Source organism: Aythya marila (assembly GCF_965140915.1).
Source record: "Aythya marila genome assembly, chromosome: 1".
Classification (NCBI taxonomy): domain Eukaryota; kingdom Metazoa; phylum Chordata; class Aves; order Anseriformes; family Anatidae; genus Aythya; species Aythya marila.
Window position 1 is genome coordinate 171,723,006 of NC_139042.1, and position 288,358 is coordinate 172,011,363.

A 288,358-nucleotide genomic window follows, 5' to 3' on the forward strand; every position below is an offset into this window, starting at 1 on the left:
TCATCAATACATGGCTTCGAGACTGGTGCAGCCAGCAGAACTTTGGGTTTGTTGATCATAGGAAGGTCTACATGACACCAGGCCTGCTGGCACCAGATGGGATGCGCCTCTCTCAGAGGGAGAAAAGGATTTTTGCCCAGGAATTAGCCGAGCTGATAGATAGGGCTTTAAACTAGAGCCAAAGTGGGAAAGGGATAAAACCAGACCCACCAGTGATAAGTTAAGGGGTGGTGTGCTAGAATCAGAGGCGTGGTGTGCTAGTGAGGTCCTTCGGTGTGCTCCATCAGGAGCAGTGTACAATGAGGGTGCTTCTATGCAAACGCACGCAGTATGAGGAATAAAATGGATGAGGTAGAAGTCTTGGCCCAGTCCCAGAGCTATGACATCATCGGCGTAAGTGAAACCCGGTGGGATGTGTCCTGTGTCTGGTGTGCTGCAATAGATGGTTACAAGCTCCTCAGGAGGGACAGGCAGGGCAGACAAGGTGGTGGGGTGGTGCTGTATATGAAGGCCTCTACCTTTTTCTCCTTATTTTTAGGTGGCCATCCACTCCCAGTATCATTTCAGTGATTTCTTTTGACATCTTGCTGTATTCATACTTGAAAAAACCTTTTTTTGTTGTCTGACACCACAGTGGCCAGTGACAACTCAAGTTGGTCTTTGGCTTTTCTTGTTTTCTCCCTGTAGATGAGAACTGCAGCTCTGTAATCTGCCTATGAAGCTAGAGCTTGCTTCCAGAGGTCTCAGATTTTCTTTTTCCATGCTAGTTCCAGAAGGACATCCCTGTTCAGCCAGGCCACTCTTATGTCCTGTTTGCTAGACTTGCAGGATTGCCTGCTCCCAGGCTTTTAAAGGTGGTTCTTGAAAAACAACCAGCTTTCATGGACCTCTAAATGCTCTAGAGCAGATTCTTAGGGAACACTGCTAAGTAGTTCCCAGGGAAGAGAACATTTAAAACAAAGAAACAAACAAACAAAAATACACTTACCAATGATCTTATAGTATATCCAACTAGTCAAGAAAGAGGTGCAAAGTCCGAAACTGAACGGTTTCAAGTTCTTGCTGTACTTATCTTCAGAGCTGTCAGCTGAAATGTCTTCAGGGAGTTGATACAGTAATAGTATATTAAAAACATAAGCTTCATGCTTCAGAGTATAATTTGCTCACCAAGCACTAAAGAACTTATCCATCTGGAAGGTTATTCTGCAGCCATGCTTTATATAGATTTAATTATTTTGTGCTTTTCATGATAGGATTTTCTTAGACACTTCTTTTATAAGTTATATTTAGAGACAATCCAGATACAGCTTTTTTTCAAAGCTGACATTTCTTCAAGACTGCAGAGTGTAGGCGTTAAATTCAACTCAGGTAAGCAAATATCTGTTTGCAATTTTTGTACCATTTTTTGATGTGTAAGATCAATACACTGAACTATATTTTTGCTTCAGTGAAACAAAATCTGCCGCTAGAGGGTAGTGTTAAGACAAAAAAAAAAAAAAGTATTTTTGGAATAAATCTGTATCCAGGATAAAATAATTTAAACTCTCCTGCACGTTTATAAACATGCAGTAGATTTTACTGCTCTAGTCAGGTTTGTTTTAGTATTGTTGGCTTTTTTTTTCCTATCGAGTTATTTATGCAGCTCTATTTCAACTGTAAACAGCAATAACAAGTATCTAGTTTCATACCTTAATATATATATGAATGCTAAAATTATTTTGTTTCATCTCCTTTGTGAGGGACTTTTTCAATGAATTGAAAGAAAAATGTAAAAAGGCTTTTATGATTTTCTGTTGGAAACTACCCATTCACTTAAAATTGCATTGCTTTGTATAGAATATTTCTTTTCCTCATTCTTCTTCCTACACAACAGAAGAACAAAATTATCTTTTGCCAAGACAGTGCAATATGATCTAATGACTGTTGAAGTCCATTTAGGGAGTTTGATAATGTCTCTTTGTCAGCTCTCTCGCTCCAAACTCAGCTCCAGAACTGGTCAAGACATGATCCTGCAGTGAGGCAAATCTATTCAAACCTACATCTTTTGACATATGCTTCTAGGAAGATTTTTTTTTTTTTCCCTTCGCGGGAGGGGGTGTGGGGTGGGGTGGGAGGGGGTATTATCTATTTCTTTTCAATTTGAGTAGTTGTCTATCAAAGGTGAGCATGTGCCAGCTTTCCATGCAAAGGCTCCCAAGGAGGCTTCTCTCAATCACTTCTCATCTTTGTCAGCGTGTGCTCCCCAAGCAGGATTTGTTTTGTGAGGGAAAGGCATTCAAGGAAGCCATGCTGGGAGGCAAAGGCAGCATCAGGCTAGGGTTTAAGCCCAATGTACATTGGAATGTTTTGGTAGTCTACCTTGCACAGAGCTGTGTCCATGGGAAGTGAAGCCGTGCCACAAATCCCTCCCAGACCTGCTACAGAAGTCTGTGCTGATGGCCAAACTCATCCATCACCCATGTTTCACCTCCCATCCCCAGTCTGAGTCAAAATCCATTAGCGGTTGTACTTATTCTTCCTTTTTTTCCATGCTGGAAGATAGCTGGATGAAAAACACTACCCAGCAGCAAATTACTGGGCTTTGATGTCATCTGAAGAGTGTCAGTTTGTGTTTCTCCTGCTGCTGTCGTACATCACCACACACGATGACAACCCTGCCGGGGAGGCTGCGGCCCTGGCTGAACCAGCACTAGAATATGATAATGTGGGTTTTGGTGGCGTGCAGTAAACACATTCTTTCGTCATGACTGTGTTGAAATCGCAGCTCTTCAGGGGACAGGACAGTGCCTTTGAACTGATATTGCAACTGTGTGTGTGGGACGCAAATGCAGAGTGTAAAGCTACCCCATGGTGCGCTGGTTTAATAGAGCAGATTTTGAATGACTCATCATGAAGATGAAAATTTTCTAGTGGCATTTAATTTTAGCCTGATAAATCACTGGGGAGGGAAAAAAAAAAAAAAAAAGCACTCTAGCACTCCAGCAACAAGATGAACTTAGTTTTGAGAGCTGGAAGTGAGTGGTGGGGAGCTTGGACGGTGGCTGGGAAGTGCAGAAAGAGGTCAGGTGAAAGCACAAAGATGTGTTGGGCACGACTGGCAGAGCCAAGTGCTCGCGGTGGTGGTGGCCATGGTGGCAGTGGTGGCTGCAGTAGTGGCTCCTCCTCATTGGTGCACTGGACACTTGCTCGCCATGCGTGTGGTTAAAAACTAATGATATTCATCTGGTTACCATGGCAATGATGTAGCACGAGTTGTCATGGTGATGGAGTGGAATTTTTTGTCATCTTCCTCCAGAAGGGTGATGTACACAGTTTTGGGGGTCTCTGACCTTGACCATTCACCCCACGTCTTCTTCCTTGGTAGAAATGTTTGCACGCACTGCAGACAGTGAATATCCTTCCCATATGCTCATTTTTTCTCATCCCAATGCTAGATTTTTATTTCACATTTAGAAAGCTAAGAATGCCTCTGGTAAGCCATAAGTTGCTAAACCTAACATAATGATGTGCACTACTATGTAAGGTGTGTTAATAAAATATACTTCTGCTAGTGAAGCTGTTTCCAGGCGTTTCTTTAATCTTGTGCCTGCTCTTCACATCTGTATCTGCACATGATACAGTTTAATAGGACTTTAGGTGCCCATTTGAAAAAATAATTTGGAGCTGAGCTGAAGTTTGCTTCAAATATTCTCTTTTAGTACAGAATAATATATATTCTGTCTTGGAAATGCACCTGTTTGTTGCTGTTTTATTTAAATTGCCTGCGATTTCTTTTTCAGGCATTAAGACCAATATGCAGTCTTCTTCCCTTACTCATAAGCTTTGCACCAGTTCCCCCTCGTGGCTTTGTATATATAAATATATATAGGTCATCAACAGGACAAGTACACTGTATGTAAATTATATTGTTTTCAGTGGTCCTTTCCCTAGGAGAGCTGATGAAAGTCCTATTTTACCCATATAAAAGCAGAGAGAGTACCTATCAATCAGCTGCGTTTTTTCAGTTGTGCAAGAAACTAGATTCCTAGAGTGCAGAGAATATCCAGCTGGTTTTGGAAGGATAAAATTTTCATATTCACCTTGACTCAAGACAATGCCTTTCTTTAAGAAAATAAAACATTCTGCTCATGGTCTACTTCCAAATATCCCTAAACCCTTCATTGCACTTACGTTTCTCTGCTAAGCCATACACCTCAAAGTGAAGCCTGAAGATAGTATTAGTGTTTCATGGTGAGGGGTATATGCTTCTTTCAGAAACTGTTATTTGCAGACACCAGGGAGTCTGGGAATTGGAAAACCTGAATTTTAGGTGTACAATTTATCAGTGATACTTCATAAATGTCTTCAATATTTTATTTTGCTCTGTGCTTTTTAGCAGATAAGTCTTGGGTGTGCCAGCAGAACGCTGTTCATTGCCAGGAAGCATAAGACAGGTATTGGCTCAGGGATGTGTTGGGGTTGGCGTTTGGACCTGAGCAGTGCTGGGTGGGAATCTTGTTATGCCTGGCACTCCTAAATCTTTGTAATCATAGTTGCATTTTTAAGTCCTTTTTGCTTTATAAACCCTTGATTACCATGTGCTTCAGCACACAGCTCAAGTGAGAAGCTCTCATTGGTGACACACACTGGAGAGCTTGTTGTAGTTCCTCGAAAATACAAATAGGTTTTTTGTTCGTTTGTTTGTTTTTCCTTTGTCCATAGCTTTATAATTTCTCCCATAAGTGAAGTCAAACTCATTGACCTAAGAAAATAAGTTGTCAGGAGTTCATGAGACCTTATGGTACCCACGTACCAATTCAAGCACAAAAATGCAGCTTCTGGGTGAGGTAAACTCTCAGCTGAAAGCTGTGGGGAAGCAACAAGATACCACCATGTGCTGGCCCTGTACATGTCCAAACGTACTGGTTATCTCCAGAGGTCCCTGCTCGGGCTGAGGTACGGAGCTACATGCACTTGTAGCTAAAGATGATGCAGCCTTTCTTGGTTGACTTCTTAACACAGGCTTCGCAAAGCCTTGATTTTTACACAAAGCTGTGTAAAATACTGGGAAAATGTTGCTCCACCTCAATAAAGATCTTGCAGATGCAACACTTCTGCCATGTCATCTCATCTTCTTATTGTTCATTTCTTTTCATACAAAACATTCTGTGCTTTTACTTACTTGTGTACTTTCAAGTGCCGGCCTTACATACAGAGCCTGCTTGGGGTGTCTCACCAACACAAGGTGGGACACCTCTGCAGTGCCCGTCTTGCTCTTCAGGTGTTGCATCAGCCCTGGAAGCCATTCAGAGCCTCCCCAGCGGTTCCCTGCTCAGTCTGCTTGTGTTGGGGCCACAGTGTAACCACAAACAAATGAAGTATGAAAGACTTTCCAGGACCTTTATTTAGATTTATTCAGGCATAAACCGTGATGTAAATTCAGCTGGGTTCTGGGTCAGGTGATACGGGTGAGTGAAGGTTGGTAATCTGCACTATTGTTCTTCAGGTGTGTTGTTGTCAGCAATTCTTGGCAAGTCACTTTGAGAAATCTCATAACACAGTGTTCTCTCTGACCTTATCAGTCTTTCAGATGATAAAAGAAAACTGGCTGTTGAAATCATGAATATCTCTGGAGTTACACTGGTACAGATTAGGAGATTTATGCCTGGACTTCTTGAGTGCTCTCTCCCTTCTCCAGAGACAGAATGATCTGACACAGTATCTGTCACCATACCTTGAGAGAGGTAGATTTAACTGTGTTCAGCTGCTGAAAAACTTGAAAGCTCACTGAGAGGAAGGATACTGCTCGAAGTCGTGGCAGTCACTTCTTGCTGCTGAGGTTGCACACAGGATTAGAGAATACAGAAACCTGCTAATGATTAAATTTGTGATTTACAAGCACTGAGAGCTTTTAGGGATGTCAGACTAACTCCAGTAGATACAGTAAAAAACTTGATCTTTTGGGAAAGTGTTTATTTACAGGAACAATATTTGTTCAGAAACTTGTTCTCTTGCTAGAAAGAAGTTTTAGGAGATTGCTGCAAATATTTTAAGAGCAAGCTCTGATGAGTGAATGTTCACCCTGGAGATTTTTCTAAGATGTTCAACAAACTATTACAGTTACTAGTAGAGTCAATATTAAACAGCAGCGAAGCTCCTCTGATATCTACATCACTGACTCTTTACGTGGCAAGAAGCGTAATGAGACATTGCAGTATGCTACAAAGAAGTACCGAAGCGAATTGGGATTGTGGCCCAATCTTTTTCCCTCTGTTATCTCAGGTCACTTCAAGTTCAAGTCAAGCATCAGGCGATGTACTGTTGCTGCTCTGCTGTGAGCACACCGCAGGGTGCTGCTTCATCAAATGACGGCAGAGCCCAGGAAGGAGGAGAACTCTGCACCCGTGTGAAGGTAACTGGGTGAGTGGTTCTGGTGGTGGGAGACATGCTCTGCATCCAAGGGGATTTCAGCTCGCAGCATTTTCACATTCAATCTTCTTAAATATGTAGATAAATGCAAATGAAACACTGAGGAAGTGTTATCCCAGCTGTGTGGGCCTGTTATTAAGGAAAGAAGTTAGGGAACTTCCCTAAAGCCTTGTGAGCAGGGAAGAGTCTGTTCTCCATGTTTGGGGTAGAGGTGTGAAACCAGTTTGTGTGCGTGCGCATCTGTATCAGAGACCTGGCACAGCTGCTGTTCTTATCCTTGCAGGGATTCGAAAGCAAGTGATTGTGCTGCAGATAGGAGAAGTGAAAAATGATGTAGCGGCAATTTAATCAAGTGGCAGCTAAAATATAGGGGTTATTACTCTATAAAATGCTCTACAAGCTCACCAAAGGAAACTTGATGTTTACTGATTCATTTAAAGAAAGTGGTACTGAAACAGTAACTGTTGTGAAAATTGCTGTCTACAACTACCTGCAGGGAGGTTGCAGCAAGGAGGGTGTCAGTCTCTTTTCTCAGGTGAGAAGGGATAGGACACGAGGAAATGGTCTCAGATCACACCACGGGAGGGTTATGTTGAGCATTACGAACAATTTCTTTACGGAGAGAGTGGTCAAGTGTTGGAACAGGCTGCCCAGGGAAGTGGTGAAATCCCTTGAGCTATTTAACAGACATGTCTATGGGGTGCTAAAGGACACGGTTTAGTGCTGAGACTCTGTAGGTTGACCATTAGACTTGATGATCCTGAAGGTCTTTCCCACCCTCTGTGATTCTGAGACCCCCCAGAGCCCCTCTGCTAGAAGTGACCAGCCATCTTCCTGTGCAATGCTGTCCCACCAGGAGACACCACCTGATGAAATCCATAATGTTCCCTGAATATTTCATTCTAGGAAGAGCGGAAAAAAAGTGTTCTGCTTAAGCAGCTGTACTTTAAATATGATTTTGCAATGAAATACATGTATCATATGTATGAAAGTATGAAAGAATTGTAGCAAAACAATGCAATAAGACAAAGTTCAGAAGTTTAATTCAGGGAGAGGTGGCAGAGAGTCTTTTGTCCATTTTTTAAAAATTATGGAAAACATATTTTGGTTTGTACAATTTGCTGTGAAAGGGGAAAGTCTGTTACAAGGCGGCTTTGTAGCTCTCTCTGCATTTCTAAATGCTTTGTTTTAAGTCCTGTATTAACGAGGTGTTCAGCTGTGCAAGAAATATTTTTTTTTCTCAGTTTGTGGTTGACCTTTTCATTGCTTCAACTTATTTGCGATATGATAACTTCACAGTCCAGCCTTCTTTCATTTAGATTTTAGATACAAAAAGCATTCATAAAGATGCAATGTAGAGTTAATATCTAATACATAGAATGAGGGATGTGATTGCAGTTTTTGAGTCTCCTGAAGGACCATGGGACCAATTGGCTGGCTTGGTGTTTGAGTCTGGAATAGAGGGAGTCACTTGTGAAATAACCAGGCAGAATTTAGCAGAATCTAGTCAGGGGTTATTGGCTGCTTTGTTGCAGGCCGTTTGGAGTGTTTCTGCTTTATCAAAAGCCAAATGGTGTATTTTAGAGCACAAGCCAACAGACAATGCCCTACATTTCCACACAGGTTAACTTGCTTGCTGCTTGGGCTGGATATGAAGTTTCCCTTCTGCTCAGGACACACAAAACCCTGTGGTGGCCAAAGGCCAGTGTTGTTGCCATGAAATGTGCAATATCCAGGTCTCTTTACCAGGTAAACCCTACAGAAAACCGACATGAACCATGGACAGCTATTAGGAACTGAATCCAGTCCTTTGCTGAGCTAGCAAGGTGTGGTCTGACTCCTACAGCATTCGGATGCTGCTGTACCTTGGACCATATCAGTTGAGATTCAGTGTACACAGAATGGTTTAGGTTGGAAGGGACCTTAAATACCATTTAGTTCCAACCCCTTTCCAGTGACACCTTTCTCTAGATGCAGTTGCCCAAAGCCACACCCAGCCTGGCCTTGAACACTTACAGGGATGGGGCTTCCACAGCTTCTTTGAGTAACATACTCAAATATGTGTCACCATGCTGATAGCGAAAAATGTCATCCTTGTATCTATTCTAAATCTACCCTCTTCCAGTTTAAAACCATTGTCCCTATTGCTACATGCCCTTGTGAAAACTCTCCCCCCCAGCTTCCTTATAAGCTTCTTCTATATACTGGAAGGCTGTGCTGAGGTTTCTCCGGAGCCTTCTCTTCTCCAGTTTGAACAACTCCAGGTGAGCACTGGATGGAGATCTTGGTGCCTGGAGCCACCCTGGCCTGAGCTGTGCCATCCCCAGCACACAGCTGCTCAGGCACGTTTGGTTCTGGGCCAGTGGCTGGGGACAGGGGACAGCTGCTGGGAGCACTGTAGGGCCTGGGATGGCCTTTTTTTTTTTATTTTTATTTTTTTATTTCTTCACAAAAATAATGGAAATGTTGGGAAAATTGAAATTATCTGTAGGGCTTGCTTTTTTTTGCATCAATTTAATTTAACTAAGAGAAAAAGAGATTAGCAGAGTTATTCCATGGTTAGCTAGGTTTCTGGGAGAATTATGGTTAGTTCAGTGTAACAATGGATGTGTCTAATAATGGAGATGGCACCAAAACATGCACAAAAATTCTATTTGAATACTTAAGCCTGCTGGAACACCTCTAAAATAAGAAAAGGTAAAAATAGCGAAATAGCAAACACCGACACTGCTGACTTGTAAACAGAAAATCAAGTTACTTCTGTAGGGGTCAACACTGAGACCTGATACTGCAATGCAAACACAAAATACAGAAAAAAAAAATAAGCTTAGGCTTCTGTAAAAAAGCTTGTAAAAAAGTGTCTGTGGCTTCCCTGAACATACACATTTTCATGAAGGCACTTCATGGATTTGTACAGATACGAAAGGCGTTTAGGCCTACCATATGTAAGAAATATATTTATTCCTAGACTTCTGGTTTCTGGAAAAATAAGTACTTTTTTGATGCTCAGAGCATTTTGAAGGGCCAAGGTGTAAGGGCGGAATCAAAGCAAACATTGTTCAGGCCCATTACTCATGTTGCACTGGGGCTTTTCACCTGAACTTCTGTTTGGTCTCCTCTGGAAGTTCCTCATTTTGTTGATCTACGTTAGGGGCAAGAAAATAAAGCCCTGTCAGTGGCAGGCTTTTGTTTCTCCTGGCTTCTGGGTCGCTGCCTGCAGCTTTCACAAACCCCAACCAAGCAGAGCCGGGAAGGTTTCAATGCCCAGTGTTGCTCCTTGTGCCTGACCTTGGGTTTCTTCTGGACTCCTCCAGGTACCTGGACACCAGAAGAGAAGCAAAACCCCAGTCATGCTCCTGCGCTGTCCTGATTTCCAGCGGTGTGGTGGCTGCTGTTCCAGGTCCAGCAGCAGCAGAGGAGCAGCCCTCTGGTGGCTTCAGCAGCACCCTCACTCACAGGGCTGCAGGTGGGACCATGTCTGGCTGGAGAAAGCTGGGCACGAGGGTGGGGTGGTCCTGTGGGTGGGGGACGACCCCGCACTGCTGCCCACCGACGTGCTCCTCTCACCTGGCAGGGTGTGCAGGGCAGGCAGGGCTGACCGCATCGCCCTATTTTCTCACCCCAAAATGAAACAGGGTAAAAAGTAAAAAATGAAGCAGGAATTTCAGAGTGTACCCATCTCTTTGCTGCTGAGTGATGATGTGTGCATATATGTGTTTTGGCGTTGTTATTGTTGTTTCTGAAGGAGAATAAAGGAGAATTTGGAATTAACTCTGTGAATTGCCAGCCCCAGATTAGCCATGTTTCAATTCCTGATTGTAATCTTGTGTATAAACAGATTTTGTTCATGACAAATGGGATTTAACCAGAAAATTAGCTTTTTGGTGTACATAACAATTTAAAAAAATAGTCTGGATGATAGGTCTGAAATTATTTTTGACACGCTCTTGGAGTAGTGCTGAAGAAAAAAACATCCAAAGAGCTGAGAGAAATGTTGCAGCGAAGTTCAGCTTCATGTGAGAGTACTGCCGGGAACGCTGTTGTGTTCACCTCACTGGTCACGGTGCCATTGGTGTATGATCATAGTGGGTATCTCTGTAGACATTGTAGTCAGGAAGAAAAAGGTGAGAACCTATCGGATGCGTTACACTGACCAGTGCAGTTGGCTCACAGCACTCAGCATTTCTTGGTCAAGGCTGTGAAGGATTTCAGACATTTTCCACCTTTGGCACACTTTAAATGAACACTTCATGACTCTGCTGACAGTCTCCTTGTTAATGTTTCAGTGATATCAATAAGCCATTGTTAGAAAAATGACTCTTTCAATGCCTATTTTGCTCCCTTGCAGAGCAGAGCAGGTCTCAGTGATTTGGCTCTCCTGGACAGTAATTCATTCAAATAAATGTAAATCACCTTTTTGCGTTGTTGGGCCAGTGCTTACAGCTTCCAGTGCAGACAATGCAGGTGGCAGGCACTGAGCAGGAGATGAGCGTGCCCCATGGCAGCACGAGCAGGCCGCGCTGGGTCTGGTGGAGCCGTGCTGCCATCTTGAGCGCCGCCACTGCCGATTCCAGTCCCACAAGTCTGCAGCCTCCTCTGTGGAGCACAGATTTTCCATCTTCATGTTTTACAGCCCAGTTTGCTTCACCTTGCGCTTCCCACTGTTATTTTGCTTCTACGGGTTGTTAATTGAAAACCAGCCAGGCACGGCCCCCAGGCCAAGAAGCAGCTGCTGCTGGTCCTGCTGGGCCGCCTGGTGCTCGCCACAGCGTGGGGTGGAAACCTGCCTGCCAGCTGCCCCCTGGGCGCCTGCATTCGTGCCCTGGCGTTCTTAACCTAGGCAAAGTCAACGTTTCTTTGTCATTTCGTGGAAGGGGTGATGCTCCTACCAAGAAGGACGGCGCTTTCCTGCAGCATTGCTAGTTAATGCTGGGTCTGGTCTCAGCTGCTCCCCACGGAGCCCTGCCTCTGGACAAAGTGAGGGCTTGTCCCTCTGAGCAGCGGGGACTTCACCAGCCCAGCTGTGGCTCCTCCTGTGCGGGGCCACGAAGGAACAAACTCCACATCTCTGCGAGGAGAACTGGGACGGGGCGCCAGGCTTTCGAGTTATTCTGAGTTTTCCTGGGGCTGGCTGACCAGGAGTTTTGAGTCCTGGAGCTGCAAGTGGCCTGAAGCAGGCATTTTCAGGGGTGACCTGGTGAGCTCAGTGTACCACTTCTACTGCTGCTCATTTTCTGTCCCGTGAATATACTTTTCTCCAAGCAACAAACCCTCACTCCTGTTGCTTTGCAGACTGCTATTAGGGCCGGCGGCTCCTTGTCCCCCTGCCAAACCCTCTGTCCCCTGGCGGCAAGGCTTGCTTTCACTGCAAAACCTGGGAGCAAACTAGAAAATCCGAACAGCACAACAGCAGAACTCCACTACCAAGACAAACAACAGGAGGAGGCTGCCCTTCTTGTGATTTCCCATTTGTTTTGAAATAGATTGAAAGCTGCCAGAGAAGCCTCTCTCCCCAGCAGACTGAGGGCTGACTGTGAAAATTAGGTTATGCTTCCTCTGGGCTATGCAGGACCTTGAATGAGGCCTGGCCTGTGCCTCCCCTTCCTGCGGCTCTCAGCCGGCTTTTGTGCGGCAGAGGACAAGGCGAAATACCTAAAGTAGGTCACTGGACACGGGGATACGAAGGCTGGCCCCACAGGCTGGCAGACGAGCCCCCCACCAAGGACTCGTGTTCCCGTGGATTTTCCAGCGGCACCAGGAGGGAAAGCTTTGCTCCAAGCAGTGGTGTGACCCCTGCCTCTCCTCCCTTCCTGCCAGGCAGGCGGTGGTCATCCATTTTTTTTTTTTTTAATTATTATTATTATTTCTTTTAAGCAAGGTTTGGAAATACTTTTCCATCTCCTCATTTTCCCTTTGGGGAGTGGGCAAGTGGTGTCAGGGTGCGGGGTGAACCCAATGGGAGGTGGTGGGGGTCTCTGCAGGCAGGCATGGGGACAGGGCATGGCCACCCCCGATGGCTTTTTCCCCCTACTGTGCAAGGTCCGGGGCTCCTTGCAGAGGTGGGCCTCAGAAATGGAGGGGTTTGGGTGAGCTTGGGATGGTGCCCTGCGAATTCAGGAGCAAGCATTTCTTTGGGCCAGGGTGGTGCTGGGACCTGATGGGGCGGGGTGAGAGTCGCTGGTTGTTTTCTCTGTATGTGGAAGGTGAAGGCAAATCGACAATCTGCACCAGGCAGGCTGGAGGTTTACCCATGGAAACTAGACGCAGAGACAGAACTATCTTCTTTATTATAAAGATACACTATGAGGAACAAACCTGAATGTATACTGAAGCTTGTAATGGTACATGCCAAAATGTACAGTACTATACATAAAAGTGCATTGTCACAACAGATTAACAGTACATTTCTCTTCCAGAACCATGAAGTATCCATGTTTTCGTTTGTTCTTCGAGGATGGAAGGAATGCAATGGGAATGCAGCCATACACAAACAGGGAAGGATGCAATGGAAATGCAACAGTACAAGAGCAAGGCTAAAGCTCCTCTAAAATTTAAAGGCACTTTCACATGTACATACTACAGATGTACATTGACACAATTAGGTAACAGTCAACAAGCAGAAAGCTACCAGTACTGCGATTTATCAAACTTGACAGTAAAGGACAATACTGATTTGATTAGGTGTGCAGGAGTTACCCTTTAGTACGTCTGTAGTTGTATCGGTCTTTCCTGTTACATATCCACCTACTATACTTTTAAGTATCTATAATAACCATCAAACTACACATTTAACTGTGTGAATGCACTAATGTGGATGCATTCACTAAATGCACTGCTTCTAATATTTTTTTTTTCTGCTAAACAATTTCTAATATAAGCATTATGGAGTCCAGTACAGTTACTTAAACATACAAAATTCCCTATGCAATTTAAAGATACAGGTATCCATCTCAATTATGCCAGGTAGGTTATCTTAGGAACACTAGACTAAAACTGCACTCAAATGACGGCTGAAATTCCAGTTTGTTCCACTGATTTGAAGAGAGGGGGGAACTGCTCGCATGTATCTTCTGGTCCCGAAGAGGTGAGCAGACCCTACGGACCAGCACTAACTGGGCTGGAGATGCACTGCTCGAGCTGCACAGCCCACGCTGGGGGATTTTGCAGCTAACCTGGGTAGATCCCAGCCTGCAGCTGGGGGCTGATGGGTTTGCAAACGTCAGGATGGGTGGGAAGAGCCCTGACAGGTTGGCTCACCGGTGCAGTTTCTGGGATGCTTTTCACACCTGGGGCTTTGAATTGCCCATCTACAGAGAGGAAACCACAGCAGGTGTAAGTTGGTCATAAATCTCAGCACCTCAGTAATTGTCTATCAAATGTCCTCACTACTCCTCCCCTCCCAAACGGAGTTGTTTGCATGTTGTGAGGGGGACGACCTAAAGCTTTGCAATGGTGAGATCTTAAATAATGCGTGGAAAGACAGATCTTACTCAAAGCCTGTTGTGCTCCTCTAGCTGAACCACAGCGGATTTTCCTTCCCCCATCTTCTTCACCAAAACTTATTTTATGGGTTGGATGCTGGAAAATATATTCACAGAAATAACGTTATGGCTTACTGTTGCAACGTATGATTAGTTCACGTGTAACAGCCCAACAGCAGAGCACTGAGCGAGGCTGACAGCCCTCACTCACACACAGACACAAGAAAGGTATTTATTCCTGTCAGTAAAATGAGGGGGAAAGGTTATGGAAAACTGAAGTCAGCTTGAATCTAGGTGGTAGCAAATCATCTGCCCGTCCTGCGAGTGACCCCTGCCCAGCTGGCAGGAGGCCGTCTGTCCTCGGAGAGCCCCTTTTGTGCAGTCAGCACAACCCAGGCAATGTGCACGGTGCTTGCGCTGCGTAAGGCAACCTGCAGAGCTGGGTCAGCTCGAAACTCTGACTGTCACAACTCAGATCACGCTTTTAATTGGATGCTGAGCAGTAAAGTCAATGGGAAACTTTGCTGAATTACTGTGTAGTTGATCCTTTTAATCGCCCTTCAGCCTACCCGATGGACCAACAGATTCGCATACTCCCCAGAGCCTGGCTTGCTGAACTATGAGCTTTAAATGAATTTAGCTTTTGTGAGAAATGTGGTATCAGGGAATGAGGGTCTGTCTTTGTGGGAAAAGCTATTACAGTGGATGGCAAGAGGAGTTTCTGGATACTATCCTGGAGATGTGCTTTAGCTGTGACCTGAAATGATGCTTTTTGATCAGTGAGAGCAACGTGATCTCCAGATCTATTCAGCGCTCATCTCCGGTGAGACTGCCAACAAGGAAGCTAAAACTTGGTGCCAATTGTGAGAGTTGTGAGGGTTTTCTTTTTTGTGTGTGTGTCTTAAGTAAGACGTGGCCTGAGATGACTTACACGTTCCACACAGACACTTAATCCTCACATGCTAGATTTCAGCTCTTACTAACCTGCTTGAGATTTGGTTTGGTGACCTAGAAATGAGAGTTTCCACTTCCCCCGGTACCCCCCTCCCCACCCCTTAGTTTTGTGCAGGATTTGGTATTACGTAATTATAGTCAGACTGTGAAATATGGTACAACGTGGCAAGCTGTTTGTGATCCGTGTTGATTTTATTACAAATGGTGCAGCATCAAGTTTTCAAGTAAGTCTACGTTGTGTTTTTTCTTTTTTTAATGATGCACAATTGTCCAGTTTTTCTTTTAATTGAAACCATACAAAATACAAATGCCCATGTTAATGTAGCTAGTTTCAGACAATACATTCAAAAACACTGAAAAACAAAGCCTCTCCAGTTATAAACATGAACCAAATGGTGTTATGGAGCCCTGACTTCTATCGTTAATCCATTCCTTTCCCTAGCATACCCCAGCCGGGCACCGTGGGTGGCTGAGCTTTCTACATTGTGCAAGATTTGTCTGCTGGACCCTGGGAAGGAGGGGAAGGCCCTATGCTAGGATTTGTTTTTGGAAGAACAATAGGTTTTGGCCTAAGAGCAGGAGGTTTCAGCTGCACTCCCATTCTAGGGGCCACCATGGGCTTGAAAGTACTCATGGTGTCACTGGAAGAACTAGTGCTACGGCGAATCTGGGGCTCAGAGCTCCGTAAAACTACACTATGGAGAGGGCTCAGCGACTCCGTGGAGGTGGCAGGGGTGGGGCTGTTCTTCATCTGCTCCAAGGTGTCCAGCACGACGTCCGGGGCGTGCTTCGCAGAGCTCTGCCGCTCCAGCTCGCGGAGCTCGTTCAGCGCCGTGTTCATCGTCTCCTCGATGTCCTGGGGCAGAGCACAGAGAGAGCAGCAAGTCACTGCTACTGAACGCACAGAGCAGGAGGGGCAGGGGAGGGGTGGAACATGCACCAGTTAATTTGCCAACCATCCTCTCTTCAACGAATACTGGAGTGCTAAAGCCAATTTGCATCATGCTTATTTGAAAGACACTGCAATTAACAAGACTGCAACTTTCGCTTAACATTACAAAGATTTAAACTGTTTATGTGGCACTAGAGAGTCAACATTCATCTAAAGAGTTAAAAAATCAATTGAGCCAAAACCTGGAAGCCATTTTATTCAGTGACTGTTAGGACAATGGATATTTGCTTTGCAGCATTTTTAACTGTGAAGATTTCTGTCATCTCTGGGGTAATGACAGCTGTAAAGATTTTAGTCTGTTTGTTATCTCTTAGTTGATTGCAACCCTCATCTACTTCCTCAGGTGGTCAGGATCTGTACTGCCTCATAGGGATTATGAGCCAGGTTTTGTAAGGAAGTCAGGCTTGTGTGTCTATCACCTCTTCTCTCCTCCTGTTTCTGAGCTAAATTTTAAGCAGAAAAAAAAATTAAGATACCATTGTTCAGTGAGCTTTGATAAGAAACTTTTTTTTTTCTTTTTTTTTCTTTTTTTTTTTTTCTGTCAGGATTTCCAGGACAAAGGATGAAAAAAAGCACCAAGACTAGTTTACTATTCAGTGGAGTTGAGACACGACTGAGATTGAATATCTGCTGTGCCCTGCTTGCTCACAGTAACTTGCATGTAGGTTAAACAAAGTTCAGATTCTTTCACTGCCAAATTATCACTAGTTTAGGCATGACAAAAAATAGCTTGAGCCAAACAGCACTGTGTGTGGTTCAAGAAACTAAATAAACAGCTTAGAGTAAAACAAAACAGTAACAACACTTAGATTTCCTGACTCTCTAGTACATGGTTCAGCTTTCTGACTCAACCGTGCCCCTTATGGCCCTCATTGGAAGCAGACTTTGAAACCAAGCATTGTCAGTACATTAAATTTTAAAACACGAGTGCCAGCCTTATTGGAAAATACTTTTGCAATCATACTGTACCCTCAGGGTACCCTAGTAATCATGTTATACTACCTAGACAAAGCCTGAGTTTTGAAGACAGTGGCATCAATTTGTTCAAGAGCTCACCGTTACCAGCTTTGTACAAGACCGATTTGATGGCCGCGGTGCTCCCTACTCCGTCCTTCTCATCTCTGTGCTGCCAGGAATGAGACTGCTTTGGTGCTCACACAGGGACAGTATTGCCCATGATTTATGCTGGTGCAAATTCTTGCATTTTATGCTCTTAGGAACAACTACAAGCATCAGATCAACACACTGTATGAACAACATATGAGCTGTATGAAAACTAAATATCCACAAGACTCTGGAATGTAAATCTGTGCTCTGAATGTCAAAGGCTGTTACTAGCCAGTCAAAGCAGTCTTCTGCATACCGTAATATTCAGAAATAATTGAACACTAATTACATGCACGTTAGATTAGGCCTGCCTTCATCAGAGCACACAGATTTACATAACTGCTGTAATCATACATCATCCTAGTGGTGTGTGTGGTGGAGACAATTTCATTATGGTATAAGAGGAAATAATTTCTTTTTATTGCTTCTGCAATATCTATTCCCCTTGTGCTTCTCTATCCAGAATCCCTTAATGCATCTTCTTTCACATGCACTCTGTTTACAAAGCTAAGTAGGACATCCTCCTGCACACACACCCCTACTACTGCCCGTGCTCTGTGCTGTGCTGTTCACTGCGATTTGCCCCTCAGGAAAGCAGAGAGAGCAGAAAAAACAAAGACACAAACCTGAGCTATCGACTCTGGGTCCAGTGGCTTATGGTCATTGAAGCCAGTGTACTGACCAGACGATGTCGATCTTCTAATGGGAGGGCTATCGATCTTCTTCAGGGAGTCGTGCCTGCTGATGTTGGTGAGGCTGCCGTGCCCAGGCCTACGCCTCCTCTCGGGGCTGTCTGCATTGAGGTTGCGGTTCTGCAGGAGGGCCCTGGGGCTGCAGTGAGTCGCCAGGTTGGGGGAACCCAGCTCCACGGAGGAGTTAGAGAGGGGGTGTGGCGGGTGTATGGGGCAGTGACCATCACTGCTTCTGCCAGGGCGTCTTAGAGGAGGCGGAGGTTCTGATCGCTTTCTTTGCCTGCACGAATGAAGAAGTGGTCATAGCACAAGTGGTGGTGACCCACCACAAGCATGTGGAGAAGTAATTGCTGTGTCACCTGAGCTGTGAGTAGTGCTACTGAAACCCTGCCATCCTCAAGCTTACCTTCCTAAATACACGTCGGAGTGGCGGTCAGTGGGAGAATTCATGTCCTTCGATGACGACTTGTCCTCAGTTATGGGTCCGCTGCTGGCCTCACTGTCTGCTTTTTGGCTCAGTGTGTCGGAGAAAGTATCATCCCTGAACAGAAGACATGGTGAGGTAAGAGGTCAGTGAGTTAGGTGTGACAGCGAGTGGCACTCCCGGATTTTAATCCCCATTAAGGAATTTCCTTAAGAAAAGCAAGCATGTTATAATGCACTGCAGCCTCTCCAGGTCTCCAAAAATCACTTACGGTCCTTCTGTTTATCGAGCTCTTTATGTTTCTGTTTACATGCAACCTTTATGTAAACAAGAACTTTGTCATCCTTGGCAAAGCACACATTTAATACAGTTTAATACTGTAAGAGTTCAGGGCTGCATTTCTCTATTCTGAAGTTAATTGTCAGCAGTTGCTGCACAGAGATAGCCCAATGAAAATAGGTGCAGCAGAAACAGCATCTCTCTTAATGTACTGGGAACACGTCCATAAACAAAGCAGTTTAACCTACTAGTGACTTTTGATTAAGAGACACCGATTCAGGACAACAAAGATGAAGCCATCCTGCTTAGAAGGCAAAAATTTAACCTATCTGAGCCCTCAAAGCACTGTCCCATGTGGAAATTACTTGTTAATTCCTTCAGTATGCTTTTGTACCCCCCGAGAACCTTGTTGTGCGAGACCCTGCTTACATATCCTGCACCACGATGTACTGGTGAGGGACGAGTCCGTCAATGCCGTTGTGCCTTCCTTCCCACCAGTCTTCAGAGGCTCGATGGTACAGGAGAAGGGAAGCTCCTTTTTTGAAAGAGAGCTCTCGTGCAGATCTTCCGACGTAGTCAAACTTGGCTATAGCTTCTATGGGCTCACACTCTGGGTAGGGAGGGAAAAAGAGTGGTTATCAGATCCCACACAGGCTTATCTCTGCATTTTGGCCTCATAAAACCCTTCGATTGCATTTTCTCTGTGCTCACCCTTATTGAGCAGAACTGGCAGATCAGCTGAGCTAAGGCAGACTTCAAGCAGTGGTTATAATATATCCCTTGCAAAGAAACAGAAACAGTCTGTGCCCCGAGTGTGAAACATCTGGGTTGCTTTGGGGTCTGCAGAACACATCACAGCAAACCCAAACGCTGCCATAGCTGCTGCTGGGAGAGAGGCCTCTGCCTCCTGTTGGAAGGGCTCTCGTGGCTGGGAGTGGGATGGGGGCGAGGTAATGAAGACCTCTGAAGATAAGACGAACAAGCTCCTATGAATAACTGGAGGTCTGAGGAAACTGTGCGATAAAAGAAAAGCAAACGGGAGTGCCTTTAACATCTGCAGCAGCAAAGGAAGGAAGACAGGATTTCCTTCTGCATGAGTAAGGATGTGCTGCTGTGTTGGACTGTGTTAAAGGCTTTAAAATCTTAAATTCATGGGATTTCTGTCTTTTATATGACAAGTGTGCGGGCCTGGTGAACACACACTGTTTTGCAAAACGCTCAGACCTAGTATTTGAACCTGTGTTAGCTGCTTTTGACACCCTGTTGAGTAAGGTGAGCAGCTCCAGACTGCCTAAGGATGCAGGGGCAGTCCTGGCGTGGCTGGAGGCTGCTCCAGGCAGTTCTGCCTGCTCCAGCATCCCAAATCCCTCTGGTGTCTGCAAGAGAGTTTGGGATTTTCTAAAGTCAAGCATGGATTACAGCAGTCCTGGCCAGTCTCCACACAGTGTGGCAAAGCCTCTCTACCAAGAAGTAAGGAAGCAGTACTTTTTCTTAAAGCCTGGTTTTAAAGGATGAAAAACAAACAAACAAACAAACAAACAAAAACCAACTGACCAACCAAAAAAACCCCATATTTTCTTCCTTTGGTATTCCAGTAAATTCATCCCGATAGTGGCAATGGGCCCTATCCCGTAGCCTGTCCTTGGTTCAGACACCTCCTGATGCCAGGGAAGTGCAGGTATGTTTGGAGCTGTCCCCAGACACCAATAAAATGGCTGTAGCCCTAATGTCTATTTTTTTACACACAACACCAAAACTGCTTAGGCCCAAACAGGTTATGATTTGTTATCACAGTCTCAAAATACAAAGAAAAACCTGCAAAATACTGTCCTAAAATTTGCATACACTGTTGGTTTGAATAACTCAAAGTAGAGCCCCTGAAATGACAAATTTCTTTATGTAACCAGAGCAATATTTAGGTGGAAATTAACATCTGGGCTAATGACCAGCATAGCAACTTTCTGTCTGGTGCAAATTAAAATCACTGAGGCTGTAATTCCCCAAAGAGCCAGGCGTGTAATAAAAGCCACTGTCCCTTTATGACAAAATTTCGTGCAGGAATGCCTTTTTAAAATTAACTTCATCCCGCAGTACGCAAATATAATGACAATACCTTTACTGAGGCTATAGTTTGCAGCTATTTTTAATAACTTGCCCAGCCTGCAGAAGGCTGTCTCGTGGTTTGCTGCTTGTGCAGCCGTGCTCTGAGCTCCTGTTAGTGATGAACTGCAGGGGGTTTAGGTTAGCCAGGAGCTATAAAACCAGAAACTTTCCAGAGGTGGCACACAGGGGTATGGAGAATTCACTGTCACACATGCAAATAGAAAGCACACTGGAAAAAATGACTTTAGTTACGTAAACACAACTATTCTAGGAAGAAACACATTAATTCTTCAAAATGCACCGCTGCTGGATGGCTTACTGATGGATATGCTCTGGGGTGGTGGTGATAGTCTTTATTTATTTATTTTATTTTTAAATGTTTTTAAGTAAAGGCAGTGTAAGGATGACACAGATGGAGACATTCTAAAAACCTTGGAAACCCTTAATTCTGGTGTATATATTAGTGATTTATTCTAATATACAGTCTTGTTTTCATTTCTAGCTGTTCTCTATCTCTCAAACAGAAAGTACAGGTGTGACAAAGCAATTACAGGTATGGAAGACATCATTGCCTGGGAAGATTAAATAAACTAAGCATGCCTGTTTATCCTGCATCACGCTTTAAGAGAGAAATATTAAATCGAATCACAATAATCTAATACTGATAAAAGAAAATGCTGCTTTTACACACATCGCGCATGCTGCCTGGGGAATTCCTTACAGGAAGGTATTACTGAGGTCAGGTAGAATTAAAAGGGACAAGACATTTGGATGAGCACGCTGTTGTCAGATGGCAGGTATGTTATGGGCTGTGGAAGAGCGGGTCACCAATTCAGAAGCGTAAGCTCCCAGCTTTCAGGGTGCCAGCCACTCACTACAGGGTAATATGATAAAATGCAAAAAAAACCCCACATACTACCAACAACCAAACACCACCAAAAAACCAAAACAACTCAACAGCAACAAGAAATCCTACTTTCCAGCAAGAAAACCCCAAGTTGCCCAGAGCTATTTTCCTTTGGCCTTCTCCGACGTTAACTGATGATGGCCATGAATACTGGGCTGAGCTGGCTCCTTATGGCATCTCCTGTAACTCTGCTAATTTAAACAGGCCATGCAGTGTCCCACACTTGAGCATTCAGGTCTAAATGTCTTTTTATTTACAAACTAATGGACTAAATTAGAAATAGATTTCTCTCTCGGTAGTATTACACAAATGCAGTTTGGCACAGGATGGGAATCTGTCTCCTGCACGCCCCATTGCCTGTACCTCAGTACAGCTCACGTATTTTCTCAGATGTCTGAAGGAAGTCGCCCCATTGGAAACAGCTGCATGAACTGGTTATGTATGGATAATGATGTTATTTTTGAGATGTGTTTGTTAGATTTTGGCAACAAATTCTGCTTCTTCGCAGAGGAACGCTCAGTAAATCTTGCACGGTTTTATTAATGGCACCAAAAATAAATTCAGACAGGCTTTACTATTTTGAAAGGGGCATTTTCCTTGCTTGAATGTTCCTGTTACATGGACAGAACTTTCCTGTAGCAAACAGTACTCAGATTTTACATCTTAAATAGCAATTCACCTTTTTATAGGTCAAGCCTGAATGGTTAAAACCGAAGTACCATGACAGTTACTCTCAGAAATAAATGCATTTTGAAAAGCTAAGCCATTTAGTATCAAGGTTACCGAATGACAGACGAGCATTTCTCAAAAAAAGCCAAAGTGATGAAAGCTAAATTTGGGATCTGTATCTCACATTCTGCGTGGTACTGAATTGTAATGTCTGACAGAAAAATTGACAGCTTGGAGGGAAATGTAATTGCACTGCTCTGTCCATAACTGGGGGCATTTGCCTACGACAGCGAGGAGTATTTGGTGACATGTATGATCTCACCAGCTCTCATCTCCAGTGATTCAGCCACAGGAATGGAAGTGAAAAATTAGGACAAATTGAAGAAGTGTAGGAAAAGCTTTAGGGACTCTGTTAATCAGCCAGCTTTGTTCTCACTTTTCACTGATGCCCCTGAGTTTTGTTATGATTACCACCACCACTTGATGATATGTTATGTTGCAGGGGGCTTAAAAACCAAGGTCAGACTGCAAGTAGAGCTGCCCTGATCCAACAGCTCGGGAGAGCAGGAAGGACATAGGACACCCAAGTGCTAATTTTAACGTTGCAATTGGAGTGCCAGATGTAGTTTTAGCCTCCCTCCAGAGGTGACAGCATTAAGGTGGCACGAGGCTGCCCTCTGCACCTCGGGCACAAGGAGCAGAGGCTGAGAGGGGAGATATCCCCCTGTGCTTTTCAGGGGGGTTGCTGTTGCTGTGCACTTCCTCAGTCACCCCAGCCGCACGCTGCCTGTTGGGAACACAGCACATCCTGAAATCCCCCAGGAAGAAGCTATCTCCCCATCTGCTTAGCCTCTTCTGCACCCCATCAAAGAACGGCAGCCTTGCAATTTCCGAGTCCTGTCCCCAGGACAGCAATTCTTTGACTGGGGAACAACGAAAGCAAAGCGATGTTGCGAGGCGTTGACAGGACAGATTTGTCGATCACAGCACGCGCTGCTGAAAAGCAGTAAAAATGCTATGTTGGAGACACGACTGTAACTTGCTGCCTCCCCTGCCCCTGTAATTTTTGTTTGCAGCAGAACTACCCTCTCAGCTTTTACCCTGTGTTTATGAGCTATCTATGAACAGTCTGACAGCAACTGTATGGATGTTTTCCCAAGAGAAATGACCCATCTGTTTAACTTCCTCAGGAAATTCTCATTTACTTCCTTTGAAAACAAATCTGGTCACCCTTTCTCATATGCCTCCAATACGAATAAAAATTCTCCAGCAAATTAAAGGCAAAGGAAATATTCTAAAAACTCCTTGAGCAAAACATAAACAACATCCCTCATCTGTTGAATCTTTACTGAAGAGGCACTTTCAGGTAAATGTTCTGTAGCAAAATTACAGATATATATATATATATATATATATATATATGTGCTTCAGCTTGAGTACAAATGTTCTGAACTCTACAAATCAAATTTCATTTCCAGATTTAGCAGAAAAAAGAAACTGAAGTGTTATTCTTAACAGGGATACTTTCTGCATGTTGAAAAAAAGCCTGAAAACACACAAAAATGTATCGCCTTCTCTTTCCCTCTTCTCTTTCCAGTGATCAACAAATCTATGAAAACAAATGGCCTTAGAAAAAAAAAAAGACAACTTATATGCATAAAATTAAACAGTTATGAAGTATTTATATGCTCAGTTGTAAGTTCCAGTTGTCTTTTCCCTGCTACCTCTACAGACATAATACATTTTTTAATTTTTAAAAACTCTGTTTGTTTTGTAAATTGTAATTAAACATTCCTAGCACTACTTAAACAGAAAATACAGATGGGTTTATTCTAGTAGGCACAGAGAGATTCACTTGCAGTTTAAGTTTATACAGCAAGTAAATCTTTACAATAAGTAAAGTAGAAAAATAAATCCTTTAGCTTCTGATCATAACCTCTGGATTATGTTTCAATAGCCCTCTAATTCCTACAGGGCTAGCTGTTTGATCGTGGTTATGGACAGAATGTTTTAGCATAAATCCAATCAGACTTTCAACATTAAAAGAAATTTACACAACCTGCTTCTTCCATCTCCTAACAGGGTGAAATGCATAAGGACTGTGTGTGATCAGTACAGCAACAATGCCGCACCTCCCTTCTCTCCCTCCACATAGAACTGGCAGCGATGCATGCAGCTTATAACCAGTGAATCTGTCACATTAAACCACCAAAATACTCCAGACCCTTCAGTGAAAGCTTTCTTTTTGCCCATCACGGGTCAGTCAGTGGCTCTCAGGAGATTCAGTATGCATGCAGACTGCACAATTCCCACCTATTCTCACTTTTGTTACCAACAACATTTTCTAAAAGGAATTGTCCAACAAATTGCATGAATTTATGTGCTGGAATATATGTGAGATGATGAATGCATTTAATTTAATGTCTACAGACAACATTAGAAAAGTGAACTGTTATAACAGAAAGCTCCTGTCCATGGAAAAGAATGGGTTAAAGCTTGCAGACTGAGAGCTGAAGGCCAGAGTTTTGTATGCAGCCCAGGCTTGCTCATCGTTATCTTTGCAACAGTATTTCCCTAGATTACAAATATTTTTGTGCTCACAACTATTTTGCTGTAAACACAAATGTCTGCTTCCTTTCAGCACTGAATTGATTAAAAAGGTGTGATGGGGCAATGACAATTAACTTGCTGGCTAATCTGGTGAACAAAAAAAAAGGAATTGAGCAGCTCAGTCTTAACAGAGCAGCCTTCTGTTGACTGCTCTCTCTTCAGGGTTTGTCTCCATCAAGGACACAGGTGTAAGTAATACAGGCACCACAACAGCGGTATAAAACGAGGCACAGGTGACACACACTGTGACATTTCCATAGCCAGGGTGTGCATACTTTTGTTCCTCTGATGTTTTAATCTTTCCTAGGCATGGTTTTGAAGCACCTTTGACTGCTGATGAAAAGCCACACTTCTCTTCCATGTCCATTCAGCACTTTCTCATTTTGGTCTCAGGTCCCCACAGTTGACCCTTATATATAGCACTGATGTGTCACTGGCATTTCACTACCTCATTTATGCTCTAAAGGATGGGCAGACAGGCTTCTTTGGCTACTACTCTGGCTTGGTACCTCCAATAGAAGAAGGACTTCCTATAAAGCATATCTATACTGTCTTGCAAAAATAAGGGGTAATTCTGAACTTCTTCACACGATTTAGTGGCACTGGAGAATGAAGGTGCAGTTAGCTCTACAGAGCTGGTCGAGACAAAAACATGTGCAGGCTGTCTTGTGAAACAATATTCCCTACAGTAAGTGCAGGCAGGGGTATAGACCCAGGCATAAAATTAACAGAGACCTCTCTCCTCCCTTATTTTTTTCTCCCTTCTGTGATGCTTGCCCACCCAAATGTGCCTCCTCTCCAGGCAGCTGCAGTGATAGACTCTGCCTGCCCCTCCTCACCCCGGGAAAGGGGAAGAGACAGGCAATCTGTCTCTGTCAGCTTGTCTACGTGACAAAGCAGACGGGTGCAGCCACGCTGGAACAATTGCTTACATTGCTTTATGTGCATTAGGACCAAGGCAGCTAGGTTTCCTATAGGAACACCTTCCTGTTCTCTTCCTGATGGCAGCCATCCCAGCTGTTACTGGTGACATACTTTTATTTTTTTTTTAATTTTCCTTCTCTGCTGTAGCTCCCTTCCTTCCCTCTCCCCCTCTGTCTCTTCCTCTTCCTCCCTCCATGCATCCTCTGAGACGGACACGAGGCAGCTTTTGTTTCTGGCTGCTCTCTTTCAGTCGCCTGCTGACCGGACATGCAGTGAGCTCACGCTGCAGCTCTTCTCTACAGGAAGCATTATTTTCCATCTTTTTCCTCTAACTGGCTACCAATTGTCAGGGAAACGTAGTAGTTCTTTAACAGTTATTTAACAATTTTGATGCTTCCTTCCCTCTGTTATATTTGTTTAAAAGCCAGCAAAAGTTACCAGGAGGTACATCTGAAGGATGGCCTAACTGAAATATGCCACAGCCAAATAGACCTTTATGATTTAGCAAACCTAGCTGAAAAGAGCTAATATAACAGAGATGCATCAAGATTTTCATTGATATCTACAGTACCTACAACTGTCATAGCATCTATGATCGATATTTATAGCAAATGACTTGCTCGGAAGTTTTACTGGGTGGTGTAAATGCATGTTTTTTAATAGTTAAAAACCCTTTAGATGGCTCCAGCTTTTACAATTGTATCAAAATAGAGTATGCTGAATGACAGATATCCCTTAGTTAAAATATTCAAAGACATATTTTGATAAGTTCAGCTTTTGTAGACCAAAGATAAAGAGTCGCTAAAAGTAACTTTATATCAGAAAATAGTATGTGCTGACTCAAATAGTTTTTGTCTTGCCCTTCCTGTGCCTGGACAAACCAGGAGATGACAAGGAAACAGCTGGCCAAACACAGATGCATCAGAGTGAAAAAGAACGCAAGAGATTAAAAATGCTGGTTTTGCTACAGCGCACTGGGACTGAAATCCTTGTGCTTCAAATAAGACACAACTAGGAAAGGAAGGTCTCCTACATAAAACACCTGTAAGACTTACTCGTATGGAATACACAATAACGTAATGCACATACCATCTTCACTGGTATGGGGCTCTGTACTAGCATCCTGGTCCACTTCCTCTAATGTACCATGTTCGCTGTATGGGCTGTCACTGGAGGGAAACAAAAGATCAAGCAGAAAGAGAAACCAGAGCATGAAAAGGATGCTTCAATGGGCATTAAACCCCAGCCCCTTTCCTTTGCAGTCCACTGGGGGTAACTGATGTTTTCCACAAATATCAAAGACATGCCACTCCCATGCCGATTAAAATTATTCTTATAATGTTGTAAAGATGTATACAGCATGATCTGCATGACATACGAGGGATACACAATTGCTGGGTAAGTCTACATACCTCTGCTTCAGATAACTTCTGTTGTTAAGAAGTTATCAGAACCATGGAATCCCTTCATTTATGAAAAGTGTGTGTGGCTCAGAGAGGAAAGGAGCAGGGGGAAGGCATCATAAACTGAAATTTAAGTTGTTCATGTTTCTTGTGAACTGGTGGTTCTCAGTCAGCCAGCCAGTTTCCTATCTGGCTGTGGGCTTTGTGTAGTACACTGGGAATTCTGGCATCATCTGGCTGAATACAAGGGTATCTTCTTCCAGAAAATATTGTAGGGAGTCTCACCATAATTGCCTTTACTTCATGTGTTTTACAGCTAACACTTTCCTATGTGAACATAAATGCTCTTCTCATTTATTTCTCATTTATTTCCATACTTCTATTGTGTGTGACAGCTATTCTATATCACAGGAGTTTTCCAGGCAATCAGTCTAATGATTTCATTAAGGAGAAAGAAGGATAATATTCTGACTTACCAGTAGTCATCTCCAGCCATGCATTTTTCGTACACTGGGCCATCAAGTTCCTTAGCATCTGGAAAAATAGCCTCATGATGGATGATGATAGTTTTGATTATCTCATTCACGTGTGCCTGACAAGACACCTGGTCTTGTATGTCTGGAACAGGCATCAGGGTTGGCCCAAAACAAATGGCCAGGTTGTATGGATCCATCATGTTTTCATCACTGTACTGCGAAAGGCTGTTAAAAAAGAAAAATCAAGAAAAATTGACTTTTCCACTGTAACTAACCTTATCTGGAAAACTGGAGAAACTTCATTTTCCATCCCCATTCAGAGATTTCCTGTTCTCTTTGACACAACCCTACATAACAAAACATAAAAGGGGATTTCTTCAGTAGGTTATATACATTATACCACATATCTGTATGTACATGTATATGTATGTGTTCCTTCACTAGCGTATTTAGCATACACTGACCTAATGGGCTAATATAAAATGCACCAACTGCTGCTGCTTCTATCTCATCAGTGCTTATCCTTGGAGGCCCAAGGGGACTGCATCCTAAGTGGGTACTACATGCTCATCATTTCTCATCTGGCCTTGATGAAAGTCTTACACCAACTCGGTATATAACTTAGGAAGACTGAATTGTCTTCTGGAGGTAACTAAGTTCTTGGATCTTGCAAAGTCTCCTGTGACTTCTAGTTTCCATTTTTACTACAGAACCTAAAAGCCCTGAGCATCTTGCCTTTTGCTCAGAAACTCCCACAGGAATTTCATTTTGGAAGCAACAAAACAAAAACCTTTGATTGTTCTTATTAATCAACTTTTGCCAGCTTTCCTTTCCTACAGAAAATTCAACATGACTAGTTTTCAATTTTGATTTTGAATGACAAGTTTGACAAGTTGATCTTTATTCCTCCATTTTAGAACACTGAAATTTTCAGTGGAAATGCTGGCTTTTGTGTGGCTCTGTGCAGGACCAGTTTAACAGACCCTGAATTGCTGGGACACCCTTTACTTTAGTGCCATTCTGCACTCTGAAGCAGCATATGCATTGGTATGTCTGGTTGCATTTAAATGCAGCAGTATATTTCCCTTTAGAAAGGGAATTTTAGAGAGTGTCTTGTAACAAACAATACAAACTAAAGAGGCCAACCTTTAAATGACTCGTTTTATAACTATCTTGTAAAATTAACCACGGTCTGACTTTTTTATGCCATGATGTTATCATATCCTGTGCGTTGATTGGAGACGTTGCTCTACTGATATGTAAGGTTGTTCAGCCTTTATACGTGTACAAGGTGATTGTGTAAAAACATGGCAACCATCATTGTCAAACATGGGAAGTGCTGCTGGTGACTGCTGACACGCAATACTCTTCTGGGGTCACTGGTGGGGCTGATGATGGTTCAGTATCTTTATGAATGACCTTGGCAGTGATATGGGGTGCACACTTGGCCAACTTGCAGATGATGCCACACTGTGCGGAGCAGCAGATACACTAAAGGGCAGGGTTGTCATTTGGAAGGACCTTGACAAAATGGAGGGCTGGATTAACAGGGACTTCATCAAGTTCAGCAAGGATGAATACAAAGGAGTGAAAGGTACTTTACTGCAGTCTGGAGCTGACTGCTGCATAGCAGCTCCCAGTGAAAAACACTGGAGGCTTGTACAAGAAGTTACTTGTGATTCAGAAGTGTGTCCTCTGGTGATGAAGGCTAGTTGCACACATGGCTGCATTAGGAAAAGCAAAACCAGCAGGTCAAGGGAACTGACTCCGCTCCACTTGGCACTCACAATGCTGTACATGAGGTGCCGGGTCTAGTTTTGAGAAACTGACACACTGGTGCAAGTCCAGAAAAGGTCCACTGGGGTGGTTAGGGAGCTGGAGCATCTGGTGTACAAAGTGAGGTCAACAGCACTGGGTTTGTTCAGCTTAAGAAGAGAAGGGGAATCTAGCTGCAATCTTCGACCACCAAAATTACAAGCACGAGAGAGACAGACTCTTCTTGGAGGTACACAGCAAAGGGATGAGAGGCAACAGCTGCCAGTCACAGCAAGGGATATTCCAACTGAAAGCGGGAAGAAAATTTTTCAGTGTGACCAAGCACTGGCTCAGACTACCCAGAGAAGCTGTGTGTTGTTTGCCCTTTGAGATAGTTGGCTGGATAAGGCCTTGAGCAACTTGATCTAACTTTGGAAGCTTTGAGCAGGGGGCTAGACCAGATGACTTCAAGCCATGGGGCGTGATGACTTTATGTGGCCAAACAGGTCACATGAACATATGCAAAAAGCAGAAATGGATTTGCAGGAAGTCAGACTATGGGAATGTTTTTTTCTGTGGTTGCACCAGAGGCAGCCTGGGTGCAGAAAGAGATTTAACCTTCTTTCTGAATTGCATTCCTGGGTAGAAAGCATAGACGTAGCTAATGTGACCATGTACTAAGTACAACCTCTTGTAACTGATATGTCTAAGTGGAGAAGAAGCTGCAGTGTAAGCATTTGAGCTATTTACGTGGTGTCACTACTGAGGGATGAATTCATGTTTTCAGTGAATAGTTACTTTCACAAAACTTTGGATCTCTGCCTCTCTTTTAAATATTGACTGAAAGTGGTTCATGAATTACTAGAAGGAAATAGGAATAGCTGTGAATGCAGGCACACACACATAACCTGGCTGAAAAGACCCTGTTTCTATAGGAACAGACAGAAAGGATGAAATGGGGAAGGTAGCATAGACAGAATGAATCAGCAGGGGGAAAATTTAGAGAAAAAAAAAAAAAAGAGGAAAAAGGCAATACAAAAACAGATAAAAGGGGAAACAGACAACATGACAGCAGAAAGAAAAGAGCCAGAATCAGGGCAAAGTGCACAGGAAGAAAAGTTTGCAGTGAAAATACCGGTCTCAGCAAAACCAGAGAGGGCTATGAAGGGTTGGAAAGAGAAACACAGAGTAGTCACCCAAACAGTCTTCTATTTTCCCTCTGAGAATAAAATAGTTTTTTTGGTGTCATAAAGACATGAACACCTCTCTCCCCTTCTTACACACCCCTCCTTCCAGCAGCTGCCTGTGTTTTGCAGTGCCAGGATCCATCCAGCATACACAGGGATATATGTTCTCTGTGCTGGTAGCCCCACTACCAGGGAATAGACAAAGAAATACATATCTCACCCTGGCAGTGCCTAGCATCAAATGGCTAGATTGTAGTGCCTGTTTTGCCTGAATATACTGTTTAATTTCCCATCAGGAAATTACAACCATCTTTAGATGAGGAAAAAAATAAATAAATGATATAAATTATTTTAAATTTAACTACAACTCATATTTGTTGTTTTTCTTGCTTTATCGCTGTAGCCTGCACTCCCCATTTCAGATATCACTTTAATCTGTCTTATTACAACCTTGCTCATTGTTGGACAAATGGATTTTTAATTTGAATGAAAACTGGCATTTTCCACATATTTTCATTGCCAATTAGAAGATCATCTTTTGTGTTAAATGGAGCTTCAATGTAAACAATACATAGAATATGAGTAAATGCAAAGAATGTCGATACCAGCAGAGGAAGGCAGATAAAGGTACAGTACCTCCAGGAATTATAAAGCACTTACTGGTTGAGGAAGGCAAAGAGGTATCTCATCACTATAAGGACCGACCTGGGCAAAGTGAGGAGGAGTTTGCGGATGTGAAGAGCCCTCTCATAGAGATTGTCTATTCCTGTAAACAGAAGAGAGTATTTTAAATTCCCTTTCATATTATGGTCTAAAATAACGTTTAGTCATTTTACTTAATTTGACTCTTGACTCAACATGTCCCTGGACAATATCTTCTCATTTTGTATTATTAAAAAATAATACCTGAAAGTCTTCCCTCCTCTTATTCAAATCACATAATGTCCAAGTAGTGTCTTTAATTATAAGAAGTGGCAAATCTCCCAAACCCTGTGCCATTTGCTGAGCTAGGCAGCTCATGAAACCAAAATATCAGAACATAAATAACCTGAGGGAACATGCTTGCCATCAGTTTTGAATACAGGTTCATTCTCATTGAATTCATTCATTTGAATATGGATATCCGATACAATATTCTTATCTGTGAACTTGTCTAATTAGTTTTCTTAATGAACTGTCTGGCTATAATTCTATAAATTTTAATAGACAAAGTAGGAGAAAGGTCTTAAGTTGTTTGGGGTGTAGACAACAAACACAAAGATCCCATGTACCTTCCTGATTGATTTTATAGCAATCCACCAAAATTCTTCTGAAGCAGGCAAAACAAAGTCAGCTTAATAAAAGCATCAGTTCTCAATATTTTGTAACAAGGATGCACTATTTCCTATGCTGGTCAGAAAGATTATGTGACTGCAAGTGGGGTACTGATGGGATAAAAGAAATTATATTTCAAAACAAGTAATCTGTAAAGTTTTTACTCAATGTGTCTTCTACATAAATGCCATTGTCAGAAACAACCTAAAATTTTGGTTATGCTCTTTCCATTAACCAAAAAAGAATGCTACAGTTAATAACATCTAGGGAAAATCGTAGTAGACTAGATGAGAAATACTGTCTACTGCCATTGACAAGGATATTCAAAAATCTGGAAATGAGAAACAGGAGCTGATGCCAATAGCTAAAAAATCATTTGAATAAAAAAAAAAGTTATATTTAACAGTAGACATTTAAAATAAATATATTAAAATGTGCTAACTGTACTCAGAGTTCTTGGTGTTTATTCCTGCTCTCTGGTATGCCTATTTCTCCCAATCAGCATTTATTTGTAGATGCAAAGTGTGTGTTGACTTAGTTTCTTAGAAGACCTACTGGTGTCTAGTAATTAGTGTTTTGGTACCAAGAATGAAGCATAAGAAGAGTATCAGCTGAGAGACTTCTGTCTACCACATAGCAGTGCTGCACTTCATTAGGAAATGACAGTGTAGTAAACTAAGGGGCAAAAGCTGTTCCTACATCTGTGCTTATGGGAGATCCCCTGGCTCAGCACCACTAATGTGCTGGGGAACAGAAGATTTGGGGATGGGGTGTAACAGCTTCTTGGGAGTCTCTGCAGAAACAGACCTGTCCACCATTGCTGGTATAAAGGAAATCCATTTGGATTGTGGCATTCAGCACAGAAATAGCAAAGAGAAGCACTTGCAGGAGGAAAAATCCTAAAGGTGAACACTGGAATCCTGGCCCTGGTGAGCTACCACTGACTGCATCAAAACTCATGGGGAAAAAGGCTGCTGTCATGTTGTGTAATTTATAACCTAGTGAGTCACACTGAACCAAAGCTCTAGCTGAAAATCACTTCAAGCCATTACATTTCCTCAAATGGAATACGGGACTTGAAATTTATTTTTATGTTTCTGTTAAGCTTGAACTATATAAATCAAAAAGAAATATTTCTGGTTACTGGTTAGGGACAGGAGTCCTTGGCAGGGGCCTGCTATGCCTAGGAGCTGTTTGCACATTTAGGATCCGCAGAGCAATTGAAATTCTCCTCTCTCTCTTCTCAGGGCATGCCACATCTCAGACATGCTAATGCTACGCAGCTTCACTTCTGCTCTGGAGTGCCATGTTACTCTTCTGCACCGCTCATGGTCACTGTTTTTAGCACGAGGCCTTTCTCCACCTGCCTAAACCCAGCAGCTCTCAGTGGAAGGAGCCTGACCGTATCTTCAGTTCCCGTTCCTCCAGCAGAAGCAGCAGTCGTTACTGCTAGTAGTGCCTTGTGGTCTCCAACTCACCCGACCTTCCCCCTGCCAAGCCTGTCTGTGAATCTTTGTAGGTTTTGGTGGTTCTGAGTGTGTGTGTATGTGGATTTTCCATGGAACGGGGTTCAGGTAGCAAGGTGCATTAGTTATTTCTTTCAACACTCCTGCCTCGGCAGCACGTCTGCACAGTGACATCTTCTCCCGAGCTTCTCCACCCTGTGTGCTGGACATGGGAAGCTGGAGAGAAGTTGTGACACAGATCTGCTTTCTGCATTAAAACTCTTCAGGCTGATTCCTTGTGCTGCAGCCCTGCCTCTTCCAACCACTTCTGGAGACCTGCCCTGACCCAGGTTCAGTCACCACTGAACTCACACCAGCACTGGCCTGAGAAGTGCACTGGCCTGACTCCCAGGTGGGTCTGGTGGCTCGTTCCAGCAGTGTGCTGCCCACCCGGGTGTGATGGCTTTGTCAGAACTAATAAACAAAAACCAGCACGGGACACAGTCTCAGCACTGGCAGGCAGGTACCGCACAGAAGCCGTCACACTCTCTAAAGGACAGTCTCTGCTTTGTGCCAAATGCAGCTCTTCAGGCAGCTCCCAGACATGGCTGACAGGATGTGTGAGTCAGGAACCGGTCCCTGTAGGCACCACGGACCAGCAGAGGAGGCACAGGGAATTTGGATGTGCGTCCATGTGTTGAGCTCTCCCAGTTGCCCTAGTAGGGGCATTACTGCTGCTGGCAGGTCACCTCCACGCCGAAGCTGTTACAAGCTACAGATGCAAGGACGAGGCGTGTGCGTTGCTGATACCTTCCTGGTAACCCAGTCCCAATTTCTGTGAAAGCCCCTTTATTGAAAACCCAAACCTCTGCCAAGGGGTAAGTTTGTGTGCTTTCCGCACTATTTCAAAAGGCTTGTTTATCTTTCTTAGCACTGACTCTGTTTAAAGGAGATACGAAATAATGTATTTGCATGCTGCTTTTAAATGAGGAGCCAAATTTAATAGTTGCTTGTGTGCATGCAGTGCATGGGTATTTGGCTATGTGGGAAAGAAGGAATTAATACAGAGAGCTCTTTCTGCATCCAGACAGAAAGAATTTGCAGCTCTGCTGTTTCCCATGCAGAGGAAAGAGAAAGCAATGCTTTGCTTTGCCTGCACAGCCTGCATGGCCAAAGGGGACCCCAAGACCAAATGGCCATCCAGGATACAAACTGGCTGCTGCAAGGAGCCACTGGCAGTCCCAGTACTAAAGTGTATTGCCACCGTGTCCTCCTAGTACCAAAGTGTATATAACAGTGTCTTCCCTCTCCCAGTGCTCCTGTTGGAGGCTGAGGCCCTCTGTATTACTCTGATTTTCAAGAACTGCAGTTATTCCCACCTCAGCACACAGAAAGGAATCTCCCACTTTTCAGCTAAGAAAACCGAAGTACTAATATTACAGAACTTGTCCAAATAATGCAATAGTTGCCAAACAAAAATAGAAATCAGGAAACTTGAAAACTGATTAATTACTCCAATTATATGATTTGATTCCCATTCTCAAGCACAAGCAATGGGATAAACCTCCGGCAAGGCCAAACCCAGAACTATTGTGTTTTCTCTAACTATGGCAGGGAAGGGAGATCTGTGTGAAGGACACACGAATACCAACCTCAAATCAAGACTACCACTGGTTAAAAATAAATATTAGAGACAATTATTTATTCTCTAGTTCCCATGTCTCAGAGCAGAGCAAATTTTTTGGAGCTCCTGTCTGACATACCTACATCCAGACCTGTCTCAGCCATGAGGGTCAAATCCACAACCAGGAGAATGAATCCAGCTTACTCCTGTCACTGCATAAATGAAAAAAGTATCAGCTAGCTGCCTCTTTATCAGCCACAGGCTAAGGTCCACTTCCCAGCAGCAGGAGATGGGCATAAATCCTAGCTACTCAGCCCTCCTGTAAAGATGTGATTTTCAACCTCCAGGAAAGACGAAACACTGGAACCCGTTTTGGAGAGGAGGTGCCACCTTTGCTTACTGCAGAATTACACTGAGTCAATGAGCGCACGCTTTTCTCTTGCTTGAGAAATAACGTATCTTAACCACCTGACTGATGATGAGTTGACCCATGACGAGGTTTTTGCCAAGGTAGACTCTAATGTGAAACGGATTAGAAGTGAACAATCTGCCTCTGAAGAGGAAAGGAAGCTTAAGAGGGAAGAAAACATAATTACTAACAGAAGTCCCCAAATGCAAATAAAACAAGACTGAGTTATAAATGAAGGCAGGGATACATGCATCCTAAATAACATTAAGAAAACGTAAGTCAAATTGAAGTTTAATTAAGCAATAATCATGAAGTAGTGGAGCATGTAAAAGGCAATAAATATTCAAACATATATTAATTCAGTGCTTTGGTGATGGAGAACAGAAGACTTCTGCAAGACAGCAATTGCAGTTGTTCCCAAATACTCTGGGCCAACTGGACAGTTACAAGCCTTTATCATCCAGTTTAGTTGAAGATACTACAAGTGCACTGGCCATGGTCTGATCCTACAAACGGCCCCTCCTGCAGTGGTGGTGAAGCAGTTATTCAGCAAAGAGAAGATCCAGTCTGGGAGCAGTCAGAGCTCAGAAAGCAGAAACGCGGGTTCTGATTTGTGCTTGTTTAACCATCCTCTGTTGGTATCCTTCCTGGGCCAATCTCAGTAGTTACAAAAGAAACGCAAACATTTTGCAAAGGGAAGATACTATTGATCAGAACATGTGGAAGGAGAAAACTGCTCTCAGCAAGGAACGAATCGTGCTAACCTCATAGCCAGTACTGTGCAAGCTAAGCATATTTCACAGGCAAGGGTGGTGTAAAGGAGGAAGAAGAAAGCAAATAATGGTAATGTAAGATCTCTCCTTTAGGATAACTGATTTGAAGGATAAAATCCAATGTGGTGCTGCTGTGTGGGGGTGACAGACTCCTTCGACTTGGAGTGACACCTCCTAGTAACAGAATGAGTGCCTAATGCTTCCTTTACACACACGTTGAACATCAAATGGGAATGAGTTACACTTGCAGATGCAATTTTTATGGTCAATTTGCAGCTGACAGGTAATCTACGAGAATATGAATTAGTGGTGAATTTAGCAATTTGTGCCTCTTTCCACTTTGGTAGATGAGTCCAATACAACTCAAAGATACGTATATATTAACTCAGCAATGCCATTTACAGCTGCTTCGTATCTATTTATGAAGGCATTGCAGGAGGACAAACACAATGGTATCCACCGTCACTTGGGGAAAGAAACAATTGTCATGTTGTAGAAACTTTTTCAGGAAGAGCTGACAACTCCTAATACAGTTTTCAACTTTTAAAGTAATAGTCTGGAAAAGCAGTAAAATCAATTTCTTACGTAATATTTATGTCTGGAAGAAAATGCACGCTGCTGGCTGCGAGGGATCAAAATTATGAACATTAGAAGGAAGAAATATGTAAATTTTCATCCACCCTGGCATCTTAGTATATCAAATTTAAGGCAAGGGAGATGAAACCAAGAATTTTAATGACTCCGGCAGAAGCTAAACAGTCTGGGCAGCTGAGGTGAGTCCACGGCCACAATTGCACAGGTATGTATATGGAAATCAACTATTATGAACACGTACAAGAACTCACCCCAGGAGAGGAACTGCAGTCCTCAAGCAGTGAAGGTGAACTACGGCAAGCATTCAGCACAGCTTCAGTACCCTCTGCCTACCTGCAACTCCTGTTACAAATATTTTGCGTATGTTTGGCCCAACATGTTTCTACAACGGGGCAGAAAAGAAGCACAGCACAACTCTCCTCCCTTCCTCACCACCCTGTTTTACCTGCTGGATTGAGGAGTGCTGCTCTGAGCAATCGTGGCCACTACCTTTGCTGGGAATGTAGACTCATGACCCATAATGAAATGGATTCTTTATGTTCTGCCCTACCTTTCATGCTTGCTCTGGAGAAGTCAGAATTTGGACCCAATTTTAGCTAAAATAGTTCATAAGCCCCAACAGAGTAACACTGTTCTCATGAGTCTAATTAAAACAAATTGTCCTAAAAGTCAGTCGTTTTGCACTGCTTCCAATGCATTTCCAAAAGGGAAAGCATTAAATCACAATGGTCTGCTTCATTGAAAATATATGCATAAATGTAAAGGAATTCCTCAGTGGCTGTGCTGAGGAAAGGTTCATTTTGCAGCTGTAACCTCAATTATGCTTGACATCCATAACTAAGTATTTAAGTTTCAAGAGGTTTTTCACTGGCAACATTTCATTTCCATATAAAATGCGTGACATTCTGCCCTCACAAAGTTTTACATGAAGATTAACTTTATTTATATTTTTTTTCCTGTCCCTCTTTTTATAGCAATTTCTGCCACCAATTAACAAAAACACACTGGTATTTATCTAAAAAAAACCCACATTTGAAAACAACTTAATGTTTACTCTTTTTCTCACTGTTCATCAGAAAGCGAATGCAATAAGCATTAAGAGTACTTAAATCCTTTTAAATAAAAATGTGAATGCTTTCTGGTCTTAACACACTTGGTTGTGACCTACAGAAGTTGTGGTAACCTCTGTTCTCACAAGGGCAATGGAGCCTCTCCCTGCTCCCACAAAAATAAAGACCAAGACACTTGGTAGGTGAGGAAACTGTTTGGTGTACGAAGGCCGTGTGGGCACAGAAAAATAAACTAACACAGCTATGACAGGTTCAAAGTCTGTAGTGGTAGAAAAAATCTTGCCTCGACTGTCTTCCTTTTTGCAAGGTATATGAAGTGTTAGGGTTGAAAGAGAGCAATGGATAGCAATGGAAAGCCTTTGAGACAGACAGTTTCTAATGGTATGTGCCACACAGGTTCTATTTAAATTGAATGGTGACAGGTAGTATATTCTGAAATGCTTGCTGTTTTTTTTCTAAATAAGAAGCATCTTATTCCCTGGAAGTAGTGGACCAGTTAACGAAGCACACAGACTAGGTACACAGCTGTAAAAACAGTCCACCCCAGGCTTCTCTCAGATAATCAGAAGATGCAGACACACAGCTCACTATTCGCAATGTGTGATTCTGGGGCTGGCTGTGGATACAAGGTACAAGAGCTGTTTCTTTCTCTGATCACACCACATTCAAAACTCCCACTGTGACAACACAAAGTAAAACCACCCCAACATGTTCAAAACAAAAATCCCTTTTGTCCAGCTGAATTCCAGATTTATGTCTTCTCCCTCCACTGAAGGGGGGCATTGATGTGTTGTTTCGGAGTGCCCCTGAAGATAACCTCGTGGAAACCAAACCAAACAACACAGTCCTGCTCCCTCTTGTGTAAATATCTGTCTTCCTCCAAAACCTGTCAGAAATATATCTGGGACTCATAGCAAACATTATCATGAACAAAATTTCTTTTTTCTGCAATCGCAACAGTACAAGTCAAATCCAGCAGAACTACTCAGTCACTACACCTTGTTTTGACAAGCTGTTACAGAGCTGATAATCCAGGCTTAGGAGAGCCTCAGAAAACAGGCAGTCTAAACCAGAATCAGATGGCGACATCTCTTCCCCTGTAATGCTCCAGAGGAGGGCCACGAGGATCCTCAGAGGGCTGGAGCATTTCTCCTATGGAGACAGGCTGAGGAAGTTGGGGGTGTTGTTCATCCTGGAGACCTTACAGCGGCCTTCCTGTACCTAAACGGGACCTGCAGGAAAGCTGGGGAGGGACTCTTTGTCAGGGGGTGCAGTGATAGGACAAAGGTGAATGGTTTTAAACTAAAAGAGGGCAGGTTTAGATTAGATATAAGGAGGACATCCTTCCCTCAGAGGGTGGTGAGGCCCTGGCACAGGCTGCCCAGAGCAGCTGTGGATGTCCCATCCCTGGAGGTGCTCAAGGCCAGGCTGGATGGGGCTTTGGGCAACCTGGTGTGGTGGGAGGTGTCCCTGCCATGGCAGGGGGTTGGAGCTGGGTGGGCTTTGAGGTCCCTTCCAACCCAACCTGTTCTATGATGATTCTATGAACACAGTGGAGTGCAACTCCACTGACTATATGGCCTATAAAAACACATATACTATCTCCACATATAAGAATCACCATCTCAATTTTCCTATTGCTTAGTCAAAATAATGGAGTCATAAAGAGATCCAAAGGGTAGAGTCTGATAGCAGAAATTTTGAAAAGAAAATCTTGTACAAATGTTAATGATGAAAGTGATTAATCTTTTGAACAGCTTATCTAAGAATGCGGTAGATTTTCTGTCAACTGAAGCCATTAAATCAATACATTTTACCAGCAGACATGCTTTAATTCATCCACAAGTTATGGAAATCAGCACAGAATTATTAGGTAAAGTTCCATCACCCCGTCATGCTGAAAATCACTCAGTCAAAACGATCTCACTTTAGATTTCAATTTCTATGACTCACAGACATTTTCTGGGCTGTGACATTATGGTTAGCTAAAGCTAAGCTCAGGCAGTACCAAGATTATGCTTTCCAAAATGAGGGTGCCTGTCTCAGCATCCTCCTTAGTGTGGTATCAGACTGTTCAACTGCAGTGTTAAGGTCCTTCAGGACTCTTCAGAACCACTGAGGCTGTGAATAGCAACAGCCGCAGAAAATCACGCAGGTCTGTTGGACAAAAACTGTAACATTGCACACAGAACTGATCCCAGCAATCCACACACTCGTAACCTCCAGGCTGAATTACTGCAATCCTCCCTGTCTGGGAAGGAAACCACACGTGTGGGGTTCCCCCTGGCATGGAGCAGAAAAGCCCATCTGCTCGCCAGCCTGGGACACTGGGAACACACCAGTCTGCTGTCCTGACTGCGGGGCTGTCTCCTTTGCCAAAATGGCACAGTTCAGAGAGCCTGCCCTGATTAGTATTCCAAAAGGACTGGCCCTTGTTACCTGTGAAACTGTCCACTGGCTCCATTTGGCTGAAATAAGCAGTTTACAAAGGAAGGGTTCAGAGGAGGAAATTCTTCCACAAAGCTAGGACCTCTGACTACTTCTGATGGACCCGCAGGGAACAGAAAGCCTACTGACGGTTGGTTTGGCCTCACACCTCCTGAACATCTGCAGGGATCTGTGAACTGGAAAAGGTTTTGTGCATGCCACAGCAATTCAGCCATCCACTGAGAACTTCCTAAATTACTACAACCTTTCAGCGTCCAGCTATGAACACCAGCAGCACACAGACCCATACGCTGCTCCTCTTGGGCATCCCATTACAACTTGGCAATTCTTGTGTGCTGGAAGGCAGACTGGGCTCTTCTGCAGACAATATTCAGCTGCTTCCTTCTGTTCTTGCACTGAATAGTTTTCCTGTCGGTTGGACCTGGGTTTTTAAGCTAAGCACAACAAAGGAACCATGCAATGCCAAGCGACTAGTTACTTATTCACCAGCACTGACTCCAAGCTGTAGGGCATGAAAACCTTTGTGAAATGTAACATACACTGTTTGCATGGTCATGACTTCATCCCCTTCCGTCTGCCTCAGTGCACAGAAGAAAATAATAATGCGTATAAATTTAACTATCTCCTGTATACCAAAAGGTTTTCTTCCTGCTCTATTAAACAAAGAGTTGCACTGTACATTAATCCCACTGGAAAAAGGGAACAACCACAGCTGCAAGTATGACTAATAACTGACCCAGACTGTTACAGATGGCAAACAAATTGTCTCAGAAAAATCTGTGAAGATAGCTCCCTTTTCAGGCTGCTATTGTATATACGAAAGTAAAATTCTATTGAGAAATAAAGAGAGGTTTCTACTTACTGATACAAGAAATAAGATCATTAAATCTTTCCTTAGGAAAGACAGGATTTTCCAGCCCTCGGAAATAGAGCTTCAGTACTCCAGCAACTGAGTTAATGTCGTGGTTACTTTGGTCATCTGCCAAAGGATTTTCACCTTAAAAAGTAAATAAAGTGAATCAAACACATGCAGGAGCATTCTTGCATGCAACATTTTTATAAATGAATGACTTTGTTTGTTTGTTTTGGTTTTTTGTTTTTACTATGTGGGAGGTGACAAGACAAGCATTCAAGTAAGATAATAAACATTGCTTTAGAAATCCCAGGCCTTTCACTGTAGAAATTACACTGAAAACAGTAGCCTAAATAAAGCTTCCTTTACGTTACATAACGTAGTGATCTCTTAAGTCCTGAACTTCCAACCAGGTATTTATGAACATCCTATGATTTACTAGTAGTAAAATAAAAAAGCTGTATGTTCTTAACTGAATAGAGTTTCTCAGACTATTCTTTGGGAGCTTACATAAAACAAATGGATTATCTAACTCTTTGAATTGCAAATTTGTCTTCATTATTTAAAACTAAAGCATTCAGGAATATTTACAACCATTTAGTGAAAAGACTTTATGGAAAGTGAAAACCTAAGGCCCTTGACTGACCTATTTTAAAGACTTAATCTTTATTTTGAAACATTTTAAAATGTATGCACTTTCCAGACTAACACTACCTAGAAGCAGTGAACAACAAGGCAGATGCAGAAGTTGTAATGCAGGAGAACACGCCCTCACTTAGCATGTAAAAACAGCTTCTTCATCTATCTTGTTAAGGACCAGATCAAGTTGAACAAGATATGCAACTAATATTAGCGAGAAAAATACTGGGCATCTTTTTTCATGCTTTTAGTCATAAGGTTTATTCCTTGAAGAGTTTTCTCATTAGCAGATGATCTGCAAAAGTTTCTTCTGGAAACTAATAAGAAAAAAAAAAAAAAAAAAGGTTCCAAAACCCATGAAAAGAGAATGTAAGATGAAACAAACAAACAAACAAAACTAAGTAACTAGTGTTGCTTTAATGTAAGTAGGGGATTGGATTGGAAATGCCCTGGATCCTGTCTCCCCTAGCAGAGGAATCCTAGGTTTGCTGTTGCATTTTACATTCATGTGTAAAAAATCATTTTCAATTCCTGGTATCTTTCCCATAATTCCTCCTCTGGGGCTGAAGTTTCCTTGAGGAACGAAAACCGTGGTTAAAAATGGAACAGCTCTTTCACAGCCTGTATTTGCATTGATCCTGTATTTGCACTGATCATGATGTCACTTTGGCAGAGGGACTAGGAACTCGAGCACTCATATTCCAGAAGATCAAGTAACAGCATTCTCAAATTGCATTAAGTAGTCTCTTGAATGTAATTAAAAACATAATCTTTCCTTTTTGAGGATCTTTACAATAAAATAAAGACTAACTTTTCCTTGCAGTTTACCATAACAAAAGACTAATCCAAGAGACACATGAACGTCTACACAAAAACATCTCCAAGCTCCTGGGACATAGTATGAGAAAAACATGTACGTGTCATCACTATACTTCACCTTTAAGCGTATGACAGTGCAAAGTTTAAGGTGTAATACAAAAAGTGAACAAAATTCTTAAACAGACAAGAAAGTAATTAGAATTAAAAACATTTTAAGTGTCAGATATTAAGGAGCTTGAATAAGCGAAAATGCAATTACCTCTCTCAAATGAATTTTTAATATCATTGACTTCCACCTGGGAACCAGACACTCTAAAAATTCCCTGATGCTGAAGACCTGCAGCAAAGATGGGAGACAATGGTGGGAAATTAATCTATTTTATAAATACTTTTCACCTCTAGTTTTAAAAAAAAAGCTGTAGCTGTAAATGCATCATGCAAAACATGCACGGCTAACTTCAGTAATGATATGTCATAACACATTCCATTGCTTACCATATAAATTGATAAATCTGATACAGCTTTCCACAATGAGAGGAATGACTTGTCCTGAATCCTGGAAAAGCAAGAGAAGAAAGAGTGTACTGCAGATGTGAAAAAGGAAACCTCCCTACTCTGGAATGAATGTGAAAATGGGTTTTCTTGGTCAATCCAGATGGACATACAGTGCTGCCAAAAAAACACATAAGAAAATATATAATTTCTAACAGAATTCTCATCCCATTTAGGGACGGAGGGAAAGGAACAGGTGAAGAGAAAGGATTAAGGTTCTTAATGAAAATAATTGAATCAGGAAATTCACAAACTTTGTTCTCTAACTCTGTCACTGTATCTGGCTAACACTGTATGTGACATCTAAGCTCATGCATTTATTTTAGATTTTTGAAGCAAAATGAGTTAAAGCAGTGAATTTGCCTTTAGTTTATTATTGACAATAATACTCCATGAAGAAGATGATCCTTCTGCATTTATTTAACTTACCCCATTTTTCCCCAGAGGAAAAAATCTTACGTGGGCCTAATTACATAGGGTCTAATTCCTGGAGGTGCTCTTTTTGTTTGCTAAAAGTTATTGTCAATAAGCAGTTGACAAAGCCTTCTCTGGATCTGCTGGACTATCAGAAAAGTTCTTGGAGATGAGCTACCCAATGACATTGCGTGGGGTACTTACTAGCTGTCTCCCTCCTGACCTCCCTCCTGATTTCTGTATCCTAAAATACAGCAGACAATGTCTTGGCACATTATTTCAGGCTGCACTAACTCTGGTAATACACTGAATGGTGAACTGCAGCCACTTTGAGTTAGGAACATTGGTTAGCTGCCCCTTCAGCACAAAGGCATTGGGAAAGGGACGTCACAGCCTGCTCCTCCCCACCTTCAACTGGCAGAATCACTGAATCTTCTAGGTTGGAAGAGACCTCCAAGATCACTGAGTCCAACCTCTGACCTACTAACAAGTCCTCCACTAAACCATATCACTGAGCTCTACATCTAAATGTCTTTTAAAGACCTCCAGGGATGGTGACTCCACCACTTCTCTGGGCAGCCCGTTCCAATGTCTGACAACCCTTCCAGTAAAGAAGTTCTTCCTAATACCCAACCTAAACCTTCCCTGGTGCAACTTTAGCCCATTCCTCCTCGTCCTGTCACCAGGCACGTGGGAGAATAGACCAATAATGAATCAAAGCTCTGGATCTCAGCCATGGTCCAGCAGCCAGCTTATAGGTACATCTTTAGTTAAATAGAGGTGTTTTAATAGAGGAGAAAAAATGCTGGTGGTGGTAGGGGGAGAGGATGACTACACACTAATTTTCAGTGAGCTGTCTTTTTCCTTCAAACTGCTGATTTTCCAAAAGAACCATCACGGTCCTTCAGTTGTTTTGGCACTTTAAAAAATGGATGTTTTACCCCATGCACATTAATGACTACAAGTTATCAAATATCTATTAGAGATACAAATCATATGATTAAAATTATGCTTGTGTTGGAAAAAATTACTGTTTCATAAATAATAGGTACCTTCAAACTTCTCATCTTAGAAGCTATAATTTTTCTTTCCAAATGAATTTCAAATATGTAAGCGCTCAGAGAATTGACTAATTCATTTGAAAGTTTAATATAAAACTAGTCTGTATTATAAAATCATGAATTCAAAGGCACCCTGTAACTCAGCATACACATTTTTTCTTACTAGTCCTTCTCATTTTCATGCTAAATTACACTAACAGGAAGTTTATGAATTAAGCCCAAGTAGATGAAAAGCCAACTGCTAAAAAAAAGCGTTTGAAAAATAACACACATTGAAGCAATGAAACAATGCAATTCCTGAGGCAACCTAACTCCTGTTTTTCTGTGTACTGCATATTGTTTTAGTGGGGTTTACAAAAGACTGTAACAGTAATGATGCTATTTAAGTTGTGGCTTGTTTATCTTTTAGATCAAAACCTAGCAAACACTGGTTAGCCAAGAACCACTAATATCTTTCTGAGTAGTGTCATGATTCAGCAAGAGATGAACAAAAAAACCCAAACAAACATGGAACAGGTCAGTTGCTAAATGAGGAATACACAGTCATCTTCACAGACATTGAGCACGCTGGCCCTCCACAAAAGCAGAGTATTAGAAACATGCCCAACATGCACCCGTATCTCCTGTTAGTACACTGGTTCATGCAATAAATGTAAAGCCTCTGAAGAGACGGTGTTTGCAGTAAGAAATTACAAATATATTACTTTCTTACTTGTTTCTTGGGGGAGTCTGCTCAGAACCACATACAACTTCATAGTTAAGAGATTCTTTTAAATAACATAAACCAAAATCTTTGGATTTGGGATCTAATGACAAGAAAAAGTCTGAAGTAACAATTTGTGTTGGTGAAATTCAAGAACAGTGACCCTATTGCTACTGTGAATTTAATTTGATGTATGTAGTCAGTGACTGTATGTTTGGGACTAATTGTTGTATCTGATGATGCAAAAATGGAACAAAAAGCAATTTGTATTTCACTAGCTGTAACCCCGCATGTGTGTCAGAATGACACATCCCTATGAGGAAGGACCTGTTCTTTGTGCAGGGACGACTTCATAGGTTAGCTCCCACACTGCCAGATCTGTCATAAGGCTACCTACTTTTTCCTTTTGAAAGACTATGTAGAAATCTCTCCGCTTACAAGTAAGCTCTGTCACCCACATTGCCATGTGGTACAACCCTCTTCAGCATGAGAGAAAACGACAGGGTAGCATTTCTCCAAATTTCCTCTGTTCTTCCCTAATACAGGGCCTTTTTGCTGTGGAATTGTTTTTTTTTTCTCCTTACTTTCTCCCTTGAGCAAGAAACCATTCATGATATTAATCTCTGGCACCATGTGATGATTTCCTGGAAGTCTTTGCACAACACAGCACCACCAGCATAATAATAATCATAGTTTTTCCACACAGTTGTACTGAGGCTGGTTGAAAGCTCAGTTCAAAGACAGCTAAACTATTTTGGTGCCACTGAGCACAGAATTTGTTTTGCAAAATATTTGCTGCTAACTATGCTGCACAGAAAGAAAAAAAAGGACACATGTAACATTCAAATTCAGTTTGCAGAGCTTGCAGTCAGGAATTCCATTCACTGCATTTCTAAATGTATTGCTACATATTTTTTGAAGCTTGCTTTCCTTTATCTTTGTCAGCTGGTGTCCAAAACCACTAACTGACTGTGATGGGGAGGTGTTTGTTAATGAATAAGGGAATATCCATCATTTAAGACTACAATCACTCCGCAGTTATGCCAAGTTCAGTTTTGCCTGCTGTACTCGTAATATCATTTCTTAATGCAAACTTCCCCCTTCAGCTTAGTGAAAGAACTAATTTTGAGCCAGGCGTGAATGAAACCCGAGAGTGAGGCAGAGATGGTTCTCTTTTCACCAGAACTATACCTGATGTCTTGTGTGAGAGTTCCTTCGGCCTCGGCTAGAAGCATTATTAGAAATAAAAGTATGAGAAAGAAGAAGATAGTAAATACAGCAAAGATATAAGATCCGTAATAGTGGTGATCACAATTTCACGCAATATAATAAATTCCTAAAGTCAAAGGAAATCAAAAGCTGGATATCAAACCCAGGATGATACTGCTTCTTCATAGACTTCGAATATTGAATGTAACTAAAATGGCAAGCCAGAAACTGTGCCAAGTTGTGGGGTACACCGCTATATCCCCTATTTTCTATATGATGCTGTTTCCTAATAACACCAGGCTGCCAATCCTATCCCTACTTGATTACCAAAACTGTAGGGAGACTATTGTGAGAAATGAATCCTCCTCTTTCCCTCTGACTTCAGGAAGTATTATATTGATCAACTGGGAAAGAAAAGAGCCCCAGGACAGACTTAAACATAATGATCTGCCTCAGCTCACGTGAGGCCGTGACCATTATAGTAGGAAGTGTTGAGATCAGCCACTCCAGTGGCTGGTACCAGTACCTTGATGAATGACTCCAAATCACCATTAAACAACTTAGCACTATACTGTGATCGGGGTCTGGGCTTCCTGTGTTTCTGGGGCTTAGGGGGAAGATTTGGAGGCCTAAGGGAAGGGAATATGATTACTGAGCAAGTAGAATTAAGTCATACAATAAAATGAAATGTTTGTAAAGTCACGGCAAAACAACAGCGCATTGCAAAGGGAGAAATAAACACATTTCTTATCAAGCAGACACTTTCCATCAAATTTAACTGTAACACAATGATTAAAGAGTGAAGAACTCCCCCATTAAAATGCATTACTTATGGATAAATACTGACATTCTTTATGGACTGTTTTACAGTTTTACCATACACATTTATTCCAAACAAGGCACAACTGCAATGGCCATTTCTTGTCACTGTCATGCACGAAATGTGCAGCCAACACTGGAATTGGTGCTGCCAGCTGCGGCAGGACATGGGGCACTCGAAACACCTCAAGCAGAAAAGTTACTACCTGCCAGAGCAGCTTCAAATTCAAATTGAAACCACTCAGCACACTCCCAAGATGCTTCAAAACCAAACTCTGCATTTTCAACTTGAGCCAGCAACAGTACGCAGCTTTAACCTTCCACATACAACCATCAGCATCTTTACACGGGGAAAGAAACACTTTGCAAATTAGCTAAAAGGAATTAAAAGGATGTTATCAATGTAGAACAAATAAACAAAAGCAGCCTGGCAGAAAAAAAAAAAAAAGAAAAGAAACAACACACAAAACTTTGGTCTGCAAAACATTCACCTTGCATGTTAGATGTTACGCATGTGATGACTACGACTGAAAGCGATTACAGGAAATAAATATTTTTCTTATTTTGTGAGTGTTATGGCACTCCCCATGCCAACAGCTTCTCTAGTGCCCCTGCATCAGCAGCCCAATGTTTCTATGGCTTCCTCAGGAATCAGTAAAAAATTACAAGGTTTTGGGGAAACAGTAAGGAGCACTACTTCAAATCATAAAACATGAAGTGGTGGGACTCTGGTCCATTCTTGTACTACCTGCTATTTATTTAAAATTCATCTTTAAGAATACCCTCTTCCCTTCTACATTTTAACTTTGATCTTGAAGAACATTATCATTTGCATGTCTTACAGACTGGAAACTTAACCAAACCCTGGGGTAATGGATAGGTGCTACCCAGAGTGGGGAAACTTGTCCCAAGGATCATATGGGGAGGACCTTCTCCCTCAGAGCTTCTTTTTCTTAGTGACCGGGTGTGAGAAGACAGGAGTTAACAGGGCTTCCTCCACTTCACCAAGGTAAAATCATTGCCTAGATCCATTGTTTTCTTTCTGCTTACAGAACAATGAATTTAGGATGAGGTGAGCCTAATGAGTCACCTAAGTTGGAGTCAGGGAAGAACATTTTTCTCATTAGGCATAACCTTGCTGACTTCCAGGTACTGCTGGTAGCATCTGGGGTCAGAGTTTAAGCCTCAAAATCAATGTCAGCAATTGGGAAGAATGCTCCGATTTGTCACCACTTTTCAACCGGGGTCACGTAAGGAAGGAAGGTGAGTAAGTCCAGCTGATGGAGCTGAAATGGACAATGAATCAGTGGGAAGAGGAAGAAAGGAGCTCTTAAGTCTGTAGAGATGTTCCCAGGAACATGGGGGCCACACAGAAGAAATTATACAAAACCAAGTGGTCTAGCAAATGCAGAGCCAAAGCTTGATCCAAATTTTTAGCTGGAAGGGCAAAACTTCTGTTCATTTTGTTGTTATAGTTGTTTTGTTTTGCTTTGCTTTGTTTTTAATTCAAGATATGGGGTGGCAGCAAAGTCGTTCCTATCCAGGAAACAAAAAGTAGCAAGAGAAGGCACTGAGCAAGGATGTATTGACTGGAAAGGGCAGGGAAGAAAGAGACCAGGAAGGTTAGTCTGGATGTTCCTGCTGCCAGCAGTACAGGAAAGGTGGTGCCCAGAAGCAGCAATATAGGAAAGTGGCAGCTGCAAACTCACAGTCTGATGCCCTCGGGGTTGCAGCATGCCTGTCTGTGTTTATGTCTGGAAGCAGCCTCACAGGTGTGGCATTACACAACCAAAATGTATGTGCTGCACAAAGCGGGGAGACCTAACACAGTCTCCCTTCTTTTCTGTGAAGGTGTAGACCCATTTAAGTATCAAATGCATGGATACTGAGGGAACCAGGTATTTTCTTCTGAACTGTGCATTCTGCTCAATAAAGATTTTTTTTTTCCTAGCACCAAAAATCCACCTGCAATGTCCAAATTCACAAATATTTTCAATGATTTCCCTGCCTCTCCCATCACTGACACTGGCCTAAGCAGCTCACAAGAATGCTGAAATGTTAAAATGCTGAATGTTAAAACACACAGTGCCTGTACACAATTTAAGTAACAACAACAATAATGTTACACATCATTAGGAACTTGCTTTATACTGTGTGATTTCTATTTTATTTTCCATTTGTAGCTCTCTAAACCAAGTTAAATAAAAATGTCTTACCTTGTTGTCATGTATTCAGCCCTGTGACCTAGAAAAGTTGAATAAACAGGAAACAAAAATGTGCATGTTTTAGGTAGATTTTCAGTTGTTTGTAACTAAATTATGCTTGGTAAATTGCTTTTAACCCTAACGCTCACATTACCAGCAAAAGATAGACAATTATACAACTAATAAGGCAATGCGGTTATCTACCATCTCCACAGCTGCATTTAAAATCCAAACATAATCCATGTTATGGAACAACTTCTAAGAACCCTGCGCACTATAAAGGATCATTTGATACTGTAAATAATTTGAAGCAAAACTCCAAACAATGCCTATTGGTTTTTCGAATGTATTTTCTTTGGCTAAATCAGTACAGAGGTAGAGCTGTGCCAGTATTAGATTACATTTCCCCTGGTGCCTTGTGCCTAAACCTGTTCAGTGCAGAAAATACAAAGCTCTGATGGGTTGCTGCTCAAAGACTCCTTTTCATTTGTGTAACTGCAGGAAAAAAATACAACACTATCACTGGGAAATTATGCAACACAGACATAAGAGTGACAACTGCATGGAACTGTGCAGAAGCAAATACTGTACTCCAGAAAGGTTCATGGATAACATTTGCAGAACAACAGACCAGTCAGTCAGGCATGTGCCCCATGGAAATGCATGATAATGAGAAGCAAAATAATCAAACAGTAGGATGGTCCTGGTATGGTAAGTTCCCACCAGTCTTGTTTTCCCAAAGGGAGATCGCACCCTGTAAATTTACTAGAATTCTTTGAATGTGTCAGTAAAATACTGGGTAAAGGAGAATCAGTGGAATTAACTTCTTCAGAAATGCAAGGTCCTCTGATAAATGTCTTCACAAGAGGCTAACACGTAACTAAACAGCTATGAATTGAATAGCAAAATATTATCACTGATCAAAAATAAGTGAAGAAAAGGAAAACTGAATGGAATTAAATGGTCTATTTTCATCATGACAAAAGTGTAATGGTCATTTACTCAAGCCTTCCCATCCGAACCACTTATGTAATACATTTACTGAAGTCTTAGGGATATCACAGCAGCTAAGGAGGTAGAAAATTGTGCAAATAGCTAAAATACTTTTTTATTGAGTCATGAAAAAAAACTGTGAATCCCTTCAGATGTGTTTACCAATGTCAGGGAAGAAGACACACAATGGCAAATTGAAGTCAGTATTGACAGGTTCAAATAACAGATATTAGGGAAGGAAGAATTAAATACCTATGCAGCTAGTAGAACTACAGATAACTATGCTGACTCTGAAAATCACTCTGAGCATCACTTGGACTAGCTCTACGATCCCTGTTGAATTTGAAAGTGACACCAAAAAAAAACCCCAAACTTTTAATACAGCAAAAAGAACAAAAATCAGTGATATGCAAAAGTAATATTATCTGGCAATCTCCTGGTGCACATGAAATACTGCACAGTACTGAATGCCCTCCTCTGAAAATATATTAAGCTCTTGGAAAAAAAATTAATCTCTGGCATTGATAAGATGTGCAAAGTTTGTTGGCACCTATTTTAAAGAGGTGAAAAAGAGCGATAATGAGTATGTTAAATAATTAGTGACATGGAAAGGGAAAATCAGGAACTTCTCCCTGCTCATATAATCAAGGGAAATTCACTGAGACTAAGAATTCCAATAATAAGTGCTAGTTAAGCAAGAGATGTTACAAATCCCAAGTCTGGAGGTTTTAAACACATCTCTGATATTTAATAAATGAGGGTAAAAACTATCTGGGACATAGAGTCAATTTCTTTTACAACTGCTTATTCTCTTTTTGCATTTCTCTTTGCTTGGTTCAATAGATGTGCCTTGGGTCTGAATTAACATGGATGTAAGTGTGCTTCCTATGTATAGTATCAATTTTGTTTGAGTATTCCTCATTTACTGTTCCAAATTTGCACATGCATACTCAGCACAGAGCATTTTATCTATCTTCCTTATGCAGATCATGAAAATGCATCTGCAGTGTCCATGAAGAGCAATGGTGTAGTAGCTAGATGATCAGCGGGAACAAAATCCAAATGCTGTCAGTGCTGTGGACACCACGTGTTTTTGAATAAAAGCAAGAGAGAGTGTGCCAAAGAAAATTACTGTTTAGACCATCCTCTCCCTCTCCTCTTTTATTCTTCTTCTCTTCTCTTTCTCCCCTCTCCTCCATCTCCGCCCATTTGTCAGCTGTCTTGCTGAGATGAAAGTTTCCAGAAGAGGCAGTTTGAGTGGAGGAGGGGAGCAGTTAGTTCACTTCCTAAAAAGAAATATTTTCTATACTAGCTAATACTACTAATATTTGTAATTTTACTACCCTTTCAATTCTCTATCCTTTCAATTATCCCTATTCAAGGCATGCACAGATCCCAGGTCTTCCTTCCCAGGCATGTGTGTTGTCATGCAAGACATACCTCAATAAAGTGGGGTACCCAAAATTTTTAACTCTACAGGAATGGTGGCTTTTGCTCCAAATATTGGCTTTGAGTGTGCATGTATACATTTGCGATACTATTTCTATGGCATGGTGATAGAATAACAACTATGTGCAAAAACAGTGTGGGCAACAGAAATAAACGACTTGGGGTTACAGCTGCTTGGGTCAAAGGGAATGCTTCAAACAGAACAGCCCGAGCATGCCCGAGCACGGCAGAACTGCCCAGAGTCTGACAGCAATTTATCACTTAAGACATCCCGCTGAGCAGTTTTTCTTTGGATTTCCTTTGATATAGCTCTTCCCTTACTTCTTTCCCACATGCATTACGCAAAGGATTCTACTGCCTTTTATTCTTCTCCCTTCAGTAAATGATCGTGTGTTTTACTGGGCTTCCAAATTAAAAATATTTATTTTTCCAAATACATTTTTGTGAGCATTTGGAGGAAAAAATTCCTCATTTTTGACCAACATAGCCGCATGTTTTTTTGTGGGAATAAACTTCTCAGCACTTGGAACCAAATCCTACTAAATGAAAACTTCTACGAGAAAGAATATAATATAATTAGCTGTCTGAAAACAGTTACTACCTTCTACAGTCCAGCCCTGCAAGAAAACACTGCTTATTTCATGCTTAGTTACTCCCTGGACAAGGGCTTTGTTTGGGTCTCAGCCACAGAAATGTTAATAGCTCTTTAGGCACCTTCACAACTGGATTTTTGGATCTGGTGTTTTATATTAAAAGCAAGAAAATTGTCTGATTAACAACACATTTTTTTGGCAGTAAAAAGAAAATAAATTGACATATCCTGTTACTCTTCAGAGAAAAAGTTTCCTTTCTCGTGTCTGAACTTTGAATTACAGTCTTTAACCTTCAGGAGAGGATTTTTATTCTTTGTGGTGTAATACACTTCCTCTCAAGTCTGTAGCACTCTGTGTGGCATGTGGTATGATTTTCCTTTTCCCTTTGGTCCATAAGGAAGTGCCTGCTGGGAGGGCTGCTAAGAGGTGGGCTAGAACTATGCATAGTGCCTGATTCATTGCTGTCCCAATTCATTTTTACTTCCTTTTAATTATGGGAATCTGCTCATTTGGTTTGCATTTTAAGATGTATTTTTTAAAAATTATGGAGTGTGTTCAGGACAATGGATAATTCTCTGTCATCATAATTTGTAAAGATTCAAATAATTGTACATGCAATAATGATAATCAGCAGGTATAGAGCTACGCATTTAGTTTTCATTCATTCCAATTCACAATGAGAAAATACTTTGTAGAATCTCACATTAAGTAAGTCTGTAAGAGTCTCGGTACTGGAAGTAGGTGAAGAACAACAGTGAGGTCAGGATTTAACCTATTACCTTTCATAAATGCTTCACTGAGCTGTAACACTGCAAGAAGGACTTTCATGTCCATGTTTCAGAAATGTTGCACTAGTGGGTCCATTTTAAGATATGTATCCTGGATAATTTTGCATGCTTGAAAAATATCACTTTCCCTTAACTCTTAAAAAAAAACAAGTCATCAGGAATCCTGGGGAAGTAGTGCATTTATCACAGCTCTCAAATCACCCTGCATTGATCGTGTTAGCTCTCCTTTCAGACATGAGGTTTTTCATTCAATAGTTCCATCTCCAAATATAGTCACTTGTCTAAACATATGCACAGTGGAAATAAGTATCTGTTGAAGAAATAGATTTGATTTAGGGTGTGCAGTCTTACCACTTCATCAAAAGTATGACTGGTTAAAAATCAAATCTATGCTGAGTGGACAATTGAGCTTTAAGCTCTGTCACTTCCTCCAGCATACATCCTGAATTTCAGTGTATACTTTGGGATCACTTTTAGGTTTGTTGTGTGATATTTACCTTCTCCAAGTGTCCTCTGCAGCAAGTCATGCTTTGCTTGAAGCTTTGTGATGAGATTACTACCTTCCAAATATTCTCTGAATTTCTGTAGAGATGAAGATCAATCTATTATTATGTATGTGACTTAAATCCCAGGAATTTCTGCACAATGTTTACTTCAGGTGTTTGATCTGTTATCACATGAATGAGGAAGCAACCAACATACCATGAAATAGAATTGCTCGGTTTCCTGCTGGTTAGCTCTTCTTTTTGCAATGCTAGGCTTACTCAGATATGTCTCAGAGACTGTGGACTTCACAGACTCTGTTGAGCGACTGTGCTGGAAACATTCTGACACGTCGTAGTCTTCAATGGTGACCATATCTTGTATTGTCTGCAAAGTAGCCTCTGTTGTTTTCTTAACCTGGTATTAAAAAGCACAACTTAACAAATGGAAAGATAAATACGTACCAGAACAGCCTAGAATGGAAGCTCTTTACTTAAACGAATGGTCTGGCATACTTGCCCAAACGGTGTTGTGTGAACATGAAAAATTAAATGTACTAAACCAGATATCTATGTAACACAAAAATAACATCATTAGGCTTCACATCTAGTTCTCTGCTTTACCATGGTACAATCCATAAATGTTGATGTACTCTTGTGTTGACTGTATGTGAGAGAAATGTGATGTGATTTGATTATGGTCCCCAATTTGGGGCAACGGGAAATAGAGATGACAGGCTGTGCTGAAGGGTTAACTCTTCAGCATATGCCTGAATCTGCTAGTTTCAACTTGCATATTAAAGCATCTGGCTAGCAGAGCATATTCTTCCATGTTAAAAATCCATGGCACTGCACTGTGGTATGAAGGGCAATGATGTCTGGACACAGCTGGAGGAGAGGGCTGGAGAAAGAATATTTTACACCAGTCTCACAGCACTTCCTATGGAGCACAGCCATGATGGAAACCCAGGGATGAATGCCTTGGAACAGAGGATGCAGTGTTTCCACTAGCACTGGAATAAAAGTAACTGGCAAGACTGACAAGGATGTAATTTACCTCCCAGTTCTGCTTTTCTAGACTTTTTAGTAGAGTCAACTGACTCATGCACACTTCTACACATACTTCCAGTGCAGGAAAATAACCTTCTTATGCCTGCCAACATGATTTCTCCCTCTATATCCTTACACTCACTGGTGAAAAATACCTCTCTTGTTCCTTTTGTCTTTGCTACCTTGAGACACTTTCTGAATTCAAGTGTTGTGTTTTTTTTAAAGACTACCATACAAATCTAACAGGCATTACTATTTTGTTCTAGGCATTCAAGACATGACACAGAATGAGAAAAACTCAAATCCCAAAAGCTTATCAAAAAAGCACACACGAACACAAAAACATCCCTGTACTTTAATTGAAGATACCCATTTAAACTGAGGGCCTTTAACACTGCCTTAAATTGGATAAAAGTTCAATTTATAGCCACGATGGGGCCTCTCTCTACTGCTGGAGCAGAAGAAAGAGAACAGCATTGTATTTCTGTAGTTTACAAAAAATGCATTTTGCTAGGTGAGCTATTCCCACGGCAGGCATTCAGTACTCCTGTTTATAAATAGCTGCAGCTGAAAGCATAACAGATTTTGACTCAGCTACCACAAAAGACAGTCCAAATTCCTCTGACCTTCAGAAGTAGTAATTTGGGGACTGGACAGAGCGTGGTCACAGAAGACAGTAACTGTGCTCAGTGGCTTTCTGCCACAGAACTATATGCTATAACATGCCAAAAAAATACATGCCCTGCAAGTTTTCACTGAAGCACTCGCAAAATATAGAACTTAGTACTATAACCACACGGAAAGGTAAAAGATGAAGTTTCCAAACATCTATAAAGCAGACAAGGATCTACATGCGCTTAAAAGAAGCCAAAGAAAATTCTGACAAGTGAAGCATTCATACACATATCAGTATCTCTAGGTAGTTAAACATACAACATCTGAACCAGCTGAACAAGTAGGACTTCAGAAACATAGACCTTTGAGACACTTGATATTAATTCCTGAATTGTACTTCTTTTAACACCTCTGGAACTGCCTCCAAATTCAACCTATTTGACCATTTTGTAGCAGGCATGAAAAGTGGTAGTTTTATATCTGATGCATATTTAATCTCCTAAGAAAAGACTAAGTGCAAATTCTGTGGTTTTCCATGTTTATCACATCCACAAAGCTGGCTACCAAAGGAGCCTCTACATAGCACTTTGCCAGTGATCTTCCAAATTAAGTTCTACATCAGGCTAAATGGGTCTCAGGAAGTAGTGTGAAGTGATGGGCATATGAACATGGGAAAAAAAATCAGCCTGTTTCAACTCTTTTAACTCTTTTCAGCTCAATGGTTCTCTAAAATTGAACAGCTATAGAAGAACCGAGTTATTTCAATAATTCAAAAGAGCAGTAGCATTTGAGTGTCTGGAAGCAAACATTTGGTTAAAAGAAAAAAAGAAGAAAAAAGCACCCTCTAAAATACAAGAGATCCTTTAAAAATCAAAACTACTGGATGAAATATGTGGGTAAATAAATAAAATGGTTAGGAAAAAAACATCAGGTGTTTTTTTCTCTGTTGAAAGTTATTTACACAGTAAATTTATTTTCATATTTTCATATAATTATTCACGATTGATAAATAAAAGTGTGAAAACAGACTAAAATAATTTTGGAGACAGATGTATAGAAGCATATGAATATACATATGTTTTAGCTGAAACTGAATTACCTCAAACCTCTCCTGAAAAGGACAATGAACAATACATATGCAGTCAACACATGTTGCTGTTTCGTTCTGGTTTGTTAGTATACTTGGCTCAGGCAAACAGCCATGCTTACTGCAAGCCAAATCCTGCATTCTTTTACATCCCCTGAAATGTCTCCAACAGAAAAAAAAAAAAAAAGAGGTATATAATAAGCTTTTTCTATCATGGTTCTAACTTAGCATATTTGCCAGTATTTGTTTTTAAAATTACGACAGCTCATATAGATTGGAGCCATTTTAGTGTTGTTTACGTGCTTCTGACAAGGTAGAGAACAATGCATCTTCCTGAAAATAGTGTCTGATGCATAGGCCATGCATACACAGACCTTACCTCCTCATTTTCAATTTTGAGAGTGGCCAGCCGTGACTGTAGCTGCTGATACCTAAGCATAAGCTCTGCTTGCACAGGTTGCTGGGCAGTGACTTGACAAACCTAATAAAGAATCAGAAAGAGCTGTGAGATACAAAGAAGAAAAAAATTCAAGTCTTTGGTTGCTCTCCTTAACATGAGGTGAATTCCTATCAATGCCACTAAAATGCAATAAAGCAGACAATAAAACGTAATCATCTACATTTAAAGCATTTATATGCGATGAGGTGTGGAAGTACACACCCCATTTTAGGACTACAGAGCACAGCCCTGTTTGTATGGCTGCTTTGTGTTGCTTCTCTGTCATACAGCAATGCAAACCCTGGAGTTCCCTTCCTGTGAAGATGTACACAGGTGATTCTGCATTCTGCTTTGCTACTGGCCTTTGGAATGCAAGAACAGGGCACAGCTGGGAAACCCCGTACTCTTGAAATCTCCAGATGATAAAATGGAGAACAAAGGGAAAGGGCTGCATTTCAGTGGGCACGGCTTGGAGATCTCCAGCTGCTCTCAAATAACAATCACAAGTTCTGTTACAGGAGAGAGAGGTAGTGAAAACATAAAGTCACTACTTACCTTGGTGCTGGACTGAGCACAGGCTCACCAGCAAATCTTCTGGATATGTCATAATGTGTGATACAGAATATAATAACACACAACACCTTTTATTTGGGAACTCTGAAGAAGCTCAGAACAGTGCTGCAAGTTTTGCAAAAGGTTATTGCTGATCTACTTGATTTTGGGTAGCAATAGCAGCTGTTACCATTCTGTGTCTTTGTCAAAGGGGATAAAATTTCTATCCTGGTGTATAGGAAGAGAAATAACCACTGTGGGGATATTTGTCACTATACAGACCTCATCACCCATATGAGACTGGAACTCAAATTTCATTGGTGGACAAAAAGCAGTGGGGTACATTTCCATGAATCTCTGCTTGTCACTTCGTGGCTCCAAGCTGTCAACTGCATTTTCAATGATGTCTAGTCCCTCATGCCTGGAAGTTTCAAGGTTATACTCTGCAGAAAGATATGTTCTTAGGGCTCTGTTCAGACTTGCGTGGTATCCAAGATCACAACACTAATAACAGAAAAAAGGGAGAAGAAAACCAGTTAAAAGGCAAGAACACCATTCCAATACACAAAACCATAAATTATCACTAAAATTTTATGTCCAGAAATTTTTCTGTCTTCAAAGTATTCTACAAAATATCTTGTACATCAAAACATGGTATTAGGGTCAAAACAGTAAGCATTTAGTATCCTAATTTTATTGCAAAAATTAAAGGACAGTTTTGGAAAAGAGATCAAGTGTACAAGTACAGCAATACATGTATGTTTGGATTTGTTTATCTGATACAGATGTGCAATGACTGCATTTACATAGAAAAGTTCTGGGACTCCAGCAAGAAGTGGGCTGGACTTTTACAATACTGTAAAGTATTATTGACATGTAAAGTATTATTGTCATGTAAGCCTCAGATAATCTATTTAAATATATCTTGATATACCTACGCATCTAAGTCAATGCTAGCACCTAACTGAAAATGAATCAGTTCTTGCTAACCATGTATGTGCCATGACAGAAAAACAAAAACAAAAACAAAACCACAACTGCTTCCCCCATTAGTGACTTAAAGCCCACCCAGCTCCAACCCCCTGCCATGGCAGGGACACCTCCCACCACACCAGGTTGCCCAAAGCCCCATCCAGCCTGGCCTTGAGCACCTCCAGGGATGGGGCATCCACAGCTGCTCTGGGCAGCCTGTGCCAGGGCCTCACAACCCTCACAGTAAAGAATTTCTTCCAAATATTTAATTTAAATCTCCCCTCTTTTAGTTTGAAGCCGTTACTCCTTGTAGCTAACACACTCCCTGACAGAGTCCCTCCCCAGCTCTCCTGCAGGCCCCCGTTAGGTACAGGAAGGCCACTGTAAGGTCTCCTTGGAGCCTTCTCTTCTCCAGGCTGAACAACCCCAGCTCCCTCAGCCTGTCTCCGCAGGAGAGGTGCTCCAACCCTCTGATCACATTTGTGGCCCACCCTTGGAATTGTTCTAATACTTCCATGTCCTCTGGTGCTGAGTGCTCCGGGGCTGAACACAGCACACCGGGTGAAATCATCGCCATCGATGCAGTGCCAACAGTTTCACATCCTTTCCCCTGACAGTACAAGCGTACTTACTGTAAACACCTTATTTCCCATGCTCAGACAGAGCCAGCAATACACATCATTACTAAATGCAGAGTCATAATTTATCTCTTTTATTTCTAGGGATGAGAATAACCCTGGAATATAATTGAAACCTAATTGGTAAAATGTAAATTGTGTTTGTTCCTGAATTTTAAACACCCTACATTTGCATTATTCATTACCAGTTAATATTTTAACGGAATGGCTGAATATATTTTTAAAGCGTTGCAGCAGAAGTGTATCAAGTGATTGTTTTCTTAATCCCCTCTTCCCCCCATTTAATAGTATCTTAATAGCAGAGATACTATTAGAGATAATAGTATCTTTAGCTTGTGCGCGGTGAGCTTCCAGGTAATGGCAGGAGCACTGCAAACCTCTCTGGCACCCCCATACTGGAGCATCAGTCTGCTAACAGCTGCGTACAAAGAAGTGTTCTTTATTTGAAAAAGTGTGCTTAGGCTTGACTCGGTCCAGGGTCAAACTGACCAGAAATCTGTTGGCAAGCATTCTGCAGCAGAGGAAAGTAGCCAAAATTTCTCATCTCATAGGGTGTCTGCTGGAAATTGCTGCAGTTTTAGGAGAGATTTGTCCCTGGCAGAGGACAATGTATGTCTAGGGCAGTCAGGGAGCACACCGCCTCTGCCTACCTCCATCCCTCCTGGATGCCCAGCCACAACTTAAAATCCTTCCCTGCAGAACTCAAGAGCCAAGTGATGCATTTGGGTAAAGAAGCAGTTTGAATTCAGTTGTCTGTATACCATGTTTATACACATCCCTCCTGCACAGCTATTACAAACCCTTACAACTCATTAGGAATCATGTTCCCTTCCCTTTCCTCCTTATTTAATAAAAGAGAAAAAGACAGAGAGACAGAAAGACAGACACATGCACAAGGGTAGGAAAGAGAGTTTTCAACCTATTTACCATACTTAAATCTGTGTGTTCAAGAGAAACAAACCACTACCTAAAAACTAGCTCTTGAACTATTTAAAGAAAAAGGAAAAAAGCTGTCATGTTCATTCAAACACACATGGCTTAGCCTCTTTCTTTTGCATTTATACAATGGAAGTGTGTTTCATGTACCATAACAGCCACTCAATTTTTATATTAAAGCCCATCCATATTTCAAAGATACCCAGTCCCAAAAATATTGTTTCTAAAAGGAAAAATCTCACGGTGTTTTTCTCTTGTTCTGCGTCAAATCAGATCTCATATTTAATTCACTATCGTGGATGAAAAAGACAGACTAAAAGTGATGATAAGAAAGTGGTTCAGGGAAGCTGTTTTATTTCGTGTGCATTAGTTTGAGAGAGACCTCAAGGAAGACTAAATTGAGAGGAAATAAGAAATGGAGGGCAATGCTTCATTTAGCATGGCCAACTATCCATGTGTTATAAAACTACAGGCATTTAGAGCCTGTATTTTGGAGGATTAATAGAAATCACACTGAATTACTACTATAGATGTAGGGGGGGTTGATACAGCTGTTTTACAAGTTGGAGTATAACACTGCAGCCTTGCAGCTTGATGCAAGACCTTCACTGTTTAACCCCTAATCTACTCAGTAACTACCATCTGATCAGGAATGAAAGCCTCGGTTATTATCTGCAGGTGACAACAGCTGTACAGGGTAACAAATACTGTTTCCCAGCCAAGAAAAAGGATTCCTCCAGTGAAGCAGAATATCCTGCCAGACTAAGGCTTTATTTTTTTCTTTATATTTTTTTTCAGTGTTAATGCCAGCAGAGCAAACAGGAACAAAATCCAGAACCTGAACGAATGCCTTGTGAGTGGAATTTAAAATGCCTGGATTTAGAATTTTACTTCAAAAAAATACGTAAAAGTAGAATTTGTATAAGTAGTACTATATTTTTAAAACCAAAATGAAAAATTATAAGACATTGCAACTCTTACTTCTGCCAGGCTGGCAGAAAACTGAGAGACAAAGATATTCTTAACCTGGAAACAGCTCTGCCACCATACCAACTCACAGCTATTCAGAGAGGAGAGCATTATTTTCATCTGTTAGCACTAGTGATGGTTTAGAGATGCCTACAATGGAGACAACACTTGGTGCATTTGCTCATTATTAACACTAATAATGTAAAGTACTGCTACTAAACTGCTGCTGCCCAACCCTGGAAGAAAACAAACAAACAAACAAACAACAAACCACACACCACTTTTGAGGTATTACAAAAAGGTAGATATGTATGCACTTACACATACATGCATGCATACATGATTCTCATGAAAAAAAAAAAAAAGTAGACCTAAAAGACTTGTAAAGCTCAAATGAGCAACCACACTTAGCCAAAAGAAATATGAATCCTTGAGATTCGCTCATCAGGACACTAAGGTGACAGCCTGGAGTCAGTAAGACCTGCTATCAATCTATGGGCTAGAGAGATGAGATGTCAGTTGGTGCAGTAAGACACGAAGATGAGGAATGAGAGAATGAAGTCACAGACTATGAGTTTTATTGCATTTCAGGATTTGTAAAGACTTTTGGTTGGGTAAAGTAGAGGGAGATGAGTGATGCATTTGGGATATGTGTGAAAAATTAATTTTGTAATTTGCATTTTATTCTTATTTGGAATTTAATCTGAAGCAGTCTCAAGAGCATTTACTTTCTTTATTGCACCCCAGAGTATATTTAGGCTTGAACAAAACAAACTGCAGTGCTTAGCACAGAGCTGCAACCAAACAACCAAGCTGATCTTCATTTCATTTCAGGAACAATAATAAAATTCTAATGCCAATAGAGACAGAAATTCATAAAAATGCCTTAACCTCTAAATAAGTCATGTTCTAATCATCCCTGGTACACAAACATCAACATTCAAATCAAAGGGATCTGACTGTACACATCATATTTATGAGAACTTATAATAAAGACTGTGAGCTGCATACGCTCTAGCCTAATTTTAAACTTGCTTCTGTGAATGATTAACAAAGAACCTTTACTGAATAAATTAAGTTTGTAACAGCTTAATGCTCTCTAACTTCCTAACCATCCAAAGCATGTAGACTGCAATTAGATATTTGGAAACTCCACTTTAAGGAAGATCAACACATAAACATTGTATTTATGCCAGTAGCAGAACTACAGTGAAATTAGTTTTGATCACTATTTCCTAGCACTTACCTTCAGATCACAAGAATGCATGCTAACTCTGATAGAAGTTCCTTACCTTCCTCTTATACTCAGATAAAACTCACAAACACAAATACATGGAACTCTTTAAATAAATGAGTCATAATTTGTGCCACATGGACAGATGCTGGTACTAATAGTCTGCTTAGCAGGGGTGTGTATGCTACTATTCCTCAGAAATCCACAATCTTAAAAAAAAATCTATGTATCAGACAAAGCTTATTTAATTTAGCTAAAAAGCACTCTGCTACTTCCTACATGATACACATAAGGAGAAAAACTAATCCTGTCCTTCACTTGAAAAAGATCCTACTACATATTCAAAAGAGAAGAAATATTCATCAGAAAAATCAAATTTCTCTAGAACAATATGGTGAGAGCAGAAATACACTGTACGTATCAAATCCTGCTTATCCCCCCACTTCTCTGCAAATGTTGGTCCCAGCCTTCAGCTCACGAAATGCATTAAAGCATCTAGCTAAGACTCCAGTAATATTTTATCTTGCTTTTATCACAAGGGCTTAAGACGAACACCACATCATCATTTTAAGTCAGAAGCCCTGAGCTTTGTTAATGAAATGAACGAGTTGAACAGTTCAGACTGAGTTCATCTAAGGAACTGCAACTTAGGATTTTCCATATGAGCCTCACAAATCAAGTTGCACTGGAAAAAAATCTTTAATATATAAGTAAATCCCACAACCATCCCCAATTTTGTTACAAACAGTTCACTGTGCTCCTCCATATATTTATCCCATTTTCATCAGACATATTTATCAGTAATGTAGGAAAACATTCACTTTCATTTACAATCAACATCAACAGCTCAGGGAGATCTAAATCCCCTCCATGTTAACTGAAATTCAGACACAAAGGAGAAGTAATCTCCTTCTGCAAAGAGAGAGAGAGTTCAGGGAAGCACAGAAAGAAAAGCAGTCAAATAAGGACAAAGTAGAGGGGGTAAAGAGTGAAATAACCACCCCTGCTCTGAAAACTCAAAATCGTCCCATTACATTAGTAGATTTACAGAATGAGGTAGTCTGGATTGTTGTAACATATGGTCAGTGGGAAGTATGTCTCACATTCTGATGATATAACCCGAAAATCTTGCCAAGACTCTTGCATTTACAGAAAGTGTTTCCTCTGTCAAGTAGTAAACACTCCGTCTAGATAGCAGTGCTTTCACAGAATATTCTGATTAAATACAAATGTCTGCAAGACACTTCCTTTAAAGAAGCTCAGTCAGATTGAGTTGGCTCTGAAGCAAATTCTGGTCACACGTTTATAGCCAACTCTTACAGAACAGTGATGAAAAGGACATTTAAATTTTCCATTTAAATTCTTTAGAGAAGTGTAATTTCTAAAGCCATTTCACCAAAATAATGTTATTCATGGCTTGGAAAAAGCCACTCAAAGTAGGTATTGTTTTCCAGCATTAAGAAATATTGCAAAATGTAAATTTCTGTTAAAGAGTAGAGTTGCTAGAAAGCTCTAGACTTCATGGTTGTGTAAGTATCTCTTCAAACACAAACTCCAAAGAGTGTTATCTTTGTATATATGTACAGAGAGCTTCAGCTCGCTTCTCCTCACAATTCTTTGTGAAGCTCCAGGGCTGTGGTTTCTACAGCATTCACTGCTATGGCAAACTCTGTGAACATCGGTAAGAACCAGAAGCATTTTCCACTCTGAAAAAGTTTTGACACAGTAGGAACATACCCTGGAGACATTTCCTGGGAAATGTGAGCTCTAAAAGAGAAGGCAGGAGAGAAGACTAAATCAGCATCTTTCCAGCCTCTGAAGGGGTACAGGTCCCACAGGAGTCTGTACTGGGCCCAGTACTGTTTACTCTCTTTATTAATGACATAGACAGTGGGGTCAAGTGCACCCTCAGCAAGTTTGCAGATGACATCAAGCTAAGTAGGGCAGTTGATACAAGACAGGGAAAGGATGCCGTCCAGAAGGACTTGGACATAATCAAAAAGTGATCCCAGATAAACCTCATGAAGCTCAAGAAGTCTAAGGTGCTGCAACTGGGTTGGGGCAATCCCAAACATCACTACAGACTGGATGATGAATGGATGGAGAGTAGCCATGAGGAGAAAGACTTGGGGATATTGGTGGATGAAAAATTGGACGCGAGCTGGCAGCATGCACTTGCATTTAAGATGTTTATGTTCTAAGAAATATATGTAGTCAATAAATAGTTTAATAGCACAAAATGGAATATTCTACTTTTTATGTTATTCCTGTCATATTTGCTTTTGCCACATAGGGAAGAAAGGTACCATTCTAACTTTAAAAGACAGGGTTCAGCATCTTATTTGCACTTTATTTTGTGAAATATAAAGCTGAAAGGAGTATCTGCTAATTATTCCACACAAATTATGAATGATGAATGTATTGTCATATGGGCAACCCATATGACTAATGTATTCCCTTTGAAAATGAAAAACATTATACGTATTATTTGTGAACAAAATAAAGATAAAAATAAATGTGCAAATACTTACGTCAATTAAATCTGAAAGGTCATGAATATAATACTTGAAAACAGAAGCATTGGTTGCTTCAAGGGTGAGCAGGTATTCATTACGGGCCTTAATAGATTTCAGCTTGTTTTCAGAATATTTTGCTTGACGCTAGGAAAGAGATTGCATATGAATGTATTTGAATCACTTAATTGATGATATGTAGCAAAAATGGAAACAATTCAAGCAAACATTCCCATTAACAAGAAAGAACCTTAACTGGCAGCCTATTATTCATATAAAAATGTAATACAAAGTGATAACTTAGTATTTCATTCCAAATATAACAAACCTTGTAGTAAGAATTATAAAGTATTCCCTTCTCTGATCTGCAATTAAATCAAGTTGTCTATAACCCACTGCTAGTTTATTATGTGTACCTTGTTTAATTTTATTTCCCAGCTGGACTTCTCTGTCTAATATCATGCTAAAGAATGTCAGAAATGCATTGAAATTACTTCATATGAAGCAAAATAAAAGGACTATTTACTTTTTCCTTCATTTTTTCAATCTTTTTCACAGAGCTCCGTCTCTGGTGCCTTTCTTCTAGTCGAATATGAAAAACAGGGTCTCCCGACCTCCCAATCTGTTTTTCTTCTTGCTTCTCTGCCTCCTTCAGTTTGCTTTCTGCACTGATGCTCTCTGCATGATACATGTGGTATGTTTTCATGACCTGCAAAAGACAGAATCAAAAAGGAATTAGGAGAAAATGAAAACAAAAAGGTACATACAGAAAAAGAATGGGGTCATTGAATAAAATGTTCTCTTATAAAGATGGAATTTGGATAAGTTTCCTTGCCAACACAGGCTGACGACTTCCAGTTGCATTTTTATTTTCTGATTTATTCAACACTATCCCATTATAGCTTATATAGAGCTTATAGGCTTTATTAATGACTGACTTTCAGTGAGGCCTTTGGATGATGCTAGAATTGTCACTATTCACTTTAAATAAATGGGTGTTTATATATCTAAAATTCTAAAAGTTCAGAGTGCTTTACCAAGCACTGTGAATAAAGAGGAAGATGATGGAGAACCAGCCATCATGTAAGGGTATGAGACTGTCTCTCATTCTGCCTCACTTCTGCCCAGAAGACCTCGTATCTCAGAAACATTTGGTAAGTGATTGGGCAGCAGGCTATCAAATATTTAAGCCAACAGTTGTGCAGAAAATATTTTCTAGGATTTTTTTTTTTTTCATTGCTCTGACAGGAAAGAACCAAATCCTTGTTATTAAACTTCAGGACTCTGTATGAAAGCCTGAAATGATGAGCAATAAAACTAAATCAATATCAGGGCCATATCTCTCTTACTTCCTCAGTACTAAGGTAATGGCTCTGCTGGGGGCACCGAGTGTTTGAAAACAGGCGGATATGCTTCGCTGTGAGGACAGGGGAAGGAAGCAGGGACAACAGGAAGCTTCAGTCTGGGGACAGGTCCCTGGTCAGCCGAATCGCTGTCAAAGGCCTGGAGAGAAGCTGCGTCTAACCACGCAGCCAGCAGATCAGCCGTGATGTAGAACTGGCCAGCTCTCCAAACATGAGCTGGAGAAGGAGCAGTCTGATAGAGGAGACATGAAGACTTCTCCTCCTTCCCCCATAACACCACGATTGTTCCTGCACACACACTTGCTGTGTGGCCAGGAGAGCATGGACCCCCGGACTGCAAACACAGCGGGCTTCATGCAAGGAACAAGGTGGGGAGGCAACCTCAGGCATCCTCAGGCCTCCTCTCTTCTTCACAGGGTGCTGGAGCACTCTCTCCAGCAGATGTCATCTTTGAGCCCAGACTACCCAAGCCACATTCATTTCCAAAGGATACAGCCAGGGAGGAGTCAAGGGGTCCCCCATTCCTCCTTCAGTGGGGCTTGGTGTGGCCTGCTGAAGGGAGAGCCTCGTCTGGGGAACTGCCCAACGCTGCAGTGCTGATGCTACTGATACAACTGGAATAGGTTTGGTACTAAAAATTAAACAGGTGACTTTTCACCAGCTTTTCATAGTAAGGTAAAAAATGTCAGAGATGTGCATCAAAAGCTGTGGTCTTATTTTTAAAAACATGTGTTCACAGCTCTCTGTGGAAACACTGGATGCACAAAGGCAACAGCTGGCGCCCACAGTCTGAACGGATGGGGCAAAACTGTGAAAACAAAACAAAACAAGAAAAAAGAGCTGAAAAGAGGATGCAAGCCTGCAGAGCTGAGATCCTCACTGTTTCCAGTTTAACCTAACAGCATGTTTAGCTTCCTATATCCTGCACTGTTACCAAAAGCATTTTTAAAGCTGTCAATATCCTCTGCCCAGGGTATCTAACTCATATAGCCACATGGAAATACCTAGTGAAAAGAAAGAAATACACTTCTTAAAGAAGTTTTTTTATGAAATAAACCTGAAAAAGCACAAAAAGTTATATATCTCTCTTGAAAATGATGGGAAAAGGAAATTAAAGACAATAATTCTCTGTTGGTCTTCTTACGCAATTTGTTTGTGCTTCCTTGCAGAAGTCTACAGGTGTTTGTTTCTTTTTATTTATTTTTTTCATTCAGTGTCAGCTCTGGAGACTTTGTAGTTGGTGGGAGAAGGCTAAATTATTTATCTTACCATCTAGGAAAGTTATTTTGTTTTGTACTCTTTCTGTTCTTGCCTGCAAAGAGGGAACAATAATAACCTCGCTGAGTTTCCTAACAGCACGTCTCAAAGCATCTGACGCAAGGCAAAATCCTTGCTTTGACACTTCTTGACAAAGGCAGTAAACACAAGTTTCAGAAGCAGTTTTTCCGAGTGCTGTATAGCACGGTGTACTAGGCATAAATATCTTTCTGCAGTGGCTATGACATTTCAGCCTGCCTCGCTGTCGAGCGAAGGAGTATAAGTGCATCGCTGCCGGCTCACCAAGAGGCTCAGAAGCCTCCACGCTGACTTCGCTAAGCTCGCATCACTGAAGAGCACTTCTTCCTCTCGCTGCCTGCTTACAGCACATGCTGCCAAATCCAGAGTACCCTGACTGAAAGTCAAGTTTGTGCGAGAATGACACGGTTCTTAGTACAAATGACTGCAGCACAACTAAAATGGAAAAAGAAGCCCTCCCTCTGGCAGTATACTCAGGGCTGGACAACAGTCAGCATGTCCTACCTGAGCCATGCTGGTTTGGAAATCAGTATACACCATGTACAGAGCAGTGATCAGTCTGTGCATTTTTCTCCTGTCTAGTTTGATATATTGATAGCACTGTTTAGCTCATGCACTGGTGACATCATTATTTTGCAAGCCTCTAGGGCAAGCTGAGAGCTCCAGTCTTTCTCATGATTTGCCAAAGTTTTTTAAGAGCTGATAGTGCAGCAGCTAAACAAAAACTTGAAAAAGAATTAGACAGACACAAACAGAAAATAAATAGGAATAAACAAGGCTTCCAAGTATTTCAGTGCATACTTCATCAACAAATTAGCACATAATTTGCATGCTAAATTGCATATATATTAATCTTTCCCTTAACATTATGCCCTCTTTTCTCCCAAGAATATTTAAAAGACTGCTAGATACTGTAAAAGACAGTAACAGGCTCACCTAATTCTTGAAAATAGTCTTACGGTATTAGGAGTTCTGAGAACCACAGATCTCAGATTTGTAGCCATGTAACAGATCCAAAGATCTGTTACTCAAATGACAAATTCTCTGATGAAGTAAGCAATGTAGACTCTCAGATGCCCACCAAACTGTTGAACTGATAGACTATCCTGTGAGAGCATCCATCAATGCACTGACTTTAATTAGTCCCCCAAAGTGCTTATTGATCAGCTATCAAGTATACACTGAAAAGACAGCAAGGCTGTAATGTTGCAGATGCTGAACTGCCGTCATGATGGATATGCTGCACTTTTCTGCTGTACTGAACACGCATTGTTAAATACATACAAGTCCCTTTCTAAAATCAAAACGGGAGTTCATCTCCTGCTAATTTAGCAGGTCTGTTATTGCAGATGCAATGATGTAAAATATGGATTTCTGACAGATAACTAAGTCATACTATAAGCAGTTGGAAAAGATCATGCTGTACAAACTATGCTCCCTCTTGTAGGTGACAGACTGCACTTAGTGGTAGCAACTTTCATCATCTGTAAGAGCTCAGTAAGTGGGCTCAGGGTAGGACACAGCACTTATCACAGTGAAGGGAACATTGGAGTCATCACTTAGATAATTATTTTATTTAAACCCACAATCATTATTGGGGTAAATCCATCAACAAGACAGCAATTAATGCTGAACTTCTGTGGGCTACAAGAGAGGAACATTCCTGTAGCAAGGCTCTAGCTTCCATTTTCTAAAAGCAGACTACTTTTCTAGAAAAAATCTTAACCGAAAGTATTAAGAGAATGCTACAAAGAGAAAATATATTGCAGTTATCTAGTGTTTGTCAAAGGAACATGCTTTATTTGTATAATAAAACTGCATAATTAATAGCTTTTTCACAGTGCTTTTTCAGGAAATAATCATTTAATGGAGCAGAAGTTCATTCGAGTTGGAATTAGTGAGTGTAAATTGTTTCGGAATAGTCTCTGGTAAGTAGTGAGTTCCTATCAGAAACTGGAGTTGCAAGGGATTAATTACTTTAGGTTAGCTAGTGCTTTCCCCAATAAATAAGTAATATCTTATACCAACTCCACTACATCATTGGACTTTAGCAGTTAAGCAGGTTTAGTATTAGCTGTTTTTGTCATCTTTTTCACTTCCAAGCCAGCCTCTGATGTGTTTCCAGGAGTAGACTCTGATATACGATTACCAATACAGAATTACTGAATCAGATTTCACCAGCTCTCGGATCTCTGATATACTACAGTAAATTGGACCTAAGTTTTCTACAGAGAATCCAGATTCTATGTTATTTCAGTAAAGAAAAATAAGAAAATCTGGCTGTAACTACCCTTAGAAATTAGACAAATAAAATTTTAAAGAGTGAGATAAAGCAACTGAAAAATGCAAGTGGCCCAGCAGACCTAGTCTTATTTAATATTAAACTGTTTGCTTTAGACTGTCCTTATTTTCACCTTTCTGCAAGCCTTACAATTGTATTGCTTGGGAAAAGCAAGATGGCAGAGGGTGAAATTTGGAAAACTAAGTAGTAGATATGAGGATGTATTTTTATGATGTTTGAAAAAAATCCTGCTCCTTGCTATCCTCAATGGATTTTATCATGGTCAACTTCTGCAAAATGGAGCACACACACACACACAAAGATATTACAAATGCAGGTTAACAGACTGACTAGACTGTCACTTATCAATTCTTCAGTTGCTTTAGATCTGCTTTGATGGTGGAAAGTATCTACAGTTCTGCTTGCTTACACTCAGAGCATGCTTTGAAGCTCCTATTCCAAAAAGTAAGAAGCAGAGATTTTGCATGAGATATATACAAGGCAGCTAAATACTTTTCACATTTCTAAATGTCACTGAATATTGGAGATGATTCACATTAGTGCTCCTACCTAATGAACTCTTTTATAGGCTTTTCTGACTCTTGAGCAAAACAGCTCAGAAAAACAAAAAAACAGAATGGTACAGGGCCAAAGGAAAGAGGAGAGCACTGTTCTCAGTCAGTGAACCTCTAAGATCTTATCTTCCTTGACTGACTCCAGTCTGATGTGTAATAAATCCAGTCAGGTAAGTATAAGTGTATAATTCATACACTGAAGTTGTACCAGTCCAGGCATACCACCCCCCAGGTTTAGTAGCCTGTCTTCAAAAGTATCTCTAAAGCAGTTGGCACTGACATGGTTGCTTTGCTCAGTGTTCACTTCGGTTCCTAACACTTTCCTGTTTTTATTCTTGTGGCTCTCAACTCCTTTCTTTTGAACTTTTCATTTATAGTTCCCTATTTGATCATTCTCTGTTTTACTTAGCCCCTCTTCTGAAGAAGGAGTGGACATTAGTAATTTCTCCCTAAAAGGAAGAAATGTCATGAACAGTAGATGTAGGACTCATAAGAAAACCCTCAATGGATCTTTCTTCCAAGTACTTTTTTCCAAGTGAGGTCAGAGCCATAGACAGTACTGAAAGATATGAGTATACATGGGCCAGAATTATAAATGCATCTGATTATGTTTTCTGTCTTGCTCTCTTTTCTTTTCCTAATTGCTTCTAACAGCTGATCCCCCCACTCTTTAAAGTTGCATGGTATATTTTCCTAGAATTGTCTACTACTGACTGTTACCAGTCAGTTTAAAGTTCAACATGTTGTATTTATGTGAAATGCCTTTTTCCCTCCAATGTGCACTACTTTTCTCCACCATCTGTCCTCATCCTGATTGCTGGAACAGTTCTGTATTTTCAGCAAACTTGTCCACTCATTACTCCCCACCACCACACACACACTTGGAGGTCATTTAGGAATATGCCCCGACTCCTAAAGAACCTCAGTGGAGACTTCCCTGCACTGCAAGAAAAGACTACGCCTACCCACTGTTTCCTATCATGCCCCATTACTGAGATGTTATCGCTATTTTGTAGTACTTGATCTGATATTACAAGATACGGTAGCTTTCAAGAGAAATGGAAGAAGAGTTTGGGGAGCTTTCTCTGTAGCAAGGAGGATCAATGGTAAAATCAATAATTTATTTGCTCATTCAATCAACATGTAAAAAGATCTCTAAATCTCTCAGTTTGCAAAAAACATCGACACAAACCCCTACAGTTTTCAGTTTGATCAACATTTTTTCTGGAATTGTCAGGAAAAACCCTTCAACTTGTGACCTCACACAACTAAATGGGCTTTTATTTCTTCATCTCTACTTACTCAAAAGGAACACCTTGCTCTAGTTTCAACAGCTTATATCCTTATGTAAAACATGGGACTAATTTCTAGCCTACACTGGCTGAAAGAGTAATAGGGAGAGGATAGGAGTAAGATGAATGCACAGTAGCTGGGATGTTGCAGACCTGAAAATACTGATTGTCTGGCACAGCCAAGGAGAAACCATGCATAATTAAAAGTACTTGCCACTTATAATTTACTGAACTTGCAAAGATACAGACTGAAACTTATCTATTTGATTATTTTTAGCATGATGTTTTGAGTCATAATATAAGAACAAGAGCATAAAATACTGAGAATTGAAAATAGTCTTAAAATGTATTTCTACTAGCCATGTGAGTAACATGCAGAAAACATAGAAATATTTATTGTAACATTCAAGAAAACCTTCGCTATGGAAAAGAGATGAAAACCAAAAAGGAAAGTTCGCCTTACAAAATTTTGGTTACTCCAATCAATAAGCCCGATTCGCTCACAGGTTCTTAGAACGTCTTCTGGAGCCTTACTTCACCTGCTTCCCTTTTTATTTTCTCATTAATCCTGTACGTGATGCATAATTGTAATTAGGATGGCATAAGACAAAGTGAATACAAGCTGAACTACTCTCAGGGAATAAACAGAAGACCTAGTATATACATCTCCTATTTTCAGGATAATTCCTAGTGATGCAAATGGGTAAAAGAAGGAGTTACATAAAGTGTAAGCAAGGCAAAAGATCTCTTAATGGAGTGATTTTTTAAAGAACGGGCATTTAATATTCTAAAATGTCTGACTTTATTTTTTTGGACATTTCACTGCAGTTCTGAGCTTCTCCACATTCAATATGCAGCCAAATAGCTTTGCTGTCTCTCAAAAAGCAGAGATTCAGACTTCCATGGTCTTAAAAATATATCTGCGCAGAAAGAGGTTTTTTAATTGGAAACCTTCAGACTGCATTCTTAGTGAAAGGTGGCAAGTCTCTTCAACTCCTCAGGGCTTTATTTTTTTCTTCTCTTGGAACAGTTTCTCCTTTGCAAAATCTATAGCACTACTTATAGATTTGAAGAATTTGATTTAAAAACCATCAACACCAACGGACAAAAGTCCCTAACTAGAGCAGTAGTTAGATCTGATCCTATGAACAGGTTAAAAAGGATTTTCTGAGGCAGAAGTGAAGCTTGAATTTTCAGAGAAGGGTCCTGAAATTACCTTTTATTTCTGACACCGGCTGTGATACAGATGACTAGGACACTTGATGCAGCATTATCACCAGAACAAAGTCAGTTATTATTCTGATACTTAGTAGGTTGTGTCTGAATTCATCCATTAAAAATATCTGGATCAAATCAGTAGCAATTAATTTAAACATCCTATTTACTCTGTATCATTCTAATTGGGTTTGAGGTACCTTGTGCTTGAGAAGTCTGAATGCAGATTGGGTAAGGCCTGATGTCTCGCTAGAGATGGGTGGTAAAACCTCTCATCATATGGGTTTGGAACAATTACTTAATCCAGCCCTTCATCCCAAAACATTAGGGAAATCTAGGCACATAATGTCTTACATCTTGTCGGTGGAGCGTACAACATGATGCTTGCATGAAAGAGGTATTGTGGAGCTGCAAAAATACTTGTGTGCCTGCATGCATCTGCCTAAGGGACCCAATCCTTATCTGAGAAGTTCAAGGAGTAACAAATAAAACATTCAATTTCTTTATAATGACTATACCCGTGCCTCAAAACAAGTCCTTCTCCCTATTTTAGCTTTTAATGATTTAAATACTCTCATTCTTTTCACTGCACTTTTGTAACTTTTTTTTTTTTTTTTTTTTTTTTAATTCTGGAAGGTGACCTTATTTTACAGATCTTTCTTGTAAAATAAAGGATGATGCCATAAGCAGTAAGCAGATTATTAAACCCAAATTCTTGCACATACTCAGTGTGTTTAGAAACTGATATTTGGCCCCTCACATGGAGGCTTTAGGGGTATTTAAACTCCAGTAAGGCTTTACATTTTAAGAGTTACATTTCATGAAAGTACCATTCTTTCAAAAAACAGAGTAGATTAACAGGGAGACTTCAGTTTTTTACTGACTTGAAATTCATTTGATTTCTTTTAGACACAAAGATTTACTTCACAACAGTAAGACTGAAATTAATCTTACTGTTTTGTTGTTTGTTTGCTTTTGTTTGTTTTTTTTTCCCATAAATCACGGGAAAAGCAGAAAGATGACTTTTCCTTTTTGTAAATGACTGAGAAACATGCCTCCCAGAGTTAAAAAATGTAGATACTTGTTTATGTGAAGCCACTATGATATGATCTCTTTACTGTAAACAGTAAATGTTACACAGAATTAAAAACCTATGTATGAGGTGTTCATCTGTCTAGGTATCTTTCTACCTTTACGTACACCAGGATATATGTTACACAGATAAGCTGATGATCATTCTAATGCTGCAAGTAGTGGAGCAGGTGCTATTCTGCACCATATTGTCACTTTACTAAGTGTGGCTTGTTTCTGGGTAAATATGGGCACCTACAGCTGATGAAGTCCTTTGCAATCAATGAAAAGCTGAACAGCAGAGTTATTGGTGTACTTAATTTCATCTGAAGCACATGATCAGGTGAAGGGTTCTGATCTCCCCATATTAGATTTCCAGCACCTGTAACTGGAACACAGACAGCAGGCTAGGATATTTGTACCTACATTGCAGATGCCTAAAAATTAGGTGGTTTATTTCATCCCCCCAAAAGTACTGTACAGCAGTAATTTAATTTAAATGGTGCATATATTCTGTATTCCATCAGCTTAAAAAACCTTCCTAGTTATCAAAAATTTAAAATTCTGAGAAATGAAGGGGCACTCACTGGAGGGCATAACATAGAAGTTCGTATCTGAATAAACTTCTGCAGCTCTCAGTGGGAAGACATAAGCACTAATGTGATGAAAAAGAATGAAAATACTAAAGCCCAGTCCTGCGGATTTTCACTGGTGATTCAGCCAAGTATTTCAGCACAGGCTTCAGTGTTTTCCTATCCTGGGAGCACAGGCACTAATCCTGCACCTCACTGGGCTCTTGAGTTACATAACTGTTTAATTGGAACAAGGCTGTATCTTCAGGGCTTACTCATCACTGAAGTCCTGCTTGTGCAATTGCTCCTACAGTCGCTGATTCCCTGCAGCTGTGTGAATTGTCTGAGGCTATCACTACTTTAGAGAAGCCAATCCCAGCATATTTAAGAGACTACAGGCCTGAGGCAACAAGCTTTTGCAGTATCATGTTCTACAAAATCAACGGTGATTTCAGGAAAAAAAATAAGAAAAGCCCTCAAAAAAAGAGGAAAAAAAGTTTTAGGCAGGTTTTAGGAACTTGCATCCTTAACTACAATCCAAAAGAATCTAGGGCAGTGATACAGGTCTACATTTATTTGGAATTCTTTTTCGCCACCCAAGTTGTTCTTGAGTTCAAATGCTCTTCAACCCATCTGCAGATGGTGCACAATTTTCCTAGGTCAAAATAGAAACAGATGAGACACAAGTAATGCTTGACTGATCTCAGCGTGAGGAGAGCTGGTCTCTGATGTCTTCCTAAACTTCCTTAAAATCACAAATTGTTTCTTGACATAAATATTGTGTTGTTTTTTTACTGTTCTTGTTGGGTTTTGTTTTGTTTTTCTGGTCCCCCAAATATTGAGGATAGGGAAGGGAGCAGTCTAGGGACTGTTATGTAAGGTATCTGGGTGTAGAACTTTCATCTCTTTCAGATACAAGATAAAATTTAGACGTACTACTTGCTCAACCAGCAGGAATCAAAAGACTTGTAGGAGGTGGATCTCACCAGTTCCTTTTCATTGCAGAGCTATGTTTAAACAAAACAAAACAAAAAGTAATTCTCACTTGGTTCTTTCTTAGAAAATATTGTTGGTACCTGTCCCCAGAACATTTTGAGAGATGGCTTTCAGGCAGACAGGATCTCATCCTGCAGTAATGAGATAAGTAGATGAGTTTCAAAGAGGAAAAGAAGTTCAGACTTCTCCTCTTTCAGAATTTCCAAACAGTTAGCAGAAGCTTGCCAGAATGCTCTATGTTTTGTTTTTTCTCTTTCTGACCTTTCAGAATGGTATGGAAAGCCTATACAACCTTCCATTTTTCTTTTCATTATTTACTTTTCAAGGATACGGCAGTGCACATAGGAAATGTTTAGACACCACTGCACTGGATCTGCAAGCAACTATGACTTTTACTGAGTCTAGTCAATGATTCAAATGAAGTAGATGGCAACACTGGCAAAAGATAAAAAAAGACAGAAAAACATTGCTCTGGTAAGGTCTGAGTAGAAATGCCTTATTAATAACCAACAAAAATGATAAGAAACTGGTTTAGCATAGTCTGGGGGGAGAAAGGGTTGAAAGTAGAGAGTAATCCTGAAAGTATTAGTGTACGTATTCTAAACAAGTGAGTGGAGTGGTCTTTCCAAAGAGATAATTTGGCCTCGTGTAAAGAGACAAAAATAAGAACCTCCACTGGGGGTAACTTGCTAGATAAAAGGATACTTAAAGCTTATAGAGAAGTCTGATATGGAATTTGTATAAGATAAGCTAAGTAAGCAACTGTACTTACCGTGTAAAGCTCATTAAGAACTTTCATTAAGTCTTCATGAAGCTGAAATGCAATCTCTTTGCTCTGTAATTAAAAAGAAATCATTAGAAAAAGGCACACAAAAACTCTAACATACTATTTGTATTAATTGCTCGTCCTAGATAGTGAATGCAATGCAGCTTGCAAAGACAACATTCTGTCAGAATTACAGTGCACTAAAAATAATCATTTGGGAAGGCAGAGGTAGACAGACAACATCTGGACAGAACACTTATAAAAGGAAACTCAGAAGTAGTTTAAGAGGGAGATTCTCATGAAGCATCGGGAAATTAGGTGCCAACAGAAAAGGCAAAGGGCAGGATTAATGTTACAAGCCTTTTTAATGGAACAAACTGTGTACTGTCTTGCAACTGCTACGGTATATACATAAACTAAACCACGTGGAATGTAAAATTCTAGATGGACGTCCCTCACAATTTCAGATCTAGAATAGTCTTTGTTTCTCAGCACATGCAACTATATAAATATTTATGCAAGAAATAATTGTGGCTCCTCTTTGAAACAGATACTCAACTACATAATACTCCACAGAGTGGGCTGCTGAAACAGCTTTGTTTAGCTTTTCTGGACTCTGGCTTTACTTTCATTCTGACCCAGAAAAAAAGAAATACTTGGCAGTGGTTATTACAGAAATCAAGTATGTCAAAATAAGAGTATTTAACTGGAGTCTCATTCAAATATATTCCTTTGTGAGTTGACCATAGCAGTTTAATCAGATGAAAATTGTGGCAACTGCGCAAGAGTTGAAGGCATTTGTACCACAGCCTTTGGAAAACAACTATAGAATAGAACTACAGGATTTGGCAAAAAGCCTGGCTACATTTCTTCTGCAATGTGTATGATCATAACATACATTCTGGAGATGTCAGCTTTTTTTTTCTTTTTCTGTGAATATATTGATAATTAGCCCAGCGTCTAAAAACGCCAACTTCATAATAGATAATGGCCTTAGCTATGAGAAGTACTTTGTATTTGTACAGAAGCCAAAGGAAAGTCTTTTGGGGCAATTTATCTCCAAGGCTGCTAACACATACTTGGCCATCTCTAAAACACCTGCAGGAATAATGGTTTCTGAATGAGAATTTCCAGTGCAACACCCACATACGAGAAGGAACCACAGCACACATCCCACCCACTATGTCTCTCAGAAGGATGAAACCAACACATCAGTAGTTGGAACAGAACACTGCGTATTTTCTTCCTATCCCTACTATCATACCCCTAACTCTGGGCAGTATTTAAGGAACGTGCCCATTCATTCCAATCCTTACACGCAAGAAGATTTGTAACTGACAGGAAACTAGAAATATAATCACAGAATGGCATGGGTTGGAAGGGACCTTAAAACCCACCCAGCTCCAACCCCCTGCCATGGCAGGGACACCTCCCACCACACCAGGTTGCCCAAAGCCCCATCCAGCCTGGCCTTGAGCACCTCCAGGGATGGGGCACCCACAGCTGCTCTGGGCAGCCTGTGCCAGGGCCTCACCACCCTCTGAGTGAAGGATGTCCTCCTTATATCTAATCTAAACCTGCCCTCTTTTAGTTTAAGGCCATTACCTCTTGTCCTATCACTGCACCCCCTGACAAAGAGTCCCTCCCCAGCTTTCCTGCAGGCCCCCTGTAGGTACAGGAAGGCCGCTGTAAGGTCTCCCTGGAGCCTTCTCTTCTCCAGGCTGAACACCCCCAGCTCCCTCAGCCTGTCTCCACAGGAGAGGTGCTCCAGCCCTCTGATCACCTCTGTGGCCCTCCTCTGGGGCCTAATATTTCCACCCCACGTCTGACGTTCTAATATTTCCACGTCCTTCGTGTTATGGAGGCCCCAGAGCTGAACACAGGGCTCCAGGTGATGTCTCACAAGGGCAGAGCAGAGGGGGAGAATCACCTCCCTCACCCTGCTGGCCATGCTGCTTTTGGTGCAGCCCAGGATATGGATTGCTTTCAGGGCTGCAAACAAACTTATAAAAGTCTGGTATTTTTTCAAGAGCTATGCTCTGCCACTTCAGTAGCTAGAAAACAATTCTTATCACTTCAATTTCTTTACAAATATCACATTATTTTTATCTAATGCTAAGGACAAAAAAAATCAAATGCATAGCAGTGCATAGACTGCATGTTAAGACTTGCAAAGGACTGGAGAAGGATTGAAGATTTGCAAACTGCTGTAGGGAAACCCAGTAAAAGCTTTAACCAAAACTCTGAATTGCTTTTCATTGCTTTTCATTGCTTTACATTGGCACCCTGCCTTCAAAAGTCAGCAGTGCAGCTCTGACACAGCTTACACATCTCCTAAAAGATCCAAGAACTGGAGGCCACCTGTTTTCTCTTGGAAAGCTGCTTCCATACTGTTGAATACGAGCAGTCTACTTTTTAAATCATTTTAGCAGAAAGAAGGACAAAACACACAAATGAGATGGTAGACATTACAACTGTTAGATGACAACATACACACATGGGAAAAAACTGTAGAGATGAAGTCCAGCTCCGAGCAATTTATCCCTTTCAACTGTTGGTCGTTGCCATATCAAAGCTGATGACAGCACAAGCCCTGAATACACCAAGGCTGGTTTTAAGGCAGCACGACTTAACTAGGTAGCACAAAAGTTGCCTTTTTTTTTTCAGAGAGACCAAAAAGTCGATTTTCTTTATACCCTTCACAGATTCTTTTGTATAAGAAAACCAGACCAAAACAAAACAAAGCAAGTGTAAAAGGGTTTTATGTTCAAGAACCAACACATTTTACATTAGCATTTAGAATCAAGAAATACTGACTTCGAGTGGCTAGCGATATGGCTTTTAGTGTGCAATGTATAGTGCGGTAGAGCAGCAGATAAGGAGTGCATTTATTTTCAGTGGCTAATGGCTCTCCTATTTCTCTTTGATGCTACCTATTCTCTGCAGTAGTTCAACATGTCTGAGCAGTGTGCTCCTCTAGGAGCCTCTCTGCAGGGGAGCCAAACAGCAGAATGTTTTGAACACACATTTTCCTGGAGCTAAGCTGATAGCTCTAGTCAGGCCATTAAAACCTGAGAAACAATCAGCGAGATACTTCCCTATTCCCTATGTCCTAGAGAAATGTATTAGCATCTATTAACGAAAAGAACATAGACCGTACTAAAAATGTTAGAGTACATGTAAACTCTTCCTAAAAATAATGCATTTTTAACTAATCTGGTTCAAAGCATGAAGAGCCAATTTGAAGAAACTGTCACTGGAATTTAAGAGTTCTTTTTGTTTTGTTTTTTAACCTAAATTAATGGTAGGATAGATCATGGCTGCGTACTTAAACACTCCTTTTGGTATATCATGGAATAGCCTGGGTTGGAAAGGACCTTAAAGACCACCTAGTCCCAACCCTATGCCATGGGCAGGGACACCTCCCACTAAACCAAAGCCCCATCCAGCCTTGAACACCTCCAGGGATGGGGCATCCACAACTGCTGTGGGCAATCTGTACTACTGCCTCGTCACCCTCCGAGTAAATAATATCGTTCTAACATCTAACCTAAAGCTACACCCTTTTAGTTTAAAACCATTCTCCCTTGTCCTATCACTATCTGCCTGAGTAAAAAGTCACCCTCTGTATTTTTAAGAGCCCCTTTTAAGAACTGAAATGCTGCAATGAGGTCTTCCCAGAGCCTTCTCTTCTCCGGGCTGAACATCCCAAGTTCATCCATCTGTAGTTCCCCGGGTCCCCCTTTCTCATCTTTTTAAAAATGGGAGTGATGTTTCCCTTTTTCCTGTCACCAGGGACTTTGCCTCACTTCCATGACTTTTCTAATATGATGGCGAGAGGCTTGGCAATTGGATCAGCCAATTCCTTCAGGATACCGGGATGCATGTCATTGGTCCCCATAGACTTGTACTTGTTCAGTTTCACCAGAAAGCTCTAAGAAAAGCGTTATTAAAAAGTTACCAGCTCTGACCAGTTGTTCTGTCCCTAAGAGGGACAATGGGCTTTGCCAAGCCCATTGTTGCATGAGAGGGGACTTACCAGGGGCCAGCGTTTGCCTTGCTAAGAGCTCTCACAGAGTTTCACAGAGTTGAAAGCATTTGCAGTCCAACGTTTGCCTGTTTCAGAGCCCTGCCAAGGACTTTCACTGGGAGCTTCACAAAGTTGAATGTATTTAATGAGGTGATAGATACAACAAATTTGGAATTGCCATTGATAAATACACTGCCATAGTGATAACACAGGATAACAGTGTTAGCAAAATGCTATCCCAGGTATTTCTCACCAAAGAGGGAAGGCACCCAAGGTTTCCCTGTCTTGGTGGAGGAGAAAAGGGCACAGGCTCTTCTAGGTTTTCACTTTCTTCTTTCCACCCCCCAGCTCTTCTTTTTTCCTCACTCTAACTTCATCTTCTCTCTCTCTCTTTTTTTTTTTTTTTTTCTTTTTTATTCTCCTGTATGTTTACACCAACTCCTTTTTTTTTTTTTTTTAAATATCCTATCCTTATCCATTCCCTCCCTAGGGTGATGTTTACCATGATTTGAGTGAGGAGTTATAGTCATACATGTTTAGCACATACTTCATTAAGCTCATTATCATATTCAGGGTTGTGGACTTTAATATTCATTTTACAGAAGAAAAAGGTTTCACTCAGGCACTGTGGCCCTCAAGTTTCTGTTCTGCTGTAAGAACAGGGTCATCCTGCCAACACAAAAGTCCCTCCTTCAGCAACCTCTCATACGAAGCTCGTGGATCTCCATCCACAAAGTTTGTAAGCGAGATAAACAAGAACAAGCTGCTCAATTCCCCTTTGCCCAAGGCTGGTGCTTATCAGTGATGCTAACAAGTTGGGCCATTCTCCAAACCCATACTCCTCCAGATCGTGAACTCAACCAAGGCATGGTTGCTGCAGCCCAGACTGCCTCCAGTCCGAACCTCGTTAACGTGTTCCTCCTCACTGGTGAGCACCAGGTCCAGTAACACCTCTCCTCTGGTCAGTTTTTCCAGCAAGTTATCCTCAATGATCTCCAGGAGTCTCCTGGATCACTTACAGCCTGCTGTTCTGCTTTCCCAACAGACATCTGGAGCAGAAATGCTCAACTCTAAACACATCAGTGGCCCTCCTGATGTTATCAAGGCTTGTGTTTATGGGTTAATGCTTGATACACTTAAAATTTTACTCCACGTTAATCCCCTTTCAGTGAAGTCTATAAGAATTTTCCATCCATTTTAGAAAGAGTGTAATTGGGCACCCAAAGTTTACTCATCTGTTTTTTTTATTGAAATTTTAGGCAGTCAAGTTGTTCCTGGAACTCTTTGGTGTCTGTATTTAGCACACACAATGCTACTATCAGTTGCATCATTTAGGGAAAATATTCTGTGACTGCTTCTTTTAAATGAGCCTGCTGCTGGTCCCCAGGGGAAGTGATATGCAAACCGTTGCTTAGAAGAAGCTTCCATGAGCTGCTGTGACACTGACATAGCCAGTGTGTGACAGTAACATTCTGTCCCAGATTTGCCAGTTTATAGCAACAAATTGCTTTGCTATCCTTTTAAACCTCTAAACATTTAAGAAAATGATGTGAAAAGTCGCTCTCTATGCCACAATTTTTATAACTTCCAAAGAGATTTGGCAAGTAGTCACAGTCCCTGTTAATAGCCAGATTATGGAACTAAAATATTTATTGTGCTTGGCTTCTCCAGCATCTTTTACTGTAAACACTGGAAGATATGTTCATCTTGCCTCGTTATGGTTTCTGTCCAAAGAAAATACATTTTTATAAATTATAAATATACAAATCTGCTTAAGGATTTTGTGGTTATGTGTTTATACAGTCGATTATTAATGCTGGGGTAACCAGAATCACTGCATGAAATGTTCTGCATAATACTTTTTCCTTCTGCTTGACATTTTTCCTTATTGCTTTATTCTTTAATTGTCCCCATGAGGCCATCTACCCCATCTGCCTGAAGAGACGTGCAAGCATGCAAGGTTTGAACTCTGCTACTTTCTGTTTGTAATTTTATGTGCAACAATAAGGCCAGGCATGAACAGCAATCTGTACTGCTTTTATATGCCAGCAACTGAGAAAAAGAAGAGCTTAAGTGCCTCCCTGATAGTATGAGGCCTGGCATAATACAATCAGGTAAATGCCTTAAAATCTCTGAACTAGATCGTACCCTTGTCCTGTGTTTAGTACATTTAAACAGAAGCTGGATCCTGACCCCTATAAAAAAGAATGACAAATTGCTCCCAGGAGAACAAAAATAATGAGTATCCAAATATTAAGTGGATCAGCCCAGACAAGCAAGCCATGAACAGGTGTGTGAATACAATTTGTTTTGGCCCATTAGAACACGTAAACTGGAACCTATAAAAAAAATTCACCAGAATAACCCAAATGTTAGGACAGATGTAAATAAGCACAGAAAGGAAGAACCAGAATGAGAAAGAACACTGCACGGGTCAGGAGTAACAGAGAGTGAGCCAAGGGAAGGCACAAAGACCAAGGGGCAGAGACATCCCTGATCACTACATTTCATACAGACCAACACTGGGTATCACACACATCTTTTTCAGAAGGCCTAGAGAAAGGGGTTGCTACACGTAGCAGGCATGAGCAGGAAAGGGAATAAAACAATACTGCAAAGCACGGCCAGGAAATGAAGATATTGTTTGATATTTTCATTACCAGAAGTCCAGCTGGAGCCAGTCTTGGGATAGGATATAAAGAGTATATGTCCAGAAAATGTTCTTACTTCACGGAAAAGTTTCATTTGAGGACCAATGTGGCCACCAGCCAGCTGAATAAAGCCAGTAAAGGCTACCATTGAGAAGTAGAATGGGCAGTGTTGTCCTTGGGGGGCAGGAGGGAAGGGTGTGTGTGTGTGTGTGTGTGCAGAATGAGCCAAGAAACTCAATGACTTTGCTGTTGTCAATCTGCAACTTGTCTGTGAGCAATAAAGAGGGCAATCCACCCTGAGGCACCTTCCCTTTCTGCAGCAGGCAGCTTGGGGGTTTAGAGCAAAATGATGAAGACCTTATTGCTCTCTACAACTACATGAAAGGAAGGTGTTGGGGGCTGGGGGTTGGCCTCTTTTCACAGGACTAGAGGGAATGGCCTCAAGTTGTGCCAGGGGAGGTTCAGGTTGGAAATTAGGAGACATTTCTTCTCAGAAAGAGCAGTCAGGCACTGGAATTTGTTGCCCAGGGAGGTGGTGGAGTCACCATTCCTGGGAGTGTTTAAGGAAAGTTTGGACCTGGTGCTTAGGGACACGGTTCAGTGGGTGACAGTGGTGGTAGGGGGATGGTTGGACCAGATGATCTTGGAGGGCTTTTCCAACCTTAATGATTCTGTGATTCTGTGAGATCACCTCTGAGCCAGATTTGGTGTAGTCACTCTCCCGACCTGGAAAGGGGACCTAAAGCACCTCCAAAGATGCAGAAGCTGCCAGTGTTGCAGGACCAGGGAAGAACTAAAACAAGGTGGTAACAGGGATGCATAATACTATTAGATTAATAAAGTGGTAGACATATAATTTGTTAACTTAATTATTGAATACAGAAAAGCTTTATTAGCTGGTATTTGAAAATTACTTAGGAAGACATTAAGTGCTCCTATGTGCAGTGCTATGAGAACAAATGTTACATGGGTGTATTTCTGTTTTTGACCACAGACTGCCGTAAGGTATTGAGCACACACTTGTCAGTCTTTATTTTTTAAAACTTCATATTTAAGATTTATGTTCTTATTCTCTACATTTATTACTTAGAGAGAGAGTACATCTTTCAGAGAACACTATGATGAGATTCCAATGTATGAGTATCTGCAGGATATTGTTTGTGTCTTATTTAATCTAAAATCTCTGAACAGTGAACAAATCCCATATGCTTTCAGAGGGACAAAACCCACAGAGATTGATTAAAATTTTCTCTGACAGGATTTTATTACAAACCCAGTCTTTTTAAAATATAACCTACAGACAGTGACAGAAATTGGTTAAATATTCTACTCGACATTTACAGTTCTCCAACAACTTTATCATTTTCTCTAGGGAGAACACAATTTTGATGGAGGGGAGTGTTGGATGTCTCCTTTCTCATTCTAAGCCCATCTCCTATTTGCTCCTCTGACCTCTGCCTGCAAGGTGGACTGCAGTACAGGACACGTGCATTTTGCACCCCATCTCTCTCTGTTCCCCAGTGGATGCCCATTAAGCAGTCCTGAGATGTGAGGCATCTTGAGTTAGACTGCTCATTCATATCTGACAGAAATTATGGTTGAAGCTGCCCATTTGGGCTAAACATAAATGTAGACAGCTTATGTTCTTCATGAATAAAACAAGACAATTTGCTAACAGCTTTACTTCCCGCACTGGTCTTGGTTTTCTCTCTGTCCAACGTGGCTCACCTCATTTTATATCTCCCTTCCCTTTTACCCAGAGCTGGAGCTTCATCCTCATTCAGTTCTGCACCTGGGGACTAACAGCAAATACCTCACCTCACAAGCACTCTGCAGCAAGCACTACAGCGAGAGTTGTGTACACCATGAGTCAGTGGAAATACCGTCGTGCTCCAACAACTGTTAATTCCTGACAGAATGATGTCCCAAAAATAAATGCTCAAAATTAATACTGGTGAACGACCACTGCAACATTGATGCTACAAGCTCATAATGCTCATTTACACTACTCCAAGGTGCCATGTGTCTCCTCGTTACCATCCCCTTCACATCATGGGGTCTTGCTCAGGTCCTTTCATGCATCCTTTAGGGAGCAAACTCTGCCTGTGCTCCAAGCTAACTAATAGCTGCTTGATGTGACAGTATCACATTGAGTGTTAACCAGAAAACCCTGCCAAAAGGTAGTAATATGCTTGTTTAGGATCTTCTTTCCACTAATGCGACCTTTGGGTTATGCATACATAATTTCCTTTCTCTTATTTTACCCGTAGAAAATCCAAATTAGGAATAAAATAACAAGAAAAGCTGTTTAGTCTTCTTCGATAAGCTTTGCAAGAATGAGAAATTCTGAAACATTACAATTTCCTGGGCATGATATGGAGGAAACAGTAAAGTCTGTCAGGAAGATGTGACAATGTGCCTCCTGTTAATGCACTGAAAAGGTCCACATGTTTTCCTCCTAAAAAGTAGGCTGCAGCAATTCCCATTCATAAATTATAGGTGAATAAAGAAGGAGATATACTTCTCCATGGAAAACTTTAGATATTTTTGTACAGTGCCTCTGGAAAGAAGGGAAGCAAAAGCAAAAATTTCCAGTGGTAAAGATCTGAACTATGGGCCAGCCCAATAATGCACATACAGCAAAAAAGAGATTTCTGAGCAACTAACATAAGCAACTGAGGAACTATTCCAGATTCATTAATGAAAAATTTCTGTTGTTCCAAGCAGGTCTGAGACACCTCCACATAGACTCTACTTGAGCATTTTCAAATTGCTTTCCCCTTCATCTTCCCAACTTCCACAGTGATCTTCCTTATTAGCCAGTTTAGTGGTTGGTGAACTACAGTTTTATGCATCAAACACATCTTACACACAAATGACTCACTACTGATTGAAGAACTATAAATTTTGATCCTATTACTGTCACGGGTTTTAATGCACACCAATAAAACTGATTCATGTTTTTACTTCTTTTCCTTCAACTACAACCAATGCACAACAATGAGGATTCTTCTTCCCACCCCATTGCTATCTGTCTAGGATTGTGGTCAGGTATACATGAAATCAGTTCCTTATTTTGAAGTATTAACCTGCTACCCCTGCAGGAAATGCCATCACATTTAGTCACATACTTTAGATTCTGTAACCTTTTGGAACTCTTTTTTTGTACTGAGTGTGACGTTTGCCAACCAGCATCCCGCTGTGACTGACGGATATGCATTTATATTCTATTTTTGTTTCAGAAGTTTATAACAACAATGACTGCAAACACATTACATAGATCTCAAATTAAGACTGCCTCAGAGTGCATGCTTAGTCAAAGGGGGATTTATAAATTGTATGGGTTATGAAAACATGCAACAGACATGCACAAGCACAAACATGTACAGAGATAATGCTTAATGATCTAATAGACGTAGTTATGATATCGAAAGTGTACGTTTATATTTAATATTGGGAAAGAAAAGAAACTCCTTCAGGAGAATCACAGCATATGCTAGAATCTTTATGCTATGGCACTGCTGCAAGGTATGCCCTTAATTTGGCTTGAATCACAGTTTTTCTCATGACAGAGTTATAATGAAATACTGCTTTTACAGATACTTCATTAATTCAATGTGACTATTTTGGGATTCCTAAGAGAAAACTGTTTTCTTTCTGCATGGGTAGACAAATGTGTTTTTGAGAGAAGAAGAGGCTTTTTTCTTTGCCACTTAGATATTTGCAATTCATTTCTTAAGGTCACCAGCATACACAGCAAGTTCCCAAACATTTCAGCGCTAAGGATTTGCTCTGTGAGAACAGTCATGAAGAATTTATAAGTGTGCTAAAACAGATTTTATGCTACGTGTACTGAATCTTCTCCTCAAATGCTATTAAGACACATTCGCCTCCCTCACGCATCTGAGAGGCACTCCCCGCTGGAGGAGGACTGACTGCAGGAGAGACATTACCTTCTTGAACATTCTGGTGGAGTCTTCGCTTATCTGCATGAAGCGCATGATCACATTGTTCAGGTAGATATCGCTCAACGTTGCGTGGTCTTTGCTTTCCCTTCTCACTTGGTTCAGGAGTAAGTACCAGCAATTGACTGGTGATAAGAGGTTCTGGTCTTTCCTGAGGAGGAGAGAGACATACATATCACATATAGAAATGGAAAAGTTACATAATTAACACAAACATCTCCCTGACATTTACACTTAGAGCTTTTTATGTAAAAATGACTGCTTCTGAGCACTCAGTCTATCCATTCTTGGAATAACTCAGGTTAGGCAAGCTTCAGATGATTCGTTTAAGAAACATTTTACAAATCCCATGAGGCATAGATACAAAAATACAGAAAAAGCATAAGAATTTAGGACACTAACTGCAAGCCAGCCGAGAGCTTAAAAATCTTGCCACAAAGCTTGCAGCTGCTTGCAGATTCAAAAGGCCATGGATACAATATTAATATAGTAATGATGTTTAATTTTTTGACATTAGAAATAAATAAGAACAGCAAGCGCATTTGAAATCCTTCATAAGCAAACTTGTAGGTGTGGCTGTTTCACAGTAATGGATTTGTGTAACTGCTATAAAATTATAGGAAACACAAGCGTACTTATGTCACAAGCATACATATTCTGTGATCAGCATTCATAAATTCACAGCATTCATAAATACTCTGCTCCTGCCAGTCACAGGTAGTTCAGTTACAAGACAAAGAGCAGGAAGGACATTTTCTATGATGGTACGGTTCTGAATTTCCTTTACAGAATTTTGTGCTGTAGGCACAAGTGTTTAATGTTGCGAAAAGTGAAATCACAAACAACTTCTCATTTCTTTTACAAAAGCCAAACAAAAATACATGTAGCTGAACAGCTGTTTCACAGGCAACAAAAACCTATTATAAAATATGCCTTTTGATTTTACTGAAAGTTTAATTTCAAGTTTGTCTTGAAACTTCATGGTCTAGAAACTTGCTACTGTTTCTTTTTTCCTGTGCAGGATTCTCATACAGTCAGAAAGATCAAGCATGTGGAGATAAAACAGCCAGAGGTGGCAGTGAATTGAGGGAGAAACTCCTTCAGCTCTTGGTAAATTGTTCTAATAATTAACTATTCTCACTGTTAACAATATGCTCTTTAATTCATCACCTGATTGTCTGGCTTTAGCTTTTACCCCCAGAATCAAAGCAGCAATGAATGATTAACAGACAAAAGCCTTTTCTTGATCATTCTGTGGTGCAATGCTTTGCTATGAATCAGTAGTGCATAAAGGAAACTTCCCCATTTGGTCTGAGAGGGACATCTTGACAGAGTTACTCATACTGACGAGCTTCAGGGTCTTCTCGCACAGCTCAGATAGTGGAAGAATCCCTGCAGAGCCATGCCAGTATGAGTTGGTCCTCACTGCATGTCTCAAAGCCAATCCTACAGAGGCATTTACCAGGCCATCTTGCCTGTTCTGGGCGGAATGATAGGAACAGCAAGAGGACCACCTGTTTAAGTGACTTTTGCTATGATCTCCTCTCAAAACAATTGGACAGTTGCACAACAAAATCGAAGACAGGACTTCATTCATGACCTCTTGCACAATCAGTCTTTGCCAGTCTGGATTTTACATGTGTTTAAAAATGAGAAAAGATGGTTGTTAGAAAAGGCAGAAGAATTCTGACACAACCTGAATGAAAGCTTGGGCTCCCAAACTTTCATACTGAAGTTCATATGCAATAACAAATCAAAATAGCTTTCTTTCTCAATGCCTTTTTTTGCCAATACTTCTGTCCTTTTTGTTTTTGTAATGGTGATTGTAATGGTGTCTATTTAGACACTTCCAAACCTGTCAGCCCCACTGCAATGGATCAGCCCACACCTTTCAAGCAATTCTGGGGCTCTGCTTCACTTCTAGATACTGTGTGAATTTTGGATGTTTAAAGTCAATAGCGGTAGGTGAGGGATCATATTTCTGCAACTTACCTTTTAAGAAACTGAAATAATTTCTAAGAAGTTTACATAAATAACTGCAGTGGTCCAAATCTACAAAACAGTACCTAGGCACCCAGCTACCTTCAGCTGCAATGAGAACAGCCATGTTGCTAAGCAGGAGTGAGAATTTTAAATATGCCTTTGACCTGGGTCCAACCTAACAATACTCAAAAACAGCAGAAGCAACAAGTGGGGTAGCACTCGAGTTACACAGGAATGGCAGACATGAGGATGAGAGGCAGGGAAGTATCTCTTACTTGTACTGCTGATGGTCTTTTGTACTTCTTGTTTTTGCCATGAACCTTTCTGCCAATTTTTCCAGGTTTCGGGAATACTCCATCTCTATTTCCGACTTCTTGCGGAAGAAATCCTGCAGATCCTGAAGGAGCTGCACTCTCATTTCAGTCTGCTGCTCCAGGCATTTCTGCTGCTCTACGAGTTGAGCTCGGATCTCTAAAAAAAGAAGAACATGCCATACGAGTCAGTGAAAACAAACAAGAATTGAGCATTATCAATTAAAATCAAATGTTCCAGTGGGATGCAGCGGTGGTAGCCCTCACTTGTGCCATGGCACACATCTGCATCGGCGTGCAGTGTCCTCCCGCCCGCTGCCTTTCTCTCACAAATGGCTATGGCAAGGCAAGGGCTCAGGACTCTGCTGGGCTCATGTAAGCAGATCTGCCTCTCCTGTCCTCTCCCATCCTCTTCCCTGCCTCTGGCACTAGCAAGGCATCTGGCTCGGAGCAGTCTGCGTGTGGGGGGTGGTGTTCAACTGTTTGAGCAGCAGCTCCTTCTGCTACCCTGAAAAACGCCAGGCTAAGCGTGCACCCTTTGGGCTGGGATCAGCTCACTGCCAGGTGGACCATGCCAGCTCGTATCATCATGTACACCACAGAAACTACCTTGCAATAAATTCTGGAGGCGTTATCCAACATAACTGTGTACAGATGAGCTTTCACATCTGCCCCATCTACACCAGAGGGAGAACTGGTATATTATACATGAATTCACCAATACTCGACACTGAACTCAGAGGAAGCAGTGTACGTGTATTTAGAAGCTGCTGTCTGAAAATGCATCCAAGGTTCCAGAGATTGTGGTATATTTATTAATGTAAAACCAAATTAGTCAATTTAGAAGAGGATGTATGTTCACAATGATAGTCTGGAGTAACGGGGAAAAGCCTCCAGATTTCTTACCACTGCTGTTTGCCATATGCACAATTACTGTGTGGCAGGGCTTCTTTTCAAGGTCTGTTTTTTAGCACTTTTATTTCTTTAGTGCTAAACAGATAATCACATTCTGCAAACGCTTAGTCTAAAAACATCCCTCTGGTTCTTTTGAGAGACGGGTTCATTAGAGCTTTTTCAGCTGCCCATGCACATTGTAATCCAATATTGTGGAGTAAACATAGGAGTAAACATTTTGCAACCATAATATATATAATTACATATATAATATATATATTTAAAATGGTTTAACACTGCAACGGGGACTTATTGATAACAAAATAATATGCCAGAAGTGAAGTAATGTAAAAGCAAAATGGTTGTGGATGTTTACTTGATCACAGAATCAGAGCGATTAGAAAAGACCCTTAGCAGCATCAGGTCCTACCATCACCTGACACTACCAAATCCCATCAGTAAAACATGTCCCTGAATGCCAAATCCACACATCTCCTAAATACTCCCACGAATGGAGACGCTGCCACTTCCCCGGGCAGCTCATTCCGATGCCGAACCACCCCGTCTGTGAAGGCTTCCAGACATCTAACCTAAACCTGTCCTGGCACAACCTGAGGCTGCTTCCTCATGTCCTAAGGCCATTTCCTCCTGTCCTAATGATGTAACCGTGCCGCGGGTAAAGAGACATTGGAAATCTTAAGATGCCTCACTGGGCCGAAGTGGAAAATCTCTCTAAAAACCACTGCTAACATCACAGGGAACTGCAAACCAGCAAGTGGTAACATTGCAAAACCTTATCCGAGGCAGCTAGGAACTGATGCATCCTCACTTATCTTAGAGCAGGTATGAAGGCAGAGATCCACCCTGCTGGGACTCAGCCGTGTCTGTTGAAATAAAGTAGGATGAGCACAGAAAGCTGTTAAGTCAATATATTTACTGGAGGAGGGAGATACTGCAGTGTTTTCCTCCAAATCTCCTTTGAGCTACCATCTGCTGTGTTAATCATTAATGAGACCATCCATTTTTATACTCCGGGAGGTGAACCAAGGAATTCACGGCTTGGTTTTCATTTCATTTCAAATCAGCTCGCTGGAATAGCACCGTGCCTCCAGCAAGGCTGAGCCACTGTAACACAACACTGTATCAATGACATTTGTCTATGTAGAGGAGAAATTTACATTGGAGCTGGAAGGTTATTAACAGGGGAAAAAAAAAAAGGAAAAAAAAGACTTTTTTTGGGCATCCACTACTTTTAGTATTATAATCACAGAAAAATCTTGCTTATAGGAAATCAGTTGTACAGATTCCCTGATAAGAAGCAGGACTTTTGACTAAAACCATACCCACAGATGTTGTCCCTGTACTCCGGTCGTCCCCCATTCCCACTACAGATTTCCCACCGGTGACCTCAAAGGCAGAGCTCTGCACAGAGCAGCTATGCTCTCATTTTGTTGTAGGTCAGTGGATGTTGCTGCTGCAATTCTTCCTTTTAGGCAGGCTTTTACCATAGCAACAGCAAAGGGAAAGATTTTAGAAAAAGGAAGATATGAACAGAGATGCAAAAAACAATGACCAAGGGATGACAGACACAGTGAGGACCTACATCAGCTGTCTGACACTGCGTTTCCAGTAGATAGTGGTGGCTTCCTTCAAGCTTACATGTTCAAAACCAAAACTGGAGCATGACTTTCGGGAGCTGACAGTGGCTGGTGGTCTCCAAGCTGTGGGTAAGGTGGGTTGTTAGTGAGACTGCAGCTTCATGAAGGAAGTCTCCAGCTGGAGGAGAGAAAGGGGAGATGCACGTCCTGCTCGTGCCAGCAGACCAGTCTGTTTGGAAGAGGCTCTGGCACAGCAGTTCTCCTAGCCCTTCGCGTCCCGATCCTGCTTTTCAATTCTACTTTTACTAATAATGTGTGCGGCGGTGCCACATTGGCAGGCTGGGGAGATGGCAATGAACGAGACAACAGATTAGCAAATGTTGTGATTTTTACTTGCTGGTAAGAGACAACTGTGGATTAAAAAAAAAAAGAAGAAAAGAAAGAAAAAAACAACAAACATTGGCATTACAGCCAGCCAGCATGAGTGGCTGCGCATCATGAGATCCCAAGCAACTGGCCAAGCACTGCTGAGGAGCACAGGGCTGTCCACTGCCTCCTGTTAGGGAAAAATTCACCAAGGCAATGCTCCTATCGTCTTTAACCAACCCACACGTGTGTCCCTAGAGCTGGGAAGGTCTGCAGGGAATATCACGGCACCGTGTTCAAAGAAATAAACACCCAACTCACTGAGAGGGCGCCAAGTTGAAAGGAGCAGATCCCAGCCTCTCCAGAGACACAGGCAGGTGCCTGCCCTTCCCCTGTTTTGCTGGCACACTCAAATTCAACACAGAACCGGCACCGGCTGGAAGGGACGATGACATTGTCCTGCTCGGCTTTGCAGGGTGGCTGACGTGATGTGATTGACAGGGTGCTTTGTGCCAGGAGCGGACATGTTTAAATGGTGGACAGCTTAACACCTTCTTCTCTCCACACTGTGACTTTGAGCCACAATCACCGCTGTTCTGGCCAAGCTCTGGTTCAAAGGGAATCCCATCCCTTTACACTGTGGCTAAAACAGACTGAGTTCACATCAAGCAAAACCCCTCAACCTTTCTCCAGGATTTGCACACACAACCAAATCGAGGAAGCAGTCAATGTGACCATAATTAAACCAATAACCTCTGAGGAAAGTTTTATTCTAAAGATTTTCATCTTGAAACTCATTTCAGAATTATTCCCTGATCTACACCGTTCCCCAGAATTGAAGCATTAAGAAGAAATACAGCTTTGTTTGTGGCAGCCTTCAAGATATAACTTTAACCTTTCAACATATTTTTATTTTCTTCTGAGCTGAGGTTGAGGCGGTGCACTACAGAAAGCAAAAGGAGACAAGATTATAGCTGCTTCTGAGAGAGGTAACGAGCAGATGAAACTGAACTACAAACAGCACCCTAATCTTAAGCAGAAATACACTCATCTATGTTACCTCTTTGTACATGGCACAGTATTACAAGCAATGCCTTACACAGCACTGCAGCAATACACCAAATTACCCTGTGGCTAACCAGTAAGATGCCAGTGCCCCATCTGAAGGCACCTGCCATGAAATACACCGCGATGCAGTGCATGGTGATCATGCTGGCCACATGTCAGCAAGGCACTGTACTCGCCACCTTCCCCTCCATCCATGCCCAAGTACCAGGCTCAAGCATCCTGGAAAGCCATGGGCAAGCCTCTCCTGACCTCAGAAGGCGAGCAGCTGGACACCTTGCAGATATGTAGTGTTTTCTACTTAACTCTAAATTAAACTTGAAATTATTTTCTAATTAACCCTAAGCTAACTTTTTCCCCACCCAGCTGCCAGACCGTCACTTTGTGTGAAGACACTGGCATCCCTCGCCCTGCAATACTGCAGAGCCCATGAGGTCAGGCAGGCTCCAGACATGCTGTGCTGGACTGTGCCCAGTCTCATCAGCCCTTGGACACCTTCCAGACCACTATGAACCCTCATCAGCAAACTTTCAACCAAAACAGTGCTAATGAATGATGTGTAGCTCTGTTACGCAGCTGCTGGGGTTTGCTTTCCACCAGAACCACCCTGAGAGCTGTTCCAGGCTGCCATCTCAGTGGAGGCAACTTTTGTGCCTGCAGAACAGCCCCGGCACAGATTTTGCTGTTTGCTCCAAAGCCTGGGAAGTGCTGCAGAACCAGACCCTGCTCACCCCGGGGCTGCAGCCGGCAGGCAGTGGCACTGCACGTCCCCCACCTGCTGCCTCAGCCGGCCCGGCGAGGAGCTGTACGTACCTCCTGGCTACAACACGCAGACACAGCCAACAGCAGTGTTACTGGAGAATGCTGCAGACAGCCCCAGGGCCCCATCCTGCTGACAATTAGAAAAGCAAGCAGCTCGTCAAAATTATTTAAGAGTACAAATCTCACAAGGTTATATTTATGTTTGCAGGTCTTCATCTGCTTGGTTACTTCAGCCAAAGTCGTATCACCTACCCATCTTTCTTTAAATATCCTACTCACACACAAAAAATATAGTTTTAACACACACGGAAATGTCTTATCTAAAGCACAAAGGATGGTATATGGTGTTTTACGCTTTGTATTTACAAACCATCACACCTTAGTCACTTTTTTACACCAGTGAGCTATTGCTACACATATTCCTCATTCTTACATTTATGATATCCAGACTGTGTTTCAGAGGAAAAGTTTCAGAGCTTAAATTCAGTCTAGATATCATCTGGTGACTGGCGTGTGTTTGTAATTAAGTAGATATTGGAGCCTTATCATCTTGCGGTTCCTCCTTAAAGACACAATCTTACGTGATTCCCACAGTGCCTCTGCTTTTTCATGTGAGAATGGCACATGTCTGAGTTTGATGTAGCCGGGATGCTACATCAAGGGACCGATCTTTCCAGTTCATTCTCATCTTCTGCTTTCGTGAGGACCTGCCTTTGGCTTCTCTATCAAGATGAGCAGAGCTTTGGTCTAGCTGAACACAGCTGGCCAACAGCTGCATCAGTGCAGACATTCCTTATTCCTGTGAAAGCACAATCAGACAACTTGGTTTACAGAGCCAGTTTTTCCCATGTTTAGATATTCTCAGGAAAGCACTTAGCTGCAGCTGGCCAGGTACACTGTCAGCAGAGAAACAGCAGCAGCAGCCACCAAAAGGCCCTGGAAGCTCCCCAGTGCACAGTTAGGTTCAAGTCACCCCTAGGATCAGCACTCCCAAGCCTGCCTGGGATGTCATCCTGCCTCACAACAGACAAGAAGATAAAGATTATGAGAGGTATCAGCCCTGGGGTGGATCCTCTGGCCCAGGAGCTGGTTCTCCTCCAGGAGACAGAGAGCCTAAAGGTACTCATGGTGGACAATTTTTTATTTCTCAGAGCTGTGACTAGAAAGCTGTCACAGTGCTTCTGTGACAAATCATGAGGGAAGCTGTGTGGTCGGCAGGAAGCCTGGCTCCTGCCCTGCTCCAGGTCCTTACTGCCGTCTTCCAGGGCCACAAGCACTTCCAAAGCCAGAAAATCCCAAGTGCCTGAGAGCCAGAGAGGTGCTGGGGTGAGGATCTCACAGGCTGCTGCAGAAATCCATTTAAATAGATCATGAGCCTGTTCCACAACATTAACTTTCTATGACAGACAAGTGAAAATCACTTCCTTATCTTCAACATGTACGCAATAAATGTGGCTGCAGAGCTGGTGATGCCCTGGAGCTTCTGAAGGCAGGATTTTTGGGGACTTTCTTCTACTCCCTAGCTGACTTCACTTAGGACACTCAGTATATGACTTATGCATGCTTCCACTTAAAATGAAATCTCTCCAACACACACCCCAGCTGTCAATTTATTGTTTGGCTACATGCCATTTCCCAGAGAATCCATTTCAGGCTTTTTGTGTGCTTGGGGGTTTTTAGGGATGTGTCTGAGGTTGCCTTCTACTGAACCAGCTCCAGGCTGTAGGAGCCTGCGGACGTGGAACGGAGTGAGGCCACGCCTGGCATCTGAAGGGCTGCACAAAGGGTCAGGACTGAAGTCCCTGTTGACATCTGTGATCCCGTCCCCTGTAAAACTAATTCATCCAAGCACTTCAGTATGCTTTCAGATAAGAACAGTCCTTGTGTGGCCATTAGCAGGATCACTGCTGTAGAAACCATTTTCACAATGCACACAATTGCTTACAGATCCTTTTGGATATCATGCTGAAACAAAGAGCAGAGGAAGAAAGGATTTTCTCCTTGCTGCAACTGCAAACTTTAGGCAACGTATTCAAGCAAATACTGCCCTGGTCCTGCTTACTGTGGCCGCAGATGGAGCAGCAACATGCCCTCAACGAGATTCCCACAACAGGGGGATCCCAGTGGATGGGATCCAAAAGGGGTGGCTGCATTTGGGCACCTTCCCTGTTCCAGTTCCCCTTGGAATGAGAAGACACATCTGGAAGAGCCACGAAAGCCCCCAGACGTAGCTGAAGAAACTTCTCTTCTTGTTGTTCTTGGAATGACGCCCTCCTGCTATTCACAGCCACAGCTGCTGGTCACTTGGCTGCCTACAGCCGGAGCCTGAATGGAGGGCAGCCCGCCAGCTCACGGCTTGGCTGGGTGCTTCTGCCCCGGCGCTGCTGCCAAATGGCCGTGGGTTGAGGCAGGCAGGCTGCCTGCACCACCTCTCGAGTGCCACTGCTCCGGCAGCAGCTGCTCCTTTGCGCCCGTAGCAAGGCTCTGGCACCGCAGCCTACCCAAAGCTGCGCGCTGCCTACGTCGGCCTTCTCATCGCTGTCTGGCCATAGCTGGGACTCCAAGAACAAAAGCTTTCATCCCTCTTTTGCTTGATGGTGAAAGCCCAGCTCATCCCAAAACACTGCCATTTAGAAAAGAGAGCAAAGCACAAGACACCTCACTGGCCTCTGAGGCCTGGTGCTGGGCCTTCCAGCAGCACCATGCAGCCCGGGCCTCCCCGCTGTCCAGCCTTCCACCACCAGCTGAATAAATCAGCCCCACAAACCATAAGCACGCAGGAGAGAGAAGGATCCATGTCAAACAAGCCCCAAAACACAGTTCGGAAGACCAGAACAAATCAGAAGCTACCCCAACAACGGCATTCACAGCAAAGGCCTGCAACATTAGAAAGGAAAGGAAAAAAAAGTGAGAGACAGACAAGGAGTCTGTGGGCATCTTTGTCTGCCAAGCAGACAGGCTATCAGGCAGTAGGTGTCTAAAAACCCATTTAGGCCATCTAAACTGTCAAGATCTGTGTGACAACTCATTTTGACGATTTCAAAGGGTTTCAACCATCCAGGTTCTTCTCCTTTTTCTTTCTTTTTTTTTTTTTTTTTTTTTTTTTTAAGGCTTGTTAAAGTTACCACGAACCTTTCCCTGTAGACTTAAATTTTGGGCACATGAGAATATTAAAGGCAAGCTCAATCTGCCCAAATCTTTCTCCTTTCCTTACAGTGAGGTTTCTGCCAGCAGAATAAAAAAATGATTCATGACTTTCGATAATTCTTTGCAGCAATGTCTGGAATGCTGGATTGACAAGGGCACTCTACAAGGAAAAAAAAACACAAAACACACTATACCCCTTCCTGGCCACAGATTTCTATAGGTCTATTATTTAATTTGGTTATTATAGGCTGCTGTGATTGCTCTAATCAGTAGATGAAATGTATCCTTCCTTCTGCTTATTTTCTCTGTACAGAAAGTTCTCTCACAGAACACAGCCTCTCTCTCAACTATTCAAACAGAATTCATTCATTATACTATATTCTTGTTACATACTTGCTCTTCTGTGTTTAGATTGCAAATTCTACATTTTAACTAGCATCCAGGGAATGTTATTTCAGCTATGCCACTTCATAAAGTGGACAAAAGAACCCCTTTATTCCTAGAGCTTTAAAAGCTGTTTTAGTGTCAACTGGTGGTCAACTCACGTCTCCCTGAAAATTAATGTCAGCAAAAGAGCACGGCTTCTAAGCTAAATTCTGACCTCCCTGAAATCAATAGAGATTTCCTGCTAACTTTTTTCATGTCGAGATTACTATCTACCCCTTTGCTTGAATTTACAAGAAGCTCACACTCACCTAACAGCCATACTGCTGTCAAAGAAGGCAGTCTTTTTCCTCTTTTTCATCCTGGCTACAGAAACCTTCCTGATCATCGTGCCTCAGTACTGGCACTTCTGCAGACACAACAACTACCCCATGGGGAGAAAAGAACTGTCTTCTGCTAGCTATAAAATACTAATACTCCAGAGATATTGTCAGACCAAGGAAGAGAAAGGAAGGCATAGCTGAGACCACTCATGTCAGTGCCACTACTGATCAGCCTCACTGTCTTTCAAACCCTTGCCAAAAGTTGGTAGCTGCAGGAAAGTTTAGTTCCCAGCAGTTTACATTGAGGAATGAAATATTGAGCTCCCCACCAGGCTTGTCAGGAGCAGGCAGGAACTCTGGAGAGGCTGATCTGAATCTTGCAGGAATGAACCAATTCCCACATTAAACTTGTCACAGACAATTGGAAACTCTGTCTGTAGTAATTAACAATTCCTAACAACCACTGCGACGTGGTCTTGGCACACTGACACCAGCGCCACGGGACTGGGACTGCGAGATAAACTCAGCCTTACAAGTGGGATGATCCTGCTACAGGGATCGGCAGAGAAGCACTTCTGAATGAGTATACCATTGTTGTACAGGCTTGGTGATTTTACCGCTCCTAAAGCACCATATGTGGTTTACAAATTAAATCAGACTTCGAGGTATCATTTTTCTGGATGACAGTCAATTCTCCTGCTCTTTACAGATTAATGATGGCAGGTTTTATCTTTCTGTACAAATACCATGTATCTGTATGCACTTATTCCAGTTCACCTGGAACTTTCAGAAGGGATCTCCTTATTGTTGTGGAGATTCTCTGCTTCTGGAACCATTATCTGACTACTTTAATGAAGAATGCAGAATAGTTGCTTTTTTACAATTACTGTAAGAATTTCTTGGTGATTGTATTTTCTTTCTTTTAAAGCCAGAAGAGACTTGAGGACACAGGTGGCCAAATGGCCATAGAGGCTCTTCACATTGTTCTGGGGGCTGCTGCTATCCACAGGCACTGCTGAGATAAGTGATGCACTGGTCTGGCAACAGCCATGAATGGAAAGAAAGGGAGAAGAAATGGGGCAGCAGCTGGTAGTCTTAAAACTGATAGTACGACTTAAAAATGAATGCTGGGTGTATGTGGGTTTACACACTTTGGGATCACCATTATTGACTTGGTAATAAAATGAAGGTAAGCACTTTTGTTAAACAATCTCATTCTTGCCATGGAAGATTTCTGTATAATCTTTTCTTTCCCACACACAGTCACGTCTGGTCATGGTTATATTGGTTTTAGTAATTTCCCCTGTAGGAAGGAGCAAGGAGGAGGAAATTGTAAGGCAGACAGAAGACACTGTAGCCCCTTTCTCTCTCTCTTTCTTTCTTTCTTTCTTTCTTTCTTTCTTTCTTTCTTTCTTTCTTTCTTTCTTTCTTTCTTTCTTTCTTTCTTTCTTTCTTTCTTTCTTTCTTTCTTTCTTTCTTTCTTTCTTTCTTTCTTTCTTTCTTTCCTCCTTTCTTTCCTCCTTTCTTTCTTTCTTTCTTTCCTCCTTTCTTTCTTTCTTTCTTTCTTTCTTTCTTTCTTTCTTTCTTTCTTTCTTTCTTTCTTTCTTTCTTTCTTTCTTTCTTTCTTTTCTTCTCTTTCTCTCTCTCTCTCTTTTTCTCTCTCTCTTTCTTTCTTTCTCTCTTCTTTCTCTCTCCCTCTCTTTCTCTCTTTTTCTCTTTCTCTCTTTCTTTCTCTCTTTCTCTCTCTCTTTCTTTCTTTCTCTCTTTCTTAATTTGCAATTCAGAGACAGCGCTGAGCAGGCAGAAGCCAATGAAGCACTGGGGAACCCTTGCATCCTGCCTGACGCTGGTTTATTTTCTCAACGCGACAGATTTAGGTCTGTTTTTTCCACCCCTCTCCAGAGCTCAGAAATTATTTTAGTGCTTCTGTTAACTAATTCCTCCTCTAATTAAATTTAGATGGAAGAAAAATCCAATATTGATTTCAGACTTTTATAACTGCTATGACTTTTCGCAATAATATCCAATTGCAGGTGAAAAAATAAGACTTGTAGTGAAAGCATGTTCTCAGTTACCCTGGAAGTAATTCAAGGCAACTCTGCTCCTTCAGTGCCTTAATTTTAGAGGTCCCTCCTGCTCCCTGTTTACCCAACTTGCAAAATTTTGTTTTCTTGAGAGATGTAATGTGACAATTTAAAGAACATTTTCTGTCATTCTGCCTTTCAAGCAGAAAGAGGTAGTCATCTACCAGGTGCTGAGCAAGTACGTCAACATGCAATGTATGTATGTCCTTGCTGTTGAGTCTATGCAATAAACACAGGATATTTGGTAGCTGCAGTAGCTGCTTTCCAAAGGTTCTTCTAACTTTTCTTCAGAGAGCAGAACAGAGTATGCAGGCAAGTATGCAGCAGAAAAAAAATACCTATAGTGGTTTGTCAAGATCAGAACAGTAATGAAAACCTGACTTTAATCAGCTGCCTTATTTCCAGGTGGGGTGAAGCCTGGTGAAAGCTCTGCCCTGGCTACTGCAAGGCTGAGGATGGAGCCAACCCCAGGCAGCGCAGCAGTGTCCACACCGCCACAGGCACTGCGCCATCCATCCGCTGACACTGCCTGCAGTGCCACCAGGCTTGGTGCTGACACACGGTCTTCACCTGGGGCGAAGCAGAAACCACCCCACTGCACAGATGTGACCACCGTGTTATTTTGTTGAACTGTACAACAATAAAAATCTTTCTTAGTATCTCAGGTGGACAGCTTGTAAGCAAAATTTCTGATGGCTTTTTCTATAAATTAAATGTTGAGAGATGTCTTTTCTTGACAAAGAACAAATTATCCTGAGCCTCTGGCAGGTGACATGGTTGTTAAAATGACAATCATGATGGCAGCAGTGCAGGGCAGGAATTCCTGAGCAGCAAGCGACCAGGAAGGCCATGAAATCCAAAGTCACTATCTGCTTATCCATCAGTGTGCTGTGCACGGCCTCTCCTGTACTTTGATTACTATCACTGTGATAAGGCTCGGGAATTAATAACTACAGAAAATGCCCTCTCTGCACCCTCTGAAAATGATTCTTCATGTATGGCACATCTTCCAGAGGTCAGTAAAACATTTTTAGTATGACACGTGCTGCACTGCATGCCATAAATCAGACCACGCATTTGACCCAGCCATGACTCTCAGTGACAGCTTTTTAAGTCCCAAGGTGAAGTCACCATCCAGTTAAGGACAAAAGGGAAACCGCAATTCGTGCTCTATGTGCCAAGATGTTACCCACATCCATTTTCAGCCCAACCTGCCTGGCACACAGCAAAATACTTTCACTGATGTTCCTTTATCTTCATCAGCATGGACCGGGGGCTGTCCTCACCGCCCTGCACCGGTGAGGTGTCCCCATGGCAGCCGGGGACCGGAGCTCCAGCCTCAGCCATGCAGTGCTGTGAGGAGGGTGGTGTCTCCCACCCAAGGAACCTTTGAACCAAACCATATCGCCAAGCTTCACGCTCTTTATAGGGATTTATCTGTACAAACGCAAGCCCTGCCGGGTGATAGGCCTGTCAGACCTGTGGCAGGCCTCGATCTACATCCTTTCATAGTGGAGACATGGCCTGAGTGTCTGTGAGAGACAAACCCCAGTCTGTGACTACTGGCCCTCTGAGTCCCACTGTGATATTACCTAAAAACATGTCCCAGTGTCTTGGCTCAATTTCACGTAGCAAATAATACTGAATTTGAATCAACAGATGATTAAAGAAACTGAACAACTTCACATTCTAGTAATTAAAAGAAAGTGTCGTGCCAAACTTTGAGCAGAAAAAGTTAGTATTTTTACAAATTAAACAAAGCAATAACCCCTATCATGACAGAAGAATATTCTGTCTGTGGGAATCCTACAAAACCGTAAAATGATAATTACAGTGCTGGTTGACTATAACTATCAAACAAACAGCATTAACAGTCAGGTATTTTCATATGTCACTGAACTAATAAGATGACAGGAATTCTACCAAGCTTCAAATGCATTTGTCTACGTACTGCTCAGATCCCATAAAAGATGTAATTTCTATGTGAGAAAAATAAACTGTCTACCTCAAAGGAAGGCTTTCTGACAAGTTTGAACGCAATTACTCAGAGCCCCGACTTCTACTAACAGCAGCTGGGTAAAAACAAATCCTTTAGTGTCACAGAGCAGATTCTTTGTTCCATCTTCCTGCTAAGGGGAAGTATAAATTGGATTGTGGACCACATTTAATTAAATTTAGCTTCAGTTGTTACAGTATGAGGAGAAGAAAGCCCCCCTGAGGTTCATGCTAATGGGAATAGAAAAAAGTATATCTGCTGCTGAGGCTGTTTGTAGGTAATGGTTGCTCACCCACTCAACACCAAGATGAGGAATAGCATCTGCTAATAAGTGATCTTTGGGCTAAAACCATTTGCATATTACCAGCTCCTCTGGAAATAATCTTCAAGCTGTTAGAAACTTAAAAAAAACACTTTTTAATATTTTTTTATGAGTTGAAATATCAGAACCAGCAAAATTTAAAGCTGATGACTTGCAGAACTCGTTATCTGCCTCGTCTTCCTGCAATAATTCACTAATCTGTATCTGTTGTGAAAATTGTCTCACTCCAAGAGACATATGGATGGTTATGGCTTCCAGCGGGGCTCTGATGACTCCTCTATGGAAACAACGGCACCAAGAGCAGCTGGAGGAAACAGATGTGCCGCCATGGGCACTTTCAGTGGAAGGCCAAGGGATGAATCCTTCACGTGCTACTTAGTTCAGGATCCTGTCATAAAAAACACCATTACAAAACAATTACTGCCTATGTTTTTAGCCTGGCTCTACTTGGAAGCAGACATTTTGGCAGTAAAATCCCCACTGGAGTGAATACAGGAGAAGGGTTGCAATGGGCAGGGCAGGAGGCCCTTCCAGGCCCTGCCTTTGGCTAAACTGAAATTGAACCCAAGCCACTGAATTTTCATATGGATAAAGTGCCAGTTCTGAGAAGCACATCAGCAGTCATAGCAGCTGGATGGCAAAGTGGTAACCTGAGGAAATAGTTGTTTGTTATTCTGGGGAAAAAAAATGTAGTTTGGTAATTCAGAGAAAGCAGTTAGTGAAGAAATCAAAGATGTGACACCTACAATACAGAAACTGTCCTGTAGAAACCTGTCCTCCAGACATGAGCAAAAAAACTGGGGAACTTTTTTGAAGAAGAAATGCAGTAAACATGGATACCAACTGGGTGAGATAGCAAAGGTACTCAAAAGGACAAACGAGATACACCAACAAGGAAACAGAGTCTCACAGGCTTCTGATGATTTGCCAAGGAGCCTTTATCCTCAGCTACGGAGGAGGGGAATACTTGAAATACTCATGGCACTGGTTTTTACAACAGTGACATGTTTCCAAATGTTTACCTTTGGTCTGCCTTTTTTTTTTTTTTTTTTTGAAACAAGTATGAGCTAGAATCAGTCACAAGTATTGGGAAAAGAGAAAGAATAAACTGAGGAGCAAGGAGCAAAAAGTCATGAGGTCTGGACAGTGCACGTCCCCCTCAGCGTGGACGAACCCAAGAGTGCAGTGGCGGCACTGCTAGCAAAAAAGTGACCTCACTCCCTGATACTGCCTCCCGTGACCAAAGGACTGGAGAGCATTTTGGGGATAAGGGCACGGGGAGTGGAGAGATGTCAGCATGCTCTTGGCAAGCACAGGCAAGCAAATCGCTACTTGTGCATCAAGTTACTGAAGCTCTAATCAAAGATACTTAAAAAGCAAAAGTGGATGGAGAGATGAGGAGAAAACAGTACTGTCTGAAAAAAAGAAAGGGAAGGGAAGGGAAGGGAAGGGAAGGGAAGGGAAGGGAAGGGAAGGGAAGGGAAGGGAAGGGAAGGGAAGGGAAGGGAAGGGAAGGGAAGGGAAGGGAAGGGAAAGGAAAGGAAAGGAAAGGAAAGGAAAGGAAAGGGAAGGGAAGGGAAGGGAAGGGAAGGGAAGGGAAGGGAAGGGAAGGGAAGGGAAGGGAAGGGAAGGGAAGGGAAGGGAAGGGAAGGGAAGGGAAGGGAAGGGAAGGGAAGGGAAGGGAAGGGAAGGGAAGGGAAGGGAAGGGAAGGGAAGGGAAGGGAAGGGAAGGGAAGGGAAGGGAAGGGAAGGGAAGGGAAGGGAAGGGAAGGGAAGGGAAGGGAAGGGAAGGGAAGGGAAGGGAAGGGAAGGAAAGGAAAGGAAAGGAAAGGAAAGGAAAGGAAAGGAAAGGAAAGGAAAGGAAAGGAAAGGAAAGGAAAGGAAAGGAAAGGAAAGGAAAGGAAAGGAAAAGCTATATGGTGCATACCTTAAGGATTACTGGAGCTTATCAACAGATAGTGGCAAACTGAAACCCAGGTGACCTTCAGTTTCAAGTCAGTCCTTAGCCTCAAATTATTCCATTCCCATTCTATTTACAATCTCTCAACAAACCCTTAAAGGGCATGAAATATATATATACATATAAATAAATAATAATTAAAAAAATGCTTAAAAGGATTTAACCTCCCCAGTTACAGCAAAACCTGCATTTTGACCAGTTTTCTTTCTATACCTAATCTGTTAAAGTAGAGAGAGCGTTTACTGAAGCCCTGTCCTTTCTACCTGGATACATGTTTCTACCTTAGCACTAATCTACTGTTTTACCGCTTTGGGATCCTCACCAAATTTCAGGCTGGCATAATCCAGCCACCTAAAAACCCCAAACAAGTGAAGACTGCATCTGAATGAAGAACAAGTCAACCCCACTGACTCCATGCATGCAACACAGACATTTGACCGGTCTAAAACTGTACATTAGTCATGTCCAAACTGGGCATATCTGAAAGACCTCCTCTGCAGGCTCTCTATCCAAAAACCCATACAACAGCCCTTTCACTGCTGGCTGCACCCTTTTCAGGACAGTCATCGATAACCCAGCTCCTACTGCCAGTTCACTATGCGCCCCTGCAGGGCTGAGCAAAACGCCAAGCCTGGATGTGACTGCGGATGGTACCACAACACCCACCAAATACTAGTGGTGGTTGTTGGTAGACACACTACTTGTAGGTAGGAGCATGGGCACAAGCACTGTTCAGAAAGGTACAAGACTATTTATTACTGTAAATTTTGTTCCACCTTCATGCAGGCCTGAAAACTGTATAGCCCTAGTCTTTCACACTGTCATTTCTAAGTACAATGGTATTACAAAGAACAAGGTCCAAATGTCTGAAGTCCAAATGATGTAGCGAATTTCAAACCATAAAATTGTGGAGAAAGTAGTCTCATCAAAAAGGTTTTACATTTTTTCTTGCTTTTCACACAGAGTTTCAGGTTATGAGTAATGAGACTAAGACAGCCTGTAGATGCTGGGAAGGGCTTTGAAAATAATTTGCTTTTATCTACTTTGAAGGAACAAACTACTGATAACAGGAAAAAAAATATATTTTTTCTATAATGGAAAGCAAAGACAGTAAGTGCTCAGATGATATTTGAGAGTCCTGCAAGTTAAGCCCTTATGACATGCTGTTCCAGGTAACAATCCTTTCCTTATCTGTAAAACACAGTTTCATCCCAGATTAGCACTAGTTTTGACCTGTTAGAAAACAAATGAGCTTGGCATGTGAAGAAAGGCTGCTCAGAAAACTCGACAGAACCATAATAACCAGACACTGCTGCAGAGGGGCCCAGCTTCCCTCACCACAAAGGTCCTCTCCCCACCTCCAAATGGCAGCAAATTTGCTCAGAGAACAAACCACCCCCTAGACTGTGTCAGTCACACTGAAACTATTTGCAAATATAACTGAAATTTATGGAGAAGATGCAACTAGATTATTTTTTAAGGCCAGATTTACAAAATTGCTTAAGAGACAGGAGCTGGCAAAAGCCCCGTGTGGTGTGAGATGACTGCGTGTGGCACCAGCCATGCTCAGCTTTCTCCTCTGCTAAAGCCATGCTTTCCATAGTGAGACCTCTAACCATGCAGGTGTACAGCACTCCTTGAGAAACATGGGATTTCTCAGCCTCTCCTGTTGAAGCCTTTCTTCTTTCTTTTTGTATAAATCATTAAGCGCTCATTACTGCGGGAAGGAAAACCTGTGAGCTGCCTCTTCCCAAAGAAGTGTTCCAGCCACCGAGCTGGAAAGCTGAACATTGTCACTGGTCCAATTGGTTTTAGAAACAGTGAGTGCTTTAACACTGCTCATGTCTGTATTCAAGGCACGCTGCCCTACAGCGAGCTCGGTGCCCAGATACGCCTGCTTTGGGAACCCCTTTGGAACTCCATTCTTAAAAATTCCCTTTACGCCTTACTCCCTTTCCAACCTCTTCACGTACTGAAGATAAGCAAATTTCAGATCAGAAAAGCCAGTAGCTCAAGTAGTACAAGCTGGCCGTAAGCCAGCTTGCTAGGAAAAAGTTTTCCGGCAGACCTACAAGCACTTCTCACTCGAGCCAAACAAGCTGCATGAGCTCCTCAGAGTGGGTGTTAAAGCCACCCAGAATTAGCACAGTCTCTGACTGGAGCATAGTGAGGGAACGACTGGAGGCAAATCTCTTGTCCTTTGAGAGCTCAGCACATCTGCAACAGTTTAATTCTTTTGCATCGCTGTTTCTTGCATCGTGGTGAAGGCTAGACATCTAAAATGGGTTTTGACAGAAACACAACAGATTTCATTTTTAGGGTTGGGCATTTACAATTTTGAAAAGTGAATCCTTCCTCTTAAAAACAAATCTCCTAATCGCCCCCCTGCTCACCCTGTCCCACCGCTGGGACCTTGTTGGGACCACAAATCACACAGCTGCCCCCAGCCCAGCTCTGCAGTGCCTGGAGGCTGGAGGCTGGCTTCCCCCAGGCACTACCAGCCCTGGGGACAAGTCCACACTCCTGACCTCCACCAGGATCATCCCAGCAGCTCTGCAGCATGGCCAGGTTTGCAAAAGAAAAGGAAAGATGCATTCAAAGCCTATCACTACCAATGGACAGGGTAGGTAGAGCTCGTCTAAAAAAAAATCCAAAACACAAAACACCCCAAACTCAACAAATCACACAAGCCCTTAAGCATTTCCATTCAACAAAAGACAACAAATATGTGCCATTTCTAAGGCACCTCATTACTTTAATTAAAACTTCCCTCCTCTGCAAAGCTTCAGTCTTTTGATTTATTAAAAGCTTCTAATTAAGGCGTAAACAAAGCTTCAAACATTCCCACTTCCTCCAGGAGGGAAATTCTGATATTTTTTTTTCAAAATGTCATTTGTCAGTATGATTTAGGTAGAATTTTTATAATTTAAATCTCCAAATTAAAAGAATGAAACAACTGCTGCCAAAGACAATTTAAAGACAATTTAAGGCAAGAAATAAAACTACCAGCACTCCAGGAGAAGCAGCAACCTCGCAGAGGCTGTACTGGCGGTGGGATACCTGGCCAACGTGTCTGCTCTCTCACAAGTCCCAGACTGTTCCCACTTCACACTTTCAGTCATAAGTGTTTGTTCCCCAAAATATGACGCGTAACAAAAAGTGCAGTCCTTGTTCCTGGCACTGTCAGTCAGCATACAGTCATCAGCTCAGCACTGTGGCATGTCTCAGATGCTCAGCCTTGCTAGAAACCTGCACTCGTCCACTTCTTAGCTATGCATGAGGATGCACTGGCTGGCCGGCTGCTGCTTGTGTGATGCCAAATGCATCTGCCTCTGCTGCAGGCTGGATTCACCCCCACTTATGCCCTCCCTTTAGGCTCCTCTGTGCACACGTAAAATTAGCTTGGTGCTCCCAAGCAAGTGAATTCAAAACTACCTCGGTATCAACTTTGGTTTCCTTTTGGAAAGGGGTTTCGGGATGCTTTATCTATACTCCCCCTGCTCTAGCAGGACATCCCAACACCTACCTCCATCACTCAAGAGCTTTCTTCCATGCTCTCAATGCAGGGAAAGAAACATAGCGAGAACATTGAGTGCTTGTAAGCAAAAAGAAATCCTTTCACTAACTTTCTACACAGGCACTAGACAGACATGTAAAATACTGATTTGCAGGATGCTGCTCTCTATTTACCAATATGGTCTACTCAGCACACATATGTTCTTTCTGTATTCCCATATGTTTTTTTGTTTTTTTTTTTGTTTTTGTTTTTAATTTGAATACATTTGGAGTACTGGAATCATTTGCTCTGTTGCAGGCAGATTATATGAGAAGCATTTGGAAAAGCAGAAGAGGATAGAAAAAACTACCTGATGAATTCATGAGAAGATTTTAAACCTATTAATTCAAAAATTCTTCAGCAAAAATACAAAAGGAGGTTCTGCAGCGTTAAGGGCATTCCTTATTAAAGCCCATAGGCATAAACATCTGAAGATGGGTGTGCTTCTTGAGCAAAACTATGGTAAAGGCCAGGTCGCCTGATGAAGCTGTACCTTTCTCACATAAAAAGAGTATCACACCCTCTTCAACAGGAGAGATCTTTTATTAAGATCTGGTCATGGAAGCCATTTCCAGCTCACAGCAGCAGCTGCATCGATCAAATGCACTAACACCCGGTTGTGCTTACTCCTGTCTGTTACGTGCTGGTGACCTTTCCATCAGCCGTGTACACCGAAATCTCAAACCACCATCTGAGAAATGCTGCACATGCAGGAACAATGTGGTTCTCATGCCGCGTTATGTGTCCCAGGCCTCAACACATGCAGGCTAGACAGAAGCTGATGGGCTGGGGGTGAAGACAGAGTACAGACACAACACCTGGGAAATGGGGATATTAGTCTCAGCTTTCATAAAATCCTTGTGTGATCTAGGGCCAAGTAGTTTTACTTTCTTCTGAGGCTGAATTCACAGTGGTTCTGCAACTTATTCACCTTTTGGAAGAACTTTTTTTTTTTTGTATCTGCAGTTTTTAAGGTTCTTTTTATTAAAAGACGAAAGAAAAAAGAGACAGAGGTGGGTTGTTTGGTGTGGGGCTTTTTGTTTGTTTTGTTTTTGTTTGTTTAACAAGGGAACAGGCATTTCAGTACAAAATTGGGTTGTTACAAAGAACCTAAACAAGGCAATCCTCTGCTTTCATTATATATATATATATATTTTTTTTTGAAAACAAGCATTTTAAAATGAAAGAACACTCTCTCATGATGAAGCAGGAGTGGTCACTGTGAATAAAAGCAGAAAACTTCAGTTTGATAGGACTGTACTTGGCCATGCTTTCTTCACCATGGGCCACATATGATTGCTTAGAATCTATTTGAACTCAAAACAACAGCAGGGAGGCAAAACTAAGTTCTGGCATTCACAGAAAACAATGAAAGGGGAAGACAAGTCCACCTTTGCTCTCTGAAATCAAGGCCTGAGCAAGTCTTTGAGGAAAATGATAATCCAGCAGTACAAAACCCCAGCAGCCATCCTGTCTACCACAGGTACTATCAAAAGCAGAATTGTTACCAATATGCTATAAAATTGGGTGTTATGAGATAGGTGAAACTTCACAGCCCGTCTTTATACTTGCTGTAAAATGATGATCTCCATCTGACTTTTTCCTCTGCACACTGCAGTGAGGTGCAGCCGAAGCTGACCTAAGCTGGATCTGCAATAGTACATGTGCATGAAGTCTCTGCCTGCTCAGGGCTTTGATCTAGGTAAAAATTAATCAGGCAACAGAGACTGTCCTTCATATCAGCTCTCAATGCAACCACACCACTGCCAGTGTGCGAGGAAGGAGAAGGCAGGAAGATGAGGGGGCTAAGAGGGCTACTGCAGAGCAGACTGACCAAGGGGCCTGAAGTGCAGGCTGACTGAAGCTTCAGCTGATCTCTTATGACCGACTGCGGGCTGCAGAGGAAACATGGGGTCCCACCTTCCCTCCTCTCCCTGGTTGGTCACATCCACCTTCCCTCCAGAGATAAGGTGTATGTGGTCACAGTCAGTCAGAGAAAGGTCACAAAACAACCCCCCAAAAAAATAATCAGGTGAGGGAACTGAGGGCAAGGTTAGTTTTCCATCCATGTCAGTAGACAGCAGAGCTGCCTTATCACCTTGGCAAGCTTATCCTGCATGCTGCTTCTCCATTTTAGGCAGGGGCTCAGGGCAGGAGCTGGGCTCTGTGGGCTCTCTCTCATCTGCTGCCTCACGGAGCTGCTCCTCTGGTGGAAGGACCTCTGCAAGTGCCATCAGATGAAGATTTGAGGTTTTAAGTGCTCTGAAGTCTCACAGCACATCTGCAGCTTTTCTGAAAGAGCAAGGCTTAAGACAAAGCAGGCAAAGTACTCTGCCATTTCCCTGTGGCCCCATTTCTGCATCTAACTGGGATGACAGTGAATATACTCCAGGTGAACCAGTCACACAAATGAGCCCTTCCCAAAAAGACTCCCTGACTATAAACCACCAGTCCCTACATAATCTGCTTCTGTGCTGGTGAACGGAGCTGCAGGGCCTGAAGGTGCAGGCAGAGAGCCGCAAGGAGGCCCGGCAGGGCCTCAAGCACCCCACCAGGACGAGAGGAGGGAGGTGAGAGGAGCAACTGCACGCTGGGGCAGCAGCACAAGGACAAAAATTCACTTCAGATATGTGGTTACGTGTGTTAGGAGACAGAAGGGGCGAGGAAAGCTCCCCGTGCCCTGCGTGATATGTTGTCGCCTGATCGCGTGCTCCATTATTCCCTGCAGTGCCTGGCAAAGGCGCTGTCTTGTCTGTCGGTTCTGCATCAGGCACCCCGGTGAAGTACTTGCAAGGATACGTTTCCTGAAAAATGATGCTCTGACGCCTTGGCAAGAGTAATGGCACTACTGCTGAGGGCTCACTGTCTTCCAGCCCAAATCCTACAGCACAGGGGCGATTTCTATTACTGTCAGCCATAAAGTACAATGGGTATTGTGAAGCACTTGAGTAAAAATGCATGTGTAAAGCATTAACAAGAAGGATGATATAGCTTCCTCCCTGATAAACGACGCCGTTTCCTAAAGCCTACAGCACACACAAGCACATATTTCACCTCGTTTCCTGTGGAGGATTTTCCTCTCGGATTTGCGGCCCAGCCTGTTGTTTAACATGCCCACCCCACTAATGGATTTTCAGTGGTATGGAGCAGCTATCTGTAGGAAGTCATGTCTCAGGATCAGGCACCTATGTTAGATACATATCGCAGTATCTATGTTCAGGAACCTAACTCCTCATTCAGTGGACTACGAAATGTCCTATTGCGGGGACTTCAGGGCAGGTACAGTGCCCAAAGGCAATAAACACACCCTCCTCCACCATCCCTGTGCAGATTACCTGTCCTGGGAGGCTGGGCACCTGTGCTGGAGACAGATCCATCAGGGCAGTGAGGACACGGGAACGTGGAGCAATTGGATCAAGGAGGAAGACAGGGAGGAAACAGTACATTTCATGTAATTGCTTCTTCATGTGTGCATTAAGCCTGAGGCATGGAGGTGTCAGGATGTTACTCACTCGTGAGGAAAAGGAAATATCTTATCCTGTAAGTCTGGTTATTTTTACTGGGGAGGGAAAAACGACTCCTATGACAGACAGAAGTTGGCTCTCCAAAAACTGTCAGTCCCAGAGACAGGACACCAAACTACGGCACTGCTCTCTTTTGCAGAGGGCTGGATACAACACCAGCCTGTGCATCGGTGCATGAAATGGACAGATTTGCTAAGCAGGAGCTTGGCCAGGTCACCAGCTGGCTAATATGCACATACCAGGCAGGGACACATACTGCTCTTTTCTAAGGAGTAGTAACAGGCCTTCTCGCTCTCTGCCACAGCAAGCTGACTTGAGCCAACCTCTCCTGCACCAGGGGATGCCTTTTGTAAATATGGGAGCACTTCCCTTCTTGCTACCGCTCCTTCCCACTCCATATTTTCTGCATTAGGAAGACAGAACACAGTATATTTCATGTCCCAAAGCAGCTGCTGACACAAAAGCACCATGGAAGAAGATATCAAGTGCTTATTATGGATCAGAGGCAGTTAGTAAGGACCTCTGAGTCCAGATGTCGGAACGCTAACACAAAAGAAGTTACAAACTCTTATAAACATACTAGTCAGGAAAGAGCGTGGTTATGGTAATTAAATATGAAACAAAACCAAACATCTCCTTGTTCAAAGGGACTCAAAACTATAAAGAAAGTACATCAGAAAGGAAATGCTACAGCAAAAGCCATTCACAAGAGAAGAATGAGGATTTGTCTCAGGAGGAAGGAATTATACCTATTATAAATGTCACATTGAGTGCAACAGATAACTTCCACAAACAAATACATTCAAGGGAATTCTACAAGGAACTGAATCCTGGGCTAATGCTTTCCAGGTGTAAGATGATGGCCTGAAAACCACAGTAATAGCAAGCCCACACCTATGGCCGGATGAGAAGCTCTAACACAGAGATAACCTTCCCAAAAACTCTCTGCAGAGCTTAGCTGGCCACTTTGGCTTTCCCGTATCATTTTCAATTTTAAAGGCATGCCACCAGCTTCCACTGAGTCAGCCTCCAAGCCATTGGTAGGAGTCATCCAGGCTATGTCACTTTAACCTCATGGTTGTAGAAGGAGTGGGAGAAGGCTTACATGCCTTCTCTGCCTGTCTTTGCATAGCCAGGGAGTCAAGAAAGAGATGGCAGGGGCTCTCTCCTCCTGCTGCCATCATATGCTGAGGAGAGGAAAGAGTTTTCACCACTGTGCATACAGTGCAATAGGGGAGGAAAGGTGTTGACATATCAGGCTATCTTCATTCCTTCTCCTGACCTTAACAAAGTCGGACACAGGGGACCCAAGAGCTACAGCGATTCCTGTACGTCTCATTCTCAGAGCTGGCAATCAATTCTCCTTCCTCAGCTTCTCTCACCTAGCATGGCTCTATTCTAGTCTCCTGCAGTTAATGTGAGCTCCCAGGTTACAGGTGCTGGTCTGTTACAACTCACAGAGGCAGCCCTTATTAAAACAACACACAGTTAGTACCCCATTATAAGTCACTGCATAAATTGCGGCAGCTATTGCTACGTCTGTGTGGTAGCTGGGGAACTAAACAGATATGGATAGAAGGACCTGTCTGATGTCCTGCAACAGGACACGAAAATACAGCATTTGGGAAATGGCCGAGCAGCAGGGAAGGGGTGGCAGCAGATTCCCACCTCCTGCAGCTGTAGGTTTGACCCCATGCATGCACACTGGTAAGCACAAATGTGTCATCGACGGTAAAGGAAATCCAGGAGGAGTGACAATTCTGGTACAGAGCGTGTATGCGACACATTTACCCACATACTAGTACTTTTCAAATAGCTCATTTGAGAGCTCTGTTGTGGGTTTGCATACTAATAACTTCCTCCCGCTTCCTAAGGAAAACATTTTGTTCTAGGTGTCAAGAAACCCTTTTCGAGAATTCAAATGTGCAGACATCTGTAGCTAGGATGAAGAGAGGAAATTGTGTGCAGTGCTGCCTTCAGCGTGCAAAACAAACATCTGCGTGGTCACAAGCAGTTAATTGTCCAACTTCAAAAGCAGGAGAGCTCTACAGCTGTCTCCATCTACTCCCAGCAGCTGGGAAAAGAAGAGGAAATAAGTGTTACCGTTGAGAAGTAGGCGTGCGAGAGGTTCCATTATAGAAGGCATAATGCTTAAAAACATTTTATTATTTTTTTTAAGGAATGATACAACTAGACTGTAGTCATGCAAAAATATCTTGAGTATGAAAAGCTGCTGTAAATTGTCTGGCAACATTTCAAGCCATTTACATTTGCAGTAGGATTTGCTCATAATTTGTAAGTTTACTCATCGTTGAAAGCTCCAAAATGAAGTTTTAGCTACTTTGTATAGCCTTAGTTCCAAGTCTAAGATTCCAATCCGAGAAATTTAAAGGGCGCGTTTGAATAGCAAGAAGCTGTTATATCAGTTTTTACTTCCTTATCTGTACGTTTTCAATTAGCAGGCTATCTAATACGATATATTGCCATGCAAACACAACCCCATTTTAGAAACCATTATTTTTCACACATATTCACCACAACCTGAGGCTACTCAGAGCTCAGCGGGAACAGTTGAGCAACAGACAGAAGCCAAGACGCTTGAAAAGACCTTGGACTACATCTCCTCTTAGAAAATCTTGCCCTTGCTAAACAAAACACCGGAACAGACCAATTCAGTGAGAGCTTTTTAAAAGACATTTTCAAAGTACTGTGTTCCGATTTTAAGTCTTATATATTTTATACTGAATTTTGACCAACTGTGCAAGGATCTTGCTCGATACACCACAGAGCAGAACTGCCCAATCTTGCTGCCATGTGGATAATCCTTCTGACAGACATTGACATGACAGACATGAATGAGAAAACATCCAGGATTCTGGACTCTTTTGCAATAAAACTAGGATCTGGCTTTGATCTCAATTTTTAGAGGCATAAAGCTGAACAAGTTCAGTACCTTTTAGTGTTACATTTACAGCTGCATATGTGACTTCCAAATCTATCAGGCTTGTACTTCTTTATGGGCATATTTGCCTTAACCTGTACCTATGCAGAGCAAGGTGGCACTGCCCTAAATCCTGGCAGTTGCAAAAGAAGAGTCATGTTCACTCCAAATTCTCTTAAGGGAAGATGTCCTGGATTTCCAGAAAGAGAATTGATCACATAAATAACTTTTACCATTTACAGCCTAGACACAAGGACAAGGAGGTTCACCTACACGTTTAATCTCCCGAAAGTAATATTGTTGTTCATCATTCCACTGAGACACTTTTCCCTTCTCCCTCCACAGAAAAGGTAGAAGCTATTCCATAATTTTGCTTTATCCATAAATGCTGTGAAACATTTCTCTGTGATGAAGGCTATTATATGGTGTACTGGCAGACATCTTCATGAAAGGGAAAGACGGAGAACATTTTCAACAGCTCAGAAGCATCGTGGTTTTATGGACTTGCAGCGTGTACAAGCGAGACACTTTAGCATCTTCTAGCCAACAGACTTTTACACACCTAATCCATTGTGTGCTGAACGTGGCAGTGGCAGAAGTGAGACTGATAATGTGGAGCAAGTATTATGGTTTACCTAATAACCGTCACACAGCACTTTCTAGAAAGCTGGCTAGGAGAAAGTGTTGGAGAAACATATCTAATGAAGAGGCTGGAGAACACGTACTTAACCATCAGTCAGCTGGGAGGAGTTTAACAGCTAACCCTAACAGAAAAGGGGAGATAACAGACTGTACAAGTGCTTTGCTGATATGCTTGAGAGCAGCTTAAGCTTCTATGGGTTTCCACGTGGATGGTGGGTTGGACTATAAACCCTAAGACAAAAATAAAGTTATTCCTTTCCATGACATCTTTGTCTTTGCTTTTGCAGTACTCAGTTCACACTGATGAAATTCCAGGAGCTTTTCACTTCCGCAGCACTAATGTGAGCTTTTTCAACTTAAAATGTCATGCCCTGATTTCTTGTTTAACCACAACAGAAGTTTTGGGAGCAGGGAGGCCACCCAGCACTGACTGGTACAGTAAGCAAAAATGTCCTGCACGCCCAGTGACCCACAAGCAATTATATGGTTGCAAGGAAACGCTGTGGGCTAGGCTCCAGTGGAACATGCCCGTTTTAGACCTTTTTCCAGGAAGTAAACACTATGGAAGACATCTGACAACACTGAGAAGCAGAGCCAGGATTTTAATTAAAAGCCTTTGGGCCTTTCACCCCAGAAGAGGCCCAACTCTGCATTATCAGCATGTTGCTAATGGCATTTCCACCGAAGGGTGAGCTGATCCTGTTGGTGGAACAGTGAGATTAATCTGCATGTATAAATGTAACATTTACTTTTCAGAGCAAGAAAAGCAGGAAACGGCACAAGCTGAAAGCTGTGCATCAGGAGCGTGGTACCTACTGGTGTGTAACTTGTGTCTTACAATAATAGACTTATCAAAATTGAAATCTATTTTTATGCTGCTACTCTTGCAGAGAGACTCTAACAGCTACTTAGGAAAGGCAGGGCTCAGCACAGGGCAGAACCAGGTTTTTAATGAACTGATGGGGCAGCCAGCCCCCCAACGCCACATTTCCTAGCAACCATTAAATATTCATACGGATTGTTAATATATGGCACCTGGAAGCAGCAATCGCAGCCCCAATCTCGAGCAAAATTGCCTTTTTTCCAGTCAAGTGACAATAACGTACAGTCACGGCAACGATAACAGGCCTAATAATTTCCTCAGGCTGCCTCCACTCCCCGTATGCCGGCTGTGCATAATTCATGGGCTGTGCCATATGCTGTCTGCAGCAAGTGTCCCTGCAAGTCTCCCTGCTTCTGCTCAGAGGCACGTCTTGCTAAATTACATTGTGATATATCTGACATTTAAAAAAAAAAAAAACAAAAAAACAACCAGGGGAAACAGCTCTGGGAAACGTAACCTGCTCAGAGCTTGCCGCTAAGGCATTTGTCGAGCACCCGAGCGATGAACTCACGGGAGCACACCGGGCTGTCGGCGCGCGCGAGCTGCTGCTGCTGGCGTCTGTTCCGAAGGCAAGAAAGAGTTCAGCTGGCTCTCAACACCAGGACTCGCTCCAGCAGCTCCTTACACACACGGGTGGACGCTGCTGACGTCCCAGAGCCCGAGCACATCAGCTAGGATCACTCACGTGAGCAGAGGATGGCCGGAGCAGGCTTTGCGGTGGTAGCAGCCCCCCTACGAGCCCCTCAAAGTTTCCCGTTTCCTGGCAGAGCTCTCAGCCCTGATGCCTTTTGTTCTGCGCCTCCCAGCTGGCCTCCCTACAGCATCTCTACCAGTTTTCAGGCGAGTGGGGTTAAAAAGATAAGCAGCTGTGGGGCGAATCCTGGAGGATGGGTCAGAATAACAGGATGACGAACAACAGGCTCTCCCCAGAGAGCGGCATTGTTCAGAGAGGGGAAGCAAACGGGGAAGAGCAGAGGCAAGGACAGAGGAAAGGAAAAAATACAGGCGGAAGTGATGAAACCTGTTTGCCTCTGCCTCCTGCCTTCGGAGACTTCTGACGGCTGATAAACCGTGAGCTGACCAGCACAGCCCTCGGCTGGGAGCGTAATCAAACCTCCAGACTGCTGCCCCTCTGACCAACCCGGCTGAAACCTGCCCGCAGGTTCAGGAGGTGCCGGAGGGAGGGAGGAGGGTGGGCAGCCAGGTGGACAGCCAGCGGGGGCTCGTGGTGCTTGCGTCCCTGGAAAACAGGTTGGGAATCTGAAGGACGGAGCAATACAAAGAAGCACGTTCCTCTTACACCGAGAGAAAAATTACCTTCTGAGGCTTTGAAGGGGGAAGTGGGCGCTGGCTGGAAAAGAGATGCAAATGGGAATGGAAACAGCCATGTAGCTTTGTCTATTTAAGAGTTCTCGATTCTAAGACGGCTTCTCAAAGTATCAACTGTGCTAGTAAAATCCCAATATGCTGAGGAAGTCAGAAAAGCAAACATGAAATTAAACTCTGAAGCAATGCACATCTTCTAAAACGTAATTTATTTCTGATACTCATTAGCAGCAGCGTCGCCAAAACCTCCTGGCAGTCACCACAACAAAAAGTTTCATGCATAACATAAAAACGTCTTCCACAGCCATGACCCTGTGAAGAGTCACACGTTTCCAGCACGAATAACACAAGCAGTCATATCAGAAGCTGTGGGATGATTGCCACTTACAGCCTAACACACGCTTGCTCTTCAGAAAGCCAATGACTCATAAAAAACTCCCCCAAAACGCAGGAGCCTGCCCTCCCAAAAATCTGGTGTGAGGAGTGGGTGTTCAGGCTTCACCCAGAGACAGTTTTCTAACAGAAATACGTGTTTGATGCAACAAGACATCCAAGTGTCTTGGGTAACACAATGCTTATATTTTTATATAAAATATGGCAGAGACAAAACAAGACTAAATAAAGCAATAATGCATTCTTTCCCCCAAAAAATACCTTTAGGAACAGGAAATGTTTCAGTGTGTTGGGATTCAGTTAAGCTTACAAGTCTCCCAGTTTTCCTGTATGCACAAACACGTGTGAGAGCCAAGGTAAGCGGCAACACAAGACTCACACAAGGCACCCCTGACGGGTCAGTACAAACCCAGTGCACAATTTCTTCAATTTTTCAGTTCACTCATTGTAAGGATGGCTACAGCTCTTGCCTTTCTGTGTGGTTTTGAGGCTTTTTTTTTTTTTTTTAAACAAAGCTATGAATTATTCATTAGATTAGAAGTTTTTAAGTTAAGAAAGTAGAGAAAACTAAAGTCAAGGCAAACATATGGGAATGCAGAGGTCACTTCACCTAAGATCCAGTTTTACATGAATGAAACCGATGCCAGGTCTTCTGCTGGCTGCTGAATAGGGAGGCATCAGCTCCTCACTTGAGGTTCTTCACCTTCAAGCCTTGTAGAGACAAAAGTTTAATTTGATAAGGACTAACAGCACCCAGAACTAGGTCCTGCCTCTGGCCATCAGCACTACATTTGTCCATACCTTTCTTTTCCTAGATGAAAACCAACAAGAAATGAGATTCAGGAGCAGAGATGTGAATGTGACAGCTATTTTCAACCAAAAGCATGCTCTCTTTGAAACTTGCTAGAGAACAGAATACCCTTATGCTTGAGCACTCACTCCATAATAAATACAAGTTAAACTGTTAAAATCTGTCATCGCTCATCAGCAACTGGAAAAAAAATCATTGTCTGTATGATCTGTATGACAGCCCTATTCCTGTGGTTACCATCTCAAGAATGAGGAAGTGGCAGAGCCACAGACACCTCTGGGACAACTGCTGAATAAAATTAGAGAGATTAAAACCAGAAAAGGAAACAGACTCAAATGGCTTCTAGACGTCACTGTGATTTTCAGCAGGTAGGAGCTGATACTGCACAGCAAATGCCTAAAACAGTTCGAAGGCTTCGGATATAACTGGAGAATCACAAAGCCCATAATTTAGCTTTGTTAAAGCATGGTGTTAGGTAGCAGCACTGGAGTTCCAAATCCTCCTGTTGTGGTGGACCACACAGATTTTAACAGGGGAAGGGGCTCATTTGTGTAGGTCCCTCCCAGCTGCTGTTGTTCCCGAGTGTGCTGCAGTTCCAGGCTGGGTGTACGTTTGGATGGAAACGTGCTCCTCGTCCCCATCTTTCCCAAGAAAGGTTCCCTTCCCTTCTTTACCATCAGGACTAATAAATGGCAATCAAGCACAAAAGGGCTGCTTCCATTTCTGTTACACAGCGATGGAAGAGCTGCTTGCTTTCTTCATAAACTAATCCGACCTGCACTATGCTCCTGGCTTCACTCAGATAAAGTGGATAGATGAGGATACACCACGGCAAACCAATGAAGTTGATGTGGGATGTCTGTTAGGCAGTGCCACGCTCCATCTTGATATCTCATTTATTAAATGAGAGGCAAGGAGAAATGGGGCTTCTTGGTGCAAATCAGCCAGAGGCTTTTCTAGAGGATGCTAACCAAGAAGCTTGATGTCAAGGGCATCCCCTGGAGGATTACTGTTTTGGCATTGCACAGAAGGTCTTGGCTGGGTCTGTCAACTGGAAAAAAACTGATGGCTCACCTGTATTATCAGTGCCCCCTCTACAGAATGTCTTCAGTGGGACTACACTGATACCTACGGTATCCCACTGCTGGTTTTTTCAAATGAGATTCCTGAATTAAACTCTTTAACTCTTGCCACACTGAAGGACTACAAACTCTTTTCTTTCAAAGCAGGTTTGGAGTGTAAAGACTTTGATGGGATATTTCTGTTCAAGGTTAATGTTCTTCAGTATTAAATATGTATTTAAATGGGTAAGAAAGCTAAGTGTATTAAGTTTATTTCCACAGGAAAAAAAAAGTTTCCTGTCATCTTTGCTTTTTCGAAGACATGCATGGCATAGTAATTGAGGTAGATAAAATTGGTCGATTCCTTAAGCATAAAAGCTGCTAGAAAACCTAGCTGAGAAGGAACCCCACTGTGCCGAATGCAGTTTAAATGCAGAATAAGAAACTACACTCTCCCAGAGTTTATCCTCAGGAGGACGAAAAGTACCAGCCCCGCTTTATGCTGTGGAAGGAGACATAAAGGAAACAGAGACTTGTTTGAGCCACGCAGGGAAGCTGGGAAAGTAATCCAGATCTGCAGAGACCTGAAACAACAGACTTAGCCACAACGCCATGTCTGCCTCCAGCTGTGGTCAGGATCGCGTTGAGGTCTACCCTCAGTGCTCAGTAATGCTCACAAAGTATGATCCTCTTTGTCCTTTTTGCCCCGTATTGCTACCCCTCCTTTCTTTTTTTGTCTTTGTTGTCCACCCAGTATTTGTCATTTTGGAGTCACCAGTGGCATGACTCAAAGTGTCTGAATGCCTCATTAAATTCTTCCCTACTTAGCACTGACATTATCAGACATTTCACTGGGATTTTGTCATGCTCTGCTCCAGCTGCAAGTGCTCAAGTGTCTGTTCCGTGGCTCGTTTTAATGGTTACTGGTGTCCTGCTCATTGGAGCTGATGGAAGCACTCTGCCCTTAGAGGTAGGTCTTTAGGAAATGCCAGTAGGTGCCCAGAGATTGCTTTTTCCTTTTCTGAAAATGTAAGAACCACATATTTTGCAAAGTAAAACCACATTGTGTTATTTGATTGTTTCTATCAACATTTATTAGCAAGTCCATGATAGGGTAACGTTCTGCCCATATTCTGTCCCTGGAGTAATGCATCTATGTATCAGCCATGATTCAAAACATGGATGGTATAAACTCTGGCAGAAATAGATGTGATAAACAATAAGACTAAATCCAACGAAAGCTGCTAGACACTGCAAGCACTAGCAAGTTGTTGGTGCTCCGTAACTCAGCACTAACACAACAGTTAGTGAACGTCTTAATGACAAAACTCAAGAGGACTGTGGGAAGAGCACAAGTGGAAGCAACACAAGGGGTACCCAGATAAAAACATTAAAGTGTACTCCTGAAGCACAGTGGGACAAGCTATTGTCTTCAAGGAATTTATTTCTTGTTTCCAACGAGGCACAAACCTTGCTTTGCAGGAGCCAGCACGACGTGACCACAGACTTACCTCCCAGGCAGGATGAATTTTGCTACCAAGGCAGGGTGAGCTGCCAGGGCTTCCCCAGAGAGTCGGCACTCACAGGAACAAGGCAGCAAGGGGGGAAGCTCCAAAGAAGCATCTGAGCTCATTCAGCGTTGGCTGAGCATTTTGTAAGCATACACTGCATTCAAAACATCCTACTGCTTTTATAAGCTAAGACTTATTTTTGCATGGGTTTTGTTCTAAATCCAGTGAGCCCTTGCTCCAAAAAGAACAAAATCACACAGCCGAGGGAATAAATTAGGCCTGGCGAGTAAACCACGATCTATATTTGGAGGACTGAGACTCAGGGCACCGCCTAGGAGTGGGGGAGGCACAGCAAGGCTTTTAGGGACGGTCATTCCGTGGCAGTCGCCACACTCTAAAATATCATCTGAGGCAAGAAAAATCAGCACAAAACCTGAAGTCTGCTATAAATATGCGTGGATGTAAGCTGACTAGCAAGCTAGTAGGCCCACATAAAGAAAAGCACCTGAGATACAGCTTGTAAATCCCAGCAGAAGCAATTTTCCCAATCCGGCACCATCCCTACTGTCATCAGAATTTGGAACATATAAATCATCTATGTAATTAATCAATTTATAATGTTTATAAATGACTCAGTAAGGTGACACTGCCAGTCCACTCCTTTTTCAATTCAGAATTACTTTGTTTTCCCTTGTAAGAATCAAGGCAGTAAAGAATCAAATACCTAAAAGGCAAAGTGAACGAACCAAACCAGCACTTGCCATCTTGAAACTCACTAAATCTTATAACCCTGGCAAAAAAAAAAAAACAAAAAAACTGATGGCTTACAAGCACATTGCTGAAATGAAAGATTTATTTTCCTATGTTCTGTGAGAAGTCTGTCATCTCACAGGACAAGTTCCACCACCACAATTAGAAAAATAAAAAAAGTCTCTTAAGTCACAGGTATTTCCTCCTATTCTTATGTGCAAACACTATATTCTTTTGCAACTCAGCATGTTTTCTGCAAGTATTTTGTTATGACGCTAAAACATGAAATGGTACAGGATGTATTTCTCAGCATACACAATATGCCTAAAATGAGCAGGGATACCACTAATTAAAGACATAGGTATTTACAGATGTTGCAAGAAATGATATTTCCTACTCTTGTGTTTTGCAATTGTGCTGTGAATACCCAAGTCAAATGAAGCAAACAATCCTCTCATCCAAACCCCAAAGCCCTGCCAAATCATTTAAAAGATATTGAAAATGTAGGTGTTTTTTTTTTTCTTCTGTTTTGCATAAATCAAAATTTTAGGGCAAATCAATTAATTAAACTTGAATTTAGGTGGTGTGTATGCAAGAGCATCATTAACTTCAGTGAAAAAATTCGGTATAACAGCCTTGTTCTAACCTGAAACTAAGATGAGCACACAGGCAGCTGGGGGTGTCATGTAACCCACCAAGGATAGCTCCAGTAGCACCTGAAAGCCAATAAATTATGAGTTTTAAGGCAAAAATTAAAACATTAGAGATAGTTTGCCAAGTCAGAAGTAAGACAAGCCCTGTAAACAATGACATCTCTGAACTATCCTGAATTTTTTGTATACTGTCACAGATGAAAGCTGCATCACCACAAGCATGCAGTGCAGCAGAAAATGCCATACATACACCATCCCTTGGCATTTTCTTTGCAACTGTAGACACTGCTGGGTGTATTTCTTAAACATGTATTTCCTTCTCTTTAGCATTACATGTAATCCTGACATTGGGCAAATGATAAAACTGATCAGGTCCATTTTATAAGAAGGCATTCTGCTTTCCTTTGTGGTTTTATTTTCATCACAATGGTCATCCCAGGCAAGGCAAATCCCTTCCAGCCTTCCAGGAGCAGAGTGGGGGCAGCCACCTTCTCCTGCACAGACTTTCCCCTGGGAAACACCTGCCAGCTCTTCTGGGCATACACGCGGGGACCAGGAAGGCAGCAGCAGACATCAAGCAACAGACATCATTAAAGGCTGGACTAGATGACAGAGGTTTCTTCCAACCTGAGTGACTCTGTGTGAATCAACATTCAAACAACATGGCCTACAGCTTGTTAACAGGTGAACAGAATCACAGAACCACAGAATGGTTTGGGCTGGAAGGGCCCTCAAAGCCCACCCAGCTCCACCCCCCTGCCATGGCAGGGACACCTCCCACCAGACCAGGTTGCCCAAAGCCCCATCCAGCCTGGCCTTGAGCACCTCCACGGATGGGGCACCCACAGCTGCTCTGGGCAGCCTGTGCCAAGGCCTCACCACCCTCACAGTAAAGAATTTCCTCCTTATATCTAATCTAAATCTCCTCTCTTTCAGTTTAAGGCCATTCCCCCTTGTCCTATCACTGCACCCCCTGACAAGGAGTCCCTTCCCAGCTCTCCTGCAGGCCCCCTTTAGGTACAGGAAGGCCACTGTAAGGTCTCCCCAGAGCCTTCTCTTCCCCAGGCTGTACAACCCCAACTCCCTCAGCTTGTCCCCATAGGAGAGGTGCTCCAGCCCTCTGAGCCCTCCTTGTGGCCTTCCTCTGGACTCAATCTACCAGGTCCATGTGGTCTTTGTGGTGGGGGTCCCAGAGCTGAACACAGCCCCCCAGGTGGGGTGCTCCATGAGAGCAGAGCAGAGGGGGACAATCCCCTCCCTCACACTGCTGGCCACGCTGCTTTTGGTGCAGCCCAGGACACGGCTGGCCTTCTGGGCTGCAGGAGCACATTACCAGCTCATGCTGAGCTTTTCATCAACCAACACCCCCGGGTCCTTCTCCTCAAGGCTGCTCTCATTGGATAGGTCACCTTGAAGAAACTCAAAACCAGCTGTCACTACGCAAGAGCTGATTTATTGCAGTATTCAAAGACCTCCCTGCCCCAGAGCAAACCCCGGTGACCTCTGCCCGCTTGCGTTACGCGGAGCTCAGCAGCAGGGCAGCAAAGCCAGCTCCAACAGGCAGCCGCTGTCCTTCCACGATGGGTGGTTTCATCAATACCAGCCAGCGAGGCCGCAGCCCAAAAAGCATCCTCTGCAAACGTTACGTAAGAACGAGCTGCTGGCTGTGCCGCTGCCCTTCTGTTTGTCCACGCACATTGAAAAGTGTTGTCATGCGTGAGGTAGTCGATAGCAGAAAACAGCTATCTCCTCTTCTTATCCCACGTGGCCTATTTACCGTTCTCCATTTAAAAAGCAATGCCACAAACCAGAAGATATGTCAGAAAATGTGAAAGAAAGGAGGCAACTAAGAGGTATGAGGAGCAGATGCAAAGGTTTTCCCTTTCAATAAGAGAGTAAAAAGTAAAAGCAACAGGAAAATCCCTGACTGCCACTAGAGATGTCATACCCCCTATTTAAGTGTTTCTAGAGAAACAGGGCATTTGTATCCAGCAGTCACCCTTTGGCAAGTCAGGAAAAAGTTGTCCCAGAATTTGCCAACTATACCTACTGAATTTCCCATACGCTTTTTCACTAAATTTCAGCAGGAGCGTTGTGCAATACTTCCTCCCAATTTACAAGCTAAGAATAAAACAAACACAAACAACACATCCTTTGGCGTATCACCAAGCTTTGCGTCTACCAGCTATGCCTTGTGGTGCCCAAAGCAGAAATTTGTCAGGATGCAGATGTTACCTTGAAGTTCCACATTAAATTCCAAACAACAACAACAAAAAAGAGGCAGCACCTGCACGAGGTGGCCATTAATGCATCAAGAAAGTGAAGAAGCTGCGAGCTGTTAAGACCATGGACTCGTGCCTACTATGCAGTGCGTGTGTCTACCACAACTATTTTTCACAGCCAGTGAGTATCCTGGCAGCTTACTCTGAGGTTTGATATCATTACGATGCCAGCCTCATTCTAGCCTTACATAATACGGTGTCTGTTTAACTTTTTTTTTTTTTTGTGCAATAAGGAATTAACTTATTCTAAAGCAATTCCATCTTCCTCACCTTCCCCGCAGCCCTTCAAAGCTGCAGTGTAGTTCAGCCATTAAAAAAAACACATTGAAATGTGGGGGGAAAGTGGCTGCGAGGTCCCCAAACCTGTTAATCGAGACGGAATGTCTCTTGGTGCTCTCGTCTGACCTCGGGATTTTTCAGGATTGCACTGGTCTCCCTGGTGATAGTTGCTACGAGCACTTTCAGCGTATGTCATGAGAAACACTGACAAAGACATTTTCAGTCTTCACACAGCCCTTCTAATCTTAGCCGTATTAACTTTTATCAGTGCTGTTACCTCTATAAAACAAGCTGTAAAATTCTTCTCACTCGTTTTTATTCCCTTGGGAATCTAAGTCTGAGCCATGGGCAGGGTTTGCCTTTGCCTGCCACAAGGAACCATTGTACGGCCTTCCGAGACAAGAAGAGACGTCCAAACTTGCCCTCCAAGGAATGAGTTTGGGAAGCAAGCAGCTGGGGCTTCACCCAGCTCCAGGTGAAGGCTCTTGCCTTTTTAAAAGGCTCAGACACATCAAGGTGTGATGCAAACTGAACTAAAGCCATGGGCTACGCTCATCAACTTCAAATATCAGGCCCTAAGACTTTTATTGTCATGTGCATCTGAACACATTGAGTTCAACTGTTTGAAAGGCAACAGTAAGTCTTCATCTCTCACTCTTCTCTTTCTACTAATTTGAAAACACTAATACTTTGTATATTTTAAACCATATAAACCTCCAGCCAACAGATGTTTCTTCATAAACCATGGCAGGTACAACAACCATCTCATTTACCGTGTGCTCCGTATCACCAGTGCAGTAGGTCCTGGTGTCGATGCGGCACCCACCAAAATGCATTAGGCCCTGCAGTGTGTCTGCTTACGCACGCCGTGTTTGGAGCAGTTAAAACTATTTGAATAGATGTTGGAACCAAATATCATAGTAAAATATAGCAACTCCTCCTGCCTTTTTGTTTTGTTCTGTTTTTTGGCTAATCCAAGGGAAGCTCAAATTTAATATCTGAAAAGTCCACAAAGGAAAATCAACATTTACCTGTGCACTAATGTTCTGCTTCTTGGTCTGGTGGGAAAGTAAAATTGGTTATTACAATGAGGCAACAATTCCAACCTAATGGGGTCTTATCCTGTTTTTTATTTTCCTGAGCAACTTTGCAAGTCCTACCAGAAGCACAAGTAATTTAAATAAATTTAATTTAAATAAGTGAAACAATCAGCTCTTCCTGAAGACACAATAAACACAGAGCTCTGAAAATGTGAGAAGATTGTATACATTGTATTATCACCTTTTCTTAAGATGTAATGAGGAGTAACCATCTAGTGTTAAGTTTTAAATCTTTACTATATCCTACAACACCAGAAACAGATGTAATTTTGAATACACTAAAAAGGGACTTTCAGAGGGCTTGGAAAACATGGTTGAGGACATCATTTTCAGAAAACACTAGGGTACAATTCCTCTGGTAGCAGCAGAAATACATCCAGATGTGTTAAACATCTGCTTAAAAGCTTTCTGGCAAAACCAAATTTTATATCAAATGGCAAAGCTCTCGATTTTCCTCCAAAAGATTGTTTTACACACACACGATTTTGATATTTTGTTGGAAGAAAGCCCAAAAGAACAAAACACTTTAAGCTGGATCTGGATTCAAAATGGAACTGTAATTCTAAGAGAGATGTAATTCAAGCGTTTTATACTTTCCACTACCATTTAATTGCCAAGTTCAGCTGGACTACACTCCCTTAAAAAGGAAGGGAAGAAATCCTATAATTAGAAAACTCCACTGATAGAGGACTTTTGAGGCAAAAGACATCCATATTACAATTCCCACATGAAAACGAAACAGCAACTTGATATTTTTTCCCCACTTTTAATGACTGTCCAAAATACAAAGGGAGATACCAATGTTGTCCTCAACTCCTTAGCAGGAAGGCACAGAGAAGAGAGACCACACGGTTCCCAGAAGCGCTCAGTGACAGGATGAGAGGCAGTAGAGACACAAATGGTGAGACGGGAAGTCCTGATTAGCTGTACAGAAAAAGTTTTCTCCACAATCAAACGTGGAAATAGGTTTCCTTGAGAGGCTGTGAAATCGCCAGCCTTAGAAAGATGCAAAAGTCAAATGGAAATAGCCCTGGGCATCAAATGGGCTGCTTTGAGCAGGTTAGACTAGATGTCCTCCTGAGGTGCCTTACAACTTGAATTGCACCGTGATCCAATAGAGGCACTGGAAAGATAACCCGCGTGTTCACCAGCAATGTGAAGTTACATATTCTTATTCACGTGTACCTGATTTTCAATAAATACTTTCACTACAATGTCATGGTTAAAGAAAAGTTAACTGGACTGAATTCTTCCTTTGTTCCTTCGAGACAGTCCCCTAGACGATTAAGAATTGTTCAAATTAACAAAACTCGTACACTAAACTCACTTTGACACAAGAATGATCATTCTCAAAAACACCTGATATTGTTGTGCCCACAATTTACTTGGATCAGGAAGAGATCGAGACCTCCCTTAGAGAATATCGTGAGTTCAATAAAAGTGGTGATCATTAACTATGACTATTTGGCATCCACCAGGCTTGATTAAAAGCTCTGTCAAACATTTTTAATATGACAAGGTCAATGGTCACTGAATCATACTGTTGCATTCATTGTATCTCTCCCAAGCTAGAGATCATCGTGTTTCATGCAGAACACTTCCAGCAAAGGATAACAGTTGGTCTAATCCCTTCCTAATCGTATGCATACTTTGTCCTCACAATTTCCAGGAAAAACACGCTTCACCACTTCAGTCATTTCTAGTCATCTGCTCCATGACATTCGTTATTTTGCCAACTTCAGCTGCACACAACTTCCCCTTCACCTCCCCAGTCATTTCTTTCCAGGCTATTTGCAATGATCTTCACACCAAAGAGCTTGCATGCTTCTGCTTGTCTTCTTTTAGTTACACTACCCTGAGACAGAGCGACCACAGCGGTTTACAGCATTCAAGATGTTCTGCACCATGGATTTATATAGCAGCCTCTATTCGATACGTAGCACACTTTGAACACTTAAAGCCACCACATTAAACCACAGCCATGATTTAGTAGTTTGATCCGTGGTTTAATTCAGAGTCTATTATGTATTTTACCCGTTCAGCTGCTCCTTTTAATATGCCTTTGATTGTTTCCTCATTTTTATCTACTTCCGTTCTGAAGCATTATAGTGGGAAGTATAGGGTGGTTTTTTTTGGAGGCTTTTTCATTTTTAATGAGAAAACTGAATTCAATGTATAAACATTGCATTGACTATTACAATTCTTCAGCAGAGAGATTGTGAATGAAGCCCCAGGGCAGTGTCAGAATTTTTCCTGTGCATTCTCCCAGAATGACTGTTTGTACTTGACCACTATTTCTACACCATACCTTTTGTGACTTCTCCTTTGTGTGTACAGAAGAAACTGGAGTCTCTGGTCATTATTATTCTCCACCATGGCAGCAATCCTCATTTCTTTTTATGCCCAACATCATTAACACCACCCTGTGAAACTGATGGTTCCCAGGATCATTTCTATGCATATACTGAATTTTTATCGATACGGGCTGAGTCACTTGTTGATACCTCTGCCTTATTAATGCTATCCGGTTTCACTTTCTTCAAGCACAAAGCCATTATCTTAATTGCATAGCCTACTCTTATTTTGACATTAAGACCAATATTTCACAAGGAAATATTCTAACTAATTAAAAGTATGCTAATTAATATCCGGACACTCCAATACATCAGTATTAGCTTGCATGGATTTGACATTTGTAAAGAAACACTTATAAATTTGGTCTTGGTTTTATTATCTGTTTTTACGTGCTCTGTGTAAATGAGGCTCTTAGTTGGAAGCAACCTTTGCAGTTTGTCCCTTGATACAAACTAATAACACTTCTATCTTTACTTCCCAGATTTTTTTAAATACTTTTTACCCCAGAAGAGACATATCCTAAAGTGCACCTTCACCTGCACTCATCTAATTTTTCCAAGTCTTTAGGCCGGGAGAGAACTGAGTAGAGAAGCAAGAGCTATTTGCTCCAACATAGTATCATGCAAATGCAGCTCTGCTGCTTCCAAACTCCAGGATGAAGACTTCCAGTTATTCAGAAGACTGCTGGCAGGAGTGGTCACCAAGTATGACAGAGTCTAGGGTGAGCTTCTGTCTGAAAGAAACGAGACACAAGGTGTCCAAAGACCAAGACATGGACTATCCTGAGAAACCTCACTTGATGCTGCGTGAGTTCAGAAATTCATTGACTCAAGAGATCAAGGGGAAACAAAACAAAACAAAACAAAAAACAACCAATGGCCATAGTCTAGTGGTCACTCCTAGTCTTCAGCAAATGCAAACAGGTAAGGTCCCTTTTTATCAGTACGACTTTCGTAAGAAAATTCCCACCAAGAAGTGACAGTTTCATTCTTCCTTCGTCTTGTTTATGCACTCTGCCTTCTAATGATTAATACAGGTCTTCATGGAAAGGCAAAGGCTGCCAGACAGAAGGCAGGAGGAAGCTCTCATCTCAAAACATTTTTATTTATTTTTTTGGTGAAGAGGGCATTCTCATCAGGGAAGGTAACTATGAAACTGAATCTGTTCAGATGGACACAACATTAACCATGCCCAGCTCTGCTGCATCTTAGATTAGGCACTAATTGTGCTTTTGAACTGAAAACACACAGAAAACTTGGAGAACTTTCATGAACTATTGTAATGTGCAGAATAAATAGTTTACCAGAGACCAGATGCTTCTCAAGTGCCAAGAACACAATATTTATCTCCTATGATTAGATTCACAAAGCAAAGCCAAAAGCAAAGAGTGTTGTTATTGTTTCATAGTCCTCTGCAGAAGCAGAGAATACACTTTCCACCCCATCTTTAACATATGAAAAATAATAATATGCAATATGTTAGTATCCAGGGCTTAGGTAAAATTCAAAGTTTAGGAAGTCCTCTTCATCCCTCTGATCTATTCAAGTTTCTACCACAATGTTGTTTCTCTTTTGTTTAGGATTCTCTCTCTTTCCTTAATCCTGATTTTCTTTCTCCCACAGAGACTGTGATAGGTGTCTTTCATCATTTTAACAATGAGAAAATAAACAAGAGTTTGAAGGGCGGGTAAAAAGTATTCAAGACAACAAAACATTAAAAGCTTGCTATGAGTCAATAAAAGAAAAGTAGTTCAGTGTGATATTGAAATAGCTTCTGTGACTTCAGTTTGACAGTTTCCTAAAAATTCCTGCGGCTTTGTAATTGATGTAGCAACAAATAATGGGTTAGGAATTAAAATAAACCCTGGGTAACAATAGCTTACTTTTTTTCCAGGATACCTCCAACTTTCTGCCCTGAGTAGCATCAGCTTTAGATATTCTTTCACTATGGAAGGTCTTCTGGAGAAACAAGTGCTAAGCTCTACAGCATGCTGGCATTCCTGCATCCAGACACAAGTCATAGCAGTAAGTGCAATTGGTCATACAACTGGAAATTACTTGTTACCGTATGCCCAAATGAGGGTCTCTTTCACACATACCATGCCCTGAACGTATATGACAACTTTCTTTCCTCTAGGGAGCCCATGTGTACTTTGTGACTCCAGCCTGCCAAAGAAGTTTTGGCATCTGATAGGCATCAGCTCTCTGAAGAGGCACAGGGAACACTTCTTGTCACGGTTGAGGAATACCATAATCAGTCTGACCAGGCTGCCAAATCTGGAAGCATCTGTGACCAGCCGCACCTGCTGCTTATCAAATTCTGTGTAGCAGGAAGGCCTTGCACTCTGAAAGACAGAATTTGATGGGACATCCAATGGCAAAATTGGAAATTGGTAAAAGGAAATGATCCTGGTCTACTTAAACCAAACAGAGTGGCTGTCTAGGCAGATTAGCGTTTTTTTCTTCATTGACATTAGCAATAAAAATTCAGTGGAGATAGAGAGAGAACACAAAAAATTCACCCAATGTCATCCTAAAATCCCTACCAGGTGCTTCTACATCAAAAACGTTCCGTTTGGCAGTATAATTTTTCCAATCTGGATATGTTTGACACACAGATTATGGTGTATGCAGAAAAACATTCCCTTTCCCACACCTCATATATTAATTCTACCATATATTATCCAGTTTTAATCCTGGCAATAGGCCCTTACTAATCTTCTTAAGACAGTTACGGGCTATTCTCTTATCTTCTGTTTATCATACAAAAGTACCCCCAACAAGACACAAATGCAGTTGCTAGTAGACCACTTGATGTTTGTCAATGACTCTTTCTGTTTACAGAAAAAACAACTATTGCCACTAGAAAGTAAAAGTAATGATTTTATATTTTCAAACTAAAAGGCCTTAAAATGAATTTTAAAATATCTATGTTCTATTTCCCACCGTGTCTATAGTATTGATAAATAATCTTTCGCTGGCAGACAGCTGTGTTAGTGTACCTTTCCCCGATGGACAAGAGTGATAAAATGCTTAACAAGCAAGCAGACAAGTCACTGTCAGGTTGACTTCCTGGGCTTCCACTAAAAGCTTTCCTTCCAACGAGAGGGGGAAAAATACACAGAAAGGTGAGCTGGAAATTCCTTCTCTATCTGCCCTTCAGCGTCTTCACAGCAGGCATTAAGTATTATCGCCCAGCCCTCTGACACCCCAAAAGGTCAGCAGACATCCCACCTTCCCCTTCACAGCCTACAGGCATGCAGCCTTCAGCACGAACTCAGGAAGGTGCTGATACAGCAAGGTTAGAGTACAGTCCTCAAGTACACTACACTTTTTTTACCTGGTTTTCTGGCTTACCACAAACATAGCAGAAGACAATCACATGCATTTAAAATGCCATTCTCATCCTATATGTGTAAGTATGTGTGCATTCAAATGAGATATCAAAAGGAAGCATGGTTGGTGTCTCTGAGCAATCAAAATGCCACACAGGAAGGCCATCATGTTAACAGGCAATCTAATATTTCATTCATAACCCGCAGATGCAAAGCTCTTCTTTGTAATTCATTCATTAAGCAGCACTGAAAGAAAGGCCTACAACCAGAGTAATGAGCATTGATGACTTACACAAATTTAGTGCATGCAGTAAGAAATATATTAGAAGAATTTACCTCTAAGCCGAGAGACAAATACATGCTTGTGCGCTCAGTGTAGTTTCAGATACCTTCATTTTGTTTTTTAGCAAATCTGGTACCTTATCTGATTGTTGCTAATAGCAAATTGTGACTTTAAATCTATTTTGTCCTTAAAGATATGTACAGAGCACAATTACCACACTAACCTGGTACATAGCTTCAAGACTTCACTAAAGCCAAATTATAATTCATGTAAGAAAATGCCAAGCAATGCCTCTCATTGCTAGCAGAATTTCATAAGAATTGTCAAGCAGAAGACCAGGAGCTCTACATTTAAAAGTGGGCTGTATGTGCCCTCTTAGCACAGCTAAGCTTCGGTTAAATGTAGTACAAAAAATGTAGCATAAATGCACTAGGCACTTTCCTATAGACCAGGCAAAACCCATTACTAGAATTCAGCTGTGTTATAACAAGTAACTGGAAAGTAAAGTGAATTATAAAGTGAGATAAACAGTAAACAGCAGACCCATATACACTGGATTTTTAGTTTTGGATCTGCTGTGCAAATTCATAAATATTGTTCAGAAGAGGAAACTAATTTGATAAATATTAATGTGGCACCTTATGCGAACAAAGAAACAGGGAGACTGGAAACAATGCCAAAGCTAGTAAGGCCCTTGGAAGATCTGAGAAAACTTCTCACTGAAGTACTTGTAGGATTTACCATGAGTTGCCAAACTATTTCTTCTAGGCCAACGGCACCGACAGCCTTGCTCAATCTTAGCAGCATATACTACTACCACTGCCTGGAGTGCAACATGCAGTAGGATAGTGAAACCAACAGTGAACAGTACGTCCTTTTAGGTAAAAATATGAGATATTACCTCATTTTCAAACATGCTGCATGATATATAATATATTCAAATTGTCACTTTAAAAAACGGTGATACCTTAAGTTCTGAGTAATGTGTATTTTTTTAAAGCTATACAACTCATAATGTGTTATAGTGAACTCAAGATGAAATTTTAAAAAGGAACAAATTCCCTCTTTAACTATCCAATTCCAGCAGTAAGTACAATGTTTGTTCAAACAACTATCCAGGGAGGAGCTGGGGGAAGAGAGGAAGATAGAAAGAGAGAAAGAAAGAAACCCTCCATTTAGTTTGGAAGTGCCTTTAAATTTTCCATCATTTAACAGATTGTCCAATTGAGTGGAAATGTTCTGATCTACGAGTTCTATTTACTTCTGCAAACTGTTTACATACCCATCTGTCTGTAGTGGCTCCAGGGTACTGTTCAGTTCTTTCAAGATAAATACACAACCAAAATATATGTAAAGTGGCACAGAAGGAAGTCCTCATGTAATACATACACAAGAATTCCTTAATAGCTTGCCTCTTACGATTTTGCTTTGAGATTAAATTATTTAAATGATTAAATGAGACATACAAGATACAAGTCTCCCTTCAGTAACTTACAAACAAGTCCTGACTTCAATAAAGATTGAACTGCAGAGACATCGTATAGGAACAACTGATGCGCTAGGTTGGCATGCATAACATGAAAACATGTCAAGTGGGATTGTGCTAAAAAGCAGGTCAAGTCCATGCACATAGGCCTTTTGAGTATACCATTTATCGGCTTTCATGACACTGAAGGACTGCAGGACCAAGCTATGAATACTTTGGAAGAAAATGAAGAAGCACAGAGACTCTACCAAGCAGAAGTACTGTAGGTGTGCCATAAAATGACTTATTCCCCTTTGAGAAACAGCCCTTAAAGATAGATGTCTCAGAGTTACTACAGAAAAGTAGAACCAGTCAAGGTGTCACAAAATTTTCACTTCTTAGACCCCTGAAAAATTCACCAGCCCAATCAAATCCAGATGTCATGAAAGTAATAAAAAATCACATAACTTGAGTAAAAGTGAAAACTATACATGAACCAATCCCTTTCCATGTGAATGCCGTATCTGGGGAGAAGACTTGCACAGTGCACACGCAACCGACTAGAGTCAATAAGCACACTCTTACCCATGTCCCAGGATAGCACCAGACCGTAATTTGGACTAAGGAAGAATACAAATCTGTTACTGAATTAAAAGCACTGAAACCAAGTCAAGTACTAGGAAAACTCTAGAATTTTTACATCTGCTTGACCGTCGTAACAAGATAGCCAGGATGCTGTTTCATCAGCTCTGGGGCAAAGTGAGCTTGCATGTTCCCACTACATAGCATAGCAAATGTTGGTCATTTGCCATCAGTCTGGGGGACAAGAGGCTGGAGGACAGCCCCACAGAAAGGGATCTGGGGGTTCTGGTTGGCAGCAAGATGAAGACGAGCCAGCAGCATGCCCTGGCAGCCAGGAGGCCAACCGCACCCTGGGGTGCATCAGGCCCAGCACTGCCAGCAGGGCGAGGGAAGGGATTGTCCCGCTCTGCTCTGGTGTGGCCTCACTTCAAGTATTGTGTGAAGTTTGAGTGCCACAATATAAGAACATAAAATTATTAGAAAGCATCCAAAGGAGTGCTATAAAGAAGGTCTAGAGGGCAAGGCATATGAGGGGCAGCTGAGGTCCCTTGGTTTGCTCAGCCCCGAGCAGAGCAGGCTGAGGGGAGGCCTCATGGCGGCCTGCAGCTCCCTCACGAGGGGAACAGGAGTGGAGGGGCAGGCGCTGAGCTCTGCTCTCTGGGGACAGCAACAGGACCCAAGGGAACAGCATGGAGCTGTGAAAGGGGAGATTCAAAGTCCCGAGAGAGTGGCCAGGCACTGGAACAGGCTCCACAAGGGAATGGTCATGGCATCAAGCCTGTCAGAGTTCAAGAAGCATTTGGGCAATGATCTCAGACAGATTTAATTCAGGTGGTCCTGTGTGGAGCCAGGAGTTGGACTCAATGATCCTTGTGGGTCCCTTTCAACTTGGGATATTCAATTCTATTTTATTCCTACAGGTAGGACTTGCATAAAAAGCACCGGCTGTTAGCCCACTCTCTGAAGATTTACTGCAACAAGGAGACCATCTTTTAAATGAGATTAAAAAGATATGCACTCCATTTTATCAAAATCAGCTGCGTAACCCCAGACTGCATAGCGGTTATGGCAGGAAGCTCTGGTTTTACTGGTCAAACCCAGTGAAACACTACCAGGAAGATCACATTGTAAATCAGCACAGACCGTGTGTGCGTCAGTGGGGGGAGGAATCCGAGATTTTATTTAATTGAAGTATTATGAAGTTTAAATTAAGGAAAAATAAATATTTTTAATCCTCTACAGCTTTAACAATATTTTCAGAGTCAAAATTCAAGGGTTCTTCTGTGTCTTTCATATAATTCATCAATAGCTTAATTCATTCAGATTAGAGAGAAAAGTGTAATACCAAAAGACGCTGAAGTCTAATGCAACGTATGTATTACTTTTCTCAACTTCAGTGAGGTAGAACTTTTAATTCCTGTAACATATTAACCCTTAATCTTTGGGAGTTCACTCTACAACTATTCTCTCGTAAGAGTTTAAAAATGTAATCTGGGGCGTACAATCTTATTGTATTAAAGGGAAACAATTTTGTCTTGCAGTGCTTTTGGCATCACAATACATCCATTAGCAATTGCTGATTTAAGCTTTTAACAGTGACTACAGCCGTATCAATTTGTGACGCTGACCTCTATTTTTCTGAATGAATTAAGAGGAAGAGAAAAACGTGGCTTCCACTGAGCTCCCATTCCAGCACAGGAAATCCTGTGTGGTTAGATACAGTATGTGTCGTGCTCAGAGATTTCATTCTGCTCCCCTTTAAAAGCCAACATTAGCAGCATGTCACAGGAAATTCTTCCTTATTTTCAGTAGTTCATAGGACAAGGCTTCTTTGGAAACAAGGTCAGCATGAATAGAGCATTGCTTCCTTATCGCTGCTAAGCAGCTGTGTTGAGGATGCAAGACACAACACTGCACCCTGTCCCTGAATACCTCTTTTCATAAACTTCAAGCATATTCAGCTCCAGCAGTTAGAAGTTCCTTTGTGCTTTTTTATTTTGAGAGCTTTATAACACACGCTTTCCAAAAATATTTCTTTAAAAATGCACTCGGTTAGCTTTAAGGTTAATCTCCACCAAACAAACAAAAAAATCAACATTAAGCTACTTTCAAACAGCCAGTACCACACAGCAAGGTGGAGGAAGAAATGAGGTCTTTCTTGAGACAAGGCGATGAAAGATGAAGTTACAAGCACAGAGGTTTGGCCACCAATTCAGGAAGTATGAGGCCCAATTCTAGCCCCTGCTGCAACACACCCCTTTCGAGGTATTATTGGAAGTCTCTTGCTCTTTGCCGCTCCTCAGAGTTCTGGCTGTAAATAGTCTTGAACTTAATAAGCAACTTATGAAGGAATCATATGCTTAAAGACTGAAAGCAAATTCCAGTTTGTCCTGATACAAAACAGTTGCTTAGAAATCACGCAACCAATTTTCTGCATTCTTTGTACCAGTGTGCAAAGCAACCGAATGACAACAATCCAACCCAGTGAGAATATTGTCAAGTACTCCGATGAATAAGGTATTGCTAATTTGCCACTGGAGAATGCTTTAAAAGGTTTGCCTTGATAATAACTGCAGTACCTGAAATACTTGTATTTACTTTTTCCCTATTTCTGAAAGGAAGTCAAGGGATGGAGGGAAATGAGCTTAAAAGCAGAAGCAGTTTGTCAGTCAGATCTATCTAACTGGTAACACACACCAAACACCCCCAAAACACAGGCAGACCTTTAAAACTTAAATGCATAACACACCCCCTGCACTGCCACCAGACAGACAGCAGGCAAAGCTCAGCCCCTGCAGAAAGACAAACAAATCCATTCACTGTTCTTGGCAGGGAGAGACGTAGAGGCAGCACGCTTGGTCTCACAGTGCAGACTATTTGATGAAGAATTTAGGTGGAAGAGCTCTGAGGTGAAGCTCTGCCAGCATTCCTCAGGCAAGAAGATAGCAACAGCTATCTTTGAGACACAGGATGCACACTGAATGAACACAAAAGAAGGGAAGCATCACAGAGCAGTGAAAAATGGTCCCAGGAGTTAAAATAAATTGGAGATTGAGACATACAGCAACAGGCAGCACCCCGACTGCACTGCATTTCAATCCCGTTTGAGTTGAACAACCATACAAACATTTCCAGAAGAGATACATATAGATATATATGTCTCTCTCTATATATATACACACACACATACACATATAGACATATTTATTACAAATTAAAGCTTATTGTCAACAGTTTTGTCTTCCTGCTTTTCTGGCTGTGGACTTTCTTAGTGGTTGTTCAAAACTCCCAGGAGTCCTCAGACACTGAAAGCTCTCTTCTAGTGACAGCCCCAGGCTGATGAATTCAAGGATCTTGTGTTCCCCCTGCCAAGCTGGAATGCCAAAGCATCTCTCAGGCTCCTAGATAGTATAGAAACGGTCTGGGCAAACACAATTACCCTGGGTAAAATCTCTCCCTTTTCTTCCAAAGAAAAGAAGTAATGTAAGAAAGGTCACTGGAAAAAGGTGTCTTGAAGGTAATTATGACGGCAATAATCAGCATAACTGAAGACTGATATATGTTTTAACTCAGTCATAGAATGGCTTGGGTTGGAAGGGACCTTAAAGCCCACCCAGCTCCATCCCCCTGTCATGGGCAGGGACACCTCCTACCAGACCAGGCTGCCCAAAGCCCCATCCAGCCTGGCCTTGAGCACCTCCAGGGATGGGGCATCCACAGCTGCTCTGGGCAGCCTGTGCCAGGGCCTCACCACCCTCACAGTAAAGAATTTCCTCCTAACATCTTATCTAAATCTCCTCCCTTTTACTTTAAAACCATTCTGCCTTGTCCTATCGCTATCTGCGTATGTAAAAAGTTGCTCTCCATCTTTTTTATAAGCTTCTTTTAAGTACTGAAAAGGTACAATGAAGACTCACTGGAGTCTTGTCTTCTTCAGGCTGAATATCCCCAGCTCTCTTAGTCTTTCTTCATAGGAGAGGTGCTCCAGTCCTCCGAGCATCTTCATGGCCCTCCTCAGGACCTGCCCTAACAGATCCTCAACCTTCTTATGCTGGGAGCCCCAAACCTGGATACAGTACTCCAGGTGGGGCCTCACAAGCATGCTGTCTGTCTCAGACCAGTTCCTTGCCTTGCATGTGCCTTAACACTACTTCAAAGAGGATCTATTCCATGATCTTCCCAGATATAGAGAGAAAAGGAATAAAAATACTGTACTGTTCTGGGTTTGGTAAACATTCAGAAGCCATTTTACAAGCTACAAAAAAAAAAAAAAAAAAAAAGTTACCATGAAGTCTGCTGTATATCAAATTGCAAACTCAATTTTGAAAGCATATTCTAAACTAGGAATTGCAAAGGATAAATGAGTAACATTTCAAAGCACTAAAATAGTAAGGAAGTGCACACAGAATCACTTCAGACATCTAAGTGGGTAATCATTCCTATGACACCAGGGCAAAGCAGATGAGGTTCATTCTGCAGTGCGAATAACAACAAATTGGCTTTGCCCTAATGTGCAGAGTAGTCTTCAACTTTCCAGCTGATGTCCTTCCTTACAAAGAAGGAAGGCTGCTCTTCAGGCCTCCAAAGCTTCAGCCAGCCTATTTTTTTCAGGAGGTTGATGTTACCTTGAACCTCAATATAATTTACAAAGCCAGCACTTTTAATTTAATGCCTTATTTCCTGTGGGATAACTATTCAGATAGATTTTCCTTTAATAGTAATATAATGCTAAAAAAGAGGAAAACAACAACACATAAACACACTCAACCCCTCAGATCTTTTAACAGTGTTTTTGAATTTGTTGTTACATCCAGCTGTAGCCATATCTGAAACTAGACAACAAAAAGGTCTGTATGGTCAAACTGGTCTATGTGTCCTACAGATGTAAGTGTATCAGGAGCTACTCCCACAACACTGCATACTGTACTCCAGGATGATTTCCTTTAGATTTTACTTAACGTTAGAAACTTGAGATGTGCAAAGCCAGCCACAAAACAGCACATTAAAATGAGGCTCAACAAGTACTTGTGCTGGTTACACTCATGGACACGTCCATAGGATCCTCCCTCTCACTCCAATGCATTTGACAGGGACAGACTTTGATTCCTTTCCTTCTGTGAGGTTAAACTGCAGCTGAAAAGGGGGCTGAGGTGGTACTTCAGTTCCATCAGTGCCTATGGAAAACTCAAGGCCATTCTCTTCTCACACCCAGAGAGCTCTGCAGTCCACAGCCCGCTGAGGCTGATGACTTCTGTGCAAGGTTTTGAATTGTGAAGTCTGTATTGCTTGGCTCAAGTACATCCATTGCTTAGTCTACCAGCACCTGTTACGTTAGAAACAAGAGGAAAAAGCTTCTGCCTGAGTCATACGCAGCATAAGCTGCACTGACATCATGATAAATGCAGGCTAGCTGTGAGAAAGGAAACTACCAGTCTAGAAACTGCCCCCACTGCCCAAACAGGACGCAGATACCAGGAAGTCGCTACTGACAAATTTTAATGATTTACATTACGTTTGTCGAGGGATTATTTGCATGCAGTACACTGTAAGACAGGAAGGGAAAAAATAAAACTCACTAGAGCACAGCCCAAGCAAGGCAGCAGAAAGCATGACTGCTGAAGCAAGGGGACATTGACTGGAGTCATTAAGAATGACTAGTTGCTCGAGTGACCCGGCTTTAGGTCAGTGTCAAATTCCTCTGGGTTCTTTCAGCATCATGGAGATCATCAATATTCATCTATTTTCTGGCAAGGAGACTCATTCTTTAGATTCCCCCATTAACTGAATAATGCAGGCAGAAGAAAGTTGATTTTTTTTTTTTTTGGAACAGTCGGACCCATCCCTCTGCAAATAATTTTCATTTTATGGGAAAATCATCCCTCCTTTTCAGTTCCATCTTTGGCACAGAAATATTTAATTCTAGTGATTGCAAGCCAAAGTACATGACCAGGCTCATTACCTCTCGCATGTAGAGATATCCTCTTTTTAACTTAAACCTGCCTGGCTGACACACTTCATGTAGCAACAGGCTCTGGGGCCAGATGAAGGGACAAAATGGACAAACAAACATTTTTGTACTCAGAGAGCTATGAATTTGTGGTGCAATAGGCCACTCAGAAGTCATGGAGGGCCCCGAGGGAGCGAGGGGGGGCAGAAAAATCCCACTGGAGCATGAGGCCAAGCAACGGACAGCTTTCAGTTGGATAAGGAGGACCAAAAAAAAAAACACCCAAAAAACAACACACACACACACTACCCTCACATCCTAATATTAAAGTACAAATTCTAAATGTTGTGGGGTGAATCATTCAGCAAGTCTCCACTGAGGCCTGGTACTTCCTGCCCAGGAACAAGCATCCATTTCTTCACCGTGGTCACTTGAATTTTAAGGGTTCCCTTGCCAGCGGTAAACTGATCTGTCACAGGCCACAAAGGATCCTATACAACAGAAATCAGCTTTATTGCTCTTCATTGTTCTTTCAAGCAAGAACTATGTTAATCTTAGCAGAACCTTCACCAGGCTGCCAACAAACACGCAGGCCATTTGTATGGAGGCTTTCACCTCACTACCCCAAAAAGGGAGGAGAACCGTAGTTAATACTTTGAAGAAGCCATTCTGTTTAAAGACGAAACAAAACGCACATTCACATTGCCAAGAAGAAGGATTTGGAAGATTTACTCACTAGCTCTAAAACCTTGTATTTTTATAGCACGCAGAGGAAGGCATGGGGTACCTGATAACCAAGTTACAGTGAGACAACTTGGCTGAACTCTGTCAATCCACGTAAGGACACCTTAACATTTGAGAATTAAACTTAGAAACTGAGCAAATAATGCCCCTGATGCTTTTAACAGTGTACAGTCAAAGAGATTTTCCTCTAATGGAATTACAGAACAGAAGCATGCCTTGTTTAGCACGTTAACAAGCTTGCATTTACTGCTGTCAGCATTAGACCTCCCAGTACAGCCGTCATCCACATAATCAATGAAAATAGTTTACAAAATGCCACTCTGGTATTAGTCAGACACTGTTATTCACCCAAGGCAAGATCGCTAAGTTTAGGAATAAGAGTAGCATTTTTCAGCATGGAAACTGGTTTGTCGACAGCCATTCTTCTCCTGCACAAAACCTTCAACAATGCCAGCTCCGAGCAACAGTAGGCTCATTTACTGGCGGGAGAAAAGGCGCCCCTTTGTACCAGCAGTTTTGTGCCCTTTCAATAGCAGCTCCGGTGGTAGACTGGTGTGGACAATTGCAGTGACCATCTTTGACCACCCGACAGTTCGATAGCTGCAGGACTAACTTAGGTTCAACATCGCCACGTCTTGCCCTGCTGAGTCTTTCATGCCGCTTTGAAAAACTTAATGAAAATGGATACATTCAGAGCTGAATAAAAAGAGGTCTCGGCAGGCTTGACCCTAAATCTAAACAATGGAACTGTAATGCCAGCACCATTGTAACAGCACGACAGATGTAGGTCGTGCTAGCTTTCATCTGTGGCTGTGACTGATAGCTTGCAATTTGCTGACAAGTTGTATACAGTTTCCATTTTCATTTGGCTTGTAGGCATGAATTTCTAGGGTTCATATTAAGATGGAAGATGCACGGATTTTTATTTTTTATTATTATTTTGTTGTTTTTATTCCCAGAGAAAATTCTTGCGAAGACAATAGTCAGTGTGTATGACTGACCTAGGGACACTCTTGTCCTAAATCTACCCTGTAAAACTTGTTCCAGAATTATTCAGTGGAAGATCAGTTTCAAAAGTTTACCGAGGAATATCACCAAATTAACCAAAGAAGTTAATTCACAAAATCTTTAGTATCAGGTCCAGATTTCAATAGCTATGTACTAGTACTTACTTGTCTGCTTTAATTATGTAATCTAAGTTGCATTATATTTAGTTAATTAGCTCTATAAATCCATCCGTCCTAAGCACATGTTCTCTGAGGGTACATCTGCACCACATACTCTGTCCTATTTGGATCAACATGAGGAATTGATTTTAAATTGGAGAGCCAGGGAAAAACAAACAGACAGAATCTCCTAATCCACACAGATGAGTTGAAGAGCAGTTGCAGGGAGTTTTACATTAATTCTTCTCAGGTCTCTCTGGAAAGATGCAGAGCATCTATCCAACAGCAGCACAGCTAGCTTGTGTTAGGGCTGCCCTTGTCAGGCAAAATGTCTCCAGAAGAGCCTTAGAGAGACATCAAGACATAACAGCAATTGGTTCTTAAGTTCTCCTGAATTTGTAGGCCACCCCCTTTCTCTGTATCCCCTTGTGTGTTTGGATGGGTGAGCAATGAAAAGTTGACGGACCTTGAATAAAGAGGTTCAAGGTCTTTCCCTTTTCTCTTCCTTGAATGAATGCAAAAGGACATCAGGAAAGCTTCCTGGGTCTTCCTCGTTCTCCAGTAGGAATAGTAAGTGGTACCATTTTGCACAGAAACGTTTCCCAGGCTGAAGGCAAGCTTTAAGACAGCAGTTAAAAGACTCGGGCAATCTTTAGCTGTTTTGGGTCATGGAAACAAATTTGCATTTCATTTCAAAACTAAAGAATAAAAAGTTATTTCTTAAAAACACTTTACTGTGTGGATGACTGAGCAATGGAACAGGTTGCCCAGACAGGTTGTAGAGTCTCCCTCCTCAGAGATATTCTAAAGCCACCTGGACATGATCCTGGGCAACCTGATCTAGGTGGCCATGCTTGAGCAGGGGTGGGGTTGGACCAGATGAAGTCCAGAGATCCCTTCCAAACTGACATTATGTGATTCTGTGAAAAATAGAAGCATATATTTAAGCAAAATTAGCCCCCATTTTTTCCCTCCATCTCTTGTCCGAAGGAGAGAGGGGACAGAGGAATAAGAAACTTACATGAGATGGCTAGGAAAATCTTCGTAACTAAGTTAGAAGAATTTTCCAGCTCAGCAGAGTCCTTGAATGTGCTCATGCAATGTATTTTCACTTCGTTAAGCACATAATACCATCATTATATAAGAAGAATTCCCATATCCCAATCTCATTTAAACTGGTGGCAGGAGCATTTTGGGGCAAAAGCATCTCTGGCCAACCTGGTGAGGAGAGCTTTCAATCTGGAACAACAAGGGAGGGAGACAACCCATAATCTAATGAGGAATTAGCAGACCAGGACAACAAGCAAAGCAGCTGATGTGATATGGATGAGACCTTGTAATCAACTAAACAGGATTGAAGGGGGTCTACCTCAAGCATAAGCACAGAAATAAGAGAGCACCTACAGAACAGTATCATGGGGGAAGCCCTCACACCTATTCTGTGAAATCAGCACGACTGTGAGGCCTCTGTGAAGTGCCTGTACAGTAACATATGCAGCACAGGCAACAAGGAGTAGGAGTTAGAGGTCTGATGTAGTTGTGGGGTGATAATCTTATCAGCATGACAGATATGCAGTAGGATGGCTCACACAAGCAGAGTACCACAATGGGTAAGTGAAAAACATCTTGTGAAGGACAGGTAGGATAGCAAGGAGAGGGAGCTGCCCCGTATATGAGCAAACAGTGGAATGCATTGGGACAGATGCTGAGCCAAGCTGGGACCTTATGAGTGAGTATTAGTGGGCAAACCAACACAGGCAACCTTGTGGTTGGTGTCTGCCACAGACTGCCTGATAAAGAAGTAGAAGATGAGGCCGTCTTCAGGTTTACCTGCTCTAGTCTTCATGCGGTACTTCATAGGATAACCATCCTGGTATCTACTAGAAAGGCAACACAGCACAGCAAAAGCAATTCAGGAATTCTCTCGAGCACATTGATGATAATTTTCTGACATGGGTGATTAAGGAGGCAGTGAGGTGAGACAGTCTGTGGAACCTTGTGAATAAGGAAGAATTAAGCCAGGGATGTGACGGCTGGGACAGTCCCAGCTGCCATGACCATGAGATGGCGGAGTTCAAGATCCTACAAGGACGGAACAAGACAAATAGACCACTGCTGAGTGGAGCAGAGAACATGGTGATGAAGAACAGAGACAATGTTGAGGTACTCTGTGTCATCTTCTCCTCAGTCTTTACTGGTAAGACTGGCCTTCAGCAACCTCAGCTTCCAGAGACCACTGGAAAGTCATAAGTAAGACTCACCCTTGGATGACAGGACCAGGCTAGAAAACATTCAAGCAAACTGGATTTATGTAAGTCCACTGGTCCTGATGGGATACATTCACGAGTGCATGAGCTGGCCAATGTGATCACAAGGACATTCCTGACTATCTCTGAAAGGTCATAGCTAGTGTGAGAATTTCCTGAGGAAAAAAAAATGCAAATGTGATTCCTATCTTCAAAGAGAAAAAGGAAGATGATCCAGAGAACTACAGCTCAGCCAATTTCACCTTGATCGTGGGGAAGGTTAAGGAGCAATTAATTCTGAAAATCACTTCTAAACATACGAAGGACAAGAAGGTGATTGTGAGTAGTCAGTATACATTTACAAAAGAAAAACCAGGCCTGACCAACTTGATAGTCTTCTAAAATGAGATGACTGACTTGGCAGATGAGAGAAGAACAGTGGATGTTAACTTGACTTCAGTAATGCTTTCAGTATTGTCCTCTACACTATCCTCATGGAATAAAAATAGAGGCTAGATGAACAGACAGTGAGGTGGACTGAAAACTGGTTGAACTATCAATCTCAAAAGCCTGTGATTACCAATATGAAGTCCATCTGGAGGCCAGTCACTAGTGTTGTACCCCAGGGAGTGATATTGTGGCCAGTACTGTTCAACATCTTCATTAATAGCCTGGACAATTAGCAGAATTCACACTCAGCAAGTCTGCAGATGAGGCAAAATTGCAAAGAGCAATTCCACCATGTGGTTGTGCTGCCATTTGGGAGGATTTCAACAGTCTGTAGAAATGGACAAACGGGAACCTAATGAAGTACAAAAAAGGGAAATACAAAACCCCATACCTGGGAAGGAATAATCCCAGGCATCAGTACACACTGGGGGACAACTAGCTGGATAACTGCTTATAAAAACAATAAAAACAAGTCTTAAGGGTCCTGGCGAACACCAAGCTGACTGCGAACCTGCAATGTGATCTTACGGCAAAAAAAGGGCAACAGTCTCGCAGACTGTGCCAGGAAGACAAGGAAAGGAAGTGCAAGGAAGACAGGGAAAGGACAAGAGGCAGTGGGCATTCACTCATATTTAGGGGAAAAAAAGGAAAAAAAAAGACCTTTTAATTTTTCACTCTTGAGTTAGTAGTATCTCCTTTACATGAGGTTTACCTTACTGATTCCTGTGACAAACCAGGACCAGTCGTGGTCAAGGAGGAGCCATTTAGAAGCACATTCTATAAATGCAAAGACCTGTTTCTGCCTCTCCTTCATGGTAAAGGCTCCCACGTGCCAGCTGAGGTTGTTCCAAGGGGAGTGTGGACAATAGCTTTATCCTGCAAATTAATTACCTGCATGGGATGCAGCAGAGGGGATGCAAGATAGCAGGAGATTTAAACAAGTTTGCAGTACAGTGCTATTGTGATACACCTTTTGCACCTCCGCAAGTAAGATGCACTGTGTTCTGCACTGAAAATGGAGTTTACCATTCACCCAATAGATCTGGAATGTTAATACTTGTAAAAGAAAGTTTTAAGTGATGAAGTTTGTGTGAGTTACTGAATAGAAAGGGCTATGCCTTTCCTTTCCAGAAACCCAACCACAAGTCCTTTGAAGTCAACAGCAGCCTTCCCCTCAGTTTAGCAAGTTTTGATTAGATCCTTTTAAAGAGACATTATGGATTTTGCTCTGGAAAGCACTCTCTTGATAGGAAGAAACAAGCAGGAGGCTGCAAAGCACCCGAAGAGAGGGGTAATTAGGGAAATGGAGCATCTCAAGCCATGTCGGAGAGCTTTTCTACCCAAACAAGAGGCAGAACCAATGACTTCAAAAAACAGCTGCCTTTTGTCATTGTTGGATTTGGCATCTGAACTGCATAGGACAGGCATAGGACAGATGGCCAAAGCTTCATCATGACCCTCTTTAAGGTGTTCCTTTAAAAAAAAACTAACTTAAGAAGGAGATTATTCCATGTCTAATTGCATACAATAAGCCAGTAAACATTAGATAAGCACGTGCAAAATAAAAACTATTTCACATCTGCGAGGCTTCCTCTTACCAATGTCTGATGGGAAGAGGAGACTGCAGTTGGTACTTTTGCCAAAGGTCATTTCAGATATAAGTTAAGAAAACTTTAAATCTACTAAATATTATTCCTTAAGGCTACCAGTTTTAAAATTTGCTGAGGCTGAGAAAAAGATCTTCAAAACCTCTGCAACGCAGTGCAACAACATATACCCCTCAGAAAATACCAGAAAAGATTTGTCATTGTTCATGTTTAAAGGAAATACATTGTACTTAGCTCATACAAACTCAGTACAAAGATGAGTAAAAGAGGAATGTAATTTCAAAGCATGCATGGACCAAAAACAAAACAAAACAAAACAAAAAACAATGCAAACAAAACAGCAAAAGCAGACTGCTATTAATTTTACATTGCCATATAAGTATTTACTGTATGAAAAATTAAAGTAAGAAAAACCCCAGACCAAACCACTGAAAGGTAATTTCCTTTAAATATCTTGACTTAGATACTCAGGGACGTGGAGAAGGGGAATCTTATTTTAAGAGTTCCCAAACTAAAAATGACTGGTTTATAGTAAACTCAGCACTTAACTTTGTAAACAGATGTGCTTTTTCCAAACTTCCTCCACCCCATCCATTCTTTTATTTATCTGAGTTAATGCAAGTTTCTCTTGCACGAAGCAAAGAAGAATGCAACTGGAACTCCTATCCTAATTACACGTTTCTTTGTTCTATTAAGAGCTTTACTTGACTGCTCAACACTATTGCCCAGAAGAACAATCCATATTTAAATCTCAATTTCCCTCACAGGAAGAGGATCTATTTGGAGCCTTACAGTAGACACAACTGGCTTGGGGACAAAATACTGTTAAAAAAATGGGTTAATCTGAACTTTCTTCCTGAACCATGGAATGGCTTGGGTTGGAAGGCACCTCAAAGCTCACCCAGCTCCAACCCCCTGCCATGGCAGGGACACCTCCCACCACACCAGGTTGCCCAAAGCCCCATGCAGCCTGGCCTTGAGCACCTCCAGGGATGGGGCACCCACAGCTGCTCTGGGCAGCCTGTGCCAGGGCCTCACCACCCTCACAGTCAAGAATTTGTTATGAATATCTAATCTAAATCTCCTCTCTTTTAATTTAAAGCTTTTGCCCCTTATCCTATCGCTACACCCCCTGATAAAGAGTCCCTCCCCAGCTTTCCTGCAGGCCCCCTTTACGTACTGGAAGGCCACTACAAGGTCTCCACGGAGCCTTCCCTTATGGGTCTCAAATCTAACACTCCACGCTCTATACCCACTTACCTTTACTCTTCTAACATTTTGAACATTTACATGTGTGTGCAGCTGCCTCCTGTACCAGCTCAGGAGGTTGTGGAGAGGGTGAAACTAGAGACTGTAAGAGATGGAGCTACTCAGATATAGGCATAGTGTAAAAACACACCACAGAACTGGTGCTACCACCTACGAGACTGCTGCAAACAAGCAGGACTTCCACCAACAGCTTTATTTCTCAGAAACTTACCGCTGGTACTCAGTGGCAAGAGGACAAGACGCATAGGACAGCAGCTTTCTGACAGGCTTCAGATTTGCATGCAAAATAAAAGTGACCAGCAACCCTAGCCTATTAAAAATAAAACCAGAAGTTCCTTCTCCAGCTCAGCTTTCCACAGACAAGCTGCTCACCTGAGCCGGCAGCCAACTGAGTTATTTATCTTGCAGAATGGTAAGCAAGTGTGAGACCAGTGGCATTTGTAAATGCCGTATGTGTGAGCCACTGAGCACAGCAGTGTCAGGCTTCTACACGTCAGAAATGTGCAGCTGTCTGTTGAAATAGTGGGGTTTGGCTCTGTCTGGGGGGTACTACAATCTAAGAGGTTCCCAAGGGAAACACCTTGCAGCTCCTTGTGCATCTCTTGATGAAGCATATTACTTCCCCACGTATTCCAAGTGCGATCACGTAAAGGCCAGGTGTGCAGTCAGTAACGGGACAGCACGTGCACGCAGAATCCAGCCATATAACACGGTGCACATGTGCCCTAATGGTGTGCATTTGAGGTCACACGACAACACTACCTGGTCATGGCAAAAGAAGTTGTTTTAGAACCAAGACAAAGTGGGGCACAAGGCAGAAAGGAAGATCTTTGTCACCAAATGCACAAAATCAAATTGTGATAGTAACTGGCCCACGTCCTGCTCCAAAATCTTACCTGGAGCAGCTCTCTAGATAGAGGTGATTCTGACGAACGGGGTCTGGCCTAAGGTCCACAGGTTGCTCGAGGCTCCACAGTATCATGATTACAGATTCAGGGAGTTGCATTTGAAATAAACAAACACAAATCTCCACTTCCTGGTTAGTGCTCTCTGTTTTACGCAGACACGCACAATATTCATCAACGCTATCCCATCACCAAAGCGAAAATGTTTAGGGAAACAGCGTGCCACATCTGCACAGTAATTCAGCAAACTTCTTTCAAATACAAGCACCAAGCTTTTTAATATTTACCCAACTTTTGTTCCTGATGCAAATACTCTGCTCATTCACTCTTCCATGCTATGTTCATTCCATCAATATTGCAATTTCACAGCTAAACATATTAATAGGGTCATAAATATTCAGATTATGTAATAAAGGCAGAGAAAGCAGCCGATAAAATGCTGTTAACATTCATTTACAGCAGCTGGGAAGGCCCTGCCAAATGCTGCTTTACATAACAGGTCGTGACGCTCTGACTGCATTAAGCTTTCTGATCACTCTTCCTTTATCTGCTATGATTTTGAACACAATATGAGACAGTGCAGGCTATCCGATGGATTTAGAAGTCCTTTCAAGCACACCAACATTTCAAAGGTTTAAAAGATTACACTATCAAAAAGAACCTTGTGCTTACTGTGTTTGTGCTTTTGCATTCTATAGCACAGGCAGGAAAGCGAGATTCGCATCGCTTAGCTCCCCAATTCACTGCCTGCAATAAGTTTTAAAAGTGAGTTCGTTTATTGTACCATACCTTAGTTGAGCTAGATGCTCAAAAAGAACAACATTCAGTGAATTTCAAACACCTCCGTTACAGTTTTCAAAAGGCATCTTGAACACTATTGAGACATGCTGTAGTGTGTGCATAATCCCGGCAGTAATCTAAATTAATTTTATCTTGAGAGTTGCATCTGAATCGGGTGACAGTTCTTGCTTTGCTTCAGTATCTCCCGTTATGCCTCTGTATGTTTCAGTACATTCTCTGTTAGACTTACGAAACCAGGATTCCCAAATCGTGGGTCGGGCCCCACCAGCTCCCGAGCAAGCTTCAGCCTGACATGAGGCTGCAGGACGAGGTCAGGACGTTTGACTGCCTGCAGTGATGACTCACGCTTTGATTCATTCCATTTGCATATTTCCATGCCAAAATTAAGCCCAATCCTGCAGACGTTTATGGAGATTAGTAGCCCTAGGAAGGTTAAGAGCCCTGGTGAGGTCAACAAATTCATGTGTATAAAGTAAACAAGGCTGAGCATAACAGGACACACACGGCAGCTACTATGCTGCTTAGAGAAGCAGTACTGCTTCATTCATCCCTCCAGCCCTGCATTCGTTAGCAACTATTCACAGCACTGAATGCCATACAAAGCCTCATGCTTTAACTGACTGAAATTTTACAGCAGTAGGTCTCAAGCTTTCCTGAAGCCAAGGCACGTTAGAGAGAAATGACCCGTCTATACCCCACGGAGGAGTTTGAGCAGCGCATACAAGCTCAGCCTACACCCCATCGGTGTGGGGAAAGCTTCCGTGATGCCCATGCCACCAGCTGGGAAACCACAAGGCTAAGGTAAACAGGACCTGACCAGTTACCAGATGGTGACAGAAATCTTAACCATTACCAGAAAAATAAGACTTGCAAAGGGAAACCTCCTAAACTCCTGCAGACCTAGCAACTCATCGGTGCATTCAGTCCCCTGAAACAAAGACCTCTCTTCCCTTCACATTAAATGCACTTGCCAAAGTTAGAGTGTAGTTTTGTCCCACCCTCAGAGAGAGGCTATATATATATATATATATATATTTATTTATTTATTTATTTTTCTCCACAAGAATGCATCTGCTTGCACAAGAATTACAGAAGAGGTGTCTTCCCAAAATCGCAGACACCTGAGATGAGATTCAAAGGGTAATTCCAACGTTATGAACACACTGTATGAATAATGACCCTTCTGATCCCAATCAGGGACCCGAATTCTTGCTGCCCTACGTAAGGTGTGAGTCGTAACTTAAAAATATCTCTTTCAAAGCATTTTGCAAATAGGCATAGAAGCAAGGCAGAAGTTCCCCAAATGGAAGTAACTATCATAGTAAATCCCATGGTCTCACATACTACTGATATCTTATAAACTGTGAAAAAAATATGATTTCAGAGATGGCATCAAAAAAAACCACACAGTGTCTGGAGTTAAATTTGCTTTCAAATGCCCTAACACAAGCAATGAAGAAAGCCACACAACGTGAAACACACGTGTGCTGCAAGTCTGATGTTAAAACTCAGAAAATAGCACATTACACATGAAGTTAGGGCACTGAACTTTCTAGTAAGCCTTCATACACATTCCATCTCCTTGCTTACAGTATTTGTAACGCATTAGCTATTCATTTGATTCATCATTCCATTGCAATTAAAAAAGGTAATCAAATGAATAGCTAGATAAATTACCTGGCAGCTTGGTGGAGTGCAGAAGAGAACGAGACACAAACTGTTCTTTCAAACACTAAATACTCCAGTGTACAAATTCAGAAACATACCCAAATGGTCTTCTTAAATCCCCGTTTTAAATCAAGTAGGAGAGAATTTGGACATTTCCATCTTCCTGCCTGATTCTTAGCGGCAGTACTTTGCACACAGCTGTTCAAACGCCCTGACTTGGAGCAGTACAAGGGAAGAGCAGGCACGTTAATACACCTGGGTAAAGCCCAACATCTGTAAGCACCCTGTCTGCCTGAGGTGCTGCCTGCTGTCCTGCGGAACAGCTCTGCAACAGACATAACCTGATCAGCTGTCATAACCAATAAAGAGTTCTTCAGGTTTTTTCTTCTTCCAGCTGCACCAGCTCGCCCCTAAACCTCAACACGTGTTTATTTTTGATTAACAACTGCAGATTTGTCTCAGTAACATCTGCAAACCCATTCCCCTTCTTTCCTCCTTGAACATTAGTTAGGATAATTCTTCCACCCTCAGAAAAACCCCACTCTGCAGATATGAAATAAGTCAGGAATATTTCCAGAATAAGATTGTGGTGACTGCTGTGAAAGCTGGTTGTGAATTGGCAACTCGGGCAACAGGAAAGCAGAATCACCATGTGGCAGATGTCTGAATGCGCTGTACAAGTCGAGTGCTTCAGAAAGAATAATCAGAGCAAAGGTTCGTGCAAACACACATTCGTTTACAAACCTTTCAGATAACTCTGAGCAAACATTTTTTTTCATCGAGGCAATCTTCCAAAAATTGCCTTAACTCTAGCAGGGCATTCAAATTAAAAATCAATACAAAGGAAAGGGTCAGGGTGTTTTTGCATACTAAGTGACCGCATGTAATGAATGAATAAGGTATCCTCTGAATACTTCCCCCCTCCAGACTGATAAAATCAGTATTCTCGCTTTAGAGTGGTGACACAAATACCCCAGTCTTACAGCCCTACCTCCCTCTCCACCTTTTCCATTTGTTTAGAAAAGCAGAAGAGCAGGAATACACACTTGCTGGAATACACAGTGAAACCTGTATCTCTTCGGTGACTGCTCTAACCACCAGGCAATGGATTCATATTCACTCTGTAAATAATTAAATATTCATTAAGTCTGGGGAAAGGCAGAACAGCTTCAACAGACAAGAAAACAGGGGGAGACTTGTCCCCACATATTCCATTACCTCATTCTTAGAGCAATCACTTGCAAGATGGGAGATCTGGGATTCAAAGCTCGGTTTTGGGTAAGATCAGGGCAGCAAGATGTGAGAGCAGACTCCTCGTGTAAACGCTCTGATCTTTAGGAAGGCTGCACTGATCAGACTCCTAACACCACAGCATCACATGGATTTCTACCTGTTTCATCAAAAGAAACTTGAACATTTCAGGTCTTCCCTAGTGGCCACTCAGATTACATCAGCGTGGATGGGGCCAGCATTATCTCTTCCCTCTGCCAGCTGAAGGCAAAGCAGCTTCTGATCTATAAATAAGGGGAGCTCTGCTAGCGAGATGCTGTGCTTTAAATTATAGCTCCTGCTAACAGTGTGCAGAGTAAACACGTAGGCCAGTATGTGCAGTCACATAAACATACCCACGGACACCTTTGAAGTGAGACAGCAGCTAAAAGGAGAACTAAACATGGCATCTGAAACAGCAAACACATAGATTTAATCCCACGGGGCATTTTTCACCCTAAGCCTCTTGGAGCCCATATGGAAGAGCGCAAAAACTGCTGTGGTAGCCTGGAAGTCTGCTTGTCCAGGCCTGAGCCAAGACCTCCCTCACTCCACAGAGGCCATCCTGCAGCCACCAGGAAGCGACACGGAGCCAGCGCAGAGCTGAGCTATGTTAAAAACAAATAAATAAATAAATCTTACTAGGTTATTTTTACATATAAAAGTGGAAAACATGCTCCATTTTTCTGTGTCTGGGTACAGCCAGCCAGAGCCACACACAATTTAGTATTCAATTCCCTGTGCTCCGCTAAGTTTGCAGGTAGAAGTTCAGGAGCTCTGCTCAAATACAGACTTTTTCATTGACCACAATTCAGCCATTAACTTTTTCATACTTTTCTTTACTTGTAGTACCAGAGACATCTCCACAGAAGCAGGTATTGTGCCTCCCCGAGGTGCCTTCATTCAGAACGGTTATGATAATGCATTAAAGCCTTGGCAGAAGCCACCAAAAGCAGCAAATCTCAAAGCAGAAATGGTACAAAAATAATGAACCCCTCAACTCTCACACCCCCTAACCTCTCAGGCTCAAGAGAAACCTAAAAAAGTAACATTTTACTTCACATTCACAGTTTATTAGTTCCAGGGAGACCTTATTGCAGCCTTACAATATTTCAAGAGGGCTTAAATGAAAGATAGAGAAAGACGCTTTGTCAGGGATTGTAGTGATAGGACAGGAGTAGTGCCTTTAAACTAGAAGAGGGAGATTTAGATTAGATATAAGGAGAAAATTCTTTGAAGGTGGTGAGGCCCTGGCACAGGCTGCCCAGAGCAGCTGTGGGTGCCCCATCCCTGGAGGTGCTCAAGGCCAGGCTGGATGGGGCTTTGGGCAACCTGGGCTGGTGGGAGGTGTCCCTGCCATGGCAGGGGGATGGAGCTGGGTGGGCTTTAAGGTCCCTTCCTACCCAAACCATTCTGTGTGTCTATGATTTATAAGCTCTGTTTTTAGCAGCAGTCTGTTGATAGACAGCTGACCATCTAGACTTCAGTCAAGAAACTGCTCAGCAAATTCAGTCAGGTCCCAGGAACAGGGCAGTTCAAGGTGCTCCTGGCTGCTCGTTTCTCAACAAAGCCATACAGTCACGTTTGTGCGGGGTAGCGCATTGCACCCTCCTCAAGATAAAGCTCAAGGCAGTGACAGGAGTACTGCTTAGGCAGCACAGGGCTCGACCCATAGCCACAACATCATGGCACCAGAAGTGGCTGGCAATTAAAGGATTACAGCTGAGATGCCTGTAATCCGATGAGCTCAGCCAGGGACACGCCGGGCTGCTCGCAGCGGGGGAAGAACCAAGGCAGGGCTCGTGTGACATCGGTGGCAGCCGAGGGGCCTCCCCCAGCAGGAGGGACCCACAACCCCCACCGTGCTCCCCATCGTCCTGGCACAGTGGATCTGCTCCTGCTCCATGCTTCACTGCAGTTCTGGGGGAGACTGACGCTTCCCTTCGGCTTTCTGTCACGACGTGATGCGTCTCACGAGTTGTATGCACTGCTGCTGGGAAATTCGGAGGGCACCAATGCATGAAGGCAGCCTTAAGAAGGTGCATAATGCAAACAATCCTATTACGCTGGTTCTTAACCTCGAGTAGTATACTGGGCAGCAACGCCAGCATATGTTAAAAAAAATCAACTTCTTAAACATATCTCTGTCTGCTTGCAACACAGAACAAGGTAGCTTTCCATTACATAGCTGGTTCTTCATGGATCTGATATTATTTACGCCAGACACGCAGAGACACCAATTTGCCACATGCACAAGGCACCTATGGCAAGAGTTTATGTGCTTTCATTCCTACTAACCAGCAAATTAGGGATTTGCAAGAGGAAAAGCACGCTGTGCCATCTAAACACTAACACTTAAAACAACCTTGGTGTGTCAAGTGTCCTGTAACTAAGAGTAAAAACCTTTTTCTTTTTCGTATTCATTCCAAATGCCTCCATAAACACTGTCAAAGGAGTAAGAGTAACTATCAGCCCTTCAGCTTGGCCTCAGGCTGTTTTGGTACAGAGGCTTGCATTGAAGTGCATCTGGCAAGCAAGGGCACCCATGGATGGATGCGCTAGAGAGCTCTCTAACACAGTGCCCCAAATTACTAGGAATATAAAACCTTAAGGAAAGGACTGCGTGTGGATCACCAGGACTAGTCCGCTGTTACCACAGGCAATTCTATCATACAATCTTTCCTGACACATTATTTCCTGGACAAAAGTCACTTTTTTTTTTTTTTTTTTTTTTAAAAAAAAAAAAAAGAAAAGTTAACAATGGAAGTCTAAAGGTGGTTGGAAGCAGAAAAAAAAAAAAAAAAAAGTTAGGTCTTCCTGTTCTATAATTAAAAAAAAAAAGCACAATGTAACTGAATTGTAATATTTTCATTCTTACTACCTCCCAAACAGTAATTTAATTGCTGAGTTAGAAAGTTTCAGTTCTGATGCCTGCTCATCATGGTACTGAATGAATGCATTTTTTTTTCATCTTGTCTCTGACCTAACACTTAAGATTGTTTATCCTCTCTTCACTTAAAAAGAGGCAGAGGGGAAAAGCTGAGAGCAGCAAGGCTTGAAAGAAGACAGGTTGTTGAAAGAACAGAGCCATACAAGAGCTATCACTGAATCTTATTAGACTTCTGCTGTACTCTAAACACGAGCAGACTCCTCTGATTTTCAGGAAGCAGATACTTTGGAATTGGCTAGCACAGCAGCGACTGATGCCTTTTACCATACGAAAGCATGTACGCTGGAAAGTGAAAGGGGATCAGCACATCTCCTTATTTAGTTCAACGCAAGGACAGAGCAAAGCAAGAAGTATGCACTACTCCACTTGTGGCTTCTTGGAAGAAACGAGTCAAAGCGGCATCCTGAAGAGTCCTGAGCCAACACAGCACCGGCTGGTAGTTCCTACACATGGAGTAATTCAGATGAGTAAGCACTGAGTCAGTTAAGTGGTCTGGACAGTCCATTTACACGAATGTGCAGGAGTCATTTCTGGTTCCCAGAGCAGCTCATTAGGTGCAGGGTTGCAATCATGACTTTCTGGAAGCCACCATCCGCTAAATTAGCTGCATTTGCTTATTTCCAATATGGTTAACAAGAAATAATACGCTGTAAGTGTAGTATTTTTGTATAATTTCTGTAATTTCTGTTTTATTTCACAATCTTTAAAAAAAAAAAGTCTAGTATATTTTGAGAATGTTTTGGTTAATATGCTAGTACAGCTCTCTTGCCTGCTTGTCAGCACTTTACACCTGTAATAAGAAGTCTCAGGAGGTTCCAAGGCAAATTCAAAGAGGTTTTATCAGTCAATAATAGACAACATATCAAAGTTTAAAGGGATATTTTAACTGATCATACTTCTAAGCAAGTTCTACTGAAACTTTTCCTAGAAGAATAATAGCCACAAACAGCATTCTTGCCTCTCTAACTTAAAAGCAACCTTCAGCCCCACCCAACCCCAAACACTACGATCAAGGTAAATGCAGATCCAAGTACCCACACACCTTCATGGGAACCTTATTAAAATCAGGTCAGCTGTGCTGTCCTGTGTTGGACAGTCAGGTGTTAGTGACACAGGTCATCCCGAGCTCATCTCACAGACACACTATTGCAGAGTCGAGTCATAAGGCATGCACTTTCTGCACTGCACCTTCTGAGAGCACTCAGCAGCCTTGCTGGTGCTTATTTCCTAGAGATTTCTTTGTGGGACAGAAGGCTGGGTCCTCTTGCCCAAACGTTTTAAGTGAAAGGCTACAAAGGGCACTGTTCTTACCTGCAACACCTGTATCATTGATGTGCACCTAGAGCTGGGATGATTTGGTTACACTGACCATGAACTAAAACAAGTGGCTTTTTCTTCCATGGAAGATGAACTGTTCATGACAATGTGTGTACTCACTGACAAAAGGGAACAATACCAAGCCATGGCCATGCCCATATGCAAACCAGTTCTTGGAAACAGAGCATGAGGTGTGCTTGGGGTTATTTGTGAAACAGTCTCATTGTGTTTTCCACAAAGAGAATCCACTGCAATCTCAGCATTTATCAATCACCTCATTCTTCTCCTAAGGTGAGATCCAGGTTTCCAGCTTGTATGATGCAAGACTGAACACTGCACCTTGAAACTGATACAGGTGTATGCTTGAGAAATAATCGCAAGCGCAGTGGAGAGGGAAGGGACTACTGAAGAAATTTTCCTTCTCTAGTTATTAAACACCAGCTCATGGAGAATGGCTCTGGAGTACAAGCATTTTGCCCTGGACATAATGAATTACCAGGCAGAGCACAGGTACGATGTGACACACCACGTGTAGCCATCAGGTGGCCATAACCAACTGGTGACACGCCTGCGTGTCAACCAGGAGATAACCCCACGGGCAGCAGCACACAGCAGATTCCTGAGGAAGCTCTGCCTCAGGATCACTGCTCCCGTTACAACAGATCAAAGTGCATTGTTTGCCTCGAAGCACTCCCGCAGGACCAAGCCATCACACAAACTGCCAGGACAGCCTACGGTTGTTTAAATCTTGGAAACAAAGGAAAAAGAGCGGCGATAACCAACTCCTTTGGTTCTGGTGCCAGACATAGTCTCGGTAGCATAAAAGCCGTGCAGCGAGCAGGCTTCCTGCGCAGACAGCTCTGCCTCTTGCCCAGAACACAGCCCCACGCTCTCAGCATCTCCCTCACTGCTTCACCCCAAAAACCCAATGCTCACCGGCCTCATCCCGCTGGTGGCACGCGAGCAACCATGCCAGCCATGGACCACCAAGCGCCGTCCAGGCCTGACAGCCATGCAGCCGCCAACCACCACCAGGCCTGACATTTCTCCTCCTCCACACACATACGCAGCCCCAGCACCTCTCGCCCTCAGAGAGGTGAGAAGTGGGGTGGCAAAAGGCACAGAGGAACCCCAGGAGGAAGGGGTGCTCAGGGACTGACCAGCAGTGGGGCCAGGAGGCCTGGCCTGGGCCATAGGTGGTTAGTCCAGACAGCTCGCAGCGGAGCAGAGAAGGGTCCCTGAAGGTTGGCTCAATAGCTGGCACGGTGGGAGATGCTGGCCATGGAGGAAACACTGCTGTGAGAATAAAACCTCCAGAAAGCAGAGGAGGCAGCACACGGGGTGCAAGGAGCCCCACTATGTGTTTATATTAATCACTCATGAATGAAAGCAAGCCCCCCCCCCCCAGCTCCAAAGCCTATTTTGCTCCACAAAAGCCAAGCAGTAAGAGTAGATTAGACTCTAATAGGGATTAATACAAGTTAAGGTAGCACTAATTTCCCTTACGGAGACCAGAGAGGTTAGATGTGGGATAGTGTATCCACCACATGTAGCAGCAGCTTGAAAAAAAGCCGAAAGGCAGAAGAAACACCAGAGGAGCACGAGCTTGCTTTGACACCTGCCCGGCGCTGTTCGTGGTGTCCCCCACATCCAGCCCTGTCCAAAGCAGAGCTCAGACATGCTGAGCACCATCAAGGCACGGTCAGAGATTTCTAATCAGCTATGTAATAGTCAGCAGGAGACTTCTTATCCAGCCTCAGCAGCTCTGACCTGCTTCCTTCCAACGCTACCATCCATCACCACTGACCAGCAGGGAAACCCGGCTGCACAGAAGGCAGAAGCTAACCCAAGCAAAGTTTGAGGCAGAAAATGAGATGAAATTCAGATCCCATTGTGTCTCACCACAGCCATTTCAAAGCTATAAGTTTAATTTTATTAGCAACCAGTACTTCAGTTCATAAAAAAGTGACCAATAAAAGATAATGGCAGGAAATTAAATGAACCTTACCATGATTTAGAACCTTATTCTGCAACACTAAAACTGCACAGAAAGTATAATTGTAAAAGGGAAAAGCCCCAAAGAAGTAACCGTAAAAGCATCCAAACTGCTATAGATGTGGAGACACATTAAACCTTTCTTAGAGAGTAATGGGAAGAAAAAAAAGTGCAGGAATACACAAAATTTAAATATTAAGTATGCATTATGATTGCCATATTGCCAGAAATACTGGTCAGACAATCCATTCTTTGCTTGCCCTTTCATGTGTGCTATGGCACTTAGAACTTCATCCACCTTTAAATTCAAACAAAATAATAAATAGTTTCACTGCAGGAACTGGAGACACCAGCTACACTCTGTGGTTAAACCAGGAAAAAAATAAAAATAAAAATCTATTTCCTGACTGTTGGCTATATTTTCAAAACAGGTACCACAAAAAGTATTTTTTCCTTAATTACTAGAAAGACTAAGAGGCCCAAACCTCTGAAGTTCTTCAATCACAACCTTTGGGAAGTAGGCTGTGGTGTCTGTCTACCACTGAAAAAAAAATTTTAAATGAAATAAAATACAGAATGCTCAGTTTATGACTGAACTACTTAAACCTGCAGATACTCCTACCAGCTGCAAAACCATCTACAAACTCCTTGATATTTACCCAGACAACTGAAGATTTGTACTCTGAAGAGAAGGATCAGAGAGCAGAAAGAAAGTAGAAAGGAAAAAAAAAAAAGTAAGGAACTGCCCTCCCATAGCCTCTCTTGAACATTTAACTCAAATTCAAAAGCAACATGGAAAGCAATATCCTTTCTGAACAAGACAACAGTTATTGTGGCCAGGTTTTTTGATCAGAAAAAAAATCTACCAAACCACACTTGATAAGCTTGAACTTTGGAAATTGGCCGGAATTTTCAATTTTTCATTAATTTTCTAAAATACAACATGAGAATTATGACATCATCCAAGGCATTCTCAATTCCAAATTTTTCATCACAAAGTTTTTTTTCCAATTAGTCATTAGGTACCTTTACCAAAACCTCAACCCAATTTCTATTTTACAATGCAGCCCTTCCTCCAAGAGATTTCTGTTCCTGTTTCGGTTCTAGATTGTTTTAATATGGAACAAGTTGAAATTCAGTTTCACAAACTAGAATTTTTATTTTCCACAAAAGTGAATGATTCTATATTTCTAACATATTTCTAACAGAGTTCTAACAAATTGATTCTGGTGGAAAATAGGAGTATTTCATTCTGAAGATTTCCACGTAAGTATTGATCCTATAGAAGCGTTTCCCTTCACAAAGTTGCTTTTGGATTTGCATTTTAAAAGCAACATATTTCTTCTCAGTCACTTTCAACTGAAAAATGAGGGTTGGATAAAGGAAACATCTTGGTAGGTCTTCTCTTACTCCTTTTCAGTTGAAGATTCAGTTGGGTAGGAAGCACAAAAGATAAACTCCAAAGGTCCTCAGCAGTTCAAAAGATACCGAGGGCCTCATCGAACAGACAGGTACAGATAACCAGTGAGCACAGTGCTTACCTAGGAAAAGCACATTTCTCCTGTGCGCTGAAGGCCAGCTACAAGTCTTCAGAAGTCTGCCAGGTATGCCAGTTTAACATTTGGATCATCTGAAAGCTACAGCGCAGCATCCCCAGTCCTCAGCCATATGAGGCTGGTCCACAGAATACAAAAGGTGTGATAATAATAGGCTACTATGGTCAACTGAGTGAACAGATTGCTTTGAACCAAGGTGTGCTCTGTGTAAATCTAAGTAGGATCACATACGAGAAGGGTAATGCTCAACTCCCAACTATGCCACCCCTCTGTTGCTCATTTGAACAGGACGTTCCCCTCTCTAGCTCTAGTCGCATCACCACTCCCTTCCACCACTCAGCTACAGGGTTGGAAGGAAATCTACCTCTAATGACTTCAGAGGCCCTGTAAAATTACTGCTTTCCTCAGAAAAATCCACATGCAATTGACAGCGTGGATGATCAGAGATATTACCTGAAGCTATCTTACTCAGTAATCCAATATAGCCTGCACATTGCCCGAGCCATTTTAAAAATAATTAAAATTGTTCCTCTGAACTGTCAAAACGTTCTTCAATAAACAAGCTCTTGATGCCTTTCCTAAAGCTTTTGAATTAAAAAGTGAAACACTACTGAGAAGCAGGTGCTCGTTGATTACGAAGCAACAAGGTCATACTGGAACAGAAGCGCATCGAGATAGCTCACTTCCAACTAGTACGAGTTACAGAGCCAAGCAGTACTTCCCACCTGCCTTTATGTCTTTACAAATTAAGGTACTTGTGTTGTCATAATATCCTTACAACCTCCAAAACAATGGCTACAGATATCCATCTAGACAGATCTAACTCGAGTATCAAGGCACCCTTAAGAAACACCCTTCTGCCTTCTATATGATGGTGGAGGAAGTGAACACAATTCCCTTATTTCTCCAGTTGGGGTAGTTCTTGACAGAAATTAGCCTTAAGAAGATGGATATTACAGAAAAATGATGTGCAGTAAGATGTTCTGCCCACAAGTCAGAAGTACCGTGCCCACTTCAGCTTGACAAACAGGTAACATCTGCAGGCTCTTGCTGTTCCTGGATGACCCCCACTACAGCAACAGCCAACATGCTGGCATTACTAGAGGAGTATCCAAGCAGTCCATGGAGTAGAGGTCAGCTTAAGCCATCCAGGGACTAGGCAGAACAATTAACGTCTGTCACTGCTTCCTATTTGAGGAGTTAAGAGCAGAAAAGCTATGTGAAGAATGACACTCTTAAATCCTCATTTCCAAAAATGGCACCATATGCATACTCCGCTAGCCATATACATCAGAGGCCCCTTTTCCTTCAGTATGGATATTCAGACATCTCCCAATGGGATTTACAAGCACACATGTCGGGGGGATGGCTCCAAAATCACGCTGCATGCCGAGCTCAATGCCACCTGACAACGAGGTATGGGATAGACACGGTGCTACAACCCGGCACGGTGCAGGAGCCGGTCCCAAGGACCTCAGAGGGACAGTCTGCTGCCTGGTCACCCCCATCCTTCACTGACACTAAATGTGTCAGCAGCAAGCAATCTGGTAGCGGCTGCAACCCCAGAAATCCAGGCAGAAAAAGCATTTTGGCCACACCCTTTCTTCTATCCAAGCGCGTGAAACACCAGGCAGTATGTAGGGACCCGAGTTCCTGCATTTATAGCCCCTTAAAGTTACCTTTCTGGCTAATTAGGACTGGTTCCTTAGCCCTTGACTGCCCAGTATCAAAAAGCTTTTGAAGGTATCACACAATGGTTATCACAACTTCGATACGCTATCACTGAGCTAGCATGGAGCAGAACTACGCCTTAATACAAAGAGTTCTTGTCACCTGAGATACAATTGCAGTGATATGGGTTGAAGAAAAAGCAGCCCTGGCTACAATTTCTCACCCAGCATACTTTCCCCAACAGCTGCTCATCCACAATTCAAGCGAGGCCGTCAGGACCAGACCGTGCACGACACAGCCCCCCACAAAGGAGCAAAGCAAGTCAGAATCCTGCCAAGCTGTGAATACAAACGCCACTTCCCCCTGCAAATTATGCTGGGGGACCATGACACCAAAGGAGAGGCTGGTTATCAGGGATGCTCGCTACCTAAATCTTTGTCGTTTAGGAAATGAGCCAATACATGTAGCTGAAGGACACATTTTTTTTTATTTATTCACAAGAAAAGAATGGCTTATGCAGCCACTAGCTATAATTAATCGGCACCGAGCCTGTGACAGTCGTGTCAGAAGTCGGCAAAGGACAGACTGCACACCCTGCAAAGGGATTAAGATTATGGACGTTTCTCCTGCTCGGCGATTAAGACAAATCTGAGAGGCAGAAGCGGCGATGCTCCAGCGGCGTGACGGCTCCGAACCCAGCGGCAGCCTGCGAGCTCTGCCCGTCTCAGGCGGGCACCCGAACCTCGGCCTGCCAGCTCCGACACGAACCCTCAGTCCCTGCTGCCCATCCGTCTGACAGGTCTTCGGTTTGTTTTAAACCCATATCCCACCCTGGACCCACAACGCCTTTCATCAGTGACAGGTATTTTTCACAGGAAAAAAAAAAAAAAAAAAAAGTTGAGCTTAGGAAGAAGAAACCCCAAAAAACTACCTCCTTCCTTTTAAGTGCAACAACAAAACCACAAGCATCACTCGATCCCGCAAGATCAAGCTGTCAAGATAAGAGGAAAAATGCCTGTGAATTACGGAAAGTCAGCAGATCTCGGGGCAGCGGAGGTCCCCGGCCGCCACCCCCCGGGGCAGGGGCTGCCGAAACCCCCGGGCTGCCTGGGGACCCTGCAGGGCGGCCGCAGGGAGGGTCCCCCGCTAGGTGCATGAAGCGCACACCCACCCACGCCTTTTCTTTTTTTTTTTTTTTTAATAACCGGAGTTGAGGTGTGGCACGGCTCCCTGGGGGCTGCATTTCAGGCTCGCACCCACCCCGGGCTCCGCCAGCCACCAGCCCGGCGCGGCGGCAGCAGCGAGCCGAGGGCTGGGCGGGGGCCACGGTGCCTGTGGCCGCGGGCGGGGCAGGGCAGGGCAGGGCAGGGGCACGGCCGCCACTGCCGGGGGGCAGGGGCAGGGGCAGGGGGCGCCGAGCCGGGCCCGCAGCCCCGGGGAGCCGCCGCCCCGCGCTTACCTTTCACTTGGCTCTCATACTCCGCTATGATCTCTTTGTCCTTTTTGAATCTGCTCGGGGTTGACATTATCCGCTCGCTTCCTCCCCCTCCTCCTCCTCCTCCTCCTCCTCCTCCTCGGCTCGCCTCCTGCCCAAGACGAGGGCTGGCGGCGTTTCGGGACGGGCTCGCAACTCGCCTGGGCGGCGGGCGGCTGGCCCCGGGCGGGGCGGGAGGCGGCGCTCAGACCAAGCCCGGCGCCGGCACCATCGCCCCGGGCAGGGCAGGGCACGGCCGGGCCGGCGGCAGCCGCGGGGCTGGGGGCGGCCGGGGCCGGGGCAGGGCTGGGGGCTGCGGGGCGAGGCGGGCGGGGAGGGGGGGGGCGCTAGGCGAGAGCCCCGCGGCTGCGCCCCAGCAGCGCCGTCTGCCCGGGGAAGGGGAGGAAGAAGAGAGGAGAGAGCGGGCGGTGGGAGGGGAGGAGGAGGAGGAGGAGGGAAGAGGAGGAGGAGGAGGAGGAGGAGGGAAGAAGAGGAGGAGGAGGAGGAGGAGGAGGAGGAGGAGGAGGGCGGCTGCCGGGCTGCCCGCCCGCCGCGCTCGCTCCGCACGCCGGAGGCGCCGCTTCCCCCTGCCCTGCCCTGCCTGGCCGGGGCGGGGAGCGCAGGCAGAGGCCTAGCAGGCCCCGGGGGGGAAAGGAGGGAAGGGGCCGAGCCCCAGGGGTGTCCCCGAGGGGTCCCCGGTTCCCCCGAGGGCAGGGCACGGCTTCAGCGGGCCCCTCTGAGCGCCCCGCCGTGAGCAGGTCCAGCAGGGGATGGGGGCACAGTGGCACCGGGGGGCAGATGCAGCCCCCCTCGGGACACGGCTGGCTGTGGAGGGCAGGGGTGTCTGCACCCCTCTGTGGGGCCATTCGTGGGGGAAGGAGACAAAACGGGGCGGGAGGCCACCCGGAATCTTGCTGCCTCAAAGTGCTGCGCACGGGGACTGTCACTGTGGTGGGCATCAGTGTGAGAAGGATGGAGTCAGCAAGCAAGCCATCAGGCATAGCTGTCCTTGTGAAAATCTTGAGAGACAAGCGCTGTGATAAGCTGAAGATGGTCTAGAAGGGCAGGAAGAGCTGCAGGCAGGGGCACGGGGCGAGTCACCCTGGGGGGACACAGCCCAGGCAATGCCACCAGCAACGGGGCAGAGACGAGGATGTGCCAGCTCTACGGGCTGAGGTGATGCCGTGTGTGCCAAGAGCTGAGCGCAGCAGCTAGCCAAACCCATAGCCACACTTCTCATAGATCCTATGCTCCGAGCTTGGGCCTCACCTGAAAAATGAGTCAGACAGGGTTCAGGTTGTGCAGCCCCTTTCCCTGTCCCCTGATGGCCCTGAAACTCCACCCTTCTCCGAGAAGGGTTTGGACAAGAAAACAACAAATAAAAACAAGGGAAAAGCAAAGGGTGATGGAGGTTGCTTCTTACGACAGGCAAAGAACGTGGCTGTCATTCTCGGAGTCAAGACCCAAAGTCAAACTCTGAGGCTGCAGATGCAGACTTTGAGCTGCAGGGAGGTCAGCTCTGACTGGCAGGTAGGGGACTTCTGGAGACACAGAGGGCTCTGCTGGCTTCAGGTATGTCCAGGAGTGATTAAGCAAAATTGCAGAGCATTCACAAAGAGTTTCCAAATGTGTCAAGAGAAATAAAACACCTGGAGATCTTGTCCTGGACAGCTAGTCCTGACGCAGCCAGGACCTGATTCTTTGGGACAAATGAGTGAGCACTGGGATCATCTGCTGCTGGGAGGTTTAAGCCAGCTACCCAGTAACTTGGCTGGATTTGAGATTTAGTGCTACGGGAATCTGGCCCTTGGGGGGAAATGGCACAGTTATTGTGCTAATGCTGACTTTCTTGCCTGTGTTTATATTTAATTCTTACAAACCTGTTGCCATAGCGTGACAGCTACTTGCTTCCACACCTCTACCACACCTTTCTTGCAGTTAAGCATATCCATACCCTTTGCAACACATCTTTCAGCTTTGTTAGGTACCATGCTCCCCCATGCTACAGGATTCCTTTCTCCTTACCCCCTCTTCATGTGCCATACATATAATTTTATTATGTCTCTTCCTCTTGCCTTCCCAGCACAGCTCCTCAGTGCTGATCCCAATTCAGATCACCTAAAACAACCTTAGCACAAGGCGTTATTGTCTGAAGCCAATTTACCTCCAAGCTGCGTGGTCAGATTACATCCCTTGAATAAGAAGCCCTGACTCAAAAGAGCAATCATCTTCATAATCCCACCAAACTCTGATTTTCATCTCAGCCTTTGATGCTTGCTTCTTTCCTCCTGGCTGTTCCAGTCCATCTGTTAGCCTGGGGACAGGCTGATTTACAATACAGTAGGCCACTTTCCCAGGGGACACAGGGTGCTAACTGGAGATTAGCTGTGAATCTTGCCTAGTCTTGCAGAGCAGAGCGTTTTCACAGCTGATGAGGACGAAGAACAGCGGTCAAGTCCCCTCGTGCCCCTGGGCTCGGGGCTGCCTGTCTGTGGCAGGACCACTATTGTGGATCCCTGGGTTAGGGCTGGCCTCCGGGACAACCGGGACTGAGCTGGCTGAGAAATCTGATTTCCATCCCCCCCTACCACTCCCTGCCCTTCTTTAGGGATTGCCAAAGGATTGTGCATTATTACATGGGTGTAATCTTCTTTGAAGATGTTCGTGGCAGCTCAAGGCTCCGGACTCAATTCCGCACTGATTTACACAGCCTGCAATCCCAGCGCGGGGATGGCGATTGCACAGCAACAGCCCCTGCCTGGATCTGCAGTGTCAGGCTTGAGGTGACTTACAGGGCAGAAGGGATTACTACAGAAATTCCTGTCTTTTGAGACCCGTTCCCGGAAAGGTCCCAGCAGACTTCCCATCAATTTTAAGAGCAGCAAGTGCCAGGGCTCTGTAACAGTCTTGTTACATGAAGCTCTGTGCATCCATGAATGGTGTTGGAAAACGCTGGCTTATCTACAAGGTTGTTCTGCGAACTCTGAATTATGGCACGTAGAGCATAGCCAGCTCTGGTCAGGGAGGGTGCTGCAGACGTTTAAAAAGTATTAGGATAAAGCTGATGGAGAGCACATATGTTGTTGCAAAGAGTTGTATCAATAATGCAGGGCAGTCGGGTACTGCAGCTGTGCGGCACTGGAGCAGGGTTTGGACTGTACCTCAGCGTGCAGTTAGATAATCTACTCCGTCGGGGAATTGGAAATCCTGAATTATGTATGATAAAACAGCAACGTGTTTGTACAGAGAGCAGTTCCTGCAATACTTCATGCACTCGGTGCAAAAATGGAACAACACGGGCATGCTGGATTCTGCTTGCTTGAGAACTTCATTATTGTGTTTCATTTACACAGACGGATGAGCTGCACAGTATTTGCTTTCTTGTGCTGCTAATAAAAATAGACCATATAACTGATTGCTGGAGTATCACCGACCTCTCCGTGAGCACACAATGAAATGCATCAGCCCCCTTAAACAACAAAACCCCACACTAATTTTCTTTAGGCTGAAAAGGAGACAGAAATAATTCATCGTGCTTTATAATTGCAGTCAATCAGTCATTTTACAGTTGGATAGGAAGTCTCTAAATGAACAACCAAGCTTTAACTGAAAGAATGAAACATTTGATTGTTACTGAGAAAAAACAACACCACAACAAACAGTAAGAGGCACCATTCAACGAGCTTGTTCAAACGTTTGTCACTGATAAGATGTACATTTCTATAGAATCAAATCTATTTGCTTGGGAATTAGATTATTGTAGTAAAATCAGTCGCTTATCTAAGATATAAAACCAGCAAGGCTTTTTCCTCCCTTGCAATCAGTGCAACGCTTAATGCCTCTCCGCACTCATAAACTCCTGAGACAAGGAGACAAAATCTGGGATAATGGGGTTTGTCACTGCCTGCAGAAGAGCTGGGGCTTCACCCTGGCTGACCTGAAAGTGAGTGGCTCTGAAGGATTCGGCTGGACCTCCACAGCAGTGAAATGAGGCTCGCGAGCTGCCTGAACTTCACCAGTCCAGGAAAGGTGTTTCCCTCATCCATGAGAGGCTAAGCTGTCTCTAATCTTTCATTTCCAGGAACAGTACTCTGATCACTGGCATCGGCATATTGCTTGCAAGGGCCTGTGTGCACAGCATCTTCTGGAAGCAGAGCAAAGGAAGAAGAGGCACTCTTACTTCACATGGGAGTGCCTATAGGCGGAGTACATAGAATTGGTAATGTGCTTTAAATTAATGCTATACCAGGATCTGTAATCATTTTAATGTGTAGACAAACCCTCGGGGCTTAATATGCACTTCTTAGGATTACTGTTTTTGTTTGTTGAGCAATTGCTGGGTTACTTTTGGACATAGTGATCCAAGTGGCCACTTTGTGAGCTTCACACACCTAAATTTAGGCAACTAGAGTCATATGCCTAATCTAAATGTGTCATTTAACCTTCTTCAGAGTCAATGGAGTTGTGGGCATGTCCTTGGTGATGATCAACACACTTCACTTGTTTTAGACGTTTCCTTTAGGATGAATTTTGTTCCAGTTTTCCTTACTGTCCTAACCCGGGGTTGTATCAGACAGGAACGACATTCTCTTTGTAAAACCCAAAAGCAATACGCTGAATGTGAACAATGGTTCATTAGAAATATGGTTATTAGTTTTAATACCTTGCTCCTGATTAAAATGCGCAGATAAGCATCTGCAGACTGTTTGTTCATTTACTATTTGTAGTCACGTTGGAAAGGAATCCCGTTGGCCTGCTGTCTGAAGGAGGGTTCAGGAAAAATACCCTTAGGTAACCTTCTATATATACATGTATATGCATATACATCTCTGTGTGATTGCATGTGCAGCCAAACCTGCCATGTTCAGGTGCACGTGGTAGCTCTGTCAGTACAAAATGCATACAACTTCTGGATCCACTGGGGAATTGTTCACATCACAGAAAAAAAATCTTGCAGGTAGAGTCACCGGCTGGAAATGAAGAGAGCCTTCTGTCTGAGTAAGGTTGGATTTCAGCCCTGGAGGACTGGTACTGTCTGGTACGTGAAAAATCATTGTATTTCTTGTAAAGCAAGAAGAAAAGCACCAAACCCAAACCTTCTCACAATTAGTTCAGTTGCTGTTTTGTTTGAAGAAATTAATGAGACTTAAAACAGTAATTGGTATGTCAATATTTAGTCCTTTGGCTTTACTGTCATGAAGGGCAGTTTAATGTTTCCTTGTTAACTTGCTCGTTTTGAGTGGCACTAACAGGACTAATGACATAACTAATACATGGGAAGTGATGAGGCTTCTTTATGCCTTTTGTTATGCCTGTTATTAAGAATATTATCCTTTCTCATATGGCATTGCTATTCTCTTCCCAGTTAGTAATTATGAGGAATGAATTCCAGGTAATAACTTTCTCACTTAATGAGAAGAGACTGAGGCAGTCTTGCCATTTTGAAAGAAGACACATCCAGGTAATTGCATCCTCGGTGCAGGGTTTGCATTCTCTGTAGGGCTACTTCCATCCTGTTGGGAACCTGTAAGGCTCCGCTACTCCAGTTCTTCTCAGCCTAATGATCTGAATACCCAATCTGTGAGCTTCACGCACCTAAATTTAGGCAGCTGCATGTGCCTTACACCTGCCAGCTCACATGCACCAGCATTCTTCTGGATCTTTATCTTCCTAAGTTTAACAGCTGTATTGTGCAGAGAAGTCCTAGGATCTCTTTTGGTTTAGCTTTCCTTTCCAAACCCAGTGGGAAAACACCGGTGCATTTGAGAGAGCTCTTCCAAAGGAGCCTGAGGGGCCATGTTAGTGGTAATTTAAGTCTCTGATGAGCAGATAATTGCAACGCTGATAATTAGCTTTTGGCTTAAAATCTTCTGTTTGCATTGTTTATGTTTGTTCTATCAGTTCTCAGCTAAAAATGAAGTACTTCTGCTACTTTATTACTCCTGACCTTCTCATCCTAATGGCTTCGACTGGAGAACATTACAAGTTGGATTAAATTTAAAAGGAGAAGAGGCTGTACTCGAAGCAACATCAGAGAATTGAGAACATTATATTTTTAAAAATCAGGCCTGTGTACTTCATCATGATGTTGCTGCCTGACGTTAACTAGAATGCTTACATGAACAAATCTGCTGGATTGCACCCCCAGCGCTTAGAGAGGGGGACGTAACTCCTAGTCTTGCTGTCCTTAGATGACCTACACAGAACATCCAGATTTTGCAGAATCTCAGCTTTTGGGGCTGCTTCAGTCCATGCCAGTAGTTTAAAGGTTATGAACCGCCTTCATTTATCTCAAAAGGGCATTAATTTTGAAGCCCAGCAATGACACTTCAAATGTCAGCCTTGTTCATTTTAGCAGAAACATCTAGCTACTGTGCTTATTCATTAGTGTGGGCTAGAAGGGTGGGAACAGCTGCAGCCTAGCAGAGTAAAAAAGTGCATTGCTATTAATGGTCTACCCAGCACGCTGCCATTTTTCTGATTCAGCCCCTTGGCCCACCCTCTGGCTGAGCCCTTCCCCAAGAGCGAGGCATATGTGGAGAGGAATGAGTGGAAAAGGAAAGGCAATTTCAGTAGAATTTTCTCTTTTCATTATGGAGAGCAGCAATGTGCTGATTTCCTGAGTTCTTTTTTTTCCTCCAGCTACTTTTGGCTTTGCTGTTGCGAAAAGATGAACCAGAATTGTGTGGAAAGGGTGCTGCAAATGGAGATAGGAGAGGATATGGGCACCAACCTGCTCTTGAGGAGACCTATTTTTTTCTATATTTTGGTTAATGACAGTTTAGCTCAAAAACTCAGCTGCCTGCATGGTCTGAGAGCACTCCAGGGTGAGCTGGGTGGTGGCAGCTGGAATGGTTTCAGGCTGCAGAAGGAATTGAATTCAGACCTCCCACTTCATGAGTTGGTGCTCCCTGAATTAAAAGCAGCACAATGTCCTTCTCCAGGCATCAGGTTTTAAGAGATGAGGGTAACCCAAACACTGCTCTTTCAAGCCCTTGATACTTGCGTGATCACCTAAAGGGAAAGTGGTCCTTGGTTGCAGTCTCCATCTCCAAATTAGAAATACCTAGCCCTGGGCTGGGAGGAGACTTCAGACATTTCTTTGTCCTTGGCTTTTCTTATTGCCAGGCTGGAAGATGCTCTTAGCGTAACGTGCAGGGCTGAGGAGTGGATTTGGAGGCGGTTTCCTAAGGCAATGCCCACATCCCTGCTGCAGAGGTATGGCTCTGCGGGGGCTGGGGAGGCAGGAGGTGCTGCGGGTACCTGCATCCGCTATCGGATGTAATTTTCTGTCATATCCTCAGGTTGCAGCTGACCCTCTTGAGCTGCTGGTTCTCATCAACAGCAGACACATAGTAGTTTGAAGGTAAAATGCAGTGATCTTAGCTTCACAACTAGAGCTTCAAAGTAAAGCTTTCAAGTTTTCCTTCCATTGTCCAAGAAGCGTCTTACATTAAAGAAAATCTGCAAGGAGTATAAGAGCCATTTTCCCATCCTTTCTTTCTTTGTATGTGTGTTTCTTTGCACTTTTCTTAGTGTTAGCTTCTTTTTGTTATTTGTGTTCAGTTGACCAATGCCATAAGAATTGGGTGTGCAAAGTACACAAGTGTTTTTTCTAAATGAGTAATGTATTTTCAGAGTCATGGCTGTGTTTCTCACATGTACACATATAACTGAAAGCTTTATGTTAACAACTGCTTCAAAAATTATATTTTTACCAAAGATTTAGTGTAACTGACAATATCTGTTTAACATAAGCCATAGTTTTCACAAATACTGCGTAGTTTTCACAAATGCTGAAGACAAAAGATATGTAAAAAATCTTTCTTGAGGGGCTCCAGTGCAGTTTCCAATTTAGGCTATTAAAATATTTCAAATGCCAGAGCTCCCTCAAGTGGAAAGATGAGGAAGGCGGATTAATGCCAGGAGGAGGTTCCCAACCAAAGCTTCCAAATCTCAAAGAGAAAATATTTATAACAGACATTATTATTATTTTTTTTTGTCTGAATACAGTAGCAGATTCTCTCTTCTTTTCTTGCAATATAGCATTATTTGAATCAGATATTTGTATACAATCTGAGAAAATTAGCCTACGTGGACCAGATTTTCATGTAGCCTTAGTAGTTACTTATTGTTGACAACCATGCTCATGTTGAGCTGGGCGGCATGAATTGCGAAAACATGATGTCAGAGATGTGCTAGGGTAATGAAGGTTTGTTATATTAACATCCTACCAGTGTGAATCTCTAAGATTCAATAACTGCAGCAAATATAGCACAAAATACATGGCATTCATTTAAAATATGTGAACTGGTGTGGGTTTGCTTTCGTAACATGGATTAGCAGTATTTTGAACCTCTACAGGAGCTGCTGCCTCCTTTTATGGGCTTCAGGAGTGACAGTGGGTGAGGCCAAGCCCATGTGAATAACAAAGTCTGACCCAGGCTAAGTAACACATTCACAACAAAAATGGATTATTTCTTTCCAAAAGGCTGAGAAGACAATTATTTCAGGAGATCTTCAGTATTTCTAATTCTGGGTGTAATCCTCCCAGTGGCTTTCATACTCCAGAAATCTTTGTTATTTTGGGGGAAATGATACCTTGAGACATATGCATTTTATAAATAAGTTAATTTTCCCAAATACAGTAAAAAAATGTAATGTATATTAACAGCTATTAGATTGATAATATAATATTATTAGAGAATTTTATATTAGAAGAAAATTAATTAATGGAGCTTAACGCTCCTTTCCAACCAACTTATGCTTATATTGCTGACAATATTAAGTAGTGATTCAAGCTGTAGATTTAAAAATGAGTTGGCAGCAGGTGGATGGTGCTGGTAAACCAAGGAGAAGATGGAGCATGATGCTTATAATTTGGTAGTGGCTCAGCCTATGCAAATCTGCATTAGGTACACTGGTATCAGTAGCTGGGGATGGAAGGACAGCACTACATAAATCATGTGCATTGTTATATATTCTCGAGGTACATAAGATGTTGCCTGGCAACTGCATGTCTCCTCGCTCAGCAAAGTAAGTGTTTTTAATTATGTCTCTGTGATACTGCATGATCATGGAATTAAGAAAACTGACTCTGCCTGAGCACTTTAAAAATGGCATTTATTAAAAATTATACCAACCAGCATCCCAATCATCAATATGCCTTGTCTCAATCAAGCATCCTGTGCTTCTGGTGTTCCTAAGCACATGTTACAGTATTGCAGTTCAAGGATAATTATGCAGAAACAGTTTTCTTTTCCTTAAATATTTCAGTATTTACAGGATTTATAAAATATCCTTCACATAGTCAGAAGATGCTGCTCCTTTTTTTCTTCTTCTTTTTTTTCTTTCCTTCTTTTTTTTTTTTTTTCCTTTTTTCTTTTTTCCCCTACCAGTTTGTGCTTTCTTCTTTGTACCTACAGAGACAAGAAACTGGGGTATTTTCTTCTCCTGTCACTTGCACTTCTACTCTGTGTAAGGGAAGCCACTAATACGTAGACCATCTTGTCACATGTCAGTCATTTATAACATACTTCATCTGGATTTAGGAAATCTAAGCATACCCGTAAAATTAGACACAAGACATAAGATATTGCCAGGTTTCTTTAAACTGTGTCTACTGTACTATATCTTAAAAGGCCAAGAATGGAACATGTTAGCAAAACACTTTTTAAAATCACAACCCTGATGCACACTCCATTCCACAGTCTTCAGGGTGCTAGCATTTGTGAAGATCACATACAGGGAAGGAATGGTAAATCTTATGAATATTTACGGCCCCAGTTACAGCAGGAAGGGGAAACCCTGCAATGTCAACAATTCCCTATAGCATACTGGCAGGTCTCCCAGCAGCATGGCAGCTACCCCTCATCAGTTAACAGACTGCCCTATTTCTGGAGTGAATTCTCTAACCAGAAGGTGGGTGATAGACTGTTTTGATTTCACTACATTTCTGTTTTGTGGATTCCTGACTGTTTAAGCATCTTGAACTTTGAGACCACCTCTTGGACTGGACCTCTTAAGGAACTTGGGAATTCCATTCTCTTCTAAAACTGATGTATCTGAGGCAAAAAGAGCTCACAAGTAAGAAATCCTAGGTAGATGCGGAAATTCAGCTACACCTAATAAAAATTTTCAAGTCATATAGACAAGGGTCTAGTGAAGCAGTGTGCCACCAGCATTACTAGCCAGCTGGTGCAGAGTTCTCTCAATGGAAACCTTGGACATAGGTATTGTAGGTATTAATTCTGCCTTATTTCTATACTTTATCAAAACATTACTTTTTTTTTTTTTTTTTTTTTTTTTTTGAGGGTGTGGGGGGAGGCAAAGAGGGGTAGTAGGGTAGTAATGGGCCCAAGTTCCTACTGCAGTAGTGTTCTTTTGGTGTCTTTGCACATAATTGCCTATTAAGGAAGCTTCAGGAAGTAACTGAGTGCTAGATCACTCCTTCTAAGAAAACAGCCCCTGGGAGATGATCTAAGAGATGATGGCATTAGTAGTACTCCTTCATATCATACTCGGCTCTCTACAGCTTTTTCTCCGTATGGTTACACGAGAACAAATGCCAAAGCCTCTGGGGCATTGTTTCTTCATACCCAGAATTTCTATCACTAAATTCATGTTACACATTTTTTCCTGCTGTCTGTATAGACTTATCACCTAATTTTATAAAGGGAAAGAAATGTGTTAAACGTAGCATGAATATGAGCATATGGTATTAAACATACAGTGAAGGGAATTGAATTAGAAGACTCAGTTATGTCTGTCCCTCCTCCCTTCCCTGAAACCTTCTCACCTAACTTGAAAGTACCCCTAAAAAAAAAAAAAAAAAGACTCCAAACCCATGGCAATAGGACATGACTCAGAAGTTGGTAAGCAGTCAGGGGAGACCAGTCAGGGCAGAGCAGGACAGAGCCACCTGGCACATGATATTTTTTTGGAGGCTTTCTTGCTTTGGTCCAAAATTGTGTTAAACTAGGATGATTTTACATCTCTTTGCATAAAGAGAGCTGTGAAGGATTGATGCAGGGTTATTGAAAAGGTTAGTGAAAAGTGCACTTCAGAGGATATTTTTTAGATACATCATCTTGGCCCAGTGTGAGATTTTAGTCCCTACAAATCAAGCACTGCAATACCTAATGCCAAATGCAGTCTTAGCTGTTTTGTTCCTTTGTATGGAGTGTGGGGAGAAGCAATTGTCTGGAAAATCCTGCATGCTGTGAGGAACTTGCCTTGTGCAGGCCAGGAGATATGGGCATGGGAGTAAGTCTGGGATCCCTCCTCAGCTTCCTGGCATGGGACCATGTTTTCTTGGCCACACAAGGCAGATGACAGCTCCTGATACCTACACTTATCTTTTTAAATCATGAAGCATAGCTGAACCTTTTCCCTTGTGTAGCAGCCTCCCGGTTAGAGAACATTCCCACAAATCACACCTGCTGTAGCCGGATGGATTCACCTCCACATCTCAGTGCCCAAGAAAATGCCCAGCCCACAGACTGTAGGCAGTGCTGGCTGGGGAAGCAGTCTCTGCTCCACCACCTAAACCACGTGGCTGGGCAGGGACGATGATGAGATTAGCTGGAGGATGAACAGATAGGACCACAAGAGAAAAAAGATGAGAGCAGGCCTTACTCTGCAGTCTGATGAGGAAGCGAGGTTCCGTCTGCTCTGTGTAGATGTAGGATAATGTGGAAATTAAATGGAGAAGAGAATCTTTGATTAAAAATGACTTCAGTGTTGACGACTGCCTGTTTAATGTTGAAACCACCTGTTCTATAACTACAACCTTTTTGCAGTAGCTAGAGGGAAAAAATGAGGTTACAGACCAGCTTTTTGTCATTTTGCAAAAGCAAAAGTGCAGGCTCCTATTAGCCAGTCCTGGCTGCGCTGCTCAGCTCCTGAAATAGGTCATGGAGAGAATCTGCGCTAATTAGGAAAAGTTGGTAAAGACAATCATTGCCAGTTAAAAATGAGTGCCAGGTCCATTCTACGTGCGTAGCTGATCTCAGGCGATGTAATGAAAGGGTTTTGTACCCGAACTGGACACGCTGAGCAGTATGACTCAGTCCTGGGAGCCGCTGGGAGCAAGTCGGATCAGGCTCACTCTGCTGAGCTGCAGCTTTGGCTGCCTCGTCAAGAACAGCAGCAGCTGCACCTTCCCCAAACACCCCACAGCGTATTGACAATTACCCCTGCAGTTAAGCTTTTCCTTTTCTTCTCATATCCACTTTTCTTTAATGGATTTATATTGCTCCTTCCTTTGGCTAAGTTCAACAGAGGACTTGGGTGCCCGCAGCCAGATGAGGTAATGGCCCTGAGGGACTTGGCTTGCAGAGCAGGGTCCCGAGGCTTGCGTCAGGCCTCTCCCAGGTTCATGCAAAGTCAGGTATGAGGCTACGCAGTGCCTGGGGAGAAGGAATCATATCAGGACGGAGAGCTACAAAGCTGATATGTGTGCAAACCAACACAACAGGAGCTAGCAGGAGATGAGAAGGGTGGGTGCGCTGCTACCACCAGAATTTTGGTGCTGGTGTCAGTTGGCTCAGGATGCAAGATGAAATCCCCTCTTCTTCCTACATCCCTTCCTCCCAAAGGCTGGTCATGGTTTATCACTAAGCTTTACTTACATTAAAATCCACAAGCAGCAATGGAAACTGAACTCACAGCCACCCTTTTGCTGAGGGCAGCTGTAAGATCCTGGCTGAGCCCCCAGGAGCTGCGGGGTCCTGCCTGGAAGGTGGCACCTTGGTGCCAAGAGGAACAGCTTCTCACAGGCTCCTGTGTTCAGCTTCTCCTGCTGACTCACAGTGAGAGACAGACAAGACACCCGACCACCTCCGTGCATTCAGTGTGAAGCCCTTGCACAGGCTGCTGATGCCATTTTGGCACCCGGGCATCCAACACTAAGCCATGTGGAGCCTAAGTTTGAGCTCATTGGATAAATCGTAGACAGTGAACCTTTTGTTTCCTTTTCTTCTGTCTCTGGCTAAGTAGCCTCTGTTTAGTTACAGAACAGCTGTTCTGCTGCTCTGATGAGTCTGATCCTCTGCATGCCCAAAAGTGGGAGCTGAGGGTACTGCTAAGTCAAGCAGACAAGAGTACCCAGAGCAAGATAGGTGTCTGGCCAACCACGTAGTGGTGTCTGTATCACACTTACAGAGACAGGCACCTGAGGTCTGCTTGAACCCTCTTCTAGGATAGGATTGTGCCCAGATTGGTATTTAGAGCAAGATAGTCTCTTTTCCCTGATTTCCATTACCTTGCTAATCAACCACAGGAGTGTTTCTGACGTTTGCGTTAAGTAAGTATTTTGCCTACTTTCTGCTAGAACAATGCCCTGGATAAATCACCACTCAAGGCAGGTACCAACGTGGAAGGAAAAATTGAATTGATCTTTACGTGTATGTTCCAAAGCTTCTGAAGTCATTTGGCACCGTTTCACCAGCTTGAAGAAGCTGTAGGATTCTGTATCTTTGAGAGTATCTAGATGATGTGAGAAGCTGCATTTCTTTTATTAACTTCCAGCATTATTTCATTAAATGAATCATTCCAGTATGCAAAGCTGTCATGAAAATTTACAAGTCTAGGCACACAGTCCTACTTGTCCCATGTTTTCTATGATTAAAAAACCCACTAACAATACCTTACTCAGGCATCAAAAAATTGTTTGCCTTGGGTAAGCAGAATTTCAATCGGTTTGTCTTCCATTAGCTCTTCAAAAAAGCTGGAGATAGGGAAGAACACCTCTGTCACTTTTCTTTTTAGCAGTTTGCATGTTACCTTTGGATGAGTCAACCCAGAAACACCCTGAAAGAGTGAAACACCCTACCTTGAACTGGGAAGACAGAACAGGTACTCTGACTTGATATCCCTTTCTAGAAAGGAATTTAATACCCCTATATGCAATGTTTAGAAAGCATTTTACCTGAGATATTCCTTTCACTGCCAGAAATCTCATTCCAGCAAGCTCCAGTTCATACTTACCCGAGACCTTATCTCATTCTCCATTCCTGGGCCCTGCCACAATGGTAAAATTTTCACATTGCTCTTTGGAATTGTTCAGAAGTCCTCCAAGTCTGTGGACCAAAAAGTATCTTTTTCTTAATCTTTTATCATACTAAGGTGTTTGCCTTTTTGATTCTTGTTTTTCAAGACAGGTACTGGTGGGTGTGATGAGAGCAAACGAAAAGTGGGACACAGGTCTTCTTTGCCCAGCACTGCACTTCCTTGCTGCTGTACAGAGGTAAAGCTGTGTAGCTCCCTTGGCAACCAGAAGGAGAAGGCATAAGGTAGCTCTCATAGCTCTAATCCATCTCTCTTCTTTCCTCCTGACACCAACCAGTTGAGAAGCAGAGCCCATGAGTGGGATTTCCACCATTGTCTCCATAGGCACAGAGAGTTCAGTCCCCACTTCGCTGCACCTCTACAGCTCTTGCAACATCCCTCATCCTCTTAGACCTTCCTGTCTTCCCCAGAAAATCACCCCTGTGACTGAGCCAGAGCAGATCTAACTATCCCCCTGGATTCCTGCCTTCTGAACCTGCCTTTCTGTATCTGCAGCCCCCTGCTCCCCCCAGTTCTGGCAGCTTAGGGCAGTGCTCATGGTGCCCTGTGGCCAACAGCCAGGGACGGGGCTCCTCTGTGCTTGGGAGCCAGTGGGATGGAGGGCTGGATGCAAACAACTGGATTGCAGCTGGGGACATCAGGAGGCTCCATCCATTTCATATGCAGCCACTTCATGGATAAGAGGAGGGTGATGGTGATGGGGGTAGGCCCAGATCAAAATACCATTCTGCCTGATATTTTTTTTTTGCAAGCAAGAAAAGCAACTTAGATAATGAAAACTGGAAGTCTGTTATTACTGAAAGTAATAAGAAAAAGCTAAGAATACCAGAAGCTATAATTTCGTTAAATTTTTTATCCCTCAGAAAGAGGAAACCAGAAATGACATTGAGAAAAAGGCAAAGAATAAGTAGATGGTTGTACTGCTCCAGCATGTTGTCTGAACCCAGAGAGGTAAGGCATCCTAAGTGAGGCAAGGTCACATTTTTTAAAATCCATTTTGCATAATATATGATTAGAAAAGAAATGTGATTCAGCATGGTTGCAAACTTTAATGAAGAAGACAACACATATGCTTTAAAGAAGGAACTCCTCAAGGTATAAAAACTATTTAAAAGAGGCAGCTCTACCCTGAGTTCCATGACAAAGCTGGTAAGGATTATTGCTTGTCATATTTAGTCCACCATACCCTGTAATTTTCTGAAGATGGAGAGTTATTTAAAGCTGTCTGATGATAAAATGATGAAGTACAGGAGGAATACACTCGTGTGGTACAGTGTAGAGAAAGAGACAGACGTGACTGTTCCTGAGTGGGTGATGTTTTAGGATTTATGTACAGACGCACAGCAAAGTCTCAAGGGTGTTTTTGCATAAACCCAATGAAAGTCTTGTTGCACAAGTGTTAACCTTTTGAAATGAATATTTAATATTTTCCTTGCATCTCTATGGTCCTTGGGGAACTTGTAATGAAGGATCATGGAGGGGAGAAAGGTGACTTTATTCTCCGTCACTGCAAGACCCTCATAAACAGCTTCAAAGCAATACAAAAAGGCTTTGTGCTAAGCCTCCGATAACTTTAGTGCCACTGTGTTCAAAAGGATCCTTCTGCACGTTAAGCTTTTGCTCACAGAAGGGGCAAAAGTCTCGTTTTATGTGGGTGTCATTAATTACTGCAAGCACATGCAATAAGCTCCTTTTTATTTTGTCTATAGATGACTCACACTGTGGGGACAAATATGATAATTTTCCTGACAGTACCAGGTAAGAAAAAGAGACTGCTGTGTCTTAGCTAAAAGTTCATTAGGATATTAGTGTGGATTTCCCAACTGAGCACACAGCAACATTCTTTATCCCAGCATCTTTTCATATTTTAATAACTTCCCTTTGTAGTGGGCTGAGTTAAAGAAAAAAAACCCTTTGAGGAGAGTTTCATGAGTGAGATGAAGAAAAGCTCCTCTTTCTCCCAAGAGCAGGTTTCTTTTCTCCTGTGTTGCCTTACCCACTGTGTGTTTTCCCTTTTGATGGGTGCCTGCACCTCCGTGGACACACACCTCTCCAGATCTGTGATAAGCCCAAGTCTCTACATGTTCACTCCAAGTCTGGAAACTCACTTCGGTTCCTCTGACCCTTCCTGGCCCACTATACCTCTACCTTGCTGCTGGGCATCAGAAAGGACTGTCGTGCTCTGAGCTAACACGAAAATGCAGGCCATTAAGGTGTAGCTCATGATGAGCACCCTGCACTGAACTGTACGGGTGTGAATGCAAGTGCTGAGCAGCAGCATCTCCTAGTCCATGTAAAAGTCAGTGCTGGGAGCCAGGATTTGGTAAACAAACAGTTCCACCAGTTCTCCCATACCAATCTGTAAATGACCCAGACTCTCAGCCTTGCTTCCAGTGAGGTCATTTTCCAGAGCTCTGCTGCTTCAGCCTACATCAGTTGCCACCTACTGTCTTGTGGTTTCTGTTCTCAAGAAGGGAACATGACCATGTAAAGGTTATTGTCTTCCAAAATCTTTTTTTTTCCATGGCTGAATTTGTAAATTCTCTGATGATAAACAACAGCTCAGCATTCATTTTCACTACACTAGAATGTAAATTTATTGAGGGAGAGCAGGGAACATCAGAGAGGCTGGCAGCCCTTCTAAATCTCCCCAAGCAGCATGCTCTCCGATGGTCTCACCTTGCCCATGATCTTGCACAGGGCAATATAAACACAATCTAACAAGCATAAAAGGAACAGGAAGAAAGGGTTTACTTTGCAGAGTCTTCTGAAGTAATTGTTTGAAACGGTTAAGAAAGCTAGCCCAGTATGAAAGCTGTGGGTGATTTTTTCCTTTCTTCTTGGCAGGGCTTGTTTTGATCACCTAGCCTTAGCAAAGAGCTGCGTGCGTTAATTAGGAACAAAATGTCATCTCACTAGAACAAAATGTCATCTCACTAGAAAACCACCTGCCATGTGGAAAGTTGTGCCGCGAAACAACATCTATAGTGTGAATGCAAATTTAGCTGTCTTGAAAATAGAAGTAGAGAGAGAGCTGGCACTGCTGAATCACTACAGCAAGTAAGCCCAGGCCCGGATTGGCAGCGCCACCATACTCAGTACATCCAAGTCACGGAAAGTCTGTGGCAGAACCTCAAACTGTCCTCAGATCCCTCAATTTTTAGGCTGGGCTCTCTTCTGTAGCCCAGCCTTCCTCACCTTAACGAACAGTGACTGGACTTGCGTTTAATCGAGCCCTGTGCTTGTGAAATGAGGTGTGAAACCATCTCTCCAGCTACAAGGCTTCCTCTGCAAACACCATTAATGCTGCAGCTTTGCCTTCCACACCGGTGGGTGCAGGTTCAGGCCAGCCTTTTCCTCCACAGAGACATAACAGCAGAGGACCATGGTGGTTCCTCCATGGCCCAAAGCACCAGCAGTCTCCTGCGAGCACCGTGACCAGGCCAGAGGCAGACCTGCTCTGCCCCTGCCTCTGGCTTTCTGCACACAGCCTGCTGTCACCCAGTGCTTCCACCCATGGGAGGCCTTTTTTTTTCATCTCTGCAGCCCAAGTGGCAAGCCTTTCTTGGGGGAATATGGTAAATTTTGCTTATGGAAATGAAATGTTTGATTTGGACACTAAGCAGCAATTTTGGTGCATACAGGAAGGCCCAGGCTTATCAGCTGAGGCCTGTAGTAACCAATTGCAAAATTGGTTACTTTTTAATTGGATTAAAAAATGATAATAATTGATGCATTGTTAAATATACTATCATTAGGAGTCAAGAAATGCTTGTGAACAGCATTTCTACCAGAAAGGGCATAATCCTTTTTCTTCCACTTCAGGGCGAGCTTACTTTTCCTCCCACAAACGTCATTTAGGAGGCCCTGCTGCGCAAAGATTGAGTCTGAATGTACTTCACTGCTGTCTTAAATCTCAATTCCTTTATACTCTTATCAGCATACTCCTGGTTATTTCAAACTGGCTCAACCTGGGTGTTTTGCAGAAATCCTTTTTTTTTTTTTTTTTTTTTTTTTTCACTGAGACTATATTAAAGTAAAAATGCCTCAGGATGTACAGTTGATGAGAAATCTAGGGTATGGCATTTTTAGAATACTAAGGGCACAATTTCTCATGGCAAATAGACCGAGGGATACACAGAGCAGTGTAACTACATTTTTTTAAAGAAAGGTTCAAAAGTTACAGACAAATGAAGGACCATTTGACATTTGACTACCTGATCTAGTTGGTTGATAGATACAGGAAACATGTTTTGTCAGCAAAATAAAAACAACAACCCTGCTAACCTTTCAAGCTCCTCTCAATATTACATGTGTAGCAGGAAAACTCACATGCTGTTGATTTGATCATGTTCTATAAAACCTGGGCATCCCAGGGACAAACCAGAATGATAACTAGTTCATCTTCACAGGGCTCAACTTACAATGTCAGACTATAGTAAATTTTTTTCTAGGGGAAAAAAAAAAAAGATGTAATTTCCAATATCTTATTTTAGCACAGTTAATGTTATTAGTGTCATAATCATTATTATTAATAATAATTCTACGTTATTATTAAGCGATGATAACAGAGTGCATAGTGTCCAAGTATTCAGTTATAGCTCAGGAGGCCTGACATTCTGTCTTGACCAGGAACAGAAAAATAAAGCTGGTGCATGAAGACAATGAAAAGCAAGTAAGAAATGAGTGTGGGTGCTAGAGCTGCTCGACACCACGCCAGCTCCTCATTGTTTTCATAAACGCCCTGGCTCCTGGTCCCTGTGGGATATTTGTTGATAGACCATTGGCTTTCTGGATAATAACTCCCTTCTTCTGACTTTGTTACATGAAAACATTTCTTGTATTTGCCATGATATTCCACGTTATCTGGATGTTAGAAAATACTGATGATATCTGTCTAAGCATATAGCATATATAGGAAAAAGTAAACTGAGTGCCTCCTACTGGAGATAAAATTGTAAAATAAATAAATAAACAAAATTAAACCTTGCAATATATTAATTTTTAAAGTTTAGCTTATAGTGTTTGCACTGAGAACACCAAGTGCCTGGGCATCTGGCATCCAGTAAGTTATGACTCTAACCTATATTAGTGCTCACTGTTAGTAAGGACAGAAAAATCCTAGATTGATCTCCTGCATTATACAAAGCATAAATTTGGAGAATTAATGTCTGCTTTGGGTGCAATAGTTCAGACTGAAGCAGAACATTTTATTTCAGAACTAGGCCCAGTGTTGATTTAGGTATTTCCAATACTGGAAAATATTTCTCTCTGCCCCCACCCTCAAAAAATACCAAAACCAAAAGCAAAAACCTGGACTGAGTTGTTTCTGTGGCTAATTACCCAATCTGCAGCGCTGGCTGAGGTTCTGCTCTGTAGCAAACAGGCTGTGACTGAAACATGACCAGCATAACCTAACCAACTACTGCTTTGTTGTGGTAGTGTCCCTTCTCCTCTCCTTTTCAACAAGTTCTTGCAAGAGTGAAATCCCCTGGTATTGGATGTGGTGTTCTTCTAGTTAGCACGTCATCATCTGTAATACCGAAGAGTTTCAAAGACATTTCATTCTGGTTTTATGAGTCTTGTTTTTAAATCACTTGTATTGAAATCCATTACAGTGTTTTATTATTATTATTATTTTTCTCCCTACATATTACAGACAGCTGTTTATGTGCTGGTTGTTGTGTTTACTGAAGTGATATGGTGGTCTGTGGCAAATACCAACGTGTGAGTCCATTTCTGCCTCCACAGAGCACTCATCCAGATGTAACCATGGCAATTTATTTTCAAGTTGCTAGTGACTCAGAGAGACAGTGACACGTTTGACACAGAGACCTACTCCATTCTCCTTTTTGCCCTCTCTGTATTTGTTAAGCATGCTGTAAGCCATGGTTTTAATAGCCTAATTGTCTGAATCATCACACAGGTCTGAAAAAACTCCAGGCAGGCAGCATTTAAAGGAACAGTTGTAGCTCCTCTTGCTGGTCACCCATCATCCCAGCACCAGTGCACAGACAATTAACTCCTTTCTTTCCTTTATATTCCTTGGCATCTGGATCAGAGCTGGGGGCTTCAAATGGGGTTGGTCCATACACAGCCCTGGACAGGGTGAGCAGTGGACCAGATGCTCATGAGCTCACTGGGTGAGCGCTACAGCCAGTGCTCGGCTTCAGTGTTGCTTAGTGTAATCTAACCTCCTTAATTTTCAGATGTAAAGATTGATATTGGGCCTTACTGGGTCACCCAACGGATCTGCTCCGTTTGGTCTGATCAGGTCTTGTTGTTCCACTGTGTGGATGAGTAGTTATCTGTGAGAGCTTTTAGCAATAAACAGCTTGAATTAATTACGTAAATGCTTTAGATAAACAAGGGTTACATCAAAATATGTGCCGAAAGAGGATTTCCAGAGAAAGACATGTAAATTATCAATTGAAAAGCACCATATTATAAAGTGTTTTTTCTCTGGCAAAAAAAAAGTGCCACATAAATATCAGCCTGGCTACGCTCCATTTTTGTAAATAGTCATCACGTAAAAGCTCTATTTGCAGGTTTTGAGGTAAAAAGAAACCCATACCAACTGCACTTCAATGTTCCTAATTGATAACAGCCAGTAACCACTGAAAAATGTGTCTTTTTTTCTATTCATACCAGTTGGAAAAACCTGTAGTCCAATATCCTAGCAGTTGTTGAGATCCCCAAAATAAAAGGACAGTACAGCACTATGACCCCTTCCATTAAAAAAAAAAAAAAAAAAAAGCTTTCCTGATTTCATTATCATTATAAATCTTATTCATAAAAGAGTTCTGAAAATAGACTTCACATGCTAACATGGCTCCAGGAGCAAGTCCCTTATCTGAGCCAAGCACTGTCAGGGCCAGCTTGCATTTACCCTCCACAGAAATACGGAGGCAGAGAACATCTCTCCCAGTGTTTTTCAGAGTGCTCTTGATACCATGGGCCTGTCTTCTTAGCTTCTCAGGAGTTAAACATCGGTAAAGGCAATCATCAGAGGAAAAATGCTAGAACAAACATGACTAAATGGTTTGAACCACCTGCTGCTTTGAGGAAGGCATCGTGCTCATAAAAAGTAAAGCGCAAATTCAATCCTTTTGTAAAGCTGCGGGCAAAGCAACCTTTAAGAACACAAGGTGTTGCTACAGTTGTCATGTGTATCTGGATGATCTTAACAGAGCATAATGCTGTGCATAGCTGCTGAAAGCAGTCTAGGGAAGATCTCAGGACAAAGTAGGATACAAGTGCTTTTGTACATGTTCCTTCCCATTGCCATTTACAGGCAAGTCCCTGTCAATGAAAGATTCCAGATCAGAGACAGAGAATTTATTATCCCTGTGGCACAGAGGATATCTTGCTAGGTAGAAGCTCATACATCTGTGACCTGGGGCATTAGGATCCGCAGAGAGCTGAGCAAAGGAAGGTTTGAGGAATAACTCTTTGGATGAGTCCAAGACTGCCAGATACTATTTGCAATACTCTTCTACAGTGCTGCAATCCATTACCTGGCATAGCTAAAATACTGGGTTGAGGTGAGGAATGGGAGTAAATGCCCCAGAATGGGTGATGCTAGCTCTAGGTCTTTGGACCTTCTTGTATAAACAACCCCCCACAGTGAGAAGCTATCTCAAAACATGCATCCTAAAGCCTTTGGTATTTCAGGAGGCGAGACTGGTTCTGCTGTGAGATAATTCAGATATATTTCCCTAATTGTTCCATTCTTGCCAAACGTAGCACTTCGAAGACAAAAGCCTCTACCATATCATTAAAACCCACATTGCCTCAAATTTCCTTTATTTAAGAATTGCAGTATTGCTTTCTGATTGTTTAAATAAAAATGAGCTCCAGCTCTGCTCTCTGCAGTCTATGTTTCTTCAGTTTCTCCAGCAAGCCAGTACTTTCTGTGAAAAGTCAGGAAAAATAAAACCAAACAACCAAAAACAGTGAGCAAGAGCTCATCTACCCCCAGTGAAAGGAAAGAAATGTGACTTTGAAGTAGTAGTCTCCAAGGATTTTTTCGTTATTCCTGATTCAGCTTTCAGTAGGAGAAACATGAACCAGAATTGCCAGTCAGAAGTGCAACAGGAAGAGCAAGCTGAGATGACAAACAGTGAATGGATGCAGGCACACAGCTGGTGTCTTGTTTGAGTCCATATTGCTTCCCCAGCTCCTTGCAGTGAAGGACATACAAGCATGTGGTGCCTACAGCGCTGTCCAGGTGACAAACTGTCCATCTGCTCAGTGTACCTACTGATAATCTGGACTGATTAGTCTGAACTGGAGTCCACAGAAGCCTCATGCTGTGTAACATCTGATATAACTCTCCCTTTGTTGTTCCAAGTGTTGCTTGTCCTTCCTGTGGCTGTCAGGGCTGTAGGGGCTGTAGCAGACTCCCTGCTGGACCTGTGCTGCAGAGGCATTTCATTGTGAGTTGAGCCAAAGGCACTTATGTGCAGTGTAACAGGACAAGCTATCATCACCTTGTCGGGATCACCGGCCTTATCTGAGTGGCTTTTTGTGCCCTGTGGCCTTGATGAACTCGGTTCTCAGTGAACAGCAAGGCATGAAAATGACATGGGTAAAACTAGGCTTCTGTTATTATAATCAACAGAGAGAACTTTTAGAATGATTTAAGTGTGGCTTTTCACCAGCCTCTTGGAAGCCATACCTCACAGAGATGAAACACGTGTGATAGCTGTGTTGAAATAAAAGCTATTCGACTTTGTCTAGCAAAAATAACCTGAATGGCAGTCTGCCATGAAAAGACTTCAGTGACCATTCAGGTGAAGGATACTTGGGGAAGGCTGACAGTATGAACTGTTGTACTGGGTCTGGCTGGGATGGAGTTAACTTTCCTCAAAGAACCCAGGCCAAACATACCCTGTTCATCAGTGGTCCATCTCGTACCACAGTCTACTGCTCATGCTCCCTTCACAGCCTGTAACCAGAGATCAGGCTCACTGCTTGAATAAATAGCTCCCTTGTGGACCATTATTTGGAGCTGTTTCTTGACAGCCTTCACCAAGGGAAATTGAACTACAGGGTGCTGTGGACATAAAAGGTGACCCAGAGATTTGCCCTGATTTGGTGTGTGAACCAGGCCTCATTCATCACTTCCACTGCAGCTCCACGGGGATCATATTAGATCTTTGACCACACACGTAGCATTACAGCTGCTTGTCCAACATCCTGATGATCTGCAGGGGTGTGCTCAAGTTGGACAGAGCATAAAACAGAAACCAAAATAGATTCAAGCAACATCTTCACCACAACTTCTGTCCCTCTGTCAGTAATGAGGGAGAGTGAAGTGTCTCAGTGTCCAAGGACCAATGACTTGGCTCAGGTCTATCTGCCAGAACTAGTTGAAGGAAGTCTGGACTGTGAAATTGGCCTTCCTTGGTGACACTGCTTCACTTCTGTGACTTTTGCTCCATGGGGCATTCTTAGAAGGCATTCATCAAAGGGATGTCTAATGGCATATCAGGATGTCTGTGTTATTATCAGAAAGATGTTTGTTGTTTCTTAAATGATCAGCACTGGGTGGTAACATGAATTTTGCCTATGGAATTACTAGGACCCCACAGTGTATCTTGTTACATCTTCACATTCTTCACTTGTATAGCCATAGCAATTACCATCTTAAGTGTCAAATCAGTAGCAAGCTGTAGCTTTTCTAACATGCATCATTTCTGTATGCCAGTAATGTTGCAATACTGTGTTAAAGAGAGGTGTACTGAAATTTTTCACAGAATCCTTGTGAAGTTAAAGTAGAACATGCTTCAGAGGAAGCCAAAAAATATTTATTCAAACTTTCTAATGAAAATAACAAAAATTTTGCTTCTACAGTCACCAAAATCAAAGACAGCATTACAGGTTAGCCTGTAATCTTATCAGACGTACTGCTCCTCTTCTGTTTTGCTCTTTAGGGGCTTGTCCTCTTCTTAAATGCTCCTACTTTGTTTTCCACTTCATCCGGTCATCAACAGCCTTGAAAATGATGGATAACAAGTCTTCCATCTATGCAGGAGTATCTGAACTTGTGACTGCTGCCAATACCCGTATGCCTTTGCGGTTGTCTTAAGTGCTTCTGGTTTCATTCCACTTCTACTACCATGTAATGGATTTATTGTTTAAATAAAGTCCACTTGCTCAGAGATCTCAGCTCTCTTCAAAGCCTATGTATTTAGCTTACAGCAAGCCAAACATAGAAGTACATCTGGGGAAAATCTACCCAAATCCTTAGTGCCTCAGCTGCTGGCAGTCTTTTGTCTCTGGCAAGAGTGTATTTGCACTGTGTTACTGCATAATAGTCACTTCACGGGTGACTATTGAAACAGTGGCCTCCAGAACATACTAATAACATGGTAGTAGAAGCATCACATGGCTGACTTAGAGAAGAAAGTGAAGCTGCTGTCTTGGGCAATACTTCAAGCTTTCTAAAGTGAACCTTGCTGGGTGACCCCAGACCTCATTTCTCTCATGCTGTTGAAACATCAGGTTTCTGTCCTTCTGCCCCTCTTTCAGCCTCATGCCTCATTTCCATCCATGTCAAATGCAAGTTAAAAAACACAGAATAACTTATTGCCTTTGCTGACTGCTATTTTACATTGCCTTGAATGCTGGCATGCTGTACTGAGCAGAAATTGCTGGTCATCAGGGTAGGATGATGGATGAAACATAAGGTGCTGGGAAGAAACAAACGACTGCAATATTTATGAGATAGATGTATATGCTTGGTATCCCAAGATGCATGTTTTATAAGGAATTATAAATGATTGTATTGGGTTTACGTGGCAAGGGCTTGGTAGTGGAGGGCTGCAGGGGTGGCCTATGTGAGAAGATTCCAGAAGCTGCCTCATGTTAGATAAGGACCAGCTCCAGACGGCTCCAAAAGGGACCCACCACTGCCCAGAGCCAAGGCAATAAGTGATGTTGTTTGTGCTTCTGTGAGAGCAGGTATAAGAAAGGGGAAAAAAAAATGCTGTGTCACAGCAACTGGGAGAGAGGAGTGAGAAGCAGCCTTGCAGCCCCCAAGCTCAGCGCAGCAGGAGGGCAGGAGGTGCTGCAGGCAGGCAGCAGCAGTTCCCCTGCGGGCTGTGCAGGGAGAAACCCCTGGTGGAGCAGGCTGTCCCCCTGCAGCCCATGGGTCCCACACGGAGCAGATCTCCACGCTGCAGCCCCCCCATGGGTGGAGGAGCCCCTGGTGGAGCAGGTGGATGTGGCCTGGAGGAGGCTGTGGCCCATGGAGAGCCCCCGCAGGAGCAGGCCCTGGGCCGGAGCTGCAGCCCGTGGAGAGGAGCCCACGCAGGAGCAGGGGGTCTGGGGGGAGCTGCTGCCCACCCATGGGGGACCCGTGCTGGAGCAGTTTGCTCCTGGGGGATGGACCTGTGGTATGAACCAATACTGAAGGATCCATATTGTCCTTGGGCAGCCCCCTCAGACTCATTTCAGGAAGGACAGCATCCCGTGGGGGGGACCCCACGTGGAGCAGGAGCAGAGAGTGACTGTGAAAGAGCGGCAGAGGTGAAGCATCAGGGACTGACCGCAGCCCCCATTCCCCGTTCCCCTGCACTGCTTGGGGGGAGGAGGTAGAAGAGGGTGGATGGGGAGAAGGTGTTATTAGTTCATTTTTAGTTTCTCACAGCTCTAGCTTGTTAGTAACAGGTAATAAATTACATTAGCCTCCTTGTGCTGAGTCTGTTTTGCCTGTGACAGTAATTGTTGAGTGATCTCCCCATCCTTATTTCAACCCTTGAGCCCTTTTCGTCTTATTTTCTCCCCTTTTCCCTTTGAGTAGGGGGAGTGATAGCGTGGTTGTGTTTTACCCAACAGGGTAAAACCACCACACTGATGTTATTTGAGCCAGAAAGCCCAGGCAAGCTCTGTGTATCCACCTGAAGAATCGGTCTGGGAGCAGAAAGGACTCCCTAGGGCCAGGAAGGGAAAGAGCAGCCAGGCTGGTGGTGGGGGTGGGCAGGGGATTTTATCTTTTGGTGTCAGTGCTGGCTCATGCTCCAAGTGGTTTTACAGTGTTACCTTTATATAAACATCAAGACTGTGAGACTGGCTGGGAACGCTTTTTCTTCAATGGAGTGAGATGAGGAGAAGGGCTTCCTCAGGAAGATCCTTCAATACCGTGTTTGCAATGAAAGAAAATCCTAATTACTCCGTGTTTGGAGGAGGGGAACAAGAGGTTGCTTCTTTTCTTAGGCAACACTGTGAGGAGGCTGCTGTGTGAATACGGCAGTCTCTGCAGTAATTTTACACTAGGCATGTCTGTGGAGCCACACTCTGAGAGGGAAGGTATTTGGGGGCGCTGTCTTTAGCTTCTACAAGAAAGCCGAGGAGAGGCTCTTGCTAGGCCTCTAGGAAGCTTCTGAAAATGCATTTTGTTGTTCTACCTTTTCACAGCTTTGTTCCCAGTTCTGCAATCAGCTAATCCATCCTTAAGGCAGATAAATGAAACGATCCTGCTGTACGCTCATCACTGATGCTTCATAGTCACCTGTGATCTCAAACTGACCTGGCAGGCCTTCTCAGAGCCATTTTGCAGTCCTGGCATGACCTTAGGGCACTTACCAGCGTGGCCTTCCCAGGACCGGGAGCAGGTGCTTTCTGCTCAGCTCTACAGCTCAGTTTGGGCACTTCGATGGAAGAGGGAGGGATGTTTTTTTTGGCAGGTATGAACCAGCACCTGCCTGCAGGCAGGAGGGGGCAGAAGAAGAAGTACAGCAACAAGCACATAATTCTTGTGGTCACACTTACTTTCAAATACATCCCCGCAGTTCAGATTATCAAACAGGAGCATTCATACCAGGAATAATGTCACCAAAACTCAGACTGCTACTTGGTTGTGGGTGACAGATGAGAAAATGTGAAGGTGAAAACTTTGTATTTATTTTTGCGCAGTTGTATTTATTTCTTAGCAACTTGAATATTTCTTAGTCAAGCATTGCTGCAAGTTCATAAAATATACAGTGAGTGTATTTGTCTTTCTCTTTTCTGCCTAGTGAACTGTCGTTACCAGTTGGCCGTTTCCATTTTGCCATCTAACACACCCTTCACATGAACGTTATGTTATGCTTGCTACATTAAGCAGCTGAGAAATTGTTAACAAACCATTTGATAGATTTACACATGTCGTACTGAGATTAGGTCGATCAAAGTGATGGATATTCATTCTGAAGCTCTGAATCAAAATAATGGCTTCCTTCAGCATCATCTGTTACCTCTTTTTGTAGCAGAAGGAAGCAGAAGGACAGCCATGAGTATAAGTGGTTTGGGGGCGGGGGCAGAGAGATACGACTTTGCAGCCAGAGGAACCAAAATTAACTGAGGCCCTGAAGGAGAAAAGCCGCCTCTAATGAAAGATCAGGGCAATCAAGACAACAGAGAGTGGGGTGTTACTGGTTGGTTGTGAATTCAGCAGGGAAAGGCAATGATCCTTTGATAAAACAATCCAATGTTGCGTGAAGGAGGTTCAATCAATAGCTGAAACACTCTAATTAAAGGAGGAAAAAGGGGGAGAGCGGTAGTTCAGCAGAAATGTCTTGGTGATTATAGGCACAGAAGCAAGTTAAGTGCTTGATTTAAGTATTAAACAGAATAGCACTGATAGATTTAAAAATTAATTTTTAATGCATTTGTAAACCATACATGAAATCTCAATCAGAAAATATAAATTGAGAGCAGAAGTTTATAAGACATTGATAGCAAGGTACACTCAAATTCCCAAAGTTTAAAAATGTGTACTTGTCCAACGTAAGGATTGTCTATAAAGATCTGTACAACAGTCTGATCCAGCAGCGTACTGAACCAACACCAGCAGATAAGTGCAGCTTCACAACAGTTGCTTCCATGGGCAGTGAGAGAAGTATTGCAGCTCTACATCCAGGAAAACTGGCAGAGAGAGGGCTGTGGAGCCAGAGCTAAAACTCAGGAATACACGTGTTCAGGCACAGTACTCCTGTAGCTCCATTTCTATCCATAATATTTATAAACAAATGTTTTTTACCCTTGCCTAATGGTTCCTTATTTACATTGCCACTGGGGTGTGCAGCAGGAACAGGAGCCAGTGGCACCCATGCTCGCTGGGGAACAGCTGCGCACGCTGTGCTGCTGCTTTCCTTGAACCCTCTGAGAAGCCTGCAAACACAGCACTGCATTTAGATGTATGAGGGACATAACATTACAGCTCTGCAGTGTTTTACGCTATATAAATATAGCGGCTCTCATCCTCTCATCATGATTATTCTGTGTGAAATGCACACACACACAGAACAGAGACAGGAACCCTGGATGCCTGTCCTCAAGGGGAATGCTGTGACCAACAACACATACTAGAATCATACTCATGCATATTTGCTATCCCTGCGAATACTGAAAGGTTTCATGGTGAGTGGGATGACTTAAAATAGAGACAGGCCAGCTCTATGCTGACGCTACAGGCATTTGTTAATCCGGGAGCTGGAACATGTGGGTTCAAGTTTTCACAAGTGGAGAAGGGAGCCAAGCCCAAGTCACAAGCCGGGGGAGTGCTCTCACCCCAGATGATGGATGGCATGAAAGAACAAGTACAATCCCCTCCTTCATAGGTGCTGCTTTCAGAGCAAAACCATTCACCTTTTCTTTTTGAAGAATCCAGAGCAAAAGGTGTGCATTAGGCATGCTGCAGACATGTAATGAACCCTGAGGGAAATATACAGGAGAAGGCAGAGTTGGAGGAGAGGCATTTGGCTGGAGAAATGCATGAAGTCACTCATCTCTGACCTGAGTGGGGGACTCTGGCAGAGCTGGAGGAGCAGAACTGGAAGGGTTTCCACTGGTGGAAGTGTGGGAGCTTTGGAATGAAAAAAAAATAAAAATAAAAATAAAAAAAATTGAAAGCGGGCTTTCAATCAAGGGGAATCACAGCTGCTGGGAACAGAGGAGAGTGGGACTGTCCTCCACCTTACCTCATGGTACTTTGATAATGGAGAAAAGAGTACTTAAGTACTCACCACCTAGATAATTTATATATATATATATATATACACACACACATATATAAACAACTGTGTTTTATGCTTGCAAATGCTTTGCTGATAGAAAACTGTTACGTTTTCCACCACAAATACTGGAAGCAGTGGGAACTTCTTTATTTATGCATGTGGGCAATGTGCATTGCAGTTGAGGAACAAAAGAAGTAACCATTTCATGGGCCGCTTTGTGGTGTTTCACAGCTCACCAGGCAGCCAAGCACCACAGGCTGTCTCACAGGAGTTCAAAGGATGAATCCTTTGGACAGTTTAGTCTAGGCAGCATTGAGCTGCCTGAAGTCTTAGACTGGATGTGAAAATCCTCTGGTGGATTTGGCCCCAGGCAACATACCTTGTGGGAAACTGAAGTCAGACTTTGAAATTCCTGAGCCAATGTCAAAGACACTGGTGTCAAACACCACAATCTGTGCAGGTATCTATAGTTGGAGGTGAAGTCTTATTCAGGGAGCAAAGAGCATTCCTTGCTTTAAAATGGATAGCAAAGAGACGCTTGAAGTTAGCTCTCTTCTGCTCCTGGAAACATGATCCTTTTCACTGAAATTTTAATAGACTGACAGTCCAAAATCTTAAACATTGGACTATAAATGTTTAAGATCAAGCTCTCAGCTGACGTAATATCCTACAGAGAGATATTTGGACAGCACACTGTGTAACAGTAAGAGCTTTTGCTAAGGCAGAAATTCAGCAAGATCCTAATTACGTCTGTGCTGAGTTTGGGTACCTGCTAGAGCTTCTCCATGGGGACAAAGAAATATTATTTCTACTAAATAGAAGGCAATTTGCTATAATCTGAAAATAACAGCATGAAAAGAGGGTCAGCTGGGTAAAATCAGTTCAGCTCATTTTATAGGGCACAGGGAAAAAAAAAAAAAAAGAATAAGAGAGACATACAAGAAGAAACAATCAGTCTGATTAGACAGGGGAAGGAAGGAAAATTGGTACAACATGGCATAACTTGCAAATTCCTGCATGTATACTCACCAGCTGGTATATTGTCTGCAGTTTTAGGCTGAGTAAGACTACTTATTTTTCATGGTAAAGCAATCATGATGCCCTGTAAAATCATCAGCAAGGGGCTGCATTGATAGAGATTGATAAATTGCTATTAAATGAATAAAGTGAACCCTCCAGCAACAGGAATATGAAATTAAAGGCTGCATACCAGAGAGTGCATGTCACTGACTGTATTAAATTTCTGCTAGCACTTGAAGGAAGTGTGAAGCACAATTTAAATCCCTACAGCAATTAAGCAGTACGTTCCCACCTCTCTTAGGTGAAACACATCTGTCCTTGATTTTCTGTTTCCCCCAGGAGATTCAAAAAGAGAATCCACGACCTGAAGATGACTGGGCTGTGTTTGAGGAAATTAAAAGTTTGTTGAAATCAAACTACCTGCTTTTCCATTTACCCAGTGGTGGCAGACAACAGACTACTGCTAAAAAATGCTTACTTTTTGATACAATTATTTTTATCTAAGGATATAAAGAAATCTCTTCCTGCTACACCTGAAGTAACAATTGCTTAATTTAACTTATAAGCAAATAAAGTAATAAGGCTATCAAAAATGACTATGCATTTTATCTTGAAGTTTAGTTCAGTTAATAATTTTGCTTACATCTATGGTAAGAGTCCAAATTTCAATGAAATGGTACCTTTTGTAACATATGGATGGTTTAATGCATTTTGATGAATAAAAGGCTGTTAAACAGAGAAATAATCCTGTCTTGAATATGGGACATTCATATAGAGTGCTGCTTCGCCTGTAAAACCCCTCACCATCAACCAAGGTCCCAACAGGGCTGCTATGTTCCACCACCACTATCAGCTTCCACTTTTATACTGCAGGTCTTAGTGGCTGCTTCCAGCATCGTGTTATTTAGATGAGATGCCATTCAACAGAAAACACGGTCAGTATGAGAAAGAGAAAACAAAAATTAAAGAGGAGAAAATCAACCTGTTTTGGTGCTAAAGCCCCACACAGACTGTCTCATGGAGCCTTCTTTGGGTCTTTTGAGTCTCTTTAGGCAGAAATGGTTTACTCTGTCTTTTACAACATAGGACTATTTTCACGTCTCATACAAAATTTCAAGATTTATTTATGATTCCCACCTTTTCACACAGAAAAAAACCTGCACTGTCCCTGCTCTGCTAAACCCTGCCCTAAGGCTTGAACCTGGAGAGCCCCACCTCCATTTTTGTGTGTTAGCATCTAGCACTGCAGTATCCTGCCTGCTGATGAGGGTTGTCAGGTGCCATGATCACACAAGTACTAAAATGTACTAAATGTAGGTCAGGACTTCATGATCCTAAAGGTCTTTTCCAGCCTGGATGATTCTATGTTTTTAAATAAGCAGCCACAGAGGAAAACATTGCATCGCCCATCATAAATATTACTTGAGATGATCTCCTCTCGTGGCCAGGGACTACTGTTATTCTTCAGGAAAGAACTCAAGTTGCAGAAAGAAAAAAGAAGAAAAGAAATCACTTATGTGGAAATCGTGCATTTTGGGCCCTGAACAAAACTCCTTAGATACAGCAAACTTCATATATGGCATTTAACAGATTTATGCCGTTTGAATAACTTCATTTGGAAGAATTGGGCTAATTTCAGTCATTCAGAGACTCATTTTCCTTTATTTGTGGCCACCTGCACAACTTGCATTATTTCAATGAGCCATGTCCTCATCTGGATCTTAGTGAATGACTCATTTCTGTTTGATGCATTTATTTTGCATCTCATGTTTTGAAAACACACATTTCATGGGAACTGTGTTCAATGCCTCAGTTCTGTTCTGTTTGTTTTAAGAATGCAGCCCAAGCTAAAAATGGCATATTCCATATTCCTGAAGGTTTAAAATAATGAAGATCATGGAATGTCACCTGGAAATCACAGAGTGTGGATTGCCAGGTTGGGCTGTGCAGAATATCAAATAGGAAGCAATTTGAAGATATTTACTTAAAACTATCCTTCTGTGATGAGGCTGGTGAGAAGAGTGGCTGAGAGAGTGAGTCATGAGCTAGGACAGCTTGCCTCTCTGAACACATCTGTGCTGTAGGACAACAGATCAGAAATTATCACAGAATCACAGAATCGTAGGGGTTGGAAGAGACCTCAAGAGATCATCAGGTGCAACCCCCCCTGCCAAAGCAGGTTCCCTAAAGCAGGTTGCCCAGGTAGGTGTCCAGATGGGCCTTGAGTATCTCCGGAGAAGGAGACTCCACAACCTCCCTGGGCAGCCTGTGCCAGTGCTCCCTCACCCTCACTGTGAAGAAATTCTTTCGCATGTTCCACACAGGTGCAGAACTTCCTGTGCTCCATCTTGTGGCCATTGCCCCGTGTCCTGTCCCCACAAACCACTGAAAAAAGGTTGGCCAAATCCCACTGTATCCCACACTAAAGATATTTGTAAACATTGATGAGATCCCCTCTCAGTCTTCTCTTCTCCAGGTGAAACAAGCCCAGGTCTCTCAGCCGTTCCTCACAGGGAAGATGCTCCAGGCCCCGTATCATCTTTGTGGCTCTCTGCTGGACTCTTTCCAGGAGATCCCTGTCTGTTTTGTACCAGGGAGCCCAGAACTGGACACACTACTCCAGGTAAATATCTTGTGTGCTGGCAAGGCAGCACTCGCTGAACTGCACTCAGGTCCCCAGAGAGCTCAGAGAAGCGCACAGCCAGGCGCATGACGCCAGAGCTATCAGCCCGTCAGGAGGCAAGGTGTGTTACCACACAAATGCCTGGTGGTGTGACAGGCCCTTCAAAACTGGAGAGTGGCTTTTGGGTACTGAACTAGAGAAATCTGAAAAGGTTCTTGATTTTCAAAATGTGTAGCAGTTTCCCCTGAAGGCTGAGGCCTCTTTATGGGATCGTGTATCAGAAACACTTAAAATACTGGCCGCACTGAAGGACCAGACCCCAGGGGACGAACACTACGTAGCCTATTTTGAAAAACTTTGCTCTTACCCTTTTAGTGCTGTGTAGTTTCAGTGCTCAGATGCATTTTCTGACAAATTTTGAATGAAGTACGTCAGAAATGCACATAGGTATATTCACCTATTGTTGACAAGCATTTCTTTCAGCCCTTGAGTTTCACCCCTAGTGCCTTTTCAGCTTTTAAGTTCTTTAAAACTGGAGTCACCATTTTAACATTCAAGCAGTCCCCTGTTCTCAGATTTGTAGTTATGATGAGAAGAGTATTTATATTGGCAAGATAAAAATACCTGCCCATGTACTGGTTTTTATTGTCTGGGAAACACCGAAGAAATCCTGAAATTTGACCCACCCAGAGAATTACGGTGTCGAAGATAATCAGTAGCATGACCTTTTGCAAGCTGTTTCCTTATCAGGAGGATTAGCAGTGGTGATTTATGGGCTGGTGATTAACACTAAATCTATGCGATTCTCTGACTGCATCAGCTTCTGGGAGGAGAAGAAAGAACAAGAGTGCAGAACTCCTGTTGGTTTTGCAGCACAGCACGGCTTTTACAGCACCACTTTTGGACCAATCCCAGGAGGGCTCATTGTACAGCCTGTTTAACTTATCTTTGTGGACTCAGAAAGCAACAAAATCAACACAAAGTCCTGGGACCCATTGTAAACCGTATGTCATCCTCTCAGGCACATTTCCATGAGGTCAGCTTTACTTTTTTGGCTGATTCATCAAACCCTTTGTATCGGAGCACTAGGCAAACATTAGATTCTTTCTTAGCTCTTGGAAAATGGCAGTCCCAACATGCCTTATGGCAGCAATTTCCCTGGAAGCAAATTGCATTTGGATTTGAAATACTTTTGCTTCTCCCATCATCAGCCTTCAAGGACATGCCAAAATAAACACAATCTTGTTCCACCGTCTTTCATTTCTCCTGTCCCAGTAGGAAGAATGCCTGGAAGTATTTTAGGGCTCTGTCGAATGGAAGCTGCTGCTGAGTCTGCCCAGCTTGGAGGTTAGTACTAACATGGAAGGTTTGCCAAGATGTAACAGGATTTTATCTTTGTAGTTTTGCAAGTGTTTTGGTAAGGCCAGTAGGCCAAGAGAGACTCTGCTGATACCAGCATATAGCAGCCCTAGTTCATACTGAACGATTGCTGTGAGAAAGGCTTCTTCAAAACTTCCATTTGCCATGTTCTTTTCAGTCACTGAAGGATAGTATCTGACAACACTGAAATATATAGATACTGGAATATACACCAGCTTTAGTGTCCAAGAGTGATAAAACAATCAAGAGCCTGACCTTGCAAGGTACTGCCTCATCTACAGGACTACTGACAGTGATAAAGGCTGACAACGTTTCTTTGGAAATACATTGCTCTAGAGCTGGCCTTGTAACCTGCGCACACCATGGCGTTTGCTGCCATTCCTAACAGGTTCAGAATCATGTAAGGGAGACAAAAGTAGAGCAAATTGTGAGACACTAGATCTGGTTCCTCTTATAGCAAGGCAATCAGACAACATGTGATGTTACAGTCAGCATTCCTGGTTCAAGAAAGGCTCGGTTCTCCTCAGTGCTGCCTCTCTGACAGGTGGGATGTGTGGTCACGCTCTGTAAAGCCTTACTTCACCATCCCACCCTTGAACCAGAGGGCTAATTGCAAAAACAAAGCATGAATTTTCCTCTCAGTGTTAAACTACATTGATTCTTTAACTTCTCACTACCAGCAGATATTACGTACTCCCACCAGGACACACCTTGTAGCTGATAAACTTTTTCTCCAATGGCTTAACTGCTTCCCTTCTTTTAAACCAGCTTCCTCTACCACTGAAGAGACTTCATCTCCAATTTCTTGCACCCCTCCCTCTCTTCCTTCCCCCAGTTTCAAAACATTGTTTGCTAAGGTCCCTTATGCCTTACTTCTCTCTCATTCTTGTTTTCTATCCTCCCACCCTAATGCAGACTTCATTTTCCTTTGCAATTTGTGGCACATTGGGTATTGTACCAGAGCTACCAAAACTAGCTTCTCTTTCTTCTTCAAATTTCCCCTCATCTAGGCAAAACCGTACTTTGGAGTGGGGTTCTGGTCCTTATAATCATAACCAGGTGAGCTCGCTCTCTTCCCACTTCGAGATCTGTAATGCTCCCACTTGCACAACACACAACGTCCTGCACAGACAGCACTGGATGTGATGAGCACAGGCACGCAGAACCCAGGGGTATCGCTCACCTGCCAGCTCCCTGGGCAGTGCCCCAAAACAGGCAGAAGATCCTGGGGCTGCTATAATGGAGCAAAGTGCTTGGAGCTGGTGGAGATGAGGCAACTGAGGCTATGGGGTAAGGAAAGAGAGAAGTGAGAAGAATCCAAACAGAGTGCAAGTTTGACAATTTTTCCAAGAAAAGATTAGAAAGTAAAAACAGAACTACAATCTCCCTCACAAATCAGATAGTGGAATAAGGGAAAAATAAACACTAGCACCTATTTGATGTGTTAAGAACCTTCCCCTGTCTTGCAGAAGGTTTGCTCTCTTTGCTGCCTTGGCATTACAAATAGAACACAAGGAAAATCTAGCACTAATTCCTGTTGGACTGAAGCAGATGAATTTAAAGTGTCAAGATTTTGGCTAAACATAGATAAAATGTGAATCACTCCTCTTTCAACTTCAAGAACAGGCAAGTAGCTGTGGTGTGAAATTCTGATAAAACTCTGATGTACCTATTGTGCTCCCTTAAGATATAATAGCTGCACAAGTTCAGAAATAACCTCACACGTTTACTTATAAATGAACACATGAATAGCACTACTGGTGACTAACACACTGAGCTGCTTTTCAAACTTTACCTTGTGCACCACCAAATTTATAGGAGTTACTAACCCTAGATGAAAATCTAGGCTGACTAGATAGAGACTCTCAGCTGTTTTTTGTTTTTGTTTTTTTTTTGAAGTCCACTTAAATCCTTCAGGAGTGCCTGTTACGTATCGAAAAACCCTGCTCTAGATCACTGCTCCACATTCTGTAGCTTATGGAGAAAGATTCTAGTAGAGGGAAATTACAGCAATGACACTTCGCTACTGCAGAGCACCGAGCTTCCTCTAGCCCTCTTAATGCCATGTGCAACTGTGCAGATGGTGACTTTAGATCCTCAGTATGGAAATTTCTTCTAAATTTGATCCAGCAAGCTCCTCCTCCAAGGAAGGTTCATCAGCTGAGTGCTGAATTGTAATAGCTGTGCTTCCAGCTTCAGCAGAATGGAATACATTTGCATTGTATTGCAATTGCATGATGCTTCAGATAGAATGGGTGGGGGATAGTCACAGGAAATCTATCTTAGACATGCAGCTTAGCTTATTTGAATTTAACTTATTTGTCTTCTGAGAACATCTCTTTGTCTACTAACTGCATTGGGAATGCAAGATCCTAAAAATCTATGTGCTCTGAGCCATACCTTATTGCAGATCTGGAACAGCCAGTGTGTGTATCATTTGCTGTTAGTGAACTAAAACCCAGTGCTTTTATATGTTTTAACAGAAAAGATGCAAGAAAATTGAAAAAAAAACAAAACTTATGAAGTGCTCTTGTATGATACATATTCCAGAACTAGATAGGATTTTTACACTAATTAATATCACTTAGCAGAACAGTCACACTGGCTTTTAGATTCCTACATGAGAATGAACCCATATGGCATACTGACTTTCAAAGACAGAACTGGCTGCTACACCACTTTTGGCGTGCCAATGTTGTGTATGCAGGAAAAGCAGCTCAGCCAAACACACAGAAGATAATAGCACGTACTCATTTCTCATGTACAAGAACAATAACAGATCCCTTTCACTACATTTAATGAAAACTGTCATAAACATGCAGTATTGCATTTCTGTCATCTTTTGGAGCTGATAGGTTTCAGCAGATTTTTAGAAATCAGATAAGCCACATGCGGGTTCATGTTGAAGGCCAAGTGCTCAGGATGTGCAGCTGTAACTGCAGGCAATGACTGTTCCCTCAGCAGAGCTTCGTAAAGGTATGTCTTAAAACTACACGGAAATGAAAGATATTTTGATATCTGAAATTAAAGGGGAAATACATTGTGAGGTAATATTTCTAAGAAAGAATTCTCTGCTTTTACCTTGAAATATACATTTTTATTCCACAGTGTTTAATTAGCTTTATGTCCACTTTCTTGGAAATGAAACATGTCAATCAAGTAAAGAGTTCACATTTTCAAAACCAACACTTACCAGGAGATACCTTACTGATTGTGTTAAACCTGGTAATTTTCAGCATTCATAATACATTATTCTGTACAATACAGGTTTCCTTCTTATCTTTTCCTCAAAACCAACCGTTGTTCTCATGTTGGATTTTTAACAAGTTCACATGCTGAAAGATATTTTCCTAAAGAAATTTACCACATTACACACCAGCACAGAAATTATAAAAACAGTCAAAGTTGTTGCCACCCTTACAGGCTACCATCCCTCTACATTAACATTCTCTCTGGAAATTGTTACGGATGGAGGGCCAAACATAGCTCCTGGCTAAGCTAGCCCAACTCTGTTGACTTCAAAAGGAATGCACCTGCCTTGTGAGGTTTCTTTTTTTTTTTTTTTTGAATAAAAGCTTCCTCAGAAGGTTAATGGAAATTAAACTTTCAATCTATTCTAGATTTTCAAAAGGGAAATTTATCCTTTATCACTGGGCAGAAATGAATTTTCCAAAGTATTAATGAATTTCTGTCTCATCCATGCTTTGAAGTTTTGATACCATTCTATAAGCTTTTTTCTCCTTTGAATCTTTTCCTGTAAGCTCATTTTTTTTTCTTTTTCTAGAATAGCAGGAAGCTCTTTCCAGTTTTTAATAAAGATAAATGGAGCCCCCATGGTTTTTAATAATTGTAATGGAGCACTGTGGTACATTGATGAATTTCCGCAATCACCAGGTGTCATTACATCTTCTATCACAGGCAGGGATCCATACGAACAAGCTTCGTAAATCCTATAGCATTCTGTATTTATTCCCACTGGGCTCAATGTCAGATCACTCTGCAGCAAGGCATCCTGATAGTTTTTGAAACTTTCATTTGTTTCTTGAGGCTGCCACCTAGGAAAGTAAAGGGGTTGAACATTAATATTTTTCCCACACACATTACAATGAAAGGTAGAGATATACAGGGACGAGACATACAAGGAAACACTTGATGTACTTCCCAATGAATTTTTTTGGTCTTAAATACTTCAAATCAGTAGAGGCTCGCTTTTTACATCCTTCTGCTCTAGAATGTTAAACAATCTGTTAACCATCAGTCTGCCTGGAGTGCCTCAGAATGTCTGTGAGGTAAGGGTTTATGCCAGACACTACTCATCTCCTGAGATTCTTCATCAGGGTAGCACAGGTTTTCCTAAGCACTGCTGTGCCTACTATCAATCATTTTACAGGCGTTGCTTGGCAAAATTAAGAAAAACTATCAGAACCCTATTCCTGTTACTCAAGACATCTGCTCTACCCATTGAGCAATGAAGAGTAATATCGTTCAGATTAAATCATCCTTGCATAGAACACAGCAAAATATAGCTGCCTTTTTCTTCTAGTAAGATATTAAGACATACAAGGTGCAAGACAAGTATTTCTTCTCCTATCATAATCAAATGTATGTAAGGAAAAAAAAAAGGCAGATGGTCTTTCTATGTAGTATACATAGATCTTTCAAGGCATTTAAAAATATACTTTAAAATATTGAAACAGAAAGGTTGTACTACGAAGCCTTATACAAAGGATGACTGGATACCTTTATTTGCACTGTTTTTTTAAATTCAAGAAAGGATTGTTAATAATGAACTAAGCAAAAATGTCAGAGTATTTTCATGAAGTAAATCAGAGTCTTACTGTTCTCTGGCTGCAATCCAGCAAAGCTTATCAAGTCCATCCTGCTTCAGGATTTCCATTAGAGTTTCCCTCGAAGAGTTCTTATAAACTGTTCCTAAGAAATTACATAGATACGACCTTGGATCGTGTAGCATTGACCAGCTGGGTTCTACAACCGGAAAATTTCTGTAGCTGTAAAAACAATGTACGCATTAGATAATGACATGTTTTATGTCAAGAGAAAATACATTTTGCGCTATTTCATGTTTACCATAGAAGATTCCAAGACTAAAAACACCTGTTTGTTACCAATCTACATCTATAAGCAAAGCAGTGCAAGTCCTGTCCAAAAAGTTGGTCTTTATTCCCTCTGTCCCAACCACTCTCTTCTTGAATGTCTCTGAAGACTTCTGTTCTGTCTCGACATCAAAGAAATTACGTATGCATGCTACAAACACTACTCAGAGACACACTTTTCTGAAATGCTCTGTTCTGGATGCAACCACTAGTTTTGACTGAAAAGGCCAGGATAAAGGCAATTACAGAGTTGAGGTCTCAGTTACCTGACCTCTGGGCATGTTCATCAGCTGAAAACACACTGGTAACCTCTCAAAGGAAAAATGTCACTGTGACCTGGTTGCATTCATTAATCTTTGGCTACTAAACAGCTTGTTGTACAAGCTATTCAACCTTGCTTTTAGGACTCAACAAAACCAGTGCAAAATCCTGGGATCCAATGTGAGCTATATGCTATCTTTTTAGACTCATTTTCATTATTATTATTATTATTATTTTTTGACTGTTTTTTCAAATCTTATGTCAGGAATTTTGGTCAGCTGAAAAACTGCTTCAGCAGAAGGGTTGGAACTTTTTCATTAAATAAAGTTAATTTTATATTTTTGTCTGGAACAGATGAATGGTAAGAAGTCCTTTTTTTCTGCCCCTTAACGTTCTCGAATTAAGATAGAGATTCCTTCCAATGTCATTATTTTAGAGGGATCACTGTTCTTTACTTTCCTGTTATTTGAAGAAAAAATACACCCTGATACCAACTCTTAGTGCTTTTAGAGGTGGTCTCTATTTTCTTTCATAGCGATTTCTTAATTGTCATTAATAGTTCTGAACAGACACTCACTTTCCTGACCATCCCATATTTTTAACGAACAGCCGTTTCCTACTTCTTCTCCTACCTGATGAATGTCAATTTACCTACTCTCAGAGAACTGTTTTTTTCATTCCAAGTATTTTTGCAGCTTCCTACATCTTTCTTTTCCCTCTTCCCTTGGAAAATCCGTCCCATTTACATAACTTTAACGACAATTTTTGCAACTGTTGGTGTAAAAGGGCTGCAAAGCCCCATTCTGATACCCTATCTATCTTACCCCATCCAGCTTTGCACCTGAGTTTACTCCATACAATTTGCAGACTGTCTCAGTATAGATACTAAATTCAAATACAACACGAGTTATGAAAACAATCCTGATTTCTTTTCTTCTTATTACTACAGTAAGTAGCTACAACAGTATTAACTCTGTTAATATGGAGTAAACAAGGAGTACATCTAACTGAACCAAACAGGTATTTACTCCAGATAAACAGCCTGAGCACTAAGTATAACCAAAAGGTTTTGTGAGTAAGCACTTAAGCCAGTTTATGCTACTGTGATACTGGAGTGTACTAATCCCAAATGGGAGCCATCCAATTTCCTTTTGAGAGCCAAAACAGGGGTTAAAAAACAGTACTGCCAGTACCACTGCTTTCCTGTCCGAAACAAGCAGTAGTTGGAACCTTTTTACATAAATACCTTTTAAATCCTTGTGTCATAATTATCTTTTAAATCCTCATGCATGTAGTACATCAGCAGTTACAATAAATCTCAAGAGCAAATCTACTGAAGTAGAAATAATCAAACTGAAAACCCCACTGGACGCAGGTTCCTTTTTTTTTTTTAAAAAAAAAAAGCTCCCTAAATCCTAGCCTTCTTTTTCTATGTTATTATTTTAATTGTTAAATGTAATTTCCAAAGATTCCAATGCTTCATTTAGAAAAGCAGTACCAGGACCAAGTTCTACAATTGACTTACTATAATCGTTTTGGGAACTAGCAGTAACATTCAGATGTATTTTCCACACCTCACACATAACAATTAAGTTTCAATTATAATTTGTGTCTACAGCACTTACGTGGCTACTCCTAAAGGCCACTGGAAAATATCTTCTTCATTTACCAATGCGTAGTCATATGTTACAAAGAGCAGATTTACAAATCCTCCGTGTCTTTTCAGGTATGGTTGAATCCATTCGTTGTTGCACTGCTCATTTCCAAGCAGCACAACAGCTACACGCTGTATCTTGTGAGTCTGGATCAACGTTTGTGCGTAATGCAACCACTGAGTGGCGTAAGCGATCTTTGCTTTTTCTCTTCCGTTCAGAACTAGCACAACATTTTCAGCTTCAACTGAGAAGTAGCCAGGAACTACAGATGGACCAGTGATGAAGCTGTGAAAACCGAAATACAAACAGTAAACATCCTTAAGACAAATTATTGACCTTAATCCTCATCATCCTTACAACACTCTAGAGATTTTTTTCTTCAATAAACTAAATGCAATATACCGTGAAGTACCTATGCATCTGTAACCGTTTCTGTTGTTAACTACAGCTATAACACAGAAATAAAGTTGCCTTTACTTAAATGTGTCTTTGTGAGGAACAGCTGGCTGGTCTGGTGTTTGATTTTTCTCTGAAATTTTGGTTATGGTAAGGTAACCAAAAAAACAGACTGCATCATTTGATATTCAGTAAAATCTGTAACACGAGAGGTAGGTACCTAAAGGTAAACTTATGATGCTTGTATGACCCAGGACAAATTTCAGGTTTTGAGTTTGTAGCACAAACATTTTAGGTATAAAATTGCACGTTGCGATCTATTACAACATAAATATATATATATATATATATTTATACATATTTTTATATATTTATAAACATTATATATATTTTTATATAATATAAACAATAAATATAACAAAGGCATTTCAATCATGTAGCAAAATCATTACCTCACTGATAATTTAAAAGTATCTGAAGTACAAGTACATGAACAGCCGTTTCTGAACTGCCACTAAGCAAACCAGTGTTTGTCAGCTCTTGCTCTTCAGTTAACTGCTGTTTTAACAGACTATTGACTGAACTCAAAGGATTAGTGATTACACACCTCAGGAAAGAGTGGAGGAGAAAAAACAAATTAAAAAAAATAAGTTTTTGTTCTCCTCAGGAATCAATGAAGTGTTAGCTCTCTAGGTCTTCAGCATTACTATATTTTTTTTCAACTACCAGCTATACTTAATTTAGAATAAGAGAATTTTAATGGAGAATGAACTTGAAATGCTGAGACTGACAGCTAGTTTCAGTTCAAATGTGTTTTGTAAGAATAAGAAAATTCACATCAAAAGCCATACAAACTACTCCAGTGAGGATACCTGGAACAGACTGACGTTCAGCAAGCATGTTCTAAACCTGAGTTAGGCTGTCATGGTGCTGCCTCTGTGGGAGCGGCACATCTTGGAGCCAAGATTCGGGAGACACACGACTTGGAATTAAGACTTTTAACAGTTCAAATGTAGATCAGGTCAATACTTGAATCCAAACATGCAGTGACAAAAGACTTCGTAGGGCACAAGGACAGTGACATCCTCATCACTGAGATTCGCAAGAGAGAACATCAAAATACCTATAATAGCGAGTGGGATATGAAGTTGCCTTGATGACCACCTTGTAAAGGAGATCTGGGGGAAACGGATTTTGTCTATGGACACAGTGCTATAAGGCTATGAACTTCACAGGAGTAACAGGATGAAGAGGTGGGGAAGCAATGTGTGTAGGAGAACGTGAAGCTTAGAAGCATGAAACTGCACCGGAGGGGGAACACTATGAAAATCCCATACTATAGTACAAAAACATCATACTGAAGTTGTGATATTATCTCCAAGTTAGAATACAACAGGGACTGGGAAATGTAAGGGGGATTACAGAAGCTACTAAATTAAGACATGCAGTAGCACTAGGAGAGTCTCACTATTCCCAGGGAAGTAGACACTGCACCAAGCCTGTCGGAGTTTAAGAAGTGTTTGGACTGTGCACTCAGTCACATGGTCTGAATTTTTTGGGTTGCCAGGAGTTGGACTCGATGATCCTTGTGGATCCCTTCCAACTCGGCATACTCTGTGATTCTGTATAGACTGTATCTGGTGATATATGGAGATGACATTTTTTACTCAATAAATTACTTGCTTCCTATGAAGTCCTTGATTTTCCTTGCTAGTCTTAGAACCCCTATGAACCTGGTTCCAAAGGTGATAGTCAGACAGCCTCTCTGAAGCAGCAATACAATTAACACCATACCAGAAGAAAACATGCCAAATATATCCAGCATGGATACTTGATATGAAATAAAGGAATTACTTAAAAACAAGAAAATCAAGAGACCAACTCTGAGAGAAGTAGTACAACTAACTGTTTAAAAACACTGTATAAGAAGTCCGGGTAAAGTGTGTGCCTCAATCCAAGAAGGAAACAATGCAGCCTGTCCACTCTCCCCATGGTGTCCTAAACACGAAGCACCACATCAACAACAAGAACTTGGACCTGGATGGTTTTCACTTGAGAGTTCTGAAGAAATTTGGATATGAAATTGCAGAACTACTGGCAAAAGTATGCATAGCAGTCGTTATGAAGAGACACCATGCCTAATGAAAAGCAGCACCATTCCTACAAAAACATCTTGAGAAAACTCCAGGAGCTACAGACCAGTCAGTACGACTTCCCTCTCCAGAAGAATCTATAATAAAGAGTAAGATCACCGATCACACATGCAGATAAACACGGCTCCTATAGAGCTGTCTCACTAATCTGATGGAGATCCATTGAGTGTTTTAGTAAGAATACAGATAAAGGGAATCCAGTAGAAATAGTGTATTTGGATTTTCGAAAAAAAAAAATCAATGAAGGCTATTAAGGAAACTAAATTGCCACAAGCTATCCTTTGGGAAATTATATGGCAGGTAAAGAAGTCTTTGCTCATTAATTTTGTTGACCAATATGTTTTCATTCAGGTACCTGCAATGAATGGCTGTGGTTTACATAAAGAGGACAGGAGAATGGGGCAGAAGAAAACTGTTGAACAACCAACCAAGTCTATCAGGGCCTGGGGGAAAGAAGCTCTGAACGTTAAAATAGAGAGGGGTGTGACTCTCAACAGAACAAACATTTAGGAATGCTTTTACTTAATGATAAGTTTGACACCTTCTTCTCTACAAACATCCTCCTGGATGACAAGAGAGAGAAGGATGTGAATCGCTTCAGGCCAAGGAAGCTGATAAACTCTTCCTACTCCTTGAAGGAACATGCCAACACATCACTAAAAATCACAGCTCAGCAGCTCCTTCTTCACCTGTGTTGTTATGTAAATGTCCCTGAAGTTCATGTAGAAGTTGATAGTTTCACTATCCTTTAGGCAACTTCCTGAGTAAAAACTTAAAAGCCATCAAAACGTGCATTTTCCACCATAAAGATATGCATTGGGCTTATTCATGCAAGTGTATTCAAGTGCTATTTTGGCATTTCTGTGTCTTCTGATTTGATGTTCTTTAAAAACATTCATGTGAGCTCTATGTTTTAACAATCATTAGACTTACCACAAAACTGCACAGCAGCACACATTCTCCAAATATGTCACCTCAGCTAGCTCCCTCTAGCCTCATCTAGTAATCAAATGGAGATAATTTACCTCAGCCAGACAATAAAGAAGTCAACAATTCCAGAAAATATTTTTATGACTGAGCAGCCAAAATCATACTAATTTGTCCTCACAAAAAGCTACAGATTATCATTTCCAATTTGACTAAAAAGTAGAACTTCAACTATTTTATTTCAAAATCCCAATCATTAAAATCACAGTTATATTCACATATTTTCTGTAATTTTCATAAAAAAATCTTACTAGCCTGTCAAATATTAACTGCTGCTATATTGGTACCTGATATAAACTTTGTATTTTCATAGGATTTAACGTTCAAGTTGAAGTTAAAGGCTATTATCCCCAATACCTCTAAATATAACAAGAAGATATTCATATGTTAGTATGAAAGTCTTTCTTTGAGAGATACACATACACAGACCATGTGAGGTTATTATTCATCTGAAACAGGCAGACCAGAGAGAAAATATCCATAATCAGTCAAGTGATGGTTTCAGTTACATGCAGCAAATTATTTCTTATTAAGATGAAAGGCAAGGTCTTGAAAAATATCCTTGTGTGCATGCCAAGAAGACAATGTATATGATAGAATGTCAATGATCTGTATTGGTTTTGAGATTTTGTATCTAGGAAAAAAAAAAAAAAAAAAAGAGTCTCTTCCCACCAGCAAAACACTACAGGCATCGCTCCCTACTGAAAAAAGGTATTATTGTATTCTTTCTCTGAGTCTGTGAATGGAAAGATCTCTTGATCTCCATGAAGGAGATGACCAAGCAGCACCATTCATAGTTTTTTCACAGTTCTTTCAAATACAGAGATCTTTGCAAAAGAGCTGATGAAATTGCTTCATAGCTTTTGATTTTTAATAGCAGTGTGTTTGGGCTAAAATTTGTTGGTTTTATCAAGTACATTTTTCCATTCATGTAACCATTTATTGCGGTAATATTAAAGGAGAAATTGTATGCATACTTCTCTGTTATCAAAACACTACAAAATTAAAGCACTTGCAACTGATATTAAAATAATTGCAACTCTGATAGACAAAATATTGCACCGATGCATCTTATCATGCTCTTTAACAAACTATGCATTGGAAAGCTAAATTTTGCACAGATTAAGTCAACTTCACAAAGATAGTACCTGAAGTATGTTTTTCCCGCCTTTTGGCTTCCTTCTCTCCACGGTGCAGTCACATCAGCTGGCTCAAGATGCCCTTCACAAATATGTTGCCAAAGGTAAAGACCTACATAAATGATGAAGACATGATGGTCAATTTGAATGCACATACCTTGCCTACTCCACACTACCAACAAGACAAAAAAAATTGCTTAAGAAATGTCAAAGCTTCCTATATAATGCAGACATTGCCCCCCCAATTTCTGTATGACTTGGTAATTAAGATGAATTTTTCAAACATCAAAGCATATGAAAAGATTCTTTGGCTGTCAAAATATCAGTAGATGAAGATATATCACACTATCACTTCTGCTAGCATCTCTTTCTGGTACAGTTAACACTTAAAAATTAACAAATATTAATCTCCATTTTAAGGACAACCATACTGCTCTTAAGCTATATTGAAATACACCAAATTTTATGTCAGAATACCAATGTGTTCTGCAATACTACATAAAAATTCAACTTAAACTGGAAATTTTGCATTTCTAAAAAAGCTGTAATACAAACAACAAGATGTCTTCAGCAGTAGCTAAAAATCTTAAGACGACCTTGGCCCCCAGTTCATGTTGAGAAGTCTCTCAGTGTCTTCTACAACAGAACATTTTTCAAGTTCATCAGTGATTATACTAGTATGGTACACAAATTACCTTATTTCTCACTGTACAATGCTTTAGTTCATAAAGTGTAAATGTTACAATTATTCTGTTTTAACCAAATAAGATGCCTGTTTATCTGTTGCTCTGTAAACTACACTGGCTTCAAAAAGTAACTCTGCTATTTGCGTGACTTTCCCTGGATAGAAATGAAAAACAGCTCCCAAAAGAACTGATACAAAGAATCTGGCACCTAACTACTCTTATATTGGTATTAAGATATTTTTGAGTAATAGCTTCTATTTCTTTAACACTTTTCACTTATAGATGTCCACATATTTTAATCATATACATACATTAGAGTCAACTAAAGAAAAAAAGGCAAAGTGATTTATCAGAAGTTGTGATTACATAGGCCTAGATTACATCTGCTTACCAATTGCTGCTTTTCCCCAAATCTGTACTCTAAGACTGGTTTGTTCTAGGTGAGATCTTGCATTTTTTATCATCTTAACGTTATTTTCATATCTCTGTTGAGAAGCAATCTGTTCATTCTTCTCATCAGCTTCCCAAGGATTCCACTCTTCGTTTCCCAAAGAAACATGATCATTATCTAGGAAATCCAAAAAGAGAATTTATATAAAAACTCTGGGCTTACAAATGTAGAAAATTTATAATTTTTCTGGTGAGTACTGAATTCCAAATACCCTCTTAGTCAGTATAACATAGTTTATATGAAAAATAATTTAAAATATGTTTATGTCGATGACATAGCTCTATACACGCTAAATGAACTGACATGCAGAAAAACAAACGAGATGTGATTTTTATTAGGAAGTGTGCAAACCGCTTGATAGATAGGGGTCTAAAGGTAGAATTGGGGCATGTCCTCCTCAGATAGGTTCAGTTTTCCCTTCCCTTCCCTTCCCAAGGTGGCGCCCGCCCCGCCCGCGGCACCCACAAAATGGCGGCCGCCAGCACAGTGCGGGGGGGGGGCGGCTCGTCCCCGCTCTCCCCTCAGCCCCCGGCGCTGCCCGGGCTCCCCGGGCCGTGCCCGTTGTTCGCCCCCAGGCCCCGTCGGAGCGATGCCGGCCGCGGCCGTGCCGCTGGTGCCGGGCAGGCCCGCGGCGGGCGGCTGGGAGCGGGCTGCGGGGGGGCGGCCGCCGCTCTCACCTCGCGGGCCGCGGCGGTCCCTGTGCGGCGGGCGGGGGGCGGCCGGGCGGCGGGGCCGCAGGAAGACGGTGTAGGCCGCGTAGAGCGAGAAGAGGCCGTAGGCGAGCAGCAGGGCAGAGCACAGCCGCCTGCGAGCGCCCCGCATGCCGCCCGGCGGGAGGGGCCGCGGCCGCGGCTCCGGGCTGCGTCCCCTGGCGAGGAGGTTCAGAGGCGCCCCCCGCCATCGGGCTCCGCGGGCGGCCCCGAGGGGTCCCGGCGCCGTCCTCTCGCCCCGCTCCTCAGGCGGGGAGGCCGGGCCATGGCCGAGCCCTGCGGGCTGCGGCTGCTGCCCCACAGGCGAGGCGCTGCAGCTGCCTCACGAGCCCTCCCCCACGAGGGCTTCAGGAGGCCAAAATGCGAAAGGAAGGATATATGCATATATTTTTGACTAAGCATCAGTCCTTTAAAGATAGATGCTACAATATCTCTCAAGCCCCTGCCAGGCCTTTTTCTAACACCATGATCCTACTGATAGCCGAAGCACAGTGCCCTTCACCTACTAAAGCACTGTCTGCTACAGCATGGGCTATAATGCCACATACAGCCTCGCAGCCTGTTTTGGATCTAGGCGTTTTTCCTTTATTTATTTATTTATTTATCCTTACAAACACTAAACTTTGCTCTAACTCTGACCTAAAACTTGTTGAATGGACCCTCTGCTTGCTCCCAAACAAAATGTACCTGGTCTGTCTTAGCAGGCCTTCCGAGACAGGTTTACAATCAGCCCGCTGCCAAGTCTTTAATGTAATGACCTACACACGCACAGAACTAGAAACGCACCCTGATGACCAACAGTGGCAGCAATGATTTCTTTATTCTGGTATCCTGTTCTTATGGTTTGTGTTAGCTTGACTTATTTTTTTCTAGCCCAGCTCCTAGCCCTAAATTTAACCCTGGCTAATTCTGCCCATTTAAAACCTGCATATAATGCATTTATCAAGACTAGTGGTAATCAGTTGCCAAAGTGAAGGTCAGTAGGCTCGTTGCCTCTTAGGCATCATGGTCACTTTCCTTTGATTAGAGTGATTTGTAATTTTATTGGATAAGTGCGCTAGATAAATGCTTTCAAAATGATGACTGGGTTTTTCTCTTGCCTAGTGTTATGTGAATGCACAGTGAAGTGGCATAGTCACAAACTTTGGGAAGACCAGAATCATGGAATATTAAACTATCTTCGGCTTTAACTATAGCCTATTAGGCTAGATCTTAGGAAGAACTTCTTTATCGAAAGGGTTGTTAGACACTGGAACAGGCTGCCCAGGGAAGTGGTGGAGTCACCACCCCTGTAAGTCTTTAAGACGTTTAGATGTAGAGCTTAGGGATATGGTTTAGTGGGGACTGTTAGTGTTAGGTCAGAGGTTGGACTCGATGATCTTGAGGTCTCTTCCAACCTAGAAATTCTGTGATTCTGTGTGTGATTCTATTTTTCAGACTATCATCAGTAACTGGATTCATGTGCTGAACTGCAAAACTTCATCAGAAACCCTTGTGCAAAGAGTTTACAATTTAATTTAAAATACAGTAAAAAAAGTATGCCAAACAGTAGAACCAAAAGGGAAGAAGAGAACAATAGAAATGAGTTAAGAAGGACTTAGAACAGTCTTACAGCAACTGTAGTAGACTGCCCTCAGAGTAGATGACAATGTTTGATCACTTGGAAAGAAAATCAAATGCAGAAAATATAGTGAAAATAGCTGCAAGAAGGAACAGCATATACTTCCTGAGCATAAAATTTTAATCTTTTATTTCCTACCTATATTAATTCATTTTACATTTTCCAAGTTGCATTTGTTCATTTCATGGGCAGAACAAGATGGAAAATGCTATAAATAGTGTAAAAAATGTATTCATTTCATAAAAAGAGCTTTGGCTCCTGTGCAAAATATCCATTGAGTTCAGTATAGACTGAACTAGTCTATACTGAATCTATACTGAACTATGTAATATATATAATATTATAATAAATAAATATATATAAGTATAAAATATATATTATAGTATATATATAATATATATATATACTGAACTATATAATCATACTGAATCTATACTGAACTAGTCTATACTGAATACTAGTAGATGCCTTTCCTATAATGCAAACTCAAATGATATAGAAACTACTGTGACTTAAGAACATATTTAATGTTAAGAATATATGGGGGACAGGGGTGTGTGGAGTAAACAGAAAGCCTGAGGAATAAGGATCTTAGAGTGGGAGATTTGTCCAGGGACTATAGAGTGATAAATCTTACAGGAACATAAAACCGGTAGGAACTACCTGAACCATGGAGTTTCCTGAAATCATGGGAAATCATGCAGCAGATGTCAAATTTAGGAGATGCCTGTACTTCATACAGAATGTCTGTGGCAGCCTACAAAGGCATAGCATGTACTACTTCCTAGTACTCTATGACAAACTTCAGATATGCTGTAGAAGAACAAAAGCTAAGAGAGGAGGAGAGCGTCAGTAATGTCCTAGGCAAACACAAACAAGATATTTAAATCTCCTAGATGATGCTAAGAAGCAGACATCTGCAGTGTAAGAGGGGATAAAAAGCCCAACAGCAGCAGCTAATGAAACATGGAAAAATCATAAAACAGCAGAATTGTAAAGTACATTCCTAAAACAGAGGAAGTATAAAGTACATTCAACAAATGCCTGTTCTGTTCAAGAATTCATACAACAAATGAAAGTTAACCCGGAGTTTCAAAATGCTTATAATGAATGTGGCTGGAAGCCTGTCAGAACACATTCTGCTATACATCAGGTCATTTTGAGTAACCAGCTGTAGAAGTAAGCTTTTTTTTCTTTACTGTAAATAGTATTTTTTTTCATACATATTATGGTAAAAAAAATACTTCATACTTTTTTTTTTTTTTTTTCTTCACTGCTCATTACTGTTTACAATAAATTATTCTCTTATCTCCTCTACACCCTTCAAACAAGTAGCGTTGTTAAATTCTACAGTGTTAATTGTTGTATGTTAGTCTCTGCTCACTGTTAGGTTGGAATTGATTGACAGATGTCACCGGGAAGTTGTAGAAAACTATATAGATCAATACGTAAAGTAGGCAGACCTGAGCAAGGTTTTAGGGCACAGCTGGAATGAAAGAAGGCATCAGTTAGACACCTAATCAGAACACAGAATGAAGGCAGTTGTTGCCAGAATCTCTACGGAAAGTTTTTGGGGTATAATTACTGCTCCATTAGTCCTGCTTTCATTAATTAAGAAGTCTGCAGAAACCTTGCAGATTAGTACTGCTTGCAGAATGTAGAAAGCAGTTGATACTGCAATTATTATTATTATTATTATTTTTCTGCAAAGGCCAGAGTCTCCTATTAGGCTGTATTGTACAAGTCTGAATGAAAGGGAAAAGTCTGCAGGAGGCAATTAAAGAAATTAAAGACAGAGAGAGGCCTTTCTGCAGGCCGCAGATCACAGCACCTGTTCTTGGAGGTTTTCCTCTGGATAGGTCTCTTGTGGTTAGAGAAATGACAGCCCCTAGTGCTAGATTAATGGAAATACTTCTGGCTGTGCTTTGTATAAGTACACCCTAACATCACTTTGCAGGCAGAATCTGGCTGAGGTTAACTTCGTTTTTACCTGGCTGAACTGTTAGCTTGATGGGGTGATTGCCTCTGGTAGAGAGGTGATGGTAAGCAGCTGCCAATAGTGGGGAAAAATTAAGGGCGACGACCTCTTCTGTTGGTACAGCGGGATCAATAAGAAATTGTTCATCCATGGCCTTGAAGTTTCTGAGTTAAAATGAGAACAGTTTCTTCCTGAGAAACTGATGCACTGAAGACATGTCAAAATAAAGGTTTTTTTTTTTTTTTTTTTTTCATCCTAATGAAATGCAAACCTAACTGCCAATCTCCTGTGTTTGTCTCTGATACAAGACATATCTATCTGGAGACATTTTTAGAAACCCAAAGGTTTTCCTCCTGTGTTGCATTCATTACATTTTACATTACATCAGGAGGGGGAAGGACCGGCTGCTCGTGGATGGGATGGGCATTGGTCAGTGGGTGGTGAGAAATTGCATTGTGCATCACTTGCTTTGTATATTATTATTAATAATAATAATTCTTGTCACTCCTAATAAACTGTCTTAATTTCAACTCACAAGCTTTTGCTTTTTGCCCCCTAGTTGTCCCCCCATCCCACTGCGGGGGGGGTGGGGGCGGAGTGAGCAAGCTGCTGCGTGATGCTGAGCTGCCTGCTGGGTTAAACCACAACAAACATCTACATCAGGACCAGGTCAGACCTTTCCAATAACCTAAATGAGTTTGGCATTTGCCATGCCCACTTTGAACCATGGTCTCCCTTGTTCCCATAACTGTTGCATATACAATACTTTGTTAATTTAATATACAATGAAAGTCATTTCCCTGCTTCTTGAAGATTTTTTTTTGGATGTTCCCACCCACGTAAAACCGTTACAGCTCATTTGGTATTGCAATAGGCCAAGTACACTGTCTTAAAAACACAGTTTGTACAATCCTTTACTATTTTAAGAACAAATCTAAGACAAATATATTTAAAATATTTATAAAACCAACACCAATACATTTTCCATTTGCATAAATCTTGAAGGTTTCTGATTGCTTTGTGGATAGAAAGGATTATAATCTCTCTTCCCTGCATTCTTGTTTTAGTAGCATGAAGAAACATATCTGTAGATCACATCCATCTAACAAATTCCAAAGTAAATCATTTATTCTTATAGGAACAAGTGAAGTAAGTTATATATGCACAGGAATTTTGACCATATTTTAGAATAAAACTATATTGGTATTATCACACTGGTGTATGTTGCTCTAAATTTCTCTGTCACATGATCTATATGGGAAAGAAGGATCATTTAAAGTCTTCAGTGTTAATTAAGTTGGTTGTGGGGCCATTTTAAAATCACTTGAAATTGTAATTTCTCTAAAAATGAATTTCTGGAGGGCAAACGTAGTTTGTCATGAAGGAATCTTAGCGTTGTGCTTTGTGGCTCCCTCTGGGACACGAACAGTTATGCTTTTGGCACTTGATCAGTACATCTCCTGTGATATTCATGTATGTGCCTCATTTCTATGGCAGTTACACAGGTGATAAGGATAGGAACACAGAGCACTTGGCAAAGGGCAGCAGTGTGCACTGTCTGAACAATTCAGATGAGCTGCAGTTTATTCAATGCCTCTATTTGGGGACTTATCAGGAGTCAGGGAAGGCTTACAGGCTGGGTACCACAGGTTTCCAGTAGGCTTTATTCAGTTTAGGTTTAGAAATATCAGTGAGCTCTAAGTGGAGACAGATTTTGTGAAGTAGATGAATTTTCGAAATTGCATCCATACCTGGTCAGTTTGGTCAAAGTTTGTGCATTTGGGGATTTAATCTTTCTTTGTCTACTTCAGTACTGAAGATTTTAACCTATTCTTAAGCTCTGTTTGTTGCTGTTGTTGTTTTTAAATGGCTTTTTATAATTATTTGGAGCAATGGATTGCTTACAGTGGTGGTTTTACCCTGCTAGGCAGCTGAACTCCACCACAACTGCTCTCTAACAGCCCCTCCTCAAAGTGAAATGGGGACATAATACGATGCAAAGAGCTCAAGGGTTGAAATAAGGACAGGGAGATCACTCAACAATTATCATCACGGGCAAAACAGACTCAGCATATGGAGATTAATGTAATTTATTACCTGTTACTAACAAGATAGAGCAGTGAGAAGTAAAACCAAACAAACTAAAAACACCTTCCCCTCATCTGCCCTCTTTTACCTCCCCCCCCGACCGGTGCAGGGGAACAGGGAACGGGGGCTGTGCTCAGTCCCTGATGCTTAGTCTCTGCTGCTCCTTCACAGTCACTCTGCCCCTGCTCCTGTGTAGGCTCCTCTCCACGGAGGCTCCGGCCTGGGGCCTTATCCTATGGGGGCTCTCCATGGGCCACAGCCTCCTCCAGGCCACATCCACCTGCTCCACCGGGGGCCTCTCCCTGCACAGCCCACAGGGGAACTGCTGCTGCCTGCCTGGAGCACCCCCTGCCCTCCTGCTGAGTTGACCTGGGGGACTGCGGGGCTGTTTTGCTCACATCTTTCCACTTCTCTCTCTCCCAGCTGCTGTGGCACAGCAGTTCTTTTTTTTCCCCTTTCTTAAATTTGTTCTCGCAGAGGCACAACCAGAGTCACTCAGTGACTTGGCTCTGGCCAGAGGCAGGTCACTTTGGAGCCGCCTGGAGCTGGCCCTTATCTAACATGCAGCAGCTGCTGGCATCTTCTCACAGAGGCCACCCCTGACAGCCCCCTGCTATCAATCCTTTGCCACATAAACCCCCTACACTTATATGCTGGAGGAGGGACAGAATGTTAAGCAGCAGAGCTAGGACTCAGGTCTTCAGGAGAGTAGGCCTCTGTTTGTGTAGATTCTGGACAGAATCACCTGGGCAGCTGCCATGCTGTGGGAAGGTGACTCACTTATTAAGCTTATTTTTAAAGAAAACATACTGAGGACTCAGAAACAAACTGTCCTGTTGTGTGGGAGGACTGGAAGATTCAGCAGAAGGTCTTCTCACCTAAAAAGTTATAGAAAGACTTCTTTTATCATAGAGTAATTAAGGTTGGAAAAGACCTTCAAGATCGTCTGGTCCACCATCACCCTCCCACCAATGTCACCCACTGAACCATGTTCCTAAGCATCGGGTCCAACCTTTCCTTAAACACCCCCAGGGACAGGGGCTCCACCACCTCCCTGGGCAACCCGCTCTAATACCTGATTACTCTTTCTAAGAAATTCTTATTGAATGAAAAATTCAAAAAAAGAGCATTCAGTAAGTGTAAACATGAACAGGTTAAAAATGTTGAGTATAAAAAAAAAAGTACTCAAATGTGTCAAATTGAAATCAGGAAGTCAAAGACTCATTTGAAGAAAAAAATAATAATTTAACATGTAAAGGGAAAAATAGAAGGATTCCATGTACACAGTGGCAAAAAAAAGTATGGAGAAAATGTGGGTCTACTGACAGAGGGAGAAGAGACAATCTGGTGATGGAGGATAAGGAAAATAGTGTTTCAACAACTTTTTCATTCCAGTCTTTGTGGGCAAAATCTGTTGGCTTTGAAGAAGAGAAACAGCAGACAATGTCAAAGCAATAGGTTAGGGACTCTTTAGAGACGTTGGGTGTATTCACATCTTTGGCACATTTAAGGGTTATCCTCAGTTATTATTAAAGTAACAGGTAAGGCTTAAATTTTAGATAGCATCCCCTATTTGCTGTAGTAGCTGGTCTCTTTCATGTGGTGACTTCAGGTTTACCATTTGTTTGATGACGTCAATAATGACAGTTTTCCATACTGGGGGAAGGGGAAGAATTAGTTGTTACTAACTGGCCAGACTCTGTTGTTCCTGGAATGTGATTTCAATGCCATGAAAATTTTTCAATCCCCCAAACTGCCAAAAATTGAATGAATTGAAGTCTATTGACCTGAAGACAGTCTCTCACTTGCGTTTTTGATAGTCTCAATGCTTAGCATGAGGCTCTGCTATGGAGATTTGATTTCACTCATCTTGATTTCTGTATGCCTTGTCTGTGATGGAAGAAATCAGATGACCAGTAGCTCTGTGCCTCCTTATTTTAAACATTCTCTTTAAGTTGCTGTCTTTATGTTTAAATCAAACTCTTCTGAACCTGATCTGGTCTGAACCATATCTTCCTTAGGCTTCTTCCAGATCTTAGTTGCTTGCCTAACAACTCAGATTACTGTTTGGCTCATTTGAATTTTCCCCAAAGGACACCAGTAGCAGAGGCTGGAGACCTTTCCTGGCATGTGAGCAGTCCTGTTAATACCACTCCATTTTGCTTTTTCTGCTCCATCTCTTGTGTATGCAGAGATCAGAGCCATATCTTGGGTACCTCATGCAGGACATTTTGTAAGTAATGTTTTATGTGATTGCACATAAATCCAAACCCATTATGTGTAATCTTTTCAGGAGATAATCCTTTATCAGTGGATGGGGAAGTGCTCAGACAGCCATCACATCTCTAAAGCATGACAAAGAACACGGCATCAAGAAGCGCTATCATGCTGCTATGGTGTGAGGGATGATGTACTATAACAAATGAATATTTTCCCAATTGATGTGAAAGATGGAAAAGAAAGCTGCTTTTAGAGATCATAATGTTGAATTAAAAAATGCTGCTTTTAAAGAGCATAATGTTGAATTAATTTCAGGAAGAAAGATTATCCCTCAAATTACCTTTCCTATGTCTAAAAGAATATAGGTTCAGGTGTAACTAGATGTGTTTGAATGTGTCTGTTTTCTCAGAAGGGTGATTATTCTGCAACACTGATATTCTCACCAGTGCCCATTCACCACGCAAAAAACCTTCCAACAGATGCAATTAGAATAAAGGCTTTGGGAGCACCAAGCATTTAGAGACTTTGGACTGGATCTGCCACAGAGATCAGTCTGCGCCTCCTTCACTAGGAAAGCTGGGAGACGGCTGTTTGGTTTCATGTTTGAGCAAGGAAACAAAAAGATGTCCAAGCGTTAGCTTGTTCCCATGTGATGTACAGCAGCTTTAAGTTAAGGTTAATCTTTGTAGAGTTTAGAGTCCAGCATATCCCTGTGCTGGAGTGCAGCCTCATGTAGATGGCTACATGAGCTGTCCATGCTTCATATCATCAGCTGATGGGAAATGATGGTACCAGAAACACCTGATCTTTCACTGAGTTAGTGTTAGGCAGGCACGTAACCATTACACTACATGCCAGTGTAATGGTTGCTGCTGCAAGGCTTGGTAGTGCACTTAAGAATGTGGCTTCACCACCTGGGGATTGGCGTGCTTTGGCCAATATTTGGCACCTGCCTTGGTCCTCTGCCCCCACGCAGTGGAATGGATGGCTATGCAAGTGCAATTGTAATGCCACCAGAATTCTACCTGAATTGCAGAAATCAGGGATGTAATCCTTTTTGTGTGAAAGCAGTCATAATCTTCCTATTTTAAAATATTATATTAAATCATGATACATTTAATTAATAACTGACTTCTGTGACAAACAGAAAGGAACACAGGACCTTTTACACAGAGGTCTATCCCAAAGAAAACAGTAATACATCAATCAGTTAGAAACATAACAGAAGAACAAACCGTAAGACCAGTAGATAGAGACAATGACTTAAAAGACTTATATAGATGAATAAACGAGGTTGAATGAACTAGGTTGATTATATGCTTAGTAAGGTGCAAACACCCATAAAAGGATTGTGAAGGATAGACCTGGATAGTATTATTTAACAGAATGGAATTTCACCTAATACAATTGTCAAAAGGCTTAGGAAGTAGGGTGCCTGTGATTGTAGCACTCCTGCTGTTCCCTTTGCCTTTTTCTACCATCTTGGTTCATGGTCTCTCTCCTTTTCCAGGATACAAAGGTTCACATTCCTCTTTAAATCCTAGGAGGCTGTGCTGCTCACCTGTGAATACCTCTTTTAGTTCCTGACATCTTTTGCAGAATGATGATTGCCCCCTGCTGCCTCCCCCCAGGAAGGAGACAGGAACCATGTTATTTTCCACCTCATAGTCTGTTTTTGGACCCAATACAAAAAAAAAAAAAATCATTTTGAAGAGAAGGCATCTGTGCTTTTTTGTTGGTGGTGGTTGCTTGGGTTTTGGTAGTAATAAATCAAAAGAAAATGTCTTGAGATGAACCAAAACAAACTCTTCCTTTAGCATGGTCGCTTCAGCCCTCCATGAGCTAGTTGGGTTGGGCACCTAGAGGAAATGCTGGCCCAGCTCGTTTGGGTGTCATGTTAATGGTCAGCCTGACCGTGGCTTAAGTGGATCTTTTTTCCCATCATACAGGTCTTAAGGAGGCACATGTAATCAGTTAGTAAATGTTTCTTAGCTGAGAAGTGGCAGCTCTCAGCAGAAGATAGATAATTTTTTGAAACACTAACTCATCTTTTTTTTTTTTTTTTTTTTTTTGAGATTGTGAGCATTGCTCTCAGTTATTTATACCAGAATTACCTAAGGAAATGCAGCTGTGCCCTTCTACTTATGTATGCAGTCTAAATAAAATCTTTTGTGTCTATTTTGTCTTTCTAATTTTTATATTCTTTTCCTGCTAGACGTGGAAATAATGGAAGCTTTTCTGAATGTATCCCAGAAGGAAGTGAGTTAATAGAGCTAAACACATAGCTAATTATGAAAGCTGTAACAAACGATGATTTTATATTTAGAAGCTACCTTTTTATTTCTGAACTTTTTTTTTTTTTTCCTGTTGAAATCTTTCACCCCACTGAAAGATTTTAATTATATGGTGAACTCTAAAGGAGTCCTTGGATAGATAGTATAATAGTATAATACTGGTATTTAGCTTCAGAATTCCTACTCTTCTGAAACTTCAAATATGAATCTGTAATGAAATTAATTTGCTATTGTTTGCAGAGATTCGTGTGATGCTCATAATTTGGCTTTTTGCTTGACCTGTCATTTACTTGCTTCCTTGGCCTCAAGGCATCTGATTGTGTGCTGGGCTGAGAAATAGCGTGAACCATACTTTGAAAGTCAGCTTTCAGCAGGGTAATTTATTGTTTGTTAGGATGGAATTTCAAGATACATTATCTTTGCTTATCATCCTTTCAGATGTACTCTGCCCAAAGGGAACAAATCAAAGTGACTCCAGTGTTTATATTCTGAATGGCATCTATTTATGCAATCTCACAGCTCCCTAATGATTAAGTTATGGGGGAAGAGAAACTATTTAAATCAGAACAAAATGTTTCTCCTTTAATATGGCAGGAAGGAGAAATAGCTTTCAAGGGGGCATTATGGAAGTCAGTGAAACAGAAAAACCTATGATGTGAATGCAATGAAAATGGGACTCTGATTGCCTTCTGTGTACATCATGTAGGGGACACTCCACTAGGAGGTCAAATCTGTTCTCTTGCTGAAGCTGTAATGCCAGATATCCTGGCATAACGAAACGAAGGCACTGACTTTTTAGCACTGCATCTTTTTTATCAACCAGAGGTAAACAGGCTCACTTTCTCTGCATGCATCTCATGTAGTGGTAAGACTTGTCCCTCAGGCTTCATGGGCAAGATGATCTGATTGAATAAAGTGATGTACTGCATTTCTAGCAGTTAGAGAAGATTTCACTACATCTCTGTGACAGCCTCCTTACAGACTTCAGGAAGTGCTAAAATTGCCTGTGTCCACACAAGCTTATAAATGGTATTTGATACGAAAACACAAACATTGCTGGCAAAGATGGTTTCAGAGGCAGAGAGTTTCCACAGCTGAAGCTGAAGTGCTACAAGGGCAACTTCCCCAAGGCTCAGGTAATGCCAGGTCCCCAGGAGGGTGAATGACATCCATATACAAAGTGCACACTGCTCAGAAAAGGAAGAGGAAAAATCTTGTATCTTAGTCACTGCTTTAATTCCCATCACTGCATGTCTTATCTGCCTGCTAGGGTACTATGACCTAAGAGAAACCATCAGCGTTAAACACTGCTGCAACAGCTGACTTTTTCTCGGGATATCCTAGCAGGTAACATCTGGCATGCCATGTCTCTCTCTCTCCCTTATATATACATTTTTAAATTAAAAAAATAATATATAAAATATATATTTTTATTTTATATATATATATTATATATATGTATCTATTATCTGGAAGTCATATGCCATGTGCTTATGTACTAGGATTGAAACAAAGTGGTCCCATAAACAGTTCAAAAATTTCAGCCTGAATCTGACAGAAAAGATACAGCTTTCTGAGAACTCTGTTGAGAGTTATTAACAAATGCAGTCTACCATGAACACCATCTATGTATGTTCTAACAATAAAATGAGTAGAGAGATTTATTTTTAATTTTTGTTCATATGAAATAACTGAAGAAATACAGCACATGTTAAATCTGGAACCTTTGGTCATACTGAATATAACTCAGTTGTTTTTGGATATGAGATGATCGTCTATAATACTCTGTAAAAGAGAAAAATCCTCCAGCTAATAGAGGAAGAGATATTTTTCCTTGGGCTGCATCATGTTTCAGTTCAGCCCTTTGGATGGCTTTAATGTGTGCTCTGAATAACTGCATAGCAGCATGGCAGATCGATCTCAGTGCCAATGAGTGCAGTTAATGTCTCTGGTTTGAAAAAGACAGAAATTCTCTAACTAGGGATGCATTGTGATTGTCTGTGAATAAGTTATTATTCATGGAGATCTGGAGTTACCATGGCCAGTGCTCTACAAAAAATCAATGTGATGCTCAGCGAAGGTCAAGAAGGCCTCACATCAGAGATTGTTATGGAGGAGACAGAAAACAAGGCAGAACTATCATTATGCCACTGAATAAATAAATGGTACGTTCACAAGAAGAGTCTGTGCAGTTCAATAGTTAATGAAAAGAAATCTGGGACTAGGTGTGTACCATGACTCCTCTCCAGGCATCTGCTAGCCTGTTTACCCACATCATTTTCAGACACCTGTTTAGTGGCACCCCCTGCCACAACAGCAGGAATCACCAACATGACCAGCATAATCGGTGTGCATTGGGAAAGTAGCATGAACCTCCACCATTTCTCAAAAGAGAAACGGTTCTGTAGAGACACAGAAGCAGAATGGAAACTGGTTATACTGACTGCTGCAGGAGCCTGGCTGCCTAATTTCAGACTAGCAAATCATCTGGGCTGGCTGCTGGTGGCTCTCTGCAATGTAACTTTTGAAGCAGATTATTAACCCGTACATTACATTGATTTTATTCTTCTTGTGCTCATAGTCAAACTAGGCTGCTTTAATGGAGAGAAACATTTTCATTCCTTTTGCCTTTATTCATTTACTTGTCAATTCATTCATTCATTCATTCATTTTCTGAAAAAAAAAAAAATAAATTATGAAAAGCATACCTGGGTCACAACATTGTAGAAAAGAGGAGACATAAGGTAGGAAATTTGAGAATGCATCTAGTCCATTATCAGTCTCTAAGACAGAAGCAGCCATACCACTCAAAGATTTATTCAATCTATTCTGTAAAATTTCTAAAGATGGAGATTATTTGATCACTTCAGGTCACATATTCTTGTCTTTAATTATTCACACCATTATGAGGGTTTTCTCAGCATCCAAGAAGGTTTTTTGCTTATGCCAGAAACTCATTTTTTTCTCCCCTGAATCTTTACGTTACCAACTTTTTCCACATCTGTACCTTTTGGTAATTTTTTCCTTAGACTACTCATCATTAGGCTAAGGGATCTCTTTCAGTCTTGTCTTGCAGGTGATGCCCTCTAGACCTCTGGCTGATGATTCTCCCTCTGACGCACGTTGCCAGTGTCATCCCACAGGGCAGGACGTGAGGCAGTAGTTTGCACTGTGTTTATGAAAACAGCCCCATTGCTAACTGTATGAAATAACACATACAAATATCCAAACTCTTGTGGATAGCATCTGAGTTCAATAATTGAAGCCAGTTACACAGGTAATAAAATGCCTAAATATTTTCTTTTTACTTAGCCCTCGGAGTTAACTCCTGTTAACGGTTTGGCAGAAGAGGTGCAGGGATTGTTAATGGCAAATACTTGTGCTCATGTCAGGGATCACGTTGAGCCAAACCACACACTGGCTCGTATAAATGTCAGCCCCTCGGAAGAGATGTTGACAACAAGCATCCAGATGACTGCCGAACTTCGATTGCTCGGGTTCATTTCTCACTTGAGTCAAATGCTAACAACACCGCAGGAAGCTTTCTGTATTAATGCTGAGACCACTTGCACAGACCAGCATGACTGTAGATAAATATTTTCTTTCTGATGCTTCTATTAAAGGAATTTTCTGTTTACTAAAAGTCATTTGTAAACACTTATTTGTGAAAAGCATAACTTTGAGGATTGGGACCTGCCTAATTTGGTTGTTCTCCCAAATACAGGGATTGGCGATCCACTTGAGGCAGTTCATTTTGCAAGAGACCCCAGAAACAGAGTAGAGAGTCTGGCTTTCCCCCAGGGACTCCTTCCTAGGGGTCAGTCTGTGTTTTCAGACATTCTTTTTCCAAGAAAGGCTGAGGACAGAGACCACAGCAGCAGGAGCTGTTACTCTTGGGAGGAAAGACAGAGACATAATGTCTGTTGATAGTTTTGTTAATCAGATACTCAAGTCCCACCACAGGCATTCACTTCCCTTTTATAACAGTCCCACAGTGAACTCCCCAAACAGTTGTCTTACTGCTCACTTATTAATTCTGTTTAAAATCAGTCTTTATTGTGTCTAGATGCTATTCTGAGAAGATTTCAAAGGTAATTTAAATGTAGCAAACAGGTTTTAAAACATAACTTCCCATCATCTCCCTTATACCACATGCCCTACCCTTACACTGATGGCATCTACATTTATGTAAGACCTCCGCTTCCAAATGTAATTCACCCAGTTCTCCAGCACATATAATAATAATAATAATAATAATAATAATAATAATAATAATAATAATAATAATAATAATAATAATAAATGGGAAAGCTTCTCACAGTACATTGTAAAGGTCAATATATCCAAAGATAGGATTAAGGGAATCTTACGCAGTATTCAGAATAGAAGTGGCTGCCGGCCCAGCTGATGGGACATAGGGACCAAGTGCTTGCAGTGGGAAGCACCTCTTAATGTATGAGAAAAGTCACAGTCTTTACTCATGAATGCTATATACAAGTTTCAAATCAGTATGCTGATCATGGAGAGACTCTCTGTGGAGATATTCCAGCAGCAAGACATAAAAGCTTCTAAATTGCTTCTTATTTTAGCTAGTGTTTTTAATGAACCGTAGTAGAAATACCATAGTCTACTGGGTGGGAAACACTGTATTTTTAAACGGATTTTCACAGTTGAATACTTTACGGTTTAATTATGGAAGAGTTGCTTTATTTACAGGTATCAACATCTGTTGATCTATCAAGACTGTCAGCCATGGTCTATACCTTTTGTTTTCAAACATATATTGAATATATAAAGAATACCAACAGGATCCTCTGCAATGCTATTTTGACCTTTCCACAAATAAGATGAAGAAACGTCTTTTTGAAAGCCTCTATATAGAAAATAAAAATATATTGATACCAAATTGTGAGACTGGTATTCATGCAGTCATTAATGGGTTTTTGACATACAAGTTTCTAGAAATTCTGAACCCATAAGAAGTCAAATGGCATATTAATTAAATGGCAAATGTCACAGAAATATTTCTGCTGTAGAGCATCTAACCTCATATTTAATGACATAGACATGCTGTAGTGTCAGAAAAGTAACCTAAGGAACTGCACACAGAACAAGCAATCATTTGCACTGCTGTACATCCTTGCACATTTCTGCACCATGGTCACTCTTCTCTGGGTCACTACTGACCTGGGCTGCAGTGCTGGCAACAGACTTCTTTGATTTTAACCTGTTCATCCCTTCTCCTCCTTCTCCTTCTCCTTCTCCTTCTCCTTCTCCTTCTCCTTCTCCTTCTCCTTCTCCTTCTCCTTCTCCTTCTCCTTCTCCTTCTCCTTCTCCTTCTCCTTCTCCTTCTCCTTCTCCTTCTCCTTCTCCTTCTCCTTCTCCTTCTCCTTCTCCTTCTCCTTCTCCTTCTCCTCTTCTTCTTAGACACATGCTGCCTACTTCTCTATTGACTCTATTTTTGACTTTTTAAAGATATTAAATGGGACTTATCATCTGTCTAACTATTAAATCAACTATCTTAAGTTGATACCTACTGTTATATATATATTTGGAACCGAGACTGCCTGAAAATTTGTTTATAATTTGTTCTTACACCTTGTGTTGGATTTTGCACTTTTACAAAGGCACTTTCCAATTCTTAAGTGGAAGCTTGTATAGGCTTTGTCTCACTTTGATTTATCCATTGATTTGACAGTCTGTTATTTCTGTGCTGTGTTGTCTGTCCCCCATTAGTTACCAGGAAATGAATTAGGACATCTTACCAAAAGATTTCATCATAAAACACAAAATAATTTATTAAACTAAATTATATGGGTTCCCATGAGTCAAAACTCACAAATACAGAGATTTATAGTTAACTGGATGGAAAGCAAAGATAGAGCCTTTTGTCAATAGGGACCCATAAAATTAGGCAGATTGTACTCCCTTCATTTTAGAGACAGTCTCTTCCTCCCTGGCACCTTGACTCTGTTAAAATATTATGGCAAATACAAAGTAGTTAGGTTAAGATAGTGTATCTGGTAGGTCAGGCGATGGTGGCAGAGCAGCCTGGTGTCCCCAGCTGTGTCACAGCACTACCAGTACGTGGTTCCACCACGCATGCCAATCCAGCAACCATGTCCTCAGTGCTGTGGCTGATGCCATGAGAAGCTGTGTTTTAAATATGTGAGCTGTGCAGAAATGAGAAGTATTTTGAAAGATCAGGTACAAGCCTTTCAAATTGTTCATCCACAGTCAACAGGTGCTTTCAATCTTAATCTCATTTTGGTTCCCTAAAATGCCAGTAATTCCACTCCTCCATCTCCAACTGGCCTGTAGTACAAGTTAATGTCAGTGAAGCACCTTGACAGCACAGTAAAATAAATTCTTTGAAAAAAAATTAAAAAATTATAATCATATCAGTTTTTGAATAATCAGTTTTTAAATAAGTTGTGGGTCCTCCACTAAGCAATAAAATGAAGTGACACAGTCATAGATCCTAATTTCAGAGATGATAGTTTATCCTGCTTCCAGTGTAGCACAGGTCAATTCTTCCCTGAATTATTTTTTAACTAGAGCATCTCTTTTAAAAAAGATAGAAAATCTCTATTTCAATATTTGCAGCATGGACATTCTATCATTGTTTTTGTTAAATTATTGAAGTGGTTAATTTTCATAATACTAATGAGTGTGATTTCTGTTTCTGAATGTCTCTGCTTTCAACTTGCATCCACTTATCTTGTTATGTTTGTGCTTTTCAGGCTGAAAAGCCCTCAATTATCAAATTTCTATTCCCCCTAGAGGCAATTAGAAACTGTGATCAAGGCACTCTTTAGCCTTTTTGTGAAGGTAAAGAGACTGAACTTCACTTTTCCACTAAGACAGGTTTTCCAATCCTTTAATCTTTCTCTTGGATCATCTCTGAACCACGAGATCCAATTTATTCTTTCTTGAGCTGTGGGCTAGGACTGCATGCAGCATCTCAGAAGAAGACTTGCCAGGTTACATAACCTCTTTAACACTTTTCAATACTATTTTGCTCATTTATCCCAGGACTGGATTTTTGTTTTGCTGTTATTCCCTTTACATCCTGTACAAGGAATTCATCTCCAGATGACTGACATGATGCCCCAATCATTTCAGTCACTGGTCTCAACATAGCACCTCATTATGTGCATAATTCCTGAATTTTGTTGAATTACAATTATCTGTATTGATTCACATATCATTTGCTTGCAGTAGTTTATGAATCTATTTGTTTCAGTGAATGCTTTTTCTGTGCCACATGTAAACTTTAATCAGTAAGGATTCTCTGATTTCCTCCAGATCATTAATCAAAATGCAAAGGCCAAGAACTGACCTCAGCGTGGCCTTAAGAGTACATGCCCTTAATGGGGCTTCACTGTTTACACATTTATTTTGAGACCTGTCAACACCTTTTTAAAATTCATTTTCTGTGTACCAAATTGCTTTTGTTTTAATTATCAAACTGCTAAATAATGCCAAGCTTAAAGGATTCTGTCTATTCCATATAACCCCTATTCCCTTTCTCAGTCACTGAATGAGTGCCCATTAATTGTGCATAGAGTGAAGGAGGCATCTTTTGGGAGAAAGAGATGGGGTCCTGTAATTAAAGTCTGTATCAAAATGCATTCATGTACGATTGGTAAATTAAAGATGCTGAAACTATCTACATATGTACATATCTACATTTTTGGATGCTGGATTTTAAGTTCTAATTTTTCTAATACAAGGGGTTTCTTTGTGTGTGTGCATGTGTCTATCTTGATATACATAAAAAAGGCGGGGGTCATCTCACGAGCTTTAAAATGTTTATAACTGAGCTGGTCATGCACTCTTCCCCTCTACCTAATTGATGAAAATCAGCATTCCCGGGATATCAATAACTCATCTGAAAGTAAATGGATAAAATAGACCACATGTATGGCATTCCCTAAAGGCATACATGTATTTCTTGCCACTTACTAGGGAGAGAGACTGTACCACAAACTCAGACGTAAATGCTCTTGTGAGGTAGCCAAGGTTAGATGAGAAGAATCCCAAACAAAGAACGTGGACTTCCTTTCTGATTCTTGGATTTCTGATTCTTGATAATGGAAATCTAGAATTAAATTAAATTGTGTTGAAACTAAAAAAGAATTTTGAATGCTTTACAAATCAACACTTTATTTGTTGATCCATCAGCTATGTACTTTAACAACTGGATTATCTGATTAATCATGATTAATTTTAACCACAGAATTATGATGTTTCTAATAACCTCCTTGATGTGCTGTCTAACCCCAGAGCACACAGAGAACAGAGGTGGACCAGTAGAGCTCCAGCTGATCATTCAGGGATGCTGGACAGAGGAAAGAATGATCAGGTTAAAAGAAAGGTTATGAAAACAAATACAGAGGCCATACAATATATGTGCTTTTAGATTTCTTAAAATATCTCATAAGAAGTCTTTGGTAAGGTTTAAAAGAAAGAAAGGAATTTGGAACTGAAAAGATCTCACTTTGTCTTATCTGGGGGATAATTTCCTTTTTCTAAGCAGGATTCCTGTTTTCAGTAGCTTGATTAAGGAACAATATCTCACTCGATGAAGTGATCCAAATGGGCACATTTGCATATGAATGCTGGATGATATGGTGTAGAAACTGATTAGGCGTCATCTCTCTCACATGCCTGACAATTAATGCTACTAGCAGTTAATACATTAAGATTTGGATTAAACTTGATCAGAGAAAATAAAGTTAAAAAGAACTTCACTAAACTTCATGGATTTTTTTTCTCTTTCCCTTCAGATATGAAAGACAAGTTCTTCACCTCAGCTATTGATTGCTACTTTACACATGCTTAGATGTAATAATCTTCTAATCAGTCTATAAATGACATAAGGAATATAACAGGGTTTATGATGGTAAGGTCTGTGAACAAATCTCTGACTTTTCCGTTCTTGTATTTAGATAAGGCAGTCAGTAGGAGTAAGAGTACTTGCTTTCCAGGAGCTTTTAAATACAAGAGAAATCAACTTGTAATTCTCAAGCTTTGACAAGGAATGCTGAGGAGTTACATTAAATCTTTGATACCATGATCATTTCAGTGTATTTTCATATTTTCTAATCTCAATATTTTGCTTATACTAGAATTATAGCAGCTGATCCCAAGATGTGTACAGAGATAAGTGCTATACACCATCAGGATGGCCTGAGAGCTTGCTACTTGAAAAGTCCCTCAACAGGCTTCAGAAAAAAAAGAGCTAAAATCATGAATAAGGTCAAAATGGAAATATATTTATTGCTGCAGGCTGCTCCATGGTGAGAAGAACCTGCCTTCACTAAAACAATAGCTTCTCCATGACGTCTAATACTCATCTTCTAAAGCCTGATCTTGTATAAAAGACCTGGCAGCCAGTGATAAATTAGGCTTGGGTCAAGGTGAAAACAATGAATCTCATCACTCCTGAATACTTAAGCAGCTGAGGTACAGGCACAGCATTTGTCCCTCTCTCTGGATGAACTGAAATCCTGGGCACAAACATCTCAGGTGTAGAAAGTTCAGATACAGACAAAATGCAGCTGCTCATTAATTCTGAAATTTTCTCATGTTCTAGCAGAAAAGACCTCTCCATCACAGCATACATGTACTGTGTGTAACACTACATTGCAGAAATGCATTGATCTCATCAGTGTTTTCCCACAGAATTTAATAAGCCTGTGGGGAAAGGTTATTTATATTTTAATTAATCTGTGTCTAGGCAGTATTGATGCAGTAAAAAAGAAAATGCCACAAATATCTTTGAGAGAAACAGTAGCTGTTTTATGAAACAGAAAACACTAACAGTGTTTTTGTAGCAGACATTGGGTTATTTTGAGCATAACAGTGTATGTTATTTACTTTTTGTTCAGGTTCTGCTATAAGTAAACATTATAATGGTGTTTAGAGTTTTCAGTTTTATTTACTTTTGAAGAATTTTTGTTTTGTTTTGTTTTGTTTTCATTCAATTAAACCTAAGCTAGTTGCTTTTTAATGAAAACAGTGTGTGCTATTTTAATGTAACAGGAATTTATATAGCACCCTGAATTATGTAATAAATAAACTTTCTAATACCTTAAAAGCTAAGAAGGCCATAAACAAATGTATTTTATGAACATTCTTTTCATTTTAAAGTATTATCCAACCAAGGCAGTTTACAACATAAATGAGGATTTGACCTTATAATGTCAGCAGCTGCCAAAAAGTAGGAAGTTCTTGCTGCAATTACAGTGTTATGGGAGGGCAGTGCTTCCTCAAACACTCATCCCTTCTACACCAGGTTCTCTTTTGCCCATTAAGAAATCTACAAATATTCCACTGAAGCTGGGCAACCATTTCAAGACTGCTGTTTCTACCCAGTGGGTTTCTGTGGGTTAGCTTGCTGGACTGCTCAGACAAGAAGAGGAAAGCCCTGTGGTACATCAACTGCTGCCTTGTGCAAAGAGACAACACCAACACTTGGACCATCATGTTTTAGCTATATAACAACGTATCTTCAGCTCATTTTATAATCTGAAGATGGTGCTAGATTAAGCATTAAGAAGTCAGTATGTGATAGCTCTATGATAGGAATATTTTATAATCATTTTCCATCATTAAAAGATGTAGGGAACAGTGATGCCTAATCTACCTCAGAAATCCTCGTGAGACCAGGTAAAACAAACAGGAGTTAACAACTTAATCAAAACCAATAATCCCTCTTCAAAGAGAGTTGCACTCATGCAAAGGGAGACACGGCAAACACTCCTTAAAAACTTCCAGAGCAGTGTTTGATTTGAGATTCATACACTTCAGGGTAGGAGATGGCATGTGGGTGTCGAAACTCCCACTGTAGTCCTTGGGATCCAGCCAACACAGTCAACGGCTGGAGTGAGCCACCTATGCCCTCTCATGGGTGTCTACTGCCCCTGGGAAGGCACAAGGGGGCCTGGCTGGCCACCAGCCTCCTCTCCACAGCAGCACAGGTCTTGTGTAGGTTGGGCCTTAGTTTTCCTAGACCTAAGCACAGGCCTCAGCCACCTCCAGGCATCTCAAAGAGCATGAGGTGGCTCTGCCTGGGCTGCAGAGGCAGGCCCCAGGGCTGAATCACCCTCTGGCCCCCACCAACTAGGTCCTCATGGAGTAGGCTGGCTGTTTAGACAACTGCAAGTTGACATTTACATTTGTATGCCGTAACTGGAGACAAATCCCACCTCCGAGTTCCTGTAATGTGGTGGAGATAAATAAGAGACCTCAATGAGGTCTGTTTCACGATAGTCCAGGTTTTCTCCTCTACTTAAAGTGTGCCCAAATTTGAAGACTCTGACGGTCAGCATTAAGTTGTTACCCATAATCATAATGATATTGCTGAGAAATGGGAGCTATGAGGCTGTCCCCCCTCTCCCCAGAATGCTACGTTCAAGGATAACTACAGCTGGAGAACCACATACATACAGTGAGTGTATGTGTACTGTAGTGGCTAGGTCCTGATCCCACTGAAGTCAATAAGTGTTCATTTACGGATTTAGACGAAAACAAGAATAAGCTCTGAATATTTGAACTTCTGTTCTGGGAGATGACTTTTACAAAATCAGCCTTGGGAAATGACAACAACCTGTGTGAAGCTGTTCTCTGGGAAAGACATCATCTCCTGTACATTGACTCCTCAATTTCTGCAGCTGCACAATGAAATCTTATTTGGGAATCTGAGCTCATGCAGCAGCTGGGAGAGTGGTGGAGCCAGGTGAGACCTAATGTTCTGTTCAGCTTGGCCAGTGCTTCATTTTTGTTAGCAAAGAGGAATTTCACACTGTTGCCCAAAGAAAGGAGTGTTACAGCTCCCACTCATGGATAAGGCTGTACTTGTTCCAGTCACTGAATTCAAGCGAACGTCAGTCTCAGTATCTCATGTATGGGGGAGGAAATGCCTTCAGACAGAGCAGCCACCTTAACATAGACTGAATTGAAAAATTATTGTTTTTCTTCTGCAAATCCTGTATCATACTCAGGATGCAAACCTTTTGTATTTATTTGGAGGATGTAAAAGGATGCTAGCATTTGGAAATGCTCTGGGTGAGCAGCCAGCCACAGCACTGGAAGAAGAGGGGCCTCTGTGCTGGCAGCTCCAGCTGGGCACGGTCCTGGTGTGAGTGATGCATCTACCTTTGTCTCTTTGGCTTGTAGCAGTACATAACATTTTGCAGTGTTTTGTGCTGCGGGACCATGGATGTGCTTGGCAGGCAGCTTTAGACTTGATTTTCACTGGGTCCTGCCAGGGAAAAGTTCCCTGTGGGCTCCTTTATGGTCTACATCCTTCTTTTGTAACATGGAGGGCTGGAGAAGAAGCACGGATCTTACCATGAAACTAAGTTGTTCAAAAAACAGAACACTGCAAACGGATGGCAGAATAACAAAGCTGAAGTGATTCTTTTCACAACTAAATGGAAGATCACGAACTCAGACATACCCTATAGTTCTAAAATGACTGACAGCAGTGATGCAGGCTCACATAACAAGTGTATTTCTCTGAAGTCTGAGAAGAGTTGAGCACCCAGAAATGCATAGTATTGAAACAAAACACAGCATTTTCTACGTTTTCCTGAAAATCTGAGGTTTGGTGTGAACTAGTAGTGAGTGACGGAAGATCATATACATTCTGTGTATACTTCCATATAACTCCTCTTTACACTTTTCTATACCTTCTCTAACTGCAGCTCTAATCAAATGGGGATATTCTGCTGAAGCTTCTGAAATAAACATGTATATATAGAAAAAATTGGTAAAGACAGCTTCTGATAGATAAATAATAAAGAAATGAAGAGTGTTCACAATGGAAATACAGACGTATTTCTTTGTGCCTCCTTTCCATGACCCCTTCTTTCTCTTTCCCCATGTTCTTCTCTCCTCCCCCTCATTGTTAAGGAAAGTAATTTGAACAAGCAATACCAGGGACTTGCAACTTGTCATGGCTAATGAAGGAACTTGGAGCAAGAAAACGTGCCCATTTTTTTCCAACTATATAAACTGATTGTGAAAAAAATATAATGTCTTCAACGGCAGAACCTGTGTAGATGACAAGAAGCATTTCTAAAAAAATAAATATTCAATATATACTCAATGAATTAAAAATGTTCTGTGGTGAAACTGGAACTCAATTTTATTTGTGTATGCATGCCGTGTTCTGTTTCTCATCATAGTTACTGCGGCATTTAGGGGATGCCACCCCATCTCATAAAAGTCCTCACAGTGTCTCCAGTGTTTACTGCTTACCTGTGTCTTTTCTGGCATTTGAATGACAGAGTCAGAGGACTGGAATCATCTTTGTGCATGGAGGATGGAAATATGTAAGTAGTTGTGAGAGAGATTCCCATTGGTCTTGCACCAGCACCTCCTCATGGTCTCCAGGAGGCAAAATTACTTGAACAAAGCACTGGAAGTTCTGGGAGGCTTCAAGAGTGGTGCAGAATCAGAAAATATATATACATACAATATTTTTCTGATTTTCTTATTTGCATCTTAACACTTAAGCTAGTCTGGTAGTGCACTGAGCAAAATTATGTTTCTTTACACTCTGGGGTGATCATTTCTTTCTTTGCTGGAAGGGGTATGAGATCTTACCTTCATACCTAAGTTCCCTATGTGAATAAGTTTCAATAAGTTTCAAATGCCATTATGTAATTTTTTTTGTGGTATAATGAAATAGCCAAATTTGTCTGTATTTAAAGCAGTATGTTTTAGGGCTCATAAAAGTAAAATTGTAATTTCTGGCTTGTTTTAACTCTGTACTATGCCAGAAGTAAGCTATGAAATAAATGTTTACTCACCAGCATCGAAATGAGCCCTTAAGGGAGCAATGTGAAAAAGATCTGTCTTCAGTCCATGAGTTGCATGTCCTTTCCATAAGACACATGATTGAGTGAGGGAATAGACCTTGGAGCTGGAGCCCTAATTACACCAGAACTACTTTACATGAATCTAGCCACAGGAAGTAGCCTCAAAATATTCATCCATATTGACTGAAGTTATTGTATTCACTAGAAAGTAAAGAATATTAATCAAAGAAGAACATAAGGCAAAAATGTGTCCAATGAAAAGCAGCAAAATTTCCTCTAAAATAATTTCTTTATCAAAGATATTTGTCAGAAGCATGCTCAACATTTTTTACCAATGCAGACACGAGCAGACAAAGGCCACACACTTGCCTAGGTTGACACTTTCATCCCCACCCTCCCCAGCAGGTTCTCCTCTCGGTCCCCTCTCCTTGGTGCTTCTCCAGCACTGAAGAAGAGTACAGGAAAAGAGATGTGAAGATTTGGAGCCAGACTTGCTCTGCACGCCTGCAGCACTGTGCCCTGCAAGCCTTTTGCTCCCTGTGACATCCCGTTCTTCCAGGCTGCCCTGCAAAGCAGCCATGCCTAGTGAGGTTTGTAATCAGCTGCTCCATAAAAATGAAGGAAAACTTGTCACTGATCTCTATAAGTCACCATGTTAGGTGTGCAATTAGCTGCTTGTAGGGAAATGAGCTGTTGTTTTAGCAAGGACTAAATACAGAGTGTGATTTATACAACATATTCACCTTCCTTCTCATAGTAACGGCACTATTGGAAATGTGGAACAAAAGTGAAGAGGTTGACCCAGTCCTTCTTATTTACCAAACTCACAGCTGACACTTGGAAAGGAGGATTCTGCCTGGGAAAGCAGCCTGGTGTCTGCCTTGAAATATTCAGTGATTACTTAAAGGCTTCAACCACTATGGGCTACTATCTGTGCTGCAGACTGACGTGCATCCTGATAGCAGCCCATCTCCACTCTGAGAAATACTGGTTTAGATAATACAGGAATGAATGGTACACCGCCCCTTTCAACCAGAGCATAAAAAAATTCACACCTGCCTGTAGGAACCACATACTGATTCCTGGGTACACCCAAGAAGTCAGAGAAGAATACAGTGTAGAGAGGAAAGGCAAGTAACGATGATCTGGGGACATAATGGAAAAGTAGTGATTCACGCATGCAGCTTTCCTTTTGAACAAAAGAAAACATTGTATAGATTTCCCCACCTTTTTAAATAGTTCTATTGAGTTGCATTATTCCCAGGGCAGTAGAAAATGTGCATTCTGAAATTCAGTAGTAAATAAAATCAGGAAAATTGAGGTTATAATTCTGTGATCTCATTGCACTTTGGCATCTTGTTATGCATTTCAAAACTCTGCACAGAATAAAAGATATATACAAAAATGTGTCAAAAAAAAAAAAAAAAAAGAAAAAAAAAAGGAATGGAAGGGAAGGAAAGGAGAGGGAAGGGAAGGGAAACTAACACCACAATAGAATCAGTGTAGCATTGTATGTAGGTTACAGAAGTATTAAGCCTCATACACCGCTGCCATCATTTTCACAATTCATCTTTACATCTTTTATAATTAAGGAATGAAGTGGGAGAATTTATGGCATGTAACACATCTGATATGTAGCTCGAAGCACAGACTACCTGCTCTCATATAACTGTGAATGCAGTCTCAATCTTTCTGCTCATCTGCAATTCCTGTTTTCCTCATCATGTGTGGTGATGTGCTCTTCATAAGACTGACTGTACACTGACAGAGCAATAGCTCTGCTTCCTAAGGAACATCATACAAAAGCTTATACCAACTCCCATAAGGAGATTTTAAATATCATAGATCTGGGCTTGCCTTACATTCTTAATGAGAGTGGACTTCTGAAAGGGCTGCTGGTAGAGGCTGTTTCCCCTCACTTTACTATTAAAATCATCAATGCAGAGCACAACCTGAATGGTGCACAGCCAGCCTGCAGTGCAGTGCCCTGTCCCTGTGTCCTCAGTCATGTGTTCGCTGAAGCCAGCCTAACACAATTTCTGGAGAGTCATGAGAAGGCAGAGCCATTGCCTTAGGCAACAATGAAATGTAGAAGTTAGAGGAACATGGAAGTCTTCTACAATACCTTCAATTACCCTAGGTAATATCTGAAAACTGCATAGCTGGTGATGTTAATAAAAATTTTACCATTGTAATGTTGGGAGGGTTTGGTTCCCAGTGGCTCATGTGCCATTTCAAATGTAGGCAAATCTAAGGCCGGTCTGATTTCAAGGTATTATCAAGTTCTTGTCTCCATTTGGTTTTAGGCCTAAGTTATTTAAAAAAAATAAAATAAAGGTTTTGCCAAAATATTTTTTCATATGTTGGTGATAAGAGAAAGCATTTTGTAACTTGGTTGTACATAATACTAACCTCAAAAAAGGGAAAGGAAAGGAAAGAAAAGGAAAGGAAAGGAAAGGAAAGGAAAGGAAAGAAGAGAAGAGAAGAGAAGAGAAGAGAAGAGAAGAGAAGAGAAGAGAAGAGAAGAGAAGAGAAGAGAAGAGAAGAGAAGAGAAGAGAAGAGAAGAGAAGAGAAGAGAAGAGAAAAAAATACAGTATGATCAAATGTGGTGGCTCATAGCAATGTTTTTTTTTCATATCCCGATGGCAATGATGCACCAGAAAACACTGTATGTCCAAAGTACCACAGCCTGGCCAAAAGGGTTTGTTGAAATATGTGTTAATGATCCGTTTACTATGTTGCAAAATGCCTGAAATCTCAACATATTCAACTGCCACAATATTCCTTAACACATACTAACATCACTGGGCAGGGCAACCTGTTGTGCATTACAGATGCAGGAACATTTGAAATCTTCTTGTTCTCATGTAGCTCATTTGCATTGAAATTACCTTTCAACATCACACCATCAGTTATATTTATGTCATCCACTGATATACAAAATATTCTTTGGGGAAAATAGATGCCTGGCAACATAGCAAAAACAGCGCCTCATAACAGAAAATTAAAATTTTTTTGGTATCGGTGATGGTATGAAAAATGTGTGATGTTCAAGGAGACCAAGAGGAGAGGGCAAAATGAAATTTGTATCAACTGTTTTTAAGTTCTGTTTATCTACCTCCCCAGTCTTTGAAAATGTCAGATCCATGTGGAGTGGTATCTATTGTGAAGAGGAATCATTATTCCTGTTGGTAGTGGTATTTTTAAAGAGATGGGACTAGGTGCTGAAAAGCAGTAAATTTCCATTGACTTCAGAGAGAGTGGGAAGATAAGGAGAATATTGTCTAGGAAGAACTGAAAGAATTTTCTGCCTGTGTGAATGACAGATGAAAAGAGAGAAAGTGAGGCTGCAAGGTTTGTGATGTAGGGATCTGCTATTTGCTTGACATGCTTTGCCTTTTGGACTGATGATCAAATATTATCTGTAAATAATGGCTGCGATGAGCACTGACTTTTCTCAATGCCCCCTCTGATATTGCACTGTGTGTCATCATTAATAATATGTAGCTTGAAATAAAAAAATCTTTCTCATTAATAATTAAAAATAATAGGCAAGAATTTTACATTGGGTGATCTCCATTAAACTTTGCTTTTTCTTATATACCAGGTTGTCTTATTCATTTCACTGCATATACTACATCATCTCCACTGACATTGCCCTTGCAGATCACCTCAAGGCTTGCCCTTCATCCTGCCTTTCAGGTATGTTTTATGTGTAAAACCGATTTTGAACTGCAGTGTTTGGGAGTAAAGATAGATCTTGCTTCTCTTTCAATTTGGCTGTTAGAGCGGTTGGCACAAATCCTGCATTCTGTTGTGATTATTTTTTCAAGTTGCTCAGTCTTTGCACAAAGGCAATCCTTATGCTGGTAACCAGCTTCAGGCCTATGAACTAAATCTGTTGATGTTTACATGCCTTTGAGTAGCATATGGATGACAATTATGTTAAAAAAAAAAAAAAAAAACATTTAATTTCTTTTAAATTAAATGCATTCTTTGCATTTAATTAGGATAAAATCACAGAGAGCTGTTTGGTATGTGAATGCTAGTGAGGACATTTCCCATGCTGAAGGCCAGTATTTCCAGCACATCTGGGCAGAGCAGGGGGTACCAATGAGGTGGAGCCTAGGGAAATATAAACGGAGTCTGGAAAATGTCCTCAAGGAACCGTTTCACTCCTCACCACTGTGGTGACATCTTCAGTGACCCTGTCCTGTCAAAGGGAAAACACAGCGAAACTCCTCTTTGCAGTGTTGTGACCTGCATTTTGCTCTCTTTATTTTCTTGTAGGGCTGAAAAAAAATAACAACTAGATTATTTTATTCAATGCAGAGAGAGTCAGGGAGCTACAGCAAGTAGTTAAAGGCTAGGGCAGAAGAGCAGTCCCTTCCAGCCTCAAAACACTGCTTCATTATCAACAGGAACAAACCACGTGGCTAAAGATTTCCATTTCATCTCAAAACAGCAAGACTGAAGATCCATAGAGCAGCACATATTATCAGAAAATTTTGGCAGTGTTTACACTGGTTCAAAAAGACAGAATAACACAGGTTTTAACCCAAGAAATCGGTATCTCTCCAGTATATCAATAATATCCTTATTTCCTAGACTTTTAGAATATAAGCTATCTCCTCATGCTGTACAATGCCTTCCTAAAACCAGGAGATGGAGCCCTGCAGCCAAAGGCAACGGTCAATTGCACTGTATACACAGGAGAAATAATGCTTAGCTTTAATTGTGCTTGAGAAAAACACCTGTAGTTTCTGCTTCCCTCGGGTAAGACTTTTATCTATGCTGTCCAGAGGCACACTGTGACTGACCACCTGGTGAGTAACGGGGCTGAAGGGCACCTCCTCACAAGCGAGGGCAGCACATTGCCAGTTCAGTTTTACACAAGTAGCTCATGACAGCTGTGTGTAAGGCTAATGGGGCTGATGAAGCCGTGTGCTGGGCCCCATATGTCTGGACAGCGCTGGGAGAGAGGAGCAGAGCAGCCCCCAGTACTACGGCCCGGAGAAAATGGCCCAGCTGGCAGACACCATCCAAGGAGGTGCAGGCAGGGCCTGGTAGCCTCTTTGTCCCCCTCCCCATGCCTCAGACTCCAGGCCCTGGCTGTCGAAGCCACTGCCGTTTGCACAGTATTTATATTTAGCCACTCAGCCGCAGTTTAATCCATTAGCAGGGCAATGGGTCTGGGGAAAACCTGGCAGCGAGCGCACTGCCCGGCCTAAAAGCTCTTTGTGTACTCAGCACCCGCCTCACACAACATGTCAAAGTCTGCCGAAGCGTGCGGCTTCTCTTTTCACATTACTGGTCAGTTATTAACGAGGACAGTGCTTAGCAACTTAATTGAGCAGCTTGGGCCAAGGCCCTCCTGCAGCGTCGTGCTGAAGTCCCACACGTTGCCAGCGTTGCTTCATTTCAGCATGCGTGACAATGCCTCAGTGGTGGGATGAGCAGGGCCATTTCATGGCTTTTTCTGTGTATATATACACACAGAGTGAATCAAGGAAAACCACTCACTCCACAAAATTGGCGTAAGCAAAAAAAAAAAAAAAATTAATTTAGGAAAACCACTCACTCCGTGGTTTGTAAATAAAATAGGAGCCAAGGCAAACTGTTCACTCCAGTTATTCGGGTTTGTTTTGGCAACATGAAGACACGGACGCTGGCTTGTTCCTCTGCCAGTTCAGACGAGCGCAGGGCTGCTGGAGCAGAGCAAAGCAGCACTCGCTCTGCCCGTGGCTCTCAGCTGATTCTCAGGGCAAAGGAGGCAAAGGACAGGTCCAGTGTCAGATCTGGGGAGGTTTCAGATAGAGATTTGTTCTTTTTGGGTAGGTCTTCATAAGAGTTCAGGTGTACCTTTTGAGGGGTATACTGCTCTTGGTGTTCAATTAATCCATTCGTCAATCATACTAATTCCCTCAATAGAAGCTTCCATTGTGATATGGATAAAAAACAGTGAAAAATAAATAAAAAGATGGAAGCTTGAATTGCTGTCAGGCACGCTTGTGAGACCCACAAAGTGTGCCCTCCTGAGCATGACGGCTATGAGCACTTTCTGAAGCTTTTCCAACAAAAGTGCACCTCACTGTCTTAACTGCATGACAGTTTCCAGCTTCTGCAACATTCATTAGCAAGACACAGAACTAGGGTGTGCAGTGCAGAGACTCTTCCTGAGAATATTCTTTTCTTTTGAAATATTACATTCAGGCTGCCAGTGTCCACCCTGGGTATAGAAAGTATCAGACAGCACCAAGTAGCTGCACTTCTCTGCATGCTGCTCCCCCCTTCCGCAACCAGTGAAGAAACATGGCATGGAAAGAAATCAAGGATGTAGTCCATCCACCATTATTAATGAATATATCATTTTCTTGTCAGTTCATGTCTATTTCAGTGGAAAATGTTTTAGAAATGAGTTCTTACCACTCATCCACAGAAACAGACTTTATTAAATTGTCTGGGTCTGTTGATTTTGCTGAACTTTGTAGCCTGTAAAGTGCACTTCCCCTGCAGACTTACTGTGAATAACACCCTAAAAGTGATGCTTCAAATGAATTTGGGAGTGGGGAAGTATCTCACAAAATAAGGCTTAAAAGCGATCAGCACACCAGTCCGTGTACGCCAACCTGCACTGTCTGATAATTAACTCTGTCTGTGCCAGATTGACATTCAGAAATGACAAACAGTGCTCCTGAGGTGACAGTCGGAGAGCACAGCCTAACAGTACCTTGGGAGTCCTACCTGATCTTCCCTCTTTATTTTGTCTGTTACAGATACCAGCCAGACAGGAAAAGGTACTCTCATGAATAAGCAGCATTAGCACATGCTGTTATTTGTAAACTGTAAGGATTTTTAGAGGTCAGGAGATTACTTCAAAAAGTGTATTTTTCATATGTTGTGTGGGTTTTAGGTTGCAAGGAGAAGTAATATCTTTTATTAAGTCATCTCACATAGTTGGAAAAAAAAGAGAGACTTTTAGCATACAAGCCTTTTCACTTGGCTGCTCCTAAGTTTTGATGTATCCCATAAGGAAAAAAACCAGCTACAACAACCAACTTATCTTCTAAAAATAGCTATGTAGTGCATGAAATACATAGTCTAACATATCTGAAGAACCTAACCACATGTATCACTGTTGGGCATTTGCTTGGGAGTGTTCAAAGTGAGGGGATAGTTTCTCCAGCAGTTTCACAGCATATGTCTTTGGAGAGTGCCAGGAGAAATTCAGTAAAACTGACTGTTTTGCAACTGAATAATTAAAGCTTGTGCTTTGAAAAGAATGATCTTGTCATCACCCAAGACAAACAAACCAGCATTTTAGCTAGTTGATGCCATGATCAAATGCTTTTCTGCTGCTATTTATAATGTGCCTCTAACCCTCATTTGATTGTTATTAGGGAGGATAAAAAGAAAACCTGACAACCCCCTGGCAACCCCCACAACTTTCAAACAAGCAAAAACCTCCAGCCTGTGCCTACCTTGCTGTATTTTTGGTATGCACACATTAAAATTAAATTAATAGCTTTGGGCTGAATGTTGTGGATTTAATATATTTAGCTGCAAAGAACTCTTTTCAAACAAACACATTCAGTTAATAATGTCATGCCATAAGGTGTTCTGGATTATCCCAGATTTACTGAGAATAAACCTCTCCTTTAGCTAGGTGGTCCCTGGATATCAATTAGCAACTGTGTTATCAATTCTGCAACTGCAGAATGAGCAGAGAGGAGTTCTTCACCACCTTTATTTGAAAGTCTTATAAAATATCAGTCCTTGAAATGATTTTCTACTCCTGACCATACTTAAAATGGGCAGGTTTTTGTATTTATAGGGTACCTTTCCAGTACTGGACAATAAATGTCTTTCTTCATTTGGACTTTGTTGGGTAAATTCCTGCATGACTCATTCTGAATTACTAATGACTTTATTTACATCCATTACTGAAATTAAAACCTGAGTGTATTTTCACATAGTACTTTTGTGAGAATCATGCTACGAAATGAAAAACGAATTAAACTGGCAGCTGATGTTAATACCAGAGCTCTGTGACTTCTCACTCTGCCACACTAAAGGAAGATGCAGGCCTACAGCTGAGTTCAGGGTGAGAGCAGGTAATTACAGAATGGACAGGGTTGGAAGGGAACTCTGAAGACCATATAGTCCAACCCCCTGCTGAGCAGGATCACCTGGAGCACACTGTGAAGGATGGCATCCAGGTGGGTTTTGAATATCTCCGGAGAAGGAGACTCCACAACCTCTCTGGGCAACCTGTGCCAATGCTCTGTCAGCCTCACAGTAAAGGAGTGCTCTCTCAAAATACTGAACTGTGTGGTATTTTCAGCATGGGGACTCAACATTATTACATTTTATATATATATATATATATATATATATATATATATATACACATATATATATATATTTTATTTTTTTTTTCTGAAAGAAGAAGGAAGGGATACTTTTGCCAATATTAATTCAGCACAACAAAACTAATTAATTATATAAAGGAAACCATAAATTTAGGCAGAAGACATTTCGAATAAAGATTAATTAAATTATCTTCATCTTCTTTGTTCATGAATACCTCTCCCTCCAACCCTTCCTTGTTCCTCAGTGCCGCTACCTAGGCAGCGGCTGCTTGCCCCAGGGATGGCCAAAGGGCTTGTCCCAGGGATAATTCTCTTGGCTGAGTGAAGTTGCAGCTGAGACTGGATTAGATGGCTTGCCTGGGCAGCTCTCGGAAAAACAATCGGTACAGTAATCCCTCTCAAAGCCTGTGAGGTTTAGTGGCCTTCCCAGCCCTGCCCAGCAGTCATTGCCTCATTAATATTGTCTGCCTGTGCATAGGTGTGCTAAAACTGACAGCAGGTGTTCCAGGGTGCTATTCCTTCACTGTTCCACATTCATGATGCAGCACTTGCCCTTCGCTTTTTTTTTTTGGGCTCTAATTTTCAAGATACTGCTTTTTATTCTGTGGGGTGATAGAGATTGTAGGGCAACACCCAAGCTGAAGATTGGTTCTTCCATCTGGCAGATATTTCAGAATGCAGAACACAGACATACATGTAAATGCACAAGAGCATAGTTTATTCAGTGTCCTGATGCTTTGCAAGGGATGGGATATTTAGCAACTCTTACTGAAGATTTTTGTGTACATTGAGCAATAACGTACACTGTTTTGGAATACTTTCAACTTAGTGGAAATGTTCTTTTCTTTTACTTTGATTTTTATTTGTTTGTTCTAATTTTCCTAATTATAAGAATAAAAGAACAATTTATCTACTGTGCCCTAGATGGCATGGTTCAGAACAGTGCTTTTTGGTGATAACCAATGTGGTATATCTGGTGTCATTGTTATCAGTAATTATGTTGATATATTGGCTCTACTTATGTTGATTTCCTTACTTCATTTGATTTCTTAACATTGCTCAGTCACCAACTGTGTTATGAAGAAAAATGTGCAAAGTGACGATATGTGCCAAGGACTGAAAATTTAGAAAAGTTTCCATTAAAAATAGAGGAAATGAAAGCAAATTCCATTACTTGTCATACACTGTAATGCTAACCCTCAAAGTCTGGGAGAACGCATAAATAAATATCAAACTCTGGCAGTCATGCTTTCGCAAGTCTAATGAAGAATTATAAGGACGCAATATTGTATGTAGAGATTATGGTGGTTTATTGCCTTTCATATACATCAGATTTTCCCTACTTTTTATTGAATTCAGTAGGTGTTAGATCAGAGATTTCATATCTGGAATTATTTCCTCCAGTCTCTCTTGGATATTTCTTTGAGATCTTCTTTCTTATAGTGATATTTTTCTGTATATACTCTGTAAATAGTTTTATTCTATTAAGGTAACACCTAAAGGTCTCAGTGATTATTTTGATGGCACTGAGGAGTTTATATGCATTGATTTTAAAAGATCACACTGTCATCCAGCAAAAGTAGGTACATTTGTGGGGACATCAGAATTTCTGACAGGAGCACATGCAACACTTGAAATCATTTTGTTGTGCTCAGAAAGGAAATGACTTGAGCCTAATAGCTTGAGGTTGAAAGAGATTAAACATGTTATTGCCTAATAAAATATGCTAATGGCATCATTCACAAATTGAAATTATGTTTCTCATTTCCATTTGAATGTCCTATTTCATCATCTTCTGGTTGGATTCTTCATATTATAATCAGTGTGGACTGCATATGAAAATATAAAAATAAAATTTCAAAATACATTTTTGTGTTGGTTTCCACTATGATTCCCATAAAGTGCCATAGATAGTGATAGACTAGTGTGTAGACTATTTGTTACATATATGTTTTCCATAGACTACATACACATTCAATGTTAGCCCATAAAGCATTATGCAGAAAAAAATTACATTCCATACCTGTTATCTTCTTTAAATGTACCTGAGTCCTTTTCTTCAACTTCATGCATTTTCCTGTAACTTTTATAGAAAGTTAGTATGAAACACTTTACAGGGACAAATTATGAAAACTAAGTGTACATTAAGATTTTTGGGTTTACATATGTGTAAGTTAATATGTCAAAAGTATAAAGTGTTTATTTAAACAATAAACCTCTGTGCCATCTTACAGTGCATTTTCAAAATTTACCTCTGCTAAAGAGACTATACAGCATATTAGGATTCACCCAAGAGTTACACTGACATTCTTGGGCTAACACTGGCAAAATGTTGATAAGGAAACACTCTAGCTCTGAGGAACCACCAGATAGCATTTATTCTACACGTCAATGATAAAAATAATTTGACTTTGAAGTAGTGGAAGTCTCATGCTGAGATTTCTGACAAATAACAGTGAAAATGGGTCTTGTACATATGAAGTAGGATGGTGTAAATTTTATACACTCCGTGATTAAATGCAGTAGAATTCCATGTGACCACAGAGCTGGTGTGGGACTGTAAGTTTTAAGTGACCTTTCCTGGAACATTCAATACAGCGTTAAGGTGCAGATAGTGTAAATAATTCTTTCTGTTTACTAAACCTGCTTAGTTTTTTTTTGTAAACCTGGAGATCATGTCCAACCTGTAGTTGAAACCCAGAGAGGCTGCCTGATAACTGGGTAACTGAGAAAAGAGATGAGAGACAAAATCATATTTTGGGCTCCCTGCCAAGGATGTGGCCTCCAAGGCAAAAACCTGATAAGAAAGGGGAAGAAACATCTGTGGTTGGAGGGATTTGCAGAGGTGGGGCAGCACTGGAAATTTCCCCATCACTGGTTGACTCTAGATAGGGCAAGCAGTTGGATGGCCTCTGCAAGTTGCCAGGGCAGACACCAAACACTTCTGTCAGTCACAATGCACACGTTCTTCCAACTTTGAGTGTTTTAACTCACTCACCCTAACCCCTGAGTATGGCTGATTAATCCGAGAGGTGTTCCTCTCAGATTTCCGAGATGAAAGATGCAAGATAACTTTCCAGATGCAAGATAACTTTCTCCAAATTCAGCTGTAAGTGATTTTTAGTTAAGAAGCACAAAAAATGCACCATACATGTCTAAAAAAAAAAAAAAAAAAAAAAAGGAACCAAATCCACAAACAACCCCCCAACATTGAAACAAAACAGCAACACCAACAAAACACAAAAAGCAAAACCCCCACAAGCCCAAAATACAACCCAAACTCACAGCTGTGCACAGCTGCCACATCTTGTCATTCTGTTTATAAGAACCATGATATAATGCTTGCTGGCCTGGTGGTGGACATCATCTTATTTTGGATGAGTTGCATCCAATTTGTGGTTAAGCATAGAAATGAGCTTTGAGACATGTTAACTAAGGCTTACCTTGCTTCAGAAAGCCTTAGTAAGAGAAATGATGAGAATTTCCCTTCATGCTATACTTGTTAATGTTTAATTATCTGTTCTGATTGATGAAGACTTCAGTCAAATTATCTTTTGAATGAAACAACTGAAACAAATGGACATGATCAGGGAGGTGTCATGCTAGCCTAATTAAACCTGAAAACTTTCATCCTTTTCAGAAAGTTGTATCTGTTGATGGCACACAGAAATTCTGCAAATCCTTCCTCCGCCTAGCAGCAGTGTTGTTGAAGAGAAGCAGTGCTTCTAATTAGAGGAAAGATATAAAGACATTCAGTTTATTAGAATATTCTTTTTTATATTTTTATGGAGTGAATCCAGGCACATGCATAAAAGATACTAAAAAGTGAAGAATCAAACATTGTAATACGTTGTAAAACTAGTCTTGCACTTGTCAAGTTTAATGAAGTTTAGCTACAGATTTAAATGGAGCAAGAATTAGGCCTTATATACCCTACTGAGAAGGGGATGATTTTTAATGTAATGGTTATGCTCAAATATATCTAAATTTCTTCACAAAGGAAAACATATTGGATTTAATTAGTATCTTTGAGAATCAGCTGACTTCAAACGGTGATTTATTGTTTAATCATTGTTATTCAGAAACACATTTCAAAGCTAATGAGGCATTTTCATGTTCAAAGAAATTTTAAATCACATTTTTCAAGCATAGCCAGATATCTTTTTTCTTAAAGCAATACTTCAATCACATTAAGAAGCTGAAATAGCTGTACATGATTTGTTTAATGCAGAACTAAATAAAAATGGTATATTGCTAAACTCAAAAGACGCAAACACAGATTAATGTTCTCATACAAGTGTCATCTACCATCTTGATAATGGATGGGAATTTTAAAGATGGACTAAATAGTGAGGGGTAGTGTCAAGTTTTAGAGGGTTTTTAACCCTAGAAGTGGAAAAATCATAAATCAAGCCCCAAATGAGGTGATATACATAAAAATTAAGAGTCAGAAACAGCAAAAAAGTGATGGGTTCATTTTGTTTACTTAGGTTTCTGAGACAATAGAGTACAATACGGTAATATTTGCAAATTACCTCCATTCAAATATTATGATCTTTACACACACACAAAAGAACTGGTAATATATTCTTTTCTGGGTATATTTTTTCTCCTCAGGCAGTCCTTTAAATCAACAGCTGAGGCTTTATGAAGACTATGTGGTGTTGCTGAAAGAATAAAGATGCTACCTACAGCAACAAGTCCTTAGAAATAATAATTAAAAACCCCACAACAGTCCCCCATTGTGTCTGATCTGTTTTTACTTTGTTCTTTGTCTATACATTTTGCAATAGGAATAAAATTCTGAAACTCTAGGGTAGTTATCTATTCATTGTAGTTCTTATTGTGTATGCTAATGATGATTAGAAGTCCAATGTATTATGAAATTCAATTTGTCCTTTTGCCACGGAAATTTAATAATGAGTGTTTGGTCTGCTCTGACACTAGGTTAGGATTTTTAATAGTCCTTAAAGGCTTTCATCAAAACTCATGCATCCGTTAGATTACTTGGAAAATTCTGTATGTAAAAATACAGTGTCTTCAAAATACTGATAGACAAACTAAGAAATAAGCAAACTAGAACTCTATGGACTTCTTTTGAAGTAAAAACAAGAACAAAAAAAGTATACAAGTTTGCCACATGAAATCATGAAATCATTGAATCTCCTAGTAAAAGATAGAATAATTTCAAGTTTTAAATGAAATTAAAGAAAATAATTGTGATGGGACAAAATTGCCATGGGACAAAAAATATAAAACAGTATTTAGCAACACAGATTTGCAAGAATCTTTCCCGACTAAGCCTGTACTCTTATTGTTGCAAGTGAAAGCAGATTTCCACAAAAGCAGTTAAATATCTGTGATTTTTAGTTACTGGCATGGACCAGTGCTATTTAGTGCCACCTGAAAGGCATTGAAGTTCAGATATTGATCCTTCAGCACCCATTCTGGCATCCTTCTTCTCCACCGTCTTCTGTTTGCTTGTGCCATTTTTAAAATAAAAAACAATCTAAAATGAAAAAAAAAAAGGTACAAAAAGTCTTCAAAATATTGCTGTTTGGATGAAATTGTGATTCTCTTGACAACCCTAATATGATGTCTAAAGACAATACTTGCATTTTTGAGGCAATATTCTGTAGCTCTTTGAAGCCACTCAGCCCTATCTGGTTAGTAGGGTTAGTTATAAAGGGTGAAAACATAGTATGCATAAGAGCTGAGAGAGCCTTATTTTCTTGATAAGCATGTAAACTACTCTTGCTGCATGCTGAAAATTCATGCATAACTTTTCCTTTGCAGATTACCCTCCTTATACAGCAGATGGAATAAAATGCATATGCAAAGATTCTATCAGATGCAAAAACAAGAGGACACAGGAAAACTGAAGCAGAGAGGACCATAAAGCTGAAATTTTCATGACCAAGGACAAGTGTCATCAGATAGTCAATAAAGATGTGAAATCCAGGACATCTGCTCTGTCCTCAACTCTCCAAAATAGCTATGAGACGGGCAGCTCTGTTTCTCTACAGGGAAAAACTAGAAGTAGATGGTTGGGAAGGTTATGATTGAGGCCAAGATGCTCATCATCTGGGTGGCACCTGAAGGGCAGCTTGAGGCCCTGCCTGTTCCTGCTCATGTGCTGGGAATAGAACAAGGGCATTGGGTCAAGTTCCAGCCTCCTTATGCCACCAGTGTCATAGGTGTTGCTGTCTCCAGGGCTTCCCTGCTCTTATATTGTCATGAGATATCTGGAGAAAGTTAAAGTCTATTTTTTTGCCTCACAAGGAATGGCTCAGCAAATTGAAATTGGAGACACAAAGCTTCAAATGTAGAAGATAAATAAAACAATAACAGGAAGACAAAAGCAGAGATGGAATATGTTTTTTCAAACCAGCCTAGTGACTGAGAAACTCTGCTTAGAAAAATCTGCAGTGGCAGCTTGATTCCTCCATGTTGAGAAATTGCTTTAGAGGAATGGGGTTTCTGCCTTTCATTTTCTCAAGATATTAAGAAAGTTTTGTGCTGTTGTCCTAGTTCCTGCAACAGATTGCTATGTACTTTATGTTCCCACCTTGGAAGTTGTCCACGCATAAATAAAATAACACTCGTTAAAGGATAGTGGAGACCATTTCTCTCTTTCTGACACTCTCTAGGCCCTCATTTCGTGATACCAAAAAAGTTTATCCATATGAATTAGCTGAAATATAACTTGAAATCATGCAATATCCATCTTCCTTGTGCTCGTGGCTTGCTCTTTCTAAAGGGAGGATTTGTCTCCTAATTGTAGAGGCTTCTCATAGGTATCCAGTTGTAATCTATACCCTGAATTGAGGAAAAATTAATGGGGAAATGGAAACTTCTTATTTTTAAGAAGATTTTCTTGTGTGTTTTCATGAGCAGAATAAACTTGAGCAGATAGTACTGCAACTTTCATCCCTTCCATCCAAAAATATATCATGACCCAAGGGCTTTCTATATAGAAAAAAATACATATATATAAGAAGAGCATATTTATTTTGGGTGCAGTTATGAGGACAGAAACTAGCTTTAAGCTCCTTTAATGTAGCAGAGGAAACAGTGGAAAGTTCAGACAATTAATCAGTGATCTTTCCTGGCTCCTGCCGGGTACCATAGGATGTGACATAGGTCGGATGGGAGTTTAGAGCAATCCATGAGGTGAAATGTAGAAAACATCTCCTTTAACACCATTTAAAAAAAAAAAAAAAAAAAGACGATTAATGGAGTAAAATATATCTAAAATTTATCAAGGGAAGGCTTCTTAGCTGAGACACTAAATCAATTAAATACTTCTTTAAAGTCCTTTATCTGGGCTGTACTGAGGGTTTAGAGGAACTTCCAATTAAAAACATGAAGTGAATTCTGTCGCCCAGTTCTCCTCATGAACAGAGGTATATGAGGGATATATATGTCATTGTTCTGGAGAAAACCACAGGGTGGAAGCTGACAAGTGAAGATTAGGGTGTTTCTGAGAAGTAGAAGGCCGTGCCTTGTGAGAACAAGCACCTTTCAACTAAATATTTCCACTGTTGCTTCTAGCTGGGGGAGGCTCTGGATGTCCCTGCCTCTGGGCATCATCTCTACTGGGAGGACATTTCTCCGGAGGAGCACTCCTGGGGGCTGACCTACTGATTTTGTTCAGTCTTCTCACCTACAAGAAAGGCTGATTGAAATTACTTGGACTCTAATTACTCAAAGAAAAAAAGAATATGTTTTAGGAAAGGTCCCATAAATTCATAGGAGACTTCTAGAATCTGCAATGTTTTGTTCCTGCCATGGTGTTTTACTTCAGTAGCTAAGGCAGAAACATTCTTAGATTTATGTGGACTCCCATGAACACCCAGTGGTCTAATAGAGCTCCTGGGTGTATCTACCTGTGGGAGATACAATTCAGTCTGACATTTATAATGGAAAGGTCAAGTGGCTGTCCTGTGAGCACAGTCCCATTGGATACAAAATTCAGAATACGCATTGCGATTTGATTTGATCTAAGCATTGGGAGCAAGTGAGTCAGAGTATTGATGAGGACAGACAGTATGTCATTTGGTTATTTGCTGTATTTATTTCTGACATTCAAAGGGTGACAGCTTATCTTCCCAGAAAAACCTACTAATATGGTAAATCAATATAAGAAGGGAAAGTGCCATCCTCATCATTTGTATTTACTGTAAAAATGGCTCAGCCCAGGTTAACAAACCAGTCAGTTCCATATACAGTATCAACTTCTTGAATATTAATATTTTCTCACATTTGCTAAATACTGTGTGGGATGTGGTGGGGTTTCTCTCTGTAATTAGATAAGAAAGCAACCATAACGGCTGACATAGCAGCGTAGGTAGCAAAAAGCAGTACTCCTTAACATCTTCCTTAATGATCTGGATGATGGGGTATAGTGTGCTGACAGTAAATTTGCAGACAACACAAAACCAGGGGCAGTAGCTGATTCACCAGAGGGCCATACTGCTACCCACAGGGCCCTTGACAGGCTGGAAGGGTGAGCTGACAAGGGTCTCAAGAAGTTCAACAACAAGAAGTTCCAAGTCCTGTGTCTGGGGAGGAACAACCCCAGCCACCAGTACACATTGGGGGCTACCCAGATGGAAAGCAACTTGGCAGAAAAGGACCTGGAGGTCCTGGTGGACACAAAGTTGAACACAAGACAGCAGTGTGCTGTTGCTGATTAGAAGGCTAACAGTATTCTTGGCTGCCTTAGGCAAAGTATTGCCAGCAGGTCAAGAGAGGTGATCCTTCTCCTCTATTCAGCATTGGTGCAACCACACGTTGAGTGCCGTGTCCAGTTCTAGGCCCCCCAGTACAAGACAGACCTGGACGAACTGGAGAGAGTCCACCAAAGGGCCACCAAGGCGGTAAAGGGACTGGAGCACCTCTCCTGTGAGGAGAGGCTGAGAGCTGGGCCTGCTCAGCCTGGAGAAGAGGAAGCTTGGGGGGGATCTCATCAATGTCCATAAATACCTGAAGGGAGGGTGCAAAGAAGACAGACACAGGCTCATTTAGTGGTGCCCAGTGCCAGGGCAAGAGGCAAAAGGTACAACATGGAGCAGAGTTTACATGCTGTGTAAACATCAGAAAGCACTTATTTACTGTGCTAGTGTCTGAGCACTGGCACAGGCTGCCCAGAGAGGCTGTGGAGTCTCCTCCTTGGAGATCTTCAAAAACCACCTGGGCATGGTCCTGGGCAATCTCCTCTAGGTGACCGGCTGAGCAGGGGGTTAGACCAGATGGCTGCTGGAGATGCCTTCCAACCTCAACCATTCTGTGATTCTGTGAATTAGGAAATAGTGACTTTAAAATTTTATACATCTAAGTAACTACACTGAATAGCATTACTGGGTTAGTGATTATAAAAATCAGTAAGGCTTAAATATAGTTATCCCACAACATAACTCGGTGCAGTCAATATTTGATGGCTTGTTTAGTTACTGGAAAACTAAGCTGCTACATCTAGCAGAGAAATAAAGCCTGGTTCTGAAGAGTTTGACAAGCTGCGTGCAATATGGTCATTTTTATTTTTTAGACAAATCAATGAGTGAAAAGAAAATGTCAGTCTTTTTAGTACTACTTACTGCCATTTTAAAACAAAAGGTGATCTATTAACATAGTGCCTGTGTGTTGACTTTCGTACTACTCAGCTTTCTGGTGATTAATGACACAGGGAGTAGGGGCTTCAGTCCTATCACTGGATGGAACTTAGAAAATTTTCCGTGCTGTAAGTAACAGTGTGAATTTACAAAGGATCAGTTACACTACATTATGCTCTTGGGTATCCTGTCATACAGAAATGAAACATCTGTATTCTGTTTCCAAAACAAAAAGCAAATTAATTCAATTTGCTTTAATTCCCAGTAAAAGCATGGCCTCCCAAGAGGATTTGGAGCAGTTTAATCAGACTGCTCTAAAAATTAATTCAGATCATTTTTATTTGACATCTCCATGTGAAGAATCCCCTTCTTCTTAACGAGTAGCTACATAAAACTATGAGTATATAAAATAAATTGAACTCAATAATAAAATTTGCACAAGGAATTAAAAACAAGAAGACCTTACCTCAGAATAATACTGGATGTAGTAATGTATTGGTTGTAAAATGTTGTAGCAGTTCAGTGCCTGACTTCCATGGAGCTTTATCCATCTCTGTCTTAATGGCTGCCAACTAAATCCATACTACAACCATGCCACTGGGTGTCTGGTGCACTTGCCATGACTCTGTGAAAAGAAACTGGTTTTTCATTTGCTCCCTGAGCGTGATAACTGGGGAGATCAGGCTGTTTGGGCCATGGTAAGAATGCCTGATCTCTGTCCTTGGTGACCTGGCAAGACAGGACAAAAGCAGTTGATTTGTTCGGGGAAGCTCTCCTCATAGAAGAAAGAATATATATAACATAACATAACATAACATAACATAACATAACATAACATAACATAACATAACATAACATAACATAATTATGTTATGTTATGTTATGTTATGTTATGTTATGTTATGTTATGTTATGTTATGTTATATAACATAACATAACGCTATGTTATGTTGTTATATCATGTTATATCATGTTATATCATGTTATTTTATATATTTTATATATATATATATTTTTTTTTTTTTTTCCTCTGAGATTTCTTTAGATGTCACCTGATTTTCTTCATATGTCCCTCTGTCTGTTGACAGTTCCTTTGGAGCACCTGGCCAGCTCAACCTGGCCTTGTCTTGCATGGCCCCAGCAGGAGGGATTGCCAATTGCATTTGGCCATTTGGGGTGCTGCTCTGTGGGTCAACGAGCCCAAGAAGCTCGTTGTCGATACAAATCTACCGTATCTTATTGACAAAAGTATTTGCTTTAGCCCTTTGCACATGATCCAGGATCAACAACAGAAAGCGGTTACTTAATATCATTTTTCTGCTGTTTTCTTTAGAGCAACTTAGAGAAAGTTTCCTAAAAACTTAATTCAGTTGAATTCCCTGTAGTCATTGTGCTCAGTGTTCACTTGATGACTCACAGTCTGGTTGATATTTTTGCCCTATGAACTTACTTGTAAAGACAAATTACTATTGCATAACATTTTGGTTGTGGTAAAATAATATATCACCTGTTTTCAAGAATAACTTTGTTTAGCTTGCACCCTGGTGCTTTTGTTCTTGCTGCTAAAACTTCTCCTTTGGGTTTAATATTTCCAAGCTAAACACAGTAACCTTTTCTTAGTTTTAATAAAATTTGAAAATAAAGAGAAATGGCTTATAGCTAGGAGTTCACAAGTATTTTCCTCCTAATGCCAAAGCCAAGGTCATTACAGACATCAAACTGAAAGATTAACAGCATCAGAATGAAGTAATTAGTTTTCTAAAAGATCTGTTTATTAAACAAATGATCTACTGAAAGAGGTAGCTTATCTATTATAGTTATGGATACTAATGCAAAACATATTGATCAAAAATAACAGTTTTGTTTTCAGAGTTAAAAATTATTTTCATATTTTAACCAGGAAAAAGTTGTATTGGAAGGGATGTTAGTATACTTGTCTTTCACCTCATTACGGTTTCAAAAAAAATTTGGGCAAAGCTGTAGAGGTCTTGTACCACTTTTTATTAAGGTATGGAAGCCTTTCAGAGGCATGTGCCCCAGTTTTCAGTTCTCCAAGACACACATGGTCCTTAGAGGCATGGCCATGTCAACCAATATGACTTGTATATATTCAGTAAATGAGAAGGCATTTAGGTCAATGAAGGAACAGTTCAGCACTTTTAATTGCAGCAGAAGGCTGAGCAGGAGAATCAAAAAGTTCAAGAAATTTCTGTCATCAGGGTTTTCTGAAGTCAGCTTGGTTTGCACTGTTGGGGGAGCTGCCATCCATGGAGGTAGTCTGAGAACAAAGCAGGGTCATCCCTCAGTGGTGTGGCTCAGGAGCATTCTTCAACACCTTGTCTCAGCTCAGCAAACAGTCTCTGGTTTAACAACGAATGATCTCCATTCTTTGCTCATGTTACTGAACTACAAGCTGTAGCTCTGCAGTAGAGATGTCTCCAGGTACTGAGTATAAGTGGACTAACTTTTCACACCATTTTCCCAAATATTTTCACTCCTGTTGGGATTCATGCATTTCCAGGCCTTGTGTAGTCCTGTTGTGCAGCCCTGCATGAAGAAGACAGCAACTTAATAGGTTGTCATGGTGGAAATGGTTGAGTAGGCAACAAATGATGAGTAGGGCAACAAACTGTCACTGCTGCAACACAGTTTGGTTCCTAGCCTCCTTCTGGAACATCATGACTTCCGTGGACTTCTCTACTAAATTTCTTTGCAAGGGTTTTCATCAAAACTGCTCCTACCAGTGGACAGTAGCCTTGCTCCAGAAAGCCATGTGGCTCATGCCACATGTCCCTGGGCTGCAGCTTTACTGGGTAGTGGGTTTTGGTGGGTGGGTTCATTGCTGAATGCAGCACCCTGTGTATGGCACTGATGCCGCAGAGACGTTCATTTACAGTCTCAGAAATGAAGCTGTTTTACTGGCAGTGACCACAGGCAGATGCAGCAAGATTATATCTGGTAAGAAATAATATTTGCTTGCTGCTACTGAGCTCTCCAAGTTCTCCTCTGTTATTTTTTCACCTCAGAAGAATACTTCAGAGCATCATCGGCAGCTGGTTAGCAGCTCTTCCTCATTGATTCTGTCCAAACTCAGAAGCAATCAGAATGTAGTAATCAAATTTATTGATCACCCTGCAACACAGAATTTGATGGACAAAAGAGGTTATGATAGTCCCTATACACAGAAAATTCTCTAATACTATTTTTCTTTTATGACTCCTGGATGAACTGAGCTTCAAGGACTTGTTTAAAAGAAACCAATGTTTTATTACTTTGGGTATCACACTGGAGCACAAATGGTCCAGATGATTGTTCCAAAAAGTTTTGTTATTTTTCTTTTTATTTTTCTTTTTTAGTGTGCTTTAATGCAAAAATAGTTGTTGCAGAAAGCCTCAGAAGGTTTCTTTGTGCACGTCTGTACAGCAAAAGAATAATGCAGCATGATGTTTTGTAAGAGACTGAACCAGAGGTTCAAGTTACTTACAAGGAGGTTGATTTGGTGGTTGGATTGAAGGTACTCTGACAGAAATCATGTTGCAAAAACTAGACCAGTGAGATATAAATTAAGAAACGGACAGGGAAAGTTTTATGGCTTTACAGATCCTACTTTCAGAAACTGCTCAGAAGAACAAGGCATATACTCTACTTATGTAAAACAAATCAGAGTAATTTGAATTTGAAGATACAGATGCTTATTTACTACAAACAGACCAGAGCAGACACAAATATATTTTATATGAGATGGTTCATGTTATACACTGAAAGTCCTTCTGACCATTATTGTAATGAAATATACAGCAGAATGAAAAAAATATTTATATTTAGACACAGAAAGTCTTGGAAACATTATCTGTTTTTCAGATCTGATTGAAATAGAATTGAGTGAAATTACAATTGTTTGGTCCTAAAAATAGTCACAGATCTTAACAATATCTCCTGCAAACTACTTTCACCCTCCCTCAGAAGTTCTTTGAACTTTTAAATTGGTAAATGATAATATTTATCAATATTTTGTTGGTTCAATAACACAACTTTCTGAAACCTCACTGAGCTGGTCATCCACAGGAATTTTTATAACAGAAAGATTTCTCATTTTTTAAAATATCCCGCCTTTCCTATTTGATATGTTTTACCTTCCAAACAAAATGAGAGATGTACTAGAGTTCAGTGGCATTCCATATAACTGGTACAGCCTGTACACATATTGACTTTTGTAAAATTATTGAAAATACAGTCTGGCACCAGCACAAGCAAGATGTTGGTGATGGCCAAAAAATTATAGGCAGGGTTGTTCTTCATTGTTGTTTTTGTTGTTGTTTTCTCCTGCAAATTCCAACCTAAGCAGTTTCTCCTCTTTTTGTGGCATGAATTTAGTGGTAGGGTTATGGGATAGTAAGGTTATAAATGGCTTATAAAGACATAATCAACATTAGATAATTGTTGATTGCAAGCTGGAAATTTCAGTGGCATGTTTTACATGTGCGTGGAAAATCGTCATGGTGTATGGCAGCTAACCTTTTGGCCAGGAGTGTATCCATGTTTTTGAGAGGGAGGAAAGAGCCACATGCCCACCTGTTTCCCTCTCTGTGGCCTGAGCAGGGTCCCTGTGCAGAGCTCGCTGGCTCCAGCAGAGCCCTGCTGCCATCCTTCCCTGGAGCTCTGAGCTGCCTGGCCTGGGTGCCCCCTGCCAGTGAAGCAGGACAGGGGCTACCTGGAAGAGTTGGGTTTGCAGCACGGTTTTCTTTTGTGTTGGCTGGTCTGGGGAGGGTGGATGGCTGGGGAGAGGCTGTTGCAACTCAGTAATATGGGCATTTTGCTCCTCGTCCTCTCTGTCCTGGGGATTCTCTGGCGATGGGCAGGATGGATGCCAGACCTACAGGACTGCTGTCAGCAGCAGCCTGGGCTAAGACATCTTCTTTTCACAGATTCTGCAGGATTTCCAGTGGAATCTATTGCTGTTAGTTACTACTCTTTTGATTCTATTTAAAGCACACAGCTCTAGCATGGTGCTTGTATTTCCACAATATGTAATACATCATCCAGATCGGTCTGCTATATTAGGATTAATGAAATCACTTGTCAAAATAAATGAAGAGAACATACATTTTGCATATTGCCCTTGCTTTTGTGCTTTTTTTTTTTTTTTTTTTTCTTTCTATTTGTTATTCACTGATTTCATGGCTCAGTAAATTATAGCTGGCCTTCTAGTCCTTAGACTAGACATCTAACCATGTCTCGACATCTCAGCTATCTATGCTAACATCCTCTTCTTCTTTTCCATACAGAGGCTTCTGAGGGTGGGTAGTCAAAATAGTTGTAAGTAATATTTTCACATATGTAATCAGGAGCAGCAACAAAAAGGCTTTCAGGATATGCCCTGAAACAGTGCTGTGAATAATCTGATGAAAGCTGTAGCATAAAGGAGAGTGGTATCTGTACTAGCTCATGAACTATTGCTTTGATTGTAAAAGAACTACTTTGCTATAAATCAGTACTGTAAACTTTAATTTTGCCATAAATATCTGTATTTCAGCTGTGACTTTGCCCAGAGACTCTAGCAAGAAGAGTTCACTTCTGCAGCAGCATCGAGCTGGGTCCCGTGGATGTGAATTTCAGTGCAGGGTCCTTATCAAAGGGCCAGATTCTCCACAGAGTGTCTAGACATGAGACACATTAGCTGTATTTCAAAGAGAAGAGAAAACATTAAGTTGCAATACCTAGCAGCTTATGGGTGATAATATTTTTATATAAGTGTCTGAAATGTAACTTTCATATGGAAAAAGTCCCCATTATGGCACATCCAGAAATATATTAAAAATATGCCTAAATTTAAGCGCTTGTATAACCCCAGTTAAGTCCACAAAACTAAGCATTTATGTCCCTTTCTGAACGAGAATCTCTGTAACTGTTCTGTCTCACTGCTTTTCTGCCCTGTTTTCATGTCACCTACAGTTTCTGAAAATCTTCACATTTCTTTGCCTCTTGGTGGTACTTACAGATGAACATGGAACAGACTGCAAAACTACCTCAATGTTTATTACACTTACAAACAAAAATGGTTATTTCAGATTTAACTACAGATCAGTTTGGAACAGCTACGGCATAGCTGTCAGCAGACAGACTGTCTTGCAAAACTATAAGCAGTAGGACACAACTTGAATCCAAATAGCCCCAAATAGTCCCAGTTTCAGGTGGAATAGAGTTTTTCTTCATAGTAGCTGGTTTGGTGCTGTGTTTTGTATTTAGGTTGAAGATAATGTTGATAACTCTGATGCTTTAGTTGTTACTGAGCAGTGCATGCTTTGAGTCAAGGACTTTGGGACTTCTCATGCTGCCCTGCCAGCAAGGAGGCTGGGGATGCTAAAGGATCTGGGAAGGGACACAGCCAGGACAGCCAGCCCAGGCTGACCAGAGGGATGTCCTATAACAGATGGCATCCTGCAGGACAATGAAACAGGGGGCAGTAGGCCAGGGGGCTGCTGGGAATTGGCTGGGCATCTGTCATCTGGTGGTGAGCAATTGCATTATGCATCTTTATTATTATTATTATTATTATTATTATTATTATTATTATTATTATTATTATTGTTTGTTTTCCTCTTTCTTATTAAACTGTCCTTGTTTAAACCCATAAGCTCTTGCACTTTTATCTTTTTTGATATTCTCTCCCATCCCACTGGAAGAGAGAGGGGAGTGAGCAAGCGGCGGCTTAGCTGCCTGTTGGGTTAGACCACACCACCACGATACAGGAAAGAATTAAAATGTGTTTGAATGCAAGAATAAACTTGATCCTTTGCTGAACTGGAATCGAAAAAGCATTGTACCAGATCCTTGCTATATCAATTCATTTTACGGTGACTGTCTGGCTAAGCAACATAAAGACAGTCTGATCCTTATATTATCTCTGTGCTGACCTAGCAGTGCCGCTTTCTTCTCCACATTAAATAAGCTACTCTTCATTCATCATCTTTGGCTGAACATTCCTTTGCTCTCCATTCTCTGTTGGAAAGGTTGGGGATTTCTGTCCCAAGAAAAACCTCCATACCTAGTCAAAAACAAGGTTGTATTATTACAATTTACAGGTTAGTCTATTGCTGAAAATTAATTTGTGCTTTAATCATCTAAAGTAAACTTAATTTCTAATGAATGATGACATGAACCTCAAGGAAGTATTTTGCTGAATTATATACATCTGTTTCTCAGGTGGTGATCATTACTGGCTCTTGCACGGTATCAGATGACCTCATGGACCTTTTAATAGTGAAATCTCACGGTATTTTGTTGTTGTTTTGTTTTGTTTTTAATCTTTAATGTAACATCATGCCAATGCAAATGTTATGGAAAAACACTTTATAAATGCATATTTTGGAGTACCACAAATTGATAATTAATCAGATGAAATGTACTTTATTTTTTGCTTAGGTTTCATCATCTACTCCTTTTCAGTTTCAAAGCTTGCTGCTAATTGTAACTAAACCAGTTTGCTTATAGTTCAAAACCACTTTTGAAACCAATCCAACTCCTCTCACACAAATAGTCCCATTCATTAGATGGATAGTCTTGTTTTCAGCAAAATACCAGCTTAAAGCAACTGTACTGTTGAAATTACAGGCGTTGTTCTTGAGAAACAGGTCCTAAATCATTTTTTGGCACTTCAGAACATTCTATACAAAACTGCGTACTGAGTCCATGGAATTTTTTTGAATATCTGAACAGTTCCCTACACCATATCAAGGACAAATTTGCAAGGTTCTGAAGAGGTCTGTTCTATTAACAATATCTTGACATGTATTGGCTGCTTCATTTCCTCCTCAGTGGATTAATTTAATCTTTTGCTTGATTACTGTGGCTACTAAAACCAACATAAACATCAGTGAATTCCAGTGTGCCCACAGTCAAACAAACCATTGCAAATTGCAGATTGGGCTGGTTCTTGAGTGTAACATTTTTATGAGTGATGGCTATCTAATCCCCTTAAAAAAAAAAACACTGGGCCCTTCTGATGCTGGATGAACTTATTCTGTTGAATTACCTGCCTAAGAACCCAGATGGCTGATGAAAACAATGAAGTCCAGAGCATCTTTCTTCTGACCCTCAACAATAATTGGTCAAAATAAATATTTTTCTTTGAACTGCTGCAGGGAGATGGTCTTGCTATCTGTTGATCCTGTTGCACACATAATGGAAGTCTTCATCCAGAATTCACACCTAATTTTCACAATCAGCCATTGGAGAGCTCTCAGACTCATTGGGTTTTATTCTATGGGGTCATCAATAGACAGCAGGTATGTACTTTTAGGGTAGCACCAGGATGACATCCCTTCTGTACACATTCCTGAGGGGAAGAACACCACTCCTGCAGGATGACAAAGAAGCCACCATTAGAAAAAAAACTGAAGTCTTCTCCTCATTGGCCTACTCCAAGCAGTGGGAGCTCTAGGGGAGCAGATGCAGCCCTGTCTGGTGGGAGAAGCTGGACCAGCAGACCATGGTGACTCCTGGACTCAGCTGCGTGCTTCCTCCCTTTGTGTGTGCCAGAAATGGGCCTCCTGCTCTGACCCTGGGCAGATTTATCACCGTCTGACACCCCTCCTGGGGTCACACCAAGGAAAAGAGACTCCTTTGCACTCATACCACACATACCACACCAAACCCGGAGAAATGAGGTTGGTGGAGTAGGTAGGATATCATCCCAAAAAGGTTTTATTCCCCCCAGCGTTTCTTTCTGATAGTCATTTTTATGTGTTGCTTTATAGTATTGGAATGATATGAGATCATGATGGGAAAGAGAAATGTTTGTACACCACATTAATAAAAATGTTCTGACACAAAACAGTTCTGGCTTGTTTCTGGGTGTTTCTCATATATCTTATGTATATTATTTATTCGTATATAGCCTGGACTGAAGAATTTTCTAGGTTTCTTTCTTGGAATGTGAATCCAGAATAATATGATCATGAAAGTGCCATTTATTTTTTTATTACCTCCGCTTAATGTAACTGGGAAGAATAGTCCAAAAAATGCTTCACACCTCCTACCTGAGGAGTAACACTGCTGAGAAGGGGAAGGAAGCAAAGGGACCTGCTGCTCTGCTTTAGTAGGAATCATGATTTTACAGGTAGTGTCTATTTATAAAGAGTTTTTCTTAATTTTGTTATTGCCATTGGTCATGGTAAAAGCAAATGCTTCAGATGAACACAACTATTTTAAATGAAGCTTTCAGGGCTGTATTTTATGCAGACTGAATATGATTTAAAATGAAATAAGTAGAATATTTCTAAAATGAGAGTTAGAAGAAATCTTCACTGAAAAGCAAAGGATGCCACACATTTGTGCACTTAAATAAAAAGATAAAAAATGACTGCAATTTTTATCTGTTACTCAATTGCTAAATAAGGTACTACTTTTGCTAGTTCCATCTTCCAAGTCACTTGGAATGCATCAGAATACGGCAGTAAAAGGGCTAGATGGAGCTGGGTAAACTATACAGCAGACCAGACACTCATAAAATAACTAAATATTCTTCAGGCACAGTGGGGAAATTTCTACGCTGATGCTGATAACAGACAACAGACACCAGAATTTTAAAAAATACCTGGGAGAAATCTGAACTGGCTTCAGTAAGTATAATGACCTAATCAGTTGTTTGTCAAATCTGTGTTTTCAACTCAAGTTAACAGTAAAGTTTAACTTGAAACTGTGGTGGAAACATATAAAAACTTTTGTTGAAATAACAGCACCAGAGCATCTTTGGTGCAAACCATGATCCAGGAGGCTTGGGTCAGTCTGTCACAGCCTCAGAAAAGTCCTCACTGTGAACATTCCTGTAATTTTCCTAAATACCTTTGACTGTTAATAAACTGATATTTATAAATTTTTGCTTTAAAAATCTCAGTTAAATTTCTGTAAATGTTCAGCATTAGCCCAATCTTATTCCCACTGTTGCTGAGTTGTGTCAGTGAGTGAAAGCCCTGCTGAGCAGCTTTGGACAACCCTGCCCCAGAAAGACTGGGGATGCCTTGTTTGTAAGGCTCTACTCTACCCACCAACTCCCATGATAGTTTATGACCCTCAGAGTTATGACTCTCCTTTGAAAGAGGAAGTAAAGGCTGGTGGCTGGCAGGTTAAGATTTTCCAGTAGTTATCTGCTTCAGCTTTGTGATCCATCTCCGATTTTCGGTGTGGACTTAGGCAAACCGCCACCACTGCATTGTATGCACACCAGGCAGTAGGGTTGTGCTCACCTGAGCTGGTGAGTCCCTGTTTTTCATGTGGTGCTGCCTTTAAGATGACACACTGTGCTTCTCAGCTGTCTCACTCATGTGAGCAGAGATGCTGCTTCTGTAGCTGAGAACCACACATGGGCACGGCTCTGGCATTCCAGCATAGTACTCCCAACATGTCAGATCACTTTCCTCTGTCCCAGCCAAGTAGATGTGCCCCATCTTTTGTCTTCATGGGGACTTCCGTGCACTGAGTGCAGAGCACAGCATCCCATGCTCAAGTAGGGTGATGTTTGAGTGATAGATGCAGTAGCAGAGCTCTGTTCTCAAAGAACTTGGCCTTCACAATTGTTTAAAGGAAAGCAACACATTTTGGTAATGTCAAATGTCATTTTAACAGAATTTAATAAGCTGTTTGTGGATGCACTGAATTTGTCAAAGTACTTGCTAGGTCTGACTAGAATAGTAATGGCTGGAATATTCACAGGGGAAGACTGGATCATTAAATAAACTCTTGTGCTTGTAACCATCAATTGTCAGAAGGAGAAATTAATGATCATCTGTGTCATGGTATAAATGACTACAAAAAATGAAATCAACAAATTAAATTTGACTAACAACTCAGTAAGTTGATAGATTGTACCTTTGCTGCCTTGGTGGTAGAGGCATAGAGTATTATGAAGAGTAAAGGAATAGCTATGCCTGTTTCTCAGCCATGAAAAAGTTAGAGCAGAAAGCACATACTCAACTGTTGTTGGAACAGGGATTTTATTTTATTTTATTTTATTTTATTTTATTTTATTTGTTTCCTTTTTCCAAATCAGGGGTTTACTCATTCATTCTTAAGATACCAGATGCATTAGTTGTCTGGTGACACAGACGAGCATCACATTCTTTGGATTACTATCTACTATGCCTTTTAAAGGATCATTTTACAGGTATTCTGTGATGTGATATTTTGATTGGTAAAGCACACTGAGATTTCCCTTTCACTTCACACAAATTCTGAAATGCTTTCAATACCTTGGCCAATGGCAAGAAGATCAATGACTCAGAGGATTTGCTGGGATGTTACCAGAGGGCAACCTCAGGTCACAGGAGTGAAACATGATCAGATTCTCCCCCAAACACCAAGATTCCCTGCCAGGGACTGCCTGGTTCACCCCATGTTTGAGATAATCCACCACTAGGTTGTGTGGATGACTGGGGAATCTGCAATGAAATGGAAATTGAACCAAAGATCTAACAAAGATATTATTGCTTTCAAAGAAAACAGAAGGCGTTATACAAAAAGTAGCAATTGTCTACATAAAGCTGCAATCTGGGTTTTTGCAAAGCTGCAATTGTTCCATATGTGGGAAGGTCTAGAATATTCAGTAATTAAGGATGTAAAATAAGTAAATAAGGAAACAAGGATGACAGTTTTTGTGGCTCAGATACATGTCCCAATGCGGGAAAGAGAGCACCCTGCCAGGTACTTTTTATTAGCTTAAATCTATTTAAGATCATTTCACTCTCTAAAACAGAAGTTCTGCAATCCTTAAAATGGAATTAAAATCCTCAATGTATCCTCAGAGATATATATTTTTTTTTTCTGCAGTCTGTGTACTTCAGAGCCTGTTCTACTTGGTCAAAAGATTTTTTATCTGCTTTAGGCAAGAATGCATTTGTGTTTACTATGAATATACCAATAAGCTTTTGAATGTCTGGGATCAAATGCCACAAAGACAGCTTATCACCCACTTCTCAGTGCGTGAGAACAGGATAGGCAGTCATGTAGACAGAACCTAAAATACCCTGAAAGTTTTCTTCTGAAAATTAGGTGTTGCTAAAGGGTCTTCTTACTGCATGCTGTGGAAAATCAGTGAAGTACAAATCCTGGTTTATCTGGCTGCACATAACCCTGATATACTCACTTTCTCTCTCTCTCTCTCTCTCTCTCTCTCTCTCTCTTTTTTTTTTTTTTTTTTTATTTGCCAAACATATTGGCAAGAATCTCTGTGTCAACATTTATTAATAAAATCGGCTCATGCTGAAAGCAGCTAGTCCAGTTTCTCCCTTCTTTAGGCATCTGAACTATCCAAACTGCTATTTAAGAGGACTTAAGCTACTTCTCATTGTTTGATTTTAAATAAATAAACAAATGAATGCACACATTAAAAATACTGTAAAAGAATTCATTTTCTTTTCTGCAACATAAGATACCAGGGCATTGTCTATCTTCTGTTTTTAACTAAAGAAAGGACAGGTCTTTGAGGTAGTAATTTTCTTTGCTTTTCTATTATTGGTTTGAGTATTACTCTGTGATATCCGTTCTCTCCCATATCTGTGCTAGTTATCAGATCTCTCTTGTCCCTATGGGGTGGTCATCCTATGAGACTTTTTCTTATGTTGTCTGCCTAAGCTCTCATTTACACTCTTTACATTGGCTTAGTTTCATGAGTGATCCCATTTGCTTCAAGTATTTTCTCATGAGGTGTGGAAATATATATATTTTGATGCTTAGCAGCAAAATTGAAGGAACCACATTCCTATCTGCTTTCTGTTTCATTTACCAAGAAGAAGAGCTTTAGTAATAAGAATACTTTGCATTTTTGCATTAACTTATTCTTATCTCTGGGTCTTAAGATTTTCTCCTGGATTTTTTTTTTTTCAATTCATTACAACATTTTAAAATATCTTTAAGTATCTTAAGCAGCCTATGTCACTATATGTATTTAATTAGCCTGTCGATTCCCAACTGGACAATGCCAGATACAGTGATGATTAGGCATTGGAGTGGGTTGCCCAGGGAGGTGGTGGAGCCCCCATCCCTGAGGGTGTTTAAGGAAAGGTTGGATGTGGTGCTTAGTGACATGGTTTAGTGGATCACACTGGTGGTAGGGGGGTGGTTGGACCAGATGATCTTGGAGGTCTTTAACAACCTTAATGATTCTGATTCATTATATCATCTCACTCTCTTGAGCTTGCAATTCAATGATTTAAAAAAGTGCTGGAGAAATGGGGTATATCAATCCCAGGATATTTCTCGAGTAGTTCTAGCATGGAAAATATAGTTCTTATGTTCAAAATCCTTCACCCTCTCAACACCATTCACATCCTGTCCCAACAAGCTGCTGGCTATCAAAGTCCACCTTTATGGCCTCACCGAAATTCTCTTCTGTTTTCCTTTTTTTTTTAAAAAAAATATATATATATTATTATTATTTACTACTCTACTCTAAAATATTTAGAGGATTGTCTTTGGATGTGGATGAATATGGAGGTTATTGTTCGTGTTCCCTTCAGAGTATCTTTGATATAAATACATCCTCTATCAGTATCTAGCTGCTTGTTTTTTACAAGAAAGGGCAAATGACAGAATAATGAAAGTTTTGCCCCTCTCCTACTGACAGTCCTAAGGAGTATTATAAGGGCTGTGTCTGTGTCATCATCAGGTATTTTCTGTCACTGGTCTGCAAATTGGTTTATTGTAATGGGATACTGCTATATTTATCTTTGCTATTATTTATTTCTGCTATTATTTTAAAATCCCCTTTCTTTCTGGCAAGGTTCCTTAGTCCTTTAACATTTATAGAAATAAATGTATGTTGGCTGACTCACTGCACTGGCATTTACCAAGCCTTCTGCTTTCTGGATAGACTTTTCTCCTGCTAGCCCATAAGGATACTGATGTGCTCATGAATATCGGCATCTGCAAGCAATAACCAACATATAAGGCAGTTTGGGGTCAGTTGGGAATGCTGATATTACTCTTTTGTCCCATTTATTGGGTGGAAAGTTATGCCTCATCCCTCGTTATTGTGCATGGATATTTATGAAGATTTTCTTGCAGTGCCAGTCTGGGTTAACTTGAGAAAACCTGTCTGAATATGTAGCAGAGATTCATTTCTCAAGACCCTTGCTTAAAGCCATAACTCAACTTTAATTATAAACCCAACAGGACAAGATAATTACAAATATTTCTAAAATGACGTTATGTATTGTTAATTAACATAATGTTGCTCAAGACAGCAAATCAAAAGAATGAATTGTAAGGGGCAATAAAAAAAATAGAAAAGTGTATTTTTTATATTTCAATCTATTTGAATCGTGTTCAGATCTCACCCATGTTCATCTTTAGAGTGTCTAGAAATAGACACTGTTCTGTGCCCTTCCCTTCAAATATCTTGTTTCACACACATTTGACTCTTGGAGATGGCTTTGGAATTTCAGAAGTGTTTTGTGAAACTGAGCAAAATCCCAGACTTGACAGTCTGAGACAATGTGACATTGCAATGCTGTTCTTTTTTATGGAGGTTCATCATGTAAATGGGGCATTGAAATTTTTGGTGTTCAGTGTTAACATTACTTGTATGCATACACATTATTTATATGTAATCGTATGCATATTGCAGATTATTTATGTATATACTTCATGTATTCACTGCTATGAGATAGTTATACTACGGTTACTACAGAGTCTTTTGTAAATCCAGAATAGCACTGTCTGTATAATTTTTAATTGGGCATCTGAAAGAAGAGTCTTCAGACTCTAATTAAGAAAATGGAAGATCATGGTCTCTTAATAATAATTCCAAAAGAACTTCATTAACTTGACAGACCTTTCCCATGTCTCATCTTTAACATTATTTTTAATAGGCTGCATACAGCCCTTTTTCAGACACTTCTTTCTTCCACTTCAAACAAAGGATGGCAAGAGAAGGGTTAAAATATCTTTTCAGGAATTAAAGAAACCACATCTATTTGCTCTATATACCTTACTGGCAAGTTAAAAGTTTGGGGTTGGCTGTAAAGGTCCACAAGCAGCAAAAAAGATCAAGATTTCTGATTTGATGTGTCTGGAAAACCAGAGAAGAGAATGATTGTTATATGACAAAGTTTTTGTTAGCTTTTGATTGCATTGAAACCAGCCTAATAATTTAATTTAAGAAAACAGCAGAAGATTAGGGACAGCGGAAGACCCATGTAACTAGAACAGATGTAGGGTGGGCATTTCAGACTTGTAAGGCAGCAAGAAAGGAAGTGCACAGCTTTTGAGCTGAAGATGAAAACACTAATAAGAAGCAATGGTTTATAAAAGAAAGCAAGTTCACTGCCATAGGCGTATGCATGACAAGCCTTAAAAACAGGGACACTGAATCTGAATCAGATGTACAGAGCACTGGGGCAATGGTAAAAGTCCTAAAAGAGGAGTGGGAGGGTGCGCTTGGTGCTTGTGGAAATGAATGAACAAGCAAACAAACAAACAACAAATGAAAGATGGATGCTTAGCATGAACTTATGAAGTGAAAATATATCACTTTAGCAGAATTAGAATAGCTAGATAAACAAACCTTCACCATAATCACAAGACCTGGACCCATTTCAGAGTGATTTCTTTGATGACCGTCTTTTGATGATGCATGAGCTAGCTTAGACAGTAGGCCATTAGTGGAAGTCACTTCTGTTAGTATCTCAATTATTTATTTTAACCTGGTGATACAGTCTTGTGGTGGAATGCTATGTATTTATCTTAATTATCACAAGAGAGCCATGCATCTTCTGAGCTGGCCACAGAGCTTAAAAATATATGTGTTGTGCATACATTTTGTGCTGCAGTATGACAAGGCATAAACTCAGTAGTAGCTGTGGGTACCCTCTGATTAGGAAGGCCAAGGCTTTTAAATCAGCCTTCCTTCAGATCTATGTGACACTACACCAGGGTAAAATTGGTATGAAGTGGAGACCAAAGGCTCTAATTAGATACATCAGTGATGCAGAAAGATACTCCACTTGATATGCCCTCTTTTTCCCATTTTGAAAGCAGCTGTTTGTGTGGGAAATAGCAGCCCTTTATTTACACAGTGGAAATGGCTTTTCCATAAAAGCAAAAAGCAAACAAGGATCTCTCAGGGGCAGCTGTATTTCTTCACAGCTGAGCTATGAGTAGGCAAAGCTGAAGAAAAAGCAGTGAATGAAAATACTCAGCCAGTTAGCAGAGCATCTCATTGAGGAGAAATGGTACGATAAGAACAAGGCTGTTTGTCCAAGGACTGTTGTGGGAATGTTCTTCAGAGCTCAGAAGAGCTCTTGCTCCTCTGAATTGAGCTAATGGAAGTATTGCTTGGAAATACTTAATTTGTGCAGAGACTGCCATAAGAATTGCTTGTCTTTTTCCAACCTGCTTCTCTCCGCCCTTCCCTGTGTGGTAAAATGCTCAGAGACCAGAGACATGGAGGCAAGTCAGGAAGGAGGGAAATTTAAGGACATAATTGCACACGCTTCACATTTAAAAAGACTCAGTGAATTTTATGCTGAAAAATGCTGGAGAATGAAGACTGATGAGCTCAGTCACTATAGCCCCAAATTGTCCAAATCTGCTGCTACAGCTGCAGAATCAGCAGATGGCATTTGTAGTTCTCTTCCAACTGAACTATTCTATTCTATTTTATTCTATTCTATTCTGTTCTGTTCTGTTCTGTTCTGTCCTGTCCTGTCCTGTCCTGTCCTGTCCTGTCCTATCCTATCCTATCCTATCCTATCCTATCCTACTCCATTCTATTCTATTTGGGATACATGGCAGGAGAAGAACTGAGAAAATAAGAATTGGTCTGTGGAGAAAGGAACACCAGAGAGCTGCTGGGAAAGTTACGTATTGTGCATAAGGAAGTAAAAACTGAGAGATAATTCATCTGCTATAGAATTTTTACACAGCTTAAAATCTAGGATATTTTCTATTCTTCTTTGGGAAAAAGACAGTTTCTCAGAAACTGCAAGGTATGCAGGGGCAAGAGATGCTGGAGTCTCAAAAATGTTATTTCATATGTCTTAGCCACAACCTTTTTACTTAATTTAATAGGCAGGTTTGAGATATGGGCAGAGATTTTCCCTGAGGTTAGGCAGCTAGGTGTCATTCTATGCTTCTGTCTTGTAAAACTTATTCTGTGACTGGAGATCTGGTTTGTTCCCCACTATTATCTGGGACTATTTTGCTTGTCATGGAACCCATGAAAGCATTTTAATAGACCAAGAATCTCTCTTCTCCCTCCCTCCCTTCCTTCTTCCCTCCCTCTTCTATGATCCTCTTTCTCCTCTCATTTGCTCCCACTTGAGACATCATGAAACGGTCTTGCATGAAAGGAAGTCTTATATTCCAGCTTATCAGTTATTAATACTGTCTGTAATATAGCAACCATAATTACTTCCAAACATCAAACACCCTGCAATGCTCTAAGGGGTGAGGGGAAAAGAAAAACAAGTCAAACAGAAAAGAAGTGATGTTTCCTACAGTTCAAGTTAAGACAGTTATCTAACAGTTCACAACCTCTACTCTAATCACTTAAACGTTAATCAAGGAAGTATTGTTGCTCCAACTTGTCCCAAGTTTCTGAAGTCAGAAGACTTTGGGAAATTTCAGTGTTTATAGTGAATTCTGCTCACAAAATTTATTTCCCTAGAACATTTTGCTGAACCCTTGACATGAACTTGAAACCACAAGTGTTCAAGGACTTAACTCCAGAGAAACCAAGTGCTGTGAAGAAGAGATTTACAAAAGAAATTTGCTAAAAATGTTAATAAAGAGCTACATCAAGTCAGTTTTAAATTATTATGATCAAAATGAAACATGAAACCAAAAAATAACTTTTATAATCGTTATAAATATAAAAGAGTTGTGTATTATGATTTTCAGATATTTAAGTGTTTTAGAATAATCATCAAATATCCAAAATAAATCTCATCCAAACTTCAGATGAGAAGTTACATGGAAGAAAATACTTTGCTGTGTGGATAGGTTGCTGAGCACACAGAGGAGTTCAATATCAAGGCAAAGCTCTTCTGTTTAATTTTTATTACTAATGAGGATTTAATTACTAATGAGGAAAAATATATATGAGATATGTCAAGGAGAGGTATTTAATTTATCTTCCTACTCTGAACATATTAGAACTAACCTTCAGCCTGATTTTCAATACCTGTAGCTGGGTGATCTTTTGTGATCATTTCTAGATGTTGAGGTGAAAAGTTCATTGCTTTTACTGCCTGTCATCCATGATCATTTTTCTCAAGCTATCTTTCTTTCACTTTTTTTGTGCTCAGATTGCTCTAAAAATTCTAACTTATAAAATTGTTATATGTGTCTTAGCAGGATTTAGGAATAAGATTTCATGCTCTGTAATTTGTATTAACATCACTTCAGGCCCTCTAGCATTCCTTGTATACATTTTCTCTTTGATGTCTAGGTAAGGAGCAGTCTTTTATCCTCGTAAAGCAGTCAGCGTACTAAAGCTGTAGGGTATGGCTGGAGTCCCCCGCAGAACTCCAAAGAGCCTGCAGTACCAGCCCTGATGCTGGCTGTAGGCATCATTCTCTTTAATTCCCCCTTTGGTGTTCAGTTTTCATGGTTTGCTGCTTTTCTACTGAACTATGGGTTTCTGCAAATATATTACTTTACATATAAATGCAGCAATCCTGAACTGAATGTTCCCGCCTGTCCAAAGTATAGGAATTAATACAAAGCCTTCTGCTGGCTTCCAGAACTTGAGTCAGTGGGATGGACATCATTTGATCAGCTTCCTCAGGGGAGATTTGTTCTTTGATATTGCTCTAACAAAACAAAAATCAGAACAGTCACCATGGAGCTGTCACCATTGTTAAAGCCTTCTCCAGGACACAAGTTTCACTCCCTGTCACGCTGAGAACAGTGTCTCCTATCTGCCTTGCTCAAGCCTGTCCCCTGACTGCATCAGAAAAATCTTTATCACCTGTTCTGCCCAAAGAACCTTACCAAGTGCTCAAGCCTGTTGCTTAGCCTCTGTGCACTCTGTGCACCAGGTGTGCTGCCATAAGGTTGGTGCTATAAGGTTACATATCTCACCACTCTCTAGGCACTGGTTTTCCATGACGTGGAGGAAACTGTCTGCCAAGTGATGGACTAACCTGTCTGACTATATCTCTTAGCCATGTCCCACCAAAACATGGGCATTTGGGGCCCAGGTAGCACTATACATCTGGATGAATGACAGAGGGCTCAGTACTTGTAGATGTAAAGGTCTGAACCTGAAGTGCTCTGCCAGGAGGTATTCCTGCTATCCTGTAGCCACATGCCCCTTGTGGGGCCTGTGTCGGGGCAGAAGAGCTTTGCCATACCCTCTGGGGCCTTGTCACCCTGGCCCTGCTGTATGCATTGCTGTGATGGAGGCCTGAGAGGCCACCATCTCTGGCCACTGTCAGAGGCCTACATTTGACACCACTGCTGGGACTGTACAGCTCTTTTTGACCACTGCAGGTTCCTGATTCAGGGTGGACATCTGTAGGCAAGACTGAACCAGCTTCAGAAGCAGTGTTCATACTGCATAATAGCAAAGCATATGTGTGATGTGGACACGTCACATATATGTCCTGAGGGCACATGGAGTGTGTGAATGTGCAGAGTCCCTCAGGATGCTTTTGGAGATCTTCATTTCATAGAAGTAGCCAAACTGCTGTTATTTTGGCTGGGTTGTTTATAGTTTATAGAGAACAATTCCTGAGAGAGCCCTAAATTTGTTTTCTCTGACACAGTTAATTGGTTTGCTCTGAAGGGACCAAAGAGAAACTGGTGGGAATGATTTGTCTTCAAATCCAAAGTCTGCTCACTGGTACTGACACATTTTGTAGTATCATATCCTGATAATGGATTCCATCTTTGTTTCAGCTGATAAATCTCAGGTTGCAGCCATTACTCCCCTGGGATACCTGAGTGGATGCAACATTTCTGCTATGCTTTCTGAAGTATTGATTGGGAAAACCAGCTCAGATATGGTGCTGTTTCCTAGCAGGTGAGAATGCTGCTTTGCTAGATCAAATGTCAATTTGGTTCAATTGGCTAATAAACTGCTGTTCCACTTTATGAGACAAAACTTCGTCTTGCATGTCCTAGGATTAACAAAGCATGCACCATTCAGTGTCAAGTCTCTCTTTTTATTTATTTATTTATTAACTATCTACATGTCAACAACCATCAGATGCAAACATTTACATACATATAGCCCCAGACTAGACCTTAAAGAGAAGTTGATTACCAAATAAGCCCTTCTGGATGCAATTTGATTGCCATTTGTCTGTCATTTGCAAAATGTCTCCCATATTTCTCTTCTGACGATTCTGTAACAGACACTAAGTTAATGATGGAAAACTGTTGACTTAATTAACATGAGAAATTTGTTTTTTGCCATTTTCCTGTTTAATAGGGTCTCACACAGATAAGAAGCCCCAGATTTATAATTTCAATCATCTTTTCTTTCTGTTAGTATTGAGAAGATATGCTAGAAAACAGGCTAGGGTCCTACATCTTGTCTAATCTTTATGGTATTGCCTTTTCAATGAGGCAGTAGAAGCTCTGCATTGACTATAAACGTATTCCATGTGACCAGGAGCAGTTTGAAGATGATCAGGGTCATAGGATCACACATTCTTACTGCACAAGAAAAGCATTCAAGCCATTATACAACTTCAAAGATGTTGCATTAGCTGGACCCCGGAGTCCCCCAAGATATTCTTGCTCAAGGGATTGCCCTCACCCTGCTGTCTTTGCTCTGCCACTCCATCTGGTTAGTCAGCATGCAACCCCTAAGACATCCTCCATCTTCACAAATAGAAGTGAGCTCTGCTATAAACAGATGGGAGACAGGATGACTTTCTCTGTGCGATTGGATTAGTCTGATCTGACTCCCTCAGTCTCAAATAGCTATTTAGGATCACAGCTTCCAGAGAAAACGCTTATAGGTCTCTGGTCATAAATGCACCATAGGAAGCTTAAAGTGGATTAAACAGAATGGCAGGTCAGAGGAGAAGCACCATAATTCTGCTCCTGGCTGAAGTGGGCTAGGAAATGGCCTCAACAATGGTTTGCAACTCTTTCCTGAGTGCTCTTTGGCTATCCCAAGCTGGGACGTGGTGACTTTGGAAAGGTGATCTGGCTGTATGGTAGCTCCTAGGTCTTGGTGAGACAGGCAGTGAGAAGATACCACTGTCCAAGTCAACCATACAGGGCAGCTCAGGATAGTCACAGTAACTACAACAAAGTGCACTTGCTTGGTGCTTTGAATGGCCAGCCCTCCCAGCCCGAATTCACTTGCATTTCTGAAATTTGTTCCTGCACAGTGGTTGGGAAATGGCCTCTATTCACAGCCTGGAATGTGATCTTCCTGTAGCGGGGATCTTGGAAGAACATCCTGTTTCTGGGCCATATCCTCTGTGTCGCCAGTAAAGCACCTGTCTCTTTGGATCACAGCACATCCCTACAGTGTCCTTTGGGCAGAGTTGCTGTTGCTAGCCCTGAAATCCACACAAGCAATGGGAGGGCTGCTTTGCACGCCTCAGAGCAGTACTTTCACAGTGTGGTACCACAGTGCATGCAGCATGCCCTGCATGGTTTGTTGGGGAGGAGGGGGAAGAGGCTGTATTGCTTGCTGGGATAGCCAAGGGCAGAGCTGGTAATTTGTTAATGACAATAGTAATGCCTGTAAAGGGCATCATTCTCCTCCTAGTGCCTTTGCAGCCATTTGCTGTTCCCAGGAACAGACCTGACTGCCCTTATACTCCCAACATCTCTCTCTTTTCTTGTAGGGAGAAGCACATGCGGCCTTTTTCCTCCCAAGGCCATGCATGACAGCAGGCCAGGAGGTGCTCCCACATGTATGGGGCTGCCAGGCAGGCAGCTGCCCCGCAGGGCCTTGTGGTTGGTGGGCCACCCACTGCCACTGGCAAGCTGAGCTCCCCAACACCCTGCCACCACCATGCTCACAAGGCAGAGTTCTCTCCTGTCTCCATGCCTTTCCTGACATTGGCCTCTGCCCCACAGTGGTCTCCCCTGCCATGCCTTTCTTTGTGTCCACAGCAGCTTCTCTAGACCTGTCAGTCTCTTAATTCAACAAACAAATACAATGTGCACATTAACTATGTACAGCACATATGCACTTTACTGAGGAAAAACAACAACAGCAACAACAAATAGATTTGCTGTTCAGGCAAGTAGATAGGGAAATAGGTTTCTGCAAGCAGCAAGGGCTGCAGCACCTGTCCTTAAGAGGAGGTGCCTTGCTTTCCCCAAAATACTATAACTCTAGCGCCAGGTACCTCTGACAATTTTCTGGCATAATAAACTATTCCGGTGCCAAGAACATTCCTGGGCACACTTGAATTTACAAAACTGATGCAGCCCCAGAGGCTTCTCCTTGTTGGCTGTGCCATCAGTCGTGTTGAAGAGTGGGAATGGCTGCTTGTCTGGATTTTGCCTTAGAGCGATTTAATTTGATGCCCTACAGTGAGAGCTGGGACCAAACCAGCAGTTCTGCAGCATGGGAAACTGGGGTTTTGTGCTCTAAAGCACCCCCAGTGCTGTTTTATTCAGCAATGTGGAAGTGTTTGTGCATGCACCACACAAACAGTACAAATGTACATTCAAGATGTAGCTGGTTGTTCAGAGATAGCAGTGCTGTTCAGTGTTTGCCCTGCAGAAAGTCTGCAATGCTCTGGATGGCTTCCAGACATTGATTGCGATAGTGCCCACCTCCCAGAAAGCTCTTCTGTGTTATAAACTGTGCAAGGTCTGGTCTGAGACCTTTAGATCATGAGGAATTGTATAAAGCACTTTTAGCTACCAGTAGATGATGCGCATGAGGACAGAAAGTGCGAGCAGCCTGACAGGCATGGCACAGCTAGAGAGCTCCTGAGCTGAGCCAGGAGACTGCTCCTGGGACAAGTGAGTGTGCTGATCAGTGCAGTTCACTGCTGCAGGGATCTGGCTGCAGCCCCAGACTTGCCAGCAAGGTGTCATCTGCTTTATGAAGGTATTTCTTGAGGAGTCATACTGCAAAGCTGATGGGAATGGAGCTAGTAAATCAAGGACAGCAGGTAAAGCAGACTTTCCAGGACCTGTCCAGTTTTTTCTTAATCATGTTGCTGGAGCAAACACAGGGAACTACTCCTACTTGGAAATCAATTCCTGGACTGTGATGGCACCCAATTAAACAATATGGGAGCCCAGGGAATAGAGACATTATGGTTATGTTTTCATTTTGGACACAACTAATAAATAATGTCACCATTGTTCCTGTGCTGCTGCTGGTTCCTCTAATGGCATATGGATTTAATAATGTTAATGACCATCTTCTTTAAGTAGGATTTACCGGGATTAATGTTAGTTTCTGCTCAGGATCTATAGGCTTTGTTTTGGTCAATATAAAATAATACATAATGGTTGCCCATGACTAAGTTCTTAAAAGGGATGTTCAAACTTTGCCTCTACAGGTAAATTACATCCTTTCAGAATAATATAAATGTACAGTTAAAACAATGTGTTTGGAAAGTTAATGACTTAAAAATAAAAGATCACAGTTCCTTCAAAGCATTTTGCAATTCTGGCAGGCCTCATTATAATGAAACATCTCTGTGGTGTAAAAGGAGTAAGAGATATTCCTACACTTCAATCATAGGCCAAGAAGACAACAATTTATTTCCCTCCTTTGTTTAACCTGCTCCTTCCAACAACTAGTCTGGTAATATACGGTTTCTCCATCAACTGGCAAAGCACATTAATAATGTATTTCAATCACAAGCTATGCACTCAAAATATATTTATAAATTAGTTTCGCGTCAAAGTTTCAAGCTGCCTGCGCTTACATACAGAAAGTGACTAAATCCAAAATCCCAGTAGTGCTGGGATTCATCACAGTAGACATGCTTTTGCTAGAGGAGTCTACTGAAGCACAGTGTAAAATTCAATACACAAAGTTCAAAACAATCTAAAATTCAATTTTATATGAACTGAAATATCATATGTTAAAATAATTCACTCCTCTTCCCTCGATATGCATGTTTGTACCTTCACAATTTTATGCTGGCTGGTTTGCCAAAGGAAAAATCACATTGGTTCAATTACACTTCAGGAACCTTCTCTGTTTTTTGGAATAAGGTGAATAGTTCAACAAAACCTTTTTTGCTCTTGGCTTTCTATTTTTCCCCATAGTCTTCACTTCACACTGCTGTGTGTGAAGTTCATTAAGTGTGTGAATGCCTGACCAGAGGCTGACTTTTATGGTGGCAATGCTGAGTCTTGTGATGAGAAGGGGAATAGATGTGTGATGTGCATCTGTTCTTTGTCCACACATCTATGATATCTCAGGAGTGTTGCTTCTTCTCTGAGTTCTCCCCTTGACTTTCCTCTCCCTTGTCACTCAGATTTCCTGTTTCTCTTTCCCAAAGTCCGTGAATACTAATAACTAATAGTGTTACTAATACTAATAGTAACAGTGTGCATGTGCAAGCAAGAAATATAGAGAAAGGGGTCCACTCTGGTTAAACAAATGAAGTTCTTTTACCATACATCTTACCAAATAGACTGCTAAGAGACTTAATGACTAAGGAGTTAACAGTAATCAAAACAGTTTAAATACTCCAGGCAACAGCAACAACCTTTCTCTAGGAGTGGAGCAGGAGTAACTATCACTGAATATAGAAAAATAATTTTAATGTAGCTGGAAGATTACTAGTAGGTGGTTTAAATGCTCCTGAGATCCCAAGCAATTTGGATATCAACACCAGTAGGAAATTATACACTTTAATGCTTTAATTGTAACTAATTACCCACTAGATATCTATGTATCTCAAATTAACACATGCTTTACAAGACATTGGAAAGTGTCTGTTTGAAGTGGCAGAGTCTTGAAAGTTGCAAACAATGGCACGGAAAGGCATTGTTTACTGTTAGTGCCATAGTAGATAAAAAAAATATCTTCCCCATGACTGCATTTAAGACAGATCTTTTATGCTGAGTGATTTTCTGTAAAAATCACCAAAATTTATTGAAGTTTTTCTTTCCATTTCCCCACATCAGCTTACGATCAGAGATATTCTTAGTTGCTGTCTTATCTTAATCTTTAATTATAAAGATAACAGCAACACAAATCAGCTGTCATGAGGAATGGAAAGGAAGTATTTTGGGCATGAAGATGTATGGAAAGAAGGGAAGGGAGAGCTCCTTGTTCTTCTTATAACAGAACACATTGTGGCATCCTGAAGCATGCCGGTGTTAGGCAAAGAAAATGATGTGTAGGTGTATTCAGTATGATGCTATAACAACTTCACTATGATGCTATAACAACTTCACTCAACATGTAGAAGAGATTTTTTAAAACCCTTCTGGAGTCTGTAATGTACTGTCCCATAAAGATGAGAGGTAGGTTTTACTTGTTAACTGAAAAGAAGCTTTTTGGCTTTTAACATAGTTTGTGGTTTAATAAAGGAATATGATTCAGTATTAGTGTATTCTGTGATACTATTAAAAAATAGATTGGTGTCTCCGGAGCCTGACATCTAACAATGTCTAGACAAACCTTTATGTCCTTATTAGCTTTTTCTCATATAGTGACTGGAATTTGATGCTTACCCACTATTAATTTTAAAGCTAATCGTAGACTGTTGTAACTCAGCTGTATTTGCTTAATTGGTAGCTTCTTATAACATAAATACCATTTTTTAATACTTCTAATAAAACCTTTAATTTCCACTTTTTATAGTTCTGGGCTGCAAGGTGTTTTTGTATGGGCTGAGGAGAGAAAGGTGCCCGGGAGACTACTGAGAAAGCTTTGGAGTCTGAGTAATCATGCAGGTGCAGGGCAGGCAGAGGGAGGCCTCAAGTACAGGGCTGGATGCAGCACAACCAGGAGGAGATGGGACCATGGGATCTGCTTTTCCCTATTCATGGGGTAGCTGGTGCAGTGCAGGTCTTAGGCCTGTTGCTAAAGGAATGAGCAGAGACAGGTAAATATTCTGTGTCACTTCCTTTGAGCACCCATCAGCATTTCAGATTTCAGTGTTCTTCTCTCCCATCTGCCAAAAGCCAGTTGAGAGTCTCCTGGGTAAGGGAGATCATAGGAGTAAAAGTAGTTTATTTCTACTACTGTGTACTTCTTGCCTCCACAGCCATACCCCCAAATTCAGTACAGGCAAGGTGATCTGTGAAGACTCCAGCAGCCAAGCTTGTCACTGCACCTCTGCACACTGTAGTGGGAACTGAGAACAAACAAACATTTCGGTGAGCATTTTAAGCTATCTGCAACTCAGTCAGGCTTGGCTAATGCTATCACAACAGGCAGAAATGCAGTAGACCATGCTTACTGTCTGAAATCTATAAAGGCAGAGGCAATATCTGTAGCTTTCTAAGGCATAAAATTGCTGCAAAGTCCCCAAAGCTTTGGGAATACTAGATAATCATATTCAACTAGTCAATCTGTAAGCAGTACTTACAGATTGAAGTACTGCTTGCTTTCTTCCCAGCATTTCTCAGGAAACAGATGTCGGAGGGATTATCACTTCAGCCGCGTGACTGCAGTCCAAGTTCTGAATCTTGATATGCCTAACGACTAATCCATATGACATCCCAGTGGTTTCTGGCTGGGATTCATCTGTCCTACATTAGGCACTCAGAGATGGCCCCCTTAAACTGGTCATCATAGAATCATAAAATCATAAAATGGCTCGTGGCATCCGCAGCCTCTCTGGGTAACCTGTTGTCCTGCCTCACCACCCTCTGAATGAAGAATTTCCTCCTAACCTCTAATCTAAATCTCCACTCTTTTAGTTTAAAACCATTTCCCCTTGTCCAATCATTATCTGACTGAGAAAAAGTTGCTTTCCATCTTTTTTATAAGACCTCTTTTAAGTACTGAAAAGCTACAATAAGGTCACCCCAGCTCCTTCTCAAGGCTGAACAGCCCCAGCTCTCTCAGCCTTTCTTCACAGGAGAGGTGCTCCAGCCTCTGATCACCTTCGTGGCCCTCCTCTGGACCTGTTCTAACAGATCCACATCCTTCTTGTGCTGGAGACCCCAGACCTGGACACAGTACTCCAACTGGGGAGTACTAATTTTGTTCAGTGAATTGAAACTAGACAAAGTCAGTGTCTTTTATCTCAACTACTCATGTGACCAACCTCAATCATTCAGCTAGAGTTGTAATGCTGAACTGCATTACAGATAGATATAGTGAAGAAATATCCCCTGAACACTTTCTGAGGCTGTACTCCACTGATTCAGTCTAGGCTGCCTGTCCTCTCCAAGAATGCTTCATGTCCTCTTTTTTCTGTGGAGGGAATACCTTCGGTCTGTGTGAAGAGCAGCTTTTGCTGACCTACACTATTGTGGATTGCATGCAGTCTGACCTTGCAGGCATAGAAGGTCACCAAGGCCCAGATAGGACTAAAGGGAATTGTGTCAGAAGGATGGGGGAACTGGGACAGATCCCCGTGAACATGTGAAGGAATTGCTTTTTATCCCAGGGCAGCTGCACAGCAGAGAATTGAAGATGGCCAGAGAGATGAGGCAAGCTGGTCTAGTGTGTGGCATCCCTGCCCACTGCAGGGGGGTTGGAACTAGGTGATCTTTAAGGTCCCTTCCAACCTGAGCCATTCTATGATTCTGTAAAATTCTCTTCAGAATAAAACATCACCAGTTTATTGTCTGTCTGCACTTGCCGTCTTCCAGCTGATGCTGTAAAATTGCAAGCACCAAAGTGAGCCTCTTGTGTGAACTTCCACGTGTGATAATTGTACTATGGCATACAGTTTTAAACTGCACCTCTCATGTATTTTGCAGAAAAGCAGGATTCTGCAGCCATGCACCACATTAACAAACACTTCAGTGTAGTTAGCTGCAGTAACTCCTGTGTTACGTAGGTGATTTACACACAGTTTATTAAGTTATTGGATTTGCTTAAGGAGAAAACATTTTGGAATGCACTTCTGAGGATGCAGTTTTAGAACTGGCCTAAATTAATCTAAGACTTCTGTGCTACAACAAGTTGGAGGCCCTTGACTAGAAGGGCTGGAAAGGTTTAGAGTGCCCCTTCTGATGGCATTCTGACTCAAGACAGGGCACAACTTCATCACTTCTCTATGCCTGACTGCACTGAATAGAAGAGCAGATTTGCCTTCCTTGGTTTTGTTTACACCATCATTCACAGTCAAAGCATGAGAGGACTTCTTTGACGTTGTGCTCTATAGACATAAATGTAATGTGTACTATTTTTTTTCTGTTCTGTTTACTTTCCAATCTTTCAGGTAGAATTTTATTTTATTATAAGAAGTGTACTTGATGTAATAGCTTGATAATTTACTGCATTGGTTTTTGCCCCAAAGGTTTTTGTTTTGGCTGATCAAAATTCTGCATGAGGCAAGCATTCTTTTATCTATGTGCCATTTATCACACATGCTGGAGTTCCTGTTTAATTAGGTGCATTAGTGATGTCCCTTAAGAGACTTTAAATATTATCTATTTTGCCTCCGAGTGCAGCTTTTACTTTTGTGTTGCGACTGAAATTTCCTTTGCCAGGTATTAAGGCTATGTGATGAGAACAGACTGAGTGACCATATGGACTTTGTTACATTTTATGTGTCAAATAGATTTAACTCCAATTTTTCTAAAAATGAATAAACAAAATCAATATTTTATACTTCATAATTTAAAATACTGTAAATATAGCTCAACTGCAAAACAGGACAGCCATTTTTTTTCTGTTTGCAAATATCTGTTTTTGGATTAATAGAGGCAAAAGCACTTAATGCCAGTTTACACGGCTAACAGATGAAGGCTTACATGGTTGGATTCATTTTACTTTTTTTTTTTTTTTATAAAATCTATTCTTATAAAAGTTGTTCTTTTAAGTGTAAATGTATATTGAGTTTGTCTACTGTTTACTTTTCCCCAAACTTTGTTATTTCCCACTGTTTTTATGAGGAACTGACTAAAGCTATGGCTAAAGTAGAAGAGGAGAGCAAAGTTATATGTTAGCTATCACAAATGCTTGATTTGAAAAGGAAAGTTTTTTATATTTTATAATGTATGGTTTTTTTTTATATTTTTATAGTGTATAATTAAATTTCTTGTGATTAATTTTCTTTTTGATCACCTAAGCACACTGCTGGCTCATATTCAGCTTGCTATTGAACAACACCCCCAGGTCCTTTCCAGCCACTCTTCTCCAAACCTGTAGTGCTGCATGGGGTTGTTGTTCTCCAAGTGCAGGACCCAGCACTTAGCCTTGTTCAACCTCATACAGTTGCCCTTGGCTCATCAATTCAACCTATTCAGATCCCTCTGTAAAGCCTTCCTACCCTTGAGCAGATCAACACTCCTGCCCAACTTGGTGTCATCTATAAACTTACTGAGGGAGCATTCTATACCCTCATCCATATAATTGACAAAGATATTAAACAGAATTGGCCCCGGTACTGAGCCCTGGGGGACAGACACCATTTGTGGCTGGCCACCAACTGTATTTAACTCCATTCTCCACAACTCTTTGGGCTTGGCCATGCAGCTGTTTTTTCACCCAGTGATGCCTATGCCCATCCAAGCCCTGAGCAGCCAGTTTCTCCAGGAGAATGCTGTGGGAAACAGTGTCAAAAGCTTTACTAAAGTCTGGGTAGATAACATCCACAGCCTTTCTCTCATTCTCCAAGTTGGTCAACTTGTCATAGAAGGAGATCAGGTTGATTAAGCAGGACCTGCTTTTCATAAACCTGTGCTGACTGGGCCTGATCATCTGATTGTCCTGTATGTGCTGCATGATGGCACTCAAGATAATTTGCTCCATAATCTTCTCAGGCACCAAGGTCAGAATGACAGGCTTGTAGTTCCCTGGGTCCTACTTCCAGCCTATCTTGTCAATGGGCATCACATTTGCTAGCCCTCAATCATCTGGGACCTTCCCTGATAGCCAGGACTGCTGATAAATGATGGAAAGTGGGTTGGTGAGCACTTTGCCAGCTCCCTCAGTACCCTTGGGTGGATCTCATCTGCTCCCATAGACTTTTTGTGCATCTAAGGGGTGTAGCAGGTCACTAACTATTTCCTCTTGGATTATGGGGGCTTCATTCTGCTCCCGTTCTCTCTCTTCCACCTGGAAAGGGAGCTGGGTACCCAGAAAACAACTGGTCTTATTAGTAAAGACCAAGGCAGAGAACCTGCCTTTTTTTTTCAGGTTGGTTGAGTCCTGAATAGTTGCCCTTTTACCATTAATATGTGTCTTGATGATCCTTTTTGATGATATATTGGAGTCTGAGCCTGGAGCTGAAGCTAAGCAAATGCCACCTGGCATTTTGTAAAAGACAAAGTTGCTGATTCAGCTAGGACTGGATCACCTGGACAGTGGGATCACTACAGATGTTTCACCTACTTCAATATTGGTTGGTCAGAAAAAGCAAATGCTTACCCTTAGAGGCAGGAATTTTCCAGAATACACAAGCAGGGCAATGCCAAAGCCACTTCTGTGAATCTGATGTGTAAAAGCACAACTCCAGGCAAGGAAAAACTCACCTGCCAGTGACAGATGTCACCTGTATATAGCACTGGAGGATTACTATGTCTCCTGTAGTGCCTCATGGCTTGGCTGGATCTCAACAAGATAAACATTTCTGCTATTGCTGCATGCTTGATATGACAAAATGCTGATGAAGAGCAAAAGGAAAAAATTACTGGGCAGGCAGAGGGTAAAGTGGAATAATATGTCTGGCTGTTCAAGGTCAGCAGACAGACAGCAATTCCAAGTATGGCTAAGGAAGGCATTAACTTTCTTTAACAACAAATTGTCCATTTTTCCTGGTGCCTTATTTGGGGAGTGGAGTTTGATTTAAATGCTTTCTTATGGTAACCTTTTACTAATTCTTCAGAAGCTGTGGCATTCACTAACCTGTTGTGAAGCTAAACATCGTTGCTGCATACAGACAAAAGTGAAAAGTAAATGGAGATGTTAGTAAATGTTCTGGACATCAGACATCATTAAAAGTGAAAGTTGCCTGTTGACTATGCTTAGCACTCGTGTATAAATTATGCTATATTTCCACCTTTACACAGAAAAATATCTGACAGGGTTTTGCCTTGTGTCAAAGAAGGTATACAGATCTCTGAAAAATGGCTTGTTCAAGAGGTGCAAAATGTGCTTGGAAGGTATGGGGACGTGTTGACTCCAGTGTGCTCAGTTTTCTGTTCACACTGGTGGCCACTAGTGCAGAGGGAAAGCAAAGCTCAGTTCTCTACAGAGCTGTGGCATGCTATGTCCTGACCATGCCTGACCTGTCCAGAGCACACGAAAGAAAGCTGATGTGTTACACCATGGCTCAAGCTTTTCCTCTGCCATCCCCCCTTATTCTGGAATTTGGTTTAAATTTTTCACGGCAGTTTAGGGGAACAATATGTATGGGGGCAAGTATAAGTTTGGGAGTGGGCTAAGTGACACTGTTGACCCTATTACCACCACTTCCAACAGTGGTGGGGGGACACATCACTTGAAGAAACAGGACATTAACAGAAACCACACATTATGGTGTGGTTCCTGAAAGTTTCTTATAACCAACATGAGTAATCTTGCCCTTTCCTTCTTTCACACATGCAACTGAGGCCTTCTGCCTTCCTGAAAGGCTGTTGTACAGGATATAAGGTTTATTTTTCCAGGCCTAAATACCTACCTATAGTCACCATAGTTTCGTCTACTTCCTAGGCTTTACAAATAAGATAAGGCCTGTGTCCAATGGGAAAGGTTTGCACATTTTTGAAATTTGCAGCCCTAAAGCCTAGCAACTGTTTTGCAATAAAGTTAGAAATGGTTCTATAATTCCTTCAAAAATTTTAGCTAATTGGTGATTAAAGTAAAAATAAATAAATAAATCAAAAGACAAATTTTAGCCAAAGATTTTTTGTTATATTTTTTCAGTGCTATGTTTCTTCCAGTCTATTTTGAGATATTTTATGGTTGTTTCTTTTTGTTGTTGTTTTAATTCAATACCTTTTCATCAGAAACCACTGAAAGCTTTCTCCCCCACCTTCCTGGCTTTTAGGCTGATCTTCCTTTCCGAACTGTTTTTTCACTCATTGAAATAATTGAAGAACTTCAGTGGGAAGCTTAGTGAGTCTGTAGCTCTCACCTCCAATACTTCTTGTCACAAATGTTCTCTTCATGTTATAAAAAATAGACCTTTTATTGAGAATGGCTTTAGGTACAATATGTCATTTACATAGAATTATAGAATTATAAAATCACAGAATAGTTTGGGTAGGAAGGGACCTTAAAGCCCACCCAGCTCCAACCCCCTGCTATGGGCAGGGACACCTCCCACCAGACCAGGTTGCCCAAAGCCCCATTCAGCCTGGCCTTGAACACCTCCAGGGATGGGGCACCCACAGCTGCTCTGGGCAGCCTGTGCCAGCCACCCTCAGAGTAAAGAATTTCCTCCTAACATATAATCTAAATCTCTTCTCTTTTAGTTTAAAGCCATTACTCCTTGTCCTATCACCACACTCCCTGACAGAGTCCCTCCCCAGCTTTCCTGCAGACCCCCCTTAGGTACAGAAAGGCTGCTGTAAGGTCTTCCCAGAGCCTTATATTCTCCAGGCTGATTATCCCCAACTCCCTTAGTTTTTCTTCATAGGAGAGGTGCTCTAGTCCTCTGAGCATCTTTGTGGCCCTCCTCTTGACTCATTTCAATGTTACCACATCCTTCTTGTGCTGGAGGCCCCAGAGCTGAACACAGGGCTCCAGGTGGGGTTTCACAAGTGTAGAGCAGAGGGGAAGAATCACCTCCCTCACACTGCTGGCCACACTGCTTTTGATGCAGCCCAGGACACGGTTGGCTTTCTGGACTGCAAGTGCGCATTGGCAGCTCATGCTGAGCTTCTCATCAACCCAAACCCCCAGGTCTTTCTCCTCAGGGCTGCTCTCAGTCCATTCTCTGCCCAGCCTCTATTTGTGCTTACATACATTAAATTTCATCAGTACATCAAGTATCCTGGTCTAGTCAGTGGAGTGGAGGTGGGAGGAAAAACTGTTGTGAACAGAAAATTAGATGTAAAAATGACATTTGTGTTACTGAGATGGTGAATAGCATAATAATCAGGCAGAAGATAAGGCAGTTGACATAAGACTATTCCAAAGAAATACTTCTGTTCTTTCCAGTCCCCTGCACGCCCACGCCTGTACTGCCCCAAGCAGCATCAGTTCAGGAACCACTGAACATCTGTCTGCTGATAAACTGCATGACTTGTGCACGTGCCTATACTTTGCTTCATTTTAGTCATTTCGGTATTGCTATGCATAAGCGGTAGAAGGACAGGGATCTGTGTGCTTCAGATTCAGCAATTTGTTTTTCTGGATGAAAAAGTGGTAGGAATAAAGCTCAGAAAAGATGATTGTTCTGCAATCCCTGCCATTTACTTCAATTCACCTTCCATGGGGCAGGGTGGATCTAGTCCAGCCACCACAAAGGACTTGACAAATGCTGTGTGTACTTTCAATGGCCAACTTCCCCATTTACCCAAGCTGTTCTGCCTCCCTCTCACACAGCAGAAACTGTGGCCGGCAATGTCTTTCTGGCCATAGGCTGCAGGCCCCTTCCTTCCTACTGAGGTCTTGAGGATCTGAAGTCTTTCTATATCCTGATGCTCAGACCCTGATCTGATGCATCCTGGGCTCTTGGGTCCCTGGGCTGACCTGAAAGGGCTAAGTGCCCACACAGAGAGATCCCAAGGGCATTTCTGAATTGTCACTTGCCCTGCAGCTCCCTCCAGGTGCTGCTGGCAGTGGTTAGAAACAGAGGTGGGGTTGGGGATGGAGGTACCTGGTAATATCCTATCATTGCTCATCTAGTCCCAGTCTTAGCATCCTATGAGAGTTGTGTTTGAATGTCATGAATTTGCTACATGTTACTATGAACACACTGTTCCCTTGGTAGTCTCATAGTTTATACATAGATTTGTCCAGTTTCACAGTTTCCAGGTTAAATATCTATGGATCTGGAATCATTTCAATGCAATGCAGGGAAGGTCTTGTTCCTGGATTAGCTGCAGGTGCCCAATACACACTGTCATTAGCATGCATGAAAAAAAAAATACAGTCAGCATGAAATTGATTGGGCTAAAAACAAATCCAGGGGGGAAATATCCTTTGCTGTTTCTGTTGAATGACCTTTTTGTCTTGTGGGGCTGTCAAGAACCGAGTGACAATTTGTGCTTCCAAAGGGACTTAAAATTAAGTTGCTGAGGAACAAAAGGGGAGTTTCTCACATGGATAAGTGCTTGGTTAAAAATAATTAGAGTGTCAGAATAAGTGGTCAATTTTCGCAGTAAGTTATCATTACAGTCCCATTGGTACCTTTATTGTCCTAGATATTCCCAGTGATCCATAAGAAAGTGTAAGCAGTCAGGTGGAAAAGGCTGCTGAAGACATGACACAGAGATGGGCTATGTGTGAGGAATTACAGAATAACAGTGAGATTTAATGACTGAATGAGAAAATGGCAGATGCAATTCAGAAATTTCCTGCACACAGGAAAAACAGCTGTGAATTCACATTACATGGTGGTTGGCCCTGAACTGGAACAAGGTTTTGGAGTTACAGTGGTTCCAGAAAACTATTAGCGTAAGTCAGGAACAGTCAGAAAACACTTGAATGTTAGGGGTGATTAGAAAAGAAACAGAGCAAAACTGTTGCTCAGCTGTGTAAATTGATGGTGTGCTCTTATTTGAAATGTTATGTTATAGTTCTATTGTTCCATTTCTGAAAGTATGAGACACAACAAAAGGTTACAGAGACAGGCCACAAGATCAGTCAAAAACATGGGATGTGATTTGTGCAAGGACCAAATTGTCAGGAAAAGAGCAAACCAGGGGGATGAGATATCACATATATTTATGAAATTGTGAGCAGCATTGGAGAAACTGTGTCTGTCTTAGAAAAATAAAAGGCACTGAAAGAAACTATTTGTTGGTAAATTCCATACCAAATGCAGTCCCAAGTTTTGGTTCTTCCCACATAAAGTGGCAGATGTGTGGCCACCCTGGAAGCCTGAAGATTTCGAAAAGCAGCTGGAATACACTTACGGAGGAAGAGCCACTCACTTCTGAGCCAGCAAGTCCTCATTCTTCATACTGCTGTGGGGTGGCAGGTAAATTGTTTGCTTGTGCAGACAAGGTGTTTTGTGAATATCAGGCTATTTATCATTACAAGTGTCGTGAAGAAGAATTAAAAACTCCCTTAGACTTTCAATATTCTGAAAAGGAAGGACAGAATTGTGAGGACTGATAAACACTCAGAACATCGTGTATTTGCAGAGCAACAGCAGTTTATTTTATAGCTTATGCTTAAGGTGCTTGCAAGCCTTGCCTAAAATTCTTAGAGGTCTGAGTCACATACAATGGAAATGAGAAATAGTTACTGGGGAGATTGTCTGTGCTTCCTCTCTGACACGGAGCATGAGTGAGCATGCCCTCCTCCCTGTGCCACACAGTGCTGCAGCTGCACATGCTTCCCACGTGGAGTATTTACAGTAATGATACAATGATGCTGTATTGTCTTTAATACTCAGGATTTTTGTGGTCAGTACTAGCAACTAGGAGAAAAATTAGTAAGATAAATAGACAGACCAAGGCAGAAGGCCACATTATTTCAGCCTATTTTCATAGTATACCCCAGAATCTGTGCAGTTATTTACCTGGGAGTCATAGGTTGTTGGTCTGCATGAGCTCCTTTTGCACTTTCATGCAGGAAGATATATGTGGGTAGACTTCGCATGATGTGTGAACCTTTCTTTTACAAGAACTGCAGGTGTTAGCCCAGGCCGTGTCCAGTCAGGTTTTGAACTTCTACAACAAAGTTGACTCCACAACCTCTCTGCTTGACCACACTCAGAGTAAAAAGTGTTTCTTGAGTTCAGAATACCTCCAGACTGCAGCTCCTGGTGCCATGTCACGGGTTCCTGCACGTTTTGTGTATGTTTCATGGGGAACATTTGTTTTGTAACCAGTTGTGCAGGTGTTTCAAATATAAACAG

General features: G+C 41.6%; 2 protein-coding genes across 4 annotated transcripts; both read right to left on the reverse strand.

The window, feature by feature from the left end:
• Positions 1-14,988: 14,988 nt before the first annotated feature.
• SRGAP1 (SLIT-ROBO Rho GTPase activating protein 1) lies at positions 14,989-162,938 on the reverse strand. 3 transcript variants are annotated; one of them, XM_082777447.1, is made up of 22 exons: positions 162,612-162,938; positions 88,924-89,119; positions 86,654-86,816; positions 76,026-76,088; positions 65,118-65,300; positions 64,610-64,738; positions 57,612-57,833; positions 56,718-56,819; positions 53,807-54,004; positions 53,602-53,686; positions 49,294-49,321; positions 46,241-46,274; positions 42,815-42,875; positions 42,579-42,656; positions 40,871-41,005; positions 30,992-31,097; positions 27,390-27,614; positions 26,600-26,679; positions 18,727-18,907; positions 18,001-18,135; positions 17,529-17,874; positions 14,989-15,699 (listed from the first exon to the last, which is right to left on the reverse strand). In XM_082777447.1, the coding sequence occupies exons 1-22, from the start codon at positions 162,676-162,678 to the stop codon at positions 15,322-15,324; spliced, it is 3,195 nt and encodes a 1,064-aa protein (XP_082633573.1). In that variant the 5' UTR covers positions 162,679-162,938; the 3' UTR covers positions 14,989-15,321. The 3 variants fall into 3 exon arrangements, 2 of the variants coding, with proteins under 2 accessions (XP_082633573.1, XP_082633572.1); XM_082777446.1 differs by lacking the exon at positions 46,241-46,274 and adding an exon at positions 46,785-46,887; XR_014318941.1 differs by lacking the exons at positions 14,989-15,699; positions 17,529-17,874; positions 18,001-18,135; ... (2 more) ...; positions 27,390-27,614; positions 46,241-46,274.
• A 36,659-nt stretch (positions 162,939-199,597) lies between these two features.
• On the reverse strand, positions 199,598-210,589 carry RXYLT1 (ribitol xylosyltransferase 1). Its single transcript, XM_082784703.1, has 6 exons — positions 210,241-210,589; positions 209,504-209,680; positions 208,436-208,538; positions 203,722-204,036; positions 201,560-201,730; positions 199,598-200,776 (listed from the first exon to the last, which is right to left on the reverse strand). Exons 1-6 carry the CDS (start codon positions 210,383-210,385, stop codon positions 200,359-200,361), a joined length of 1,329 nt encoding a protein of 442 aa, XP_082640829.1. The 5' UTR covers positions 210,386-210,589; the 3' UTR covers positions 199,598-200,358.
• Positions 210,590-288,358: the final 77,769 nt, after the last annotated feature.

Coding starts and splice junctions, on each gene's coding strand:
- SRGAP1 (XM_082777446.1), bottom strand. CDS start 162,678: ATGTCAACCCCGAGCAGATTCAAAAAGGACAAAGAGATCATAGCGGAG. Junction 64,739..65,117: donor TTGAAAAAATGAAGGAAAAA/GTAAATAGTCCT, acceptor TCTCTTTCCTAG/CGTCAAGCAAAATATTCTGA. Junction 41,006..42,578: donor TAAAAATTCATTTGAGAGAG/GTAATTGCATTT, acceptor TTACTTTTTAAG/GTGAAAATCCTTTGGCAGAT.
- RXYLT1 (XM_082784703.1), bottom strand. CDS start 210,385: ATGCGGGGCGCTCGCAGGCGGCTGTGCTCTGCCCTGCTGCTCGCCTAC. Junction 208,539..209,503: donor TTGGGGAAAAGCAGCAATTG/GTAAGCAGATGT, acceptor TCATTTATGTAG/GTCTTTACCTTTGGCAACAT. Junction 200,777..201,559: donor TGGATTGCAGCCAGAGAACA/GTAAGACTCTGA, acceptor TTACTTTCCTAG/GTGGCAGCCTCAAGAAACAA.